At 36.4% G+C, this 254,139-nt stretch overlaps 3 protein-coding genes and 4 long non-coding RNA genes across 10 annotated transcripts in view; 5 read left to right on the top strand and 2 right to left on the bottom strand.

Annotated features, from left to right (window-relative positions):
• Positions 1-29,271: 29,271 nt before the first annotated feature.
• Positions 29,272-33,523, top strand: LOC128013392 (uncharacterized). Its single transcript, XR_008183304.1, has 3 exons — positions 29,272-29,591; positions 31,419-31,533; positions 31,770-33,523. It is a non-coding gene; the product is annotated as an uncharacterized LOC128013392 (long non-coding RNA).
• Positions 33,524-42,619: 9,096 nt separating this feature from the next.
• On the top strand, positions 42,620-48,094 carry LOC128013310 (uncharacterized). 2 transcript variants are annotated; one of them, XR_008183294.1, is made up of 4 exons: positions 42,620-42,734; positions 44,740-46,939; positions 47,100-47,237; positions 47,953-48,094. It is a non-coding gene; the product is annotated as an uncharacterized LOC128013310 (long non-coding RNA). The 2 variants fall into 2 exon arrangements; XR_008183293.1 differs by having other exon boundaries at positions 44,740-47,237.
• LOC128013309 (uncharacterized) lies at positions 46,776-51,442 on the bottom strand. Its single transcript, XR_008183292.1, has 3 exons — positions 51,299-51,442; positions 47,907-48,304; positions 46,776-46,907 (listed from the first exon to the last, which is right to left on the bottom strand). It is a non-coding gene; the product is annotated as an uncharacterized LOC128013309 (long non-coding RNA).
• Positions 51,443-51,566: 124 nt separating this feature from the next.
• LOC128013308 (uncharacterized) lies at positions 51,567-148,537 on the top strand. 2 transcript variants are annotated; one of them, XR_008183291.1, is made up of 6 exons: positions 51,567-51,691; positions 83,348-83,419; positions 116,473-116,642; positions 118,499-118,543; positions 126,921-127,098; positions 147,574-148,537. It is a non-coding gene; the product is annotated as an uncharacterized LOC128013308 (long non-coding RNA). The 2 variants fall into 2 exon arrangements; XR_008183290.1 differs by lacking the exon at positions 147,574-148,537 and adding an exon at positions 133,099-133,274.
• An 82-nt stretch (positions 148,538-148,619) lies between these two features.
• Positions 148,620-194,813, top strand: LOC128013307 (dihydropyrimidine dehydrogenase [NADP(+)]-like). Its single transcript, XM_052596205.1, has 6 exons — positions 148,620-154,981; positions 159,171-159,237; positions 166,021-166,104; positions 177,764-177,884; positions 179,200-179,319; positions 194,672-194,813. Exons 2-6 carry the CDS (start codon positions 159,187-159,189, stop codon positions 194,698-194,700), a joined length of 405 nt encoding a protein of 134 aa, XP_052452165.1. The 5' UTR covers positions 148,620-154,981; positions 159,171-159,186; the 3' UTR covers positions 194,701-194,813.
• Positions 194,814-205,940: 11,127 nt separating this feature from the next.
• LOC128013098 (dihydropyrimidine dehydrogenase [NADP(+)]-like) lies at positions 205,941-222,016 on the top strand. Its single transcript, XM_052595811.1, has 5 exons — positions 205,941-206,035; positions 207,677-207,732; positions 217,998-218,113; positions 218,233-218,373; positions 220,580-222,016. The coding sequence occupies exons 1-5, from the start codon at positions 205,941-205,943 to the stop codon at positions 220,748-220,750; spliced, it is 579 nt and encodes a 192-aa protein (XP_052451771.1). The 3' UTR covers positions 220,751-222,016.
• A 20,122-nt stretch (positions 222,017-242,138) lies between these two features.
• Positions 242,139-254,139, bottom strand: part of ptbp2a (polypyrimidine tract binding protein 2a) — a 13,526-nt gene continuing 1,525 nt past the window's right edge. The window contains exons 3-14 of one of the 2 annotated variants that reach the window (XM_052596237.1): positions 252,045-252,114; positions 251,377-251,561; positions 251,090-251,230; positions 250,321-250,443; positions 250,047-250,157; positions 249,724-249,937; positions 248,091-248,206; positions 246,660-246,693; positions 245,421-245,513; positions 244,711-244,927; positions 244,544-244,621; positions 242,139-244,457 (exon numbers count right to left, since the gene is read on the bottom strand). In XM_052596237.1, the coding sequence (XP_052452197.1) occupies positions 244,328-244,457; positions 244,544-244,621; positions 244,711-244,927; positions 245,421-245,513; positions 246,660-246,693; positions 248,091-248,206; positions 249,724-249,937; positions 250,047-250,157; positions 250,321-250,443; positions 251,090-251,230; positions 251,377-251,561; positions 252,045-252,114 (1,512 nt within the window). In that variant the 3' untranslated portion in view covers positions 242,139-244,327. The remainder of the gene's footprint in view (positions 244,458-244,543; positions 244,622-244,710; positions 244,928-245,420; positions 245,514-246,659; positions 246,694-248,090; positions 248,207-249,723; positions 249,938-250,046; positions 250,158-250,320; positions 250,444-251,089; positions 251,231-251,376; positions 251,562-252,044; positions 252,115-254,139) is intronic. The other variant, XM_052596238.1, reaches the window with a different exon arrangement.

Below are 254,139 nucleotides of genomic sequence, written 5' to 3'. Positions count from 1 at the left end.
AGAGTTATTCTATAGCATGCGTCAGGATATAGTAATACCGTTTCAAAGCTGAATCCCTTCTGCATAAGAACTCTTTGAAATCTTGCATAGATCGCATTATAAAGCATATGAAGTATAAGAATATCTGTAGAAAGGGCAGGCCTCACGCATGCCTGAACCAGGCAGCTGTAGCTGCAAGCACAAAAAAGGTCAGCCCAACCCCGATCACATTAGTGTACTCTCATTTTATATCATTTGCTTTCATAACTGATTTAAAGCTGAATCTATGGGACCCTTTTTTTCTCATTTTGATGTGTGCCGATCAAAGACTTTCATAACCGTGTCGCAATATCACACCATATGATGTATGAGTTGCTGTGGAACGATCTTTATTTAGCCGTTGCACTGAGAATATTCAATGCACGCTATTAATTAAAACTGTTTTTAATGTAAATGATAAATAGCCTGTTGCAAAGTCATTTGTAAGGCAGGATATAGGGAATGTGTTATGTAATATGCTACTGCTATAACCTCATTAGATCAAATCCAGTGCAGACCACACCCATTCTGACTTGCTAGTCATGGCTAAATCACACAGAGCGGTTTACTTCAGAAAAGCACCATACATATAGTGTTTTGTGCGACTGTGTGTGAATGAACGACATCCTGGCATCCTGCACAAATTTGTGGCACGGTCCCAAATCCTTCCTCTACTGACCTCCATCAACGCCAGATAATAATTACATCAGCATTACCCCACAACAATGGCGTACATAGATCAGCTCCTTTCAAATTACATTTCCTTCCTGTTGGGCCCATTAGCGATGTCGACCAGACCATGTTTTTTTTGTTTTTTTATCCACTGTTGCCGTTGTTTCTGAGTGCCTTTGCCACAGAGAATTTTGACAGTTCTGTTTAAACCCCACTGGATGTCCCTCAGATGTAGAATAGGCTTGATTTGGGAGAACCACTTGCTAATCTGCTGCGCGCCATAATAAACTGTGTTTTGGCAGGAGGAAAAACCTTCACATAAAGCACACAAAACATCAAATAGAGAAGACTTGAGCCACCTGGAGTGAATGCAGAAGAAGACAATTAAAAATCAATTTACTGTCAAAAAAAGCTTTGCTTTCTAATTAAATCTGCACACAGCCGAGTCCCTCTCATTGCTGGCTGATGCACAGTTGCAAAGCACACATTTATTTATTTATTACCCCCCAGACGGGTGCAATAGTTATTATCGCTTTTGCGATATTCGCTCTTTTTTTCGAATCTCGGTTTGAGACACTGAATTCTGACGAGGACCATTATACCTTATTTCATATGGTTGTAATCAGGCTTCTAAATGCATTTTAAATGTGACTGCTGTTCAATACCTGCCAGGTGTCCAATCCAACAACTGCTCCGTCATGATCGCTCTCATTAGCAACTAGTACGTGTCAAAATAAAGGCTATTTATTATAAGGCACTTCTTTTGTTTGTGGGCAAGCAGCTGGACACTACTTTGTCTTTTAATTCATCAATTTAAAAAGCCTTGCTCTGGAGATCTGCATGATTTCAGAAAGGTTTTAATGGGTCTTTGAGGAATGCGAATGAATAGGATGGAGTTAAATGGATTTTTATTTATCCCTATCAGCTGACGTTGACATCACCCGCCATTTCTCCAGGTCCACTCAAGCAAAAATTGGTGGTGAAACAATTTTTGCTCAGAAATTGCTAGTAAATTTCACCAAAAAACACAAAGAAATGCCAAGTAACACAGTGAATTGACTGAAATAGCATTTTCATGTATGGCGTTTTATTTACAACTCTGAAAAATCACTTTCTCAGTGTATTATAGGCCTCCTGGATGTGGTATTTGACGGAAGGCCATTTCTAATTGCACTCAACCAAAAGCTCTGGAGACTTACTGCGCTTAAGAGCATGTAATCTGCGGATGTGTTTGGAGCCTTCTGAGATTTTTAGTATTACTTTATTGACCAGACTTCTCTTTGAGTCAACAGGTGGATCCATAGCACTAAAAATGTCCATTTACACAGCACTTTTTGGGCTCTCTGAGGCACCTCTCATTTCTGACATTGTTAGGCTGTAACTCCATCACAGACTTAATGACTGCCAGTGGAGTCACAGCGCTGCCCTTCCCTTCTCCGAAATGTCCCACAATAACCCGCTTTAATGGCACAATCTAATTAAAATAATAATAATAATCTTGAACTTTCAGTATGTAGACCTCTAACCTGTGAAATCTAATTAAGTCTCAGTCACAAACAAACAAAAAAAGGCATTACTAATCAATCAGCCAGAAAGAAGATAAATTAAAGGAGGGGCACATGAGATACAGGGCTGAGAGGGGGAGATAAGCAGAGGTGAAAACAAGCGCAAGTACATTCTGCACAATTCCAAATCACAGTGGCAAACGCACGCTTAGCAAAAGGTGTGGCCGCTTTTCAGTGCATTCATTGTTCATGTCCATTTTGAACTCATGTGAAGTCTAGTGGGCTTCCAAACTTCTCAAAAGAGACTATTCAAACAATAATAAAAAAAGTTTTCTTTTAATCCTCTAAATGGTAAAAGAGCCTCATTTGAGTGTTTTCTGGTTTCATAATTAAATTTAATTATGAGTTCATTCGTAAATTGCTGTGTTGTTAAAGCTGTGGCCTAGTTTTTAGCTGCACTGCTCATGTGGTGAAGCAAGTTCAAATATATTCATGTTCTCAATATTTTAAATGTATAATGTATAAATATTATTTATTATTATTATTAAGCTCTGTATTTTATTTTTATGGACTTTTATTATTATTATTATTATTATTATTATTATTATTATTATTATTATTATTATTATTATTATTATTATTATCTAAGTTAATACTTTTAATGATACAATTGTTTAGCTTGTGTTATCAATTTCATGGAATGTTTAATTTTATAAACCATTTAATAACAATAATAATGATGATGATACAAATAGCAATAATAATAATAATAATAATAATAACAACAACAATAATAATAATAATAATTATTATTATTAAATACATATTGTACATACATGCATGCATACATACATACATACATACCGTATTTTTCGGACTATAAGTCGCAACTAAGTATAAGTCGCATCAGTCCAAAAATACGTCATGATGAGGAAAAAAACATATATAAGTCGCATTTATTTAGAAGCAAGAACCAAGAGAAAACATTACCGTCTCCAGCCGTGAGAGGGCGCTCTATGTCTTCAGTGTAGACTACAGGAGCACTGAGCAGCATAGAGCGCCCTCTCGCGGCTGTAGACAGTAATGTTTTCTCTTGGTTCATGTCTCTCAGTTCATTTCTCTTGGTTCATGTCAAATAAATTTTTATAAATAAGTCGCACCTGACTATAAGTCGCAGGACCAGCCAAACTATGAAAAAAGTGTCACTTATAGTCCGGAAAATACTGTATACACACGCATACATACATGCATGCATGCATTCATAGCACAAGCTTTAAATCATCATTAGCTTTGTAAAATTTTTTGGAAGATAATTTATACATTTGTATACATTATACAACTTTTAATATTAGATTTATTAGGCTTTGCATTATTTATTTGTTTCATCGTTATGGATCATTTTAACAACTACAACAACAATTATTATTCATATTATTTTTATCAAAATTTGTAAATAAATAGTACAAGTTCTAAAAGTATTTTCTTTTTTGGAAGAGAATTGAAACATGTAAACATTAGCATAAAATAGATGACCTCAATGCTCATGAACATGGACAAAAAATCCCCAAGCCTTAATATTTATTGGGTTCTTTGAGCATCTTCTTTGAGTGTATTTTGAAATATACAAGAATATTTCCTAGACATATGTAGTGCTCATCCAGAGTGACAGATTGTGGGTAAGTCTTTTAATTATTTTAGCCTCTTACATAACTCTGGGGTCAGGAGATACAAATAAGATGGCTCTAAACGGATGGGGGATGGTCTGCATATAAATATAGCCAGAAACAGCATTCATCTGATTTCATTGATTAGGGTTATAGCTGCAACATCATCATCCCACTGCCAACACCTCCACATACTATCCCTCTAACTCTATTTCAGCCCAGCTCAATATGTTTCATCAATAACCACCACATTACTCCAGAGTCTCTACCATAATGACGATCACAATCTCTTTGAGATGCTTCATCATGTCCTCAAACGCACTGCCAGTATAAGCATTGTGGTTCCAATATAGCTATAATGATGAATGGTAAAATGCACCCGCCCTGTTCCTCTTCGCTTCCTCTGAATGCATAATAGATCACACTAATAAACACAAATTTATGCAGGGAATGTTCCTTAAGACTTTCACTCATTACCTTAAATGCTTAAAAGTTTAAAAGTGTACAACAGTGAGAATTATGGCTTTGTTATTATGTCCTTTTGTTGCACTTGTATGAAAGTTAACGTTAAATACTTGGGAAATTACGCGTCTTTGTTCAGTGTAGCGAGGAGTCAAGGCTTTTGAACAATAATGGGATTAAAAATGTAGAGGATTTGAGGATAGAACGTCATTTTATGGTGGAAATTGAGTATTGTCAACTTTGTTTTCCCATTTCTCTGTGTTTCTCTGTTCCTGAAATCAAACAGGGGAGACCAAGGCCAATTGTCACATTTTCTAGAAACATTCTTAGGATATGTCTATGGTGGTATTTTCTGCATAGACTCACACCTTCTAGACTTTTAGTTGAATTTGTATGTAGTATAATATAGTAATTAGGGGTAAGTGGATACCGATTATTACAGATAAAGTAGACAGATAACAGATATGTCTGGTGTAAAATTAAGAATAACAAGGGCTCTCACAAAAACTGTATTTAAATGCTTTGAAATTGTTTTTAGAAATTGTTTTTGAAAAATGAAAATGCTTTATTGTTAAAAAAAATAAATTTCATGGAAATTGCAGTGATGTGTTTGGACACTTGTACAACTAATAACAGCATGATAAATGATATCAAGTTTATATATATAAACTATTATATAAACCATATCACCATAGTCTACTTATTTACTAAACACTAGTCCAATACTCATTTATTGCAATATATATATATATATATATATTTTTTTTTTTTTTTTAATAATAGAAATTTCTGTGCTGTCCCTTTTCAGATTGCTTCCTTGTTCTGTCCTTGCCATGTTTATCTTCCATTGCTTTCTTGTACCTTTCTGCGTGCGGTTTCACAATCTCGGTCTGCGCTGTCTCATTAGCACTTCTCTTCATTTCTCCCTTCTTTGCCGTTACTGTAGCCTAGCACGCTCTCCACTTCTCTATCAGCTGCATCTTTCGCTTTCCCCACCGCTTTATCCCCTGCTCTCCCGGCTTCATCCACCTCCAGATACATTATGTAGATTAAACATTGCTCAGCTGTACAGTGGAGTGTCTATGACTGCAGCACTTTGTTTTCCTAAATAATTAACAAGACCGGTGTGGATTTAGTGTCTAATGTAATACTTCCACATCCTTCTGGGGGTGAGATGGGCATCTGGCTCTGCGCTCGAGCCTTGATGGGCCCCTAGAAGGCTCCGATGTGAACTCGGAGCATTAAAATTTAAAGCGGCACATTAGGTATGAGGCCACAGCAGAGGCTTTTCAGTAAACAGAAGGAATTGGGTGGCATTAACCGCAGAAACGGAGGCTAGCCGGCGATAATGCTGCCTGCTCCCTAATGAGGCCTTAGTGGAAGGGGGAAAAAGGCCAACTGTAATTTGGCTGCTTTTTCCTGTGTGTTTTTAGACATGTGTCGCCATTTTCTCTCCGAGGTATTGATTTCAACTTTGGCTCCGTAATTAGCAGCATTGAAACTGCCCAAAGTTGGCATGTAGCTTCCGTTATGTTAATCCGGTCCGATCGCGTGACCCCTATGCGTCTGTCGGGACGTTCTCCGCAGGTCACCGTCCACTAAAAGATGCAACCTGAATCCCAATTAAGTGTCTGGTTTCATCACGACACGAGTTGTTTTTCGTATGAAGCGCTAAATAAACAAACACCCTGGAAAAGGTCCTATTTAATCAGCTTAGCCTCCGCTGTGGTGCACCTTGACAGCCTGCATCTGGGAAGGAGCCGGGCCTGCCAGGAGTCATTTTCAAGAACCTTCAGTGACGGCCGTAATGACTAACCATCACCTCCCATTCTTCAAATTATCATTGCAGTCACATTCAATAGCAGAAGGTTCAGCCTGTCCCATCAAAATGGCCTTTCAGCCTCAGTGGACTGTGGAAAACCCAGTACACGTCTCTGAAAATGGCACGTTATTGTCATCGCCTTGAAAATCTGGGGGTTTCGTGGAAATGAGGCTCATTTCGGATGTTGAAAATTGAGTTGTGCTACTTTTTTATTATCTTCGTTATGCCAAGCGGGCTTTTACGCCTGAATGATGCAAATTGGCAGCATGATTCCTCTTTATTTCCCTTTAGCAAGATATACACAAATAGCCCTGTGCTGTAATGTTCGCCAGAGTCGCACGGAGGGAACCCGAAAGTGCAAATGGCCGCGTTTTCTCTTACAAAAAAATGCCACTGGCCTCCTTTCTCTGACTCGTCTTTTTTTTAGAAAAAGACTGCTTTGCTTTGGTCTCACGGTAGCGCCTGAGTGGGTCGAGGAGTCGTATCCAGAAGGATATGGAGTTTTGAAGAGGCGCATCGATTCTCCGGCTTCAAAGACATCTTCTGGAGAGCCACAAAGCCATTACTGGGGCTACCTGCTTGCTCTTAATGCAAATAAGGGAACGGGATTGTTAGACCACATCATAGCAGCCTGCTCTTTCAACGCACTCTCATCAAAAAGCAATGAGAGTGGATTCAACATCATTATTGAGCATTTGTTTGTGCATGAGGGTGTCCTGTCTGAGCGAGTGTGTCCGTGTTGACGTGAGCGAGCGTATGAGTGGATCAAGGCACAGAAGAGCATGCGTGTGTGTGCTTAGGTATTGATGTGTGTGTTGTGGTGACTAGCTGTTTGCAGCGAACAGGAACAGGCTCCATATATCAGCTGGTAGCAGAGAGTGCACTAGATCAATGGAGGAACCGTTCTCTTTGAGAGTGTACCGATGATCAGAGGTCTCGCACGACCCTTTCCTTTCCCCCGGACCGACTATCCAAGAACTTTGCCAGCGAAGCTCTCTAATTAGACCCGTTTTCCTCACGCTCTGTAAACACCACTGCTTTTTAATGCAATTAGTTCAGTCATTAACTTGATAACGCCAGAGCTTTCTCAGATGGAAACGAGAGTGGTAGAGTGTGTATAACACACGCCGCCCCTTTAAGAATATCAGTTGCATTCTGAAGTGAACATGACAGCTGTTGCAAAAATGTGAACTCTGTCATTGTTTATTCACTCTCATGTCGTTCCAAACTTGTATTACTTTATTTTGTCTGCAGAACACAAAAGAAGATATTCTGGAAAATGCAAGCCAGGCTCTTTGGAAAAATGCATCAACCTTCATTTTTGCAAAACTCCAACTGTGCCTATATGTACTGAAGTTTCCAACTACAATAAACACTGGTGGTAATGAAACACTAGCCATTTTTATTCATTTTCACAAAACTGTGTTTAGTACAGGAGCAGATTATGAAGCCATATGCCATATGTATGGCTTTTCTGATATAGTAAACTTGCTCAGTAGTGCACCTGGTGCAGTAGTGCACTTGCAATGCAATACACTTGTGTATAAATCCTGTGAAAAATACACAAAGACTTGTAAAAGCAAGCTAAAATTCCAGGCTTAATTTAGAAAATGTGTTTTTATCTGACATTTGTTTTTGTCAACACTATCAGTTAAGTTTAAGTTAGGGTTTAATATGTTATTTTCAACACAATGCAACCTTTTAGCGCCGCTTACCGGACATTTCAGTTCTGAGCTGCTGTAATACGTACAACAACCACCTGAAAAGCTGAAGACACTTTTAGTGCCACTCAATGGACAACTTATTAATAAAAGGTTGTGATATGTGTGGGACTAGTACCACGAAACACGAGTTGTGATAAAAAAAAGGCTTAAAGACTTGTTGAAGAAAGGTAAAAGTGTGTTTATTTATTTATTTTTTTATACATACAACATACAACAATAAGTGTTTCCAGATTAACATTCATTTCAATCAGCTGTGCAAGAAACATTGTAATACCATTTTGCAAAAATGTCAACATAGACATATTTTCCTAATGAGCCTGGATTCAAACAATGAACGTCCATGATGTCCAATGTTGCTTGGACACTAACATTCTTCTTTTGTGTTTCGCAGAAGAAAGTGAGTCATACAGGTCTGAAGAAACATTATGAATGAAGTTTTTTTTAATTATTATTTTTTTAATAAAGTGTGCACTGAAAGCATCTGCCTGGAAACAGACCTCAGTTCACAATCGACACAGGCAATGGCTGCTAACTGCATGTACAATGGAACATGAGATCGTGCAATCACACCTGTGCATGGGGTTATGTGTATCCCATGTCTCTATCCAGAGTAACTGCCCCCATGAGATGTGCACACGTCTGCTGGGTCTAGTCTGAAGTAATACTCAATGTTCCTCTCTACGAAGTGAATTACCCACAGGTCAGTGGGGCATCTGAAATCTCCACATGATGAGTCCTGTTCATAGTGTCATTTGCTTTTCACTAACGGGGGCTGTGATATTTACATTTAAGCCTCTTGATGCCCTTAGAACGGATTGGGGAACGGATTGCTTTTCAAATGGCCTATAGATTTTCATTTCTTTCTAGTCGGAGACCCAGAGTTTTTCAATCTATAAACTAAGAAAATCTGTTTTAAAAATATGAATTATATATTTAAAATGGTTAGTGTAAAAAAAGATTGAAACCATAGTAATATTTATTGTGTAAAAAGGTTTTTATTATTATTTTATTATTATTATTATTATTATTGTACTTGTTTACCAAGGAGACAACAGTGTCTAAAAGAGCATAAATGATATTTAAAATTAGACATGTAAAAAGACATTTTTGGATACTCATATCTAACCTGGACCCTGGATAGCTAACATGATAAAGCTAGTAGCAGCTCCAAACAAGAGGATGCGTGTTTGAAATGTCATTTCACGCAACTAAAAACTGATTAGTGTTTATTTTAAGGCAAAACATGCATTAGAGGCCAAGAATATGATAGTGTTGAAACAGTAGATGAGAGCTAACATGAATGTGGATAACTTAATCCAAATGATTTGGGTCGTAAATCTGATATTCATATTGAAATCTCTGACTTTTGATTTGCTAATTTATGACATTTTCGGAAAGTCTTGAGGAGATGTGATATTACCGGGAATCTTTTTACTCAGGGAAAAAATCTGAGGAGCGGGAGACATCAATTGCTCTCCATTTAATTTCATTGGTGTCTGGTAAAACTATACTGTGACACTGAAGATATCTCAGCTATGGATTTTTTTTCCTATGGGTGTACCAGTATCTTGTTACATGGTTTCCATCATAAACAATAATGTCAGTTTAGCTGAAATCTACCTATATGAGAAGAAAAGACAGTTCCATACTGCACTCTGTCTCACATAGTAAACTCTGGCACATGACTTGTGAATGGTCATTTCATGTTCAAAAACGTAAAAAAAAAATGCAAACTTGTATGTAGTTTAAGTTGAAAACTAATATAACTAAACCTAAATAAACAAAAACCAATAAATAAATAAAAATTATAATAAATACTATATAGACCAGAGATGCCCAAACCATTGCCTGTGGGTTAAAGTTGGCCCATGATGATCTTTGATCTCGCCCACCATGACATGCCAAGAGGAGAGAAAAATAGGGAAAACATGCCTTTCAAGCATATGATTTGTGTCTTATTTATTTTTAATATATAGTTTTTAGTTAACATTTTTGGGTTTATTTTTGCATTGAAAGTTAAAAACTATTTAAACAAACATTTAAACAATGAAAAAGTTATATATATATTTTTTATTTTATTTTATTAATTTATTAATTTATTTATTCATTCATTCATTCATTCATTCATTCATTTATTTATTTATTTATTTATTTATTTATTTATTAAATATTTAAGATTAAAAATACACAATATAGTTGGATTTAATACAACATTTACTTTGGACCATGGCCCTCAATCAAATATGATTTTTGTGGCCCTGTAATATAGTATAAAGTTATTAAGTAAGTAAAAATAAGTAAATATTCCATATATATATATATATATATATTATAAAGGTATATCAATGATACTAATATAACACTGCTAATTATCCGACATTACTACGAGTCTGTCAGTCAGTGCTAAGTATAGACGAGACCCCTTAATCTTGACTTCGGCTCTCTCACTTAAAGATTTACAGTCTGTCTTATTTAGCTGTATATATTTTGAGACGCATCACAGGTGCTATCACTCATTTCATTCCGCCCCAGTGATCCTCCCCTCTCTCTTTTTTTTCCTCTCTCCTTCTTTTCCTGTCCCTCTATCAGTGAATACTGGACTTGGTCCACTACCACCAAGTCTGATTCCTCAGCCTTGGGTGAAATGAATCATAAAAAATAAAAAAATGGATGCATGAATACAAATTGAAGCTGACCCAGGAAGTTGGACTTTTCGATACGCTCGCTTCCAATCCTGCTCTGTTAGTTTTATCAGCTCTCCTCCAGGTTCTCTGTTCCGGGCCAGTGTGTTCGGTGAGCCGGTCCGGGTGCTGGAGCATTCAGGGCACAGTGATGATTCCTCACATCCAAGAGAGGCTCGCACTTAATCTTCCTGCCACGGTTGGGATGCGAGCGGCCATCGAAAAAAAAAAAAAAAAAGCCCTCAACCTTCTGATCATTGGCAGGGAAGGCCAGCGTCACCCTGGCAGAGCATCAGGGCTAGGCTAATCAACAATGTAATGCATGCAGTGACCTCCCTCTAAAAGGCTCCTGTATGCCTCCAAATGAGATTTGTGCAGCGCTGCTAATTATTTTCTTTTCACATTCCCGCTGTAATGCGGCCCCCTTTTACTCTAATCATTTCCTGAAAATGAGCAATTACAGTTTGGGTAAAAATGCGCACAGGAGCACAGGAAACACTCACATCGCAGACAGATATTAATGAAAGCAACCCTGTTCTGTGTTCAATTTGTCTAATGATTAAAAATACATCGAGGCACCTGCATAAATAATTCATGCTTAATGCCGAGTACGCGAGCGCAGAAATGCTTTTCGGGATTACTGCGACAACCTCCGTCATAAAGGGTGGCGTGCGGAGTGATTTCGCAGCTCTCATGAGAGTCCCAGTTGTAATTGTAAATAACATTGTGGTGTCAGTCTGTCTCTGTGAGCCATCAGCTTGGCAAGTCTGTTTGGAAAGCTCACTTGAAGGTTCAGAGAGGTCACTGAAGGACATGGCATGGTTTTGAATGCTTTCCTGTGGAGGCGCAACTACATTATAGTTTCAGCCAATCATTGATGCAGAGTCAAATGATTGGCTGATAGAAATGCTTTTGAAAAGCATAACCTTAAACTTGCTGCTGAGATCTGATTAGTTTGACAGAGATGTTCTTAAAGCCCTTTAAAGACCTTAACTGTAAAATTGTAATGCTTGATTTGTATTGGTACCAATTGGTACCATTAGCTGATAGTTTTTTTTTTAAATATATATATATATATATATTGTTTTGTTTTTTATCCTTTAGGTGTGTTTATTGCCTTTAACATTTAGATTAACTTTTCTTTAAAAACAATGCAGTAAGACTGTTAAATGAATATATCACCCAAAAATAAAATAAAAGATCTGTTATTTACTCATCCTTAAACTTCTTAAACTTTGGTTAATCTTTGAAACACAAATAAATGACAAATAATGAAAAAATAAAAATAATGATGACAATTTTTTTATTTATGGGTGAATTATGCCTTTGCATGTAACCAAATGTACAAATCTAAAAATAAATATGAATTTTGTATACATTATAATTTTGTGGTTCCTGAATTTGTTTTTAGCATTTGAAATCATTGTTGTTGTTGTTGTTGTTTTAGCTTTTAATGTTTCAGTTTGAATTAGTTTAAACAAAATTGTATACAATTTCAATATGTAATTTATTGGTTATGGTCCATAAATGAAAAGCTAAAATCTAAAAGAAAAATCTGATAAGTTGGTAGGAAAGTTAGTTATGACTCTGCCCTGTACTGTAACATATGGGTTGCTATTAAATGTTTTTTTTTTTTCATTATTATTATAATTACTATACACTTGAAATGTTACTATATGTATATATATATATATATATATATATATATATATATATATATATATATATATATATATATATATATATATATATATAGTGCATCTAGTTTTCCCATATCTTATATTCAGTCAAAGTTAAATGTAAATGTCACTGTTAAATGTAATCTCTTACAAATCTAAAAATAAATTGTAATTCTTGTCCATGATGTTCCAAAATTCACTTGTAGCATGTAAAATTATTGATTTTAGTGGTTTAGGCCAATTTATATATATTTATTTATTTATTAGACAAAACTATAGCCTATAGATTTTTTGTATCAACCATTACTAGGTTATCAGCCATCGCCCATAGCATGAAAAAAATTATCATTTATACTTTATAATGTTGTGGTGTCTAAATTCACTTGTACTAAACTGTTATATCTGCGCATTCCTACTGCAAACCTAATGGTAAAATCTGATTGGTTGATAGAAGTTGTTCAGGCCCATAAACCTATACAGCTAAAGTCTCATTGGTTTTAAAGAAATAGGTTTCTAGGACCACCAAAGTATTAAAAAGCATCCGACTTGGTAAAATCATTAAAGTCCGAAAGTGCACCTTTCACAGAATCCCCATCTGAGGCGGTATATTTGAACTGAATATGACGGACAGGAGTAATATTAAAGCAGGAACTTTGTGATGCACAGTGGTGAGATAACTAAACCATGTCGGTTCATTTAAGCTCTGGCACTGTAAAAAGCGTTTTAATGAATGCAATGAACACACAACCTCTGGGAGAACACAAACACAGACACGCCTTCTGGGAAAGTGAAAGCATTTGGCTAGAACCACCTAAGCCCTGCGGTGTGCTAGTGTTTGGCTTGGTGGAGAGGTGGGGGCCGGATGAAGCCACCTGGATCTCCACATTATCAAACTGCGAGACAGGCCGTATTAGACCCCTGCAGCGCAAACATCATCCTCAATCCATCGGCGAGGTTTTAATTGTAATGGAAATTAGATTTGCATGCTGGCAGCTGGTACGATGCCATTGTACAATTGTCAGATCTCCTGACAAGTTAATCCACGGTCTCCTCGGAGGCAGCGGCTGCTTGCAGCTGTAGCAGCACAACAGTGTGTTTAGAACAGCTATCAGTGACTGCTGCTTGTGACCTGACCCGCACTAAACCCACACTTTACTCTGGCGCTCCTGGTTGACAGCATAGCATATAGTGTCACATCTACAGCTGCGGAAGCCGCAGGTATTGTTTTGATTACATCACTGTTCTGTAATATCACAGCCGGAGGGTTGTATCAGTGCAGAGCGACAACAGCTTTCTGTTTGTAGATGTCAATCGTTCGCTCGTTCATTCATTCATTCATGAAAGTCTCTCATGCTCCCCAAGCCTGCACTTATTTTTATTTAGATTTTCCATAAATTCAAATAACTTTGTATCTTTGTTAAATTTAGATGATAACTTACTTACTTTTTATTCATATTTTAGATACACAGTAGAAAAATGAATTACTTTATGCTACCTAGATTAACTTGTGTATAATAAATATAGCTAAGTGTAACATCGTATAGTTATATTTTACGGTTTAACTACGTATTTATTAGATGATATTATGTTTTCTTTCTGTATTGTGGATTTTATCATTGTTTATTCTCATTAATGAAATGGCATACTTTTTAAAGTGCCTTTGATAAATAGAAAGTTAAATAAAAATAGAATAAAAATTTAAATAAATATCTTAATTTATATAATAAGTGGGGCTGGACAATTCATATATATATATATATATATATATATATATATATATATATATATATATATATATATATATATATATATATATATATATACTGGTTGGCTTCCTGAACCCATGATGTATGCGTTTTTTTATTGTGCATTTAACATAGCTAGAATGATTTTTGACCAATCAGCACCTAGGATTCTGATTTACATGTGAATTGTTTTGATGCCTGATTTCAATTAATGCATATAAAATAGTACACTACATTTAAATGATTTTTATATATTAGTTATTATCTGCCATAATTCTCATGCATCATCACTAAGTTGATGCATTCCTACACCGAGTATGCTGCGCTAGAATTGCACACACACACACACACTAAAACCAATGCAAACAAAGCAGATAATTAAAAGATCAGGTTGGCAGCTTCACCTAAACATCTCTGGCCAGCAACGGGCACGTCGTGTGAGATGTGATTGTTTCAGTGAGCATGTGCTGACTGTGTGGTTCGACATCCATAGCTGCATTAATCTTTAAATAGTCCTGAATGAATTTAGCTTGTTTAATATCTGCCAAGGAAGCCCCCCCGGCCCATTGGAAGAAACCTGAAGACGAGACAATGCCGTGGATTAACGTTGACCTTTGTAGTTCTGACATTCACCAATTTTACTTAATTAACGGCAAGCAGCCTGACTCTGACCTTTTGTCATGCGAGCTGTCATTGGAAACCTTTCTGTTGACTTGAATAGGAATGCTATTTGTTAAAATAATCAGTGGCGGACTGGCCAGCACAATGGGCCGTGACGATCTTAGAGAGCCTGATTCACACAGCACCGCAGGGACCCGCGGTGCTTAAAAATATCACCTACCCTCATTACCAGTTAGTCTGGTGTGTGTGGGGAGGGATGCAAGACCCATTTACCTATAGATTCACATCTCTGATGTCCAGAGAGAACGTGGTGTGTGATCAGAGGTGTCTGCTCTCTGCGGGAAGGTGATGATCATGGATTTTCCAGAATTCCTGTCCTCACCTAATCATGTTTTCACCTCTGTGATGAGAGCAGGATAACGAAAAGAGATTCGGCACATACTGGCACACGATATGAACTATGTTGCTGTTAAATACAGTTTGCAGATCTTTCTGAAAGTTTTTTTTTTATTCAGGTCAGATTTTGTCTACTGGTTTTCAAGTGAATATTCACAATATATTTATCATGATTTTGAAATGAAGTAACACTGTGAGTTTCTAGATGATTTTATAATGGTAATCTTACTGTGATAATATTTATTTAACGATCCCAGTGAGAGAATTAAGACTTGACTCTGATTTCACTGATTTCACTGATAAAACAGTGAATCCATTCAATGAATCCATTCAAACCTTACATTTTAATTAATTTATTTCATATTTTGAATTTGATGATTCATTGCTTCAAATCTTTTGAATTAATTAAAAAATTTGATTCATTTGCATTATCCCTCAGAAATGTCCCACAAGGCATTTTTTAATTTTTTAAAAAGTACAGTTATGTAGATAATTGTTGCTGTTTATTGCTGTGTATTGTTATATTAGTCCATGCAATAATGAAATATTTAATATTTAATAATTATACCTTTTATTTATTTATTTTAAGTGAGTTTGTCAGCAGCTATCTTTTTAAATTTTGTTTTATTATTTTTATTTATTTGGCCATACAATTAAAGAAAAATTAGGCTTATAAAAGTTTATAAAGCGTTTGTTCATCTGGTTGTATTAATTTTAAACACCTTTTAACTTTATTTATCTTAAATTTACTCAACATATATTTTGATGTTCTATTGCCAATATTATCAGTAGGTAAATTAAATATTATAACAATTGAAAAATAACTGTTTTCTTTTTAAAAAAATATTTTCCAATGTAATTTATTCCTGGGATGACAAAGCTGAATTTTCAGCATCATTACTCCAGTCTTCAGAAATCATTCTAATATGCTAGTTTGCTGCTCAAGAAACATTTCTTGTTATTAATGTTGCAAACAGTTGTGCTGCTTTATGTTTTTGTGGAATAACATCAATGCAGTTGCTAAGCTTGATTATTTTCTAAAAGACATCCATTCAAACTGTTTATTTCAATGAACTGATTCAAAAGTTTGATTCATTTGCATCATTCAAAAAAATCTATAAAAGTAGACAGGTGTTTTTACAAGTATTTTGAATTTTACTCTTCATTGCATTGTGTTTTAGAGTTAACAGTAATGAGCTGCCAGTACTTTTTCTGTTATTTTACAGATTTTTTTTTTTTTTTTTGCATAAAAAATAAATAAAAAATGAATACTGATTACTTATATCAGTGCATGAAAATAATACAATATTTACATATATAATTATAATAAAAATGCATACAATAAATATGAAGTAAATGTATTTTTAATTAAATAAATAATATTTTTAATTAATTAAATTAAAAAATATTTTTGTGTGTACATTTTTTTTTTCATTTTGAGAAATTCACCGCCATTTAAAAAAAAAAAAAAAACTGATTGGGAAGAGCTTGTTCATGTAGTTAATCTAACTTTTTTTTTTTTTTTTTTTTTTTACTGGATATTTAATTTTTACAACTATACTTAAGATTACCTACCTTTAATTTAATAATCCAGACAAGGCATCATAAAGCTCCCTCCTTTTTTTATAGACAGCAAGCCAAATCTTTTTACCCATGTTAATCTGTTTACCTTTACCACTTTCAAGGATCAGAGATGGACATGTGAACTCATGAACTGGCAGTATGGTCCAGCTCAACTCATCAGTAGGCTGGTAACTGTCTTAGAAACCTGCAGCACTATGCGCTTTAAATCAGACTGCAAGAATGACGGTCAAACCCTGATGCAAGGAAGCAGAAGTTTGTGTAAGATGCTGAAAGTTATTTTGGCTGCCAGAACAAAAATATGCGGAGCAATCTCATGATTCGCGTCAGTGACAGGTGCAGTTTTACTGAGAGACGGACACTGGCTCCGTGTTGAAAGCAGGGTAATGAAAATAGATTCAGCTCACTCTGCCACGAGATTTCAAGACGGTAGTGTTAAACACAGTTTGAAATCGACAATCATTGCCATTGCGAGATGGAAAAGTCTCTTTCTTTTCGTTCTCTCATTTTTCCGGTTTGGTTTTAGCAGAAAAGGCCTAGCTTTCCTGGGTAATGTACTGTGTAAGCAAGGGAAATGGCATTGTTGAGGAGAGCTCATGTAACAGTAATATCCTGTCTAAATTGAATTTGGAGTTCAATCAGAGCCATTAGGCCCCACACTGAGAAAGATAGAGACAGATAGTGCCATGCACTCCTTAAATGAGTAATGCTTCCCCTGAACTGAAGCATCAAATTTGCCCTAATATTATTAATGCATAAGCAATGGGGGGGAGTGCAGTGTTTGGTTGGACACAGAACTGTAGACATGTGGAATTACAGCAGGCATGTGTTTTATAAACCATCGATGACTAGCAGCTGTAGAGTGGATGTAATGATCCACTCAGCTCCAGCACAATGGACAACTCAAATGTTCATTGAGTGAATCATTTATGAGAGACGTTTTGTCTGACTGGACAGTGTCTTGAACAGAATATGTTTGGCTCTATGCAAATGCAGAAGCCAACTTTTGACTGACGTAATATTGATCACAGGAAAATTTATTTCAACTATTATGTTTGTTTAATTCTAAAAGCAAATGTATTGTTTTTCATTTAAATGTTTTAAAATATTTTTTTTAAAAACAAGCATTCAGAGAGTTTAAAGGCCTTAAATATAAATGTAAATATATACATATATATTTGGTCAATTTGTTTTTTTTTGTTTTTTTTAATTTTTTTTTTCTATTTTTATTAGCTTTGTTTAATTTATTATTATTATTACTTTTAAAATGTAATACTTTAGGTATGTTTTTGCGATTAAAAGAGGCCGGTGTTGCATTAAGAACAACAAACAATCTTTTTTGAGAAGAATGTTTCATTTCACAGAATATATAAAGTGTTTACAATATTTATTCTATAAAAAAGTATTATTTGAGCTACAAATGTATGTACATTTATTTTAGCAGTGGGACTACTGTCTGGGTGCATGAAATTCTTTATTAGTCACTAATGCAAAAGCATTTATTAACAGACGGCTGCCATTCATCTACTGTCAGGTAAAGACTTACTGTGTCTTCTTGTATTCTTTTGTCGTTTCAAGATGGCTAACTACATGCTTAGCTCCATGTAAAGAACAACGTTACATCACTTCCCTTTAAATTTTAGCATGGACATCATATACATTTTTTATAATGTTATGTCATCAACAAAGTTAAAACATTGGATATAACTTATTGCAAGGTTAGGAAACAATTCTAGAATAAACATATTTCAGAAACACGGTTACAATGGTAAATCATTTTTGCATAGCTGGAAGTGTTCACAACATAGAGTACGTTTTGAGCCTTTTTACTTGTAAATCTGTTACTGGTCGATCAGTTTTTGTGGCTAGTTTCCTTAACAATAGGAAGGTGTACTTAAAGGGACAGTCCACCCAAAATTTAAAATCTGTCATCATGTACTCACCCTCGTGTCGTTCCAAACCTGTCTGACTTTCTTTCTTCTGCTGAACACAAAATAAGTTATTTTGAACGTTGGTAACCAAACAGTTTCAGTTCCCACTGATGTCCTCTGTTTATAATAAAAGTCAGTGGGAACTGAAATTGTCAGGCTGCCAGCATTCTTCAAAATATCTTTTTACAGAGGACAATAGTGTGTGAGTAAATGATGACGGAATTGAAAACAAAAATCGATAGACTAAACAAACATGTAAATGGTAATATAAACTAGGGTCTTGTTTTGACTGCGTTTGAAAAAGTCTAAAAACCTTGACCTGCTTTCTCAAAAGGCACAGCGGGGGAAACTGGGAAATAATTTGTGTGCTTCGTGTGGTCTTGGTTTCATGCAAGTTGAAGGGTATCTTAACATGCATTTTGAGCCAATACGTGTGCTGTTCTAAACACTGCACAATTTGAGACACAGCTGGTCCTCAAGTTGTTATTCGTTAACTTAATTTTTTTTTTTCTGCGCTATTTTATTTCACTTAGGTCATTATCGTGCAGGTTGCTCCTACGAAACCAGCTGTCCATTTAAACCAAAACATGCACAGAAAAACACTTATTTTCCCCATGCAGTGTTTGCGTTAATGTAAACACGTTTGTTTCTTTCGGGAACAAGCCCGAAGTGCTGCGAACAAATCGAGCGGTCCCCTCCTCTCCCAAGAAATGGTAACTAGAGTGTGCTAAACTGGGTGTTTCATCCCATTGGCTCATTATCGCGCTGGGTTCATTGCCAATAATAAAGATTTCTTGGGCTGCGAGACTTCTGAATTCAGAGGAAATTACATTGAGCAACAGGGAGCGCATGGCTCTAAATGTTTAATTACGCCAGATAAAAACAAGGGGATCAATCACTGACAGCAATGAGAGCCCTGTGAGGCGTCTGCTGTCTCGTGTACCAGCAGTCCACAGGAATGAAGCAGAAGATATGGCATCAAAGATGAGGTCGAGATTAACAGATGTTATTCTACAACATCCGTAAAAATGAGAAATCGCAAGTGCGGTCTCCTTAATGTCTGAGCTGTTTCTCCTAGACAGCAATGTGAAGGGAAAAGGCCCTAATAATATTTTATCTAAAACCATTTAGATTTTTCAAAATCTCAGATGTTTCTCTTAGAGAGCAATGAGATAATATTAGGAGGAAATAAAGATTTGTTGCTTAATTGTACTTCAATCAATTGACATGTTTCACTTTCAGAAGACATCTCAAAAATGTGTAAATGTGCTCAAAATGTCCATCCAAAACTCAAGAGAAGAGAGATATTGAGAGAATTGAGATCTCTTGAACATCTCAGTTGTTTCTCTTATTAAAAACTGAAGTTAAATTGAAAGCAAATGGAGATCTTTGCTTAATTCTACCGCTTCTCGTATTTTGATCCTCAAAAAAAACATCTCAACAATGTCTCAAAATGTGTTTAAAATTGCCAACCCTCACTAAAGAAAAATCCATTGGTGGATATTTTTAATATGAAACCTCAGACCTTATATTACATGAGTCTCTCAAAAGGAGAATAATTATTCTGCTTCTCAGTTTTCAATCCTGTCTCTTTTAGGTTTTCAGAAGAGATCTCAAAAATGTCTCAAAATGTGCTCAAAATTGTCGTCCCTAACTAGTGCAAAGTCCATTGAGATCTCGGACTTCATAAAATGTCATATGCATCTCAAGGCTTTTTTTTTTGTTTTTTTGTTTGTTTTTTGACAAAAATGAGGTTAAATTATAAGCAAATGGAGATCTCAACAGTGTCTCAAAATGTGGTAAAATTGCCAACATACACTAAAGAAGACAATGATTAAAGGATATTTTTAATGTAAGGTTGTTTCATTTAGACAATGAGATTAAATTGAAAGCAAATCGAGATTTTTGCATAATTAAGCTGCTTTCCAGATCAGATGTTGATTGAGAGATAAAAAGCATGATTTAAAAAAAAATAAACATAACAGTGTCCCAAAATGTGCCCAGATTTGCCAATCCATAAAGGAAAGACAAATCTATTGATAAATATATTTAACATCTCAATCGTTTCTGATAGACAATATTTAATTAGGAGCTAAGATTTTTGCTAAATTCATCTGCTTTTCAAATTTGGATTCAGAGGGGGAAAAACAAGATACTTTTCTTTTTTAGACTGAGGCCACAACACTGTCTCAAAATGTGCTCATATTTTCCATATTAAATAAGACATATTTTATCGATGGACAATTTTTCAAAATGAGACCACTTTCTTTTTTGCCAAGATGCAGAAATCTGAAATCAATAGTCAAATTTCAATATTCGTATGAAATAATTTCACATTAAATTATTATTTTTAGCTGTATACTCCCATTTGCTTCACTTTTTAACACATTTTAGGAGAAACATCTGAAACATCCAGTACTTGATACTCTAACAAAACATTACTAAGCTCTCCTGAGCTTTAGGTCTCTGAGCAATAAAACTTTGCTTTGAGATTGTCTTCAGTACGGTTTGCTGCCAAGCACAAACATACTCTGAAACTGACTTCAGAGTAAACTTAATTGCTGGTCATTTCTAGGCCAGATCCTGCTTGAAAAGAGTAAAGCAGCAGAGATGCAGCCGACATATGGAGATGACGGAATACTCCCGACTCCAAGACGGCAGAGGAAGATGGAGAGAAGCTCAAAGAGAGCAGGTCTGGGCAGGCAGCGATGGCGATGCGTCAGCGGCGCTCCGGTAAGGGAGGGTGATGTGTGTGTTAGTCTCCTGGGTGCCATGTTTCTGTCACCCCTTGTCTGAGTGAGTCACGACTGGGTTCTGGTAAGGACCGTCACACAGCCGTTACTGCACTTCCTCCCAGCTTCCATTAAGAACTAGCTCACATCTCGCCCCAAAAACCAACCCAATTCAGCTCAAAATCCAATATCACGATGATAGAATCTCCCTGACTGGAAAGAAAACAAAAGTAAGTGCATTTAAAAAAGGCAATGCTATTTTACAGTGGTGTCAAAAAGTCAATAAAAGAACATTTTCTTCTGGGAGGCCTTGGATTTTCAGTTCACAAGCAGAATAGATAAATGATATCAGAGTATAGGCAGTTAACACATACTATGTATGGCCTTTTCTCTTATATAATAATTATTTTTTTTTACATTGCCTTGAAGGGCAATCAGTTAATTTTAGTTACATTTAATTCCAGATTTAATTAAATTTTAGAGTCATCTGTTTTATATAATGTTTAAAATATTTACATTTGTTTGCACTTTTTTATATATATATTTTTTTATATTTTTTTAAATAACTATTTATTATGCATATAACAATAAATGTAATAATAATAATAATAATAATAATAAATAATACATTATTTTTCATAATATGTATTTCTAAAATGCAAGTAATCAGACTTGCATTTAAATACCAAAAAATTTGCACAAGGTAATAATATTATTAAATAAAGAATTAACATGTCATTTAATATTTAAGTTTAATAAAGTTTACATTTATGTTATGAGTTTTAGAAGTCAATGTATTGTGTGTGTATATATATATATATATATATATATATATATATATATATATATATATATATAAATAAATATTTTTAGTCAAAACTACCTGTTTTGTATAATGTGTTTAAAATGTTTACATTTGTTTACACTTATTAGTGTTTCAATATTTATAAAATTTTTATAAATATGTATTGTATTATGTTTCCAAAATACATTAGTGTATGTTTTAAAATTTCTTTATTGTTTGTGTTAAATATATATATATATATATATATATATATATATATATATATATATATATATATATATATATATATATATATACACACACACACCATTTTATCTAAATAATTTAAATAAAATACATAAAATAAAGTCTGACTGTATAATAATAATAATAATAATAATAATAATATTTAAACAAGTATTATTAAAATGTTGTTAAAAATAGTTTTAGATGGACTATACCACATCAGCCGCAGAACATATTCATATTCATTCTTTCCAAAAGTGTTTCAGTTAAATTCCCTTATTGCAGATGTGCATTTATGCTGTTAGTTGATAACCAAGCAGCTTCCCAGAACTACACATTTATACAAACATAAATATCATGTAGACATTTAACATATCATACAACTTTGCTGCCTGGACTCCATTATCTGCTTGCTGATTGGCTGGCTACATACATTTATAGACTGTAGGGGTTCTTGAATTTGAGAATATTTTTTGCTGTGAAGTGATTTAAGCGAATCATCCTCAGTACTATTTCTGTTTATGAATATGTGGTGCATTGTTGACATGTTTCCATCGTACAAACATTGCAAAACTGATCGCTGTGTATGAGTTTGATGACACTGTAGTGCTGAAAGCAGATGGCAGTATTCAAAGGGGCCGTGCGCGTGTGTGTGTGTGTGTGTGTGTGTGTGATTCCACTCACGCTCAGCCCACTCCCTCAGTGTCATGTGCTGCAGAAACTGCCAGAACATTTTGAAAATGTGTCATCGATTTGGCAACACAGCATCTTCAGTTCACTCTCCACAACCACGTAAATATCGGATCACTCAGGGGTAAACATGAAACGAGTGCCAGATATAATGACACACCAGCAAACCAAGCAGAAAGAATCAGGCAAATGAAAAGAAAACAGAAAAATAAAGAGCGACGAGGATGTTGGCAGTTAATTAACTTCTTTTTGGGATGAATCAAAGCCAGTGAATGTACTACATTGGCTTTGGTTTCCTCGGGCAGCTTCCTGAGGTAAACACATGCTAAAATGAGGAAGAGGTTTTCAGTCAGAGCCTTTGAGGAGGAGCTCACATTCTGTTCATCTTGTGAAAATCTCACAGTGCTGCTGTGGTTTCACACACTAAGATGGGTGACATGTCCAATGATATGATCCTGTAATGGAGCGAAGGCTGCATAGAAATGTCCCACTCATCTACAAGCCTTTCCACATTAGGAAAAAAAATGTCTGAAATATTTGCCGTAGTGCATGATATTCTGTTAATGTAGTTTCAAAGGATCTGGGGCTCTTAAGACATTTTGGAGATTTTGTTTAAAGTTGATATCCATGTAAGCACAGATGCATAAAACTGTATTAATGCAAAAATGACACTGACTTCTGATCCCTAGTCACACATCCTCATACATGTTCTTGACAAAAAAAAACAAAAAAAAAAGATTATATATATATAATTGATTCATAAAAGCTGTTCAATTTTTGATACATGTTGAGCTCAAGATTTAGGTCTTAACATTTAAGGTTTTCTTAAGCAATAAACCACTCAAAATCAAAGTTTAATTGAAATTTAACCATTTAATAATATATATATATATATATACCTAAATCTTGAGCTCAACATGTGTCAAAAATCTAACAGCTTTCAATATAAAAAATACTTAAAAAATGTATTGCAATATTTATAGCGAAATACATATTTAAGTACATATTTATATTTAAGTATATATTTAATAAAAAATATTTCTACATATGTATATTTCATTCAATATTTAACTACCAATATTTAATTGTTAAATATTTGATTTGTTTATTTGAAGTATTTGTTTTTATATATTTAAAGATATTTAAAAATACAATAACATATTTCATATTATATACACAAACTACTTTGTGTGTCTGTGTGTGTAAAATATCTGTTATTTATTCTTTAAATATATAACTTAAATATTAGTACATATTTGTATTTAAATTATACTTTATTCAGAAAAAAAAATGCATTTGTCCTATATATATGCATGTAAATGTGATTGTGTGTTTTTACTATCGATAGTAGTAATTTTATATTCATCAGAATGTGATTTTTTAATTACAAACACAGTGATGGCTGTAAGTCATTGGTCTGTTTCTCCATAGTTTGTCCAGGTGTCGGATTTATAGACATTATCCTTCCAGAGCTGTCATGTGTCTGAATGTTTCCTCTTATAGTGGCACACAGAGGTCAATGGTCAATCTATGGACAGAAGGCACAAATAAAAAGGAAGTGCTCTGTCTGGTTTAAGCCTTCTGGACATAAATATCCAGCGACAAGCAATAATTTTGCTTTGTCAGCATTGACAGACCGAGACCATGATGAGATTGGTGGAGCTCCTTGACAGCGAGCCGTTCACAATTGATATGTGACAGCACCAGAGAGAGAGGAAGGTTTCAATTTTATACTCCGCTGTATTTCATGCTTTGTGTAATCCTGAGTGCAAGAAAACCCATGTTTCAATCAGATTTTGAGTTGTTGACGTCCTCGGGTTTAAAATGCAAATTCTGTCATCAGTTATTGACTAACCTGTGTGACCTTTTTCTGTGAATCCCAAAAAGAGAAATTTAGCAGAATGCTCCCGCCGCTCTTTTACATACAATGAAAATGAATGGGGACTGGAGCAATCAAGCTTTGAGAAATGACTATTTGTTGTAATATGAATATAGATGAATTGGAATATAGCAAATAATCCATTTGGACTGTTGCTGTAGATTTTAGGTCATCTTGGTCACCATTCACTTGTAAGGTAAAAGAGCAGTGGGAACATCCTCCCGAACTTATCCTTTTGTGTTGCATAGAAGAAAGAAAATCAACAGGCTTTGAAACGGTGAGTAAATAATGAGAGACTTTTCATTTTTAGGTGAACTATTCCTTTAAATGTTCTCTACCACGCTCTGAAACAGTGAAACCCACTAGAGTGGCAGATTTTTCAAACAACCTTTGCTGGTTTTTAATAACCAGAAAATAATTTGCATGAGAGAGCATCCAATTTACATACCTAGTTGCCTTTGTGTGTATTTGCATGTGTGTGTGGGAGAGGGTGTTGAAAAACAGATTTAGTTGGAGGAGCTCGGATTGTAGACTTCATTTTCTCTCACTCGAGTTTCAGGTTTCACTAGGTTTTATTGGAATGACAAATAATAGTGCTACAAAAGCTGCAGAAGGTTAGCCACTTTCCGTCCTTCACATCATATCTCATATTTTATGTTCCACCCTCTATATAATTGTAACTGGCATGCGAATCGAGTCACATGACCGTGCAGTGGTTATAATAGACAGATTTAGGTATACTCTTATCATCATAATGCTCACACATACACTTTCCTCCTTGCTGTGTTCCTGGCAGGAAATATTCTAGGTATAGTTACTTTGTGTGTTTGTGTGTGTGTGTGTGTGTGTGTGTGTGTGTGTGCTGACATACAGTAAGAGTGAAGAGATGTAAAATTAACATGAATAGCAGCTCAGATAATTAAGTCTTGTAAGAATTTGATGAAAAAATGTCAAATTCATATACATATATATATATATATATATATATATATATATATATATATATCTGAGCTGTTATGGAAAAACATTTAGAGTTGATACTTAAGGTCTCTGAATTTTTTGGTAAATCGAAGCACCGTTTGCGATTTTCAAGATCTATTCTGAAACTCCAGAGGGTCTCCTAAAATAAGAGATACAATGAGACAAAAGATCTCATAATAAAAATGAATCATGAATTCCTACTGAGATCCCATTTCTAATATAAAGTTGTCTCAGATGTTTCGGTAACACTTTAGTGTTCTTATAATTCTCACTATTAACTAGTTGCTATTAGCATGACTACTATTACCATACTCACTGTTTATTAGTGCTTATAAAGCGCATAGTCTGCAGCAAAATATGAGCTTATTGGGTCAAACGTTGCAGTTAATGATTTCTTATTGGCGAGAATTTGACCTTAAAATGTGTGAGTAATGCTTCTTCTTTAAATTCTAATGTAATGTGTTTGAGCTCATATTGAAACTAATGTGACTGCATCCAAGCACAATTTGAGACATAGTTCCAATTTCTTGCGAACCTCCAGAAAAGTCTGATGTGATTCCTGTGGCCTTCTTCCCAGGACAAATGTCTGCAAATGTCTCCATTTAACCCCAAAGCTAAGAGAAACAGTTGAGATATTAAAGAGATCTTTGTTCCCCAGCTCCCACCCCCCGGGGATCACTTTTTGCTTGCGCAAAAGAAAAAAAAGCACAAATTGAATAGCAAAAGTCATAAAACGTAAAACATTTCAAATAGCGTCAAAGATACTGTTTACCCCAAACATGCACACACAGGTGCGTACATACGCCGTCTCATTCGAACACATCTCTGTGTTGTCGGTATCAGTGTGAGAATGAAAGCACGTGTTTTAGCTGTCAAACGCTGCTGTTTTTTTCTTGTTTACTGTTGCACGGTCTGTCAGCAATGGCCTGCGGTACTTCTTTCTTTAATAATACATCTCAGAGTGAGTAATGCCATTTGGATACAGGGAGCTCCGCGCCTGGCCTTTGCTCCCTGCACCTCTCCTCTCTCTATCCCTGGAGTGTGTTTCAACCCACATACGTTTGAAGGAATTCTGTTTGCCGGATGCCCGCGTGCTCGTGTGCGCTAGCGTATGTGTGTTTATAAGCTAGTTGAATTGAAATACAGACAGGCAGGCGAGGTTGGGGGGGGGGTTGTTTATTGCAAGGATAGGTGGATATCTCTCTCTTTAGCTCACACGAGCCACCAGGCAAATAAACTCAGCGCATCAAATTTAAATAAATCACGTTTTTTTTTCGCCATGGCGGAGATATTTACAGCTGCTAATGAACTAATGTGTCCACTCTGGGCGGTGCGGGAAAAAATAGCACGCTAATAGCCGGTCATTAAATACATGTTCTAAAACAATCCACAGGGAACATCAGATGACAATGTGTCTTTACCTTCCATTTATTAGATTGTGACCTGAAACGGGGGTGAGTTGATCAAAATACCATACAGAGGCGCTTTATTTTAGATGTCAATTAACGTTTTTCATTCTATTCTGAAAGTCGATTTCAGTTTTTCCCGGCGTGAGCAAACAAGGCCTCTTCCTTCCCTCCATAACACTCTCACCTTAATTGCTACTTTGTGTCAAAAAGACCAAAGGAGTAGAAGCTAAAAAAGTAAAAGCAGGTGATTTTTTTCATGTGGCGTACGTCTTTGTGCCGAGCTCATATGGCCTTGAAAGGGTGAAAACAGAATCATCCAGGCTTTTGTAAGGAATTCTCACTTCTCCTTGAGAGAGAGAGAGAGAGAGAGAGAACTAGAGTGCCTCTCCTCCCCCACTTCCTCCGGCTCTCATCCCTCCATTTCTCCTCCATTTTCACCGATTTGCTTTGTTCCATGCGTAATGTTGATTAGATGACTACAGCTTGATAAAGAATTGTGTTTTTCCTGCAGTTATTACGCCGTGTGTCGTCGCAATATGGTCCAGCTGTCTGGGCCTTCCTGTTTGGACCGTGACGGAACGGTCAACAGGGGGCAGTAGACCGCTTTCCATGGCGTGAAATTCAACATGTCTGATTCCTTTGTCTGCTGGTCTGTTAAGCCAGTTACCAAAGCTGCTTTTCTTTTGCCATTTACCTTGAATATTGAATATCATATTGATATTATTGATGTGATTTTTATATAAGGTGATGAAGACCTCAGATGATGCAAACGCTACACAACATACGAAACTACCAAATTCTGCTATAAGTTTGACTGCAACATATAATCATATACTGTTAATAGTGTTTAACGTCCCTTTGATTACATTACATTAACTAACTGCTTGATTTTTAAGATACATTTCTGCTATATGGACATCAACTCACCACTGATAAACTATTACTAAATATAATGTAGAAACTTTATTTTATATAAAGCTGCTTTGCAACGATTTGCACCGTTAAAAGTGCTATACAAATAAACCTAAATTGAATATATATATATATATATATATATATATATATATATATATATATATATATATATATATATATACTGTATATATAGAAACGTCTGTGTGTTTGAGTGTGTGTGTGTGAGTGTGTGTGTATTTGTAAATCACATACACAGCAACAATTTTTCTCCATTTCTACATGTTTTTTTTTTCTTCTCAGTCCAAAATGTGTAGAAATTCTTACATATCCTAACTGTAAGGAATATCTACATTAATATCTTTAAGTAATATTTCTATATAGATCTATGTATACTATGTTTTAATGAAAATTGAATTATATGCTTTCATTATTCCCATCGATACAAAGGAAATAATCTCAGATGTGAAGAAGGCCTATTTCTAAACAATTTGAATCGCAAACACCATGCTCTAAAAGTGAAATCGGATGCATTTGTTCTTCTTTAAACCCGATAACTTAGATTTTTCCTTTCCTGCTGGCATTCACAACACTTTCTAAGATGGATACTGACTGTTTTCCACTCTGACAGAAGCACAAATCCAGCCTAATAAACGTCTGTATGTATTCGCAATTAAATAAACAATCTATTATTTCTTTTCTCTGTGCCTACAGTGCCGTGTCAGTCACCATATGCCGGGAGAGAGGAGCAGGGAATCGTATCACGGTGGTAGTTTTTTGGCGTCGTGAGGAGGAGGAGGAGGAGGAGGAAGAGGGGGGAGTCAGAGCCGAGGGCTCACGGTGCATGTAGCACATCAGATCTCCCTCAATTAATCCAACATTAGGTGCCTGGGATCCACGAGTCAGTGCTTTTGGAAAGCATGTGTGGCTCAAATCTAATTATTCTCTCCCTTTCTTTGAGCCAGAGAGGGTGGAGAGAGATAGAGAGAGAGAGACAGAGAGAGAGAGTGGCCATCCACGTAGCTGTAGATTTTGTTATGCTGTGATTTCTCTCTCTCTCCCTTGCTCGCCCGCTCACTCCGAACCCCCTTCTACCCCCACCTCCTCCTCTCTCTCACTCATTCTCCATCTCTCGCTCACACACACGCGCGCCAAACACTCTCTCTCTCCTCCTCTGCCTCTCTCTCTCAGTCTGTCTCTCCCTCCCTCAGCTTCACTCGCTCTTGTGCTGTAAGTTCATTCGCTGTGTCAAGCAACAACTGGCTCGGGAGTGGGCAGTGGGTTTTGATCCTTTTGTCAAGCATCCCCCCTGCAAGTGTGTACCGCGTCCACCTGCACACCGCGGGACTGGCCGCCTGGCTCTCTCTAACATCGCCGTACCATCCTGGGTTTATCACGATCCGGCATCCCACCTTGCTGAGATGGACGGCACAATGAGATGCTAAAGGTTTGACGGGGTAAGTCACATCTACATGTGAATGTCGGTCCAGTTCTTTTACATCTTTTTTTCATAAAATATTGATCGTTGTTTCAATAGTGTGTGTGTATTTTAGTTTTTTGCCGGTGTGGTCCACCACACCTCCTGATGCTTGTGTCAAGTGTCTTGTGGAATTACCATATTCATGGGCTCCATTCAATTAATTCGCAATCAGTAAAGGGTCCGGCTCGAAGTGTGTGTGTGTTTTTTTTTTTTTTTTTTTTTTTTTTTTTTTTAGTGTGGGGTGGAATAGCACAGATCGCTTGTGGAGAAAGGGAGGAGTGGAGAGAGGTTGGGAATACAGATATGTTCTTATTTTTTTGTCTCTAAACTGTTCCATTCTTAGAATTCCTTACAAATTGTAAATATAAAAAGTAAGTGAATGGGTTCTTGCATGAAGAGAGTAGAATAAAAAAATGTAAAATAAAAAATATGTATAATTTAAAAGGATATGGACCCATGGGAACTTTTGGTAAAGACAAACAAACCAAAAAAGCATAAAATCCATGCATAGAGGCCATTGATTAACTCCTGGAGTTCTGGGGGTTTAGAAGAGGGGTTGTGTGTGTGTGTCTTCAGAAATGGACAGAGAGAGTGAGAGCCCTGGGGCTATAGCACTGGGGGAGTGTGCCCTGCGTCAGGGTGGCTGTGTGTGTGTGTGTGTGTGAGGTGCGTCTGATGGTTTTGCAGACTGGGGGTCTGGAGAGCGAGTGAGCAGCCGGCTGCTACACTGCCGGTGTGCGCCCGTGCGGTGGCTTTTGTTGCGTTTGTGCTCGAGTCCAGCTTCTCCCTCTCCATCTGCCTCTGTTAGGTTCTCCTCCAGTTTCTTGTGCTGCCTTCTCTTTCTCTCTGTTGGATTTCGAGAGAATGATAGCTGATTGTGTTTTTCTCATTTTGTGAATGATTGGTGTAAAAAAGAGAAATCTGTCTGGGTAGGTATGTAGACTATAATTCAGTAGGTGATTTTTTTAGAGGTGTCATTTTTTAAATAAATAGTTTTGCATTAAATGGAAAAAAAACCCTGATAGGATAATATTTCTATTCTCAAAAAAAATACTTTTTTTTATAAAAAAAATTGTGACCTCGTGTTCAATTGATTAAAATTCTGTAATTCTGTAAATTAAGCACACATTATTTATAGGGGAATTATAACACAATACAATTTTGCAGGAAAATGAAATTACCATAAATAAGGCCTGTTGATAAAAAAATAAAAAAATAAAAATCTAAGCAAGTATTTTAAAACTTGGTATTTGTAAGCAAACCTTTCAAATAAAATAGAATTTTAAAACAATTACATTTATCAGCTGAATATCATCTTTATATATTAAAATTGTGAGTCCACATCAACACACATTGCTAAAATCACTGAATTATTCCTAATATTAGTAACCAAACGTTTACTACTAATGGATTTAATGGTTATCGAAATCAGACCTATTATATACAGAAATTCACAATTCTCTATATAACACCGTGCATTGACTACGCATTACAAGTTGCTTTTTTTCCGAAAAGAGGAAGGTTTCTCTCCTTGACTAATCACACAGTTTAGCCCCCACCCCTTTTTTTCCCCTCCCCATGTCATCCTCAAGTGGGGTATAGAGGGGGGCTGCCATGCTTCATTAGAGTCCATGTCTCCATATAGAATTCTCCTCACAATGCTAATGGACTGTTTGGCAAATTTTTTTCAATTTCTATATCATTTAGACAGATTAGATATTCAGCGTCTTATGAAGTGGACCATAATAGCATTTAGATCTCAAGCATCCTGCTCTATTTTAACCCCGGTGGTCTGTGTTTTTAGGCGAACCTGCTACTTTGGACTATCATCATCACCATCATCGGGATCATCGCAGTGGCAATGGGAGTCAGGACATGGATGCTAGCCGGAGGATCTCCGCAGGGTCCTTGCATCCCAGGTGAGTTTACGCTGTTGGGGGGGCGGGGCGCGGGTGGATAACTCATAACCCCCATACCCCACCTCCGCCCCATCCCCCACTCCTTCATTAAATGCACCTTTCCCCCAAATGGCCTTGTGAGAGCACAGATTGCTGGGAGGAAATAGCACCAAAAACAACAACAACAAAAAAACACATACCACATATTTCCTGAGGCGTTTACTGAACAAAAATGCATTGTTAATTTCTGTTTGCAGACGAGCCGTTGAGAAGCCCTTGCCTTGCGCTACAAAGCATCTTCAATCAATTGTTTTGAAAAGGCCTTTCCGTTTTCTGACGATGCCGGCGGTTCTGTTGTTTCTCTCTGTAAAGGACTCTCTTCGGTGACGGGTATTCTTGGGTGGATAATACGGCTCTCGTTGTTATTGCTTAAGAATACGCGTAGTCGAGGAGAGTCATGTCGGCGGCAACTGCAATGGACTAGAGAGAGCGTTGAATCCAGAAGGCCCACCTGCCTGCACGCACACATGCGTTTGCTAACGCCGAGGTTCACGCCCACATCCATTTATTGAGTCAGTGAAGCTGCATTTCCTGTTTGTGTGTGATGCTTGTGCTGTTGATTTATCCGGCTACTCCTGCTTTTCAGCCAGCGCAAAGGAAAAACTGTGTTTTTTATGATTCGCCGTCCTCACTCCAAAGGCTGTATATTGTACCGTCCCGGGCTGGGTTGTAGATGCAAATGTGTTCCATTTGTGTCATATATTCTTTTCTCAGGACCGCACACACACTCTACCTTTTTAATGCAAATTGATTTTGAAATGACATTTATCGTGCAGGGGTTCCATATGGTACTACGGGGGGGGATGGATGAAAAAAAAAAAAAGAATGGAATGTCCACGATGCCACTGACAGCTAAATTTATGCAGATTGTAAAGGAACACACTGCAGATAAACAGTTACCACAGCTTTAGATTGACCGCGGCGTGGCTTCCCGTGTAGGCACGCGTATATCATGAATATGTATTACGCGAGCATATGATGCTGCATTCTAACATCCATGAAATCCATTTAGGGAACCTAATAGGATCTACTTGACTTATGAAAGCTTATGATCAAATCTTATAAATATACATGAGATAGTTTTATGTAAAAAAAAAAAAAGGATTCTTTTGCTTTTTTATATAGATGTAGTTTGCATAAAAACGAAGAGACTGCATTCGGACTGGCTGTTGATGTATTGACATGGACGATTTGCAAATCTGCAAACATTTGAATTTGTTCTCCATTATCATTCGGCACATTTAAGTCATGCATTAGCATTTGAGATAGACTAAAGGCAACAATCAGCCCGCTCTGTCCTTGATCACTCTGTAATTATCATTCTTTCGGCTGTGTGTTTAAATGAGTAGAGAGAAAAGAGGTGTGGAGGAGGAATAATGTAATGTTTTACCACTAGGGGACCCACACAACTGAAAATCACAGCAGCTGGTTAACTTTTAAGTAATTTTTATATAATTTTAAGGTGTTTGAGGTTCAAAACTAATAGAAATATTTGGCTAGATGAATATAGCTTAGAACTAGATCTGTAAAAAATAATGTGATTGTCTTTTATTCTTAGCATGTACATTCAAAATGAATGGCGGCTCATTTATTCCTTTATTAATTTGTGCCGAACAGTGCCTTAGGAGTGACAGTTAGGTCACATGCAACCCTAACAATTATCTGTTATATTAGAATATTTTCCTGAATGTGAGATTAAAATGATTTTTTTAAACTAAAATATTTTACATCCATAGTTCTGATGTCATTTTTATTGATGCTGTTTAGTAAATACCTCGCTGTAAACTCCTCACACAGCTTAACTTCCATCTGTCTGCAGTTTATGACGTGATGAAATTATTCAGGCCTCTGCAGCTCGTCTTCATTTGTTCTTTATTGAAATTATTTTTATGTGCACATCATCTTTGTTCCTCCCTCTCCATATCATAAATAAAGCTTTATTTAAGGAAAATGATGATGCATTTGTATATTTTGTCCTTTTATATATTAAGAATCGGTTTTAAATGTTTTTTGCTTGGTCGTTTGACACCATTTAGCGCTCTTATCTTCTTGTTGTCTGAGCTTGTGGCATTCAACGGCTTGCAGTTTATTTCGCAAGACAAAATGTAACAGAAAACAGACATAATAGACGCCTTTCTGGTCATCATCACATTCTTTAGAATAAGAGTGAGATGTTTTAGTGACAGGACTCAGCGTCCATTACCCTATATTCTGATCATTCATAGGATCGATGCTTCTGTTTATGTCTCTGTTCTGCTCTCAGACATTTGAATTCACTCAGTTGCAAAAGACTTTAATTACAGAAACATTTTCTCTGCAGTGACTTTAATTAATTTTAAAGGATTTGAGATACTGACAAAAAGTGGAGCATGTTTGGCTACAATTTTATTAATAAAAAAGGCCATTTTGTCCCATCTAATGGAGGCCAAATTATGTAAGATTTATAAACCTTTAAAGTATGAATTATTAATTTATTCACATGACATGACTGCATTCTATAAAATAGATTAATTTCGTTTTTGGAGTAGCCTATTACAAAAAAATAAAAAAAATAAAACTTCTTTCTTTCAGTTGATAATATTTTGACTAATGGTTATTCATTCGACTTATTAGTTTACCCTTCATGGTTGTATGGGTTGGTATTTACACCCAGCACAAAGGCCTGATCCGCTGGGTTATGGTTTATAGGCTCAGCATTTTTCACCTCCTTTACAGGATTTTTCCTCATACATGATGTCATGATGTTCAATCATCCCCTGACTTCTCTCAAGACCATAATGCTTTTAACCACAAATAAGATCAGTGGCATTAATCAACTGGAAATGTGCTGTGTTAGCATACGGTTCCCTCAGTACAGGAAATAAAAGCTACATCAGCAGCCAAAAGTTCGGTAACACTAGATTGATTTTATTTATTTTTATTTATTTATTTTACCTGCATTTCGACTTTTTTCCTCCATTAATTAAACTTTTTGTCTTTTAATTATTAAACTGAGGAATATAGTGAGGAAGAAAAGTATTCAATGAATTTCCACAGTGTTGTTTGAAAAGCAGATTAAAGTTGGTTAACCACAAATGAAGAGTGGATTTTTTTTTTTTTTTTTAATTCTATAAAATTCTGATGTCAGGATTTTGTAATAATGCCATTTATTAGCTGAGAGAAAACATTTTTCAGTGTACACTCTTAAAAATAAAGGTTGTTTATTAGCATTGACGGTTTCATGAAGAACCTTTAAAAACCTTGGCACCTTTAAACTGCACAAAAGGTTCTTTACAATGGAAAAAGGCTCTGTAGATTATTTAAATACTCTTCATACAAAGAAAAAAATGGTTCTTTCTAGAAAAAGGTTATTATATGCATCACTACAAATCCCCCTTTGGACCTTTTGTTTTTATTAGTGCATGTGATCATTTAGTGATATGATTACAGTTGTTCCAAATAATTTTTTGAATTTGTAGGTGTGTTCAAATTTTTGTTTCTATAATTTCTAAACATTTTGATCTTTCAATCTCGAAAGCTCTCAAACGGACACCATTCCTACCTCTAAACCTCCCAATCTCAGGCCTGTTGAGTCTTACAGCTTGTCCATTTCTTAAAGAGAGCTGATTCAGGCCACTAAGCCTTGTTGCATTAATTACAGACCTGCTCTGTATTCCACCATACGCATGAAGCCGGTTATCATGTGTATCGTTTCAGAGATTAATTTCAGGCGGGAGGTGAAGCACGCTGAGCTAGTGAAGTCTAACTGGCAGATATCTTTAATAAGGTTACACTATGGATGGGCTTTAGGTTGGTTTAAATAGCCGCCTATGAAATGTACCCACATCATTGGCTCGCTGATACAGGCTTAGCAATCTATTTAAAAACCAATTTATTTCCACAGTATTGGAGCTGGCGCAGATTGAACGCCAGAGTGAGATCCTCCACTTCCAAATTCTCAGTGGACCCCTCTCATCCCATTCTGGTGCAATCGCTCTCTCTCTCTCTCTTCATCTCCTCCCCTTTATCGCTCCTCTCTTCACAAACTCTGGTGACTTATATTCCTCCAAGAGTGTTCAATAAAAACCCTTTTGGCCTGAAAAATCCCCAATGGTGTCAAAATCACTGACTATACTAGAAAACACAGTTAAGGGTTTTCACTGACAGTAGGAAATTAAATATTAGACACAGAAGGCGTTGGTTTGACTGGGTTTTGGAAGTGATTGCTCTGCAAAACAATTTTTATTTTTTTTATTTTTTTGTAATCAGGTTAATTTTTTTTTTTATTTGTTTCGGTTTTAAGGGTGTTCAATGCAAAAATAAATTTCTTTTCTTCTTATTTTGTTGTTTTCTAATTAGACAATCTTATCATCCTTAAGACCAGACATATTAACTTGAAGCAATATTGCATATGATATTTCGTGTCTTTTCAGATTGTTTTAAGGAATAATTCTAACAAACCAATGATTATCACAAAAACTGGGTAAGAAAAACAAACAAACAAAAAAATCCTAATATTGCCTACTATATATATATATATATATATATATATATATATATATATATATATATATATATATATATATATATATATATATATATATGTGTATGTATACATACATACACACACACTTCAAAAGTCTGAGATTGATAAGATTTTTTAATATCTATTTGAAAGGTTTTATGCTCACCAAGGCTGCATTTTTATACAATATACAATATACAGCAAAAAACAGAACTGTTATGAAATATTATGAATTAAAATATATGTTTTCTATTTGAATATATTTTTAAATGTATTTTATTTATGTGATGGCAAAGCTACATTTTCAGCATCATTACTCCAGTATTCAGTGTCCAACGATCCTTCAGAAATCACTCTGACATGCATATTTTCTTCTTAACAGTTGTTATTAAATATTGTTTTGGAAACTGATACTTTTTTAGAATTCGGAGTTCAAAAGTTTAAACGAAAAGCATTCATTTGTTACATTATAAATGTCCTGACTGAGAGTTTTGATCAGTTTACTGCATCCCTACGGAATAAAAGTATTTATTTGAGTCAACTCATTTTGAGGATATTGCTTTACTAAAATAACAAGGGAAATATTAGTTATATTACATAAAAGACAAAGACAAAAAAAATACTGATTAAGAATATTTTTCACAGTGTGTGTGGGCCTGTTCCAGCGGTGAAGAGAGCGATAATTGATTATTTCACCGTGCCGTACATTCATCTCCCTGCTCACACACAGCTCTGTAAACTCCTGTCTCTCCCCGGACGCACACGTAACGAGGGCCAGGCCTCCTGCTACCTCTGAGCTATCACCTCAGAGAGAGAGAGAGAGAGAGACTATGATTAATCAGATCTTCTAAATGCTGGATACCCCCCAGAGAGGCCCCTTCAGAGTGAAGCTCTTAGGTCCCCACCTCCCGTAAACGCAGGGCGTTCAATCTTCACGTAGAGCTTCATTGTCAAAAGCAAAGAGAGAAAAAAAATATCACACTTTCATTTTAGGTTCAAGCAGAGCGCAGGAAAGCATGTACTGTCTGCTCGCCTCAGTACAAATTCAGAGAGCACTCTGTGTTCAATAACCAGGCTCCTGCGCTCGCTGTCTGCCAGCGTTAGCAGTGCTAGTCCTCCTGTTTTGTCTCATGTTTCATTTCATTGTTTTTTGGTTTGTTTGTCTGTTTGTTGCATTCTGTCCAGTCTGGAAAGAGTGTCTTTGAAAATAATCAGAAGATTTGTCCTCCATTAAATTCTTTTTTTCTTTTTCTTTTTTTTTTAAGAAGCCAAAAGCATTGCCACTCTTATTCATGCCATTAAAAAAAAGATGAAACAACAACAACAACAACAAAAAAAACATATTGAAAAAACACTAACAAAAAAACATTTTTTTTTTGTGAAAAAAAGATCATGCTTTTTTTATACTCGCTGTTACAATTGTATGAAGCATAGATAGATATCTGATTAAAAAATAATCTGTTTAAAAGAGTTGTTTGTGAATCAGACTACACTGTTTGTGCTTTTGCGTTTTTTTTATTTTTATTTTTTGGTTTAAAATAGTCATTCGTTTATGAAATGAACTTGTGCTTGTGAAGTAGTGTATGAATTTGATTCACAAAAAAAAAAAAAGAATCATTTTGTGGTGAATCAGTTGTATGTTATTGCATGCAGCCTGTGAGCAGAAATCAAGAACTTTTTCTTGCTATTAATTCACGATACCAATCCTTGTCGTATTATTACATTCAATTAAGACTGCAAACTCTGGTAAAATATGAATCTATTTTAATCTTTTAAGCCCTGGCTTTAGAAAACAGCACAGAAAACGCTCAAATAAAAAGACTGATCATGGGATTTTAAGATTTGCTATTTAGAGGAGATCAAAATCACAATGTACCCACACATCCTATAAATATCGTAAATAAGAATCTGAAATATTTCTCATACATCACAATGTTTCTTATTACCAAAACTATTTTATTTTGCGTAGGATTGTTTTGTTGTTGTGCAGGAGCAGCAGAACATCACCCTTCAGAATAGAGCTTACAGCTACCTCATGTAACGTGACGTTTCATTGATACATATTTAATGCAAATACAATTGCTCTTGAATGGTCTCTCCACTGTCCCTCTTGCTGCTCCGACCAAAGGCAACAATGCACACTGGTGTGTCATTCACATGCTAAACAGGGGCATCCAGGCACTTGTCCCCAGACTTACTAATCTATTGAGTCCCAAGACACAACCTTTCCTCCACGGCGAATAAATGTGTGAGCAGCAGCACCATCTGCAAATACCAACAGGAGAATATCAAGTATTCTTTGAGGCTGTATTAGACCCGCTTTGAAGGTGAAAGAGAAAGAGAGAGGGGCTGGGATTTTTTCCCCCTGGTATTCTCAAGGTTCTGTGATAAGCGACTGACTGTGATATCCGGCTGTCTGTCGGAATGATCTTCACTGGACTCCGAGGTGTTATTCTGAACGTCTGTCCTCCATCTGACCCTGCGAGATCTCGCTCTGTCTGCGCTCGTCCCTTCTATCGGTACTTTAATCGTTATTCTGTCGCCTTTTATGTTCCCACAGTTCTCAAATAATTAAAGGAGATTTGAATAAATAGAACATCATGAATGATCAAACAGTTTGCCAATGTGAAAGCACATATTTGCATTTCATTTTTTAACACCTCTTTGCCCTAGATTTTAGTCCTTCGCTATTATATTTAATTTATGCATGGATGAATGGACAGAAAATGTGCGGAAAGATAGAGATATAAATGGAGAGATAAGAGATATTCAGAGATAAATGGATGGATGGACACTAGATAGATAGATAGATAGATAGATAGATAGATAGATAGATAGATAGATAGATAGATAGATAGATAGATAGATAGATAGATAGATAGATAGATAGATAGATAGATAGATAGAAATTGTATATAGATATAAATATGGATGGATGATGCAAAATGTATAGATAGACAGACAGACAGACAGACAGAGACATAGATAGATAGATAGATAGATAGATAGATAGATAGATAGATAGATAGATAGATAGATAGATAGATAGATAGATAGATAGATAGATAGATAGATAGATAGATAGATAGATAGATAGATAGATAGATAGATAGATAGATAGATAGATAGAAAATGTACTGTATATAGATGGATGGATGTATAGATAATCCAAGATGGACAGATGGATGGATGATGCAAGATAGATAGATAGATGGATGGATGGATGGATGGATGGATGGATAGAAAATGTACTGTATATAGATGGATGGATAACGGAATATGGATGGATGGATGAAGCAAGATAGATAGATAGATAGATAGATAGATAGATAGATAGATAGATAGATAGATAGATAGATAGATAGATAGATAGATAGATAGATAGATAGATAGATAGATAGATAGATAGATAGATAGATAGATAGATAGAAAATGTACTGTATATAGATGGATGGATGTATAGATAATGCAAGATGGACAGATGGATGGATGATGCAAGATAGATAGATAGATAGATGGATGGATGGATGGATGGATAGAAAATATACTGTATATAGATGGATGGATAACAGAATATGGATGGATGGATGAAGCAAGATAGATAGATAGATAGATAGATAGATAGATAGATAGATAGATAGATAGATAGATAGATAGATAGATAGATAGATAGATAGATAGATAGATAGATAGATAGATAGATAGATAGATAGATAGATAGATAGATAGATAGATAGAAAATGTACTGTATATAGATGGATGGATGTATAGATAATGCAAGATGGACGGATGGATGATGCAAGATAGATAGATAGATAGATAGATAGATAGATAGATAGATAGATAGATAGATAGATAGATAGATAGATAGATAGATAGATAGATAGATAGATAGATGGACAGACATATGGAAGATGGACAGACAATTAAATAAGGGAACAAGTAAATAAGGGAAAGACAAAAAAAATTGTGGATACTTTTTTTTGTTGAACCCTCTTCATCCTGGTCTTATTTTATGGAATATAATGTAACAGTCACTTGGAACTCTCTTTGGTCTCTCAGACTCAGGATGGTTTACAGTGTGTTGTGTGTTTTGGTCTACTCTGCTGACAAGAGACTGTCACTGTGACTCTTAACTTCAGAATGAACACTAATAGCAGCCTCTCTCTCTCTCCCTCGCTGCTTCCACCCTGACCCCTTCCCTCATCCTTCCTTTCTCTCTCTCTCTCGATCTAAATCTATCTCTATTTCTCAGCCTAATCTCTGCAAGTCCATGCGTGAGTCATGCTGTCTGCCCACCCCATCCCAGCGCTGGACAGAGACAGTGGGAAGCACTTAATGACGGCCTTGTTTAGAAATTCATTATTGATGAAGCCTGTTTTCTCTGACAGAGGCATTATGGGGGTTGATTTTCCCTCTTCTGAAAGACCACGTGTCCACACAGCCAACCCCACATCTGATTCAAATAAAAGATCAGCCTCCATTTATAATCACACATGAAATCAAAAATTTAACCTATAAATATTCCTTTATGTTCCATGTAATGTCCAACTGTGTGTTCATGATTCATCATTGTGCATATTAATCTAAAGAGTGATTTTTAATGACTCAACTATTGTTATTTGGAAAAAAAAAAATGCACACAGTACTTTTTATTGTAAAGAACAAATGTGTGCTTTTCTCAACATTAAACATCTTTATCTCTTTAAGAATTTAATATTTTCTGGTAATGTAACCAAGGCCGCATGGGCAGGAAATACAGTAAAAACCAATATGTCTTATATTATATACAGCTTCGTTTTCAATTTTAAGTTGAATATTAGTTGTATTGCAGAAGTCAAATATATATTTCTACACAAACATATAACATATTTATATGTGTGTGTGTGTACAATGTACTATATACACATTATCCTTCCATGTATACTTCCATTATTGCCCTGGGGAAAATATTCAGTTCACTGAGCATACGCTGACCTTTTGTGACCTTTTTTGGCATATACATTTTTCCAATATATAGTATAACAGAAAAGTTAACAGAAAAGGGTAACAGAAAATATATTTAAGTATTGTTTTAGCCGACATTCATATCAGCTTACAAAATGTATGCAATTACAAGATATACAACATGCATTTAAATTATTCTGGTTTACAATTATTTTATTTTAAATATTATTTTTATTACTTATTTATCAGTTATGAAAGTTTTAAATTAGATGCTTGAAATAAATGCTACAAAATCACTGCAAGAGAAAACACACATTTGTGTAATTGGATTGAGAACCTTTTAGACTGTGATAACAAGCATGTGCGTCAGTGTTCCGTGTTCCATTAAAAGTCATAATCGCAGACAAGCACTCGATCATAATAAGAGCATGACAATCCGACATGCCACTCTCTCCCAGGTTAAACAGCAGCAGATGGAGATTGTCTCTGGCTTCGTTTGTGAGCAGAATTAATTAGCAGTCACAGCAGCTGACACATCAGTTTTACACTGACCTGCAATTAAGAATAACACTTCTTTTTGGAGTGTGTGCATAGAACGGCCGTTCCATTGGCAACAGCCCGTGCTGCTTGATTTGTAATTAAAGTTTCTTTGGTCTCTGAGGCGTTATGGGACTAAAGTGTACACCTCGGGAACCCGCGAAGCTCCCAGGCAAATTTTCATAACTGATACCTTTATTCCACATAATAGCTTTGTTCTGAAATCGAGTGAGTTGCTGTCTACACAGCCAGCTGCCTTCAAAAGGGACATCCTAACTGATTAAATGGGAAAATGGGGAAAACAAAAGGTCTTGAAAAGCATTTGTTTTAAATTTGATCTTAACTTGAGTGGCGCATCGTGTGCGAGCTGCTGCAAAAGACAAACATGTCTTTATAGCATGTTTTTACACAGAAAAACAATAGAAAAGTAGGAATGGAATAAATAATTCTTAATTCTTTGTTGAAAATGGGCTTCCATACTATTTGTATCAACACTTTTTTTTATTAATTAATTTTTTTTTGAATATAAGTAAATATAATAAAATATTCAATTTTATTTAATAGAATATAAGTATATTTAGGCTTTAATCAGCATTTCTATACCCTATAATAAAAAAAAATGTTTACACCAATCTTCTTGAGGTCCATTCTAGGATTGTTTTTTCTGCTCGTGCAATTTTACATTCTGTTCAAAAGCTTGAATTTTCAAGTTCAAGAGAATGGCACATTCACACATAAATTACTTCTAATAAAAATGCATCTATAAATGAAGCTAAAACCTGACTGCATAGCATTTTTGTCCTCAATTTGGGGACATTTTGCTGAAAAGCATCTGCAAACTTAACATTAGCATTGTGATCAATTTTTTTTTTTAAACCATCAGGCAACATCATACCAAAATAAGGTATCTTAAATCATCTCAGAATGCTATCTAGGTAGCCAGTACCCTAGATTTTGAAGCACAGGCTAACATGACAGCTTCATAAATTACTAAGCTTGACTGAAATGCTTCTTTGTGCCTTTTGTCACCTAAACACCCAGAATGCATTGGGGCAAGGGAGTGAGGTGATAAGTGCGAAGCAAAGATACATTTGCTCCGCAGAAGTGGCCACAGTGCAGATGTTGCAGGTTATTTCCGTGAAGTTTCATCATGATGCTGGGACACTGAAATCTGGTAATCTGCGCTTCTCTCCGGAGTGTTTGCTTTGGCAAGGGAACACTTCAGCATGCGCATGTCTCTGCGAGTGCACATGAATTAATATTTATTTGAATGTGTTACAATTGTCCTGTATCGGTTTGTAGATGTTAATTGTATGGTAATTTGATGTTTGTGCTGATGGATTCGACATCATACCATTTCCATGTAGATCTGTTACATTTGAGCCTAAACAGACAAGGTGATTTTCAAACAGAAAATACTGTTTTATGCTCACTTGTTTGCATAATGTTTTTGTTTCGGCATAATGTGTGAGCTACAGAGGTCCATAAATACTCTGTTAATGTAAAATCGTTCACGGTTAGTGAGGAAATAACAAGCGTGAAGTTAATGTGTGAAGTATGAAAGTGTTAGGAATGTAAAACAGGCCCAAGCCAGGTTGTACTCACCATGTTGATTGTTAATGAGATGCCACATTCATTTACAGCACACTTCGGATCCCTGGGGAAATTCCACAATGACACCTGATTCCTAAAATAACACATCTACACTCACAATTACATTTTGATTGACCTCCATGGTAAATATTAAATATAAAATATTTTGTGGTTATATGTAAGAATCTGTTAACCAGAAATAAGCGGTAAACCAGTAGGCAAAAGAACACGGGAATGTTTGACAAACAGAGCATTTAACTCTAACAGAGTTCTCTCATTTTAGAAAATTTTTGTATGCCTACTTAAATACATTCTAAATCCTAATATCTTGGTTTTACTTAATACATTTCATTAAAAAAAACAAAACCCAAACGGGCCTCGTTAGTTCAAGGCGAAGACATACCTGCGGAGAGAAGCAATAGCGATGTAAGATCCAGGGTTGCCAGGTTTTCACAACAAAACCCTGCCAATTGCTATTCAAAACCATTGATTGTATAAAAACATTGATGTAATGTCCGTGATGTCACCCGTAGATTTCTGAATAGTGTTTTTGAAGCTCAAAGTGGGCTGAGCCGGGCGAAGTCCTTTTGGCAGTGAGTCACTTGCCACTTGCTCAAAACTAGCCCAATTGCGCTTCGAAGGGGGTCCCCTTATAAAAATTGCATTCCGGGGGATAAAATGTAAGTTTTTTTTGTCTAGGTTCCCCTGGTAAAATTCACAGTTTAGGGGTTATAAATATCACGTTATTGTGGTAGCTTCAAGCTGCGGACATGAAAAAACAACCAGCGGTACCTGTGTTAAAGTAGTCCAATTCTGTGGGAAAATCGTGGAATTGGCAACACTGATCTGATTCACTAATGAATCATTCTTTTGAGCATATTCATTTAGAAAAACTTTTACTGGTTCTTATTACTGATTGAATGATTCATGATCACGACATGAACTGATTCGTTTGCAGCTGTTCACGGGTCAATTTACAGATTCAAATCTGTTCGGAGTGAGTCTCTTGTTTAAGATTTTCCTAATTGCTCCAAATCAAAACAAGGTTATTCAGATTTATAGAAAACCTTTTTGCATTCTACTGCTGCTGTGTTGTTGACTTTTTGCGTCTCATGCATGAACGCATTTTAGAACACGGTTTTTAGAAATTAAAAGTTTACAATTTTAGTCATAGTCTTTAGTCTCTAGTTTAGCTTAAAAATTCAAATATAGATATATTTAGGCTCATATTTAGTCTATACATTACACTAAACTGTGAAAAAAAAATTATAAAAGGACAAGCTGTTGAAACACAAAGTATGCTTTAACTAATGTAGGTGGGTCAAAATTAAAATAAAAATGTAAACATTTTCCCCATGTGGGGTCAGTTTTTTAATTATATTATATTGATGCTTCCATTACACTTTAAAAAAAAAATATGTTGCTGTTTTTTTATTTGCACAGACACACTTATTATGTAATCTTTCATTTAAAAAAAAAAAAAAAATCTTTTGATTAGACAGCTAGAAGTGTTTGAACTTCAACAGGAGTGTAGACTAGAGTATCTCGTACCCTTGAGCTAACCTCAACTCTGCCTTGTTTTTCAGAATTGTTCATGCTGTTGATTTCAAACCGTTATTTGGCTATCCTTGGATCCTCAAACAGCCCAGTAAGAGCTTGTGCCTCCGTCCTAAAGACTTTAAGGCTTCCAGCTGTCATTACTTTCTCTAAAACCAAGCAATGGACTATTGCGAGCCAAGCCAGCCCTAACCAGTATTTTTGGACAGTGGAAGCTCTGAGTGGCCATCAAACGAGGGTAAACCTTTCCAAAAACACAGAGGATATTCTTATTGTGTATTGAATCCTAAATCTATTGTTTGATCTAATTATTCTGCCTCTAGAGCCCTTTTATCCAGGCATTGCTGATGAAACCGAAGCTCAAGAGGAGGCAGAGTGTGTTTGGTTGTTTGAGACATGCTAGGACATCCATAGCACAGAAAGAGTTAGAAAGAGAGAGATAAAGAGCAAGAGACAGAAAGAGAGTGAACTGAGTGATTCAGTCACGTACAGCCCAGGCATTATCTAGCCAACAATAAAAGATTACATCATATCAGCTGGCATAATTTCTTCAAGGTCTTTTATTGATTCTTTGAATGGTGAGTGCAGCTGTTGAAAGTGTACAAAATAAAGTCATTGTATTTACGGGATCACATCAGGATTTTATAGGCACACAGAAATGATTTGACGATTCAGCTTTCATTCATTGGGTGATCACAACTTTCATGTGGCTTTGTAACAGGTACACAACATTCCAGTTATGTTTAATTCCTCTGTGCATGCAAGATAAGCCAGCACTCCTAAACTGAGAACAAAAATTTGACAAACTAGTGAGAAATTACATGACAGTTTATTGAACTCTCATCTGTTGCTGTTACAAATTCGAAGTAAAGCAAGTATTTACATTTTTTAACTATCTGTAAAAATAAATATTGCCTTTGTCCCAAATGGCACCCATTTAGCTATATTTTGGCAGCATAATGACAAATATTGGGTAGTAGTCTGCTGTAAAGTCAAGTGTAAAATCAACGGTGCAGTGGCGCAAAGAGGGCGCTGTTGAGCATTCAGTTTATATAGTAAAGTGGCAAAATTCGCAGAATTTCGTTGAAATTAAGCAGCCAAAAAAATCGCTTTCAAACCAAGCAGCAAAAGAAACAATTGTACACATTTACATGACTAATTTGAAGCCTCATGGGAAACTCCTGATTTTGCAGATTCCTACAGAAATTACAGGAAGCAATGGTGACCATGCCTTAATTGTGTTGTGGCAAGTCCAGAGGTCCACATGAATACCATGAAAATAAAATTTAGCACATCTCTGCATGCATATTTTTTAAGGAAAATTTGAATATGGAATTAAGTAAAATCCAGTTAACTAAGTGAAGTTAAATTAGCAAATTAAATAAGTAAATTGACCATGTCCAGTTAGAGATTGATGAGTCATTTCTACTTAATTATTTAAATTTTACCTTTCAAAAATGAAGTACTTTCACTTGGCCACAGTTTGTAAACTTTACTCAAACAACATACTGTATCACTGAAAAAAAAAAATGCCATTAAAGCATCTGGTTCACCTACAAACATGTACATAAGAAAGAAGACAGCTCTTTATTCTATTTAAGGTAATATGTTGACTCAATATAGAGGAGACCTCAATACTTGGCACATAATACACATGAACTCTAGATGTAACCTAACAACAAAAGCAACCATAAAGCAATGTAAAAAACATCTCGAAAACAGGTGTATTATTTACACCACAAAATTATTTTTTATCAGTGTAGTTTGGGATGGACCATAGCTATTGCCCTTAAAACTTATCAGCATGTTTGTGTTTGTTCCCACTGTAAAGGTGCAGTCTTATTACTGAAATTTTGTGGGCAAAAAGTGTCTACTGTCTGTTGTGAATAGTATAGCAATAGTATAGCAGCCATCAAACAATATGGCAAATTTGTAAGAATGTTATGAAATGTAAATGGAAATTGTAGCAATGGTAAATGTGACTGGCACTTAAAGGGTTAAATATGGCTATTTTACTTACAAAAACGCATCATTTCACCATAGGAGGACTTTTTTTTTTTATCCCCCGGAGCCATGGGAGACACTTTTTTTTTATAGATGGGTGATTTTTATTTCACTTCTTTTGGACTGAAGCACTGCTACACCTGCTGAGTGCCATGAAACAGCTTGAGAGATCAAAGACTCCGACTGGATTCGTCTGAAAGAAGAAAGTCATAATCAGACTCGAGGGTGAGTGATTTATGGTCTAATTTTCATTTTTGGATGTGGTAAAGTGCATCATTTCTGCTCCACTTGCTGCATCAAAAAGAACTGCAATTACTTTAAGTGGCACTAGTGATAAAAAAGTTTAAAATGAACTGTTGTTAACTGAAATTGCGTTGTGTAACAGGTTAAGCCCATCAAAGTCATTGACGAGTAAGAACAAGGTGGGTGGAGCTACTGAGGAGTTTATTCGGGGGAGATACATTCGGGGGTTTCTGGGTGACTTAGGACAAGGGGTCTCACACTGTGGACTGCACAAATCAAGGTAATTGTGACTGGCTCAAGCCAGGGGTAAATGACTGATTACTCCACTGAAGAGCAACATCTGTTATATGCCAGTTGCGTTCAGATCACTTTGATAATGTTTAATTATGCACAGGGTCACTGGACCAATTCGATTACTACTCAATTACTCCAGAAAATTTAATTGATAAGACAGGACAAAAAACATTAATGATTTTGTGAGATTGTTGCTATGTGCGGAGAGATTTATTACCCTGCGAGGATGTAAATTTGTATGGGCTGGATTTGTCCTCAGGGCACGACAAATTCATGCAAAATACACCAGCAACCGGGGACTAATCTTTCACAACAAACAGAAAAATGGTCTCGTATTTTTGAACGTACTTGAATATGAATGTTGGAAATGAATAAACATGATATATGTAAGAAAAACAAGAATGTTTTAGTCAAATCGAATGCTTGAGAACTGATTGTGATGAATACTGTACATGAAAAATATTTAACACCCACATAAGCCCTAACAGAAGTTGAATTTATGAATTTATGTAAGTCTTTTACAACTATTATGAACGACTTTATTTTCCAAGGTTGCATTCCTGTCCTTTGAAATAACACAAAAATAGAGGAAGTAGAAAGAATGCGCACACACACACACACACACACACACACACACACACACACATACACAAACCTTTTGTGCATCTCAGAGACTACTTTTGTTGTTTCACTGCACTCAGGATGGATAAAGAACACAGAGGGGGACGCTGCCCTGGTGGGACAGGAAGTAGAGACGCAGAGGGGAGCAACTTCACCTGCTGATCACCTTCAGTCTGACCGGTGGGACTGGCCTCTGATTGGACGTGTCTGATAGCCCATCCAATTGATGGGAATGGGAGAGAGAGAAAGGAAGAGGAACCTGATGACAGTTCCCTGCAGAGATGAAACTCCTCAGAAGCGCTCAGAGAGAAGATGACACTTCATACCACATCATTTGATGGGATTCAGAGAGGGTTATGGATCCTGTCACACAGCCAAATGAAGTCGAGGGGAAAACCGAGTCCCCGGGCTCTTCTCTGCTCCAACACCAGCCTGTAAATATCATGCATTATTGATGGGATAAAATTTTGATTCTTGTTAGTTTTAAAGCTGACATTATGCTGGGCAAATTAAAGATGTGATGTTTAATGCCATGTATAGAGAAAGCATCTTCTAGATAAAAATGTATGCCATAATGAATATACAAAATTCACAAATAAGATATTGTTAATAATCAATGCAATTAAAAATAGAGCAAATGGAGATTTTTTTTCTCTCTCTCTCTCTCTCTTTTATTTTTTTCCCCAAATTTTAAAGCGAGAACAAGCACTTTAAATCACGGATTATTCTTGACATGTGAAACAGTCATTGGGGAATTGGATTTGACATGGTCATACATGAAGCAAATCCTGTTTGAAGCTAATCGTTTTAAACACACTTCCATGCCAAAAACCTGACAATACAGTCTCCCACACACTGTTCAGAATAATGCTGTTGAGACAATAAAGGATCATGCATTACTCAGCTGATTGTGAATGCTCTTTCATTTACAGAATAAATGACGCCACTTATCCAGCACCACAGCAATTCCCTGTCTGTCTGTATATGGACAGAGACATATCTATATGCACACTCGCAGTAAATGTTGCTCTACATTATCATAACATTATATTACCAAGTAGTCTTTCACCTCATGACCAGAAATGTCCCAAGCAGTGAATAATCATCAGTGTAATACTCTCTAGTGCTGATGCTTGTGAGGAAAGAGTGGCTTCTATCTCCAGAATGACAGGCATTAGGGGTTTAGACAAGTTTATTCAGCAAAAATAACCCATATTTCATGTTTGATTTTGTGAGTATGATTCTTCATAAATTTGATATTTTAGTCATACTGCCCACTAATAGATTTAGGTCAAAAACTGTGTTGCGGTGAGTGATGAGATAGCCCTTCACAAAAGACAGATGACCATTGCTGTGGTCAATTACATTTTACACAAAAATGGATTTCATTGGCTGTAAAAGTTAAACGAAATTGGCGGGAATGTAATTAGATTGGCTTGCTAGCTATAACAAGGTTTTCAAAAAGGGAAAATATGTACTTTGAAAGGCTTAATGCAATTAAAATAGTTTTTTTTTTTTTGCCTTGGAAATGTAACTAAGGCTAAGTATTATTAGAAATCAGGGCAGATTCACTGAAAAAAAAAAAAAAATAATAATTTTTGTTAAGGTAAGCAGTTGCAAAATGTTATAAGTCAACTAAATTTGTTTATTTAAATTTAGATAAAATAAATTGATTCCAACCACTTACATTACTATTAATATTATTTTATTAATAAATTAAATGATTTTATATTTCAGTGTAGGATTTATTTATTCGGAAGAATTCTTCTAGGTTTAAATGGATATTTCACCCAAAAATGTCATCTATTTGATCATTTACTCACCCTTACATCGATACAAACTGGTATGAGTGTCTTTCTTGTGTTGAGCACAAAAGAAGATGTTGACGGTAGCCATTGACTTCCACTGTATGCAAAAACAAATAAATAAAATACAATGGAAGTCAGTGGCTACTGTCAACTGTTTGGCTACCAACAATCTTTTAACTATCTTCTTTTGTGTTCAACAGAAAAAAGAAACCCATACATGTTTGGAAAAGTGGATTTATGGCAGAATTAATTTTTTTTTGGTGACCTATCCCTTTAAGTACCATTTCTCGAGTAGCTTACAATACACTTTTATGTACTGGTGGGCAGCTGTTTATGGTTGAGGCAACAAGTCCTGACCTGATTTATGACCAAGGCAAGAAATACAAAATGAATAACAACAACAAACATGGCAGTCCTGTTTAAAATGCCAAGTCACTCTGGAATTGCTGTTAACTGTCTCACTGCTGCAGTATCGACTGCAATAACTGCTGCTTTTCAGAGCCACAGTCACGAATTCTAATTATTTGCCAATAAACACACCTATTTTCAAGATAAAAGCCTGCAGAATAAAAGATGACTGAAATGATCAATATAAACAATCTTTGCAAAGACATTCAATTTTAACATGATTTCAAGCAGCATCTCAAATCAGTGATGCTATCTTACCTTAAAGCAGCCAATAGAGAATTATAGGTTAGTGATTAGCGTAAATATACACAGCCTTTAAAAGATCACTGTAATGAACCAAAGATCAAGATGATCAAATGCTTTGAAGGGCATACATATAAAAAAAATGACACAATATTCAACGAGTCCTCTCTCTGCAAACATTGAGTCACTGTACAAATGGAAGTTAACATCCTCTGCTGCTTGCATTACAAAGAACTGGATCACCACTGAAACACTATTCGACTGGAAGACGCTTCTGTCACAAGGTGATCAATACAAGATGTGTGTGTTGTACTAGATCTAACAAACCCTGCTGTTAGGGATCATCTGCATTTTACCGGCTTGTCTGAGGGATGAAGGGAAAATACATTTGTGTCAGTGTAATTTTATATACATGCATAATTACTGTCATCATGGGAACTTGAATTCAGAATTCTCAAGTTATGATAACATTAAAGGTTGTTTTATGGGAAACAGTTTCGCAGGGGCTTCATTCTGGAAATAACTTGAACTTTACATGTAACAAATAAAAGGTAATGCAGCACATACCTAACACCCTAGAAACCCCATAACAACAGGCCAACAAGCTTTCAAAACAGCTTGCAATTAAAAATCAACGCCTTGGCACACCTTCTCATTCAAAGAGTTTTCTTTATTTTCATGACTATGAAAATTGTAGATTCACACTGAAGGCATCAAAACTATGAATTAACACATGTGAAATTATATACATAACAAAAAAGTGTGGAAAAAACTGAATTTTATTTATAATTCCATATATAATTCCACATGTGTTAATTCATAGTTGTGATGCCTTCAGTGTGAATCTACAATTTTACATTGTAATGAAAATAAAGAAAACTCTTTGAATGAGAAGGTGTGTCCAAACTTTTGGTCTGTAATGTATATATGCCAATAACATTTTCAAGACAGGGATAAGTTACGGTACCATTGTGTTTACATTGAATCTCGTCGTCCTCACGCGCTGTCCAGTGTGCAGAAAGTTAGCGTCTAACAAACTTTATCTGCTGTCTGAAAGACCCTCAACAGGTGCCCACCAGCCCCTCAAGGAGCTCTCTAGACATCTATGCGGTTGCTTTAACTGTCAATTCGATGTCGCAGTGGACGATTTTCAGCCATTCTGACTATATATGCGAAAGGATCCTGTAGTTTCTCAAGAAAGACGACGAGCGAACTCTGGAAGTAAACCTGTACGGCTCGAAAGCGGGACTATCGTCGGAATACAAACACTTGTATTGCTCTGACTTCATTTCATCTTCATTCGTTTTGCTTTGGAGGAAATATGGCACGAATGCTGAGCAAGGAGACTCCGGATATCGAGGTATAAACATTGTGTATCATAACATGGACCCGTATTGTCATGTTGCCAGTCTGATGTGCGTTAAAATGAATCTGTGATACTACACATAACTCAGTAATGGTGAAAGAAGACTTTTTTTCTTAGCGTTAAATCATCGCATTTTCATGAGAAAATCTTCAACTTTTTATCCAACTTATCAATGTCCATAAGTTCCATTTAAAAGTAACCCCTGTGTTTACATAGTTGTTTTTTCTGGAAGTGAGAAAGTTGGGCAGTAGTTAGTGTTTCAGGTCAAAGTTTCTTAATTCCCTGATACCAGTCCTTCATGAAAATACATTTTGTATAGTTTTAATACATAACTGACTCTTTTGCAGTGGTCAGTTAACCCTTTATGCTACATTCCTGCTGTGTACAGTATGTGTATTTGTGTGTGGGTGTGTTGAAGTACCAGAGTATTAATGCATAATGCAGTATACACTATATTCTGCATACTTTATTTTTATGTGAGCCAGCCAGTGTATAGTATTAACTAGGTGTTTTAGTACATTGTTTTAGTGGTTTGTTTACAGTAACTGTTGTGATGTTGTTGTTTTTTAATGGTTGATAAAACGTATGTTGGATTGTGGCAACAAGCTACATTTCCTATTCCCCATTGATGAAATTTCACAATACCAAAGCAAAATCTAATATGCTATTGGACACACTCATTAAAATAACGAATGTTCATAAAATAAATTACAGAATCAGACAATGGCCAGCCAGTGTAGCCTTCAGGCATTTCTCAATGAAGTAAACTTTGCTGAATGGTTTTCATGTAAATATTGAAGAAAATACCCAGGAACAAAGAATAGACATAAGAACAGTGATTTTTTTTTCCCCTCTCTTCTTTGTTGTTAATATAGTGGTTTGTTTAATATTAATCAGGCCTGTTAGGCCACATTTGAACTTGAAGTCCACCAAAAGTTAAACATTTTCTGAAAATGTACTCACATTCAGGTCATCCCAAGATGTAAATGTGTTTCATCAGAAAAAAGTTGGAGCAATTTAGCAATACATCTCTCTCATCAGTGGATCCTCTACTGCGAATGGGTGCCGTCAGAATGAGAGTTCAAACAGCTGACAGAAACGTCACAATAATCCACAAGTAATCCACATGACTTAAGTTAATAAATCAATATCTTGTGAAGTGAAAAGCTTTTTTTTCTATAAACAAATTCATCATTAAGACATTTTTAACTTTAAAACCGCTGCGTTCAGCTAAATAGTCAGAAGCAATGTTGGAGTTCTCGATACATAATTTTTGCATGATATTACAAGTGAAAAATGTGAGAAGACAACAGGGGCTGCATTTTTTGCTTGTTGATTATTGTGATGTTTTTCTCAGCCGTTTCAACGCTCATTCTCAGAGCACCCATTCACTGCAGAGGAGTGGCATTCTGTGCACACAGAAGGTTTACTTACTGTGCACAGTATACATACTGCAAAAATAATGAGAGTAGTATGCTAGTGTGCTGTTTTGAACATATCCTCTGTAGGTGTGAGGATACTGGTTGTTAAGATCTGGAAAGTGTTCCTGGAATGCTGCCATAACAAATTCTGTTCCACTAGTTGAATACAAATGATGTGTGTTGCAGGAAAGTGTTGATGCACAATGGAAATGTTGGCAATCATTTCAGTGGTATACAAAGGATTTCTTTTAAACCATTTTGAAGTGTTTTAATGATATATGCATGCCTTAAGGGTTGTACTATGGACAGTTTCTGCATTCATTTAGCATTCAGCTCTCATTCTTGTAGAGAGCATTGCGATCCAAACAAGCACTGAACACACTGGAAATAATGGCATGTCCAGATAATCCAATTTCCCAGTTATTATATGGTTAGTTAGGTCGGAGTTGCAGACTGCAATGTTGTAATGCATCTCACAACTATGTAGTTAATAAGCTGTACTGCTAACCATGTGAGAATCACATGTCATTTTATACCATTAACTAAATCCGGAGTATAAGGAAGTTTAGCTGTCCCTGTATTTCACTGTTACCTGTTTTGGCTCTGTGGTCTGTACTAACAGTTTAGTCAGCTTTCTACTGACATTTAGTCAATGTGACTGGCCGATTTTAACTTTATCCGTTGTCTTTCTTTCATTGAGTTGCAATAACGTGTCTGACAATGAATGGTGAAAGAGCTAAAATAGCAAATTTGATTTTATAAAAAAGTCACCAAAAAGCTTCACAAAAAAAGATATATTCAGAGTGGCAAGTGATAAAATTTATCAGCAGCCAAACACTGGTTATTACATTTAGATTTAAGATCTGAGCCGAAGGTTGTGCTTGAACGCGACTTGATTAAACATTTTGGAAACTTTTACAGCATATATCAGAAATGATAACACACAAGTGCTTAAACTGAAATGTTATAGCTCTTTATAGCACTCTCTAATTGTCTAATTTGTTTTGTAACTACAAATTAATTTCAACGTGGTGAGCACCAGAGATGTAGATTTAGTGCCTTCACGGATAATTTGTAATGTTTTAATTTACATTTCTTTGAATACACACCATTTCTAAATAAATTTTGATTGACTGTTAATATAATTTAACATAATTTAATTTTTTTAAGCAAACCACAGCTTTAAAGATTAAAGGAAATTCAGGGCAGTTGGCCCTAAATTACATTGTTTCATTGAATCGTGCATTCAAAAAAAATATTGTGAAATACATCATAAAAATCATTGTGAACTGAATTGAATTTCTTAATATATTTATTTTAGTAATATCCTTTGACATTTCCATTATACAAAAAGACGAACATTTGTTTTGTAGGCGCTTTTTTCCAGATTCAACCATGCAGCAGTAATATGTTTTAAAATTCTTTGTGCTACTTTCACTAAAGCTGTGTAACTGGATGTAAACAAGTTGAGTTTATGCTTATTTTCTGTTCCAGCGATCTAGGTTGTTCAACATGTGCATGTGTTTAGGCAAAGCAATCAGATATTAGGCAGCATGTTGTTCTCGCTCCACAGGTAAAAACCAGAGCTTTTAGAATATGCTTGCTGTGTTTAAGGATGCGTCTGGTTTAGCATAGTAATGGTGTTCCTGAACTTTTTTGTTTCTTTTTCTTTTAAGCTGTAAAATATTTTATCAAAGTACCCCCTGAGATTTTAACGTTCAATTTCAATAATTTAACAACACATGTTCACAATTCTTTAATATTGGTTAATAGTCATATGACATGCAAGTAAACAGATAAAATATACATTTCAGTAAGTATGTAGGGCTGCATGTCTCTGCTGCTAATAGAAATGGTTAAATTTAAGGTGGTTCACATCTGGGTTTACTCTTCACAAGAATCAGCCAACTAACACTACAAGTTATAATACAAATATCGGTAACACTTTAGAATAAGGTTCCATTAGTTAATGTTAGTTAACTACTTTCGTTAACATGAACTAAGCAAGAACAATCCTTCTACAGCATTTATAAGTCTTAGTTCATGTTAATTTCAACATTTACTAATGCATTATTTAAATCAAAAGTTGTGCTTGTTAACATTAGTTAATGCACTGTGAATTACCATGAACTAACAAGGAATAACTGTATTTTCCTTAACTAACATTAACGAAGATGAATAAATACAGTAATAAATGTATTATTCATTGTTTGTTCATGTTAATTAATACATTAACTAACATTAACTAATGGAACCTTATTTTAAAGTGTTACCCAAATATCTATGTCTTCAATTCTTCACTTTCAGCACATCACATCTTCAAGCTTTTGTTTAGGTTTGTGGAATATTGGTGAAATGCTGTAAACTTCTGTCCACCAAATCTCTACACTAGTGCATACTCGCATCCTTTTCATAACTGCATGCTGTTGTCTTTTTTTGTCATCTGTCTTTTTTATGTGATTTCACAGTATAGTGTAGTCGATGTCATTGCAGACATTTTTAATTCTATACTTGTTAAGACAATTAAAAAAAGCATAGGCGTCATTTACTTTTTCCATGGCCGATTTGCTCCCCATCATTTTCTGAAATAGCCTTTGGCAAGGATGTATCTAATATAGAGGATATATCTCCAGTTGATGATTCTGAATTTTCTTTTCATTGATGTGTTATATTACAGCAGTGAGTGATGATCTTACATTTTGTTTTAAAGTTTTATGTTTTACTGAGTTGTTGTAGCAGAAAGTGACAGAATAGATTCAAAATGGGCTTTTAGAGAATTTAAAGGCACAGTTCACCAAAACTGAAAATTCTCAATCAAGTCATCATTTACTCATCCTCAAGTTGTTCCAAACCTGTATGTATTTCCTTCCTCTGTTGAACACAAAATAAATGAGGAAAATACAATTGAAGTCAATGGCTATCAGCAACTGTTCAAGTACGAACATTCTTCAGGGTTCAACAGAAGAAAGAAACTCTGAGGTTATGAACAACATGAGGGTGGGTGAGTTCATTTACGGTCCATTTTAATAGCACCCAATTATGGTTACATCCTTATTTAACACCACTATTTAAAGGTGATTTGCCCATTATATCTTGCGTCTGCAGTCAGGTTGATTGGAAACATAATGGTGTTGGTTACGCTACGCAAGGTGGAAAATGTTTAGCACTTACTCTTGTTGTGAAACTCATTGCATGTTAATATGAGTAAAGATGGCTGCATCTCCATGCTGGGCAACACTTATGCAATCTTTATGGAGAGCTGAGGAGAGTAAGTCAAGCCCTTCATTAGCATCTTTATTCAGGCCATAATGACAACACTGACATGACCTTCGGCTCTTCGCTGCACTTAAGACTGGGACTAAAGGACTCCTGTCTGCCATTGAAAATGGCTTTCTAAATCTCATAATAATTGCCATCTCTGGAGCAATTAAATCTTTAATTTTTCTGCAGTTCTGTCAGATGTCTTATTTTAATATCCATCCGCACTTCTGAAAGCGCTAAATGTGGGGCCCTTTTGTGCACACATGTAGATTAATTAAAATCCTCCTGGACTGCTATTAGAGTTCATTAAAAAAAACCACAGCAATACAGCATTTAAACAAAGAGGTATGACTCCGCTGGCAGACCTCTGCGCCTTCCCGGCCCGCGCTCTCATCAGACGTCTGGAACGCTGACAGGGGATTGCTCCAAAATAAAATGCAAATGAAATTTTATGGAAATAGTTGGCCACTCGAAAAGCTTGCATGTTATTGCAAATCACTGAGGCTGCAAGCGCTCAGCTTTTTAACCCTTAAGATTGTAGCTGCAAAACATCTCGCATCTCCCTCACTCTGTTTACCTCCCTGCATGATGTAGATGGAAATTTTGCATCATGAATGAATGTTGTGAGTACAATTTGCGCCGGTTTACCACGCAGATGCTTCAGCTGCTTCCTTGCTGTTCGAGGTGAGGTTGCCTACAGGCAGACATTAGTCCTAAAATCGTGTTTCCTGATATTTTATTGCCTAGTACGTGTGCAACTGGTATTTGCACCATCTATCAAAGCGTATGACAAACTGAAATCCTGTTACAAGTTCGTGGTATTAACAAATAAATATGTGCTGCAAAGGTTGCCGAAAAATTGCTGCATTCAACCAGAGACAGTCTAAGAAGTGGAGACAGACCATTCACAAAGATATATAAATGGGAAAAATACAGAAGTCCAGCCTTCCAGTAAAAATCGCCAATCATCTTTTTGATAGCATTTGCTTGCTGTAGAATGTTTACGTGCATTACCAGCATTAACCTTAAAAATACCTAAAGTTGTTTGGTTTTAGCAACTTTTGGAGATGATACTGGTAAAGAACTTTTTTTTTTTTTTTGCTCTCATTAGCTCTCATTAGCTGATTTTAATTTAAATGTGAAATATCTATGTTTCAGTGTTTATACGTGTGCGCAGATCTTTAAAAAATAAATAAATAAATTAAAATACTGTAGTTCAAATGTGTCAAGTTCTTAGAAATGTACTTTTTGTGTTTTGTGTAACCATTAATTAACGTATTTTAATAACATGTTAAGAAAAATGTATCTGAAATTAATTACTAAGTATTAAATGTATAAAAAAGTAATTTCCAAGTATTTAATATATTTTAAAGGTATGAAGTAATTTCTATAAATATATATATTAAAAAAATAATAAAAACATTAATAATTCGTAATAAATAATTTTAGGGAGACAAACCACATTACATTTTACAAACTGAACTAAATGAGATATATATATATATATATATATATATATATATATATATATATATATATATATATATATATATATGTATATATATATGTATATGTATGTATGTATGTGTGTGTGTGTGTGTGTGTGTGTGTGTGTGTGTGATATTATGTGTGTATGTATAATTGGCATAAAAGTTATTCAAAACCAATGGATCTAACATAAATACAAAGATTATATTTCTAAGAAACTGACACATTCAAATACTTTTTTTCTTGTCTTTTAAACATTTTGGACTGTATTATAAACCACTGACCTGTATTTCAAATTTGGAATAAAATAGACTTTATTGTGTCTAGTCAAATAAACCAGTATATACTGTATGGGTCAATGATATGATGCTTGTTCCTGAAACATAATCTTGACAGCGTTTTGGAGATTTTCAGCTGTGTTTGTATGCCACCGAGCAAACTGACTTGCCTTAAAGCGCCTTTGATTCCACCCTGCTGTGTGTCATATGTTGATTGCTGTCTCTGATTCAGATGCAGGCCTGCACGTGGCATCTTGTTTGGTGCAGTGGTGGATCAGTAATTGCACCTCTGCCAGAGTTAGGTCAGACTGCTCTTGTGATCAATCAGTACAGCAGAGATGGTATGGAGGGGTTTGTCACAGAGCCACCGTCCCTTGCATGCAAGCGGAGAACCTTCTGTAAAGCCAGTACATGGCCGCACGATTCATCCCACATCCCCCTCCTCCTTTGATCCCCCTGGGGGGTGGGGGGGGCGTACACATTCATCTGATCACATGTGACCCCTCTGTCTGCTGCAATCTCTGTCTGCAAACTCAATCCCCCTCAGTGGAGTTCATCGCCCCTCAGGCCAGTCAGCTCGTTTACACACCCAAGAAGCATGTGGCATATTGAACCTTTTTTTCCTTTTCCCAGTCCCCCCCCCTCCCCACCCCTCTCTCGGTTTCAGATAAAGCCTCGGTCATCAAGCCCTGATTCTTTACAGTTCATTTCCCTTCTGTTTCTCTGCTAATTGTTTTTCAAGCTTCAACATGGCCAGGGACCATTTCAAATGCTGCATAATGAGGCTCTGGCGCATATTGGCCATTACCGAATTAAACCGCCTCGCTGGGGGCGTGGCCAGATGTGCCTCATTCTGCTCTGTGAGTGGCTGGGAATGTTGATTGACAGGCTGAGGGGAGGGTTTTAGGCTGGTCTAGCTGGCACAGAGAGAGGGAGAGCAAACGATTCATATGTAGCTGACGGGCACCTTCAGACGCCCTCTGCAGGACGGATAAGAGACAAACAAAAAGCACATATTGCCTTAAAGGAATAGTTCACCTAAAAAAGAAAGTTCTTACTCACTTGACTTTTGTGGGATGCAATTCAGAGCGCTTTTCCATAAAATAATATAATAAAGTGGATGGTGACCCTTACTATCAGACAAGAGTTTTCATGAATAGCGACTTAAATTATAGTTTGTTCCTGACACAAAAATATCAAATGATCTATAGGGGAATATGAATCGAATATGATATGATGCTTTTTTTCCATTTCTCGAGATTGACAGCCCCTGGTCTTCATTGTATACTGAAAAAAAAAATGGATTTAAACATTTTCTCTAAGAAATCGCTAGTTAATTTAACTAACAATTACAAAGATATAGTAAGTAGATATCTGATATAGTATTGTCTTGGAAAACACACAATAAGATTTACTTGGAACTTTGAAAAATAACTTTTTTTTTAATTATTACAAATAATCAGCAAGTAATACAATGAAACATGAAATTTTGAAGTAAAGACTGAAGTTATATTTTTGTTTTAATTACAACTTTGAAAAAAAATTTTTTTGCTGACTGTGGAAGAAAGCGGCTCAGACATTATGCTAAATATCTGCTTTTGTATTGCACAGAAGAAACAAAATCATCCAGATCTGAAAAGCCATGAGGGTGTGTACATGATTAAATATGTTAACTTCAGAGTGAACTACCTCTGTAACCACTTAATTGCCTTGTAGGTGAGGTAAAGCGAGGAAAGAGAACATTGGATTATGTTTGTATCCTCCATTTGGTCAAATTTAACTATCCGTATTTTGTCCGTCTTATATTTCCCTTGCTGTCCACCCACATTTCTCAGCAAGCAAAGTTTACAGCCGTCAGTGCCTCAGCAATAGGGAAGGGCTGAGTGATCTGTATGTATTTTTTGTTTTATTCTCAGTGGAGAAAGTCAGACAAGCCTTTGCTTTCACTGCCTGACTCCAAAATCATTTCTCTGACTTATAATCCATAAGACATTTTTTTTTATGAATTGAAATGTCTTGTTTTGAAAGATTCAAGGTTAGGAAAGTTCCTCTGGTGTAGACATGCATAATGTGGAGGCTTGACCATTTCAAAAATGAGCTAAATGCCTCACAAGCTCCTTTATTCAGCTAAATCTACCCAGTGTTGTTTAGTTGTTTTATTGACAGAAGTAATAACATGCATGAAGGATGACAGCTGTTTATGAGTTTCAGTGATTATATCAGTATTGTCTCTTAATAAATCAATCTGAATTTAATGACAATAAATTAATTAGATAATGAAAAATATATGATTAAAAAGTCATTTTTGGGAAACAGTGTCATTGGTGCCAAAACATCTGAATAATGTATTAATGTATTTGTTTTTATTTTGAATTTCTGTAAACAGGATTTCTTGCATGTAGTAAAATACTATTGTATACTATAGTAAATAAAGTTGAATCAAATAATGTGACAGTTCAGTTGCCTGTTAATTATATCAATAGTACCTTAAGTCTATATCAATAGACTTACCAGGGAAGTCGTGGCCTAATGGTTAGAGGGTTGGACTCCCAATCGAAGGGTTGTGAGTTCTAGTCTCGGGCCGGACGGAATTGTGGGTGGGGGGAGTGCATGTACAGTTCTCTCTCCAACTTCAATACCACGACTTAGGTGCCCTTGAGCAAGGCATCGAACCCCCAACTGCTCCCCGGGCGCCGCAGCATAAATGGCTGCCCACTGCTCCGGGTGTGTGCTCACAGTGTGTGTGTGTGTGTTCACTGCTCTGTGTGTGTGCATTTCGGATGGGTTAAATGCAGAGCACAAATTCTGAGTATGGGTCACCATACTTGGCTGAATGTCACTTCACTTTAAGGAGACACAAATGGCTCCACTTCCTGACTGACATATAGTCTCTCTCTCTCTGTCAGAGGTATTTTGTTATTTTCAGGTTTTCAAGTGGACTAAATATTTGGTGCCGTTGAGGTACATCAGCCAGCCCAGATGAAGATTTAATGCGTTATGTGTATCTGTGTCTCATATACTGTTCCGAAGCTTATAGGAAAGCAAATTATATTCAAAGCCTGTGTTTGATACTGCAGATCTTTATTCCGCTAACGGTAGATCAATATGTGGAAATTCCCCTATTGATCTGAGCCAAAGACAGAACAGGGTGGCGGCTTGCCAGCTGATGTTTAGTTATTCTCCACTTTTTTAGCTTTAAATTATTTCCTGTTCAAGGGATTAAGGTGTTAAAGAGTTAAATTTTAGCTGCATGTTCACACCGTGTACCCTAAGAACAGAAGTGCCTCATGCATACTAAGGCACTGGAGGTTCTCTGGTGTGAACCAAGAGGAAGGTGAATGTAATTTATTGCACAATATGGTGCTGTTATTGATTAGACAGCAAAAGGGCAGTACCAGCTGCTCTGCTAATAGCCGTATAAATGTTTCAAGCATGTGTCACCACCTTTAATCAGCCCTGGGAGAAAAATAAAATAAAATTGCAGGGTGCTGCTCTTAGGACATGAACCCAGATCAAATTGTAGATGGGTCTGTTACTCTTCTATCAGTGTTTTTAAGGAATAGTTCACACAATAATGAAAATGATATAATCTGTAATTTACCTTCATGTCATTTTATACCTTTCTTCCATGGAACACAAAATGAGAAGTTTATTAGAATGTGTATGCTGCTTCTGTGTATATCATGAAAGTGAATGGTTACCGGGGACTGTCCAGCTCCAAAAATGACATAAGCTCCATAAACATACTGTAGTTCATATGACTTATGCACTATATTCCAAGCCATATGACGTTTTATTTTTTTTTAAGGGGTTATATGATGCGATTTAAATCTTTCCTTTCTCTGTGGAGTGTTGAAAACTCTTGGTGCGTCAAGAAGATCTGTAAAGTTGCAAAGACTAAAGTCCCAAATCCAAACAGATATTCTTTATAAAAGTTAAGAGTCAACCTCTCTAAAACGGCTCATTCTAACGCACCCCCATGTCTACATCACAATGTGGAAAGTTTTGCATAATGTCGGCCAAATGTTCATGCAAAGAAAGAAGGTGTAGCTTTTATTTTCACTGTCTATTGTCCGCTGTTGTTTGTTTTTCGTTGTAAAAGCAAAACTACTTTATTTGGCCTAAAAAGGACACAAATTAGCAGTCAATGGATAAATTGTATTTACAACCCAAATATTCAGACGTGTGTAGCGAATTTTGTGGAGGACGGGGATTGTTTCTTGTGAGAATAGCCTAAAATGCCGCTGTCTGGTTCTGTAAAGTGGGGCAGTTACAACTTTGCAAAGACAGTCTGGCGCTTCTGACTCACAATCTGTAAGTACATTTTCTTATTTAAAGAATTTGCCACTGAGTATTGAGCAGTGTAGAGTAGCGCCTGTTGTTTGACGTTTCTATAGACATGGTATTATGTTTACACAGCTCAATACGCAATGCTTAAAAAGACAGTATAAGTCATTATAATCAGTAATTAATTCCCCACTGGATGCAACAAATGCCTAAATTATAATGGGTCTTGTCACACCGGGACACACGACATCACAGTAAGGGGCGTAACATTTCCATCACATGTTTGAGGAATTCAGCCAATCACAACACACTGGATAGTTGGCCAATCATCGTACACCTTGCTTTTTAGAACGATGAGCTTTGTAAAAATCTACACGTTTCAGAAAGGCGGGGCATAGAGGAGCAACAATAATGTACATTATGTGGAATTTTATTTATTTTTTAATCTTAAACTGCATAAACAGTTTGCATTCCAATAAATTTACAAAATAATTTTCTTTACAGCAATGTCATATGACCCCTTTAACCTGAAAAAAAAAGTGTCATGGTTTCCAAAAAAATATGAAGCTGCGCAACTAAAAATACAAAATAAATACTAAAAATATTCTTGATCACCAAATCAGTCTATTTTCTAAAGAATGATTTCTAAAGGATCATGTGACACTGATGACTGGAGTAGTAAATGCTGAAAATTCAGCTTCGCATCACAGGAATAAAGTACATTTTTAAATATATTACATTTGAAAACAGTTATTTTGAATTGTAATAATATTAATTTTACTGCTTTTTGATCAAATAAATGCAGCTTAGGTGATTACAGTGGACTTATTTCAAAAATAGTGTTCAAAGTTTGGGTCAGTAAAGTTTTTTTTTTTTTTTTAGTGAATTGTGCTGTATGTTCACCAGGTATGAGATCATGGATGCAAAACGTTATTGGTTCAGATTTTTTAAAGAAATATTATCAGTGAATACCAAAATAAATTTCTATGTTAAATAGGTTTGGCTATTTTGGACCCCTTTTTTAAATCAATGAATCATTTTTATTTTTATTTATTTTAGTTTTCATTTTATTTTATATATAAAAAATAGTTTTTTATTTATTATTTTGTATTATTTTATTTTTGACTTGCTATTTTATTTTGTTTTGTCATATAAAAAATATAAAAAATATTTATTAATTTATTAATTAAATTATATTTGTGGCGCAAAGATATAGTACAAAGAAATGTTTATTAATGTATTTCACTAATATTCTATATATTTTGTTTTATGCCATACAGAGCAACAAATTCCAAGTTAATGATTTAAACTTTGCTTTATGCTAATTATTTATTTACGCATGCAGATTGTTTTAAAGCAGTGCCTTTATATTCACTTATGATTATCCACACATGCAACAGAAATAAGATTTTGCCATTGTATTACATCTTTGCTTTTTTGTAAGCTTCCCGAGTTAATTTGAATTATACAAAGTGGTTCGCTCCAAGTGCACTTTGTTGCAGAATTCAGTCCGGGCTTGAGCCCCACATTAATTAGCACTTGCAGCTGAGTTTGATTTGCCATTTCCCGTTGTCCATCATAAAGACTCCCTATCTGATTTTCTCTGAGGGGCTGGAGTTTGCCTGATGTGGCTGGGCAGCACTGGTTATTGATCTTCCATCTGTTTGGGCTGCGTGATCAGTGGAGAGTGATAAAAACAGACGCAAAGTCTCCCCCGTGGAACCGTCTAAGACATGCAGATGGGTCCGGTGCGGAAAGTCCTGTCAGAGCTACCATGCTCACATCTCCGCGCTGCTGTGGCCCTCTCCTACGGCAAAGGTCACGCATACGACGGGGAATATGCCATTTTTTTTGTTTTAAATATTGTTTGATAACACACTTAGCCTCTGTTTGGCTACGGCTCCTCAAGGGCTGCTGAATAACTGCAAAAATCCATGCCTGACTCAGACTGTCTGCGACTCTGGCATTTATCAGCTGTGCTGCGGCGAGCTTTTTATCTGGGGAGCGAGAAGCCTCCTGGATGTTTGTGCGAGCGAACGAACGAACGAACGCCCAGTGCTTAGCTTGTACAGTATTTGTGTTTATACTCTAAATCTGAATGTTGTTTTCCTTCTGAGCCCTAAAGATGCGTCTGCTCTCTTGTGGAGCGATGTTTTAAGATTTGAATGCTGCCCTGCAGTGTGTACAGTAGTATTGATTGGTGAGGTATGAATGCATATTTCATCTCATGTGTTGTGGTGTCGAACGACATCACAGAGCAGAGTCCTTCTGACGTTTGGTAAAAGATGGAAAACCTTTAAAGGGATTGTTCTCTTCAAGTCAATTTTATGGAGTTCCAAATTGGTATGATTTCTTTCCTGGGTGGAACATAAAAGGAAGAGTTTATCAGAATGATAAAGCTGCTGTTTTGAGGAACTGATCTTATAGGAATCTTTTCAGACCGCATCCTGCTATGTAGTCCTCTGTCTGTTCTAAGATCAGTGAACTCTTTTGATATGAATGGTGCTTGCTTGGACTCTAGTATCAAGTACAGAAGATTTAGCAGAACAGGTAGCTTCCTCTCTTTCTTCATCCAAACATTCTGTAGTTGGGGCAGAGTAAACATCTGTCAGGCATCATTAGCGTTTGCTTTAGCCCAGTTCCAGCATACATCTGTTTCTCTTGTACATTTTCCACTTGAGGAGAGAGGGTCAATATCAAGCTGGAAACAAGAATCTAGTTGCAAAATTGCATTTTACTTACATTAGTTTAATGTTCCTGATCAAATTTTTGAAGATGTGAATACAGATATATTAACCATGGCATAGCAACACTTCAATTTATTGTAATGTAATTTAATTTCATTTTTATTAGTAACACATTATATGCTAAACCACCACCATTTACCCATATTTTATTTTATTTCATTATTTTATTTTTTATTAGTAAAATTCAACCACCATTTAAAGTAAGGTCACATATGGACTTTTACATAATTTTCTATTTCTATTTTAAATAAATTAAGTTATTCATTTTCAAGGAATCTTTATTTTATTAAATATAAAAATATTTTAATGAATACTATAATAGTGATAAAAATATTTTTTGATTATTTAGTGTTTTATTGAGAATTTTTATATATTTTTTAATTTGGCTTTATAAAAGAAATAGAAATAATGACTTTCTAAAAAGTAAATTTTGGTTATAGATAACGTTTTTTTTTAAAGCTTTTGTTAATTATTGCAGGGAATAGCATTGCCTTAAAGGGTTAGTTCACCCAAAAATGAAAATTAGCTTGTGTTTTATTCAACCTCGAGGTATCATAGGTGGATATAACTTCCTCCCTCAGACGAATCCAGTCAGAGTTATATAAAAAAAAAAAAATCCTGGCTATTCCAAGCTCTATCTTTGCAGTCAATGGGGTGTTGCAGTTGAACAGTCCACAAATAAATAAAGTGCGTCATCAAATAACGTTTGCACATCTATAATAAAATGTGCCCCTCATGGCTCCAGGGGGTGAATAAAGGCCTCCTGTAATGAATACATGTTGTTTTGTAAGAAAAATATCAATATTCGAAACATAATAAACACTTCTCTCACTTCCACAATCTGTCATATGCAAAAGTGTGTAGTACATTGGCATTGCATTATTAGTATCACTGCTCACGAATTAGAAGTACAAACCGAGGATTCGTAAAAGAAAATTGATTTCGATATAAACCAAGAAGAGACTGGCTTTCCTTTGCTAAAGTAAGGAAACTTTTCTTCCTTTGCTCCTTTAAATAAACTCGGGAGACTAGCATATCCCAGAGGCACGCGTGCTGCGCATACCTGTTGCGTCATCCACCAGAATGGCTTCCGCGTATGACAGAAAGCGTAAGTGAGAGAAAAGTGTTTATTACATTTGAAATATGGATATTTTTCTTACAAAAATGCATGGATTAATTACATGAGGCCTTTATTCACCAAACTCCAACCCAATTAATAAAGCATAGACTTCCCTGTGTCCTGTCCTCCCATTGGCCAGCAGCTGCTAATTGTATTTGAACATTTAAAATCTTTGAGACCACCTGAAACAAACACTGTATATCTATCGCAAGCCTGCTTTTGAACCTGAGGAATGTGCCACAGGACGAACATGAAGGACAAACTGGAGTAGTTAGATACGTGAAGGTTAGTTGTTTTTGTGTCACTGCTGCCCCGGGCTGATTACAGATCCCGAATCCTGTTAGGATTTCTCCTTCGTAGATCAATCTTGTTATTAGCTCCAGGTTTACCTACAGGCTTGGCCCCAAAGAACATATTATACACACTATATGAAAACGGATAAGTAATGTTGTCTGTATCACACTATAAAACCCGAAGAGGTGGATTTTTATTGTTTCGGCCTGTATCTCACACAGTGCTTTAACTACATTTTATTAGGTGTGAAATTAAAATATTAATAGGCTGATGTCTGGCTTTAGGAAGAGCGGGACGTTTGTAGAGGCGCTAGAGTCAAGCGCCGCGGGAGAGAGGCGGGTTACCCAACGTCTGCAGGCCCTTTTAACATCTCATACCTCTGTATGAAATAGACTTTCATCTTGCCTACTGTGAAAATATTAAAAGACGGAGCTTCATGTGCTGTCACATTGCCTGCGGGACACTAATTACGGTTGGTCGCCGATGTTGTTGGGAAAGGTTGAAAAGAGAAAGAAAAATATCTCAAAGTGACTGAGGAACTTGAAAAAGAGAATGTTGCTTTGTGGTGCCTTCAAAACAATTAAATGGGAAACATTTAAGGAAATCACATCATCAATGGGGCCTTAAAACTATAAAATGAATAAAAGCACAGAGTAATAAGTACACATTATGTGCTGTACCACCACCATTTAAAATAATTTTGTTCATATATGGACATTTACATATGTTTTCTATTGCTGTTTTAAATGAATTCAGTTCTATTTAACCTTCTTTCCTCAAATAATCCTGAAAAAGGTAGTGTATCATGGTTTCCATAAAAATGTAATATAATATAATAAATATAAAAAAATTATAAAGCAGCACAAGCTTTTTTAAGCATTGATAATATTAAGAAATGTTAAGCAAATTATCATAATAGAATAATTTCTGAAGAATCGTGTGGCTCTGAAGACTGGAGTAATGCCTGCTGATAATTTAATAAATTGCATTTTAAAATAAATTAAAATAGCAAACAGTTAATTATATTTATATACTGAAAATGTGCGCTATATATTGACATTACATTTTTGTCATGGAGGATGTTTATGATTGCCTAGCAACTTGTTGCATTAACCATTTATAAAAATCAACCATTGTACGATCATGTTTCATCTCTTGTACAAAAGCTTCAAACTTCCAATCAAAAATCACAAAGCCACAATTGTGTGTTTTCGTACAGGCATCTGAATGAATGTGTTGAACTGAGACGGGATGTGATTACGGATTGGTTTGGCCGCTAGCCTGCAGGAGCACTTGGTCTCTGGCGCTGAGTGGGTCAGTCCTGATTGTAATGGAGAGGTGTGAGCCTGTGTGTTTGTTGTCAGGACGAGAGGGGAGACACTGGAGAGGGGGCGCAGAGAGACACTCAGCTTTGATTAAAGGGAAGTGGCCTCAGGTAGACCCCGGCCACTCTGAGAGCCTCAACTACACCTGTCATCTACAGGAAAGAAAGAGAGAAAAAATGTCATATTTACAGTATTGTCTGTCTTTCCCCTCACGTGTCATGACAGGTTTTGTAGCAGCATTTGCTGTTGAGTGGAGATTCCTGTACATAGTAGGACATGTGGATTAGAACACTTTATTCACAATATAAAAACATTACTGCAATAACCCACAGCGTGCACATTAACCAGTCTCTGCTATATTGTAACTATGTGGTTGTTAGGTGCTGTGGGTAGTTGCAGTAATGTTGTCAACCTTCTACATTGCAAAAAAATCACTTGCATATGCGACTAAATCTTCACTCTGGGCGACTAAATGATGTCTAATATTAGACAATGGCTTATAAATTATCTGGTTTTAGAGGCTAACTATAAGTTTAGCACAGATATATTTTTACACTTTTTAATTGTAATTACTGAAGTTCTATCATTAAAGGTCCCCTTCTTCGTGATTCCATGTTTTAAACTTTAGTTAGTGTGTAATGTTGTTGTTAGAGTATAAATAATATCAGTAAAATGCTAAAGCTCAAAGTTCAATGCCAAGCGAGATATTTGATTTAACAGAATTCGCCTACGAAAAACTACCCATTTGGACTACAGCCCTCTAGTTCCTGCAGGAATGACGTCACTAAAACAGATTTTTTTTGACTAACCTCCGCCCACATGAATTCACAAACAGGGGGCGTGGCCTTGTTGCGCTCCGACGGAGAAGAAGGAAGAGCTGTTTGTTTTTGTCGCCATGTCGTTGAAACGCTGTTATTTTCATCTCGGAGTCCAATCACCTTTGTTTGGGCTTCCCAGGAACGCTGTACTTTGAGATTAATGGTTACAATTTATGTTTAACTCGGTTCCCGAAAATTATAATGCACACGTAAAACTATGTGCAGCTCATTTTGCTGAGGACAGCTTGCTGAGGACAACTTTCTCAATCTCAATCAGTTTAATGCCGGATTTGCACAAAGATTATTCTTGAAAGATGAAGCAGTTCCCTCTTTGTCTGGAGAAGGCGTTGTTTATGGACCACAACTGGTAAGTGTATTTTATTATTTTAGTTGGTGCGTTTAACAGTTTCTGTAACTTATTACACAAAGGGCAACGCTGTTTAGCTTTGTTAACTAGATGTTAGGGCTGTGCAAAAAAAAAAACAAATGCGGTTTTCATGCGCATCTCGTCAGTAAAAACGCTCTTGTGACTATAAATACATCTCCAGCACGTGCCTTCTAGCCCAATCGCCTTACCAGGAGGGCAGCCTGCTCTCAGCTGCTGTCGAATCACAGCACAGCAACCGCTGGCCCAATCAGAACTCGTCACTTATTTCTGAAGGAGAGGCTTCATAGAACAAGGTAGTCATCAGCCTGTTTTTGTGACAGTGAAAACAGCAGTATACAGATAAGTGAATTGTGTGAAAAATACTGTGTTTTTTTACATGCGAAACATGAACACGTTATATTGCACATTGTAAACACAATCAAAGCTACAAAAAAGCGCGTAAAATGGGACCTTTAAATAATACTTGATTATCTTAATATCATATTATAAGTCTTGACTGACTGATGTTTGATGTAGAGTGTAAAGTTGTGCCATTTTACAAACATATACAGCATTATACAGTAATGCTGTGTGTATATATATATAGGTGGTGCTAGGTGGTGCATTAGACCAGGGACTCATCTCCTGTTTCCAAAATGCATCACAAACTGCTTGAGAAAGCTGTAAACGAATTCCACATTGCACAAGGTGCAAACAACCTTACGCCTGTTTCACACACAATCCGTCTGCGTTTCGTTTTTTTTTTTACGCACCCATGTTAATGGATTCCAGCGTTCACGAGGTTGCGGTCTATCAGTGCGTTCCAGGAGCGTTGCGTCTGCAGCAGTGCAGCGATCGTTTACGAACAGAGTAGCGGACTGCAAACGCGTCCTGTGTGAAAGCACATCGAGTCTGTGCTGCACCACATACGTAACGCACACGGACTGCATACGCACTGCAAACGGAGTATGTGTGAAACAGGCATGCGGCTAGTCGGGGTTTCCATTTGGAAGCTTCTTTAAAAAAAATTCCCTGAAGCAAACCCGGCTGCATCTTAGCTGCATCCATGTTAGCACGTCACGTTTGATGTGGTAATTTCACAGTAGGCATACACACAGGTTTAAAGACTTGTTCTCGCCCCCTACAGATTCAGCAAGGTATACATCCATGCTAAAATATCAAGGTGTACTCGCGTAGTATAGACCCAGCTCACAACCCAACTTTGAGAATATTTTTTTTTATCACCCGATAAGAGTCTCACGTTAACGCAGCACGTTAACGCCGATAACGGCCCACCATTAATATATATATATATATATATATATATATATATATATATATATATATATATATATATATATATATATATATAAATATATAAGCAATAAGGTGCTGTATTGTGAATACATCCCAAACATATTGAAATTTATTGATATTGAAATAAATGAAATTTAATTGTAAGCTTAGTGAACAGTTTTAGAGAATTTGATGTTTCGCCATTCAAAGAGATAGTATGGAGTGAGTTTTGGTTCTTTATTACATGCGAGAAAATAAAAGATCTGAGAGAAAAAAAAAAGTTTGAGAGAAAAAGTTATCACACTGATAGCAAAAAAACATTTCATGAGAGAAAAAAGAATATTTGAGAGAAAAAGTGTTCATGCCAATAGCAAAAAATAATAATATTTGAGACTAAAAAAAGTTTTGAGATAAAGTATTTTGTCATAGAACATAAAAAAATATACATTTGAAATTTTTAAAATTATTTCTGAGAAAAAAAATCTCTCTCAAAATACTTTGAAAAAAACTCTCAAATATATATGTCTTGCTATCAGTGTGAAAATATTTTCTCTAAAAAAAAAAGTGTTTCTCTCGAAACGCTTTTCTTTGCTCTTGATGCAATTTCTTGCTCTCGTGTCAGGATTTTGCTTTCACTGTGAGAATTGTGTCATGGGCGGGGCCACGTTCCTATTGGCCAGTCGGGTGAGCATCGTCTTGTCTTGGGAGTCGAACTGAATCATTACACCATTGTTCGGTTCACCTGCATAGAGGCCGCCTCTGCCTTATGGATAGTTAAGTTCAGCACGGACACTCCAATGTTTGGGTAAGATGATGACACACAGCTGGCTGAGCAAGTTCAGTATCACTGAAGATTAAACATTAAAAAATAGCACTCATATTCATGAATGAACGTGCATTATATTATTTGCTTGCTAATCGCTAGTAAAGCTAACCAGCCATCATGCTAGGTAAACTTGCAAACTCACCTGGTTTATACTATGTTTAAATCAAATGCCAAATTAATGTTTTGATTTAGATAGTTTCACGCCTTATTTAGTGAGTAGTGAGCTAGTTTCTACCTTTGCACTTGCTAGCCTCAAAGCACCTGAAGAGTAACTGCTTGTTCTTACAACCTCCCGCACAACTTTCAACTAACGCTAGTATGCATGGAAGGTGGCAACCCTACAGCTAACGTTAGACAGTGATTGACATACCGTTTGAAAGATTTAAAAGAAAAAATAATTACCATGACAGTACAGGCACAAACATATTTGTGGGTTGCTAATGTAAGAGTTAGTCCTAGACCTGCAATTTACCTTGTCAGCTCTAGACCTCAGCTAGATGGTAAAAAATATTTAGAATAAGCCCCGTGTAGCTGAGTTTGCGAGCTATACATGCAGTGTAGCTAAACATGTGCAACAACCATACAAAGACTATTTTAAACAAAACTAGGTGGGACACTTTCAAACGGTATATCAATCACTGCTCACTACTCACTAAATAAGGCGTGAAACTATCTAAATCAAAACATTAATTTGGCATTTGATTTAAACATAGTATAAACCAGGTGAGTTTGCAAGTTTACCTAGCATGATGGCTGGTTAGCTTTACTAGCAATTAGCAAGCAAATAATATAATACACATTCATTCATGAATATGAGTGCTATTTTTAATGTTTAATCTTCAGTGATACTGAACTTGCTCAGCCAGCTGTGTGTCATCATCTTACCCAAACATTGGAGTGTCCGTGCTGAACTTAACTATCCATAAGGCAGAGGCGGCCTCTATGCAGGTGAACCGAACAATGGTGTAATGATTCAGTTCGACTCCCAAGACAAGACGATGCTCACCCGACTGGCCAATAGGAACGTGGCCCCGCCCATGACACAATTCTCACAGTGAAAGCAAAATCCTGACACGAGAGCAAGAAATTGCATCAAGAGCAAAGAAAAGCGTTTCGAGAGAAACACTTTTTTTTTTTTGAGAAAATATTTTCACACTGATAGCAAAAAATATATATTTGAGAGTTTTTTTTCAAAGTATTTTGAGAGAGATTTTTTTCTCAGAAGTAATTTTTAAAATTTCAAATGTATATTTTTTTATGTTCTATGAGAAAATACTTTCTCTCAAAACTTTTTTTAGTCTCAAATATTATTATTTTTTGCTATTGGCATGAAAACTTTTTCTCTCAAATATTCTTTTTTCTCTCATGAAATGTTTTTTTGCTATCAGTGTGATAACTTTTTCTCTCAAACTTTTTTTTTTCTCTCAGATCTTTTATTTTCTCGCATGTAATAAAGACACATTTCTAACTCCATAGATAGGAGTTAAACTTGCATGCCCAAGAGACGGTTCAAAGATGGCCGCCAAGTGACATGACTTGTCTTAAAAGGACTTTGGTTCTGAATAGTTTTCATTTAGTTTCTGAGGTTGTTAGGATAGTGTGGATGTTGAAGTAGAGTTGCTCTGCAGTTGCTAATAGATAAATTCGGTGTTTGCAAACAGTGATGATTTTTTTTTTTGTGGGTGGAGCCTATCTGGTGGCAGAAAATTACAGTTTTCAAGTAGCAGTCTATGGAAGCCGTGGAATAAAATAATAAAAAAGTTAAAGTAAAAAAAGTTGAGTTTATATTTTACAATTCTGACCTAATACAGCTCGTCATTCTTTCTTTTCCCCTCTGCTTAGAATCGAGTTTATATTCCACACTTCTGTTTTTTTTTTTTCTCAGAATTGACAAAGTTGTTATTGTTGTGTAAAAAAAGTTAAAAAGTCCGAACTAGGAGATATAAACTTGCATTTGCAAGAAAAATGGTCAGAATTGTGAGAAAATAAATGTTATGCAGAATGATAATAATAAGATTTGAATAGTATTTCATGCTGTAACTGTAGGGCTAATACAATACGTCCCCTATGTGAACTACATATGTGAATATTATGTACACATATTGTTTAAATTAAATGTATGCATTGAAAGTAAGGTAATCATAGCAGTTTTCATCCATAGTCTGAACATTTAAATGTCTGCGTTTAGCATCTAATGATGTCTTTAATGACAATATTCTATAAAAATTATTTGCATTCGGATTCTGAAATCGCTAAATAAATAAATAAATAAATAACACACTGTGCAGTAGGAATAACACCAAGTTTAACACACAATACATAAATATGTCATATACACAGAAGTTTAATTCTCAGGGTTAAGGGTTGTTCAGATCACTAATACTAATTATTAGCAATAGTCATTGTGAATCTGTCTTGCAATCAAAGCTAAATAACCCTCTTGAAATTCTTTAAAATCCTTTCGTGATGTTGCATACACATGCTGCGTGGGAAGCTGATATTGTGTGAATGCTTGTGTGTGTTTTTGCAGAAGAATTGCATATTTTGAAAGTGTATGAGTTTGAAGGTCAGCTGTCTGCATCTCTCCAGTGTGAAACGATGCTGCGGCATGTTGGTTTAGGAATGACAAGCATCTGCTAAACTCACTCTTGATTCTTTAAAGACAGCCTGTTGGCATGCTTTTGATTCGTCCTCACAACTCTCTTAATTGTTCAGCTGTGAAACTTAAAGCCTGCTATTTTCCCAGAGCGCTGGAAATGTCCTTGCCGAGATTCACATTTGTTCAAGTACAAGAATGTGAGTGGGAGTGTTCAGACTCACACACACACACACACAAACATAAGCCATTGTGTGTGACAAGTTATACATAATCAGAAACTACTTTAGCACACCTTGACTATCTGTCTTTCTCTCTCTCTCTCTCTCTTTCTCCATCTATTCAGAGTATCCTGGCCTTGAATCCTCGGGGTCAAGACTCACACTGCGCTCCTCTCTACCGCGACCAAGAAAATGGAGAAAAAACACTGGAAAAGTGTGTCTCCTCCATCACCCTCAACCCTCATCTTTTCAGCTGCCCCTCAATAGGGCTCTCACTGACCAATCAGCCGGGGAAAGAGGAACTTAGTGTTGTTTCCAGATTTAGATGGGCTGTTTCCTGGCTCTGGACCCATCTGTTTAGCTTTCTTCGGTAGATGCTTTTTTAACCTTTCGTTTAGCCTTGTTGAGAAATCGGCAGCTGTGTTTGGCACCACAGCCGTAAAAACTTGAGCTGAATTTGTCCACACATTGTTGTAAAATTAAAATGAATTAAATGATTTATTATAGTCATTTTAGCATTTTATTATAATTTTATATTTGAAAGCCATTATTTATGACATTTACAATTATAAATACAATAGACCTAATTTACAATATTTACAATAGACCTAAGCTGCAAATTGTCAGACTGCTGTTTTTGTTTATCAATTAACACCAACCTTTTAACTTTTAATTTAAATCAATTTAAATAATAAAACTTCCTGCAAATGTAACATAAATCCATTATGTAAAATGTCAAAATTAGATTTGTTTTTAATGTGAAATACGTCCAGACAAGCAGAGTGATGAATGGTTTCATTTTTATACTAGTAAAACATTTTAATATATATATATATACATTTTTTTTATTTACTCTGAGGTGGAAACAAGCTCCCAAATTAATTCATTATGTATACAGCAAATAGATACTTGCCTGTTGCTTGTTGCGATTGCAGCTGAACTAATTAGATTAACATGGAAGACATTAAATGCACATATTAAAATAAGATAAGATATTAAGCATTGTTTGCTTAGGTATGAGGTCTAAAACACTTGTAGCTACGAAAACTTTAAATGTAACGCTATTGTCCCCTTGTTACCACAACAGCGACGCAAGTATGCACATTAAGTATATCGAACGCCTGCATTCAGGTCTTGCATGCATGTGTATTAAAATCTAAAAATACTAAAATGAACATACCAGTTAAATACAGGCTCACACATGCAGCTCTATTGACTTCCTGCGAGCAGGTATTTCATCATAAGACAAGAACGTGTGAGCTGCACTCACTAACACACGAGCTCAGACAGTCGCTCAAACGTAATTATCTTACGATTCCAGGCACATGCCATCAAAGTCTCACGAATATCTCCCCAGACCAGCGTTCGACGGAAGGGTTTGTGTTTTTTGGCAGGTGGCGGCTATGCCTCATCTGTCCTTTTAAAGGCAACTGAGCCTCCTGCTTGTTTGATGTGGAGACACGACAAGATGGAGGTGTTTTGTAGGGGAGATTATCAACTCCCCGCTGACAGCACTGTTGCTAAGTACACTTGCCTAATTCATCATTCTAATCAATGGGGATGGATTGCAGGCCTGATTTAATTCATAAAGGCTCTGTGCTATAGATTGAACATATGGCATGTGAGTTTACTGTATCAGGAGTATACATGTGTAGCTTTTGCCTCGCTACGCTTGTGCAAATACACTACTGGTCAAAAGTTTGGGATAATTAGGAGCTTTTGAAAAGAAGTCTCTTATGGTCACCAAGACTGCATTTATCAAATAAATACAACAAACACAGTAATACTGTAAAATACAGTTACAATTTAAAATAACTGTTTTGTTGCAATATGTATTTTTTATGTAATTTATTCCTGTGATGCAAAACAGATTTTTTTGGGATTAATTCTTAATAATGGTTCTTGTTATTATCAATTTTAAAAACTGTTTTTGCTGCTGAAAGATCACGTTTTTTTGTGTTTTTTTTAAAGCTTTGATTGTGTTTACAGTGTGAAATAAAACATGTGTTCATGTTTCGCATGTAAAAAAACACAGTATTTTTCACACAATTCACTTGTCTGTATACCGCTGTTTTGTTCTGTCATAAAAACGTGCTGATGACTTCCTTGTTCTATAAAGTCCCTCCTTCAGATATACGTAACGAGTTCTGGTTGTGCCAGCGGTTCCTGTGTTGTGATTCGACACCAGCTGAGCGCGCGCTACCCTCCTGGTTTTGGACTAGTTTTGAGAAGCAAGTGGGCAGGATTAGTTTTGAAAACCTGGCAATCCTGATCTAAACCATAGACAGTAAAAGAACGCACGTGCTGGAGATGTACTTCTAATCACAGGAGTGTTTTTACTGATGAGATGCGCATGAAAATCGCATTTGATTTTTTGCACAGCCCTACGATCTAGTTAACACAGCTAAACAGCGTTGACCTTTGTGTAATAAGTTACAGAAACTGTTAAACGCACCAACTTAAATAATTAAATACACTTACCGGTTATGGTCCATAAACAACGCCTTCTCCAGACAAAGAGGGAACTGCTCCATCTTCAGCAAAATGTGCTGCACATAGTTTTACATGTGGATTATAATTTCCGGGAACTGAGTTAAACATAAATTGTAACCATTGGTCTCTTAAGTACAGCGTTCCTGGGAAGGCCAAACAAAGATGATTGGACTCCGAGATGAAAATAACAGCGTTTCGACGAGATGGCGACAAACACAAACACAACTCTTCCTCTTCTCCATCGGAGCGCAACAAGACCACTTTTTTGTGTATTCATGTGGGCGGAGGTTAGTCAAAAATGGTTCTAGTGATGCCATTACTGCAGGAAATAGAGGGATGTAGTCCAAACTGGTCGTTCGATGTAGGCGAATTCTGTTAAATAAAATATCTCGCTTGGCAATGAACTTTGAGCTTTAGAATTTTACAGATATTATTTCTACTCTAACAACAACATTACACACTAACTGAAGTTTGAAACATGGGATCATGAAGAACGAAACCTTTAATATTATTTTGTAGAAACCATGGTATTTTTTTCTGGATTCTTTGAATTAAAAGTTCTTTCTTTCTTTCTTTCTTTCTTTCTTTCGAATGGTAGTGTATCATGGTTTTCATAAAATATTTTACATCTTAATTATTTCAATTATATCTTTTCAGCTGTAGTGTTTATGCATTACTTTTTAAAGACTTGTTTTTCATATTGACGTATGCGTCAAGAGACGAAATGGAAATTGTGTTGTTTTTCATACACTATATATCAGAATTTGCAGCAAAGTCAATGTTAATGCCTCCGCATGCTTCCATTCAATGCATTTTTCACAGTCAATTCACCAATAAATATCAGAGGTTCAGAGAACACCGAGTCTGTGAAGGCGCTCGTGATTTTCCATATTCATCGTCTGCCACAGAGTTATCTTCTTCATAAAGAAAAAGCAATGAACGTTTTAGTGATCCTTAAAATAACTTTTGTAGGGATTCGGACGCAGCATCATAATTGTCCTGCAGAATTGTGCTGGATGCCAGAGGGGCTGTAAACATAGTTTTTTACAAGGAATCCATCAATGTGCAGTGTGTCTATAGTTTCCGAGTTCTCCAGAAAATATGGTGGCATGTAGTCAGCCGTTATCTTGGTCTGTCAGGGCTCAGGTGCCTGCACATTTCCTCAGGGCATCTGTAGCACACTGTCGGTGAGGAGATTTGGCTACACTTCCCTGTAGGAGACGTCTCGTATGGGAACGTGGTTCGAGTCAACGCTATTAGCTGACCAGAGCCTTACCAATATTTGTCTTTCTGCTTCAATAGCACAGGTTGAGGCTGGAGATAATCTACCACACAAAAGACAAGTCCAAGTTTTGCAGCAGCTGCGGAGATACAAGTGGAAACACACTTGAAGTGGCCTTGTTTTTTGCAGATAACGCCACTGTTTACTGATGGTTTTCTTTTAATAATCTGTCTGTACGGTCTAATCCAATTTAATGAGTCTCCAGATTGCATTATGATCCCCAGGTTCTGTGAAGGGCAGGTAAATCTGCCAGATGCGAAAGCTCATGTGTTTTTTTGATTCTGGTTTTAGGCAAGACAAAAAAGGTGGTGGAAAGGAGAAAGCAATGCGCACAAAAAAAGTGTGGCTTTTCAAGGTGAATTCAAATGTTATTCAGTGTAAATGTACTAGCATTTCTTTAGAGGTCATGTGTGCCTGACTCGTTGGTGAAATGCTGATTCACTACACATTTGCACTACCTTTACCTTTAAACATCTACCCTGGGCAAAGGATGATAGGAAGGCCCTGTAACCACGCAGATTGCTGTATGACTCTGTGTATGCAGCTTGTGACCTTCTTTCTATTACTCAGCTCTGTTCCCTGTCATTGGCTGGGGCTTTCTAGTTGGGACTGCTTCTAGTTTATTAGGCATCAGAGCTAATTGCTTTAATGAGACATGATGAAAGGGATGGAAGGGAGAGGAAAAAACTTAATTTGAATCCTTTCTGGAATTTGTTAAATAATTCAAATTGGCTTGTTCCGCGCCAGGTCACCGCTGAGGTCCAAAGATGGAGTGTAAACTGAATATCTTAAATAGATTTTCCTTTATAACCCAATCATTCTGCGTCTTCCTTGAATCTAGTCTCGACCTCACACTCATTAGATGAATAAATTACGGACAAATTACCACAATTTGAGCGCTAACAGTTTTTTTCTAAGTGATATTAGGGTTCTTTGAAGCTCTTAAAGTAATTATGTTTTTACTAAAAAAAAAAACATCCTTTTTTAGGAATTCTGATGTCTAATGGAGACTATCCATCCATCTATCTATCTATCTATCTATCTATCTATCTATCTATCTATCTATCTATCTATCTATCTATCTATCTATCTATCTATCTATCTATCTATCTATCTATCTAATGTCTGTCTGTCATTCTAAATATTGTTCTGTCTATCATTCTATCCATACTGTCTGTTTGTCTTTATAGATATTTAGTTATAGAGTCTATATTTTGTTATATAGTTCCATCTGTTCATCCACCCATCCATTCGTCTATCTATCATGTGGTCATTCTATCTATCTATCTATCTATCTGTCTGTCTGTCTGTCTGTCTGTCTGTCTATCTATCGTTATATAGTTCTATCCATCCATTGTTATATCATTCTATCTGTCGATTTTATCTACCAATCTATCATTTTATCTACCATACTGTCTGTCTGTCTTTATAGATATATAAGTCTGTCTGTCTGTCTATCGTTCTATCCGTATTGGCTGTCTGTCTTTAAGATTATATATATATATATATATATATATATATATATATTCCATCTGTTCATCCATCCGTCTATCTATCATGCGGTCATTCTGTCATTGAGAGTAATTGTTATATACTCTCATCCATCCCTCTATTGTTATATCGATCTGTTAATCTGTCTATCTGTCGTTCTATTATTCCATTCAACCATCCATCCATGTCTTATTATTCTGATGTCATTTAAGTCTAATATGAGAAATACATCTCTTCTTTCATTACTATCTATCTCTCTTTTTTGTATGTTAGATGTTCATTACTTAGTTTGGACATTGTGTTACCTTTACTCCAACACCAGCTGGCCAACATCCAAAATATGCAATGGCCTAGTCAATGTGCTACTTTTGCACAGGCTTTAGTCTTAAGCAGTGAATTAAAGTGTGTGCGAGAGCTCATCTCTAGTTACCTGGCACTACAAGCCACAGATCAGCATGGCTATCGATCGCCAGCGTCTGAGCCGATATCGTAAGTTTCGGGTGAGAAAATGGTGCAGTGATCAATGCGTTTTATCTGCTGGAACATGCATACCTCAACCTCCCTCCCCCAATGCCACCCATCCCATAATGCCACACTTTCCTCCTTTCCTCACAGGATTTATCCTTCACTACATGGATTAGAGCACCGCATCCACCTAATCCATTCAGGCGAAGGGGAGGAGATTACAATGTTGGGGTTTGATGTTAATAGAAACCCTTAATAAGTCTTTTTTTGCGCTTTACATGCTTCTTAATGTATAAAGGAAAACACAAAGGGCTTTTTATGCCTGCTCAGCTGGCTGTGTGTGCGCTACCAGCAGCACTGGAATCATCTGAATGGGTTGAGACTCGGTACGGGCTGCTTTCTGTCATGCTTTTTCTTTAATGAGATTTCCATATACAGCTGGTCGTCTTGTCAGTGTCTTTAGGGTCTGTTCTTTTTTTTTCTTTTTTATCTGAGGAGAGGGAAGACGCAATCATTACTTAAGCTTTTTGGCTGAGAACTATTATTGATAGGGATCCCTTAAAGACCATATCACAGATTTGATGAGAAGTGTGTCATACCACCACATGTAATGAGTCTTATTAATCACATTTATGTTAAAGAAATATTTCTAAATCTCTTGAGGACTGTTAATCTGCTTGTCCTCCAGTGTGGATATAACAAGTGAATCTGTGTGAATGGGAATGAAAAAAAAAAAAAAAAAAAAAAAACTTTTTTTAGTAAAGCTTTTTAATATGTAATAAGTAGTTATTTTGTAAATTTACTTTTTTTTAAAAAGAAGTATCATGCTCATTAAGGCTACATTAATTTTTAGAAGAAAAAAACAGTAATATTACTGTAAAACAGTAATATTGTCAAATTTTAAGACTGAAAAAAAGCATTTATTTGAAACAGAAGTCTTTTGTAGAATAATAAATGTCACTTTAGACCATTTAAATGTCCTTCCTAATATCTGTAATAAAATAAAATTCTTAAAAAAAAATTAGAGACCCCAAACTTTTTAAAACACTATACCACCTAGTTTTATATATACAATTATTATTATTTTTTATATACATTTTGTAGATTTGAACAATTCAGCTTATTTTACATTGGGGCAGCATTAATTAGGATGCAAATTGGGATATTTGGATTTTTCTAGATTTATAGGTGCATTATGGTATGGCACTTATGGGCTTCTGGTCCCAGCTATTTCAGTCTCCGGCTGAACATATTCCACCACTTTAAATTGATTGTCATATTTGAATATTTGCTATTCTTTGTCCCTCGTGATTGTCAAGGGAGCTGAAGTTTGATTTTTGCAGTGTAAATCGTATATATATATGTGTGTGCGAGCACCATTATTGAGTTATTCAAATTACAGACTTTGGCTCGCAGAGAGAGCGCTTTGAGAATGCGGAGCCCACGCACATTATTTCCCAAATATCTCTGCTTCCCGATGCAATATTTCCTTGTCACCCACAAGCTCAGACAGTGCAATAATTATCAATTTCCATATCATTGTGTTTTTATTGTTTGAGCAACATAAAATAAAACATTTGTTAATGCCACTCAGTTAGACGAGAGCAGCATGGAAAGATGAGGGAGGGAAATGTAATTAAAAAAAAAAAATCTCTGACTTGCACTTTGTCTGTAATCATGTAAATTGAATGTCAGTCAGAATGGGCGAATGCGCTCTGTTATTAGATTCCAAACTCCTCGTGCCCGCCGCGTGCCTCACCAAATGCTGGCTCTGCCACCGTCGCTACTGTAGGAGACTCAAGCAGCAGTGCTGACAAGCTCACTGCTGTCGTGGTAGAAATATGAGCACTGTTTACATCAGTCAAGTGATTTATTAGTAGAACGCTCTTTGAAGCATAGTTTTTGCTCAACTACAGATTTCATACCAAGTTCACATAACCATCTACAGTCAAAAAAACCAAACAAACAAACTAAAAAAAACATTTAGTATAGGGACCATTCTGACTATTAACTAGATGCTTATTACCATGCATATTTTTTTACATTTTGGTTGTTTATTCTACATCTATAACCCTACCCAATACCTAAACTTAACCATTACCTTACTAACTATTAATAAGCAGCCAATTAGGAGTTTGTTGTGGCAGAAGTCATGGTTAATGGTTTGTTAATGGTGAGAATCGGAACTTAAAATAAAGTGTGACCAATATTACTAACATTTGTCGTTGCTAGTCCTGTTGTCAGTCACATGACTTTCCTTGCGTAGAGGTTTAAATGCAGAGGAATCCCTGGATTCGTTCCACTGAGTAGAAGCACTTCTTCAAGGGCTGTGATTGATGTGAGCTGTCAAGTTCTGAATGGGGACCAACTGTCACCTGAGAGCTGGATGAATAAAAGAATTATTCACGGTCAAGTTTGCATGTGAAATTGCATTACATGTTTTCCCAACCATCACGCTTGGCTTGAGCTTGAAGTCAGTTTCCAACTCTACTAGCAGTAGATAAGATGGGAAGACATGTGCTCATCCAGTAGACAGCTTACTTCACAATCGTAAATTCAACTTATTGATTGATCCTGATGTATGTTTTTATATATTATTTAAATAAATAATAATAATACATTTATAAATAAAAGTACCATATGTAAAATTTTACTACTAATAATAATAAAGAAAGCAATATGTATAAAGGGTGCTAAATAATAATAATAATAATAATAATAATAATAAATGTGCAAACGATATGTATAAAGGGTGCTATTTAAAAAAAATATCAAAACAAAATAATAATAATATTCGTGCAAGCAAGAAGTATGAAGGGTGCTATTTAAATGAATAAATCATAATTATAATAATAATATATTTATAAATAAAAGTAGTCTCTATGTATATGTATTATTTTAATTTATAAATAATAATAATAGTAATGCATTATTTTAGTTGAAGCTCAAAATGTTTCACAGGTCAGAAAAAAGCTAAAAACAAAACAAAAAATAATAATAAATGAAAAAAGAAAGCTGATAATTAAAAAAAAAAAATACAATAAATCCCTCAAGTCTGATGGGGGAGGAATCCAGGCAGCTGTTGGGAGTGGAGGTTGTTTATTCTATTGCTTTTTGTATGCTTGTTTGTCAGTGCAACTTGTGCTTGAATTTATAATGTGGTCTAAATCCAAAGTACTGAGGAGCGAAAATTGTGTCTCCTTGTAACTACCTGCTTGCCCGTACCAGCAGGTTTCATTCAAACTCCTCACCTCCCTTCAGGGGTCAGGGGCTAGAAAAGGGGCGATTGCCATGACAACTGCAGTCCGAGCCCCAGAACGCTTCAACATTTCGTACCAACCCAGGAGTTGGCCGTGTAACATATGATGAATCACGCAGCATAACCCTGGCAGTGCTGTACAATCTGCATGAGAGCGCGGAGGAACAGTCTCACTGATGATGTTTGAGTGGATTATGTTCAAAGCCTGTGTAACAGCCCCGATCAATTAGATGCACCGCACACACGCAAACATCCAAACAAATAACAGCACCTCCTCCGTCATCTCATTTCTCTTGCTCTCTCTCTTTCTCACAGAGCTGCATGAAGCTAGAGAACAATTTTGATGACATCTCTGAGTGAGCGTGGAGCACTTCGGGAAGCGGTGAGGTAAGACCAGGTCACCATGGCAACAGTCACAGATGTGGCGAGGACCAAAGCACTGGTGGTGGTGGGGGGGGGGGGGCAGTCATTCTTCATTATTTGGGGAACAAATGAGTTTATTGCCAGCGTTCAGTCGGCCTCTCGAAGGTATTAATTTGTGCGAGGAGAAGGCGTCCCTTAGGGCTCCAGATCAGCTATATGGCGACCCGGAGCAAACTGCGCTCGGCTAACCTGTCAATGTTTAATTTGACTCTCTGGAGCACCATATCGGCCGTCTTCATGCTTGTCTCTTTCTTTTTAGTTCTAAGGCAGCACCACTAGAACTATTGCTCAAACTTCTGTGCAAACCATTATTACAGAGTATTAAACTTTGACACGTACTGTTCACGTACATTTACTGTATGGCTCTTGAATAAAGAGTTGAGGTCATATTCTGGTGTTTGGTTTGTGTTTACTAGTCATTTCTGCCACTTTAAAAGTAGTTAGCCTGTTTAGTTTGTGATAACAAGTTCAATCGGCTTGAAGACTGTAGGCCATGTAACAATATTTTGTTGACCTCTTTGGTTTGTGTTTAGTTCTGTAGTGCTTAAAGACTTTTGATGGTCATATGGAGGCATTTAGTTGACCCTTTTAGTTTATTAAGGCTACTTCAGTCTTTTATAGCTTTAAACGGTGGCATTTAGTTAATTTGTTAGATTGTGATATCTTGTTCTCTCATTTTTTGTAGGCCTACTTAAAGGTGTTGTATGTAGGACTGACTCCGAGTGGTTGAACTAGGTATTGCAGTCCAAATTCAAAATATTGGAGAGTTTTTTTTGTTTTTTTTTACCTGGCCCCTCCACACAGGTTGCCAGATTGACGTCACCAACAGGGACGAGCACACTTGGCGATGAATAAAATGAAATACTCTGTGTTTTCCGCCAACTGGCAACCTTGTTTTTAAAAAAACTTGGTACGTCATCCGCCATGAACTGCTTCTGTTTACAACAGTGAGCGCAAGCTAGATTAAAGTGATTATTACGTTTTTAATATGGAAATTTTTCTTAAAAATTCACCACAGGAGGCCATTGTTCACCGCCCGGAGCCATGTGAGAAACTTTTTTTTTGTATGGATGGGGACTTTTTATACAACTTCTTTTTGACCGATGCATGCAACACCCGCTGAGTGGCTTTAAAAATCTTGAAAGATCAAAGGCAATTTTTTATATAACTCCGACTGGATCTGAAAGAAGAAAGTCATATACAACTAGGATGCCATGGGGACGAGTAAAACAGCTTAATTTTCCTTTGTGGGTGAACAAACCCTTTAAGATTAGTTCAGTCATTTATCGCGCTAAATCTGAAACATTAGCTAAAACAGTTGCAATTAGCTAGTTTCCTTATTTTGCGATAACTAGTTCAATCATTTAAAGCACTTAAAGTAAAATATTTAGGTTATACAGTGGCATTTGGTTGACCTGTTTAGTTTCTAAAGACTGGTTCAGTGATTTTTGGCACTTAAAAAAAAAAACCTTTGGATAAAAAGGTGGCATTTAGTTGCCCTGTTTGGTTTGTGATGACTAGTTTCATCATTTGTTGTACTCAAATAAAGACTTTAAGTCATAAGTCAACCCTTTTGAACACTACATTTACACTACCACTAAAAAGCCAAATTTATTTGATAAAAAAACTGTCATTTGTGAAATACTGTTACAATTTAAAATAAGTGTATTCCATTTTAAAACTTAATTCATTCCTGTGACGACTGTTTAGCTTTTTTCCCGTCTTCAGTGTCACATGAAACTTATATACTAATAAGATTTCACCTGCAAATCCTTTATGAACACTAAAAGGCAAGCAACAGCCTACAAATATAAAATTTGTAAAATTTTAATATGTAAGAAAAACCGGGGTTAGTTAGAAACTTTTCTCATTATTATCAACATGTTGAAAACAGTTGTGCTGCTTTATTGTTATTATTATTTTGGAAAGTGTGAATAGAAAGTTTAAAATAACAGTGTTTATTTGAAATATAATTTTTTTATTCCAATATCAATGTGTATAACTGTCATGTTTGATTATTGTAATGCATCAATGCTGAATAAAAAAAAAAAAAAAAAATCTCTTACTGACTCCACACTTGTAGGTAGTGCACATGACAAAAAAAAAAAAAAAACAAAAAAAAAAAAAAAATATTCACACATTTGATATTTGTACCTAAACCAATTACATTTGACTAGTTCAGTCATTTGTGGCAGATTATAAAAAAATTTTTTGGTTGTACAATGATATTTATTTACCTGTTTAAGACCATTGGTCATACATTGATGTTTAGTTGACCTCTTTGGTTTGAGATGTCTGGTTTCTCATACAGCAGCATTTAGTTGACTTGTTTAGTCATTTATGGTACTTAAATGCAGACTTTTAGTTTATATAGGGACATTCAGTTTATCTGTTTAGTTTGTGATGACTTGTTTAGTCATTTAACTTCCATTAAAACTTTAGAAAACACAGTGGCATTTAGTTGATCTTAATGAGGTACTTATACAAACATTTCAGATCATATGGCGGCATTTAGTTGACTTGTTTATTTAGTGATGACTAGTTTATTCATTTGCACTTACAGAATGTAGGTCATGCAGTGACGGGAATCTGTAAATCGGCACAGTGACCTCATCGGCACTAAAATAGCCAAGCAGGTTGTTCATCATTGTTCGTTTCTTGACAGCCTACAACGTCTTTGAATATAAAGTAGCTTCTAAAGTGACTATATTAAAGTCCAGTATATTTAAAAAATAATAAGAGCATTAAATTAATTTCTCATCCACTTTCATCTCACCGATCCACGGTGCAAGAATAGATTTATTGAGGAGTGTGTTGAGATGACAGGATCCGGTGTTCACTGCGAGCGTTGTAAAAATCTCCCCTAATCTGCTTAACTTCATTAGAAGAGATCGAGGAGGATTACAGTGAACTGCATGTATATGAACATAATTCCTAGCAATATTTAAGCGGCTCATAGATAAATACATCATCAGGGATGCACAAACAGCAACAAAATAGCAATTAATTAAATTCCCTTTATGGAAAATTGCCCGTTAGTTGCCAGGCTTATGAATTATGGCCTGGTTGTGGTAATTGGCTGGGTCGATGGCAAAGGTTATGACAAGGAGAGTGCTTATACTGTACATGCAAATGTAAATATGAATACAATCACGTCCATGTGCCTCTGATTTTTTCCTTATATTAGGAAATATTCTTTCCTGTGTGACAACTCACCTCAGTTTTAATCATTTCATATTTATTATGCTGTTGCTTGCTTCTTAGAGTTCATAAGACATTTTTTGCAGGTGAAATCAAATTGAAGTGTGCTTGTATCTCATGGGATTTATCTGATTTCACACTGTTCACTGTTTCTGCCCACCACAGTCCGCCAAAGTAAATGCGATTTTACCTGATAATTACCAAGACAAAAACAGAATAAAGGAGAGTATGATTAGAGATGCAAAAAAAAAAAAAAAACAGCTTATATCTGACCCTGTGGTAGGCTGGCGGGGTGGCGGAGGTGAGCGCAGATTGGTGCCAATGGAAAAGGTTCCTTCCCTCAATTATGCCTGTTCCAGGGCGTTCAGCGTATAATCACACGGAAATAAGCCTGCGACATGACTTTAATTGAGGAAGTTAACAAGGTTAGCTACACTTCACCAATTTCACACTGCACAAATCACTCCGCAGACCTTTAGAATGAATATCTATAAACCTTTTACCCAAAAACAAGTGCTGGAGAATAAATTTAGGCAATCATGTCATTAATCTCCTGATAGAAATGGGAAACTTGCAGACCCTCTTCTTACACTCTTCAAGCTAAAGGAAGCAATATAACGTAGCTTAACTGTTCCTCTGCTGTGGCACACCTGATGTACTCAATTTCCTTTTGCTGGGGAAAATTAAGGGCTGAATTTAATCTTTAATTCAGTTGCTATATTGCTATATATATATAAATAAAACATTTGTGCTGCTTAATTTTACGTTTATTATTATAATTTTTTTATTCTTTTTTGGAAAATGTGATCTCAGGATGTGATGTGATTTCAGGATCTCTGATGAATAGAAAGTTTAAAATAACTCTTATGCCTATATAAATGTTATTACTGTAATTTTTGATTAATTTAATGCATCATTGCTGAATAAAAAAAAAAAAAAAAATTATATATATATAAATATATATATATATATATATATCTTACTGACTCCACACTTGTAGATAGTCCACATGTCAATTTCATCATAAAAAAGCGATCAATAAAAATCACACTTTTGATATTTGTAAATAAACCAGTTACATTTTAGATGGCAGGAAATATAAAAAAGCTTCAGTCAAAATAGAAACAGACATTTTGCCTGTTTTATGAAGCTAACTATTCCCTAGAAGTTTGCCGTTTGCCTGTTTCCTTTTCCTGTCAAGATGGCACCTTCCTGCAGAGCGTGTCTGTGATCTCAGTGAGAGCGAGCGAAAGGCGCTGTAGGCAATCACCTGTTAACTAAGCAAGCAAGATCTTTTATTTGGATCCCTTTTCAAGCTCCAGGCGCTGATTTCCAAACCTGCTGAGCGACTCCAGGTGGTAAAGGGCGGCAGACCTTGTGCGGCCCATCTGCAGCTGTGGAGGTGATCTTAGAGGTCACGGTGAAGGTCAGGGGTACGGTGTCCACTCACAGCATTAGTGAAGGGGCTAATGAATGCCCGCTCATGCCTCCTGCCTCGCTCCCCATAGTGCTCACTATTATTCAGACCGCTGTCTGTCTCTCTGGTGTCTGATCAGTCAGCGGAGCCGCATCCGCACTGTCACGGCGCTGAGGGATGGCCGCCCGTTCCCTAAATGCAAGCTTATGACTCACACGGATGTACCAGCCGTCATCCGTCAGCGCGCTGATTTGCTCTGATTGTCCAGCGGGCTGCGCTCTGGGCGTCGTTAACCCCTCTGTCACTCCAGAGAGAGTGATGAACTTGGCTTGAGGTAAACATTGCCCTTAAAGCATCCCCACACATATCCAATAGATATATGAATTTCAATTGGATTTCAAATGGCCTGGACCTTGAGAGGACTTTGGGTGAGCTTTGTCAGTGCACCACTGTAGAGGAGAGCACTTATATATTCAACCCCCTCAAGCGCAGAGATTAAGGCCAAAGATTCTCCTTCAAAATGACCTCAGGGCCTTTGCGGTTTCTTTTCTTTTTTTCTTATAGTGAGTTTTTTTTTTCCACTTAATGTGAAAATGATTGTCACTGTTGTTATTGCTCATACTTATTACTGTATATTTCTGCACAAAACTTCAGCGTTACTCGTCATATATCTCGTATATCTGGCCAATCAGATGTAAGGTTTTCATTCAGCAAATGATGAAACAGGCTCAAAATCCAATTGTCTGAAAAGGCCACAAGTGTCAGAAGAATTTGAGGATGACTCAAGAATATGACACCCAGCAAACCACCTTGCTATGTTATGGCAACATCTAAAGAAAAAGTTATATTCTATGATTATTTTATTTACTATCATGGTATTTAGTAATATTTTAATATTAGTTTTATTTTATCATTAGTTTTAGTAAAACATTTTTTAATTTTCTAATGTGTGTTATTTTTTTATTTATGATTATTTATTATTATTATTTAATATATTTTGATTATATTAATATTTAGATTTATTTTATGTCAGCTTTACTTTTAATAATTGTTTTACTCTAACTTAAGTTAGAAAGCATTTCTAGTTTTTAGTATTTTTTCACTTAATATAATAATAATAATTATTATAATATACAAAAATGATAAAACAAATATTTCTGTTTAGCTTTAAGTATATTTGTATTACATAATAAATTCTAGTTGCAGTTTTAGTCATTCCTGAATTTTTTTTTTTCAGGTTTTTCCATATATGTATATTTTTTTCAATTAACAAATTGTTAACTGTTATTAATAGATTTGTTAATAATAACAACACTGCACTTGAAACCACTTGCGACACACCAAGTTATTTGGCAACTTTGAAATTGTGCCAGTGTTTTTCATTTTTATTTTTATAAATGTTACTTTTAAGAATAGTTTTCTTTTCTGCATTACCTTTCAGAATTGGCATCTTTTTGGAACGTTACCAGATTTGATATTAGAAATATACCAGAGTTTTGAACATTCTCTTACTCAGTGCTATGCAGTACTTAAAATGATGGCATAAAAGGCTAGTGAACAAATACACTGCTGGTATACAGTACTTAAAAAAAATAATAATTGCATTTCATAAAACAATGATTTGGTGATTAGTGGCATATTGAGCCATAGCGCTTGTGCTAGTGATGCTAGTTTCAGTACAGCATTTTGTCATCTATTCTTGTCCTTTTTCTTTTTCAGTCCAGTAAGTGTGTGTGTGTGTGTGCGTGCGTGCGTGTAAAAGTGTGTGGGTAACCTCTGATCTCCACACCTGATCTCAGGTCAGAGCAGCTGCATTAATTGTGAGATTCTGTTGGATTACTCACAGAAAGCTTGTGGGCTGATCTCTGTGGTCTTCAGCAAGTATTGTGTCGATAACATTGACTTTCTAGCAGCGCTTGCTAAGGTAACCATTACTTATACGATTGCTATACATAGGGAAAGTGATTTGATTTGAATAGAAAACTAACTCATCCCAATATCCTCACAACACTGTAGTAAAATTAAAAAACATTGAATTTTGTGAAGAGGTATTACTTTCTTTTTTAATCAGCTAGATCAATGTTTAATTAACTATAGAAATAAAAATATCCTCAGAGTAGGTATTTGAAAGCTTAGCCGTGTACCACTTATGTACCACTGCTAGCATGCATTTGCTGAAATGTTAATCAAATGTGTTGCAGTGTGTGTGTGTGTGTGTGTGTGTGTGTAATCTTGTGACCCAAACCAAAATTTTCATCAGCCATTACTTCAGTCTTGAGTGTCACATGATCTTTCAGAAATCATGCCAATATGCTGATTCTTTATATGATTTGCATTTTGCAGCTCGATATTCATAATACAAACATGCCGTAGCAAAGTAACAAAGGCCTGCTCTCACCAGACCATCCGAGAGTCTGCTTTAATTGGTTAAAAAACCACAAGTGTCGAAGCAATTAAGATGACAGGTGAAACTGTGCAGCAGGCATGTACATTTAACCTTACTTGTCCACTTTGACAGATCCTACATTCTCCCGCCATATATGTTACCATGGTAGCCACGCGTTTGATTCCATTTAACTTTAAATACCTCAAAACTGGATTTCTGCCCGATGGTAGCCCCCTTGAAATTACAGTTTACGGTTTGTGTTCTTGTCATCTGAATGGACATTTTTATAGTTAGATCAGCTGCAGCTGGATTAGGAATGTCACATCTAGAACGTGATCTACACCTGACAGCTTTAAGGGATGCGTCAATCAAATGCATATGATCCTTCAGCCGGAGATCTGCAAACGCACACGCACACACAGAGCCATGCAGGTCTCTGGATCTTCATTTTTCAGTCTGCTGTGTTTGCAGCTGTTGGTTATCCCCCTGATCCCAGACAGACCCAGGCCGGGTGGTTTTGACAGTTCTGACGGCCGCTGTCCTAACCCTCAGCGCACAGAGTAATCTCACCTCACCTGGCGCTCTCTTCCCACCTGTCCCCAGCCGAGCTGCACCGCTGACATCATTAAACCTGCAATCCAGATGCCAGAGCAGACTGACACAGCTGCGTCTATCGGGCAAGACAGATTCAACACATCATACGCATGTGTTCAGCACAACCTGTGCCATGGATGAGAGTTAGCAAAGCCCTTAAACACAATTCAGAATAAAATAGAACAGGTTTGTGACTGCCAATGATCTCAAAATTGTTTCATTTTACTTACTGTGACAAAGGTTTTTTATTTATTTATTTTTTTTACTTTATTTCAGATGATCAAATAGTAACTAAGATTGGGTTTACACTGGAGGGAGATTTCAACATTGAAGGATAACTATTTCAAATCCAATTTAGATTGTTAGGCTGTTAACATATGATGAATAGAATAGAATAGAATAGAATAGAATAGAATAGAATAGAATAGAATAGAAAGTGTATTGCAAAAGTAAATCTGATATATTTTTTATTCCACATTGGTTTACTGTAGTATATACTTTGAATAATGCATTTTTTTTAATAAAAATTTTGAATCTATGCTGTTTTTATTTAATAGCAAATTGGATTCAAACCCATGTTGCACAATATGAATACTTCAACTAATCCCCAGTGTCTGTCAAATTTAATTTTATTTATTAATTGAATTGTAATTGAAACGTAATTTTATTACATTTTATTTTATGCTGCAATATGTTGTTGTGACACAGGCCGAGCCAATGTCATCAACACATGCATTACCCATAATGCAACAGCTCCGGCCTTTTTGTTAATCTTTCTTGACATTTCTTAATCATTAGATTTCTATAGATAGCTTTTGGCTCTTTGTGTGAATCTTTTTTTTTTTTTTTTCTACTCTTGGTGCTTTTGGCGCAGCTTTCATCTGGGCTTTTTTAACTCCTTTGTTGTATTCCTAAAGCACCCTGTGATTAAAAGAAGATACAATTTGCCGCAACCCCAAGATTATGAACAGAATTATTAGTTTCTCCAAGAAAAAGTGAAGAGCTGAATTTGTGGAGACAACTAATTCATAAAGGTAAGCAATCATTAAAATGGCAAATCCTGGGAGGCCTGGGTTTTATTGAATTGTACTTTTCCCATCGCGGGTTCATTTTGGCTGAGATATAATGAAAACAATGAATTGGGAGATTAGCTTCCTGCACATTCTAGAACCCCATAATACACTCATCATGGAAAACATTCAAATGCTAGATTATTACTCAAGTAAAACGATAAGGTAGGAAGCAGAGGGAAAAGGGGGAGAATAAATCAGCTTGCAGCGGTCCGCTAATCAACAGCTCCTTTCATTTGAATGCACTGGATTATTTTATTTCTTTCTTTATTTTTTAATAAAAGAAAATATAAAGGAAAGAAAGGAAAATTGTATGCATTTGATTGCATTACAGCTCAGAAAAGCCCTGGCACTGTATCTAATGCACTGCACTGCAAAGCAGTCTTTTCCTGAGCGCCGCTCTCAAAACCCAGCTGAATTGCTGTGACCTAGAGCAATTCTTGAACAAATAAGATTGCCTTCGTATGTGCATTATTTTCTGTTGACATTTGCTAAGCACTTGGGCTGCTGGCCAGGGGAGACGGATGAGGGTCTAAAATGTGTCTGGATGTGCTGTGTCTTTAATGTTACCTTGGGAGGAGAAAAAAGACAATGGTATTCCTGTCCACAGCCGTAGTGCGGAGCCCCGGCGTGTCAGAGGAGGAAATAGGTTATTTTATTCTCACTCTTTCTCGTTTTCACCCTCTTTTTTCTCCCCCGAGCTACAGTTTTTGAAAAGATAGACAAAAAACGCTCAGCAATCAACTGAAGGTGCCTCTCTCACAGATTCTCATTTTGATCTGTTGGGTCTCATCTTTATGAATGTGTTTATACATTTCGACCTGCCATGAAACAGCTGTTTTTTGGGCCGTGTGTGTCAGCTTAGAATTTTGCAGCATTTTGTTTTCCCCCAGAAGTCCACTTAGAACATTAGTCAAGGTTTTTTGCAGCAGAATGGTCTAAAACAGTCAAAACAATCGTTTAGTTTTGCATGGACATTTTTCACCTTCTCTCTGACCCTAATAAACAAGCTGGATTTTGTTGCTGTACGTTGCAGGCTTCCATATGAATTTGACCTCTGTTGTGAATACAGGCGTAGTTCATACCGTTTGTTGATATGTGATGGGTTTTTCTGTGAGAGCAGAATAGTGAAATATTATATATATATATATATATATATATATATATATATATATATATATATATATATATATATATATATATATATATATATATATATATATATATATATATACACACACACACAGTGGGTATGGAAAGTATTCAGACCCCCTTAAATTGTTCACTCTTTGTTATATTGCAGCCATTTGCTAAAATCCTTTAAGTTAAATCATTTTTCCTCATTAATGTACACACAGCACCCCCATATTGACAGAAATTGGGAAACACAGAATTGTTGACATATTTGCACATTAATAAAAAAAGAAAAACTGAAATATCACATGGTCTGAAGTATTCAGCCCCTTTGCTCAGTATTTAGTAGAAACACCCTTTTGATATAATACAGCCATGAGTCTCTTTTGGAAAGAAGCAACAAGTTTTTCACACCAGGATTTGGGGAACCTCTACCATTCCTCCTTGCAGATCCTCTCCAGTTTTGTCAGGTTGGATGGTAAACGTTGGTGGACAGCCATTTTCAGGTTTCTCCAGAGATGCTCAATTGGGTTTAAGTCAGGGCTCTGGCTTATGTGAACCTTCGGCCCAGTCTGAGGTCCTGAGTACTCTGGAGAAGGTTTTCGTCCAGGATATCCCTGTACTTGGCCGCATTCATCTTTCCCTCGATTGCAACCAGTCGTTCTGTCCATGCAGCTGAACAACACCCCACAGCATGATGCTGCCACCACCATGCTTCCCTGTTGGGACTGTATTGGACAGGTGATGAGCAGTGCCCTGGTTTTCTCCACACATACCGCTTAGAATTAAGGCCAAAAAGTTATATCTTGGTCCCATCAGATCAGAGTCCTTCAGGTGTTTTTTTATCAAACTCCATTGGGGCTTTCATGTGTCTTGCACTGAGGAGAGGCTTCCGTCGGGCCACTCTGCCATAAAGCCCCGACTGGTGGAGGGCTGCAGTGATGGTTGACTTTCTACAAATTTCTCCCACCTCCCGAACTGCATCTCTGGAGCTCAGCCACAGTGATCTTTGGGTTCTTCTTTACCTCTCTCACCAAGGCTCTTCTCCCCCGATAGCTCAGTTTGGCCGGACTTGTGTAACCTAGTGAACCAAACTGAGAGACCACTTTGAAGACTCAGGGAACCTTTGCAGGAGTTTTGAATTGATTAGCTCATTGGCATGTCACCATATTCTAATTTATTGAGATAATTAATTGATGGGTTTTTGATAAATGAAATAAATAAACTTTTAAATAAATAAACTGAAATAAACTTTTTCACAACATTCTAATTTATTGAGAAGCACCTGTAAATATGTGTGAGTGTATATATATATATATATATATATATATATATATATATATATATATATATATATATATATATATATATATATATATATATATATGCTTCAATGACATGTTAATTAAATTGAAATTGGACTCTTGGTGTATGCACCAAAAGCTAAAAAGTTACTCATGAGATGTTTTTCGCTATGAATAAAAACATAAAAACAAAAAGCATTTTCTGATACAATCAGACATGTCAATAAGTTATTTGCTCGTTTGCTTGTGCGACAACATGTCATGCAAATTTTCTGCACAAGTTGAATTTTTTTAATTTGCGCACATTCACATCTATTCGCATCTTTGCATTGACTTTATAATCTACTCATGCAAATAATTAAATTCACTTTTGGTGTGCACACGCCATTAGAAACATTTTACAGAGCATTAAATGGGACAAAAATCTATGTAGTATGCAATTTCGTCAAGGATTTTTGTCTATTTTCATGGAAAACATTGTGGATCATCTCATACATGGACTAAAAGCCATTTTACAAAGTCTTCAGCGAAATCAATACATTAATTTGAAATTTAAATTTAAATGAAAGCCATTATCTTTAGTTCTATTCAACAAAATAAATAAATAAATAAATGATCCTGAAGCGAAAAAAAAAATGTGGTTTCCACAAAAATGTAATGTTTTCAGTATTGATATTAATAGCAAAAATTTCTTGAGCACCAAATCATCATTGATTTCTAAATGATCATGTGACACTGAAGACTGGGGTAATGATGCTGAAAATTCAGCTGTGCCATAACAGGAAACATTCTAAAATATGTATTTAAATAGTAACAGTTGCAAAATAAATTATATTATCATATATAAACTTAGAACAGTTGCTTTAGTTATGAAAAACAAAAGAAAAAAAGTGGTTAAAAATTCAGAAATACTAAAAAGTATTAACATAAAAACATGTATTAAAATTGGTTGAACGATTATAAAGACAAACATTTTACATTTTTCTTAACATTTGTCATGCAAATCCAAAAATGTGTATTAATAAATGCATTTTTATTTAATACATTTGTGCTAATGTATTCATAATACAGGAAGCTGAATTTGAACCACTGCACCGTTTCATGTTCTACATGCATATTTTGTAAGATACACACACCGATGATCATAACAGATGATATATCGCTGATTTGGAAGAGTGCTTTTTCCTTCACAATAAGCGGAGAGGAACGCCAGCAAGAGAGATATTTATGCGAGCGTGGCTTTATGTCTTCCCGCAGCTGCTCGGTGTCCCCTCTCTGTATTAATCATCTCAGTGCAGATCAGAAGTGCGATAGGCCCAGCATCCTCCGAGATTAGCCTTCATCTCAGCGTCAAAGACCACTCCAGACCCTCTCCCGGGCATAGACTCCTGCAATATCCCTAATCCTTTAGGCTAAGGATAATTTATGATCAAATAAAGAAAAGCAGGTCAAAACTAATGTCACATTATAATCAGCCACCCTGGTATATAAAAGCAGGACGGTAGGTGCTGTGTGGTCCTTTGTGGCGCTGGTACCTGGCCACTGCACTACAGTAATTACCCCACTGTCACCCCAGTAAGTGGTATTAATGGCAGCCTTGTGCACTCTAGTCCGCGGCGAGCTTTGAGAATTGTGAGACGGGATTATTATGGGCACCCAGCTGCGTGTGAATCTAAACGTGCAGGTGTTACTTGAGCGTTTGCTCTGCTCTTATCGGTGTGTTTTGTGTACTTTTTGTGTCCGCGTTCATGGCAAAAGTTGTGCATTTCACATCGAAGGCAACGGGGAGGCTTTTTTTCCCCTCCCTTGTTTCCTTGTCTCCTTTTCCTTGCTCTGTTCCAGTCGTACGCCACCCCCCTCCCGCACCCCTGTGCTCATTGTAAAGGAAAAAGCACTCTTCCGAATTACTGATACATCATCTGAAGTCATTAGCATGGTGAATTTTTAAACAGCTGTGTGTTTGTAAAATGCAAAGCTACAGTAGCAGCCCTCCCTCCCTTCCTTCCTTACCAGCAGCCCCAGTCGACTGCCTCCTGTCACACGCCATTCACATCCAGGGGCCAAACGTACCACATCCCTCCTGATTGGGCATGAATATTTAATTGGGCGGCTCCAAATTATCCTATTTGTCATTCAAAACCGGTGTGTCATCAATATGGCGTATTTTGAGATGTAGTTGCTGGGAGAAAAATCCTCCGGCACAAAAGCTGGGGATTGATTTCCTCTGGGTGCCGTAGAGTGTTTGTAATTGCCTGGAATATGGCGTTCCAGTGGGGCAACGACACAAAGTTCTCTGTTATTACTGTAAATAACTTTACTTTGCATTGCATGTGGGGTAATTCAAGCGCAGTCTGTTTTCTTACAGATGATTGAAATGTGCAGATGCACCATGTCAGAAAAGCTGCCCAACCAATCTGAACATAAAGGCCTTCATTAGCAGTATTGATAACAAGGTGTGTTGCATATTTGCGCATTGACTTTCTTAAGAAATGTTTCTGGCCTTATTGTGCTCAATTGAAGTAAATGTTTGACTTTGTAATGTTTCATCAATGTGAGATCTTGCTCTGTCTTGAAACAACTTTCCTTTACAGTGGTGCCACTTAGGCATATTATTGGGATACTGTTAATATTCAAAATGTTAATATTAAATATTAAAAAATTAATTATTATATATATATAATATTTTTTATTCATTTTTATTTTAGTTTTAGTTATCAAGTATTTAGTAGATCAAGTTGAACTAAATGAAATGTTGACTTGGCCAATAGCTGAAATTAAATAATACATTAATGAAAAATGTTTGAAAATTAAAATGTCTTACTATAATAACTAAACATAACCAAGAACATGTTTAGCTACTTCCAATTGCTAGTCAGATCAGGAAGATGAGACATTGCCATTTTCAAGAGCGTTTTGTTGGACAGAAAGTCCTGTTATACCCCTGCGCATGCAGGATGAGTCACCTATATTTTTGGTCCATTTTCCAGGAAGAGAGAGTATTTTAAATGCATATATTCACTAAAACCTAAAATGTTTAAGAATAAACTCACATATATATGGCCTCAAAGCTAACAGACATGGACTAAAATTCACAAAACTTAGATTTTCATTTCATGGGTGTCTATCTCTTTTTTTCTTTTAGCATCTCGGATATAGCAAGCCAACAAGATCAGGGACACGTCAGCCCAATAACAAACTGCAAAACAAACAGAAAGAGCTATTATCTAACTCATCACATACCATATATTTCCCTTACGTTGTACAACAGGTTCCTAATATAAGATATGTAACTTTCGTATCAAATATATTTCTGTAGAGGAAGGCATTTTTATCTTGGTATTAATGTTTACATTTCATATTGCTTGAATATGAAATGTCATATTTTTCTTGCTGTGATTTTTTTTTTTTTACATCTGTAGTGTGCTCTTTTTTTTCAAACAAAGTCCAGGGATTTCAAATGCCGCTATAAGTCACATTTTATATATGCATGCCATTTTATCTAAAGTTCATCATAAGTTTAATTACATTAAGAAACTCAATCTTGATCCAATTTTTTTCTGCATTTACATTGATGTATTTTCATACTTTGCTTCATAAAACAGCGCTTCTCAATTATTTTGCTTCAGAATCTAGATTTAGCACACAAACCTGTGAATCTGAACACTGTCTTGAATTGGAGTGAGTTGTAGTAAATGCAGCATCTCTAAAAGCTGGCCAATAATGAACAGTAATTGGTTTTACAGTAACAAGATTGGTTGGAAAAATAAGTTGGCATTTGTTAAGAAAAAGCTTTCTAAAAAGTGTTTTAGAGGGCAGCATTTCTCCACAATCCACCACAAACTCACACATTATGAAATGCCTACTTTTCAGATGGATTACATTGTGCTGGATTACATTGTGTTCCTCAACGATTACATAACATCTCAGAAATACATCACTTTATGGAAATAAATGGCTTGCGTTTCATGTTGAATCAGCTTAAGAAACACAAAAATGTTTGAATTGACAGTCCCAGCTGGTCTCCATCTACTAAAACCCAAGCCAACATCACACAAGATGTCAGCCCTGCACTCTTCGTCAGGATGACAAACATTGCCTTTGTAACAGACATAATTGTGACATCCATAGCCAATGCAGAATGAGGCTGAACCACGGCGGTGAACTTTGAGTTATGCTTTTAATAAGAGATCTGCTGTTGGATGCTGTGAATTATTTGCAAGGAATAATGAGTTTTTGTGCTCATTTGTTTGACTTTTAAGGAAGCTTTTTAAAGCTTTAGTACAGCTGCATTTATGGATGCATTGTAACTGTGTATCTAAATATCAGTCATTCATTTGAAGCAGGAAAACTGACTTGTACAATCAGCATTTGAATAAAGCCCTTGCAGAATAGCTTTAATGCGTGTCGCTGAGAATACTGTTTTCTATTCCGCGCCGTTGTTCTGTCAAGGTTTCTGTCATACCGTGCATTCTGTGAGTTTGGCGAGTGCCATTGAAGCATTCTGGCCTTAATTCAAGGCTGTCTGAAGAAGAGAGATGTCGACTGATTTTAAAAATCTAGACACGTGTCAGTCAGGGGGGTGATTACTGTCAGAATAGGCCTGTTAGACAAGAGACAGATGGAAGAGAATGAAGAGTTTGCTCGAAGTTTTCTTTCAATGTCAGTATTGGATGCTTGTATATGACTAGATGTGTTAAAGGTGCATTTTTTATATGTATAGCATACATTAAAATAAATGAATAGTGCTTTTGAAAAGTGTGACTTCACTCATTTCAGTAGCCTAATAAAAGCTGTTTTATTTCAGATGGAATGGGTCAGGAGGATACTGTTGTGATTGCATGACCAACCAAATACAATGCAATATACAGTATGTTCCCAGTTGTTTGATTTTTGCTCTCTGAAAAAAATTAATCATGGCTGGATACAATGGCATTGATGAGAGAAAACTGCTATTGCAAGATGCTGCATGTTGCTTTTTTCAGCAGTCAGAACGAGCTTTATTTCCAAGTATACAAAGAATTTGTATTGGTGTCACAAGGTTACAGTACACAGAGACGACAACAACACACAGATTATAAAAATAAGATGTGAATAAAATGAACATATTATATGTATATACAGTATAAATAAACAATAAAATAGAATAATAAATAGAAAAATTAAATAAATTGTATGTACATGTGTGCTATATAGTAAGATTTAATTCAATTTAATTTTTATACCAAAATGCATTTTTTAAGTGACAGCAAAGACATACTGTATATGATGTAATATATATATATTACTTTTTTTTATTTTTTATAAATTATGTTATTTTGAAATTTTTATTCTTCAAATCATCCTGAAAAAATTAAATATCATGGTTACCACAAAACATTACAACAAAACTGGAAAAAAAACAGATCGGTGTATCTCACATAATACTACAGAACATGGCCGATTTTCCCCGGAAAAACACGACCGGCTGGAGGCTAAAGAATCACGAGCGCCAGTAGGCTTTTGCGTTGAGAGCATTTGGAAGCTGTGACATTACCGTGAGGAAAAAAAACATCCAAAACAAACCATGGCTAACAGTCAGATTCAGCGTATATTTATGATCCAGAATTAGATCCCGAGGCTGAAATTTAACAAAAGCAGCATCAGCAACGACGTCTCTATGTGGTATGTACTGAAACTGTATATATTTGCTTAGCGGTTTTGGAAAATGATTAAGTTCCACTTTATGTCGTCTTTTTTTTTTTTTCTCAAGCTGTACATGTGGAAAGTGCAGTTTGATGACAACATCGCATGTTGTTTACTTGATGTGCTTACGCGCCGATAGCTAAGTTAACAACACAGAGATATTTGAAGCAGTTTTACTCACCGCATGTGGTTCCAACACGCAATCGTGACCCTTTTCCGTTGGGACTGCATTATCCTTAAGAAATAAACGATACGCAAATGTTGTTTGTAAAACAAGCATCTTCGAAATGCAGGGAACAAACAAAAACACTTGCACAACTCCGCCGATGCTCTGTAAAAATAAACTCCATCCACTGGTCCCTTAATGCTGTTTTTTTTTTTGGTAATCTGTGCAGGGTTGTCTTGCCCCGGCAACCAAAAACACACGTCTTTTGTGACATTTCGCGACGCTCTCGCTCTGATGAGTGATTGTCTGTGCTCAGCCTCTCAGTGCTCTGCTATACGGGAGCGCGCGCTCTTCCGGGAGAAGTGCCCTTAGGACCCATATAAGGAAATTCTGCTCCATCTAACGTCACACAGAGCCATACTCGAAAAAAACTTTCCGAAACTTGTGACAAACCGGAAGTAGTATTTTTGGAACAGAAATACTCCTTCAAACATACAACTTAATTTTTGAAACTTTGTCCATGTTTAGCATGGGAATCCAACTCTTTAACAGTGTAAAAAACTCAGTATGCATGAAAAAGCATTTCACCCCCCCCCCCCCCCCCCCCCTTTAAGCAAATGACATTTCCCTAATATGCACAAAATATGTAATGAGCACATATGGAAAGACTTTATTTCTTTCTTTTCATTTTTTTTTTTTTTGGACATGCACATTAGATAGTAACAACAAGTAATTGTTAATTGGACCATGTTGCATGTCAGATTCAAACCTGCATCCTCCAAATGAGCATCACAATTCAACAACCAGTGATCATTGGGCCACTGCTTTGAAAAGGTATATTTGAGGTTCGTAGGGAGCAAAATATTACCTTTTCATTCTCTGATTTCCATATTAGGTTTTAGTCAAACCGAGTTTCTATTATCATTTCTAGCAGCTCACCTGAGTGAGAATCCATGTATGCCCAAGGGCTGATGGATTAGACTGCACGTGAAGAGAAATGTGCAAACAAAATTATCAACATTTTGAATGCTTAAGGTTTTCTATATCTAAAAATTGCTGCATAAGAACTATTCCCTTGTGTTTTAGTGGAGTTAACCTGTTAGAGTATTCGTGTTTGGTTGGATCCCATATGCTGTCATGAAGAGGTTGTGTTGCGTGCCAGTGTTAATGAAGTCTCTCAGCTCTAGTCGGCAGCAGTATGAACTCATAATGTGTGACACTCTCCGCTGCCACAGCCGAGATTCGTCTCAGCGGCCCGGTCCTCAGACACGACATTGGTGAGCTGACGCCAGGGAATAACTTGCCTCATGTCAATCACACAGGATGCAGAAACCAAAGGGAGCAGCAGATAGTCAGTGTCTAAAACACAAGATGATGGTCTGCATTTCATGATCAGAGGATGTGACTAAAAAGGTGCAAGTGCTGGCAAACTGGTTTGCAGTTAACGGATCTGTGAGGAAATTTACAGGAAATCAAGCAGGGCAGGGTTTATGTAATCACTGTTATTGTATACTTAAATACATAGAATTTGATTGGTCACCATGTTTTTTTTGTTTCAAAATGATGGAAACTTCAGGTGTGTTATTCATTACTTAATTTATGTATTTATGTTTTTCTTTGCAGGCGGTATGCAGCAGTGTGGTAGCTTGTAATTAAATAGAAATGAAAGTGCGTGGGTTTGATTGCTCGACTTGACCCTGAGTTGTGTGAACGGCTAAGTGGGAGTTTCCTGTAGCTGGTGAAGGTTGATGGTCAATGCAGTGTTCCAGCTTTACAGAAAATAAACAGGACATGAAACACCTGTTCACATAGATGCTGTGCATATCACTGCAAATGCTCATGCACCTTTTGTTCATATACCTTTATAATATGGACGCACAACTTAATCAGTTATCTATGTTTCTGCCATGAGATAAAAAAATGTAAATAGCAATTGCACCTGTATATCTCACAATTTCTGAGAGTTCTGACTTAAGAACTTTTTTTTAGTAACTTGCAATTATGAGTTTATAAAAGATAAATAAAGTTTATAAAAACGTTGTTGTAAGTATATATATATATATATATATATATATATATAATTTTTTTTTTTTTTTTTTTTTTTTCAGTCAATTTTGAATATGCATTTTTTTCGGTGACCATTTGCCTATTTTTTAATTTACCTTTTTTAATTTTATTTTTTTTAATCTACTGCTCACTGAAGTTAAACTTAAAACACTAATAATTCCAAAATGAACATTTAGTTTTTTTTTGGACTGTACAGTATTCTCTTGTAGCAATTAAAATGACCAATTTTAGATTTTATTTTTCTAATTTAAATTGTATAAAACAGCATAGCAATGTATGACCAGGCATTTGAGTTATTTAACTGTTTTTGTATCCCGGTAGTGTAAACACATTTATTGTGAATAGTAGTTGAAGGTTCATTATTTAGATAGAAAAGCAGCATAAATGTTCCTGCTCTTACCTTTGTGCCTCTTTAAAGCTTCAGGGTTTCTTCTGAATGTATATAAGCAAGCGCACACTACAAATGCAATTTAAAAACACGCCCGCCGACATGAATAAGTTTAGCTGGCTGGGTTTCAGTATTGCCGGAGGCTTTGTTTTTTTTTACCTTAAGCAATTTGTTTGCAATTCTAACGGGTTTTCAGGCGGGCATGTTTCTTAACTGACTGCTAGAAGGGGGAGACGGCGAGCACTACAGTTCATTTCCACCCACCTTTGTAACCCGACCCTACCTGTTCCACACAGTCACCACAGGCTAAAAAAAGGAAGAGCTTTGGCATGTTAAGTTTCATTACTTCATGAAGGATAAGAAGAGCAATTACAAAAGCAGCCTCTCTCTCTTGTGCCGCCCACCTCTGCTGTGCCTTATTAGACATCTCTGTCTAGGTGGCAGCTCCTCTCTCCTTAAATGTGAGAGGTCAGTCTGGTTATCGAGCCGATAATTAGATAACCTGAGAAAAAGAGCCTATCACGGCCCACCGTCATTCAGTGGCTGCTCCTGTAGTCGGCCTGCAATCACAGATAACTTGGTGTCTCTTTTCAATTACAGGGGAAATGCAGCGTTGGTGTCCAGAGGTGGCCGAGCACATTAGCATCTTTAGAGGAATTTGACTAACTCCCACTCACATGCCAACGCTGCCAGTTTGAGTATCTATTTGCCATCAGGTTTGATTAAGAAGTGATTTATAGGTAATTTATACAACAATTATACAATTTATACCACTTAATTCTTGGGTTACGCTGTATTAGTACCAGATTTGTTGTCAGTGGTATTAGAAAAGTTTAAATACCTCAAATTAAACGTTCTCATAATTTAATACTACTGTTAAATGTGGTCTCTAGCAATTCCCAAAATAACGGGTCAGAATTTGGAATAATTACATAATTTGAAAAATATATATATTAAAAGAAGTTTATTATGCTCATCAAGACAGCACTTATTTAATCAAAAGAAGATTAATCAAGTAAAAATTTAAAACAAAGCAGAATTATGTTTGGATGTAAAGTTTGCTTTAAGATGACTTGTTTCCCGTTATTTCTTCTGATCTAATGAGCATTACGTCATTAAATACAGCCAACGTCTTGTTCAGAAGAGGTTGTTTGCGTGTCTGTGGGACTAATGTATCCCCAGGTACCTTTCACCTCCATGATTTTTGGCCGCTGCCACATGGCTTTACAGGTCCATCGTTCACATGTAGCCATACTGATCTGTCAAGAGATGAGATTGGGCTTTGAACTGCCGCATTGTTTGTTTCATTGAAACTGCAATAATAGAGGAGTCTATAAACTGCTCTCGGGGATTATTAAAAATATATTGTCATGTAGCAATTTGGTCTTCACAGTCCATGAAACTCATGAATAACTATATTAATATCACCTATAGTGTTGCCTGTTCAGGCATAATATTGTATTAACAATGCAGGCTTTTACATATGGATATGGCTAATCTTATTAGGAAGACAAAGCATCAGGCCTCCTATTTTACTACTTGTAATGGATATACCGCCACAGGCTCCTCATTAATGCCTGTTTGGATAACTTGCTGTGGTTTTTATGTATCTGCTAACTATCTTTATGTTGATGTCTTCATCTGCGTTAAGAACTCTGGTGCAATGAATGAGTTTCAGTAATTTCTTTTTCTTTGTCTTCTCATTTGGGTCCTGTTCTTAGGAGCTGAATTAAGTTCTTTGTGTGGCTTTTGTCTTGGCGCCTATGAGTGGGCTTTTGCTTTGGCTTTTAATAGTGAAGTGATTAATCAAATTTCTGCATGGTTTATGTATTCATGTGTGTCATATTTTTTTCCTCATCAGGCAAATTAAGAGCATGTTAGACTCTGCACCCCAGCAGGGTATTAAAGCTTGTTGTGCTTCAAAGACAATTTCTCGATAGAGACAATATCGCCTTTGTCCTATGAGAGTGGTGTCTGTACCAGTAAAGCTGGTCAGCAGACAGATAGATAGATAGATAGATAGATAGATAGATAGATAGATAGATATATAGATAGATAGATAGATAGATAGATAGATAGATAGATAGATAGATAGATAGATAGATAGATAGATAGATAGATAGATAGATAGATTGAAAGTATCTATTGAATTTATTGAAAGTAGATGGATAGGTTAATGGATCGATAGGTATGTGGATCGATAGGTAGATAGGCTCATGATGTAGGGATGGATGGATGGATGGATGGATGGATGCATTGATGGATAGATAGATCAGGGTTCACAAGAAAGTATATGCAGAAAGTCCAACTTCATCAGTTAAACTTTATGGTTTCCACCAACTATATTGGCACCAAACTTGAACTGACCAACATGAACCAGCCATAAAAATTCATTAAATCAAATTTGTCATCTTGAATTTATTCTGAAGGTTGTTACAGTCAATTAGAACCATACAATTGTATCCAATACCCAATGAAGGTACAATTATGAACATGCATTGCCTTTCTTCTGGTGTGCGAATAGGTGTTCAGACAAATGGGAGTTCCTCAGATATGGAGTCCCGATCTCCCGCCTCCACATCAGATTCCTGAGAGCTATCATTCTAAAATAGTTCTGATTGGATGCGGCCCTGCCAGCATCAGCTGCACCTCTTTCCTTGCCCGCTTGGGGTACAGCGACATCAAAATTTTCAAGAAGCAGAGGTTCATTGGAGGACTGAGGTCTGTAATTACTCTGACCCATGGTTCATACTCAGGATTCTCTTCCTGTATCTAAGATGGTCTACTAAAGGGCATTGTTGATCCGGCCAGCCACAATCAATATGGGGCACATTGTAGAAGGTCAGAATAATTAATGAATGGTCTCTGTAATTGGGAATATTCATCTTTCAAATGCCGAGTTGGGATGAGGTTATCAATTACGTGCTGTTGTATCTCCAGCGCTGTTTAGTTTAATCATCATGTCGATTGCATATGGGGGGGGGTCTTGAATATCCAATGCAACTCAAATCCCAGCAGTCTCCAGTAGTAGAAACAAGACTCTGGGGTTGTGTTGGCATTTAGACTTGCGCAATTGAAGACTAAAGATCCTATAACATGAGAAAGAATTCCATAGATGGAACAGTCCTTATCATACAACAGAATTTTTTCAGTTTCCATTTCCTAACTCTCTGAGGGGCTCCTCATATCCTTTCCTTTTCTTCTCATTTCATTTTTCTCTCTTGATTTTCAGCTCTTCCGAGATCCCACAGTTCCACTTGCTGTACGAAGTGGTTTAGTTCGAGGTGGATTTGATGAAAGACCTGGCAGTGAAGATAATGAAAGCCATCACACCTCTCTATCCTACCCCTCCTCCGTGCCACCACGCACTCCCACCTGCCCCTTTTGAAGCCGGGAAGGGTGAGAGATCTCAGAGAGGATCAGCAGTCCAAATGTCAGCCACATTAATAAAGAACAATTAAAAGTTGCATTAGGGGTGGCAGATCGCGGCAGCCAAGCACCTCGGGGCTGCACGCACTTGTCTGTTTGTTTCCTGAATGCTTCAGCTACGGGAAAGGGCAATCAATAGTCGTCATCCGGCACACCTGCTCAGGATTCATTTTACACAGGAAATGCTTTTTTCCGCAGTTCGTGAAGAGCTGAGGATGATTGGGGAGTAGGGGTGGGGGGGGGAGATGACAGATTTGCATGTTCCCTCAGTACCTATAAACAGACTCGGGAGAGCGGGAGTGGATGTAAGGCTCTGGAGGAGGACAGACACTTTTCCGACGTCTTTTCCGCTGACACAAGAAGTATTCAGATACGCCCTCCTGTGAAACAGACACGGTTTCCCAGGCCTTCAACTGAGCTTCTTTGTTTCTGTTTTCTTTTCATCCTTCTTTGCTTCCTTCTTAACTTGTCCTTTCCTTTCTCCTGTCCTTTCCTTTCTTCCTTTCTTTTGTCTTTTCTTTGTAACTGGCTTCTCTTGACTTTTTGAGGATTTTTTTTCTTGTATACACAAGAAGGTTTGAAGATGCCAACATAACGGCTTAAACAGACATAATTCTTTCCTTACTTCCTTCCTTTTTTTCCGTCCTTTCTTCCTTCCTTACTTTCATCTATCCATCAGTCTGTCCATTCTTTCGTTCTTCCTTCCTAACTTCCCACCATCTCTTTCCTTCTTTTCTGTTATTCCTTCCTTCCTTTTGTTTTTCTTAATATTTTCCTTTATTTTACTGACCTTCTCTTCTCTTCCTTTTACTTTCTTTTCTTCATTTTTGTTGTTTTTCTTTCCCCTAAAATGATTTAGAGGTGCCCTCATAAGACCTCATATAAATACTTCCTTCCTTCCTCTGCTCTTTTCTTTTTTTAATCTTTTTTTTCTTCTTTTCTTTTCTTTTCTTTTCTTTTCTCTCCTCTCCTTTATTTTACTTCCTTTCCTTTATTTTTCTTGCCTTCTTTTAGACGGGCTTTTCCTGTGTTTCCACTGACATAAGTAGGATTCAGAGACGCCCTCCTGAGACCTCTAACAGACATGATTTTACAGACCTTCAAATAAGCTTCTTTCTTTCATTCTTTCTTTCTTGTTTGTTTTGTTGCTTCTTTCTTTCTTGTTTTATTATTTCTTTTTCTCATCAGTCAGAGACTTTTCCAACCGCCTTTTCCGCTGCCACACGATGAATTCAGAGATGCCCTCCTGCAATCTCAAACAGACCCCGTTTTACATGCCTTCAGATGAGCTTCTAGTCTTTCATGGAGCATTTCTGTGGTCTTGCTTCTATTGATATGGCTTGTTTGAACTCTATTTCAGATTGTCTGTGACCGAGGACTCGGCCAAGATGGAATGAAGCTTCTCTCGCTGAAGGAGGAGGGACACAAAGCTGTGTTTATTGGAATCGGTCAGTTTATATGCATTTTCACACATTGTCTTGTTGTCTGTTATGTGGACAGACAAGCATGTACACAGAAAAGATGGAGAAAGCCTCTTTTTCTCTGAATCACTGGCAACTCCTTGGCTCCCTGTCCGTGTTAATGGCTGTGGATGATCCACTTGACGATTTCTCCCCCTCTAACAGTAACCCCATTCACATCTCATTTTCCGCCCGACTCCTTGAGCTGCCACTGTTTTTTGCCGTGCAAACCTAACAGTGCATGGTCGGGCTGCCCACTGCTTCTCAATGAAGGACATCCTGGTTTCTCATCGGATCCCTCTGCCCTGTTCTCTTTCAGCTGAGCCATTCACTACCACTAGATGTTGACCCCCAATGCTCCTGAGCATCTTCTAGTATCATCTGACTCCCTGGACTCAATCCTGCTCCAACAATAGGACTCTTCTCCTTTTTTATTTCCCTTGTTTCATTTGTTACAGCTCTTTCCTCTTTTTTTTGAATTACTATCTATTTTTCCTTTCTCTATCTTATTGTGTTTACTGACTGTAAACAGTATCAGTGGATTATATAAGATGTGACCTTTTGCTATTAGAATCAAATAATGATTATCATATTGGCGCTGGCAGTGAGGGGCTTTGCTTTTTATTTTCAAACTGCGTGGCTGTGTGGAGTCTCATCACTGTTATTATTTTCCTTCCTTTTTTTTTTTTTTTTTTTACCCAAAGCCAAGGAACAAATAAATGTATTCTTGAAGATTATATCTTCTGGATATGCATGTTGTTGCTTATTAAAATGAATCAAAGAGGCTCTTTATATTGAAAAAAAAAACATTTCTATTATAACTACTAACTTAAGAAACTTATATCTGCTGAACTAAAATAATCATATTACTAGAATAATACAACTTTATATAGAAATAAATTAAACTGTGGTTACGTGGCCCGTGTATTGATCTTAGTAATTCAAACATTGCCTAAAGCTGTCCATGTGACTGTCTTATTGTACCGACACAATGAGAAAAAGGAATTAATTCATTGTTTTGAAACGCTGAGTCTCTTAATACTGGCATCCTAATTATGAGTCTTTTACGTAGAGCATTTTTGGATTTCTCTACAAAGGGATGTAAAGAAATTTCGACTGTGGGAGAAAATGAAAGCAATGAGTGTTTGCAATTAATTTCTGTAATTCCACACGAGTCCTTTACAGTCTTTTTAAATGTCATCCACGCACATGATTGACATGCTAATTTCTCCGTGGCAATATGCAAAAATATGCAAAGTGGAAGCCAGGTTGAGGAAGTCAGATAAGAGCGTTGTTTCTAGGCTATAGGCTCAGGAGTCAGTGGCTTGGGTTCAATGGTTTTAAAGAGTTAATTAACACCTTAACTGCCTTTTTTGTGTGATGGACTCTGCGATCTCCCTGTCTTGGGTTTCTGATGTCCCTTTTGATTTCATTCTCACTTTTATGATAACAAGAATGAAACACTGTACAGTAAATAACACGGTCCATTAATGGAATAATGTACACATGAGGCCATAAAAGCAGTGGAATATTTGTAACAACCACAAAATATTACTCAAAGTTGGTATTCCTCAAATATGTTATTAAAAGGCGTAGCAATCAATAAATGCAAGGACATGATTAAAAGATGTACGCTCAGCACTGAGATGAGATGTTTCTGGAGAATACTTGAAGTTTTTAAAAGCTCCGCAATCAATAGTTGCTACGAGTTGGCGGCAGAGATCGGTGGATGCTAGTCAATATGAGGTTATATTATTACACTGTAAAAATGAGCCGTCATTTGTTTATGCTTCTACAGTACCACCAATATAGAGGGAATTTATCATCTGTGAGGTTATGTAACATCTCTACGTACTGAACTTTAGTATGACCAGCCTCGATATTACTATAGCACATACTTAAGAGTTAGTTTCTTGTGCTATATTTATATATATATATATATATATATATATATATATATATACATTACAGACCAAAAGTTTGGACACACCGTCTCATTCAAAGAGTTTTCTTTATTTTCATGACTATGAAAATTGTAGTCACACTGAAGGCATCAAGGGCTATTTGACCAAGAAGGAGAGTGATGGGGTGCTGCACCAGATGACCTGGCCTCCACAGTCACCGGACCTGAACCCAATCCAGATGGTTTAGGGGTGAGCTGGACCGCAGACAGAAGGCAAAAGGGTCAACAAGTGCTAAGCATCTCTCGGGGAACTCCTTCAAGAGTGTTGGAAGACCATTTCAGGTGACTACCTCTTGAAGCTCATCAAGAGAATGCCAAGAGTGTGCAAAGCAGTAATCAAACAAACGGTGGCTACTTTGAAGAACCTACAATATGACATATTTTCTGTTGTTTCACACTTTTTTGTTATGTATATAATTCCATATATAATTCCACATGTGTTAATTCATAGTTTTGATGCCTTCAGTGTGAATCTACAATTTTCATAGTCATGAAAATAAAGAAAACTCTTTGAATGAGAAGGTGTGTCCAAACTTTTGGTCTGTACTGTATATTACCTTAAATTGTTGGGTGGTGGGTGATTAAACAGATTAAATAATTAAACCCACAGAAGAAGTCTTTCATGAAGAAGGTACCTGAGCCTTATCTACAGACCACAATACAGTAACAGCAAGCATTCTTTCTTCATAAAATGTAAAAATCTAGTTTAACTCTTCACCCTTGTTTTTTCTTCACCGTTATGCAATTCATAAGGGTCAGACAGGTCGAGGACAGCCAAGAAAGGGCCTCCGGCCACTGTCGCCCCCCCCCCCCACTTCTCGAAAGATGCCCATAGATAATCCCTGATTAACGAGAGGTGTTCTGCTCTATGGGTGATGTATTATTTTTGATTTTGCATGGTGAGACGGGTCTCAGCTGCGAGCGTACCGTACAGAAGCTCGTTGCTGAAGAAAATGTGATGCAGCAGGAGACAAATGGAGATGCATTACTTACAAAGAGGGCTGTCACAGACCCTGGCGCTTTTGTTAAAACCCACTTTGTCACGCCATACCGCGAAGTTTCCTGTTCTTCCTGAACTTCCTTTTGTATTTTTTGGTGATGATCAGGTGATTGAGGTGACAGTTGTTAAGTGGATATGCTTCCTGAGCAGTCTTGGGGAAGGTTATTTGTACAATGTGACACAAAACACATTATTTGTCATAAATTAACACTGCACCTAAACTGTATTATAAAGCCCTGGTAATGTTTATTAAGAAATATGCAAATATTGGTTTGTACCAACTATGCCACTGGTTATTTTTATGTTTTGATCATTTTTGGCTCACTAAATTCCTGTTTTAATTAGGCTACACATGAGTACACAAATGCATAGATTAATGAAAGCATTTTCAAACCCCTCAAATACATAAAAGCAGCTTTTTATAATTATTGACTGACATTCATACTAACGAGACTCAAGTTCTTGCTCAGGAATGTCTGCAATTTTGGAAGTCTATGTGCAATTTTAAAAGTCTGTGTTTTTTATGTTATTCATTAAGCATGACACCTTGACAGATTTAGTTGGTGGAAATGCCAGAATATCATCAGGATATCATTAAAGCCATTTAGTTGCTTTCAACATTACGTGTTCGACATCCCCTAATGAGAATCACTGGTGATTTGCACCAAGTCTAATGTGCGATACTACACTTTTTTTACATCAATTTATTTGATGTGAAGTATGTGTATATACAGTACATGTACAGGGCTGGCAGCATGAATGTGCTAATGCATGCAATAAATTCAAAAATCCTTAAAGCGTTAAAATAATTTAACACAATTAACGCAAAAGTCGATAACATCATTTTACATTGAGAAACTATGAGAAAGTTTTCAGTCCAATGGTCCAGTAAGTGAATGCATTCAAACAAAATTTGCATGTCAGTTTGGAATTCTATATTTATTTATTTACGTATTTAATTATTTATTTAGAAGTCGCTAAAACTCACCAAGGCTGCATTTATTAGAAATATTTTGACCATGTAAGATATATGGATGGATGGTTCATGGGTAGTTAGATAAAATACTGTATGATATATCTATTTATTTGGTCGCACTTTCATTTGGGAACCAATTCTCACTATTGACAAACTATTAACTATTGACTTTTCACTAAATAAACTCCTAATTTGCTTCTTTTTAGTAGTTATTAAGATTAAGGAAGTTGTTAAGTTTAGGTATGGGGTAGAAATAAGGGATCTAAATATGGTTATGCAAGTAAATTAATATCATGTTAATAAACAACTAGTTCATAGTGAGAATTAGTCCCTAAACTAAAGTGTTACCATTTATTTTAAATATAATTTATCTTTTTTTTTATAAAATACAATTTTATATATTTTGTTTTCACATTTTTAAATGATTTGTATGTATTTCTTAACTAATTATTAGATTTTTAATAAGACATTTATTTATTTTATTGAACATACATTTATCATGCCACAGTTAACTCTTTCCCCACCAGTATTTTTGAAAAAAGTTGTCAGCCACCACCTACAATTTTGAAGATTTTCACTCAAATTTTATGGCCTCCAGTATATTTTGCTGTATGAATATTTGAATATGCAATACACCAAAATAAAGATCAGAGCCACTACTTAAATAAAAAAAGACAGTTTTAATTTAGCTTAAAACATTCTTTTTTATCAACACTTGAATATAGGTTTTTTTAAAAAAGAAAAGAAAATCAAATTTTTATCTGGATAATATTTAGTACGATTATCAAAGCATAAATCCAGTAAATCACTTCCATCAACACCTATACCACTTCCTGGATCAACATTTTACTCCGTAACATTATGACATTTTCATTGATATGCTGGCATTGTTTTTAATATCGGTTTACATAAGAGATCGCTCGTTTCTCCATCCTGTTCATGTGGGTGGGGGGGGGGGGGTTCTTTGTTTTGGAGGTTTCGCACTCGTTCAGAAGATGTGTAATAGCGCCCCCGAGTGTATAACAGTGAAAACACAAAAATCCTCAGAAACGTATCTTTGGCGTGAAGCGTTGTCTTCTAAAAGTCAGTGGCAGGGAAAGAGTTAAGGGACTGTTTGCACGCTGTGCTTTTAACTTGGTAAAATCAGAAACACACAGCATCTTGTTGTTTTTTTCTGTGATATACAACCACTGGAGGGTACTTAGAAGACCTGCATGCAGCAAGTTTCCATTACATAAAGTATTTCATATAAACATCTTGTAAAACTAAATCTGACTGAAATATAGAAGACAGCCGGAAGACTGCTCTGTCAAACAGAATCAGCAATGCAAACACGGCTCGAAAGGAAGACACACTGGTTATTGGTGAGCTATCGTTAATTCGCAGGCCACATGCTGGCTTGTTTGGTGAAGGTTAACTTAAAAAACATGGTAATTGCAGTGTTATTGACGACTTCTGGAAATGTGTCTGATGAGAGGTGGGCGTCTAATTATTGTATGATTTAATGACCAGTTTCATTAATAACGAGTTAAACTTTTAAAATCATGCTGTGTGCTTTCACCTCTCTGCCCTTGCCTTTTTAAGCCAGACAGCGGATGGATCAGAGAACGGTGGGTGGAGAGGTCCTGTCGGATACCTGGATGATACACCACAGAATGCTGTTAAAATCTCAGCAACTCTATTTTCTGCTTTTCCGATTTTCACATGATATTTTCTAAGGGTGTAAAAAGGATCCATGCGTTTACTAAAGGCTTGTTTGAATTGAGCAAGCGAAGGTGTTGATGCATGTTATAATGCATTTCCTTGCAATCATTTTGACTGTATGCAGCTGATTGGTTCTGACAGCAACACCCCAGTCTTCCATTTCTCAATCACTTAGTGCCTCATTACCACTGTCTTCTGCTTTCCATCTCAGTCACAGTGGATCTCACGAACTTCTCACGTTACAGTTCTCACAAATGCTCTGATCTCTGCCAAAGAGTTTTATGTTATTAAGACGCCATCGTGCCTTGGATGGGGTGCAGCGTTCATGCATTTAAACCGCAACAAAACAACAAAATCACGCTTGCGTGGCCCGATTTAGATATTACGCACAGAAGATTTTCAGAGCTCACTTTGTCCGGGCTTCTTTAGAATGGATGATAATTGTGGGTTTTGAGGCATCGGAGGCCTGACGCTGATGTCTAAACATCGCTCCCACTGAAACCACCAAAATTACATTATGTGTGATTATGTGTAATGATCTTAATGACACTAAACAGTGGCAAACATTCGGAAGGGCAGCTGATGCACAATAGACATTAGAGGCAGGAAGAAGTCAACACAGGGAGGAAATAGAAATTGGAATGTGTATCTGTGGATGTGAGATTTCACCTCATTACTTCAGATACCTATTATTGTGATTTATTATACATATGATATATAGAATTGGATTTCTGTGTCTGTGTGTGTGTCTGTGTGTATTACATTAAAATTACAAATTATATATAGTATATAATATGAATTAATAAATAAAAGAAATTATAAATTAATAAAATCTTTATATTAATATAACAAAATTAAATATTAATACAATTATTAAATAAAAAATAAATAAATAATATATATATATATATAACGCCCCTGACACCCCGAAGAAGAAAAAAAACACCAAGTTATATGTTTATGTTAGGCTACTCAGTCAGGCGCTCGCTCACTCAGTACACGCTGAAGGCTCATTGCAAAATGGCCAATGCAGACCACAAATAGAAGATCCTCCAATAGCCAACAGGTCTGGAGTTTTGGTGCACTTTGGATTCCCTGTAAGCTATGATGTTGATGGCAAGAGAGTGGTGGATAAAAAAACAACAACGGTATGTCGCATCTGCTACATGACAATAGGGTACAGCAGCGGGAATAAAAAAAATAAATTAATTAAAAAAACACCAGCGGGTATACTTGAAACATGTCATCTCATTTACGCAGACATCACCTTAGTGTGTCAGTATCTGGGAAAAGACAAAAAAAAGGAGAAACTTACAAGCAACAAACTATCCCCGCAGCATTTAGGCATACATTTCCAACGGGTACTGAGTGAGCGAGCTACTCTGTAGTGGAAAACGCAGGTTTTAAGAACATGCTCAATGTAATTGAGCCCCGTTACAATATTTCTTCACAAGCCCATTTCAGCCAGACCGTAATTCCTGCTTTGTTCCAAAAAAAAGAAGCCCTATAGAGAACCAATTGAGTAAAACACACTCAATATAAAGAGTTATAGAGTTCCATATAAAAAGTTACATCTTTGTATTTGTTCATAATTTTGCTCATTTTTTTTTATAAGGAGCTGTTTTTGTTTTATACAGTATGCTGCTAAGAAGATGGGTAAAGAATAGCTCCATCATTGTTCAAAGTAAAAAAAAAAAAAAAAAAACATACTTTGTTAGTTTTAATAAATAATATTTTTTTTAAAAAATCAAGGAAATTTATCTGCCATTTTTTTCTTTTTGCTGTATCTAAAACGTACCGAACCGATCCGTGACACCAGTGTATCGTATCGAACCGAACCGTGAATTTTGTGAACCGTTTCACCCCTAATATATATATATTGTTCTGGATATCGGCACGCTTTTTTTTATTTTTCCATGATGAGATCTTCTGGTGATAATCTTTATCGTTTGTTCTTGTTTTGGCTTCAGCCATGATATACTTATTCGTTGTGTACTTTGCAGAAGGGGTGGTGACCAAAAATGGTGATTGTTATAGTTTGCCATGCCAGATGTAATTGCTATTTCTGAAGGTGTATCTGAATAATCAAAAAGAACAAAAATAAAGATGAGACGTTTTTGGTTCTGCTCCCCTGATTAATGGGGGTTTTGACTCACAATATTGGCATCAGAATCAAATGAAAATGGACATTTTGGGGAAAGAACTTGATTGAATGAATAAAACCTCAGTAATGAATAAATCTTAATCCAATGTGCCGTTCTGCCTCTTACTGCAACTTGCTGCAATAAGGCAGTTGGCCAAGGATTTAATGAAATAAGAACATCTGAATCTTTGCAAGTATTACAGACAAAAAGAAAGCTTGTGTTAAAATTGACATTGCAGCCAAATACAGTCTAAATGGTAAAAGGTTAAAAATGGCATTGCATTTACTCACAAGAAATATTATGAAAATAATAATAATAATAATAATAATAAAATGAGAAATAATATAAATGAATTTATATCTAAAATTTAAATATAATTTTTTGTTCATATATTAAAATGCTTTTGTAATACTTGTAATATGGTACTGTAATTAATTTTATATATGTACAAAGTAGCATTTAATAACACATTTTATACTGTATACATACACATACATACTGTACATACATACATACATATTAAGTTTTTTTTTTTTTTTTTTGACTGCACGATTATTGTTACTATATTTGCTATTTTTATGTAAATAAAAGTAAGTAGTGTCAAGAAATGCTGAAATCATTGCGTTTAATATAGGTTCAGCCACCCTTATTGCAGTACCGCGACAGGTGTGAAGTATGAAATTACTGATACAAGGACATTTCCGGAAAAATATGAAATCATAAAAAACAAAGACAGAAAGACGAGGTGAATCAGGCTCTCATGGAAGCAGAATAATTTGATAGTGACGTGCTGTGAGGCTCCGAGATGCAATTTTACAGCGCTTTAGAACAAGCATCTGCTGAGCCGTTGAGTGAGAATTCTTCTAAAGGCAGAATTCTGTGTTTTTTTCTCTTTCTCACTCTTTCTTGTCCTTCTCTTTCTTGGGTTTCAGGGATGTGTGGCTGTCGCTGAGCGCTGCCAGAGCTCAGTGGTACTGTGATTGTTCTGGGCGCTGGAGACACGGCCTTTGACTGCACTACTTCTGCCTTGCGCAGCGGCACCCATCGTTTGTTTGTAGTCTTCAAGAAGGGATTCATCAACATATGAGCAGTTCCTGAGGAGGTAAAGACTCAGAAATAGAAGGAAAGTAAGATGGTATCAGAAAGAAGATCTAAATATATGCTTGTAGCATCATTTGGTGATACATTTGGTTTGATATTTTGTCATCAATGCCAGAAATCAAACGTTTTAATTCCATGGACTTCTAAATATAATGATGTCCCTTCATAAAAAATAATTAAATAAATCCTTATTAATTTACTGTGTATTTCCATAATAAATAAGTGAGCTTTTTTATTTAATTTTGTTTACTTTTGTTTTTGACCAGTTTTTCTTTTAACTTTCCCAAAGCTTTACAGTTTTGTTTGTTTGTTTTGTTTTGTTTGGATTTTGTTAATTTATTTATTTTTTCCTATTTTTCTTTTAACTTTTCCACTGACCGACTGTGTGACCAAAGTGAGAAAGTTGTTTTTGTTTTGTTTCGTGTTCTTTTTTGTTTGTTTTTGACCAGTTTTTCTTTTAACTTTCCCAAAGGCTTTTAAAACTCTCTCACAGTTTTGAAAAACTAAATCTGCTTTCTTGTTTTGTTTTGTTTTGGGTTTTTGTGTTTTGTTTAGTTTTTGTTTTTTATCAGTTTTTCTTTAAACCTTTCCACAGACTGACTGTGTAACCAAAGTTTGAAAATTGTTGTTTTGTTTGGTTTCTTTACATTTTGTTTTGTTTCTGATCAGTTTCTACTTTTAACTTTTTCACTGACTTTTTGTCACCATTAGAAAACCTGATCTTTGCAATAAAATGTATATATTAACTGAAAAATCCAGATATTTTTGGAACCACTGTTTTATTATTAGAAATGCATTATGTGTTTACAAATATTATATATCACATATTCGATTTTACAAAGTTAAAGAGGGTTAATTTCAAAATTATTATTGCTTGCATGCGAGTCTCTAGGACCCTAGACTTAAAGACAATAGTCCATTTCAATTGATGTGGAAGTGAAGTGGGCTGAAGTATCACTTTTTAAAGAATGCTTAGAATTTAGTTTTCGTTTAACTTGCATAGAAACTATAAAACTTTTTTTTTTTAATAGCAAAGTCTTTTGTGGAGTTCTAAGGTGAGCCTTTAAATTTAAAGTTTGTTTTTAATTCATTTTTTTTCTTCTAGGACTAGAGATAAAAGATTACAAGTAAGAGAAGACCAAGAAGGCAGAAAGTCGAGGAGAGTCAGGAAGTGAGGGAAAGAGAGTCAACATCAAGCAGCAGAGTGAAGCTTATTAATATTTGGTTGTGAGACAAGAGTGAAGCAGAGATTTATGAAAAGCTCTGTGAGAGTGTCCTCTGTCTCTAGACCACTGACACTGCTCCTAAGCCTTTCCACTCTCATTTATTGCAGACTTGCCTTGCTTTCAGGGGGAGATTACTGTCAATTGTCCTACTCACACACAGGGCTCTCTGGTGAGCTATATACCCGCTTTCACTCTGGTAATGATGCCAGCGGGCTAAACGTGTCATGATCAGCTCCATTTAGACAAAGCTCTGAAATATGTGCGTCAGATGTACTGAGGGAACTTATTTTTTTTTTTCACCATTATGTTTTTGAGACATAGCTAGGTCAGTACTGGCCCAGAAAGTTGCTTTTTATTAGTAGCATTATTTTGTAAGTGCACAAAAGTACTAAATGCAATGCCAGTATGCAACTATAGTTTTTGATAATTTAAGAACTAAAAAGAAAAAAGCTTTCCGGACAAGTAGTCCCGCCCACAGACTCACGCCATTGGTTGAGCTTTCTTTTTTCTGTCCAACACTTTCTTCCTGCAAATGCATTCCTTTTTTTAATCCTTACAATGCAAGTCAGTAGTGTACAATATTTTATTTTTTCACCGTGTTGACTTTGAAAATATCCTCTTTTGTGTTTAGCAGGTGAGGAGGAACAAGGTCATGATAGATAGGACAGACATGATGGTGAGTAAAGATGAAATAATTTTCTTTTTTGCACATTTAGAGTTTGTCTTTTTTTGTGAGTTATGCACTCAAGTACACTTAAATAAATAAAAAAAATACCATATTGTATTAGAATGATTTCTGAAGGATCATGTGACACTGAAGTTTGGAGTAAATAGCTGTTTTTACTGTATTTTTGATTACTTCTTATATTCAAAAACATAAAAAATTCCTACCGATCCAAACAAATGTCTACATATATATAGGAATAAGATTATATAGAATGCAAATATTTGGCCAATAAAAGTAATTATGCAGTTTTATGCAGTAGCATTAAGTATGCAGTTTATTATAAAAAAATAAAAAAAAAAAAAATAAAAACTTTTAATTAAAGCAATTATTTGATTTGATTTTAGTTTGTTTGACCAACACACTCTAAATGTGCATTTTGAGTACTAAAAGGGCAGGTAAGATGCTTTCAGATGCATGTACCATTATGTGTGTTGCTATTGGGTTAGCTAGTAATTAACATGTCATCATGTCATCAGTGTTTTCGGCTCTCTGATGAAGGACCCTGGCAGGTATTTCATGTTCCTTATTACAAATGAACACAACTCCTCCAAAACTTGATTATTTTTCAAGTAGAATTCTCCAGAATATTTACAGTTTAAAATAAACAGAGCATTTGTAATCAGTTACTTGCCAGTCCAATTTCATACGAGATGCTTCCTATGTAGGGAATAGTCACTAGGTATTGGAACAGACCCACCCGATGTCTCAGAGTTAATTTAGAGATTCTAAGCAGTGTTTGTGGGTTGGACTGAGGCTCATTATGCTGTAGGTAAACCCATCAGTGCTCTGAATGGCTGCCATTTTCAAATGGATGAGGCCCATGTTGTTGGTGTTGTTTCAGGGATTTATTCATTTGATTTAGGTCGAATTAGCTTGGCTGTCTTGCAGTACCAGAGTTCTCTGATTAAGTAGTGAAGTGTACAAGGGTAAATTTGACCAAGCATCCCAGTCCTCCGCTAATATACTTTCTCTTTTTCACAGACGGTCTGGAAATCAGCCATTGGTGCTTAAAGATCGACCATATCATAGACACATGTATATACAGTACAAAGACTATTCTATATATTCTAATATATATTATACAGTATATATTCTAATATATTCTTTATTCTAGTCTATTCTAGATCAAAAAATAATCAAAACATTAAAATAATAAAACTCATTACAGCTAGTCCGATATAATTACAGTTTGGTACATGAAATGTTGACATTATTAAATGCATTTCTGAAGTCATTAACACATTTTATAATGACAGCTAGAATTTCATTTACATTGAAGTATAAAGATTTTTTGATTTCATGTAATAATATTACATAATATAAAACTGCATTACATGTAATTTATATTAATATAATGTGATATTAATTTAATTATTATATCTTAAGAATATTAAAACTCATTATAACAGAGAACATTACTGGTACATGTTTTTTTATGGTAAATTTTTATATGAAATAATGGTAGATCTTTACATTAAAATCTTAATCTAAAAGTATTAGGGGTTTTCTTTGTCACACATTAAAAAAAGTAAAAGTGATGGTGGCTTTATTAGTACTACTATATCACAATATTTACTTTATTTCTCATAAATGTGACTATATCTTGCAATTGCAAATTTTCTTTATGGCTTTATATATCATCATTGTGCATATATATATATTATACAGTATATATTCTAATATATTCTTTATTCTAGTCTATTCTAGATCAAAAAATAATCAAAACATTAAAATAATAAAACTCATTACAGCTAGTCCGATATAATTACAGTTTGGTACATGAAATGTTGACATTATTAAATGCATTTCTGAAGTCATTAACACATTTTATAATGACAGCTAGAATTTCATTTACATTGAAGTATAAAGATTTTTTGATTTCATGTAATAATATTACATAATATAAAACTGCATTACATGTAATTTATATTAATATAATGTGATATTAATTTAATTATTATATCTTAAGAATATTAAAACTCATTATAACAGAGAACATTACTGGTACATGTTTTTTTATGGTAAATTTTTATATGAAATAATGGTAGATCTTTACATTAAAATCTTAATCTAAAAGTATTAGGGGTTTTCTTTGTCACACATTAAAAAAAGTAAAAGTGATGGTGGCTTTATTAGTACTACTATATCACAATATTTACTTTATTTCTCATAAATGTGACTATATCTTGCAATTGCAAATTTTCTTTATGGCTTTATATATCATCATTGTGCATATATATATATATATATATATATATATATATATATATATATATATATATATATATATATATATATATATATATATATATATATATATATATATATATATATATATATATATTTTTTTTTTTTTTTTTTTTTTTTTACTTTATTTCTAGTAATTGTAACATTATATCTCAGAATTGTGAAATATTTCATTTAAATATCACAGTATACATTTATATCACACAGTGTAACTTCATTTTTATTTCGAAATGTTATTTCACACTTTGGAATAGTCTTCTTTATGCATGCATGCTTATTTATTTAAAACATTAGTACTTTGAGGCAAGTCAGAGACTTTATTTATTTATTTTTTTTAAACTGGCGTGTTGTTGTAATGGTGTTTAGATTGTATGTGTTTGTCTTTGATGGTAGTGTGGTGATGAATGGCTTTGAACGAGTTTTCTGCTGTTACCAAATGGAAATTGTCTCAAATCAGAGTGTGAACGGATTAGCATTGAGCTCCTGCTGTCAGCCCTCTGGGAGCAAATGCAAGCCATTACCGCGCAGTTACAAATCAAAATTATTCCTGGATGGTCTTAGTGACGTGATTACAGGGTGAAGAGAGAGACCGCGTGTCCATTAGAGTGAGAGTCACCAGCGTCAGAGTCACCATCTTCATTTCAACCGTACAATTATCTGTCCGCCAAGTCCCTGAACTGTGACCAATTGCAGTGTGCGAAATGCACTGCATTTATTACGGATGTTAATTACTGTGCTTGTTTTGTGATTCTTTTCTAATACATTTTTGTGTAATTCCACTGGTAAACTCAACTGAAGCGGTTGCGCTAAAAACTGATTTGGGGTTTCCATCTGGATATTCGCTCATGGACATGGTCAGGTACTTGTGATTACAGCTTGTCTTTCAAGTAGTTAAATGAACTGAGTTAACAGTTGATTAATAATGTAAAATGTTACAATTCAATCATTTAATTACTGTAATTAGAAGACCTGCTAATTATTGGTGGGCTGCCGTATACAATGTATTCAGGGCTGGTGACAGAGCAAAACTTTTTCTGACATGATTTTGAGGTCCACTAATTAGATCAGGCTGGTAAAGGGCAGACCCGCTATGATTTTCAATTAGGGTTGCATTAAAAAAACAAGGTGTAATGCTACAGAGAGACTGTAGTGTCCAGAGCTGACTGGAGGTGACAGGAATTCACCATAATGAGATTCATCCCACCCACGCTATGGGTTTACTCACTGACCAGCCTGAAGTAACAGCAAAAATGATCTTGAAACTAAAACCTGTTGTTTCAACACTCGCAACCAGTCCGGATCCTTTTCCGGAAAATGTCAGATTTTGGATTTGGTATTTGTTTTTAAAGATCCGGTATTAAAAAGTGCATTAAATTAAATTATAAAGTGCGTGCAAACGAGCATATTATTGACCAATCAGCTTTCTTAAGTTCAAAATCGCTCTCGTTGATTGGTGCTGCTGCTTAACCCATTCTCTCCGATCTTTTGTGAGCAGTGGAACGTTGGTAGAGAAGGCAATAATACCAGAAACATCAGAAATAATACCAAATAAAGTGAAATATTATAATGTATATACTTTATAAACACTATAATCATAGCCTAGTTCCCCTCACTCCAAAACAAATCATTTAAATGTAACGGTATGCAAACCATATCAAGAATGAAAAAAAAAGGTAAAACTAAAGAAACCAAAACAAAGCGAAACTGAAATTACCTTTGGGGTCATGTAGTTTTGCAGTCAAACTAATTAATTCAAGTCCCCTAAAAAGGCTGGTCATCCATGTAAGACAAATGCACCAAAAGAGAGGATAATGCAGAGACTCTCAATAGGGAATCGGTTCAGCACTGCAGCTGGAATTGCTGAACAGGGTAAGGTTCTGCATTGACCAAGCCTCTCATCAGTGGTATACAGCCAATTTAAATTTTGAGCAAGGATGATTAACAAGTATTTATAGATTGTTTTCTAATTTTGATCTGTACTTTATATGTTTGTATGTATGTGTTTTATCTGATAAAATTCATCTGTTTTTTAGTCGTTATCAACTTCATTTACTAATGGGATTCTTAAAAAGAAAGAAAGAAAACAAAAAAAGGTATTGATAGAGTTCCTGTGTTGGCAGAACTTTTCCATCACTTTCTGGGCCTCATTTTAAAATAATTTCAATGAAAATAATATTTTTGTAAAAAAAATATATATAATAATTGTCTAAGCAGAATTTGCTTATATCTACAAAACTAATTGCAATCAATCAAGATAAACATTACTGAAAATAATTTTTCCATTCAAGTGTGCACAAACATAAATACACATGGCTGTTTTTGGTCAAATATTCATGCTTATATTTTAAATAATAGCTATATTAAATTATAATGATTGTGTGTTTAAATGCATTTTACATTTTGGATAATGATGAATTAATAGATTAAATAATAATAATAATAAATTAATTAATTTGAATCAAGTGTCCCTGTAGTTCAATTGGTAGAGCTCTGCGATATCAAGCGCAAGGTTGGGGGTTCGATTCCCTGGGAACACATGATATGTAAAAGTTGATAGCTTGAATGCACTGTAAGTCGCTTTGAATAAAAGTGTCAGCAAAATGCAATTTAATTTTAATTTTAATTTATTAAACATATAAGCATGGTTTCATATATATATATATATATATATATATATATATATATATATATATATATATATATATATATATATATATATATATATATATATATATATATATATATATGATTGTCATTATGATTAGGTTAATAAGCATTATTAAATGTATTTATTCAGCAAACATCACCACTATGCAATTATGGACTGCAATACTTGGATCTATAATTTCTTAATTTTCTTGCATGTAATCTAAATTGTTTGTCTTCACCTTGAATGTAGCACCTCCGGTTGTTTCGTAAGCTTTATTAGCGCTATTGTACAATGTCTGACCTGATCACAGCATCTCTGGAACATGTTAAACATCAGGAAAGGTCTGCACTGCAGGAGAGGGTTATCATTATTAGCAGTTAGTCTACAAGGTTAATTAAAGCACACAAAATCACCTCTTAGCAGGAGCAGGAAATAGTGTACTTGAACGAAAGCCAGCAAGTGTAATTTCGCAAAGTGTTTGATGAGGTAGTCGTGCGTTTGTGTGTGCGGCTGAATTTCTGTTTAATGGAATCAGACGGTCTTGTTCGGACGTGCCCATGTTCATCTCTTTTTGTCATCAAAGTCAACTTGTACATTGCAGATATTGTACATATGCAGGAACAGCCACAGTTCTGTCCACACTGTACCTTCCCTTAGTTTCGCATAAAATGCTGAGGGATGGTGTTTTTTTTTTTTTTTTTTTTTTTTTTCATCAGAGTTTTCATTTAGGAAATATGAATTACTTGCCCACTCAAGTGTCTCATCAGATTGGTCTGGCCACGGCCATCGAGGGCCGGTACCAGAACAGCTGACATGGCTAGAAAAGTTGGCTGGTAATCTAGCAGGCCTGCCCACTGGAGCTAACAGATGATTTGATCCCTCGCCACACTTGGCTGTTTTTTCTTTCCATTTTCTTTATTCCCCATCTCTTTGTGGGGGAGAGGGGCTGGATTATAATGGAGTGTTCTGCATCCGGCTCCTGTCACTCCAGCCAAGGCTCCGCCCCCACCAACCCGCTCGGCCGAATATTCAAACATCAGCATTCCATTAATCACACTCCATCAGCGGTAATGAGGCTGCTTGCTTTCTCCAGCACAAGACTGAACAGCAACTTGCATTTGAGATTGACACAGTCAAACACAAGCCTTTATGCACTGATTTTCTTATATTAAAATCCAGCTAATTAGAATAGATTGAGGATGTTTGAAAATATTGTCATTATTTGTGTCATTCCAGGCTGTTTTGTAGAAACTTAAACAGATGCTTTGCAAAATGTGTGTAAATTTGAATGTTATGGGCTGTCAAGCGCTAAATATATATATATATATATATATATATAACATAAAAGCACAATAAAAAACAACGTTTATTTAATTAATAATAATTATTTTATTTTATTTGCCTATTTTGAGATTATCAGCACCAGTATGACAAAAAATAATAATACATTTTGTGTGAAATTACTTTAATTTCATAAATGTTGTATATATATATATATATATATATATATATATATATATATATTCATTCATTCATTCATTCATTCATTCATTCATTTTCCTGATTCTATCTATTTGTACATTTCCCTGATCACAGTGTACCGGCTCACTGCTGCTCAGCAATTCTTCAAAAATTCTACTTTTGAGTTCCGCAGTTAGCATAGAGAATACTTGTTTAGAATCACACGAGGGTTGGCAAATGACAAAAATGTGTTTGTTTTTTTCTGAAGAAAATCTCTTTAGTTTGTTTAACTGAGTTACTAACACTGATATTCGTGCCATTGCAGTACAGACCAACGGGAAGTCATTCTGAGGAAATGCTGACTATCCTAGTGCGCAGGTCTTCAATCCCATCCTCTCCTTTATCCAGTGTGGATTCCTCTGCTTAATGGACCCTTGCAATTTGCATCTGTCAGTGAGGAGAATGCCCATGGGTAGAGAGAGAGAGCGAGAGAGAATTGCTGCTTTACTTAAGAATGATCTCTGAGGGCTATGAGAGGCCTGACACACTCTACTACCTCTCTAGAGCGGACAGGAGAGAGAAAAACAACTCACTGTTAGCATCTCTGTGTGTGTGCTTATTGAAATAGGATAAGTGAGGCTGTTGAAGAGGTTTAGACAATTGCAGAGAACTCTAGACATTAGAGGGAGATAAAGGGAAAAAATAATAGAGAAGAATATCAAGAAAAAGTGTTGACGATCAGGATTACAGGCACAGTGTCAAGAGTAGGAGCCAAACTCTCTTCCTCTCTGTCTTTGAACTGACCTGCCAGCCCACTGGAGGATATTTGTTCTTAACATCACTTCCCTTCAGCCGGTCCCTTTAATCGCCCACAAGGAAATCGAAAGCTTAGTTATGAGGAGGAATAGGAAAACTCAATTTACTTTTACTTAGACGTATTGGGTAGGCTCTGGTGTTTGAGGTTTATACAGAATTCTCTCTTTCAGTGTTTGAAAATCTGATTGTTGCTGTGCATGCTTGTTGCTGCCTGTTACTGAAGGAGACATATCATGGAAAACAGGATGCAAATTGTTTCTATATACAGTCTACACAACTATTTAAATATTTTTAATCTGAGCAAAATTTCCTATTGAAAATATATCAAAACTTAATTTTTGATTAGTAACATGCATTGCTAAGAACCTTATTTGCAAAACTCTAAAGGCGATTTTGTCAATATTTAGATTTTTTTGTTGCACCCTCAGATTCAAAATTTTTAAATAGTTGTATCTTGACCAAATATTGTCCGATTATATTATATTATATTATATTATATTATATTATATTATATTATATTATATTAACACTTTGCAATACTTTATAATTAATTTCTGCATATACGTTTTTATAATTTCAGGTTGTATAAAGAAACGTCAGTTAATGTAATTCTTCTATGGCTGATGATATTCTGTCATTTGTGATTAAATAACATTGTCTAATATGCAGCGGACTTTTTTACTCAATAAGGAGAAAGAGGAGTTCCATTCCTCCATAGTAATCCTCATAATGTGCAATAAATCTTGGGCCTCCTGTCCTTAGATCTGTATTTGGAATGTTCTTCATTGATAAATGTAGGACGTGGTCCTTGCCGAGCAGCCGTGCCTTTAGAAGATGGATGGTGTGTGTTCAAGAGAGAGGAGGGGTGGTCATTTCAGAATGTAGATCAGTTTGACAGACTATCTTCCCGCTAACGTTACTAACAGTGAATGAAATGCACAAGGAGATGTTACATTAACCTCGCAAAAAGAAAAAGAAACGCCAGTGGGGGGAAAAAAACCTGCACGTCATTTGTCTTGTCATTGACTTCATTTTATTTTCTTGCCATTTCCAGTCTATCAGGTTTTTCCTTTTCCTTTTCTGCAGGTCTTTTTCCATGTTACCTATTTCCTCTCTTCTTTATCAGTTCTCTGTCTCTCTTTCTCTCTGCAGTGATAGAGGCCATGGCTCCCATCAGGTTAAACAGATGGGGGCTTCCTGAGCTGGACCCAGAGAGCATGCAGACTAGTGAGCCGTGGGTGTCCGCTGGGGGCGATGTGGCCGGTCTACCACTGTGCATGCAGTCAATGACGGGAAACAGGCCTCCTGGCACATTCACAGATACTTACAGGTGCTTTTCTTTCTTGCTTTCTTTCTAAAGGAGTTCAAAAACAATTCAGGAAGAATGTTAAAGGGATAGTTCTCCCAAAAATGAAAACCGTCAGCATTCACTCACCCATACGTTGTATCATATCCATGTGGGGATGTTTTGCACAATATCTGAGCTGCTATGTTCTATATGGTGAAAGAACCCCCTGCTATTCAGACCATTAAACTCCAAAAAAAAAAAGACCACAAAAGCATTATAAAAGCATTCATGTGGCTATTGCGCTATAATGCAGGTCTTTGAAAGCCATGCGTATTTGTGTGCTGAAAAAAAATATCTTCCTGTACACTGTGGCTCTTGAATATCATTCGCAGTTGTATTCAAATGTGCTGTAATTTGTGCATGAGACGCACACAAACCAATGACGTTTGACGTTATTGATGTACCATGACGCATCTTGCACACAAGTGCAAATGAGGTTTGGAAGAGATGTATGTCAATGTATATAAAGTATATCTAAAAATGTATATCAGTTGGAAAAACATGTTGGTGCTAAAGAAACATGAAAGATGCAAGTAACTTTCGTAATGTGTCTTTTTGTCTTGTGAGACAGAATATTCAGCAGGATCCAAATCAACTGGAAAATTAGCAGTTTATTAATAGATGTATTGATTATTTATTTAATAATAATAATAACAATCATATTTATAATTTTATTAATACTATTTATTATGCTTAATAATATTTATTATTTACGTATGCTTGTATTTAATAGTAATAATAATAGTATTAATAAAAGTAGTACATTTACATTTGTTTGTTTTTCATTTTTATTAATGTTTATTCATTTGTTTATTTTGCATTATTTTCTTATTTATTGAGGTTTTTTTATATATATAATCTACTGGCAAACTAGATTTTGTTTTACTGGATTCTAAAAACAATTTATTAATAGATTTATTTACTTATTTGATTATACAAATAATGATAATAATACTAATAATAATAATAATTGAATAATATTTATTATTTATTTATGCTTCTATTCAGTAATAACAACAACAAATAATACTTTCATATGATGAAAGTTTATTTATTTATATTGAGAATTTATATTGACTTTTTTGGATGTCAGCATGCAGAAAGCTTTTTTAGAGAAAGGTTTTCAGAAAAATAATGACTTTTTATGTCTTTTTTAGGTCTTTTTCTCTTGCATGAGATGAAAGGAGATGTAGGATATCATTTTATATTGTTTTTATTTTTATTTTTGGAGCTTTACAGCCCCATATATATACTTATTTGTTTGTTTTTATATGGAAAAGAGCCCTGCTTTTGTATACCACATATAAGTCAGATGGTTTTTGGAAGGACATGTGGATGTGTAGAAGATGACAGGGCCAAAATAGCTTAAAGATGAGGTTATACAAGCTGCACACATACTAATTATGAAACAATTGCGGAAAATGCCATTTATAATACTCTAAGATGGAGTATATCATCCCTCTGCAGGACTTTGCCGTCCCTGCTGTGAGATGTCATGTCAGCTGCCCAAATGATAATATTGTGACACCGTAAACACACGCACAAGTTCATGTTCACGACACATCCACATTTGCAAACACTTGCTTTGGTGCTGATGAGACCGAAACAGATGTTGCCCTGATTATGTCCCATGTTAAGATCACAAAACCCAATGGAAAGGAGGATTTTGAGTGTTGATTAATTATGTAGATGAGAGCTTTACATGCTCTCCACAAAGAGTGAGCTGTGACACCGCTGGATACAAAAGCCTCTCAATATGAGTATGTTTATGAGTAATCAGAGCACAATAAGGAATAAATTAGCATTATAGCGGGCGGTAGGACAATTTTTTCCCTGTGGTTTCACGTGGCACAACCACACGCCGGGGCCACACAGCAAGAACGCCGTTCCATGCAGGATTATTCTGTAAATCTCACCTCAGAGATACCAGCAATACCAGCTTGTTCGGCTTAATTAGTTTGCTACTAGCAAAGTAACTGTGGAGAGTGAAGGAGGGAGGTCAGGGAGGGAGAGAGCACTTAGGATTGTCCCGTTAGCTGAGCCAGATCAGCCTGGGCTCCTGAGAGGGGCTCATAGAGGCCCCCTGCCTGTCACACACACACACATCAGTGGCTGTTCACGCTGCTAAAGCCATCAAACCCGTACACCAACAAAACCATCAGAATCCAGGCAGAAATTAAGGAGCTGTGACATGTATTATGTAATTATGAAGATATATGTGACAAAACACTGACTGCTTGCATGACTGTATGACAGTTTATTCATGGGCAGATATGAAAGGAGCTTGTGCATGAGTGTTTTCCATCACAGATGACTGTAAAGTCAACATGACAAAATCCCCTTGTTTACTATCTTAATATACATTCCTGGACTTATTTTGTATGATTATAAGTGTATAAATGTTTTTTAAAAAATGTTTTTAAAAAAAAAAAAAAGTCTTAACAGTTTCCCATGAATTAAAATCTCTTCCTACTATGTTAATGCTAAGTAACTTTCATGATGTGTCTTCGTAATATCCATGCCAGACAGAATATTCAGCTGGAAATAATGATCTGGACAACTAGAATTTGATTGACTGGGTTATGAAAAGCAAGTTATTTATTAATATTATTTACTTTATCATTTTTTCTTGTTTGTTTTTAATAATAATAATAACAAACATTTTTTGAATTTTGTTTATTGTGAAATGTTCATTTATTTGTTAATACATATTAATATTTGTTTGTTTGATATATATATATATATATATATATATATATATATATATATATATATATATATATATATATATATATATATATATATATAGTTTTATTTTAATATTTATTTATTTATCTGGATCTTTTTCTGGATTTTAGCATTATTGGATTAATTTTAGAAAATTATTACATGTTGATTACTGTTTTGTTTGTTTTTATCTTGAGATGAACCGTAATAAGCACTTTTTTGACATTATGTGTAAAACATGTTTAACCTGACCGGAACCATGAAGCCATTTCTGACCTCTGCCATAATAGCATTATATCCAAAGTAAATGCCCCGTTGAGTGCTTCGAGACATAAGGGGTTGAAGCTCCTGAAGGTATTTGCCCTCTATTTTAGGGAATCTCACGGTTAAGTGCAGCTCTTCTCCAGCAGTGGTGGGTCAGCGAGGGGTTAATAGTCTGTCCATGTCTGTGGCCAGAGCAAAGCAGAGATAACTGTTTATTTGCTGATGAAATTACCATGTGTAGTGTTCAAGGGAAGGCAACAGATTGCGTTGTTGTTTTTTACGGTAATGGACCGCAGCTGAGGGAACCAATAGAGTCATTTGCAGAAAGGTTGCAAGACTAATGTAAGAACAGCTCTCAGATCAGTTCGACAACAATTGCCACCTGAGAGCTCTGAGGTGTGTTCATGTACTTGTCCCTGAGCATTTAGTATTACTCATTTCTTTATTTATGTTCCATATGTTTTTCATGATATTAAACTAGATTTGTTTTACCTGAAGGAAATAATAGTGCTTGCAAATAGACAAACAGTAGCATAAGCTTCGTTTTTAGAGTTTCTGCTGCTTTGCTGTTGCTGGCTGCCCATGGTCAAATAGATGCTACAGTAGGAATACATAAAGAATCACAATGCAGTCCAACAATATTTCTCAAATAGGGAATTAGGGAAAGTCTTCTTTTATAAGCAATGAACCAAACCAGACAGCAACATAGTGAATCACAATATTACAAACTTTGATTTGAAGCAAAAAGAAAAGTGCTTCATGGGAGTGAGCAGCACTAAAGTGTTCTTTTTCTCACTGTTTGGTTTTTTTTGATTCTCTGGTGCAAATTTCTTTGCATAATTATGGGTCATATTAGTAGTACCTGAAATTCTGATATTGAACACACTTATATATATATATATATATACATATATATATATATATATAAAATAAAAATAAAAACCTTCAACAATCTCATGTCTCGTAGTAGGTCTGTCTTTAAAGCTTACTAAGTTCTCATCAGTAATCAGTTCCCCTGCAGAGAAAATTAATGGCATTTTCTTCTGGAACCTGACTATTGCACTCAATGTTCAGTAAAGGAATAGATTTTAATATCAATGCAATCAACTGGTGATTTTTGGTTTCATCTTAAAACAGCGTAGTTCACTCAAGAATGAAATGATCTATGAATTTGTTTCTGATGTTGAATATGGATAAAATATTTTGGACAATATTCTGGTCATGCATATATTTAGTGTAATAAAAACGAAAAAGAGGACTGCAGCTGTTCAAATAATCTCAATTTATCACATCCAAAATAAAAGAGTGTTTACATAATATATTTTGTGTGTACTATGCATGTTTATATGTTTATAGTGTATATTTATATATTGTATACATACACAGTACACACACATATATTATGTAAACACAAACTTTTATTTTTTTATTAAGTCTGAGTTACTTAAAATATATATATATATATATATATATATATATATATATATATATATATATATATATATATATATATATATATATATATATATATATATATATATATATCTTTCCAGCTGTTTGACACCACTTAGCAGGTGTTGCACTGAATCAGTCCAAGAGAATTTTAATAAAAAGCACAGCCATTAAAAAAATGAACATGAAAAATTAAAATGGGTGGTGAACAAAGGCCTTCTGTAGTGAACTGATGCGTTTTTGTAAGAAAAATATCCATATCCAAAACATAATAATCACTTGAATGTAGCTTGCACCAGCAGTTGTTCACCAAAGCAGTTCCAGTGCCTTTTTTTTCCCACCTGGAGCCGTATGAGACACTTATTTTTAATGGATGCACTTTTTATTAAACTTCTCAAGGACTGATGCAGTGCAACACCCGCTGAGTGGCATCAAACAGCTTGAAAGTTCAAAGACCATTTTTGTAATAACTCAGACTGGATTCGTCTAAAAGAAGAAAGTCATATTTACCTAGGATGACTTGAGGGTGAATAATTTATGCCTTAACTTTCATTTTTGGGTGAACTAACCCTTTAAGTTCAGCTCACTGATTCAATGATCTGAAGACTGTCAGTGAATGGTGATTGTAATGTTGATGTCATCACACAAACCTGTTCTATTTAGAAGATGGATCACTTTTATGACACTTTTTATGCTGCTTTTTAAAGCTTGATAGTTTTGCTCCAAGTTCAGTTTTACTGCATAGAGAAAAGCGACTAATGCAGTTCTTCAGAACGTCTTTTTGTGTTCCTCAGAAAAAACATAAAAGTCATACAGCTTTGGAGCGACACGAGGATGAGTAACCAATGACGGAATTTTCATCGTGCAAATTGTTCCTCGAATAATCACATTGTTCTTAAATCGTGGTGGCTAATTACCCCAAGTGCTTCTGAAAAAAGAAAAATCAATAGCGTATCATCTGCCAAACATCTATCTGGTGTACAAAGTGTTTGACAACTACAACATCCATCAGGGCCCGAGTGGGTTCAGGAGCGTCCCTCGGCATTAGTTGTTTGTCTCGGGTGTTTTTCTCGCTAGCTTCCTCTCTCTCGCAGTGACGAGGCCTCTCTGTGGAGGATGTGGGCTGTCATGTTCCTACTCTCGTTTTCTCTTCACTTGACACCCCCTCGTTCATTATGCGGCTGTGACATCACCACAAGGGCAATCATACGTGTTTGATAAACGAGAGGCTCATTAGAGAGAGAGCTGATGTATGACTGCTATTTGCTGCTTTTGTGCCACGATGTGGAGATAAACAATGCTGCGGGGTTTCGCTCAAACACACAAACACACGCCGATATCTCACACCGATCAGCTGCGCCATTGTAGTCTTAAACGCACACGTGTGGCAGCCCGCAAAAGTGGAGTAACCTTCACAAACCTGCTTTCAGAGAGACCGTGAGCTTTCTCCGTCTGAATGCTGCCAATTTTCCCACTCACAAAGTAGAAAATACCATCTATGAAGTCTTACACATGTGCTGTGATTGTTTGTCGTTGCAGTCTGTCTTTGGGTAGGTGGTGAGGGGCCCACCCCAGCTGCCCCTCTGCTATTCACCCAAAGACACCGTGGACGATGTGAAGATGTGCGGCATCACGTTCACCAAACCGTTTGGGATGGCATGATCCTCAGGGCCTTCGAGCAGGGGTGGGGTTTCGCACTCACCAAAACCTCCTTGGACAAGGTACTAAGAAATAACAATACATATAATGCAATATATTATATAAACTATAGTGCTTTTTTTTTATATATGTGTTACTCGTAGAGTAAATTTGGTTGGTCAATTTTCAAACTTTTAATGCCAAGGAGCCCAAATATAACAATTCCCATATATATTTTTTTGAATATATCCAACCACGCCTATAGATTTAAGTTTCACTTTCCGTAATTCGTGACCGACCGAGGAACATTTTGGCAACAATGATTTCAATCTTTAATAAGACTCAAACTGACATAGGTAGAGTAAAAGAGTAGATTCTTTCGATCAGGTAGGGTACTAGTGATTTCAAAACATCTCAGCCCGTTTATATTGTGTATTTTATTTATCTCGTATAAAACTTAATTTGGTTGAGTTAAGCGCTTCATTGTAATACTACGGTGATTATCTCTTCATCTTCAATAACTATGACTGGGACTGTCATATACACAACATTATAATGAGAACACTATTATAATAAAATGCTGTGAATTTTTTTGAGTTTAGTTGCCATGTTTCTGCTTGTTCTTGCATGAAGAACGCGTCCACTAAAGGAGTTCATTCAGAGCCGTGCAGACATGCTCATGTGCTTTCTGGCTTTTTTTTTCAGATAACCTTTAAGTCATAATATTAACGTTTTGTCGTATAAATAATGAAGTGTATTCTGTATGAGATAAATGAGTTATAACTTCATTCTTTAGTGCACGCAGCTCAAAACAGAAATGCAGACCATTAATAACTATTGTCATATACATGGCGTTATAATGAGAGCACTGTTGTAAAATAAAATACAAAATTGTGAATTCTTAGGGTTTCACTGATGTTTCTTTTAATCAAAACATAAAACATAATTTTTTTTATCTGAGAGGCATCGCTTACATATTTTCCCTGTGTGTCAACATCAGTAATTACCCAGAAAATGTTATTTTCGTATTATTGAAGTAGTATTGTGGTATCTATTCATATTTTGACATAGCTTTTAGGCTTATATTTTTAAATATGATTTAGTTTTAGTTTATAATATTTCTATGTAGCTTTAATAGAATTTAGTTTTTGTTGAATGTATTATCAATTACATTTAACCTGTTAACCTGCACCTGGACGCCGGCATACTGAAATATCTTTGTTTGCACGTGTTAATGTTTATGAATTTTTATCTTAACTGAAGTATCTGCATTGTCTCCAGTATTCTTCCTCAAATTCCTAAATATTATGACATATCAAAAAATCATTGATATAAAGAAGGAATATTGATCTGTAACATTAAAGTAAATATGAAACAGCATTCCCTATTTTAATCCACCCATTTAACTTTCAATTGTCTGAAATATGTATATTTGAAACAGAACAATTGATGTTGAACAAGACGAAGAATTTGATAAGAAAATTTGATTTCCTATTGAAAGTGTTTCAATTGCATGCTATGATGTCATGACAAATCCTAGCATTGATTTGAGATCTCTTCAGAAAACTTTACACTTGAGTTCATAGGGCCTTTTTCTTAAAAGCACGATAAAAGCATTTGCTCTCCATTTAATCACATTTGTCATGAGAGCTCTCCTTTGTGTTCTTTCTTTCCTTCACGTTTCATCCAGTATCGCAGGTAACAATTACGGTGTATTTTTATGAGACTTTTATTAAATTTAATTAACAGATGAATCTGTTGAGAGAAAGGTGATATGACACCGTGACAGATGTTATTTTCACCTCCTCTTTATTCTGTGCTTAAAGCTATTTAAGTGTGATTATGATTTGTTATGATTATAAAAGTTGTCGCTAAAATGAACATGCTCTCAAACGATTCTTTTTCAGTGTTAAAGAATTCAAATATAACATGGTTACAATTCTAAAAACGCTGTTTTATTAACTTGAAATGCCCTCTCTTTTTTTTTAGCAATGTCAGTATTAATCAGGAACATATGTTTGTTCTGTGTTGGCAGTTTTCCACTCATTAGCAGCACTGGGGATATTAAACGAAAATGGATAACTGCTAAAATAAAACCCCAAAATTAGAACCAAAAGACAAGCGCTCAAACTCATGATAGACAGTGCTGTAGAGTTCTATATGCTACTGGCAGGAGGCGGGAGCGGGAAATCAAATTGTTTATTCTGACCCATGGTCCTCGGCCCTCGGCTGATTTCAGACAGTGAGGGACAGCTTGTGAGGTGTGTAAATGATGTTTCTCCTGCTCTGATGTGTGAGTGAGTGATGTAGCTGTTCCTGTTTTATAGACGCCTGTCACCTGCCTCCATTTCTGCTTTTATAAACTGCACACCGGCCCTTCGGAAAAGGTTAGCTTTTTATGGCGAGGTGGAGAGAAACGTTACAATGGAGGCTGGAAATTGCACTCGTTTTACCTTGGGAGCTCAGTGCACCATCTGGATGTTTTGCTTAAGATCGCATTATCTTCTCTCTCTGACTAAAAGAGGAAGTGGGCGCCAAACGTTTGCCCGTGAAGTTGTCATTGCGAACTTTCCTAGCTCGAGTGGATTTTTTATTTTTTTCCCACCCCCTTCCCTCTCGAGTCCTGTTTTACTCTTGACATTTGTAGATGCCAGATTGGGCTGTAATATACTGTTGCATCTATTGCCCCCCAGCATATGCCGAAATACCACCTGATATCTCGGTAAACAGAAATCATATTATTCTTTATTGTGTGCTCAGTGGGAGAGATTGTAAGGGGGCTTTTCTTTGGGGAAAAAAAGATAAAGAAGTTCTTAATGTCAATATGAATGAACAGCCGCTACGCCGCTATCACCCGCCTTAAACACAGGGGATTTCTCTTTTTTTAATATCCTGTGCTTTTTTTTTTTTTCAAAGCCACCCCCTATCGCAACATTACCTCCCTTGTGCTATTGATAGAATTTAAGATGCTTTGAGGATTGTCTACGAATATGAGAATCTTCACGCTTCTGGGTCTCGTCGTTTGTGCTCGGCATCGCTAATTAGCTCGGTTAGCGCTCTAGACCAGTGGAGAACTGCCTAACAAAGCTCTGTGACCGTTAATTAGGATTAATGAACTGTGTAGCATACGAAAATGGTTGTTTTCCTGCTACTCCTTTGCAAAGAGGAGGCCGAAGGACGCTGTCTTTCAAATAACCCACTGGCCTTACATCCATTTTTCATGAATTACAGGGTTTTAAATTTATTTTTATGTTTTTATGCATCACACCAATTACAGGATTGTTAGATATGTGATTGATACATTTGGCCCGTTTCGGACTAATTACGGATTCGTAGGATACCTCCAGGGCTGAGGCCGAGATCCGAAGGCAACTGAGCCCAATTAGCTTTTTGACTGGTCAAGTCTGGTTAAATCACACCTGTAATTGGAGCTAACCTGATTAACGGCAAATGCGCCAGTTTGCCGCCAATCAGCACCCCAAAAGGGGCCATAGGTGCTAGTTTTAGCCATTGGCTTTTATACTTGTGCTCTTATAGTTCATTCATGTGAGATTTTTTTAACCTGTAAGAATGACGAATGATTGCTGCTGACCCGCCAGACTTCTGCCCACCACGAAAAGCTCTTAAAGTCTTTAACTTTATCTTACGAAACTTTCTCCGCACTTCAGTCTATTCTTGAACGTGCTATCTCACCTCGGCGTAGGAGGGTTTAGTGGGCAAATCTGAATGAACTAAATATGAAGACGTATTAAGACGGATTCTCTACGTTTTAACCACAGTTAAAACAAAAGAAATTGCACACACACAGTAAACGTGTGTGTGTGTGTGTGTGTGTGTGTGTGTGTGTGTGTGCATGTCTCCGATCGAAGTTTTTAATTTAATGAGAAATGTTGGATGAAGCTCCATGGTAACACAAATGAAGTGTGATGTGTCCCATCACCCCACCGCACATTATTGTCACTTTCTCTCTCGGCATCTTCTGCATGGCTTTATGTGTCTCTCTGCTAATTAGCAACCTGGATTTAATCAACTGCAGCATTTTTATCAAGAACGGAAAGGTTAAAGGTCGCAAACCTCACACGCGCACTCACAATACTCACGTACACACCCTCTAACGGTTTGAGTGTTTAATAGGTGGCGCCGGTAATGTGAAACTCTGTAAATGAGCGTTTCGTGCGATAAAGGGCTGCAGGTCCCAGGGTGGGATAATGACATATTCTGTCGGTTTTATTCTCATCAAGCTTGTATCTAACATCTTAGGCTCAGTCTTCTGTGAAATGGACTTGATTTTTATTTATTTACAAAAAATATTTATTTTCTAATTTGGATCTGCCATTTCCTGATATGGATTATATAATTATTTATTTTAATTTGTTTATTTCTTTTTATTTTAGGAAAATCCACTCAGTTTTACTCATCGACTTTAAACTAGATTTTCATATTTTGAAAGAGCTTTTTTTGGCTTGATTAAACCCAGAAAGCTTCAAATGCATGTGTTAAATGAAAAAAGAAAAAGAAAACCACGTCTATTAATTTTTCTTCACTAGTACTAAGGAGAGCTGTTTCTGTTCCTTTAGAGTGCTCAGTGTAGCTGGAGATTGGCACAACCCAGCATGCACTGTATTCAGGCTCATTTCCATTTCACACCAGCAGGAGAGAATTCTGGGATGGGGCCCCCTGAGAGTATTTGGAAGTGACACAGCCATTTCTGCACTTCCAGCTCTGTGACAGAGTTAAAGCGGAGAGATGGATAGCCTCCCGTAGCTGCATGCTGGCCTGCTGCGGAGAGAGAGAGAGAGAGAGAGAGAGCTAGCACAACTCTATTGAAGGACGCTACACACAGTTAACAAACCTAATTATCGGTGTTTGCCAAAGCCAAAACTAATATCTAGAGTGCACAATGGTCATATATTGCTGAAAATGTATTTTTATAAATTAAGTTGTATAAAGCATTTTAGATGTGCACAAATGTCTTTTAAGTAAAACTTTTTAAAAAATGTGTGTACAGTTACTAGACAAAATTACTATTTTCTTTGAATTGCTGCAATTGATGAAGATAACCTCAAAATAATCCATATGGGCCATTAGCATATGTTGATTTGTTACCATGAATGACAGCAAAATAAATGTAATTTATTTTATTTTTAAAATATGAAAACCAGTGTTATTGTAGTTAACTAAAACTAAAAACGTAAAAAATATATATTACTTGAAATAAAAAAAACTTAACTGAAATAAACACACACACACACACGTTATATATATATATATATATATATATATATATATATATATATATATATATACACTGTATTAGTCCTGTCAAACAATTAATCGCGATTAATCACCTCCAAAATAAGTTTTTGTTTACATAATATATGAGTGCGTACTGTGTATATTTATTATGTATATATACAAACACATACATGTATAAATTAAATATATTTATGTATAATATAACATAAATATAAAAATGTATATACGTGTAATTTTTATACTGTATGTGTGTGTATTTGTATATGCATAATAAATAAACACCGTACACACACACAAAATATTGTGATTTATCACAATTAATCATTTGACAGCACTAAATATAGTATCTCAGTGATACTATGTTGAAAACTGTTGAAGACAAATAATTTACACAGTCACTGGGCAGAATTACAGATGTCTTCTATTTATCACAGATGATGCTGATAATCTAATAACTGTCAAATATCAGCCAATATATTGGTCTATTGCCATATGTGATATGCAGCATGATTTAAATAAAATGGATGAAAAACATAAGACTTGGCCTGCATCTAGAGACAACCACGGACTATAGCAACACTTAGAAACCACTCAGAGCTCTCTGATCGTCAACCGTGTACAGTAACAATGCTCAAGAAACAAAAAATCTAGATCAGGCTGCATAATATCTGCTTTCTTTGAGACACAATGCTGTTTAATAACGCTCTGTGTACTAGCAGTTTAGCTAAAGTGGCTGTTGACGAGATGGTTTTGACCGAGAACCACCTCATGATTGCTTGTAAAATCTATCATTATTGTCCTCACGCCCCCTGTTTAATCACAGATCATTGACGAAGCTTCTCTTGTTCTCCCCTCAGGGAAAACATTGCAAAGAAGCGTTTGTAATGCAGAGGAGCCGTCTGCGGTGATGGGGGACAGACTGTCCCCATTTCACAACTACCTCCCGCTTAACTAACATGTTTCTCTTCGTTGTACCTGTCTCATCAGCCGTGATTGCGCTGTGCCTCCGTGCAGTCGGTGCACATTAGGGGAGGGGATGAGAAAATAAACAACTAAGGTGCTTTTGGATTCCTGAATAAGCATTGGAAAAGTGGGTCTGTCAAAGCAGTCACTACGATCTGAGAGGTGTTGACTAATTGCCTGCTAATTACACAGTAAATTGTCTAATTAAGCTGATGGTTAATTAGGGTAAGCTTGCACAGCAAGTCTTGTGGAAGTCACTTTCTCTCTCTCTCTCTCTTTTATTAACAGAGAGAGAGCGAGAGAACGTGTGGCATGCCCGGGAACCTGGCTGTGTAATTGGCACACTGGCAGTGACTGGCGGTTAACATGACACGGAGAGGCGATAGAAGTAAAGACTGACAGAATCGGGGGTTTGCGGCAAACAGCGCCACTTGTCATTTGTACAGGGGCCCGAACCACGGCCCCCCTTATGTCTCCAGCGATGCTGTGACAGCCAACAGCATTGCACTCAACCAGACTCCTCAAAACCAGTTTCTCCTCCTTTTTCTCACCTTACAGAGTTCTAGGCCTGCTGTTTTTACACCAGCTTTTGTGGTTTATTGTAGAAGATTTTTTTTTGTTTTGTTTCGTTTCTGTTTTTTTTACAATTAATTATGGAAACAAATGTTAAGTTAACTTGTGACATTGACAAACCATGTATTCGGACATTCTTTAATTCATTTACATGTTTTTTTTGTAAAATATACATTCTTATTATTACAGCATTAATTGCTCAATTGTAATGATTTTATTTATATATATAAATAAGTCTTATTTAAGTTGGTATTTAGTGGATTAATTGCTTGGTTCATTTGTACAGACTGATAGGTGTAACTTTATATAGACAGACATGTTTATGTATGTATGTATTTATTTTTCTAATTATTTTTTTTACAACTTTATTTTGTTTACAATTGATTTTTATATAATAATAATAATAATAATAATTATTATTATTATTATTATTATTATTATTATTATTATTATTATTATTATTATTATACAATTTTTTTATGTATTTTTTATTTTTTTATCTTGGTTTATTTAAAATTCAGTACCGTCAACCATGGGTTCCTGTTTTATTATGTTTTGCTCCCTTTGACCCAGGGCAAGTTTAAGCTCAAACCAGTGTGCATCCTTTTGCTTTGGTTTCCGGTTTGAATGACATGATTCCTGGAAACAGTGTGCAACAACCTGCAATGCAGTTTGAGAGGCAGTTTCTCTTGTTTGGTGGGTGTGTCAAACATGTCAGCCCAATCAGCAACAACATGTATATAAACCACATGGTGTTAAAGAGACAACGTAATTAACATCAAAATAAATTCAAAAGAGCAAGTATATTGTTTGCACTTTTATTTACATTAAATGCAAAATAACTGAAATAATAAGAGCACAAGTACAGTATATGATATTCGCCAGATGGCAGCAGCAGGTGGTTCGAGAGCAACAACAAAGGGCCCTACTCATGCACCCTCTGCCAACCTGTGGGACCAGGTGTGCCCTGCACCCCACACTCGCACCTTACTTCACTGTACCCAAGAAAGGTGGTGGGTTACGACCGATCTTGGATCTGCAAGTTTTGAATCGGGCCCATCATCGGCTACCATTCAAGATGTTGACACAGAAACGCATTTTCGGGTGTGTCCATCCCCAAGATTGGTTTGCAGCGATCGACCTGAAGGATGCGTACTTTCATGTATCCATCCTTCCACAACACAGACCTTTTCTATGGTTTGCGTTTGAAGGATGGGCATATCAGTACAAGGTCCTGCCCTTCGAGCTGTCCCTGTCTCTCCGCAATGTCACAAAAGCTTGTTCCCCTCAGAGAGCAGGGTGTTCGCATTCTCAACTATCTAGACGATTGGCTGATACTAGCAAAGTCTCGGGATCAGTTGTACCAATGTTGTGCCAATGCAGAGGATCTCATTTTTTTGGTATGGAGTTGGATTCGGTCGAACAGACGGCACGCATCATAGAGAAGCGTGAGCGTGCCTGCGTTCAAGCACAGGACAGCGGTCCCACTGAAACTTTTTCAGAGGCTCCTGGGGCATATTGAACTGTCTCAAATGTCAATTACAAGGCAAGCATGTGCTGGTCCGAACGGACAACACAGCGACCGGTGCATACATCAACCGACAAGGTGGTCTGCGCTTCCGTCGCATGTCACAACTTGCCCACCACCTCCTCCTTTGGAGTCGGAACGTTCTGAGGTCACTTCGTGCCATTCACATTCCAGGCCTGCTCAATCGTACAGCTGATGAGTTGTCTCCAGCAATGCTCCCAGGAGAATGGTGACACCATCACCTGATGGTCCAGCTGATTTGGAGATTGTTCGATGCCACTCAGGTAGACCTGTTTGCTTCTCCGGAGACCTCTCACTGCCAGTTTGTCAACTCCCTGACCGAGTGAACTCTCGGCACAGATGCACTGGCACACAGCTGGCCGCGGGCCTAAGCAAATATGCGTTTCCCCAAGTGAGCCTTCTCGCACAGACACTGTGCAATGTCTGGGAGGACGAGGAGCAAGTCTAGCTAGTGGTGCCGTATTGGCCCACTCAGACCTTGTTCCCCCGAACTAGTTTTCCTCGCGACAGCCCCTCCTCTGAGGAAGCATCTCAGAGGGCACCCGCGTCTAGACCTTTGGAAACTCCATGAGGTTCTAGGTGATCTACCCAAGGAGGTAGTGGACACCATCACTTCTGCAAGAGCACTGTCTACAAGACATGCTTACGCCTTGAAGTAGAAACTGTTAAGGTATGCATGACCTCATCATCAGGTTCCTTAGAGGGGCCAGGAGGTTAAATCCTTCCCAGCCCCCCTATATACCCTCTTGTGACCTGAGTGCTTAATCACTACAGCAGGGCCCATTTGAGCCTTTGCATTCAGTTGAGCTAATTTTTTTTTCATTGAAAACTCTGCTCCTGATTGCACTGGCCTCCATCAAGAGGATAGGGGACCTGCATGCATTTTCGGTCAAAGATTTATTCCTAGAGTTTGGGCCTGCTGACTCCCAGATAAGAACAAGTGGTGAACCTGCAAGCTCTGCCCATGGAGGAGGCAGACCCAGCCCTGGCTTTGCTCTGTCCTGTCGGAGCATTGAAATGCTACGTCGACCAGACACAAAGCTTCAGGACCTCAGACCAGCTCTTTGTCTGTTACGGAGGCCGGCAGAAGGGGAATGCCGTCTCTAAGCAGAGGATGGCCCACTGGATTGTGGATGCCATAACCCTGGCTTATCAGGCACAGGGTGTGCCCTGCCCGTTCAGGTTGCGAGCTCACTCAACTAGAAGCGTTGTATCCTCCTGGGCGCTGGCTCGTGGCGCCTCTCTGACAGATATTTGTAGAGCTGCAGGCAGGGCGACCCCTAACATGTTCGCTAGGTTCTATAGCCTTTGTGTAGAGCCGGTATACTCCTGTGTTCTCACCTCAAATGGGTAGTGGCACTGAGAGGCCCCGGTTATTGTCCGCTTGCTTGAACTGCTCCAGAGTGTCCGTACTGTAGACCCTGTTGAGATCCTCCATCACCCTAGGCAGCTGGACGCAGTGGAATGTCCGGCACCAGACATTCATGATGAATCTGTGAGAACCAATGTAAGGCAGGGTTCCATATTGAAACCTAAGCTTTACTCGTATGTATATAGTCCACGGTATAGCCTTAGAGCCTGTGTTTCCCCGGCAGACTTCTGCCTTCAAAAGAGGGTTTTAATCACCTCAAATTTCTCCATATACACCTAAATGTATGCTATATGTGTATTTGCTCCCGTGACCTCCTTCGGGAAGGATGGGGATTCCGCAGCATGCCTGTTCCAAGCGGAATGGGTACATTTTCCCAGTGTTATCCAATCTCACCCAGTGAGGTAGTGCTTTACCAATGGTGCTTTTTTAAAGCAACATTTTAAAAAATAGTGTCACAATCAGCCCACTATCTTAATCCAGCATGTTTAAACAAATTTATACCTACATAAAAGGTACAGGTATGTGGACATTTTTTACACATTTAAATGTATGAATGGCACATATAATGTTCAAATGTATTATACTGGACCTTTTTGTTTAGTACTAAATTCACTTTTTAAAGTAATGTTGCCATCTATTGCAATTACTGTACATACATTCACTTACAAATCTTCATTCACGAAATATAATCTAGACACAGTTAGGCATTAGACATTTCAAGAGAATGTGCATTACTGCTGGAGCACAACTCTGATTTTTTTTATTTCTTTTCTACTGTCAGTTTTATTTATGTTTATTTATTTTTAGAAGCCATTGAACGAGTTCAGATCAAGAATCATCTCGCATGTAATCTGTGCCGTCTCGTTGCTGGCATTTTGTTGGGGGTTATCCTGATAAGAGCTGCCTGAAACGTAGAGACGTGATACATGACAAGGCGATTCCCTCAATCTGTCCTGTCATCTAATCAATACAGCCAGAGATAGGGACACAGTCACTGTTCAATCACTGCTTCTTCATGTCTGCCAAGATGCAGTGAATACTGCTGGTGGATCAATTCAGAAAATGTCAAAGGTGAAATCCGCAACTTTTAGACAAAGACTGCATGGCTTCTGTAACCTCGGCATAACTGCCACGTCTATAGAATAAATGGACAAAGAATCACATTTATCTCTTCCTGCAAGTCATAGACCAATGTGTTCTCTCAGAAAAAGGAAAAACACGACCCAAAAGGCCAAAAAAACAATAGAAAGGATTGAAAAAACAACAACACATAAACAATCACGTTTTGAACATGCATCTTTTGTGTTCCTTCAGTTGAATCTGAATAAATTACGAAGCAAGAAATAGTGCAAGCATCAACTGCAAGTTTATTTACCACTTAGTTTCCATAAAAAAAGCAAAACACAATAGAACAACAGCAAGACAGAGCTGACATGAAGAACAACAGTCACAGTCCAGTGATTTGTGTTTATTTAACAAGCAAATTAGCTGAGGTGGTGCTGATTGGGGGCTTTGCGTAAAAAAAGAAAAAAAAGAAGTCCACTCGCCCATGCTCATTAGCTACAGCTACATGTTTACACTTATAAATATACCCGTTTAATTGGGAGATCAAAGCGCCCCTCACTACCTTTTGCATGGCTGAAAGGGCAAATAAGTTGTCTCTTTAGTCTGCTAATTTGATCAAACTCATCCTGTCTTTGGGCGCTTCACTCCTTATAAAGCATGACACCGGGGTGGATGAGTGTTGCTTCCTGTGTTTTCATGTTTCCTTCAGTGACGGCTGATGATCAATGAGCCGGCCGCTCTGCTTTCTGGTCTATTTGAAGTGCAGCCTACTAAATCTTTATGTCAGCAATTTTAACTGCTTCATATACTTTTATTAAGCATACAGGATGTGTTTGTTGGGTCGTGTGTGCGCAATGTTGAGGTGTTTCATCCAGTGCTCAAAGCAGATGTCGGATGAAGAGCCTCTAAAAGAGTCTGCCGCATTTAAGATTTTAAAATAAACTAGAAATCTTTTAAAACAATAGATATTGAAATTGTTGCAGTAAGAGCATGAATACTAGGCCATAAACAAAAGGGACATTTGACCTTTTGCTTTAAAAAGTTTTATTATTTGTTTTCTCTCTCTCTCTCTCTCTCTCTCTCTCTCTCTCTCTCTCTCTCTCTCTCTCTCTCTATCTCTGTTATTTGATGATTTGATGAATTTACTTTTGGATTTTAAACAAGTTTGGACCAAGTTGGACAACCATTTTTGTGTTATTACTTCAAGCATTTTTTTTAAAATATGATGCACGGTGAACGACCTTGAAAATAATAGTTTATTTAGGAGTTATTGCACTACAAAACATTTGGAATTAATTTTTATATGATTCTTTGAAAAAAATGATAAAGTGTATTTGTTTTTTTTATGTAAAAAAAAAAACATTTGTTTCTTTTCAAATGAAATTGGAATAATAATACATTATATAATAGTATTTTTTTTACATAATTAACAATGCTTCATTCTTCAAACTAATGTTTTAAAAATTTGGACAGTTTCTTAAAATATTATATTATATTATATTACACAATATTATAATATTCATTTTATTCATATTCACTAATAATTACATTTCTAAAGGTTATTAAAATTTCAGTCACTTCATACATTATATTATATTATATTATATTATATTATATTATATAAAATATAGTAATTTAGTAGAGGTTTTATATATATTTATATTTTATATTTTATATATATTTTATATAACATCTCAAAGGTTATTCAAAATGTTATTCATATATGTTCTGTTTGCAGAAAAGTTTGGAAACCTTTCCCACAGGTTATAATCATAGTGCTATAGACTTTTAAGATAATGAATCAGAGCTATTCCTGAGACCCTCAATCTAATAACAATTATGTCCAAGTGAATGTTTATTGCTATTGCTGAGGGTGACAAATATATTGCGTGGTCTAATTTCAGACTTGTTTGTTGGCCTGTGTTGATTCGGCATTCAAGGAGGGATGCCACGGGCCAGTGCTTGTGACTTCCCTTTGCACCTAGAAAAGTAATTGGTGAAAAGAACTAATGACCAAGCTGACAGACAATATCCCTGTTCATTTATCAAACAGGGTTAATATCCTCTGTTCTGACTTTAATTTATTAAGTCTCTTTCAGGCGAACTGATCTCACGCACTTCTCTGGATTGGAATCATGTTCTGCAGCGGTCTACACAACATTTCTTCAATAGTAGCTTTTGGTTTGCTGCTTTATGTTTTTATGTATACATGATATATGTGTAGTTAGGCACTCTATTTATTTGTCTTTTTTTTTTCTTTGAAAGATATTGTGTCCAAAAGCATGTGCAATGAAGTCAGTGGGTTTATCGACTGCACGAGATTCAAATCAATTTTTACAAAACCAACATTCATTTTCCATGATTCAGTGAATGTCATGCTTGCCTCTATTCCAGAATTGTTCCTCTGTCTTATTTTAAGCAGCATGAGGCCTTGAAACTTAAAGAGTTTTTTTTTTTTTTTTTTTTTTTTTACTGGAGCTGAATTCTATTCACACGAGTTGGTGGAATGAAAGGCAGTTGTGTGGTATTGTGCCTCTGAGTCCTTTCACTGAAGGAAAAGAAGTTGTCACATGGTTTATCAAGGTTCTGCGAGTGCAGATGTGTCTCTGGGACGTTGTCATGGATTCAAGGTTGCTTCGATTTTAAGTGACAGCAATGGAGAGAGGATTACAGCAGCTGCAGAGATCATTGTCCGAGATCTCAGCAGACATCAATGCATGTACATTCAGCACATAGAGAAGCGCACACCAAACATCCATGTATGTACTTTCACATAGAAAAATATTCAACCTACTTTTCCATAGAACACAGAAGTAGTTTGTTTGAGGAATGTCTAGGCTGCTCTGTGTATGGGTACTAGAGCTGATACAGTACATTCAAATGAAGAATATAAAATCGTTCCATATAATTACTTCTTCTTTTTTTTTTTTTTGCTTTTTTGCTTTTTTTTACGTTACGTATTTTATCTAATGCCTTATGATATTTCTAATGAAATTTAGAATACCATTCTTAATGATTTTAAAAGAAGTCTCTTATGCAAGGCTTGTTAAAACCGTAATACTGTGATATATATATATATATATATATATATATATATATATATATATTAATATATATATGTGTGTGTGTGTGTGTGCGTGCGTGCATGTGATGCGTGCATGCGTGCGTGCGTGCGTGTGTGTGTATATATACATATACATAAATGCTCTTAAATAGATAGTTCACATAAAAAATACAAATAAATAAATAAATTATGTTTCCTTCTGTAACAAATCCATTGAGCTTTATAAATTATGACCCACATTATTTCTTTTTTTTTGCACTACATTCTATCTTACATGCATACATATTACACATAAAAATAAAAATTTTAACTTAGTTGTTTCAATGTTGTATGGACTCCATTGGCTTTTTCAAAATCGTATTATTTTGTTCCGCATATGAAACCCATACAGGTTTGGAACAACATGAGGCTGAGTGAATGATACAGTATACGAATGTTTATTTTTGGATGAACTATGATGGCTGGTATAACTTCACGCTTTCTCTTCCTCTTATAATATATATTTTTTTCTCTTTCTTTTTTCTTCTTCTGTAGCTCTGTGTCGGTTGGCCTGTGTACACAGGAGAAGAGAACCAGCCGTGGTTTGATTTTCCTGTCGTGGCTATTCATAATGATTAATGCCCTGACTTGGGGCCACTCAGTGCAATTATGGCTCTTCAAGATTTTATTATTTTATTTGTCTGCTTTACATCCTGCAGTGACTCTAAGGGCCCCACAGAAATCAGATACAGGACCAGATCAAATGTAATCCACAAAAGCATGCATCTTTCCTGTTTTGTCATTTTTTTATATATATTTTCTTTGGGTAGCAAGGGGAGGGTTTATGTGAATCTCTTAACTTCCCCTGTAGAATCATTTTTTTTTTAAATTCTTCATGCTGAATAGCAATTATCCATCATGTTTTAACACATCTATACATCATAACAAGAAATATGCACATTCTGTAGTCATTTTGAAGTGTGATGTTCATTGTTATTCTTTATGTTTTTGTGAGTGTGGTTCTTCCATACTATAGTTATACAAATGCAATGAGAGGAGACTAATCTCGCAGATCAATTCTGGTGATGCAGGCTGTCTGGAAAGCAGGTACGATCCATGCAGAATGCTGAGCATTTCACCCAAATGAGTCTGTAATGCATTTAACAAGCAAGACTGATGGTGTAATTTGCATTAGAATAAGGCTTTGTGTTTTGTGTCAAAGGAAGGCTGGCACAACTAGTACAGGTGTTTTATGTGAAATACATAAGCTTAATGACCTGACTCCTATTATTGAGACAATACAGTTGGACCACAATGTTTCAAATGGTTTCAAAGTCTAACATAAACCTGGAAATAAAGTTTTTTTTTTATTATTTGGGAAAATACTAAATAATTATTTAATGTATGCAGTTAGCAGACACTTTTATCCAAAGTGACTTACAGTGCATTAAGGCTATGCAATATATATATATATAATTTTGTCATATTCAGCATCAGCTTTTATGCAATCTTTTGTAGTTCATGCAGCTTGAGACTGTACATACATGTTAAAAATGTTAGTCTAAAATGAACACAGAGCCAAGCCAGTTAACAAACGAACGATTGACTCGGTTTTCGGATCACCAGTAGTGATGGGATGTTCGGTTCTTTTCTGCGAACCGGTTCTTTCGGACAGTTTGATTCAATAAACCGGTTAAAGAAAACAGTTCACCGGATCTTTTGCACTCGACATAATGGCGTCATTGGCGATGAATGCCCTTGATTCAAGCCATCGGTTTACCCGCGCTCATAACACTAGCACAGAATCTGTTCAGAATCAATCACCGAAAGAATCAGTTCGATTCAGAAGCTCTGTGTGTCAGTCTGCTTCACTCTGAATCACACATGCGCAGTATCATCAGCTCCTCGGTTCTCGAATGAGACGAGTCTGACAGAAACGGTTCTTGACTCGAGAACGAGTCAATCTTTTGTTCGTTATCTGGCTCGGCTCAGTGTTCATCTTCAGACAATGCTGAATAAAGTTGTAGTTTTTGCTATTTTTGGACCAAAATGTATTTTCGATGCTTCAGCAAATCCTAACTGGCCCTCTGATTTCAAATGGACTACTTTGATGATGTTTTTCTTACCTTTCTGGACATGGACAGTGTACCGTACACACAGTTTCAATGGAGGGACTGAGAGCTCTCGGACTAAATCTAAAATATCTTAAACTATGTTCTGAAGATGAACGGAGGTTTTACGGGTTTGGAACGACATGAAGGTGAGTTATTAATGACATAATTTTCCTTTTTGGGTGAACTAACCCTTTAAGTTCTTTCAATAAGAAAAAGCAGTATGCTATTTTCATTATGTCTTACATTTATGTATTAAACACTAAGAAAAGAGCAACTGCTGGAAAGCTTTGACCTCGCTCGCTCTGACAGTTTTTTTCTGATTGCACCATTAAATGGCTTGCCTGCTCGTTCTTATGATCCAAACTGACGGTAAGAAACTGCGTGCATTTTCCCTGCAGTTTTGATCTTCTGAAATAAGACAATTACTGCGGGATGCTGGATCTGAATAGCAAAGCATTTGATATGGTATTAGTTCAAGCCTGTGGTTTAATGTGCGGGATTATCGGCCATTGAGCAGTATATTCCACACTTGATCTCCCCTGCGTGTCTAGAGAGGGGGAGAGCAAGAGATAGATGGGAAACAGCAGCGTGCATCTTCCTCGGGATAATGAAACGTGTAAGGAGAACCAGAAATCCTGTTGCTGTATTTCAAAGGTGGTTTGAAAAACATGCAAAGATATGCAGATGATCGCAGTAAACGTCAGTGGCGTAATGAATTATGATAGTATTATGATCATACTTCCAGACTCCATCGCTTGTATGCAGTCTGTTCGTGTGGCAGTGTGAGGTCAGAGTACAGTATATTCTCATTAGTATGTGAAAGCGTGTGGATGTGGGTTGTGATGTTAGCACGAGTGTGTGAGCGCGGCAGCGGTGTAGTCTACTGCATTTTGATTAGCAGTTCTTGCATGTGTCCGCTTCTTAAAGCCTGTTTGTTGTACAGGAGGATTAGGGGCCTGTTGTGCTGTGATAAAACGTTGTTAGCTCAAAAGCACACATGAAAACGTGAGCGAGACTGAGCCTCTGTAGGGAAAAAAAGGAGAAATGATCCTTCCTGCATTTCCTCTATTGGTCACAGTCTGCCAATGGTCCATGGGACCCCCTTAGTGGACAGAGTCCTTATAAAAACCAGCATACAGCTAGAGGTGGTCCAAAAGTATGAGAGCACCACATTTGCATTTTGCATGATTAACACATGAACCTAAATGACTTGCTTCTGTAGAACAAAAAAGGTGAATGTTTGTACATTTTCATAGCCGACCACTTCAATACAATAAAAGTGAATGAAAGCAGTTTAAAAGTATCATAAATGTGGTTCACCCCAATGTAGAGTTGTTCTTTTGAGTCTGATCTTTTCAGTGAATCAGTTTGTGTCCAGTTCACAAACCAGTCTGAATGATACGTTTAATAATTGGATCGATTTGTTCCTTTCAAATCAGTGATCCAGTCAGTCAACGGTTTTCAATTATTCATGTGATCAAATTCACAAAACCGGTCTGAATTGCATGTTTACTAATGACACTGATTCTGATTTTTTTGGAGTCAGATCTTCTCAATGAATCGGTTGGTCCAGTTTTAAAAAACGGTTTGAATAATTTGTTCACTAATTGGACTGTTTTGTTTCTTTCAGGTCAGATTTCTTGAATGAATCTTTTGTTCCAGTTAACAAAATCACTCTGAAGTAATTTCTTTAATAATTTGACTGGTTTGTCTCTTTTGGCTCAGCTCTTTTCAGTGAATCAGTTTGTACAGTTCACAAACCAGTCGGAAAGATCCATTTAATAATTGGACCGATTTGTTCCTTTCGAGTCAGTGATTCGAGTGATTCAGAGTGGTTTTCAGTGTTTCAGTTGATCAAATTTACAAAACCGGTCTGAATTATTTGTTCACTGATTGGACTTTTTTTTTTTCTTTCAGGTCAGATTTCTTGAATGAATCATTTGATCCAGTTAACAAAACAGTTGATATTGTTTGCTAATCAAGCTGATTTGATTCTTTTGAGTCAGATATTTTCAACGAATCAGTTGATCTAGTTAAGAAAACAGTTGATATGTTTGCTAATCAAGCCGATTTGATTCTTTTGACTGTGATATTTTGAATTGTTGATCCAGTACACAAACCCAGATTTGTTTGCTAACTTTGTTTTCCTGTTTTCAATGAATCAGTAATCCAGTCCACAAAACCACTCTGATTGATTTTTTGCACTGTTTCTACAGATTTGATTCTTTTGGGTCATATCTTTTTTTAATGTATCAGATGATCCAATTAAAAAAAAACTCATGCTCTACATTGAACTGATTTGTTTCTTTTCATTCAGATCTTATCAATAAGTTGATCCAGTTTGCAAAACAGATGTGAATGATACTGCTTGACTGATTCAAATCAGATCTTTTAAGTGAATCCATTAATCCAGTTCAAAAAACATTCTAAGGGAATGAAAGTGGACAATATTTATGACACTTTAATGATGATTTTCAGTCCTTTTTGGAGTTTGAAAGCCACAGTCTCCATTCATTCATTGTTATTGCATGCAAAAGACTTACTAGTAGAATTTTAATTTGAGAAATATTTACTCCTTTGTTTTGTGATTTCAATTTTGTCTGGGGGAAAAGAGAGAGAGAGAGAGAGAGAGAGAGAGAGAGAGAGAGAAGAAATCCTAGATTTATAATGTGTTCTCAGACATTTGGACCCCACTGTAGGTTGAAACAGAAACCCACACTACATGTCCATCCCGGGCAGGTTTTATCCCGTCTTCCACTGACTGGTGGCAGTCATGCATATTAACACTACAGTCTGTGTAGAGGAATGAATTTACATCTTATGTCCATCTTTAAGCGCTCATCTTTGGGAATCCAATTTGCATTGAGATGCATGCTGGGAAGTAGAGAATGGAAAGCGCGAGTGTGTATGCGTGCATGTCTTATCTCCCGTCGCTGTGTGCAGCACCTGTTTCAGCATGCCAGACCTCTGTCTTTGGGTAATTTTCATGGTTTCTAGTTGCTTAATATTAAATGTCTTGTTCCACCCTCGCCTGATAATCCAAAGCGCCGGCAGCCAAATGTTCCTTGGTCATGGCTTCATTAAATATAGACTTACAGATTGGCCTGGAGCTCTTGGAATGGTTGTCTGAATTCCCAACAGAGTCTTCACTGGAGGACCACAGCACTTTCATTAAAGAAGACGTAACGTCTTTATCTTCAACCACAAGCCATGTATGAAAATGTCACTCGTCAGACAGAACTCACGCATTGAATCGCTCATACCTGAATGTTTGAATGTACCTTTAGAAAATATCTGTTAGCATTTTGTTGTCAATGATGAACTGAAATCGGAAATTTAAGTGTTGTGGCTTTCAGTCAATGTACTGTATGTATGTTAGCTTTGAAGTCATCTGTATTTATTTTATTTTATTTTCAGGTAAAATCACTATCATGAAGTTGGAGTGTCATGTGCAGTTACCCGTGTTTTTTGTGCATTTCTAGTGAACTAGAACTTTGCTTGTCATGACTACTATAATATTTCCATCTCTAGATATGGCTTATGTCAAATTTTATTTTTTCTATTTTTTGTTCTGTTTTTTTTTTTTCTGTTTTATTGTCTGCGAAAAAATCCGAAGTCTGATCACACCATTTCTCAGCAAACTGCATTGTTTGAGGTGTCATTTATTTCCAATGCACAAGTTACATGTTTAATACTTAAAGTCGAAAGTTTGCTAAAATTGCCCTAAGTTTGGGCAATAGCGATAATGTTTGAATTACTTGCAAGCACGAGAAATTAATAAACTTTTGTAACAATTAATTAAATTAAATTAAAAATGCCTAATGAATAATACAAAAACAAACCAAACATTTGGATCCTCACTTCTAAATCCTATTTATGCAAATTAGATCACATTTTCAATGAAAGTCTCTTGTCTCCGTGGCTTGAAAAGTGCTCAAATGTTGTAAAATGAAGTTTGCGTGCCATTATTGTAATTGTTCTGTAAAGGCGTAGGTTCTAATTAGGACATGCAAATCGTCCTCTCACACTGTTAAATTATGATGGATGGTTTATCAGAGTTCAAAGGATTAAGCTGTCACTCCCTTTTGTTTGTTCTGTTGAGTTTATCGGTTCAATTTTCATAGCAAGAAATGTAATTTCTTAACCCTTTAGCCTCTTAGACCCAGGGTCTTAGACACATTGGATTAAAACGAGTCCCTATTTGTCTTTTATTAATGTTGCTAGCTAAGGATTGGAACAAACCCCTAACCTTCAGTATTAAACATCAGCACATGGCATATGGCATCTGGTCCCACACACCCTTTGTGAACGATACCTCAAATCATGCGGCTTGTGGAGAAGGTGCACTATTACTTTTCTACATTAGACAGGGTCCTGAGAACTCTCAGAAACCATATACTCTTAAAAATAAAGGTTTCATAAGACCACACATGCCAATGAAGGACCTTTATTTTTAACAATGTAATGTTTTCATCCATGGAACACTTTTAAAGATTAAGGTACTAAAAGGGTGTTTTCACTGTGATGCAGTGGAAGAACCATTTTAGGGTCCTCAAAGAACTTTTCAGAAAACAGTTGCTAAAACAATAATTTTTCTAGAACATTTTAATAATCCATTTTTTTTTTTTTTTGTCTGTAAGGAATCCATCAATGCCAATAAATAACCATCATATCTAGGAAATAATATTTTAACTGAATAAAAGGTTCTCTTTTTATGTTCTTCACGAAAACTGCTGACTGAAAGGTTCTTTGGGGAACCAAAAATGGTTCATCTTCAGCATTGCCGCCATAAAAGCTGGTAATTTTAATCTCAGTTTGCCATTTACACAGGTTTGAAATGAGACACAACAGATTTCTTGGCTCAATCCCCAGAAGATGCATCTACATCGGTGAGAGCATTAATTCATTGGCTTGGTTGAACCTCATTTCGAGGGCCAAAGCCATTAGCCAATAGCGGTTCAGCGGATGCCACGATCCCTGCGACTCTGCCAGCTTCATTAGCTTGGCTTCTAATTTACCATGTGGACTGGTTACTGTCCGGCCAGCATGACCTGTACTCTATACATCCAATCAGTGATGAATATTACAGCAGTTTGGCAGGGAATCCTTTGGGACTCCAATGCCAAGAGATGAATTTTCAACTCCAGCAGAATGTAGTACAGAGAACATCTATCAAGGCTTGTGGGCATGCTGGCACTTTTGAGAAAAGACAAGCCTCTACTACTCGATAAAAATATAGTCTGGGAAAGTGTGAGGAAGGGAAGATATTAGTGCAAACTGATGGATGAATGACTTTATTTTGTAATGTAAAAACCCTTTTTTTGTGGTTAAAGTAGACTTCATTTTCCCTTCTGCACGGCACAGTTTCAAACGTGTATGATTAAATATGAATTTAGCTCCACTTCAAAGCCCCCTGGGAGAGGGAAGGAGAAATAACGCTATTGAATTTGTGTCATGAATTTCTGTAGAATATGGCCATAATTGTCTTCTTTATGTTGTTCTACACAGAAATTACAGCCGCGGAGCATATTTTATTGCAGTCGAGTCTATTGGGATAGTCGGAGCTAGACAAATTTGTAGGTGTAGCTCTTTTCCCCTAGTAGGCTAATTATTAGTCGCTAATGGAGGTACCACGAGATCACATACCTATGAAGGAGTCTTTGATCTGAACTGCTTGAATCCAAATCTCTTTTCTTCATGCAGGATTTAGTCACCATTGTGTCTTCCTCCGGACCGCTTTTTGGTCCCGACCGCAGGGCTCCTTCGTGAAAATTGAGCTGATCAGCGAGAAGACGGCTGCCTATTGGTGCCAGAGTCTGACAGAACACAAAGCCGACTTTCCTGACAATGTAAGTTGGACACAAGCACTTTGTGGAACATTGTATTGAGAAAATTGACCAGTGAGATTCACAGCGGGGCTACCTAGCGTGACATGTCAAAAATAGAATGCATGAGTCCATCAGAATGTCAGGATGTGTCACCCTGTTGACAGTCCCTGCTAGTTAGTAATGTGATTTTTATGGATCCGTTGCTAGTTGGACAAGGTGTAAGAATATTAGAACATTCAGCTTGAATTAAAGTCTTTTTACCAGAGCAGCTGCTGTTTTATATCTGCATTAATAAATGTAGATATGCACATGTTGAGAAGCGAAAATTGTTATTTGTAATCTCTTCTGCATGATGTATGGGTGGAGGTCTTGGTAAAATCAGCATGGGACTCTCTGTGGTAGCTAGTTATTTTCAATTTTTCCTCAATGGTTTGGCTCTGAAGTCATAAAATTTGAATATGATTTCAATATTCATTTCTCATTGTTCCATTTATTATTCATAGTAATGTGATCCTCATGTTTGTTAATGAAATCCAAATATTTATGATGTGAGCTAGCTCCATCCATAAGTACATTTTTATTTTTTTATTCAGCCGTCGTATGGAGCGGCATATGCTTGCTGAAATTACAAAGTGACAACTCATTTGTTCACTTCTAAGATTCTTGTATCTGGGTTTCTTTTTGTGCTCAAGAAATATCAAAGGATTAATTGATTTCTGCAGGACATTCTGACGGCAATCACGGGCAGCACTAATGGAAGTGATGCCCAGCATTCACTGGGGCGGCTTTTGTACTGAGGATGAAAGCAGCAGAGATGTATCGCTTCTTTCTGAAACAAGGTGAAGAGAGAGGAGAGAAAGAAAAAGAGAGAAGCTTCTTTTAAGGGCCCTGACTGAGCTGAGATATGCTTTGCTGTAGTAGCACCCTAAGAAATTGCTTGACAAACGTGTTTCCTGTTAAAACAAAAAGTTAAACTGACAATTTGTTTTTGTTTTTTTGCTAGTTTCCTTTTTTTTTTTTTTTTTACTGTACACATTTTAATATCTGCTTATGCTAATTTAATCGTAAACATATTTGTGACCCTGTACCACAAAACAAGTCATAAAGGTCAATTTCTCGAAATTGAGATCCATACAGCATCAAAAAAAATAAAAATAAAAATTAGGTTTTAATATTTTAACATTTGTAAATTTACAAAATATCTTCATGGATATTAAGTATCTTTACTTAATATCCTAAATTTTTTTGGCATGCAAGAAAAAACAATAATTTTGACCCATACAAAGTTTTTTTTTTTTTTTGGCTATTGCTAAAAATATACCCCAGCAACTTAAAACTGGTTTGGGAGCGAAATTACAGTGTCTCACATTTTGCTTAAATAATTTCTCAATCAGTATACAGACAGATATATTTTTCCCGAGAAGTTATCTGTCAAAATAAAGGACAGGTAACGAATAACAAAGTAGTGCATGACAAAAATGCATGTTGTTTTATTAAAGGAATTTTAAAATATAAATTGAAATATAGGCCTAATATGTGAGAATATTGACATTTTGCATATTCATCCATGTAGCCTAGCTCATAACGCACATTACTTCAAGTAATATACTTTCTTCTGTGAATATTAAATATTTTAACTACAGTGTATCATTCTCCCTGTCTGCAACCGTCAAATGTGACACATCGGTGTGGCAAAGCTGATGGCTATTTGCGAAAATGTGCTTTGAAGCGCTTGTTTGATAACTTGTGGTTAAAGCGCCAATCAACGTTCAAAAGCCGCAAATGCACTTTTCAGATGCGGCGGTGGCGGTAGCGGTGGCGGTGGCGGTACTCGCGGGCGGTAGAACCATCGTTTTGGTTTGCCACCAAATGCATTTAAATACTGTATGCATTTAAATACTTAGATACTCTTTAGTCTTTATCTTTTTTTAAAAAATATATAAAAATATTTACATTTTATATATATATATACAGCGTTTTTTCTTATATATTTTCTTTAAAAAAATGAACAAACTGTAACTGGTTTCCATATTAGAGACTGTAGATAGATAATATATGTTTTGCTATTGATTGTTTATTCATGAGAGTAGTATCCAAATATGAAGGTAATATCAAAAAAAAAAAAAAAAAAGTGGCATTGAGTATTTCAATAAAGCAGGCTGGTGAAAATCGGACTTCGTGCATTTTTTTGTGTTCAAAAAAATAATCGAATAGACCAAAATAGACACTAGAATTTTGAATAACTCAAAAATTTAAATTTAGTCTTAAAACCTTCCATCGAACAAAAAATCAAATACATGTTTTTGATGTTCCTTTAAAGCACCTGTTGTCATACTACAATAACATGAGTGTGTTGTTAGCATAATTTTAGTTTCTGCCATTAAATTGGTCAGTGTGAGAGGGAGAGGTCAGGCTGGCGAACTTTCTGGTTCCTTTGGTTCTCGTGCTGTTCATAGCTAGCAATCCCTCACATGTACACCCGCTGCGCTAAAACGCTCTCTTTACCGTTCCTGAAAAAGAAACCTCATCAAGATACTGCTCTGGCTGTTGTGGCTCCGAACTGGACGAATTGTGGTTTGCCGTTATCAGTGCTTCCATTTTTCCCCATTATTAAGAAATGGTCACAACACTGCGTTAGAGAATCGGCGGGAATCATCGCTCCACATGTTCTCATATGGCCTCCAGGTGACTCATCTCCATGGAGACACATTGTTAGAGTGGAAGGTGGGTTCAGAGGCGCTCGCCCGGAGGGAGGTTATTGAGCTTATAACCAGGTAATCCCTGATCTTCCTCGAACCCTGCAGCCTCGGCAACGGTTAATGTGACACTCCGGCAGGGGGGCTCAGGCTGGATTGGTGTTAATAAACTTAAAACTAGATCCCTCTCCAGCTTCTCAAGGGCGGTTCTGCAATAACGTGATGTTAAAGCAAGCAAAGGTCAAGCCCAAATCAAAACAGAATACCGGCGTTGTGTATAATATCCGAAATGAAGCCTGCGGCGTTGATCTCTTCATCTTTTTTTAGGAACCCTGCTGTTGCTCGCCGATGGCCTGAGGTTTATGGAAATATTACCAAACACTATTTCAGGGTGTATCAAATATCACTTATATGTCAGTGTTGTACTGTAAATCTTGGTGGTAAATGTCAGAGTGTTTAACTTTATTTGCCCCCTAAAACTTGGCAATATTTTCTGCTCTCGTGTGGGTGGGCTAAGCTTAGTGCCTAACTGCCTGCTGCTTTTGGGAAAGCGTAATGCCCGAGAGATTTATATCTAGCGGAAATTTGTCCCCGGGGGGGACAACACAGCCTCCAAGTTTAATATCCTCCCATGAAATCAGTTTTCTCCAAGTCTCCCCGGACTCCTGTTCTCCTGTTGTTAGCACCAATCTTTGCCGTCCCCCGTGCCGCCCACCTCCACCTCATCAGTGGCGAGTGTAAGTCATGGACATCTGATGAGACAAGAGTTTAGATGTAATCGCAGCGTTGGACCAAGGAGCACAAGATAGGCTGGCCTTCATTGCAGGTTTTTTTTTTTCCCCATCTCTGCAGCTATTAGGCACTTAATGGAGAGCGGTCACATATGCGGTTAACGCGGTTGGATTTTTCCTGGAGAAATATCACGACGAGGGACACAGTGAGCTAAAATGTTGACCTGGTAGCTACTCTTTCCGCTCACAAGTGTGGGCAGAAAGTCCATCTCTAGAGAATTGGTGCTATGGTACGCTCTGTATGGTTTCAAAAGCTTTTTATGTCCGTGATTACTGAAAACCAGGAGTTGTTTTTGAAAAGCAGACCTTCCGTAACCTGTTTTATGACTGGATTATTGTGTGTCCGAAGGAAAAAAGAAACAACAAACGGTGCAGGCTAATCCAGCAAATGCTCTTATCTAACACCCTGCTCTGGGGCTTGATACTGTTTTAATAAAGGCTGTGCAACAGTGGATTTGTCCTGGTCTTGTGAATTATAAATATTGATTTTGTGACTTTGAGGGTTGAGGACAAGGCGGCAGCTGCTTTTTAAAGACAAGATAATGGCCTTCAGATCCATTTTATAATGTGCTGAAATGGGACCTTGATGGGGAAACCTTTTGTACACAATGAAACGGGCCTCTGTTAAAGGCCACAAGGTGAGACAAAGAAAAACCTGTTCTTGAATTCTGTCCATGCTGAAATATATATCTCTCTCTCTCTCTAATTCTTCTTCCCCCATAGATTGTCATCCAGCATAATGTGCAGTTACAACAAAGATGATTGGACCGAGCTTGCCAAAATGGCAGAGGTGAGTCTTTGTTATGCTAATTTGTGAACACACTCAGTTGTGAAATAATAACCTCTTCCCTTAGGGATAATTTGGCTCTTTTGATAACACTGCATGTGTACCCACGCCATTGCATACTGTCCTGTACCAAACTGCAAAACCAACATTTACTGTTATCCCAAAAAAAAGTCTCTTTATTGAATCACTGGCAGCTAATCCTGGATCTAAAGAAGGATACATTTATGGGAAATGCTCTTCGGAAGCAACTAATCTGATGTTGCCAAGAAGCTGAGAGGGATGAGACCGAGGATGCCAATGAGTGAGCCGCGATGGTTGGATGAGATGGGAGGAGAGATGGAGAGGGGGATGGAAGGATGGAAGAGAGAAAATGAGAAGACTTCCAAAACCAGACATCATCAGGCTGGTCCATCTGTGAGAATGGATTTGTCCAGATCCCAGGATGTTGCAGTGAAACTACAGTAAGCAGCATCAACCCCAAAATGCTTTCAACTGCAGATGGCTTCAGCCCCACCCCCCACCCACCACCCCCCAATAGGTGACTACAATCGCAATCAACCCTGAAACGCAAACAAAAATCAACAGCTGCTATAGGCATCAATTGTAAACACCCTTAAATGGCATGAACATCAACTGATACATACCGTCATCAATTCCAAAATGCCATCAACTGCAGAAGGACTTAGCCCCAAAAAAGCATCAAATTAAAACTGGCTTCAACCCCAAAACAGCACTGACTGCAAAAGGCCTCGCCTCCAAAAAGACATCAAGTACAAAATGTTATCAGCTACAGATGGCCTCAACCCCAAAAGGCATAAACTTCAATTGGCATCAGCCCCAAACAGCATCAACATACAGACGGCGTCTCTTCCAAAAAGACATCAGCCCTAAAATGTTGTCAGTTTCAAACAATACCAATGTTGATCTGCAAACAACATTTCTGCAATTCCAATAATTTTCATTCTAATCAAGTGTTTAACCTTCGAGAGAGAATCACGATGCATTCAGAAAATCCCAGAATCTATGCAGAATCTTTTCAGTAATTCTTCAATCACAGTGCATCAATTTATTTTCCCAGCCCTACCAAGAAGACATCAATCTCAGTTGGAATAAACTCCAAACCTGCATCAAGCCTCTGCGCCATAAACTGCAAGCAGCCTCAGCTCCAAGAAGGCATTGAGCTCAGTTTACATTAACCCTGAAATGCTTTCAACCCCAAAGAGGTATAATCCTCAAAAGATATCAACAGAATCAACCCCAAAATGTCATCTCCAAATGGCCTCAACCCCAAAACAGAATCACCCTAAAACAGCACCAACTCCAAAATGGCATCGGGCCAAAAATGGCTTCAACTTCAAATGGCATCTACCCTAAAACAGCATCAACAGCAATTAACCCCAACACCATGAAGGATACCATACAAAAGGTTGTGCACAATTTAGGTTGTGCCATTAATAATGCATTTCTAGTTCTAATTCCGTTTCCGAATTTTGAAATTGAATTGTGGTAGCACAATTTGATTCCAATTCAAACTCATTAACTGGAAGGGAACCAATTCTTTGATTCCAGATTATGCATAACCTTAACTATACACGTATACACAAAAATGTTGTGGAGAAATGACGCTCTCCGATATGTCTACACGCCACTTATACTCACACATTTGATGTTATAAACACAGGCCTTGATACTTTAAGTTGAAATAGAGAGAGACAGTGGAGTGACCCAGGGATTAATCATAGTTGACTTGCAGATCTCAGGCGCTTAATTGTGCAGAGAAAATGGCTGAAAATAAACAGTCTGTATGTCAATGTGTTAATTCTGCTATCGATTACATCGACGCGTCACCCTATCCTCTCTCTCACCTCATTAAACCAGCCTGTCAAACCCACCCAAAACCCTCTTTTACTAACGGCAAAGATGGACATCTGGTATTTCCTGCCTCCCCACCCCCTCCATATTTCTGTCATTATGTATTCGCCTGACATCCCCCGTCACCGGAGCCCAGGTACATTTTGCATATTATGTATTCATAAGGCAAGCCAATGATGTAAAGTATGGTGAGAGCATCGCTTCAGGGTACGGCTGCCGTGTCACACCGCACTTCACTTCATGCTTTAAACTTGAATAAAATCCCCAACAAAACGAATACAGGACCGATTTGAAGGTCTTGCTCTTTTACCTATACTGGATGAAAGTGAAAGCATTGATCTGTTGTCAGAGATGAAATGAGAAAAGGATGAGCGGGAGATACGGATGATCAGGGTGAAGCGGTGAAAGGCCATTTGTTTTTGGACCTCGTCTGGCGCCGTAGGTTTTAGTGGTCTGGTCTGTGAAGTCCTCTGTGGTCTGAATGCCTCGTCTTCCTCGCGTCTGCTGTTTAGCTACCTATGCCAGCAAATATGAAATAAAGGATCAGTTGCCATGGCAACTCCATTTTCAAAGAGAATCAGCCATTCATTCCCACTTTGAAATCTAAGGGAACACTTAACACTGTTCCTCGCCTAAGGATACTACTTAAAAGTTGTTGTTTTTTTTCATGCTTTCTCTCCCTTCCTTGCACACCCATCTCTCTCTCTCTCTCTCTCTCTCTCTCACTCTCTCTCTCTGTACCATCCAGAATCTCTCTCTTTTCCCCCTCACAGAAGTGTCAGTCTGAAGTAAACCATTCTACTTCCAGCCACCACCTCTCCTCAGCTACTTTCCCCCTCCATAAAATCGCTGCCTTTGAGAGAAATATTACATCATAACGATGTGCCTGAGGCTATAATTCATAAATGTCAAAGTCTCTCCGTGAGCTGTTCCTATTTTATCCAATTGAAAGTTGGCAGAAGAAAAGGGAACAGTGGATTGCAGATAAATGGCTAAAAGCAGGCCCAATAATAATAAGTGCGCGATGTGCGGTTGTTCGTGAGTGGCATAGCGACAGAATCTGTGAATACGTGAATTTAAACTAATAAAAGCCTCATTGCTGTCACTCAAATGCCAGATTCCCAGGCTACACCTCTGTGTGTGTCTCGCTCGCTCAAAATTTGAGGGCGATATAAACTAATAAACTGTTAATAAGAACAGAATCAATCTATCTATCTATCTATCTATCTATCTGTCCATCCGTCCATCCCTCCGTTTGTCTATGTACTAACTGTAAGGCTTATAAACGTAACAATTTCAAAAATTATTTATTTATTTATTTATTTATTGTCAGAAAGCTTTCAAATTAGGCTTTTTCATGCCAACATTTTCATTTTAATCCATGAACACATTCCAAATTCAGTTCTAAATGGTGCACAACCCTGCTCTTAGGAGAATGTTTCTGTACAATTTCAGTTAACTACCTAGCTTCCTCCACAGCATCGCTGGCTCTTTTTTATATACATATATAGAGTGCCTAGGGGTGTAACAGAGATATCTGTATTCTAAGGACACCTATTTCAGTGATGTCTGTCAGATAGTTGGGACATTTGATGTGTGGTATTCCTTAAAAAGCTGCTTATAGTGCTTTTACTTGGGTGTTGTTCTATGACGACATCCTGTGAAAGACCAGGAAGCAGAAACAACCGATCCTGGTGGGGTATCTATAAATTATCATTCTATGCTAGTTAGTTTGCTTAGGTTAGTAATAAGTGAGTTTAGTAAGACAAGACTGGATGTCTATAGTGTCTTTTGTTGCCATTCCCCTCGCCTTTTGAGTGCACATTTTTTCACCAGATACTTTTCTTGTCTTCCACTTCTCATCCTCTCTAATGCCCCCTGAGGTCAAACTAGCCATACTGATCCAGGGAGTATGCCAGCGATAGGTAATGTTGTCCTTATCAGCTTTAGAGTTGATAATCCTCATCAAAGACAGTGTCAGGTTTGATCCAGATCTTCTCTTTTGTTGAGCATGCCTTTAAAATGTTCACAAAAAGTACTGTGGTTGGTGATACAAGCTGATAAGATGATATAGTTAGATATAGTTGATTTAGTTCTTTATGATTACTTTAATGATAATCAAAAGCTTTATGAGTAGTTTAAGTGTTTTTTTTTTTTTTTTTCAGTGCACAGTTAGTGGTGTTTACTGAAGAGACCATCACTGTTGTTTCTAATACTTGGCATAAACGGTTTTGAACAAATCTGGTGCTGCATATGATGAGGAGTTTCTATATCTGTATATTCTATATTCTATTTTTTTTAACAAAAAAACTAAATGAGAATGTTAATATATGAGGGGAAATATTCAAAATCCACTGAAATGTATTACTAAATAATCCCCTATTGGTCAGAATGTTGCAAGAATATGCATTTTCAAATTTTAAGATAGATGTACAGAAGCAGTTTCAATGTATTTATGTTAATTAACATTATTTCTAATCACCAGTTTCAGCATCTATCAAGCCTACGCCTAGAAAACAAGATTGCCTGAAGAGTCCTAAAGATATTCTCAAAGGAAGAGGCAGATTATTGGGAAATTGGTTGGTTCTTTGTTATGTTGAGTCCAAAATCAAAACTCAGAAAGAAATCAATTCTCAAAAAAGAAAATGCAACCGGTTCTGAATGAAATTATTCAAATGCTCCATTCTTACATGAATCTAGAGACCAAAATATCATAGAGACTCGGTTGTGGACTCTTTTGAACACCTTAGCAACTGCATAGCAATGCTTTGGCAACCATCCAGACACCCTGGTGTTGTGGCTGCGACTTTTCTTCCTAGTTATGAATGCAATGGCTTTATTTCTCCATAGACAGACACTTGTATTTCACAATTCATACAGTCAGAAAAGAGAGATCTTAGTGTCCCGGCAAACTGCTCTTGGCGGTTTTGTTGTTGTTTTTGATTCCTTTGGCTTATTTTAAATCTATCCCTTTTCTCAGTACTAAGCCCGCAATATCAAACAGTAGTCTTGCTAGCCTCTCTCTCTGAAAGCAGCTTACCGTGATGAGAGATGATAGCACTTAATTCACTGTGCACGTGTCGCCCCTTTTGTTGGACAGGAGGGCAAAAAGGAAAGCCTGCCCCCTCGTCGTCCTCCTCCTCCTCCCATTCCTTTTTATAAAGGGCTTAAAGAAACTGGATGAAATTAAACATCATTGATAATTGGCTTTGGGATCACGGCACATTGTATCCATTTTGTACCTGTATTTGGTCCTAATTGACCGTGAAATCTGGGACCTAATCCTGTAAGAGCGACAGGTTTGTCCCGTTCCCCCGGCTGACAGTGATAAATAGCATCAGCCCACCTCATGGTCCTCTGCACTTTGTAAGGCTAAAATGCTTATTATTCTTTTCCCCCTTTAATGGCTGTCAGTCTGCGGAAAATCATAAATCTACAGATGGAGTCACTGTGGCAGGTTTGTAGAGCCTTTTGTAATTGTTTAAATCCCCCATGTGATGTGGTTTAAAGCCCCCGTGGATCTGTAATTGCCTGTCAAACTTGGCTCGGCTACGCACCCCACCCCGGTCTGCGTGCCGCCCGCCCGCTCGCTCGCTCGCTCCTCTCTCGTGCATCCATGTGGAACACTTATCACCGCTCTCATCTATTTTAGAGCCGATGTCTCAGTCAGTGTTGATTTGCTTCGCTCATTGTTTGCATCTGCTTGAGTCTGATAAACATTAAAATTGTTTGTTTTTTTAGTTATATTCTTTATTAGCTTGTGCGTGTGTGTCTTTTGTGTTTCGTTTTGCCGTTGCATGGTGAATAGACTTAGATTGCATGACAAGATTATTTGAAAGGACAATGCAGAAAGACTGCATATGTGATTAGTTATACTATGTACATGTAAAAATAAAAGAAACATTATTTAAAAGAAAAGCATTCTTTGCTGAACCTGAAGTGTATTGAAGAGTTCTTTTTTTGTTCTTTTTTTTTTTTTACTTGAGTTGTTTTTTGATTATTCGTTGTAGTTTCTACAAGTTTGGTCTGACATCCTTGAACTACACAAAGCCCAATGTGCTTATAGTAGATACTTTAGGGTCAGTAGATCATTTATAAAAAAGAGCAGTGAAAATGAAAATTCTGTCATCATTTCAGGTCATTTCAAACCTGCATGACTTAATTTTTTCTGAAGATCACAATAGGCAATAATATTTAGAATTATATATTTCTATTTCCATACAGTAAAAGTTCATGAGGTCCAAAATACCCCTATTAACCCCTGTTGACTTTAAGTAAATCAAATTAAAAATAAAAAAGTTAAAACATAAGAAAAAAGTAATAAATGTTTGAAATGACATCAGGGTGAAAAAAAAATTATGACAGAATTATTTATTTGTATACTCATTTTGATTATATTTTTATTGTTATTTGTGAAATTATGTCTATGATTCTAATTTTAACTTTTATTATTAATTTTCATAGACTGCGGAGTAATATTTTTTGCTGTTTTTAAGCGCAAAGCCCTGCTTCTCATTCACAATCCATCATCAGCCCAGTTTGCTAATATAGTGCTGCACCATGCATAATTAGACACATTTTATTCTGAATTTTTATCTGAATTTGCACTATTGTAGAATCTAATTTACAAAATAACTAATTTTTGTACACCACAATATGCTAGTCTGTTGTATTCTGTTTTGGGCATAATGTTGTCTAATTTGCATGAATCCTTAAAAAAAAGAAATGCAGGCAGTGGATGCAATGCTCAAAGTGGATGCAATTCATTTTAAGTGATTTTTTTATTTATTTTTTCATATATTGTATGTGTATATGGTATGTGTGAGGGTTGCCACAACTTGATTGTGATTCAAAGCTAAAATATGCATTGAATTTATTTGTAAATAATCAGAAGCTTCTGCATCCATCTCACAGGAGTCTGGCGCTGATGCCCTGGAGCTGAATCTATCATGTCCTCATGGAATGGGGGAGAGAGGAATGGGGCTCGCCTGTGGGCAGGTAAATCCAACATTCAACACCTACGGTACACAGACACCATGCAGAGACACTGTCGACTGTGAGCTAAAGCAGTCCCCGCACATGCTTTTTAGGGTCTTATATAGTTAAAAACCTAAAGGCATATTTGTTTGTCAGGAAATCAGGTGAGTGAAAATCAAGGAACTATATTAACCATGGGGATACGAAGAGATACACTATGTACCATGCCTACATGTAATGTTATTTAGCATTATACATGCCTTAAAACATGTATGAACTGTTAGTTTGTGTGGATTTTTTTTTTTCTTCTATAATTGTTGATTATTATGCCAGATGATGTTTGGTACCCTGAGGTATTTGTAGTCTGCTGTCACTCAGCAGGGAGGGAAAACGTGTTAGGAGACCATGAGCATGATGCCTGCTGGGAAAGATGTGGCACTCACAGTTTTGTGCTTTTTGTGTTTTATTTTATGGATCGAGTAGAGCCATACTGTGGATCTGACAGTAAACACATGCTCTGTTCCAAAAACTAGTGAGCATTTTAAGGCATTTTTGAAGCCTCTCTCGCTCTCTCTAGTAAAACTATCTTAGAATGAATTTACTTGAGAAGAATACATAAAATATGAAGACACTCTTCTCATAGTGTGTATTTTTGTCTTAATACACTGACAACTTTTTCACATTATTTAAATAGTTTGTACTTAAAAAAATTTAATCTTAAGCAGTGTTACTTCTCAAGTAAATTCATATGCATTTATAGAAATTTACTAGTAAACAAAAAGAATAGAGCTACCTGAAACACATAGAAACTCTCTTTCTCCAGTTTGCATCATCCACCATCTTGCATTCATTTTTTTTTTTTTTTTTACTGAAGTTGGTGCAAATAAGGCCAACATCTTAAGCAAATGTTTCGTTAGTAATATTTACGTGTAAATTAAAATTAATAATTTCACCCAATACGTTTGTGTACCATGTATTTTTAAGAGTAAAGTTTCGTTTCTGGGAGGATCCTGCATGTTAGTATACAACATAAAGAAATATTTTTTTTTTTAAGTTGTACATAAAACTAAATTTTACAAGAAAATTATGTTTTAGTTTTTCTACTTTGATTCCACATTTAATTCAGTTTGGTGCTCGAAATTTTCTGTAATTGTTTGTCAAATTTACTAGTAATTTCTAAGTGAAAATCATTTCTGCACTTGTTTTTCCCCAGTGTGTTTGAGCTTATGTCTATGTAGTGCGCTCTAGATTGGTTACTTAAAAGTCATTTATTGGTCATGTGATTTTTATAATGCTTATTTTGATTTCAGTTTAAATGCAGTTTGTTGGGTTTTGGAACTCAATTGAGCTTTGGATTGGATTGGAAGCTTATTTGCGCTTGAGTTCAACTGTTATATTGATGCGGACATTAATCAGATGTGCCTAAATATCAGTTTAGGTTTTCTTTTCAGTGTGTATGCTGGTCCAAACCCACAACATAAGACCTGCACTGGTCAATGTACAGTTCTATAAAATATTTCATTATTGCTCTTTTTTTTTACAAGAAAAAAAGAGCATGGATTTTGCTCTTCATGGATTTTGCAGTGATGCAGATTTTGATATTGCTTCTTTAAAGGTGCCATATGCAAAAATTGAGGTAAAAATATCCATAACATGACTTACACGCATCAAAAGAATGAGAAGAAATAAGGGCGATGATGTCATAAAAAAATTTCAAGTTATAGTGCTGCAGAGATATCAACCTTAATTAGCATTAGCATTACTAGCCCCGGCCCGACAGGTGTCGTAATACCAGTTTCGGCCATGGGAGGCGGTATGCGGGCCACATAACCACCAGCCAACCTGCAATACACGAATAACTTGCACGGCTTGTGGGCGTGTACTTGAACCTGATGTCAATCATGTGGAAAGTACAGCCCCCTACTTCATTTCAGTTCAGGGAAGAGAGAGAAATGATGTCTCAAGCCCTTGGCAAGAAATGAGGCTCGACTCTGAACTTGCAACATTTCTAACAGTAAGTTAGATGCTGTTAGTATTTCGCTAGAAGTTTGTTTTATATGTTTTCGGGAAGTTATAACATAGCAATGTATCGAAGGCTGTTTGATAAACGTGCTAATGTTAGCAATGGCTAACCATAGCTGCATTTGATAATTAGCTAGCTATAACTTAACGTTACCCATTTTATTATATCATAACTAACCTGCTCTGTCTAGTATGTTGGTCTCCGTGTCCTCTTTGCTTCGTGGTTTTTCTGTGCATGAAAAAATTGATGTGTGGTGTGAAAGCGTGTGAAAAGAGTCAATTGCGTGTGTCTCACGGTGAATGCTTGAGAGTTGGCACATCAGTTCCCAAGCAGAGTAAAGGACAGGTAGATTATTGCTGTCTAGCGTTTGTATTAATCTATGATGTGTCCCTGTTTGCGTACAGGGACATAAAAAATAAATTAAAAGTGATACGTGGACCAAGGTGTCTGAGATTGTTAATTTTAAGTAAAGGATCCTAATATTTCATCCACAACAATATTTAATGAGGTTAACTTATAACTCCTTGTGGTTAGTCTGCACGAGATCAACAAGCTTGTTTGCTTTGCGGCCGCTTTAAATACAAAATAAGCATTCGATCTACATTAGAGCGTCTAAGCGCTCACAAATCTTTCTGCAGCGTCGTGAGCAGAGCGGCAAGAGCGATTTTTGACGCTCTAGACACCGGCGGTGTGAACGCACAGTTAGGCTTTCGGCTATGGCTGTAGTGTTGTTGTGAAGGTAGGGGCGGAGCATAGACTATGCCGTTTCTCGTTTGTTACTCTAGAGTAGACCAATTCACTTTATTGAGGCATACTGCCCCCATCTGGTATGGAATGTGGAGTATGACTTGATTTTTTTTGCCAAACATTACAGATGGCACCTTTAATAAGGTATAGATTCATGTGCTTTCCTATCCGCACCATTCCAAATCACAGCACATTTCAGCACTTATGAAAGGCTGATGAGACACTGTCAACTTTGCCAAACTTGCATCAGTGCCTCTCCACTTTACTGTAACATTGGTTGTCAAAGCATTTTAATAACACTTTTCCATCACATAACAGAATTAGCCGAATTTAATAATCCACAAATAATCCCTTTTGAGGTTCGTGAACAATTTTCATTCAAATGCATAACTCCAATATCAAATGAAGTTTTCGTGTTTTGGGCCCATTGAGATTAAGGTGGAGATTTGTTGTTGTTGTTGTTGTCATTTTTGGGTTTCACACAAGGGCATGATGCCTATTACAGAGAAAAAAAAAACAGCGTCTTTGCTTATGATTACACCCTCAGCAACTGTGAAAAGCAGAATAACATCCTGTCAGCTGATGTGCTTGATAGGAAAACATTGCATCTCTGCACCTTAGAGGACTTTATTCTCTGATATCATAATCTTTGTTTGGATTTCTCATGTGTAGTTGGAAAACAGTATAAAATGCTGTTAAAATGAATAGAAAAAATAAAAAGACATGTTTTGAGTCTCTAAAGCCTAAAAGGCTGAAACAGTACCTGTCACGGTCAAGTTTGTGAAGCTTTTTCATTTAGATTTTATGCCATCGTCGCTGAAAAATAAACATCTTAGACCACTTAAGACCATCTTTAAATTTGAATATAAACTGGTTTTATATGCCTTTTTCTTTGTTACTTGATTGAGACACTGGTAATTAAAGTGTTAATTGACACAAAAATTCTGTCATTAATTAATCATCCTCATGTCGTTCAGAACCAGTAAGACCTTTGTTCATCTTCGGAACATGAATTAAGAGATTTTTGATGAAATGTGAGAGCTTTCTGACCCTCCACAGACAGAAATGCAACTGACACGTTCAAGGCCCAGAAAGGTCGTAAGGACATCATTAAAATAGTCCGTGTGACATCAGTGGTTGAACCTTGATGTAATGAATCTACAAGAATACTTTTTGTGCGTAAAGAAAACAAAAATAACTTAATTCAAATATTCCGTGTCATTCTCTGCCACGCATTTATGAAAGTTCCATGATTATTTTTGATTTCTTTATGCACAAAAAGCTTTCTCGTAGCTTAAAATAACATTACGGTTGAACCACTGATGTCACACAGACTATTTTAATGATTTCCTTACGACCTTTCTGGGCCTTGAACGTGTCAGTTGCATTGCTGTCTATGGAGGGTCAGAAAGCTCTCACATTTCATCAAAAATCTCTTAATTCATGTTCCGAAGATGAACAAAGGTCTTATGGGTTTGGAAAGATATGAGGATGATAAATTTTTGACAGAATTTTAATTTTTTTAGGGAAATATCCCTTTATTAGTTAACAACCACCAAAACTAGTCTCGAAACATTCTCTAAACTGTTTAAAGTAAATGGTAGTCTTTAAAGTAAATGAATCCTATAATAATTTTGACCACCCCATTTATAAGGAAAAAGGCAATTTTTCACCCGTGGAACACAAAACTATACGTTTTCGAATGACAGGAGGGTGAGTAAAAGATTTTATTTTTGGTTGAACTATTCCTCATAGATGCTACCTTTTAGGTTCTCAAATCAGTCAAGTGACTGACTATATCATAATATACTTTCTGTAGTACTTTCAGTACATTCTGGCTGAACATGATCACGCTGTGTTTTTTTCCTTTGAGTTTGGTACACCGGCTTGATGTTTTCTCATCAAAGTCGTTGCACACGATCTGGCTGTGAAGGTCTGTCACATGAATTAAGCCCAGAGGTGATGTATGTGACCTTGCACATTACCGTTTCTCTTTGTCCGTATCAGGCCTGAGTAAACGCGCACCAGCTTTTCCAGCCGAACAAAGACAGAGTTATTTCCCTCTAACATGGCTGTAAATTTGCAGTCACATCCATTCGGTTTGCTCTAGATTTTCCGCTGTAAGACAAAGAGCTAATCAAAGCCCGAGGGCAGGTATCTGCCAAGAGAACTAAAGAGACGCAATATCATTTAATCACTCCGTTTGGCACCTCGTCTACTTTCCTTGCCTGTGGAAAAGAAGGGGGAAAAACATTAATTCAGCATTGTTTCTGACTGCATGAAAAGAGATACAATTTGATTTTAATGGCATGTTAATATTCTCTCCCGATTGCTCTCATTTCGGTTTGTTTTGCTATGAAACGGGGCCTATTTTCTCAGAGCTGTTTAACATTTAACTTGCAGCAGATTAGAGATGTTTTTGTTTACATATGTTAAACATTAATGCTGGTAATTCCTGTTTATTGTTGATTAATGCTTTAAACATTAAGGGGAAAATTCACAACGCACTTGCACAGTATTTATGCAAAAAAAAAATGTTTTGTTCACAAACTGGTTTAACATTTACTGAATGCTCTGAAATAGTGTCGTGAGCATTAAATAAAGTAATTGTCTTTATTTTGAGCACAAAGTTGTTGTTTTTAGAGTCATCATAGATAAAATTGCTTTGCACAATTCTTTTAAAGGCATTATTTAATGCATTTAATAACTTTTAATAACTATTTAATATGTTTCTTTAAGTTAAACAGCAAATGGAATTTGAAAAGCAACATAGTTTTTGTCTTTTAAAGTTCATCATTTAAAGTATGCATAAATGTAAAAAATAATAGCGTGGCCAGGAATTAATAATCAGTTTGTATGACTAATTCATGGCCTTGATTTAACTTTTTAAGTTAGTTAACTTCTTAATCAAAATAAAAATAAAAAAATATATAATAATAATAATTAAATCATAATCAAAAATAGCCACAATTTCTTTCTTTTTTTTTTAAATGAGGGAACTAATTAATAAGGTGTGCGAAAGACATAAATTGTACTAAAATGATGGAACTATCATCAATTTTTGCGAAAGATTACTTAATTAATCTTGTTTTTTTCTTATGCATTGCATATGTGGGGCACTGTAATTTTGTCATGTCATGATAATAAAAATACATTTTATTTAAAATTATTTAAAATTTTAGTGTATAGGATGTGCTTGGATGATCTAATGAACCTGTTAACAAAGCAGTTCATTTGAGCACTTTGGCTTCAGCTCATGCGAATCTAGTGAGTTAATATTTACAAATATTAAGTATCATTTGATTATTTGAAACAATCATATTCATCTAGATATGCACTTTTAAAAACATTGTTAGCACATTTTAGTCAGCATTCTGTTTTAATTAAAATTGTTCATTGTCACAATGCATATTTTTCATCTCATCTTGCAAACATATTAGTAATTTGGTGGGCACAATTAATTTTTAACGATTTGTAATCACAGGAAAAGAAGTGTGAGGGAAAGATCTCAGGGGTCACAGAGTTCTCACTCAGGTTTGACTCAGCATCCTTCGGGATCTCATCTTTTTTTCACCTTCTGCCTTCAACACAGTTCCCCAGTTTCGCAAATTAAAACCGGCTCTCGTTCCCAGAGCTATTTTGAGCCTACCAAACAGGGCCGGATGACACCCGACTTCCATCATGCCTCCTGCGAGACCCGGCAGCCCTTAACGAGAGTGCCCACCTTCCGTGACCTTGCGCTGTAAAATTAAAATTTCAGGTGTAAAGCTGCTATTATTCCTGCATTCCTCCCAGCGTTCCCCTTCGCCCCCTCTCCTCACAGCCTGAGGGGGCTTCGGGATGCTTTCCATCCCTCTCTTTTTTTCTCTTCCAATAGCAAAAGCACTCTGGTTCCCTGCTTAACCTGCCCTACAGTGACGGCATGGAAAAAAATATAAAGAATCCAGTGCACCCCCTTCTTTTATTTTCATACAAGGCCTCCCCCCAACCCTTAACCATGCAGCCATTGCTCCCGGAGTCACTGTGCAGTTCACTGCATCTCACGAGTCGATTTTCATCTATGAATGCTCTTCAGTGGTTCTTAAAGCTCTCTGTCTGCAAGGCATGCCACCTTTTTAAGGCACTCATGATTGCTGCAGTAGGTCCACTGCACTTCCAGGACCATGGAAATCAGCTCTCCATGTGAAACCGGGTGACGACGGGTCATAGACTCGTCCCCGAAAGCAGGCCAGCTACACAGGTGCGCTCTCTCTCCATCAAAGTGTGTAATACTGTGTACAGCAAACTGCTTAGAGGGGAAAAGCGTCCCTGCTCCAGACTCCCTGGCCCACAGACAGTGGCTCTCATCCCCATCTGGCCTGTAATAAGCTGTCACGGGAAGCCCTCAGAGGGAGCGGCGGTCTCCGGTGCGAGAGCAGAGTTCTTACAGGCAGCATCTGTTTGGTGGCTGGTGTCTGGCTGTGGGCCACGACCCCTTTGCCTCTTACTGAGGCAGGTGTAATGCAATTTCCCATGACCCTTTGGGAGGAAGGCCTTTCCTGCTTCCTGTAAGTCTGTTGTTGTTTTGTTTCCTTCAAATGCAACCAACGTTCAGCTTGTAGAAAAAACGTTCCCTCAGGGTTCGGTTGCGGATGCCACTCACTCAGCCTTCAGTGTGGCAGGCAGCTCTGAATTTGTATATAAAAAATTTTAAAAATAAAGAATATGTGTAAGAACTTTGACAATCATGCATTAATAATATGAGTTTAAATACATGACTGTTCAAAAGTTTTTGGTCAGTAGAATAGTAAGAAATGAATAGTTTTAGTCAGCAAGGATACATTAAATAGATCAAAAGTGACAGAAAAGATTTTTATGTTACAAAAATGTATATTGAATTTTTTTTTTTTTTTTTTTTTTTTTTTACTTTATATTCATCCAAAAATAAATCAAATGTATCACACTATCACAAAATATTTTCTTGAGTACCAAATTAGATTATTGGATCCAGATTTACTAACAGTTTGCACCAGTGCAAACCATCTTTTGCCATTAAAGTAGTACTGTCAGGATTTACTAAAGACACGCCGTGAAGAACTAGTGCTGAGAAGGTGTGGACACAGTTATTTTTGCGCCTGATCTTATTGAATACGCATTTGTAGGAGTTTCCCCTTTCAGATGCAAAATGTATTGGAGGAGTGTATTAAACTGAATCACACAATGCAATTTACTATAGTTTGGGAAATGACTGGTACTTGCTCCATTATTTAACGCCCCAAAAAAGTCTTCAACTGTTTTGCGCCTTTGTCGCAAGTAGGTCACCTGCAGCTGATGAGCATCGACTCTGCTTATTTGCAACTATGTTAATTTGCACTGCATTTGGTATATTGTGTTGGTTAATATGTAAATGAGATGTGGCGTCTGTATTCTTTAATTTGCGTGATGTCAGTAAATCACCCACAGAAATTTCCACACTCTTTTGCGCCATTTTGGTAATTTGCACTGTTTAGTAAATCTGGCCCTTAGAATTATTTCTGAAGTAAACAAGAAAATAATAAATAAAATACATTTTGAAATATATTAAAATTAAAAACAATGAATAATATTTCACAATATTAATGTTTTACTATATTTTTGATTAAATAAATGCAGTCTTGGTGAACACAATGTTGATAATTACACATTTATTACAAATTGATATTACTACGTGCCATTTGTATTTTGTATAGAATGCTGACAAATAATGTTTCAGTTGATGTTGTAAGAATGTTTGCAATTCATTAATATTAATAAGTGCAAATGCATGCAGTATGCAATTTTAAGAATATTGACAGTCATATTTTTTTGTATATTAGTCCAAATATGATCAGAATACCAGTATTTATTCAAATACAACAGATGCGTGATTGTCAACTTTTTAAATTCAAATTAGTGTAAACAGTCATCCGTTATTAGCAGGAATATATTCTGTTAGCATATGTAAGATTTCGTTTTTTTTTTTTTTTTTTTTTTTTTTTTTTGATATCATTAAGAATGATGTCAGTCCTGCATGTAAGAATCTTTTGTACAAGTACAAATTGTTTAATTATTAGGTTGATAGTTTGATTAGTAAGAATGCATACAGTTTGCATCAGTAAGAAATGTTAATAGTCATTGGTTTTGTATATGAAATGCTTTTGGGAATTAAAAAAATAGTATGTATTTGTTCTTCAGGACCATTTAAATGTGTTAGTGAAGGGAGAAAGGGTGATTCAAATGTGAAGAGTTGATGATAGATTGCAGAACCTAAAATAAAGACAAGTTTGTTACCCTTATGTTTCGATGAAGAAATTTTTTTCGCCAATATCTGTTTGTCTATCTCTTTTTTTTCTCTTTGCTGTGTTGTCTTGCCACTTTTGTTGTTACCGCTTTTTTTTTTAGCCTGGTGTTCAGGATTCGCTATATCAACCAATGAATCTCTCCAGCAACCCGCCAGCACTATCAAACATCTCTCGGGAGCTCAGATATTGCCTCTCCTGCTCTGGCAGACGGCTCGGAGTGGACAGGTTGAACCTAACACTTCAGTCTTGTTTATACCCTGTTTAAGTCTTGAATAAATCAGGACAAATTGCCGTGGATGGTGCTCACTGCTGGGTCGAGTGCATAAATCCAATATTTAAAAAAAAAAAAAAAAACAGAAAACCTGGGAATGAGTTTATAATCTTAAATGGCATAACCTTTCATGTCCCTTCTCTTTCAGTGCCTTTCAAATGCATTTTGAATACTTTTGGGTGCAAATATAACCTGACTTCACATGTATCTCAGGTAAAATACACACCCAAGGACGCAGCAGATCCCACAGCAGCGTTTTTTTTTTTTTTTTCTCGCTCTTCTTTTTTGTCCTGTGCTGAATCACTCAGCATGCCTTAGAAATGGAAAAGAAATAGTCAGGAGGAGATGTGTTTTTCTGTGGGCTTCTGTATTCTTACAAATCAATTCTGGCTAATGGTTTTAAAAATCAAATGCCAAACTTTTCCTGTGCAGGGAGTGACCTTAGAACTCGACTTTGCACATACAGCATGTACATCACACTTCTTTATTGAGACGGACGGACCCATTGCTCAAGGGAATATATGCCAGCCGTTATTGGATATGTCAAAACAGAGACCTATTTCCTGTGAAAAAAAAAAAGAGACTGAGAAGGACAGGGATGAGAAAGGGAACTGAGGCTGGATTGAATGAAAGCTTCATATTGGGCTTACAGTCTTTTAAAGCATCCAGACTGATCTGAAATCACTGCTTGAATTAAACCAGGTCTGTTTTACTTCATAGGGTTATAAAGGGTTTAATGCAGTTGTGTGTCTTTATTTGAGGCCTGAAGGAAAGGGGCCAAATGCAATGGTTGACAAACGGTACCATGAAGATAGTGGATGCAAAGAAGAAAGATGACAAAGAATAAAAATAGTTCTATAATATTAATTGGAATATAATGTAATATAATAATTTTATTTGTCATCTCGATTCTTTATTTAATATAAATAAATAAATGTAATTTATTTCATATATATTTCTTAAATATATTTTATATAATTTAATAGAAAAACATTTTTTGAACAATTTAATAATACTTTTACTTATTTAAAAATACATTAAATTGATCTAAAATGACAGTAAGGCAATTTATAATATTATAAAATACTTCTATATTTAAAAAAAGGTGTTTTTTCTATTTATATTTATTTTTTTGCACTTTATTTATTTATTTATTTTAAATCACTGCGATATAAAAGCAGTTCTCAGACTTTTGTACCATACTTTGTGATTGATTTATGAAGGGAAATTAGAATATTTTAAGATCTACAGGTAGCTTTATACAGACAGGTGTTACAGGAAACAGTCCCGTGAATTCTCATACTGTATGTGACCCTGGACCACAAATTACAGTAATTAAATTAATAAATTAAATTAATAAATTGGCTCCAACTTTTTTTTTTGGGAATGTATAGCTCTCATGAAATCCAAAATGAGCCAATATTTGGCATGACATTTCAAAATGTCTCACTTTCAGCATTTGATATGTTATCTATATTCTATTGTGAATAAAATATAAGTTTATGAAATTTGTAAATTATTCCATTCCTCTTTTACTCACAATTTGTACAGTGTCCCAACTTTTTTGGAATTGTGTTTGTGTGTGTGTGTATATATATATATATATATATATATATATATATATATATATATATATATATATATATACAAAAATAATTAAGCTTATGTCTGATTTTGTGGTTCAGGGTCACATATCATCACAAATGATTATATTTCAAAACATTGTCTAAGCTGCAGTTGTGATTTTACTGTACTAAAAAGAGTTAGAGAGACAAATGCAATCTTTTCTCTCAGATTGACAAATACCAATGCCCCTTCATTCTCTCTCTCTCTCTCTCTCTCTCTCTCTCTCTCTCTCTCTCTCACTAAACAGCACAGACTGACAGACCAGGGCAGCTTAATAAAGCATAAATCCTCCTGGAACAGCAGTTCACACTGTTATGATCCCTCACTCCCTCACACCAGTGACTACAGGCTCCCCTCTCCATCTATCACTCGCTCATTTTCTCTCTCTCTCTCTCTCTCACACACACACACACACACACACAAACTAAGTTCTAACAGTCTGCTAATATTTCTAGGAATAGTTCACCCAAATTTGATAAACCTCATAATTTCCCTGCCCTCATTCCACAACTAACGAGTTTCAGAAGAAGTTTTCAAAATTTTAACTGAAGTGAATGATGACTAAAGCTTCCAAGATTCAACAAAGTATGCTTAAGAGGGATAATACAAGGGTTTTGATGTTAACTATTCATTGAAGTTCTGCTGTTTTGTTTTCTCATGCCTCTTTTGCCGTTGTTTAAGATTGTTTATTGCTTTCATGACCCATTTGACCAGGATCCAGAGCTGGTGTGGAACATCTGTCTGAGGGTTCGGCAGGCTGTTCAGATCCCGTTCTTTGCCAAACTCAACTCTAATGTGACCAAGATTGTGGACATTGCCAAGGCTGCACAGGAAGGTATTATGCTGTTCTTATGGTAAATTTATACCATTTTGGTATGATAATAGTGGTATATTTATCATCAAAAAAAACAATATTCATTAACTCTATATAAACTAATCTCCCTTAGCTTTTCAACAGGCCTGTGCAACCCAACTACATTTCCCATAAAAATACACTTCTGGTCAGAAATGTTGAATTGTTTTTGAAATAAGTTTCTGCACACTAAGCTTTTTATTTGATCAAAAATACAGGAACAACTGAATAATGTCAAATATTATTAATTTAAATAAACTATTTATTTTAATATATTTTAAACATTTATTTTATATATATGATGTCTTTAGTGCCACATGATCTATCAGAAATCATTCTAATATTCTGATTTGCTGCTCAAGAAAAATGATCTTATTATTATCAATATTGAATTATATGCAATATTTTTGTAGCTTATTATTTTGTGGAAACCAGTAAGTTTGAGGTTAAATGAGCATTTATTATTTATTTTTTTTAAGAAGTTAATTTTGTGGATACATTAAATGTATCATAGACATTTATAATGTTACAAAAGATTTTATCCAAAAAATTACGTTCTTAAAAATGTTGTTGTTTTAACCTTTGAATCCTGAGAATTTATTTTTTATCTGTTTCCAAAAATATTAAATGTTAGCTAAAAGTCTTCAATGTTGATACATTTGATTGAACTATTATTTAACTAATATTAATAAATAAACACAAATTATAATTAATAACTGAGTTTCAAAAAAACTGAATGATTTCTGAAAGTTCTCATAATAGTAGTTGTAATTGAAATATTTTACAGTATTACTGTTTTATTTTATTGTTAATCAAATCAAAGATCTTCTTTCAAACACATGCACACACACACACATTTATATATATATATATATATATATATATATATATATATATATATATATTACAAACGTTTGACTTTATTATGTTTGATTTATATATAGAAGTCTTAAAGGTACAGTTGCAAAAACAGCCTGTTTAGTCAGAGAATGGTGGAAAATCGTCATTTCAAACTAAATTACACATTTTTGGTGCAAGAATCCTTGACTAATGTTATAAATGTACTTCAGGGAAAAGAAACAGAAGTGTAGAATATGTCCTCTATAAACCAGTTTCCCAATCCAGACATTAGATCTGCCCAAAAAACACATTTCCCTTCACGACCTCCACTAACAGCCTGACGTCTCCTGTACAAGTTTAAAACAGACCCGCAGGTTTTGAGCTCCAGATTTTTGAGGAATTTGGCCTCCCTTCCTACCCCTTCCCCGTGCCTAATGTCTCTTCCCTGTTGGCACAGGTGGAGCAGATGGCATCGCAGCCACCAACACGGTTTCGGGGCTGATGGGACTCAAGGCAGACGGCTCTCCCTGGCCTGGCATCGGCCGAGGAAGGCGCACCACATATGGTGGAGTGTCTGGTGAGTGTCACCCACCTCACTGGATCCATTTCTTTCTCCTCTGAGGTTTAACAGGAGTGTGGCACAGACAGACTTTGCGTGCACGTCTACTTTTTCCCCCCTGTTAAAGGTGTGTGTGAGTGCATATGACTGCGTGTGCATGTTTGTTTGTGTGTGTGTACACTGGTCAGAAGCTCTAATAGGGCAGACAGATGGAATGGAGGTTGGTGGAGTGCTGAAATCAGAGAACAGTTTATCTGCAGGGCTTTTGCTGCAAGATAAAACAGTTTGTGCACTATAATGTGAAAAATGGACATCTTGCGGCATACATTATACTGGCTTTGGTAGCAGCACGGCTCATTTTCCACGCCATGAGGTGAACATGAGCACATTTGCACTTTCAAACTGTGTGTTTTATTAACTTCAGGTCATAGAATCTTGTGGAACAGCATGTAAATTAAAATAAGCAAATCAGTTAGTAAATGCATATAAACAACACACACACACACACACACACACACACACACACACATATATATATATATATATATATATATATATATATATATATATAATATATTATTTCAAATTCATTTTTTTTAGTTGTAATAGATATTGTTTCAAATTATAAAAAAATATATACTGTACTGTATTGTAATTATAAAATAAAACACAAATTTAACATTCTTATATATTATATTTTCAAATTTTTAGTTCGTAATTGTGTGCGTATATGCAAAATACATAGTAATATTACTTTTCATTGCATTACATTTGTACAGTATACATGTATATTTAAATAAATGCAATTACAATAAAATACATTTAAATAAATACAATTTCTACATTTACTCTATATAAATATACATATCAATAAATATTGATATAGTAATATTCAATATAATATTTATATAATGTATATATTAAAATTAGTATATACATATACCGTTTTAACATATTATATACATTTTTGAATTTCTTGGTTGAAATAGTTTTGAATCCCAGATTGGGATCTTTGACTTTCAGACCTCACTATATGAAGTTTCTCATCTCCAGTAAAGTTTTAGTGAATGGTATCTGAAATGGCTTGTGACTGCTGAACTATAATTGCTTGGGTACTGTTTCCTTTCGCTCTTGTCTGGTTCTGCTGGTGATCATGTGTAGATGAGTCTTCACTGAACCAGCAGACATAGTTGGTAATGTGTTGTAGTCCTTCAGGATGTTCCCAGATAACCTTTTCATCATCTGAAGAATTACAGTTTGAATATTTAGTTTCATGAGTGTGCGGCAAGAGCTTTCAGGAGAGCATTTTCATCCTTGGTGTTGAGCGTTAACAGAGAGTTTTCAATAGCAGTCCTCTGGTTGCCATGGCATATTGACATCATCCGCCACCATACAGCTCTCTATAAGGACATTAGACAGTAGACATTAGACTGATGGATTTCACACTGATATCTGTCCACTGACATGTGAAGGAGTCGGAGTGTGGCGCTTTCTTTAGAGCATTTCCATTCCATTTATTAGTAATACTTGCTAGGCTAAGATTCACTTAGGCCCCGTTTACACTAGTACGTTTTCTTTTTAAAAGAACTTTTGCTACGGTTACGCCTATCGTTTACACTCCTCCGGCGTTTTCAACCCTTGAAAAACGGAGACTTTTCAAAACGCTGCAGACCCTACTTTAGTTTGAAAACTCCGGGGTTGCGTTTCAGTGTAAAGCGTAGCTGCCCACATGTGCTCTGCGAATCTTTGACAGCCGTGAAAACAATAACATCATGTGAATTGTTGCTAATCACGTAGACACGTCCTCGATCTAAATAATAGGCAATCGACCTATTCATATCTATGTCTGTACCCGCATGAATGCTTTAATTTTGAAATCAAAATCCCTAACAGTATTGTATCGTATCGTATGGTATCATAGCGTATCGTATATAATCGTATTTTCTGAACATTACTTCAAATTCTAATTTATTTATTATTGTTTTTCATTCATTGTTTGTTCATCTTTTATTTCACGGAAACATGCTGATAACAGTATGATCAAGTATCAAGTGTCATGCATCCACCATAGCATGCTGTTTTGTGCCTTACAGTATGTTCTATCTCTATCTCTCTTTCTCTCACACACACACACACACACAAGTACACTCACACACACCTCTTCTGGGATATATTCTCAGACCAGCGGTGTGTTCATTCCCTTCTTCAATAATTCATGTGAATGCAGTTGTTCTCTGTACTGTATCACTGTGCTGTTGCATAGTTAATGCCATTTATGAGGCCTTCTTTCATTGTGTGTGTGTTCATGTTTGTTTGTTTGTGCGTGTGTGTGTGTGTGTGTGTTTAGAAAGATTGACAAGGGCCAGAATCTTTCTTATCTGCTGGCCTTCTCTGTCCACACCTCTCTTTCTATACCTCTTTCTCACACAATCTTGAAAACCAGGAAAAGAGTGCATTGGTTTGGAGACAGAAACAGGGCTAGCTGATGTAAAACATTAAAAATTAATCGTGAAACTATTGCAGTAGTATTTTATGTAAGCAGAACTAGTCAATGTCATCTTTTCCCCATTTAAGCTGTGGCAGTTTGCAGCTCGGTGACATCCCTCAGGAGCGGAGCCGGCCCCGGCCTGCAAGGGTCTCCCTGGCTCCACCCACCAAACATCCATCACCCTCCGCTCTGCCTGCAGACCTGTGAGCTGCCAGCGCTGACGCTGCCAACAGCCTAGAAACAAATATACCTGTGATGTACTGTTGTTCACCAGGGCTTTAGCTGCAGTGCTTCATTTTAAAGGGGACGTCACAAGGAAAAAAAAACTAATTTGCCGTTGCTGAAACAGTTGGAGGTTCTTTGCCGACAAAATCTGTCAGCTCCAAACTGTGTCTGCACAACCAGGAGCTGATTAACATATACTCTCAGAAAACAAAAAGGTACAAAAGCTGTTACAGGGGCGGGACCCTTTCAGGAGGTACCTCTTTGTACCTTAATTTCCCCTGAAGGGTACATACCAAGTGTCTTAGAGGTACATATTAGTAACTGAATGATACACATTTATACCTTTGAAAAGATAGATGTGCATAACCCCCCCACAGAAAGGATGTTCACAGACAGTCTGGTGACTATGAACTTTATAGAGAGAGAGAGAGAGAGAGAGTTTTTATAGTATATATATATATATATATATATATATATATATATATATATATATATATATAAATATATATATATATACTACTTTTTTATTGTATAATATACATACATTTACTGAAAAGCAAATATGACCTATTTTTTATGATTTTTGTCATTTGGTTTGATTGTTGTCTGTTATGTACTGTAACTGGTCCTGGATGGATTCAAAATCCTCCCACGTATACAGTACAACTTTTAATTATTATTATAATTTTTTTTAATTTAACAAAAAATGGTTGCATATGAATGGATGAACTGACATAAATTTGGTTGTACTTCATTTTCTTAGATTGCAGAATGTCCCATATATTTGTTTTCTATTTTTTTATTGTATAGCTAGAAGCAACAGTTTGAAGTTAAAAATGTCTTGAAACATTTTTTTGTTCCAATGACAGCTTTTTGCTTCATGAGACATTAATTGATGGACTGGAGTGGTGCGGATTACTTGTGAATTATTGTTGTTTTAATCCACTATTTTTCTCTCTTTATGATGGCACCCATTCACTGCAGAGAATCCATTGATGAGCAAGTGATTATAGCATGATAATGTATGAAGTGGAAAAGTATTATGATGCTTGTATCATCAGGAAAAAAAAATGTGTGTCTGGGAGAGCTGTATTGATGATCTAAGCAAGCAAGTTAGCAAAAAGTGATTTTATATGCTGTTATTTTTTCCTACCTGCAGAGAAGACCTCAAAGCGTAAGAACAGACTTAAGCTTCAGGATGAAGAGCTGCGGTTTGCATGCTGTTTCTGAGTTCAGTAACCGCCTCTTATCTGTAGTGATTGTAGTTATTTAACCCATTTGTGTAAACACACATTGTCCTTGCAGGAAGAGACACACATTCACACTTCATACGCAGAGTATCAGTCTCACAAAAGTGTGTGTGTGTGTGTGTGTGTTCACAGCTGATAGTGATCGTATACCTGTGAGATCACAGGCTCTGACTTTTATTTCACAGACATCTCGCCACACTTCTCAAGCGCAACACACACACTCACGAAAATCCCACAGAATAACACTCTCACATTTACATTTAGTGCTCGTCTGATAGAAAACACTGCTTTTTTGAAGTGCAGTTCTGTATAAATAGACATGGGAAACTAATCTACTTCAAGAAAGCATATTTCAGTTGTTTTTTTTGTCCGACTGAACGGATGGCAAAGACAAATGATGCTTTAGAAAAACAAACACCATACTGAAAACTACCGAACTTAGAGAAAGACATCATCAAATATTCTGTTTCTCTGTTTTCCAGGCAAAACATGGGCCTTGTTAATGTAGTATTGTACAGTTCAGTGGAGTGTATTACACTACAGTGTTAGCATACAACAGGAATATTTGTGTTATTGCAGTGTGATTCAGTATCGTATAGGGTTAGTTATAGTTCAGTATAGTAGTTTAGATTTATTGTTTGTGTATAGTGTAAGTAGTTGTCCAAGCTACAAGCTGCTCATAAATGAGTTTAAATACAGTCAAGCTTTATTTATTTATTTATTTGAACCATGTGTGAAAGTGTTTAAGTTTTATCCTTAGAAGTATTTTATTTATTTTATTTTTTATTATTATTTTTAACCATGTATGAGCATTTGATTTGTTTCTTCCTTAGTTTGCTTTTATTTGATCTTATTATTTTATTTTAGAAGCTTGCTTTTGTTTTGTTTTGCTTTGCTTTGTCTTGTTTTAGAAATGTGTTTGATTTTTTATTATTATTATTATTATTATTATTATTATTATTATTATTATTATTATTCCTTAGTTCGCTTTTATTTGATATTATTATTTCATTTTAGAACCATGTGTGAGTGTTTACGTATTTTTTTTTTCTTATTGCTGCAGCTCGCTTGTAGATTTAAGTAATTGGATTAATTATTTAGCATATCGTGACAACATCATAATTTATTCAATTAACATTTTTTTATTGGAAAACCTATTTAAAAGCCCTAACAGTATAATATAGATAAGTACAGTATAGAATATAATAGTTTAGTACTTTATATATCCACGCAGCCAAAAAATTCAAAATAAAAACATAAAAAGAAGTTATGTTGGACTTAAAATTGAAGGCCTCGTCCTTTGATCTTGTTGACCTACCTAACTAAAGTTATAAAAAAATAACCTTCCTTTTTCAACTGAAATTTTCCATTTAATGGATTTTTGATTCACTCCAGCTTGTCTGTATGTGACTTGTAGTGACTGACAATTAAAAGTGCTCTGGGAGGTTCCTTTCAATAGCTGAGCAGAGCGCTGAGACGCGTGTACGTGTGTGTGTTTGTGTGAGTATTGACCTTCCTGAGAGTGCATTAGCACAGTGTCATGGAGTGGGTGGAATCAGGGCCCCTTTGAGAGCTGCAGCATGTGGCCATGGATGTGTTTGCCTGTCTGAGAGAGAGAGAGAATGTAGCGCTCTGTTATTCCCATGAGAGACCCTCACTGTGTCAGTTGTGCCCCTCCACTTATTTTCCTCTTCTTTAAAGGGAAAGTTCACCCAAAAATGAATACTCTGTCATACTCACCCAGTTGTTGTTGTAAATCTTTGTGACTTTGTCTTCTGTGACGGGCTTAACTGACTATTTATGAAATCTTATTTCTATGGAAGTTTGTTTCTGCCACTAAATAATTTTTTTAGTAATAATTGTTACAGTTTATCTTGTAATTCTGATATAAACTTGCAATTGTGAATTATACAGTCAGAATTTTGTGTTATGAACTCATATTTGTAAGAAAATGTCCGAATTCTTTTTCCTCAGAACCAGATTTTATAACTTGCAAATACAAGTTTAAATCTCAAAATTCAGAGGAAAGATGTCAGATTTGCTGGATATAAACTTGCAGATGCAGGGAAAAAAAAATCAGAACTGCTATATATATTTAGAATTACAAGAAAAAAAGTATTTTTCTTTCTTTTTTTTTTTTTTTTTTTGTCCCATGGTTGAAAAAAGCTTACATATATTTGAAAAGTTTTTTTTTTTTTTTTTTTTTTTTTTTTTTTTTTTTTTTTTTTTTAGCTTAGGCCTGACAATTCAGTATTTTTAGCATTTCTAAAAAAAAAAAAAAAAAAAGAAGTCAGAATTGGAATATGTTAACTTATAAGAAAGAAAATTTTGTAAAATGTATTTTGTGGCAGAAAAAAAGGAATTATGAATTCAGAATTCTGAGGGGAAAAAAGTAAAAATGGCAGGATATAAACTCGCAATTAAAAAAAAAATTCCAAACTGAGATAAAAAAAAAACATCACAATTGTTTATTAAATTCAAATACTTTTACTACAGTGAAAAGAGTGGATTCTTCAAAAATCTTATTTTCTTCCAAAGAAAGAAAATCATATGGATTTGAAAGAGTGAATAACCAATTTATGTATGAAGTATTCCTTTAACATTTTATCACTAAGAATTCATTCCTTCAACCCTCAGAGAAACACACCTGTGCAGCACTTTCTAACCCCTGGAGCTCCAATTTCACCTCATCTTTTCCCCACATACCCATAATGCCTCATTCTATGTGCTTGCTGTGGTGATGGTCATGCTGAAGGTAACAGAAGCGTGATCTTTCAGTAATGACAGTGAGAGAACGCCGGCACGTTTGAGTGCCGCGGTCACCCGCTGTGCGTTCAGCCACATTAGCATCAAATGCAAAAGCTCACACTCTGAGTACACACAGTTTTCCTTTAATACTTAAACAATCCTCAGAGAGTTTGGGCACAGATGCGGCGCCGCATAAAGAAGAAAAACATCTGAATCTGTGCTTCTTGCTCAGGTCATAAATGCATCTTTGCTCTTGGGAAATATGTTGAGTTTGTTTGCTTGTGTTTTCTTTTTGCTTTTTTTCATATTTGCATCTAGCTAGATCAGTGCATACGGAGCGGAGGTGATACGGTAAAGGATGCAGGGAGCTCTCGGATCTTTAATTTGCGGCCTGCCGTGTTGGACAGAGCACGGTAGAGTAGGTCTGATTAATTAAATTCGCCGGATTTCTCACTGCTGTCAAGAATACAATTTTATGTTAAATATTCTCCAAAGGGCAGGCCCTTAAATCTTCTGGGCGGAGAGCGGCAGTGGGCTGTGAACATAACCATAGGCTAACTGCTAATGATAAGAACACACAGCAGAAGAGGCATCTATAACACACTCGCTGAATCAGATTGTCAATCACTTCTGTGTCCATCAAGCCAGTAAAGAGACCAAACAGTATAGAAATATGAGCTTGAGACTCTGGCATCAGCTTGTCAGTATTCCGATTTTTCATAGACTAATTGATGGATAAGGTTAAATCAGGTTGATACATTAAATAAACATAATACGTAATAATACACTACCACTCAGAAATTTGGGATTGGTAAGAGTTTACTTGTTTATATTTTTGAGAGAAGCCTTGCTTTTTTAATTACCATAAAAATAGTAGTATTGTGATAATGTTATCACAATTTAAAATACATTTTCTATTTGAATATATGTTCAAATTAAATTTATCCCTGTAATATCAAAGCTGAATTTTCGGCATCATTACTCCAGTCTTTAGTGTCAATTGATCCTTCAGAAATCATTCTAATATGGAGATTTTGGTGCATTTCTTATTATTCTCTTTTTGTTTGTTTATTTTATTTATTTATTTATTTTTTTGATGAGTGGAAATAAATAATTATAACATTATAAACATGTTTGCTGTTACTTTTGATCTGTTTAATGCATCCTTGCTGAATAAAAGGTCATAATTTATTTTTATTTTTAAACAGTGCTGTCAAGCGATTAATCACATTCAAAAGAAAATGTGAAATTGTTTGCATAATATATGTGTGTGTACTCTGCATACTTATTATGTATATAAATACTTGTGCTGGGCAACGATTAATTAATTATTTATTTATTAATTTTTCCACGATTAATCACACTTTAATCGCAATTAATCACATTGCTATGCACAAAACTAATAATGTATTCAAAAAGTAGGCCTACTGCTATATGAACAAATGTGTACTAACGTTTGGTTTGTGAACACTTAAAACAAATAAGGTGCTTTTTACAGCAGTGTTCCTTTTACATAGCAATTTAAAATATCTATTGTAGCCTAAATCTCAACTTATAACATTAATGTAATTAAATTAAATATAAAACATGCAATTTGTCACTGCCAGGACATTAACATTTTATAGAAAATATTTTATAGTTTGACCCCCAAAGCTCGGTTCGTTTGACTAGTGTGATCGTGGGTAGGGCGCAGTTCAGTTATATATAGATCAGTGAGTGTAAGCGCTAACCGTGCCGGAGTGCAGATCTTCTGATACATGCTGCATGATTTTGTGAATATTTCTAAACAGCAAAAGCATGTTAACGCATCCCATACAACTCAAAATAAACCACAAAGTTAACAAAACGATTCACTTATAAAGTCATGATTACAAGCTCGTTGCATTCTTTTCTGTTAAAAATAACAGTAGACAATGGTTTGTGAATGTTGATGATTAGTCTAAATAATTTGATCGGGAGCATCCCCTCCTGTGACCCATGATTTGTCTGTATGTGTATTCAGAGCCAGTGAGCAACGGACTTTCATAATAATCAAAAAACTTAGTTAACGTGATAATAGCGTGTTAACTTGCCCAGCCCTAATAAATACACACACATGCATGTATATATTTCAAAAATATGTTATGTTTATATATTAAATACATTTATTTATAATATAAATTATATGAATATAAATATAGCCATTTACATGTAAACATTTTCAGAATATATACTGTATGCATGTATGTGTATCACAGTACACACACATATTATGCAAACAAAAACTTTTATTTTGGATGTGATAAATCGCAATTAATCGTTTGACAGGACTAGAATAAACCTTTGAACAAAGAAGTGTATATTGAATACCGTATATATCAATGGTCTAAAAGTCTGACATCATTAAAAATCTGTTGAAAACTTTGAAAACTTAAACAAGTAAATTTCATGATGTAGAAACGAAGAAGATTCTGCAATATTTCTTTGTCACAATCAAATGTAATTAAATGAAAGCTTTTTAAAAGAGCGTTTTTTTTTTCTTTTCTGTAATCTATAAATATATATTCATAAGTGTTGATTTATTTATGCAATGGTGTGAGTGATTTCAGTGCATGCTTTGTCCTCATTTGCATCATAATTGGATTAGTGTTAAATAAGTAAAAAATTTAGAACAGGTTACAGTACATGGCTCTGCACGTCTTAAAGTAATAATGAGTAGTTTAAGTGTTAATTACAGCACATCATCCACCCCCATGCCTTCCTTTGTGGGCGGATTTTTATAATTACAAATACCTGCTTTTGATTAGAGGTAACTGTGTATTAACTTGTTCCATAACTTTTCTGATTTCTGCAACATTATGTTGCTCCTATCCAGATAATAATAAGGGTTGTGTTCTTATTTTAAGTAACCTGTATTGAGTTTGTTGATGCAGGCATTAAGTCCATTAATAACTGAATCTGTTGGTTTTATTAAAATAAAAGTTGCTGGAAAAGTACTCACTCTAAGACCATCCAAGATGTAGATGAGTTAGTTTCTTCATCAGGAACAGATTTGGATGAATGTAGCATTAGATCACTGGATCTTCTGCAGTGAATGGATGCCATCAGAATGAGACTCCAAACAGTTGATGAAAACGTCACATTAAATTAAATTGTTCAGCTTTCACTTCACAGAGCAATAATTGATGGACTAGAGTGGTGTGGATTAATGTGATGTTTTTATCAGCTGTTTGTACACTCAATCTGACGGCACCCATTCACTGCAGAGGATCCATTGGTGAGCAAGTATTGTAATACTACAGTAGATTTCTCCAAATCTCCAGAAAGCTTTGAAAACCTCAGCCACTGTCTAGAACAGCTAGTGTACCAAGAAGCAAAGGTATATTTGAATTATGCACTTGCAGAGAAAAGTGTAACAAGTATTTTTTTCTTTTTTTTTTTTTTTATCCTTTGCTCATTCATTAATCATTATTTGAGTGAGTTTCTCAGCTGTAGGAGGCGCTGTGTTTTGTCAGTGGTGTCGTGAAGGGACATTTCTGCTGAGGTTGACACACACTTCAAAACATGCTTTGGCCTCAACTGACCACAGATACCCAGCATGCTTACAAGATCTCTGAATAATGCATCAATCCCTGACCACTAGATACTATGTTGCATCATTGTGTCCTGCGTTAAGATAAATTCAGAATTTTTGCAGTTTGCATTTAGTTTTTGTTTTTTGGCGGGGGGGGTGGGGGGGGGGGGTGTATGGGATTGGGAGGGTGGGGCGGGGGTGGTTGGGGGTTTGGTTAGCGTGTCAGCAGATGTCTTTGAGAAAGTGAAGGTTCTGTGGCCCCTGCTTTTTTCAGCAGATTCTGGCACGTTACTTTGTTTAATCGGAGCATTGTGTAAATGTAATGCCGTCATTTCATCAAAGAGAAAAGGTGAACTGATGACATTTTCCCAAATGTCAGAGTTATCTTAAGTCTTTTATTACATCACATTTAAACGAGACACGTTCACTGCCTTCTGATGCTATAATTGTAACATGAAATCAGCTATTCATAGAAATTGCTTATTATACTAATGCGACTGTCAGGAAAGACAGCGGATGGTTCTCTTTCTACCCAAAATATTTAATTATTTTAAAATATTTATATTATATATATATGTATGTATGTATGTATGTATGTATGTATATATATATATATATATATATATATATATATATATATATATATATATATATATATATATGTGCAAAAAAAATTGTGCTGGGCAACAATAAAAAAATTAAATCGTGATTAATCGCATGATTGTCTGCGATTATCGCAATTTATTGCATTGTTATGCACAAAACTAATAATGCATTCAAAAGTAGTGTATTGTGCACTTTTCTCTTTTAAAAGTACTGCTATATGAACAAAGTGCAATAACGTGTGTGTAAATTATAAATTATATCAATTATATTTATATATTATATCTGTATTCAAGGTTTATGCTTCAAACAAGTTACTGGGCAATTAATTATCCACAACAAACTAATAAAATATTGCTTCTCAAGTCAATTTAAGTTAGGTTACTTGTAATTAACATTATTATACCTTGTAATAGCTTGTGCAATTTTGCTTCTCAAGGAAATGTGTCTATATTTAAACATTTAGGCTCTTAATTTTGAAATTTGTACCAGACAATGACAAGCAAAATTGATTGAGAGTGTAAAAGTTTGGGCAATACCAACAGTAATGCATCACTGGCCTGAGCAAATTCCATTCGTTATGGAAATCCGAATATATAGATATGGAAGAGGAATATTTACAGCAAACCCAGTGAAGCTGTGCCGTTCTCTCTGGTGTTCTGCGTGAGCGTTACCCATTAGTCATTAACACAGTATGCTAATGATGGGTGTGCGTGTTTGACGTCTCCACCATGCCCTCAAGCTCCTGCTTTTCATCTATATTTTTGTCTCCTTCTCCATGACTTCTAATTCCTCTCACATCTGATTCCACATTTCGGTTTCGTCCGTGAAATACAGATCGGTGAAACCTTCTGCAGCCCTTCTGCGTCAATATCTTATGTTCTTCTGATACAAATGAACAGCTCTTGTATATTTCCTCAGCTTCAATTACCATTCCCGGCATTCTCTGTCTGCGCGAGTGTGTGTACGCTTGAGGGAGTTAGACAGGATGTTCATTATCATACCATAGGTCAGGTCTGTGTGTATTTCCCTAATTGCCTCTCCTTGTACGTGATTTTTTTTTTTCTCCTATTGCCTTTCTTCTTCTTCTTGTTTGATGATGCCAAATTCTAGGCCTCGTGTCCTGTCTGATTTCTCCGTACATCCGTCTGTGCTCGGAATTATTCATTGGAATAGCAGGTGTGACGTGCACAGGTTTAGTAAGCGCCTCGGACTGACCAAAGATGAGAAGCTTTCTCCTTCCCCTCCTCCATCCACCAAACACAGACCCTCCAGTGACCTGACAATGGTTTCTGCAAGACAACACACAACATCGACGAGGCTTGTTGTTTCCCAATAAGAAAACGAGGGTCGTGATGGAGCTTGACGCCACCTGTCAATCTTTCTCCCCCTCCCCCTCTTCTTTTTCATTTCTTTTTTCCATCGGAGCCTCATAAAAGCAAATGACTTTTTTCCGTGTTTGTAAACAGCGCAGGGGTGACAGGGTTCTACCTGTGGAGAGGCTGCAGTCGTTGAGAGTAGCTCATCCATTTCTAATGCAATTAGAGGTGTCAGTATCTCCTCCTGAGACGCGTTTCCTGCATGGCCACTGAATGTGGTTCCTCCTTCCATTTAAATCCCCTGGATTAGATTTGAGTGTCAGCTGGCAGACCTGCTAAGTGTCCCCTGACTAAGTAGACTAGAATGTGTGTCAGTATATTACATGGCTTTTCAAATGTTTTTTATTGGCTTGTGCACAGAATGGTGTCGCAGAAGATAGAGTGACTGTGTTGATGTACTTAAATTCATTTTAAGAGGTCATTTTTATTGCACCGTCATTGTGTTTCTCTACAAAAAATTTGAAACATCTTGCAGTAATATTCAGTTTGTTATTTGGTATCAATAACTAACAATGAACAAAATTGTCAATACTTTTATACGGATTGCTTTTTTTCCCAGTAATCCCATAAAAGAACCATTTTTGGTTCCCCAAAATAACCTTTTTTTTTTTTTTTAAAAAAGAACCATATTTTCCTAGTGTGAAGAACATTTTTTTAAAGGATTTTATTGGCATGGTTGGTTCAGTGAAGAACCTTTAACATGCATGAAACATTTTTCAGGTTTGCTATGGTGGAAAGGGATTCTCTAGATTAGAAAAACAGTGTCTTTTTAAGTACTGTTTACTGAAGGGTTCTATGAGGAACCAAAAATGGGTATATAGAGGTATAAAAGTGGTATAAAATTATAATGTATTATATATCTAAAATATGTGGGTTTAAAAAGTTGAATACTTAACTTTCTGTGTTTGTTCAAATCCTAAACCCTAACTAGGAGCAAATTCAGTAGATATCTTGTAATGAGAAATTTCAAGAAATCTCTTGACTTGACTTTTTTATTGCAAATCGTAGGAAATCTGACCCCAGTTTAAAACATGGTTGAGAATTTTAGATCTAAATGAGATATGTAAGAAATTACTTAGGTCTTTTACTCATAATAATAAGCCTGAGACATTAACAAAAGTCTTAGAAGCATATGCTTTCCATTTAGTTTCATTACTGTATATAGGAAACAGATAAGATGTGTAAAAAAATAGAAACATCCAATTTTTTGGATTGTTCTTTCCACAAGTTATTTGTATTATTATTTATTTTTTTTTGGTGGGAGGGGGGTGGTGGAAACCAACCCTACCGTACATCAACTACCATACATAATATCCCTTATTTTATGTTATATAGGATGCATGTGCATCTAATGTTTTTTTTTTTTCTTTTTTTTTTTTTTTTGGCTGCTGTTACGCATGTTCTGTAATATATATGGAAATGCCATTAACTTTGCATGCTTCTTCAGAGAAGATGGACTGAGACTGTGTTCCTTTAACGCGAGTCCTCCGTATCATTAATAAGGGTCATTTAGCGTGTGGGAGAGAGCGCTGGCCCGCGCTCTTTGTCTTTAGTGACACCAGCGCCAAATGAGGAGAGACAATGTCTCCCACTGATCAATGAGGGGAAAAAAAGGCTGCCAGTGAAATGAAGTTAAATCTAATGTGATAAACGGCCCCGTCTGTCAGCGGGATCAGATCAGAGGTTTTAATTTTATTCAAGACATTGCAACTCAGGTAAATAAATAAAGGGTGTAATGTAAGGAGGTGCAGCGCTCCCTAGAGAAACTCAGCTGAAATTTTAGAAGCTGAGATGCTTTTTAAGGGGGGGGGGGGGGGGGTGAAATGAAATGCTCGTTTTCACTCAATCTCCAGTTAATCTTGAGTACCTATGGATTAGTACTGCATCCTTCATAACTCCAAAAAGTCTTTAGTTTTATTATATTCATAAAAGAAAGATAGTCTGTACCGATTTTTCCCGGAAAAACATGACCGGCTGGAGGCGTGACGTGTGGGCGGAGCTAAAGAATCACGAGTGCCAGTAGGCTTTTGCGTTGAGGGCGTTTGGAAGCTGTGACATTACGGTGAGGAAAAAAACATCATCCAAAACAATCCTTGGCTAACAGTCAGATTCAGCGTATATTTATGATCCAGAATCAGATCCCGAGGCTGAAATTTAACAAGAGCAGCATAAGCAACAACGTCTCTAAGTGGTATGTACTGAAACTGTATATATTTGCTTAGCGGTTTTGGAATTTTTATTTTTTTTTAAGCTGTACATGTGGAAAGTGCAGTTTGATGACAACATCACATGTTGTTTACTTGATGTGCTTACGCGCCGACAGCTAAGTTAACAACACAGAGATATTTGAAGCAGTTTTACTCACCACATGTGGTTCCAACACACGATCGTGACCCTTTTTCGTTGGGACTGCATTATCCTTAAGAAATAAACAATGTGCAAATCCGGTGTCAAACTGGGCCTTGTTTGTAAAACAAGCATCTTCGAAATGCAGGTAACACTTGCACAACTCCGTCGATGCTCTGTAAAAATAAACTCCATCCACTGGTCCCTTAATGCTGTTTTTTTTTGGTAATCTGTGCAGGGTTGTCTTGGCCTGGCAACCAAAAACACACTTCTTTTGTGACAATTCGGTCTCTCGCTCTGATCAGTGAATGTCTCGTCTCTGCTCTGCTATACGGGAGCGCGCGCTCTTCCGGCAGAAGTGCCCTCAGGACCCGTATAAGGAAATTCCGCTCCATCTAACGTCACACAGACCCATACTCGAAAAAAACTTTCTGAAACTTGTGACAAACCGGAAGAGGTATTTTTGGAACAAAAATACTCCTTCAAACGTACAACTTAATTTTTGAAACTTTGTCCATGTTTAGCATGGGAATCCAACTTTTTAACAGTGTAAAAAACTCAGTATGCATGAAATAGCATTTCACCCCCCCTTTAACAAACATAATTTATGTCTGCTGTAGACCATCCAACCGAGATCTGAGATCTTCACATTGATCTCTTTTATTTTATTTTATTTTATTTTATTTTATTTTATTTTATTTTATTTTAATACAGTTCAAAAGTGGTTGCAGTGGATAACAATACATTTACATGATTGTTTTTGCTTGCGTCTGTGCAGAAAAAGTCATCCGGCCAATCGCATCGTGAGCAGTATCCGTCATTGAGAAAACTCTTCTCGGTTTTCACATTCTGGCCACCAGGGCATCCTTTCTGCAGAATCCGGATTGCAGTTCCTTCATGCAGGAGGCACAGTGTAACAGGTACGTGGTCAAGTCTCAGTCCAAGAAACTGTGTAGGGCTGAAGATATTGATATAGTATAGATATAAAAAGGCCATGTGGACTTTTTCATGAAAGCATTCCATGTACTTTCACAAATCTGAAAGTGAAATAGGATCTAATGATGATTGCATATTTTTAAGAGTATCACAGAAGGTTGTGCATGGAAAAAAGGACAACAATGTTAATTAAAAAAAAAGTGTATTAAAGCAGTAAAGACTCATTTTACATGTTTGATTTAAATTTTGAATTATTTACTTTTATATGCAAGTTTTTCCTCACTCTCTCAAATAGTGTATTGCTTTATAATAGCATTCATTCATATTAAAGAACATTATTCCTTTTATAAAATATAGCTCGTTAGAACCACAGCGCTGCTCGAACTCATCACCAGACCCTGGAAAAGGTTGCTTGTTGTGTGACGTCACCATAATTAATAATCAGTGCAACTCAAGTCAGAGTATGGTTGTAGTTTATGACACAATTTGTCTTGGTGTGCATTGTGTTTGTGCATTGATATGCAATTACTTTTAATTGGTACTGTCAGCCCTGCATTCGTCTCAGCTGTATACAAAGTTTTAATTAGAAAACTTTGTCCTCAATAAGATACAGTATAGTTAAGCATAATATTTAGATTGCAGATTGAAAAGTGTTTCTAAACTCTCCACATCGTGGCTTGCTTGTGTCTAGGGAGTAATCAAATAGTGAATCTGTATGCAAATTGATTCTCTATCTTTGAATAAATGCATTTACTATTTTTAAGGGTTGATTTAATGGCTTTCCCTCTCCTACCTGTTCACCGGGAACACTTGGGATCTGAAGAGCTTTTTTGCATTCAGACATTTGTCCTTTGAGTTAATATGAAAATTTAATTACAGAATAACTTGGGCTCTTGATAGAATCATAATGCTTTCAATTACAGATCCGCCGCCTTTAAAAAGCCATAATTTGTATTTCATCTTACACAATATAATCACTATTTGTGATGCTTTTCCTGCTTTAGAGATGTTCCTGCGAGCGATGAAAGGAAATGTGTTTTTGTGTTAATATTTTGGGTTTAGTAGAGGATTAGTGCTGTGAATCGTGGGGTTTGGATGTGGAAGATGAGTTTGCGTCTTTTCAAACACATCAAAGCGTCTGACTGTTGAGAGATCGCGTGCAACACGCGTCCGTCTGATTGCTGCTTCCTCTCCAGATCCTTTGCCATGTTTTATCCTCAAGGATAAAACCTGCTCAACCGGGCCTGGCTTGGTTTCGTTCTCCACACGCCTGTCGATTTCAGGTCAGGCCCGGGTCAATGGAGAACGAAGCACCTTTTGGAAAAGCATAAAGTGAATGTGCTGTAATTCGAACTGTTGCAATCAGCGAGACTTGTAGTCAGAACTGAAGTGACATGGAAGAAGTGAATGAGAGAATCAGGCTCTTCAAAAGACACGACGCGTCTCGGTGTAAACACAAACGCTGTAGGCACTCGCGCTATTGTTTCTAAGCAGACGCATCGATTCGGCGCCGCATCAAAAGTATTCTCCCAAGAACAAATAATGTAATGAAGTCCATTCATATCCTGTATTGATTTCTCCGGATCGAATAGTGTTGAACCTGTGGAGTTTTGACTTTTCATGGTTATTGAAGACAGGATATAGGATATGTCGGTACTGGAGTCTGATTTATCCCATTAACTAAGAGAATTGCGAAACCGTAAAGATAATCGTGTAGAGCTGGGGTGATACCTGCAGTCTTTCAGCTTTAAATTTCTTTAATAGTCAAGCGAATGTGTGCAGAAAAGACAAATTCTTCCATTCAAATGATGCACGGGATCCTGGAGAACAGTATATTCTTTATTAAAATCATAACTCAGAGTTGAGCGCTGTGGTTCTTCCACATTCGACATGGGTCATGGATGTCGCAGTGGCCCAGATTCGCATTGAGAAAATTGAGATTGGCATTTGGAGTTTGAGATGTTCATTTTAGCAAATCAGTTCATCAGGACGGTTCATTCTTAAAAGTACTTATTTAATCAACCTGGTTTTATAATTGAGTGATCCAAAAATGAATCATTTGAAAATTGTACATCACTAAGATTTAAGACATATTTGGATTAGAAAAATTTATTTCTAACAGGGTTATTACAGCTAACTAAAACTAAACCTGAAACTGAAATTAAATCCATAAAAAAAAAAAAAAAAAAGTTGCTTGTTATTTTATTTCTGTTGTGAAGGCGATATTTCTCATTTTAGTTTTACTAACTTAAATTAAAACCATTATAAAAAAATATTTTATAAACATCCAAAATAAAATGTTTCAGAAACTTTGTTTACATTGTTGTTGTTTTTTTACATTAATACATTGCTGTCAATTATTAATAAAAAGACCTGACAAAACAATTTTTTTTTTTTTTTTTTTTTTTGGAACGATTCATTTAGTTTCAAAAGAACATTTAAATAAAACTTTTAAAAGTGTTTGTGTTTATAGTATGCATGTTTATATTTAGTGATATTAGACCCAAAATTGTAAAAATAATAATAATAATAAAAAAATAATAATAATATACAATTTGCTCAGTCTCTCATGTAATTCCAAACCTGTATAACTTTATTTGTTTTGCAGAACAATATAAAGGATTATATATGATATATTTAAATATACATACACATATGCATGCATGTATGCATGTATGCATGTGTATATATATATATATATATATATATATATATATATATATATATACTGTCTATGTGTGTGTTCAACAGAAGAAAGTCACATAGTGTGTATATATATATATGTATATATATATATACTGTCTATGTGTGTGTTCAACAGAAGAAAGTCACATAGTTTGGAACAACAAGAGGGTGAGTAATTATGATGAAATGTCTTCAAATGCAAGCTTGCTTCTGTCTTGATTCACATTATACAGCATCATTTGAAAAACCAGGCGAGCTGATAACCTACATCTCTGAAATGTTACCAGGTTTCTGTGAGCCCAAGTACTTTACTCTACCACATCTAATTTGATCTGCTTGTCGATCGATTCTCTTTAGTTGATTCATTACCAAATACATCACTTTGCAATCACCCTGTAGGGGATCCGGGGCTCCTCGTGGTGCTGTATTGACTTTCATGTGTGTTAGTGTAAAAGTAACCCACCTGTGTTTAGAGCCTGTTATTATTCCAGAAAAAAAAAAAAACTAAGATCTTGGAATGCTCCTTGCTTAAAAAAAAAAAACATAACACAGTCAAATGACTTTCATTTACTGAAGCAATGATGTCAAACACTCACACTCACGGTGTTGTTGTAAAGTATAATGTCTGCTGCTTTAATAAGATTGGGCTGTTATGATAGATTTTCACCTGTCATAATGAGACAGTAAAATAGCTGCATTTAGTGGCAGCTGTAGGAGATCAGGACAGCGTTTTCATAGGGAGGTCTTTGGGGGCAATGGAGCAATATTTCACTAATGGCAGAACTGGTTCAATCTTAATGATCCACACTGTAATTTGGGTCCTTCCCGGTGCATGTAAACAGTTGCGAGCTGCAATAAAGAGACAGTCATCAAGTAGTAAAAATGACTTGTGGCCCAGAAAGCATCAGGATTTTGTAATTTCGTTTCAAACTGCTAAATGTTTCCATAGAGAGGGGTGAAAAACAAAAGATTTGTCGACAACACAAAGCGAGCTTTTAACAAGCAATGTGGTTAGAATCCACCCCAGAAAGCACACAATGCTTTTACACTGTTCCTTTTGGTTGCAGTTAGCATACTTTACAGTAACATTATTTTTCAAAAAATATATTTTTTTTTACAGTGTTGCTTTTTGGTTGCAGTTAGAATATGTTAAAGTATAATGTTCGAATTTTAAACATATTAAACCAGAGCATGACATGCAGTTTATGTGTTTAGATCATTTTAGGTCAATTTCAAGATAATTTTTGTTGCAAAAATGTATTTTTACACAACCAAAATATAATTTTATGGAAACATTTAGTAAATGCTTACCTTTTTGGTTTTCTTTAAGTAGCTTCATAACATCAACATAATGTCTAATGTCACAAACCGCCAATCAAACTGCAATGTATTTGAAACATTTCATTTTTAAAGTAATATAATTTAAATTAAACATTTAAAAAAGAGAGTTTGTGTTTATAAAAGGACCCAGACAGCATAATGATTTTGTAATTTTGTTTTAGATTGCTTGATGCTACTATAGAAACACATCAATCTTTTATTGAGCAGATTATGTAACGACAGGTAAATGAGGAGGAAGCAATTGCAGGCAATAAGATGATGTTTATTAGAAAGAGAGTCCAGAATGTTGGCAATGGCAAGGAAGGTCTACGGTGGCGTGAGGAGAGCTGGATGGTGAAGTCGATGGTGCAGGTGAAGGAGGTCAATGGGTGAAACCAGGAACAGACCGGAACACTGACACGAGGACGACAACACGAATCCAATCCAGCACACGAACACGGAAGACGGTAATCCAACTAGGACACAGAGACATGAGAGAGGATCTGACAACAGAGAGAGAGCGAGGTGAGTATAAGTAGCTGAGGTGTGATGAAGATCAGCTGGAGCGAGACAATCAACACCCAGGTGATGACAATCAACTAAACGAGCACATGGGGACAACGTAAGTACAAAAACAATCACAAAACATGACACGGAGGAAACACTGGATTTCCTACCGTGACAGTACCCTCTCCCCTAGGACGTCACCTGACGTTCCCAGCCTGCTTTACCTGTAGATTGTAATCATCTATAAGGTGGTGATCCAATATGTCCCGAGCAGGAACCCAGCTTCTCTCCTCCGGACCGTAACCCTCCCAATCCACCAAGTACTGAAAACCGCGTCCCCTCCGTCTAGAGTCCAGAATACGATTAACCGAATAGGTGGTTTCCCCATTAACGAGACGAGGCGGGGGGGGAACCGGGGCAGGCGGATTAAGACGGGAAGAAATCACCGATTTAATTTTGGACACATGGAACACGGGATGAATCCTCCTGTACGCCGGAGGAAGGCTAAGACGCACGGTTACCGGATTAATAATCTTGGTAATAGAAAACGGGCCAATAAATTTGGGAGCAAGTTTGTTAGAAACGGAACGCATAGGAATATTCTGGGTAGAAAGCCACACTCTTTGACCGACGACGTAACGGGGAGGCTTCGACCGGTGGCGATCGGCCTTAGCCTTGGTGCGCGACCTAGCCTGGAGCAGAGCTCTGCGAGCTCTGGTCCAGGTGCGGTGACACCTCTGGACTAGTGCGTGTGCGGAGGGGACCGAAACCTCGGATTCCGTACTGACAAAATTAGGTGGTTGGTACCCTAAACTACACTTAAATGGAGACATGCCCGTAGATGACACTGGCAAAGAATTGTGTGCGTACTCCACAACTGAGAGTTGCTGACACCAGGACGAAGGATTACTGGAAGCCAAACATCGCAAAACCCTCTCGACATCCTGATTGGCTCGTTCGGTTTGACCATTGCTCTGGGGATGGAACCCGGAAGAAAGACTAACAGTCGCTCCTAACAATTTACAAAATTCTCGCCAAAATTTGGACACAAATTGGGGACCCCTGTCAGAAACCACGTCTGTCGGAAGGCCATGTATGCGGAAGACGTGGTCAATGACAGCTACCGCTGTTTCCTTGGCTGAAGGTAATTTGGGCAAGGGAATAAAATGAGTCGCCTTCGAGAACCGGTCCACTACGGTTAAAATCACCGTATTGCCTTTAGAGGGCGGGAGGGCGGTGATAAAATCTAGCGAAATGTGGGACCAGGGTCTTGAAGGGACAGACAGCGGTAAGAGTAACCCATCTGGAGGTCGATTGGAGGTCTTACCAATAGCGCAAACTGAACAAGCCAAGACGAAATCGTGGACGTCACGAGCCATACCAGGCCACCAAAATCGTTGCTTGACTAGAAATCTAGTTCTACTAACCCCTGGGTGACAAGCAACACTGGAACAATGACCCCACTGGAGAACGTCTGACCGTAACCCCTCCGGCACAAACAATCGGTTCGGTGGGCAACGAGCCGGGGGCGTTACCCCTTCTAAGGCGGTCAACACCTTCGATTCGACCTCCCATCTGAGCGCGGAGATAATGATGGTCCCCGGTAAAATGGGCTCGGGAGTAGCAGTACGATCGGAACGCTCAAAAAGACGGGATAAAGCATCGGGTTTGATGTTTTTGGAACCCGGCCGGTAAGAAAGTGCAAAATCGAAACGACCGAAAAACAATGCCCACCGAGCCTGCCTGGAGTTAAGTCTTTTGGCGGTTCTAATGTATTCGAGATTCTTATGGTCCGTCCATACAATGAAAGGTACACCCGACCCCTCAAGCCAGTGACGCCATTCTTCCAGTGCAAGTTTGACTGCCAACAACTCTCGATTGCCAATGTCATAATTAACTTCTGCAGGAGATAAACGGTGAGAATAATACGCGCACGGATGCACCTTTCCGTCTGAGGATGCGCGTTGGGATAACACTGCTCCTACCCCCACCTCTGACGCGTCGACCTCCACTATGAATTGACGTGAGCGATCAGGGGTGACGAGAATGGGAGCTGAAACAAAGCAGCTTTTCAGTTTGGCAAACGCAGCCTCAGCTGCGTCTGACCACCTGAACGTCAAACTAGGGGAGGTCAAGGCGGTCAGAGGAGCGGCTAGTTGGCTGAAATTGCGAATGAAACGCCGGTAAAAATTGGCGAACCCCAGAAATCTCTGCAGGGCCTTGCGAGACTCTGGGGATGGCCAATTTACCACAGCCTTAACCTTCTCAGGATCCATGCGAACACCCTCAGTCGAAATGATGTGTCCTAGAAAAGAAACAGACTGTGCATGAAAAACGCATTTCTCCGCCTTGACAAACAATCCATTCTCTAGCAACCGCAGAAGCACTCGTCGTACGTGTTGCACGTGTTCCTGGAGAGACGAAGAAAAAATCAATATGTCATCCAGGTAAACATATATGAACAGATCGACCATGTCTCGCAACACGTCATTAACGAGTGCTTGAAAGACTGCCGGCGAGTTGGTTAGCCCGAACGGCATCACGCAGTACTCAAAATGGCCTCTAGGGGTGTTAAAGGCAGTCTTCCACTCATCCCCCTCCCTGATGCGGACCAAATGATAAGCATTACGTAAGTCCAATTTAGTGAAAACGGACGCTCCCTGCAACCTCTCAAAAGCTGAAGACATGATCGAGTGCGTGGGTGGACCACCGTAGACTCACCGGAAGGAGTGTCGATGTAGATGAGGTCTTCCTGGCAGAGATCCCACCCGATAGTAGCCTCTGTTTTACTATCGGGCTTGGTCTTTTACCGGACAACGCTGGATATGATGTTCTTGGCTGCCGCAGTATAAACATAGTCCCAGGGATCTCCGCCTGATCCTCTCCTCCCGGGAGAGCCGAGCTCGCCCCACCTGCATGGGTTCAAGATCTCCCGGTGGGCTGACCGCAACCTCTGAGCGCTGACACTGAGCCTCCGGTCTGTTCGCGAGAACTGCTCTCCCCCTCCGTCTGGCGGCTTGATCGAGTCGGTTGTCAACTCTGATGGTGAGATCAATCAGGCTATTGAGAGAAGTGGGAAGCTCGACGGCGCGGATCTCCTGTTGGATGCGGTCAGCCAGCCCATGCAGGAAGTGATCCCACTGCGCCTCTTCGTTCCACTTACACTCCGCCGCCAGGGTGCGGAACTCAATCGAGTAATCGGATACGGACCTGTCCTCTTGACGTAGGTCCGTGAGAAGTCTAGCCGCTTCCCTCCCGGCGACGGAGCGGTCGAAGACCCGTCTCATCTCCTCCGAAAGGGCGTGGAACGAGGCACAGCAGCTGTCTTGATTCTCCCACACCGCCGTCCCCCAGAGGGCAGCCCTTCCCGTCAGTAGTGACAAGACGAATGCCACCTTCATTTCCTCGGTGTAGAACGTGCGGGGCTGCATGGCGAAGTGCAGAGAACAATGAGACAGGAATGAACGACAAAACTCTGGCTCACCCGCATATTTCTCAGGGATGGGGAGGCGTGGTTCGGGCTGGGAAATACCCCCGGAGACGATCGGCGGTGTGGGTGGCGTGGGAGGCGCAGCGGGTGGCTGTTGTTGTTGGTGTTGAGTCTGGAGAGCGAGCTCGGACACCTTCGTCACCATTGCTTGGAAGGCTCGACCCATCTCATCTATCGCCTTGTCTTGGCGATCCATACGACCCACGGCTCTCTGCAGAAATTCCTCCAGATGAGATGGGGAGCGATCGCCTGCTGCTTCCATGATGGTCAGATCCTTCTGTAACGACAGGTAAATGAGGAGGAAACAATTGCAGGCAATAAGATGATGTTTATTAGAAAGAGAGTCCAGAATGTTGGCAATGGCAAGGAAGGTCTACGGTGGCGTGAGGAGAGCTGGATGGTGAAGTCGATGGTGCAGGTGAAGGAGGTCAATGGGTGAAACCAGGAACAGACCGGAACACTGACACGAGGACGACAACACGAATCCAATCCAGCACACGAACACGGAAGACGGTAATCCAACTAGGACACGGAGACATGAGAGAGGATCTGACAACAGAGAGAGAGCGAGGTGAGTATAAGTAGCTGAGGTGTGATGAAGATCAGCTGGAGCGAGACAATCAACACCCAGGTGATGACAATCAATTAAACGAGCACATGGGGACAACGTAAGTACAAAAACAATCACAAAACATGACACGGAGGAAACACTGGATTTCCTACCGTGACAGATTATTTGTTGTTTTGTTTTGTTTTGTTTTGTTTTGTTTTGTTTTGTTTTGTTTTGTTTTGTTTTGTTTTGTTTTGAAGAAAGGAAGTCATACAGGTTTTGAACTAAATAAGGGTGAGTAAATAATGACAGAATTGTATTTTTTATTTTTGTTTTTTTATTTTTTATTTTATTTTTGGGGGGGGTAAACTATTCCTTTTAAAAAGGTGTGACTACACGTACACACACACACACACAACAAACATAAGAATCACTGTTTATATCTATAGACAAAAGGGTAAAGGTTACACCCTCTTGTCAGACACCTAACTAGACTGAATTGACTAAACATAGTCCCCTGGTTCAGTGGCTCATGAAACATTTACTTCCAGTGACTTCAATAAAGATACAGTCTTTTACCTCAAGCACTAGAGAAAATATCAGTTGCTCGTACTTTCCCGGTGTGTTGGTCAGTCTGTGCGAATCAAAAAGGACAAGAGCTTCATGCATAGTCATTGTAACATTTGGCTGCCAAACTGAACCTCTTTAAGGGGGAGATGGCACACGGCTAAATGCCAAGATTTTATTGCGGGAAATAAAAGAGCAGATAGAAAAAGAGGAGGGAGAGAGAGAGAGAGCAAGATGAGTGTAGAGGGAGATAGAAAGAGCAGAAGCGCTGAATCTAAAAGCGGCTGAGATCTCAGAAGGAGTCAAAATCAATGCACCACCACAGTTTTCAGAGCAGATAAAAAGAACCTGCCGTCTCAATTGCCTGGAAACTACTTAGAAATTCTCACTTCAGATTTATTTCTGGACTCAGCCACATTAGTGCTAAATACTCCGGGTCCGGATATCTTTGATGTTCTGCATCAAATGAAAAGCAATAATGGGCAGCGACTCCTGTTCACAGACCAACAAGCCTGGGATTTTACGGCCCCATCAGACACAGGATCACACCGTTTAGTCTTATTTGCCGTTCTTTTCATCATAATGAATCATTTGTTAGCTCAAATCCCACGTTTTTCTTGAAATACACCTGTAAATAGAGAAAAAAAAAATGGCCATGACACGTATCTGTCCATGGCTGGAAAATAGACCACCTATCCTACCTCTATAAGACCCCTGATCCTCCTATTGACGTGCATCTGCTCTGTTAACCGCAATAATTACGAATCAATTGTTAAGCTACTCGCCAGGCATCAGTGGACTCGTGTATTTGTTGATGTTAAATCAAGGTGAAATGTCATCAAACCGAATTGGAGTCGTTTGATAAACAAACGTTCGTTTGTGGTGTGTAGATACGAACTGTGGCGTAAACGGGGAGAGAAACAAGTTTTATGCAAATGAGAATCCTAATGAAAACATATCTCCCAGAGACGAGTTAGCCAGGGTAAATGCCTCCATTTTCTCAGCGTGAGGTATGCCTTGTGGGATTTCATTTTTTAAATATACAAATGACGCAGCACAGCCGATGATCTGCGGCTCCTTCCCCCTGAGAAAGCCTGCGTTGTAAGTGTGAGGAGGAGGGAGTTAGGCTGGGAATTGTTAGGATTTTAATGATCCTGGTTCTGATTCCACTTAACGATTTGGATTCCTAATGATTTCATTTGCAGCCTCCTCCTTTCCCACTACACAAAAACAGTGTTTTGTTTCTTTTAATTAAAGTGCCATTTATTTCAGCATTAAGCATCTGAATTTGCAAATTGAACGCTACTCACACTGGCATAAAGTATAAATAATGCCATTGGTTCTCTACCCATATGTTATATATTTTATTGGATTTGAGATTTTATTATTATTATTGTTGATGTTATTGCTCCAGCAGTTTATATATGTATTGATTAATTGGTTGATTGATTGCAATATATGTATTTTATATAATTGCATTGTGCTATGTATTCTTTGCAACAGAAAGTATATGCATTTTTAAAAGAATCAAAATATGGGACCATATACTGTATATACATATATATATATATATATATATATATATATATATAATACTTAAATTATTGTTTTGAATGTTACAGTATTTTTTTTTATTTTAAGTTATTAAAATACACATATGCAGTATATTATATATTCATTTTAATTCTCTCTCTCTCTGCATGTATATATGGTATTTATTATTGTGCATGAACTTGTATATGGCAAAGCATCATTACTTTTTATTTATTTTAGTTATTGTAAGACCTATTTATATAATTAAAATTCTCAATATATTTTTGCAACAAAGAAAGCATATATTTACTGTATATTTGTATTTATTTATTGAATGATTGGTTTTAGTGAACTTTTTTATTATTGTTATCTGCATCTATGGAGGACCACAGGCGTTCAAGTTCAAGATGTTCAGAACTGTTAAAGGGATGAAAATCATTCAAAAAATTTGAACTGGTTATGAATAAGATCCTTTTATCAAACCCAATCCCAGATATCAGATATGAGCTCAGAGTCAAGATCCAAAGGTCTACGTGTCGAGTCAGGAACCAGCTGTGAGCATTTGCAAAGCGCCTGAATGCTAATCCTGTGAAAGAAGGCAGTTCTCGGGCCGACTTGGGCTGATGTCAGATCGACGATAGCGCCAGGAGATAAGTGTGTCTTATCTGCTTCCTTAAGACGCGGTGTGACTGCCATCTGAAGTGCCGTAGACACTTGCACAAAGCCGGGCTTCAAGCACTCGCTGCATATCACAGTCTCAGAGCTACAGAAGTGTAACAGACTCAATGGAAAGTGTTCGGGTGCGTGCTGACGTGCGCTTGATGAGTGAGCATAAGCTCTGCGTTATCGGCCTCGTCTGCGCCCTGCTGGTAATGAGAGAATGAATTAGATTTCTCTTAAGGTCAATTGTATTCAGCTTTTCAGAGCATGTGCGTCGTAGTACTGCTTTGATTCAGCATGCTGACGTTTGTCTTTTGAAGGATGGCACATGTTTTAATGACCACCGCTTCTCTCTCTCCCTAGATGTGCATATTTATTTGCATGTGTTTGTTTAGTGTGCATGCTGAAGTAGACATTTATGTGTGATCACAAGTAGTGATCAAGTAGTCATTAATGTGTGATCTGATATCTGAAAGATTGTAAGTTTGAATCCTACAAACCTTATATTTATTCAACAATAATAGAGTTTACTAGAAATCAAAATGATGCCCTTATTTACTCATTTACTCAAATGAATCCAGACAGATAAGCATTTTTTTGAATAAAAACAACATAAAATTATCATAAATAAAAATAAATAAAAAAATACCACTTGTCATATCACAAATCTGATGCTGTGTTTTAATTATTTATACATATTTATCTTCTTTTGGTCTTTTTGATCTCCAGAAATAATGGTGGTCCCCAAACATGTTTTCAAAAACATATTTATTTGTTAGTTTTTTTGTCTATCTATCTTTGAAAATTGTTGCATGTAAATAGTTTTTCATTATATGGCCAGTACATGCAACATTTCTGCTTTTGTGTTCCAAAATTATTTTATTTTATTTTATTTTATTTTACTATACATTAATTTAATACATTTTGTTTATAAAAATGTTTTTTTATCTATCTATCTATCTATCTATCTATCTATCTATCTATCTATCTATCTATCTATCTATCTATCTATCTATCTATCTATCTATTTATCTATTCATTCGTTCATTCATTTACTTTTTTATGTTTATAGTCTAAGGCTACCACAGAGACACTTGAATTCTCAACTGTTTCAGTGATATTTGTCAGTTGTATGAATATATGTGGTATTATTATTTTTTTTTTTATTATTATTATTTTTTTTAGCTTTAAGATTGTGCCATTCTGTTGTGATGTTGTGTGTATGTGGAGGTGTATTGTGATTTTTATTTTATACATTTTGCCCTTTTATTTATAGTGTAGTAGTAGAGAGAGGAGAGGAATGTTGGAGGACATGGAATTGGGAAATGTTGCAAGTCGGATTTAAACTTGCATTACCCTTGTGTGCACTAATCACTAGACCACAGCTCAGACGTGCACAGTTATTAAAGAAAATTGTGTTTTTCACATAGGTGTGCAGTGCAGTACCAGGACTTCACGGTGACTGAAGACTACTGCACCGATCTGAAAGCCCTGCCTTGAGGAGCTCCAGGATTGGGACGGCTTGTCGCCACCAGCGGCCCGCCATCAGAAAGGAAAGCCTGTGGCCAGACTAGAGGAAGTCAAAGGAAGGGTGAGAGTCATCACAGCTGTATTACAACACCCTTTTACTGATGATTACCCCTCCCCAACTTTCCTCTCACGTTGTTTTCCTTATTACAGTCCTCCGACATGCCATTAAGGAGCTAAACGCATTTCCCATAATTCTACAGCTTTAGAAACAAGTGCTCATTAATGCAGCATTAGCACTAAACCCGGGGACTTGCATCCATCCATTTACTTGTTGTTAGTTCGTAAAAATCCACGTAATAACAGCGCTGCCCAATACACAAAGTGGCCGCTTGCACTTGTGCAATCTCAAAGGTGAAAGAAGATTATAGAGCCGCACTTACTCGTTATGCTCCAGTTTTACCATTTTTCCTGGTAAAAGGAAGCACTTGGAGCAAAGTGAGTGCTAAGTTTAAAGTACGCCATGCAGATTGAATTTTTCCAAGTTTGAATCAAGCTTAGACTTTGGGGAAAAAATAATTGGTTCGTTTTATATCTTTTTCTTCACACATGCCATTTACATAACAGCAGCAACAAAAAAAAATATAGAATCACAAAATGAGGTTTGACAAAGGCAGCTGTTCACGCGTTTAATGGTTTGTACTTCACGTGTACGTTCAGCCCTCGGTAATCTCCCTCATTATTTGTGCACAAGGAATATTCGGCGGCATGTAAATGAGCAAACTTCAGTAAACTCCTTTCAAAGAGGCGAATTAAAGGCTTTTATCAGATCACAGCCTTTCTGCTAATACACCAGCCGAGGGAAAAGCTTTGAAGCCCGCCTAGTGTTTTCTAACGCGCTAGCTGCGACTTCTCAGCTTCTGACTGCAAGGCGGCTCAGCGCAATAGTTTAAATGCTAATGCCAAATGAGTGTTGGGGAATGAAGGAATAATACGGAAGAGAAGCAGGCAGTGATAAGTGCAAGTCATTTTCATGTCGACAGGACATTAGTGCTGAAATTGGCGCAACAATAACATTGGTGGGAAAGCCGAGGAAAGATGTGGAGTGTTGTGTAGACATACACGACGGTCCGCGTGTCCCCAGGCGGCACTGAGCTGCATTCAGGGTTCCTGCTCGAAAGAAGGAAAAGTCACTGAGCGCACGGGTCACGGGGATGTTCGCTTGACAGACGGTCTTTTGTAAACTGAGAGAGGGAAAGAAAAATCAATGAACATTAGACCATGTGAGCATTGTGCTTCATGTCTGCTATTGTACAGTCGAGCTACTTCTCTGTCAGATGAATGTGAACAGGAGAACGGATTTGTATTTTTTTAAGGAAAATGGGAGTTCTTGCAAGGTGATAAGTGATAAAAAGAAATCATTATGCAAATATTAAAAATACATTTTGTTGCCGGCGTAAATCCAAGTGCAGTTTTTTGATCTTCTGTCAAATAGGATCCTTTATCGGAAATGCATTACTAAATTACAGTACTGTTCAAAAGTTTCGGGTCAGTAAGATTTTTTATATTATTATTATTATTAAAATGCATTAAATTGGTCAAAAGTGACAGTTTTGACTTTAATAATGCCACAAAAAAATGTAAAAATAAATTAAAAAATCTATTTCAAATGCATGCTGTTCTTTTGTATTTACTATTCATCAAAAAATCCTGAATAAAATTTGGGTTTGCATAAAAAATAAGCAGCAGCCTTTCCTGTTTTGTTTGTTCGAATTGATGTGTGTGTATATATATATATATATATATATATATATATATATATATATATATATATATATATATGTTAGGGGTCCACGACTAAGGATTTTCATAGTCGAATCAGAATTTTCGAATCTTGCCGTATGTTTGGGGGCGGGGCAAAATACATTAACAAGAGTCAACTCAGACATTCGACTAACATAATTACTGATGTTAACTCACAGTGAAAATGTGTAATGAACACCTTGCAGATATAAACAGGGTAAATAATGTTTTATGTTTTGATGAACAGGTAGCTAACACTTAGCGTCGGCGAAACCATAACAATTAACAATTTTTTTTTTTTTTTACAATATTATCATTATAACGTTAGCTTAAAACGTTAGCAGTTAATATTCTGCATTTCTGTTTTGAGCTGCGCGCTAAAGATGACGAGTAGTGTGACGCATTTGATAGCAAGTATTTAATCAATGGGATTCAACTCATAATTTCATATAGAATACGCTTCGTTATTTATACAACGTAACATTAATATTAAGACTTAAGCAAAAAGGGCCTGAATGCACATGAACATCCGGGGCTTTGAATGCGAACTCCTTTTGTGGACGCGTTCTTCACGAAACAATGTGCAGAAACACAGAAGCTAAACTCAAAAAATTAATAGCATTTTAGTATAATGGTCTTCTCATTATAATTGTATGTATATAGCAGTCCCAGTCATAGTTATTAATATTCTGCATTGTAGTTTGAGCTGCTTGCGCTGAAGAGATATCACCATAGCACAACAATATATGTATATATACATATATACATTCTGAAGGTTATTCCTCATAACATCATTCTAGATTTAAAGGATAGTTTATAGTTTTATACCTTTTTATTGTGTATCTTTAATTGCTTTTCCAACTTAAAGTGTTGAGATCATTAATATCCCACGTAGTTCATCTGTACTGTATTCAAGATGTGTTTGTAGGCTAGCATAATTATGATTTGAAAAGCATCTGGTTTAAAACACACAGGTATTAATCTTATAATAGTGTGGCTCCATCTGCTCTGCTGTCTCCCTAACCAGGGTGTTATGTCGGCCCCTGACAGTGTGAAGCAAGACAACCTTGCTGAAGGCTTCATTACCATTATAGTCCTGCCAGGCAGCCAGACCGCTGTTTACAAGTGTTAATACCCCCACGGTCCGGCCTAGCCCAGAGAAAGTGAGTCAGATGACCAGCAGGCACACAAACAGGAAACAGTTTCAGTGTTGTACTGCCTGAGCGCAGCGTTTTAGAGATGGCAGCGAAAAACCAACCGCACATCCCCTGAGAGGACGACGCTCACTGCCTCGGCGAGAAGGAAAAAAACAAACTTGTCTTTCACTGAACGCTCCCTTAGGCTCTGCTTTATCAACCACAGCAACTTCTGTGCTCTCGTCTTCTTTCCTTCACGTTGTGGACCAGTCAAACTGCCTTTTTTTATTCTTTGTGGCTAACAAATTTTCTCATAGCCCTCTCTGTCCTCCATCACCCTTTCTTATCGCTTCCGACTTCAGTTTGCCGTTGTTTTTCTTCGTTTGCTCTCACTCTCTCTCTCAAGCTGTATATAAAGGGTGTCTGGGCTGGTGCTCGCGGTTCTCTGGTGAGCTGTCAGTCAGCGGAGGGGATGTCTGAGAGCGGGCTGACAGGTAATATCAGTCTGGAGCCCTTCCCTGCTTGACACAACTCACTGGAAATATAACATTGTCCAACCACAGGCTCTGCATTTCAATTCCCTGCCCATGTTGTCTTATTTGAACGTCCAAAATTGGCATTCAAATGGTCAATCTGACTATTCTAGAAGTAGTGTTTTGAAATACCTCATACTATTTTCTATTATTATTCTCACACTTTTTCACATCTAACCACTTAAGATCGACTCATTTTATGTTTGGTCTTGAGTTTTTGTATCTATAAAAAAATACAAAAAATTTTCTAGGTGGATGAAACATCTTTTAAGTCTTAATTTATATTAATGCAACAAGTTTTTACATTTAAAAAAGGATAAACTATATTACTATTATTTATTAAAAATATATATATATTTTATTGTCAAATTTACACTTCAGTATGCTGTGCCACAATGTCTTATTTCAGTGAATTAAATAAATATGTAAAGTAAATACGTCAGTGGAGGAAGCACTATGTGGGGTCTGTTCTTTATGTATGTATGTATGCATGCATGTATTTATTTATTTATTTCACTTCCTTGTATCCAAGGTTTTTATGAAAGGACAAAAAAATATATCTGTTTGAAAATGCCAACAAACTTAACCAAGCAACATTAGCTCAACCAGTTAAGAACGAGATCTATTAGACCTAACCAATGACAAATGAAATGTTTGGGAAACCCGTTTGAACACGTTCATTACTCTTGCTATTCTGTTTGGTGATCTTAGAGGCACAGAAATCACACACACTTTATCTTTTAAAGCATTTTCCCCTCAAACCCATCCCATCTTGTAATCTAGCCGCTTGATTGGAATCATGTTTATTTTAAGTGACATATGGGGTCATTTGTGCATAGAGCTGTGAACGGGCCAGAGGAGAGCAGTTTAGAGCACTGCTTTAGTGCACATTAAATATGAAGGGACTCAGCCGGCCGCTGTCCTGTTCGCCTGGCCAGAGTGAAGATGTACTGTTATTGCCGAGCAATTGTCCGACTGCTCAATGGGGTCTTTCATTAGCCCTCGCTCATATCTGACCCATGAGATGCTGGCCAATCACAATGCATAACACACTGCTAGCGTTGTTCAGGGAGGTTTCAGTGCCCCAAAAGTGTTATGGGCTAAAAGCAACGGTTTGACGCTAAATTACCATTGAATAAATGTATGGCCATTACGTTTACATCAATTTTATATCTGCATAAAATCCAGATATAGTACATAGTTTTAATTGAATTTAGTAGTTGCTCGGAGTTATGATTCATAATGATGTATGTGTGTGTCTGTGTGTTTTATATAATATATAACTCTCTCTCTCTCTCTCTCAAATATATATATATATATATATATATATATATATTTATTTATTTATTTATATTATATAATATATATTTATATATTGTGGCTGTCAATCAATTAAAATATTTAATTGCGATTAATCGCATAATTGCCATGAGTTAAATTGCGATTAATCACAACTTAATCGCACATTTTTATGTTCAAAATGTACCTTAAATTAATACTTTTCAACTTTTTAATACTATAATCAACATGGCCATGAACAAATATGGATGCATTATGTAATATGTTTAATAAACATTGCATTAAACTGTTTTCACTCTATAACCAAATGAATATTAAAAATAGTGACTGAAACGCTGCCCATTAAGTCTACATAACCAGCTCACCCTGATTTATAATTGAGCAGTCATCTGATAAATCAATGTGCTGTGATTTCGGCTATATTTGCATGTAAAATTAGAGTAGCAACAGTTCAGGTTTAACTGAAATCACATCTCCTCAGCCACTCGCTGAACAGAGCAGATGCAGAGAGAGTGAGGTGTGTGCGCAGCAGGAAAGAGAGACCTTGTGCTTGTGCGGCATTACTGGCGAGTCTCAGAAAGTAAATAAGGCTCGGGCAAACCCTGAAGAATGGTCAATAGGCGCTTTTTGAAAAAATAAAATAAAAAGGTTGCTAGAGGGGTATGACAAGTCGGTAGCCTGTTGGTAACCCTGTCAGCATCTCCATCAATTTCTAAAACTACAGGCTAGGCCATGGGTCAAACAGAAAATTTGTGCTTCGTTAATTGCATGTTAATATAATTAGTGCAAAATGTGTTAATATTGCATATACACACAGGCACACATAGCCATATAGGCTTTTGTATGGTGGATATTAAAGAGATGAAAAAATGAAAATTCTGTCATTAATTACTCACGCTTATGTCGTTTCAAACCCGTAAGACCTTCATTCATCTTTGGAACACAAATTAAAATATTGTTGATGAATTCTGAGAGCTCTGAACCTCCCGTATGCTGTTCTGTGTCAGTTGCGCCACACAGATAAGTTGTCTACATTATTTACACTTTGATTTGAAAGAAAACACCGTATCCGTGTGGCGTGCCTGACACAGAATAGTTCAGTGGATACTCTCCAAAATGGCGAATGACGCGGAGGAGACGAATTGTTAAATAAAGTCGTTATTTTTGTTTTCTTTATGCAAAAAAGTATTCTTAATACTATGAATTAATTATATTGATAATTAATGTGTGGGTGTGTGTATTTACTATATATGTCATTAATACTAGCACTATAAGTGTATATTAATTTTAGTTTTAGTAATTCAACTTCAGCTTATTTCACTTAGTTTGAAATAACATTTCTAATTTTCATTCATTTTTCAAGTTTATGTTTGTCATGTAATATTTATATTTTATTTTATTTCAATTACCACTTTATATATATATATATATATATATATATATATATATTCACTCTTATTCACCTATTATTATTATTAATAATAATACATTAATACATAAACATTTTATAAATTTTATATATATATATATATATATATATATATATATATATATATATATATATATATATATATATATATCACTTTTTATTTTATTTATCATTAACCAAAATAATTTGCTCATCACAAAAAAAAAATATAATTCATTAAAAAAAATTGGATCAATGGCAACATAAGAGATGACTATAGTTGTTTTGGTCTCCAGTAATTATTGTCTCCTTTTTGTAATATTGTGTTCTGTATAAACAATAAGTTGAATAAAGCAGGCCGTCTGTCACCTAAATTAATCTTTGTTCAGTTGATGTGTGCAATGTGTTGTTTACAAATTTGAGAGGACGGTACAAGTGAGAAAAAGTGTGTGTACTATTAAGAAGAAAAAAAAAAACAATGCATCCAATTAGGAGAGTGTCTCTGATAGCTGAAAACACAGGACTAGCATTTGGGGTGGTGGACGTCACCCAGTACTTTTCATTAAACCCGTACACAGCTCGATGACTTTTCAATAGCAGGCCACAAAATTCCTACACAACAAATAAGCGAGGATGATGCACGGCATTCTGGGAGTTCGGAGTTGAAAGCTTTGCCTTAATGAGCTTAAGAGAATGTCTTGCTCCCTTTGAGTCGCGCCCGAGGCCGGGGTCTTAACTTTCGCTGTCTCCCAGGGCATCCCCTCTCTGTCTGCCGTTTATGCCGGTTCACCCAAAAGCCTCTCGCAGCGTCATGAAGAAACAGCAATGAGATGAAGGAAAAACACTGTGGTTGGAAAAGACTTTGTGCTGTCCCGGGTTCAAATTAATGAGGGTTGAACGCTCTTGAGATAAATTTAGGTTTTCATATTTAATTATAACCTTCTGCAGTGGTTGAGTGCGGATAAATCACACGATTATTGTGCTTCAGGGTTGTTTATAGCATTCTTTATGGCTTTTATTTTTGACTCATGAGTTGATATCTTTTCCTAATGGCAATGAGCAGTTGAAAGAGCAATAAGGCTTAATAGTTGGATCGTATGAAGTGCTCGACTGGGAAACGACTGCCTCTGCTTTGAACCTGCGTCGCTCTTTCATGTAGGTAGTATCAGTCTTTGAGTTTTTCACCTTCAGACTTGTTGCTTGACACGTGCTCTCTGTGTCTGAAGATATCAGATGAGCGAAAGATTAACATCTTTTGATCAGCTATCGCGCTGACATCCACTCTGACATTAAATGAATGTTTTATTTTGTATATGTGACGAAAAACGATATTCAAACGCACAGTCTAACTCACGCGCCAAGAAATGTCATCTGCTGGCTCCGCTTGAACCGTAATGTGGAATATCTTTAGATCTGATTGTAGTTTGATCTGGGATGTGGTTGTGAGATGCGTGTTTCCCAGGTTTGGAGTCAAGCGCTACAGGGATACTTCATGTAAAAATGAACTTTCTGTCATCAGTTATTCACCCTCTTATTCATATATATATATAATTAAAAATAAATAAATAAATAAATATATAAATTTACTTTAAGGAGTATATTGATATAATTTATCGATTTTATTTTATTTAACTTTTTCAAAATGTCGTTTTATCTCCAGTAAAATGTAAAGATTTACATCATAAAAATGATACCTGGTAGATGCAACAAAATGTTTTAAAATATGTTTTAACAAATTATTTTATTTATTTATATATTTATTTTGTTTTGTTTTGTTTTGTTTTATGTTTTATGTTTTATGTTTTATGTTTTATGTTTTATGTTTTTTGTTTTGGTTTTGTTTGGTTTTGTTTTGTTTTGTTTTGTTTGGTTTGGTTTTGTTTTGTTTTGTTTTGTTTTGTTTTGGTTTTGGTTTTGTTTTGTTTTTATTGGACTTGTCAGTTAGTGGGAGTTATTAGTTTTTTTTCTCCAGTAAAATGTAAAGATTTACTCCATGAAAATGTTACCTGCCAGATTTTTCACATTTCAGCATTTATAGTATTTAATTTTCCAGTATTTAATTAAAAGATTTCTCCATATTCATCCATGGAGGCTGGATTGGCCCTGAATATCTACTGACATAGAACCACCAAGAAGTGTAGAAATCCTATGGGTAAAGTTTGTGGACCAGTAAAGACCAGCAAAATAAATCAACTACCATATTCCAAAAAGCTGCCAAGACCTGGTTTTTCTAGCATGGTGAGGATTGTCTCGGAGAATCCAATAAGTGAAGACGTCCCGGCTCTCTTCGAGACGCCCACTGAGAGAGTGTGAAGTGGCCGAAATCATGTTTTCTGTCGACACACTCCTGCTGAATCCATCAACGGGAGAATCTTCCACCCACAATTCCGAGCGAGCCGGCAATCCCTGTTCGTCGCCACGGTAATGTCTTAAGCCTGAATGGCAAATGAATATTTTTGCAAATATATTGCATGATTTTACAGTACAGGGCCTTCAAAAGATACAAAAGTGGTAAACCAAGGACAATAATCTCTCAGAAATCATTGTGCGTGACCTACATCAGTTTTCATTTTACTTTTTATGCACAAGTGATTTCGACAACGTGCGCAGCTGCTTCGGGGGCTGTGGATGTAATATCGATCGTGCGTGCTTGCCAATAAGTTTTCTTTCTTTTAACATTAAAGCATCGCCTCGCGCAAAACGCCACAAACCTGAAGTCTCACCTCCGTGTGGAATGAAAGCGGTTTAAGCCCGGAGCAGATTAGACTCTAAACCTGTGTGTTGACAGAAGGGATCTCATTAATTTTCAAGGATGAAAAAGAGTAGCCACTCCTCAGAAGGGAGCAGCGTGTGTCTTTAATGCCTTTGTTTTGCTCTCCATGAGCGTGTGTACTTCTCTGATGGTCTAATGAGGGACGCAGCGCTCATGCTTTGGCACACATGGCATCTGAAGCCCAGTGAATCAGTAATCACTAGTAAGCGTAAATACCCGTCTCCTTGGTGAGAGCATCTTAAAGGAGAACACATGGCACTGCGTGAAAGGAAGTACGTAATTGAGTATGTCAGGAAATATAATTGGTTACCTCAAAGAAAACACAACCAAATCACCAAATGATATCAGGCATCTGGTTTTGGAGAGCATATAGTATAGCAAATGTCCAGAAAAGAACATGGACCACAAAGAATCCCACCAATTTTTTTTTTTTTTTTTTTTTTTAATTCCTTAATTTAATTGCTAGAACAAGTGTTATTTTAATATAATTTATATAAAAGTATATACTATATGCTATAATGATTTATATTATACTGTTATAGTATTTATTAATGTTTTAAATTATAATAATTACAATAATTTTATTTATACAGTTATATTTAATATTATAATTAATAGTAATAATTATTATATTTATTGAATTAATTCGGTTAGGCTTGAGATGCGTCATTACTGATTCACTGGGCTTCAATAAGGGTTAATATTATTTATATATCATAAATAATATTAACCCTTATTTCTTTACTATTATTTATAAAATGTTATATTATTATTATTATTATTATTATTATTATTATTAATAATAATAATAATAATAATAATAATAATAATAATAATAATAATAATAATAATAATAATGATAATAAATATATTATTTAATATTATTGTAACTTAGTTTTAGTTAGATGCCAAGGAAACATTTTTATTATTAGGTTTTTTTAATACTTATATTGTGTTTTATACCAGCTGTATTTCAATTACTGAAAACTATTTTTAATAGTTTTAATTTTTGTTTTAGTTAACAACAACGACACTTAGTATTATTTATACTGTATACTATTATAGTATTTATTAATATTTTATTATCAGTGTAGTAGTATAATATACTTATTTCAGTTACTGTAGATCAAAAGCAAAGCAACATTTCTATTTTTTTTGTTCTAGTGTTTTATTTGCAACTAATGTTTTTTATTTAAATTAAATTAAAATTAAATTTTTCATTTAGCAGACGCTTTTATCCAAAGCGACTTACAGTGCATTCAGGCTATCAATTTTTACATATCATGTGTTCCCGGGGAATCGAACCCCCAACCTTGCACTTGCTTGCTCGCAGTGATCTACCAGTTGAGCTACAGGAGCACAGTTTAATTTAATATTTATTATTTGTGTGTGCAGTTAATTCTGTTTGTTTCTTGTTCCCCAATACTGTCTACCCAGTTTTGGCCTGTACCTGCAGGAAAAGAAGGAAGCGATTGCAACCACAGAAAGAAACTGAGAGAATTTACACCAAAAGGAGAGTTTACTCTCCCAAGGGACCTGTGCCAAGAGTTAAAGTATGTTTACTTATATTATACACTTGCTTACATATCGTTAGAGCTCAGAAACTATTTTTCTCCTCAAGACCTTTGACCTTCGGTCTGAAGTTCCCATATGTTTGTGTTTTTACACTCAGAATGTGATAGCCGAAGATCTGCAACACATCGGCGCCTATCAAGAGCTCAACACTGAGGAGCAAGTGCAAGCTTTCATCGATCCGAAGAAGTGCGTTAACTGCGGGAAGTGTTACATGACCTGTAATGACGCTGGATACCAGGTGCGTACCTCCCTCCGTCCGCCCACTGCCTGTTTGTTCCCACACAGACCCATAGCTCCTAGCCTCTGGCTCTTCAATTACAGCTCCTGGCTTCTCCAGGTCTCAAAGACTCCAGACAGTCCTTTATAAACTGAGAAAGAACTATTTCCAACTCTCAACAACCAGTGGTTATCACTTATAGCTAACAGAATATGGCTTACATTAACAAAAAACAATACAATATTTAGCCTAGCGGTTAGCATACATGCGTAGCAGACTCTAAATACTGAAGTGAATACTAAAACTGCTTTATCAAATACTAAACTAAACCAATATACCAATATTAATTGGGTTAATGATTCCACCCTGACATACATGTACATAAAAAAAAAAAAAAGAGTACTGCTATGATGCATCTTACCGGCAGGCTAAAGACATCTCATTAGCACACATGGTTTTCCCTTTAGAGACTGTAATGAATATTAGCGCTGAAAACTGCGATGTCCCCTTGTGCTTCAGCCTGCAGGAGAACGGCAAGTGGGATGGCTCTGACAGTTTTATTAAAGTATTCATCTCACCCTCTCCTGTTAAATAAATGTCCTTTGCAATTTATCACGAGGGTATTGATGAAGTAGAGTGCGGGTTTTATCAAAGCATTAATTGTTCACAGTGACGCTCATTGTCTGTGAGTGGATCTCTAAGAGGAATTACACATTATTAATGCTTTCTAATATAGAGGAGCATTCATCAAAATAATGTGTCACGATCAAATAGGTGGCCCATCAAGCAATACAAAACAGCACTCTGTTGTGCTAGCAGCAATCCGGTTATGTCTGAAAAGGTGCGCATACTCGATTCCACCTGCCAAAATAATGTCTAATCTTCCTGCTGTACAAACACAACACTTCACAGATTGTATGAACAGTCTAATATAACGTTTAGATTGATGGCCATCATTCCTCTTCTCTGTAATGTATGCACATAAAAAGTTACATGTTGCATAAAGGAAATGAAGCCTATTTAAGGCCCATTAAAGATTTTTCATTTTGTGAATTTTTTTAAGACAACTACACAGATTTCCCTCTAGAATTCCTGGTAATGTTGTAATAACTTTGAGTTTGATGACAATGAAATGTAATTTGTAAAATTTGTAAATGTAAAATTATATGACAATCATTATAATAATTACATTAATAATAATTACATATTGGTGATTGATTAATATGATGATTATAATTATTTTGTTAATTAGCATTTTCTAAACCAGCTTAAACTTTTAGCTTTGAGGGTTTTTTTTATTATAATTAATATTTTTTTTTGCATTTTCATCAATTGTAAGTTTGTACTTTATTACAGCCAAAATCATTATTTAACAATAATTATAATAAATTTATTGTTGTTGTTTCCATTATTATTGCTGTTTTTCATTATTTATAAACCAGCTTCAAATTTATTTATTTTTTTATCAAAAAGAAATATAATTTGCTTTACAATTTCCTTTTTATACAGTAATTTTGTACTTTATTACAGAAAATAAATATTAGTAATAATAATAAATGTAATACATTTTTAAAAAATAATGTTTTTGTAAAAATTTTATTTTTAATATTATTATTATTATTAAATTTAAGAATAAGTCATCACTTTAATAGAGTAAATTTGTACTTTATTGCAATAATATGATTATTTTGATATTAGTAAATTATTAATAATAATAATTTTATAATTAGGCTAAAAATAAAAAACAGATACTATAAATGTTATCATGGTGTTTAAATAGGATTTACATTTTAATTATTTTGAACATTTTATTGTAATATTTGTGCAATGTTTGTTTTTTTTGTTTTTTTTTTGTCATTTTTGTATTACAACATTAAAATAATATAATTATATTATTAAAAGTAAAGCATTGAAAGGCAGATTCTAAAAATTGTGCCATTGCATATAAATACCTTTTAAATACATCATTGTTTTGTTGTTTTCTCTTTTGCATTAGGATAATGAGAATTGTGGCCTAATTAAATAAAAAATGTCACAATACAATACACCCCAAAATGGCAAATATTTTGGCAAATGTTTTCTTTATTTTTTATTTTTTTTGTGTGAAATATGACATGTTCCTTACAGGTTTCACACATCCGGGTGCTCCGGTGGAGGGACATCTAGTCGTAGCTGGTTGTCGCCCCTGCTGAGGATATAACGATTCTAATGTCTCTGTGTCTTGCAGGCCATTGTGTCTGACCCCGAGACTCATCTCCCCATGATTCAGGACAGCTGCAGCGACTGTACTCTGTGCCTCAGCGTCTGCCCCATCATCGACTGCATCAAGATGGTTACCAGGACAACCCCTTATGTGCCAAAGCAAGGCCTCCTTCAAGCCGTGGAGCCCGTGTGCTGACAGAAAACCCCAGACAAAACAAAAAGTCTACATCACAGCACTGAATTTACTCTGTAATTGCAGTGTGAAGAATTAACTTTGTTGTGGGGTGGGGGGGACAAATAATTAGATTGAAAAAAAAATAATTGCCTTATTTTCAGGAGCCAATTATCCAGAAATAATCTTAGGGGGTGTTATTTTGAAACAATAGCGAGGCGATCTGTCGAGGTGAAGTTTCTGCCTCTCATTCTCTGAGGGCTGATGGAAATGAATCTGGCTGTTTATGCAGATGTGGGAAGACCACGCGTATCCTTTAACAAGAGCCACAATGATGGATCGTCCACTACATCCAGAACAGAATGCAATCACATATACAAGAGCTGCTGATGGGAAATGAGGAAATGAATGGATTTTAATTGAATGGTGGATGGTTGGGCTCCGAATCACACTCGATGTTGTTTTCCATAACGCATGATGATTAGAAAAGGTTTGTTTGATGTTATACATGCTATATTGTATGCAAAAAGCCAGTATACTTCTACAACTAAACCTGAAGTAGTAGTTACCTCATTGACATGGATTTAATGTATTTCCCTCAAAGCCTTAATAACAAATGGTTGATTTTGATTGCATTAGCCATCTGGACAGGGTCATTTAGAGAGCCGGTCTACCTCGGTAATATGCTGAACATTTCGAGTAAAGGTCATCTATGACTATTTCCAGACATTAGAGATGAAGACTAGCTGTTATTCATCTTGGACCCAAAAGGTCAAGTCTGACCACCTCTATCTCTACAAATACACGGCCCATCCGTACCGCACATACAAGCCCCTAGCTTGCTCTCTATGAAGCAGACGATCAAACACAGTGATGGCCGTGCACTTGTCCTTAACAATGATGAATGAATCACATGAAGAAATGTCTTGGTCATATCTCAGCCCCAAAACATACAAAATCGTAGCCCATTACATAAGAAAATGATTATTAATTTTGAAAATTCTCATTACTGTAATGTGGAAAATCAGTAACTGTCTTCTTGTGTGCATACATTTTATTTATTTATTTTTTTCATATGAAAGTTATGAGAAATGTGCTTAACTGACAAAAATTAAACAAATAAATAAATACAGAATTACAAATATTTCAGGTTATACTTTACATCCCTCAGGTCATAATTTACCTCGAATATGTATTATAGTTTATTAAAAGTAGCATTAATTAAATAAACATACAATTAAATGGTAAAAACAACAAATACAACCAATATTTACAAATAATATTTAAAATACCCCCCCAAAAAAATATATATATATATAAGTATATATGTTCTACATTAATTTTGTGTAACATTTTGTATCATATTAAGGTCTGAGAATTATGGGGAAAATATGCTTAATTTATAATAATAATAATAATGATAAATATTTTAAGTTATACTTAAAAATTATATATTACCTATACCTATACAGTATTGTTCAAAATAATAGCAGTACAATGTGACTAACCAGAATAATCAAGGTTTTTCGTATTTTTTTTATTGCTACGTGGCAAACAAGTTACCAGTAGGTTCAGTAGATTCTCAGAAAACAAATGAGACCCAGCATTCATGATATGCACGCTCTTAAAGCTGTGCAATTGGGCAATTAGTTGAATTAGTTGAAAGGGGTGTGTTCAAAAAAATAGCAGTGTGGCATTCAATCACTGAGGTCATCAATTTTGTGAAGAAACAGGTGTGAATCAGGTGGCCCCTATTTAAGGATGAAGCCAACACTTGTTGAACATGCATTTGAAAGCTGAGGAAAATGGGTCGTTCAAGACATTGTTCAGAAGAACAGCGTACTTTGATTAAAAAGTTGATTAGAGAGGGAAAAACCTATAAAGAGGTGCAAAAAATGATAGGCTGTTCAGCTAAAATGATCTCCAATGCCTTAAAATGGAGAGCAAAACCAGAGAGACGTGGAAGAAAACGGAAGACAACCATCAAAATGGATAGAAGAATAACCAGAATGGCAAAGGCTCAGCCAATGATCACCTCCAGGATGATCAAAGACAGTCTGGAGTTACCTGTAAGTACTGTGACAGTTAGAAGACGTCTGTGTGAAGCTAATCTATTTTCAAGAATCCCCCGCAAAGTCCCTCTGTTAAAAAAAAGGCATGTGCAGAAGAGGTTACAATTTGCCAAAGAACACATCAACTGGCCTAAAGAGAAATGGAGGAACATTTTGTGGACTGATGAGAGTAAAATTGTTCTTTTTGGGTCCAAGGGCCACAGGCAGTTTGTGAGACGACCCCCAAACTCTGAATTCAAGCCACAGTACACAGTGAAGACAGTGAAGCATGGAGGTGCAAGCATCATGATATGGGCATGTTTCTCCTACTATGGTGTTGGGCCTATTTATCGCATACCAGGGATCATGGATCAGTTTGCATATGTTAAAATACTTGAAGAGGTCATGTTGCCCTATGCTGAAGAGGACATGCCCTTGAAATGGTTGTTTCAACAAGACAATGACCCAAAACACACTAGTAAACGGGCAAAGTCTTGGTTCCAAACCAACAAAATTAATGTTATGGAGTGGCCAGCCCAATCTCCAGACCTTAAGCCAATTGAGAACTTGTGGGGTGATATCAAAAATGCTGTTTCTGAAGCAAAACCAAGAAATGTGAATGAATTGTGGAATGTTGTTAAAGAATCATGGAGTGGAATAACAGCTGAGAGGTGCCACAAGTTGGTTGACTCCATGCCACACAGATGTCAAGCAGTTTTAAAAAACTGTGGTCATACAACTAAATATTAGTTTAGTGATTCACAGGATTGCTAAATCACAGAAAAAAAATGTTTGTACAAAATAGTTTTGAGTTTGTACAGTCAAAGGTAGACACTGCTATTTTTTTGAACACACCCCTTTCAACTAATTGCCCAATTGCACAGCCTTAAGAGCGTGCATATCATGAATGCTGGGTCTCATTTGTTTTCTGAGAATCTACTGAACCTACTGGTAACTTGTTTGCCACGTAGCAATAAAAAATATACTAAAAACCTTGATTATTCTGGTTAGTCACATTGTACTGCTATTATTTTGAACAATACTGTATATATAATTTTGGCTTAAAAAGTATACAGATTTAAAAAATGTCATTCAGATTCTTGTTTCATAAAGCTGTAACACTAATTTACTGTAACAATAATTTGCTTAGTCCTATCTCTAAGCCAATTTATAGTAATATGTACTTATCTGTAATTGCACACTTGTGGACTTGCATATTAATAAAAAGTCTGGTTGTCAATCTTATTTGACTAGCACTATTGACTATTGTAAGCAATTCCCTGATGTACTGTATTAATACTGTAATAACGGTTGGGGTTAATGAGGGCAACCTGCACATCGCCAGCACATGAAAAACGTTTGAAGGAGACTGAAATAATTGAGGTCCCGCGTTCACCTACGAGGGTGGCAGTTCATATTTGTTATGTAGATGTCACGTAGTCTGTGTTGTTTACAGACGGGTGGAAGCCGAACGCTGCCGGCTGGTTTGATTAGTCGCCAGGCAGATCACAGTCTGCCAATAAATCGGGTTCCACTCTGAAGCGGGCCCCGAGTCTCGGCTTCAGAGGTTACAGGTTAGTGTAAATGTTTACTTCCTCATTGGCTGGCTGGTGAGATAATTAGAATGACATTTTGCATGGTCGCAGTGCAGGATGCGCGACGCACCCCCTTCTCTTGCGTCGTAGCGCACATCATTAAAAATCAACATGGCATCAATCTCGCACCAGTGGTGTGAACTCGAGGCCAGTGCAAACGATCATCAGTGCCGTATTAAACCGGCGGCGGTGGAGCGTGTGGGTGTGCTGACGTGTCTCCTTTGCAGAGATGACGAGGGTGCTGGCCTTAGAACTCTCTTCAGCAGCCAGACATTTCTAAAAAGTCCTGTCTGCTTGTTAAAGCACATGCTGAAGAACAGCATAATTGTGCTTGCCACAAACAAACACATTCATTAATGCATTCTGCCTACTAGCTGCATGGCCAACTTATCAGGATTCACAGGCAGCCGCAGAAATATGGTTTGAAGTGTTCAGGTGAATGGAATCTTAAACTATTTGAGATTAAAATCTTCTTTGATTGATTGTACCTCCATTAATGTTAATGATGTTCTGAAAAACATTGCTCTTCTGTTCAGGTCACAGCGGTATCCTCTCTGTGGCGGGCGAGGGTCACGCAGCTTGAACATGGCTAACCGTGAGGTTTTTGTCATGCATGCTTTCCCATTAGCTTTGGCTTTAATTTCAATCCATTGTCTAACGTCTGGATTTGAGCCAAGAGTCAGAGTGGAATTTAAATGATGATCCACTAGGCTGCTTTTCTAATATTTGAAAGATCTGTGTGTGTGTGTGTCAGTATAATGTATTTACATGCACTTCTTTTCCAAAAATTCAGTGTGTATGTTCAGTTCTCCATGACCATTTGACACTACGAAATAAAGGTATAGTTCAAAATGAAAACGAGTTGTCTATTATTTTGACAGTTGTGCCCAAAATTGTGGGAAGTCGAATAAACTCAAATAAACTTCTTTATTAAATCAGCATTAATTAAATGCAATACAAAAACTGTCAAAAATAATACACATATTATTTACAAAAATATTAAATATTGATATATTTTTATATATCTAATAATGAGAACTACAAGGGAAATATGCTTAACTCTTTCCCCACCAAACACAGAGTTTTCAGTTATTCATGAGACGACGCTTCTCCGCCAAACATGTCATTTTCAGCGTTTCCGTGTTTTACACATTATACACCCGGGGGCGCTACTACGCATCTCCTGAATTAATCTAGAGTGTGCCGATTAAAAACACAGACGAGGAAGACACAGAAACAAGTGCTTTCATATGTCTACATATGGATATGCAAAATAATGCGACCATCAACATTAAGCCACATGAAAACTGCCTAATGTTACCGAGTTAAATATGGATCGAGGAAGTGGGAAAGGCCTGTACAAGCTTTGGCAGTGCTGATGGAAGCCATCTACTGCATCTTTGCTTTGTTAATAGTACTGGATATGAAAAAAATGTAGTATTTCTCAGCTATTTGCTCAAATTGTCACTTTTTATGAAACCTGTCTACATTCGAGTGTTGATAAAAAAAAAAAGAAAACTTGAAACAAAAATAAAACTTTTACAGATTTTAGTGGAAATCAGCTAAAATTGTATATATATATATATATTGTTGTAATGAAAAATATCAGTTCATACTTGACAATAAATATATAAAACATTTATTTTTATTCAGTTTTCCATGGCTGTTTGACCTTCTGACCTTTTGTATTAAAGGGTCAATAAAAAACACCAATTCTACCATTTTACTCACTCTCAAGGTCATTCAAATCTGTATGAATTTCTTCTGCAGAACAAAAAATTGTGTTTGAATGAATTTTTTAAATGGTCACCAAACCATTTTGGTTTCCATTGATTTCTGTTCCAGTGACAAATATTTTCTTATAAGTTCTACTGAAGAAAGAAAGTCATACAGGTTTGGAATTACCTGAAGGAGAGTAAATGATAACAGAAATTAAATTTTCTTCAGTTTTTGGGTGAACTATCTTCATAAACGATATACCTTTAAATTAGCTATTTGTGCTGCTGTACCTTTAAGACAATCTTATGCGGTATACAGGTCATGGGTTTGATTCCTATGAACCAATAAACTGCATACTTTAAAAAATTTAAATTTGCTTTGGGTGAAAATGTGTTGAATGATGTAAATGGAAATTCACTCCATTACCTAAGCAGTGCATGTTCAAAAAGGTAAATTCAGTATTTTCGTGTTTTCTGCCAGTGTACATCTCAGCAAGAATGAGGTCTGGTGTTACTCCGGGATCTTGTGCAACGGTCTGAAACGTCAGTGGTGGACATCATTTATCAGGACAGCTGTAATAAACAGAAACATTAGCTCAGAGCTTCATATTTGTCCCCCACCGTCGTTCGATACAATATCTCGCCTCTGTCTTCACTGAGCAGGAGTGGGATGTGTGCTGAGAAATTGTTGTGTCTGACATTTGGAAATTCCAGGCTTAAGTGACAAATGAATTAGTTCCCAGCACCTTCTCTTTAATTGATGCGAGTAGCCCGCACCTCTCCACTCTCTAAAAACAGCCAGGTATCGTGTTGTGACAGAAAAAGAGCTGCCAGAGTCTGCAGCTTCACGGCCGTACCGACAGGACTTGAATGCTGAGGTTATGAAGACTCACCCGTATTGTTGTCTGGCCCATTTTCTGATAGTGAGCTTAGCCTAACAGCTGGTTTGGTGAGTTATTGTTGAAGCCGGTCGACTGTTCTGTGGTGTTTGCACGGCGCAGTCAGAACAGGAGTTTGACATGCATTGTGAAGCGTCTTTGTGGAGCCATGCTCGTGCATGGAGGAGGAGGTGGGTGCGATCTGAGAGAAAGAATGCATTTCTAGCTATGCTTCAAAAGGACACGGTCCCCAGAACATGCTAGTAATGGAAGATCCACTGTACTGTGTAATAATCAATTTGATTTCTTGTGTGTGTGTGAACAGAAGCGATCTCATCTTCCTATCAAAGGCCCAGAGTAAACTCCATGTTGTAATTGTGCCGGCAGTTTTCTCCAAAGACTGTAAAGGATTTTTCAAACATAAACATTTTTGTCTGATTTTCTACCTATCTCTCTCTCTCTCTCTCTCTCTCTCTCTCTCTGTGTGTGTGTGTGTGTGTGTGTGTTTGTGTCTGTACTTGACTAGTTACATAAAAGCCCATTGGGTGTTGGTGGGTGTGTTTGAGGACACTCTGATACCAGAGCTTAACAGGTAAAGGTCACTGAGATGAGATGGAAATACCAGTGAACAGAGCCTAAGGAGGAAGGACAGGATGGTATTTGGTCCTGCTGATTCAGGACTTGATCTCATCATGTGTGTGTTTCACTGGAAACTTGGTGTACATAGCGTCGTACCGGTGAGTCTCAACAGAGGGCGCTACACAAATCCACTCACACAGACAGATGGACACGGCTAAACTAATTCATCATTCTGTTACACAGACCTGCATAGTGTTGCAAGTTTTTAGCACTTTTCCTAAACTGCTACTTTAATATCTGGGTCCAGTGAAATGTTTAAGCTTTTAAATTAATCACAGATGCAGGCGTTTTCACACTCTGTGGTAATGAGGGAGACAGAGGTAGTCTGGAGAAGGTGCCAAGTATCCCGACTGGTGTGCGAATGTGAGGATTTCATCCTCCCTGTATGTTATAGCTAACATCTGTCAGATTTTTTGAAATATCAAAGAGCAATATTTTGATACATTGATTCATTTCCAGATTCATTACACCCTGAGTTTTCATTTGCGTGTGAGCTGTTGATTTAAAAAAGGCAAAAACAAAACAATATAAATCTAGATTGGTAGCATATGCTAAGTCAATGCTTGATCTTTCGATTCTGACATTTGTCTGCCAGCTGTGTAAGTCGGTGTGCATCAAAACCGTGAATCTGCACAATTCTCCTGCTTCCTTCTTTCTCCATATCAAATTCTAAGATGGAAGTTGTTTTGTCCCTTGGAGAGTCCTTGCATTGAGCTCCACTTTACAGAAATTGGCCTCTGCGCCATCAAAGCCCAGCCGAGGACTGCAGGCGGCGGGTGACATTTTGATTGAGATATTTTGCCTCTGATAACATGCAAATTCCAGCGCAGCGACATGAACTGAGCCGGCAGACTTTATTTTTACTCTCCCTCCCTTTTGCTCTTTCTCCCTGCTCTGTTACTCAGCGCGTGATGCTATCTATTACATTATGGCATCTGTATGCATTCAGTGACTGCGGCTGCGTTTTAATAAAGGCACATCACTTTCTGTCCTGTGGGCTGGTCTCAGTGTGTAATCAAACCTCACAGACTTACATGGAAACAACACTGTCAGTCATTTCGTCAAATAAACACACTGTATATATTCATATGTTTCCTCTCTGCATATGAATGCACTGCTGTCTGCAAAGGGATTTTGTGATTATTTAAATTTGCCGCGGTTTATTGCATGCACCAGATTCACATGTATTGCAAAGCTGACATGTTCCAAAGCAGGTGTCCACACATGCTGTGTCAATCTTTTTTGTTACTTAAAAAAAAAAAAAAATCTTGATCTATTTTAACTATTCAGAATCTTCATATTAATAATTCCATTTGGTCTTATTGTAAGAATCACATTATAGGCCATAACTCCGCAAAATATCAATGACTGTTTGGTTGATTGCCTAACTGGGCATAGCCGTTGAAAATGTGATCAGAAGTGCAATAGATTGCTAGCAGAAAGTTCTTGTCTCTAAAAACTAGCATTATGGAGGGCAAACATTTGTATTTAACTTACAGCATTACATCAATAATATTGCTTTCTCCAGAGAACATCTGAATCAGTAGAGAAATATGCACAGATCAATCACCGATTACAAGCCAAAAGAGTTCTAAACAAATATGTTAGTGGTTTTATGTGAGAGAACAACGGGGACTTTTTCACCGGAAGAAGCGTTATTATGGATTATGGACTGGTATTTTGGCCAGAAATGACCGTTTAAAGGTAAAAAAGCCTTAAAGGGTTAGTTCACCCAAAAAGAAAAATTATTCCATGTTTTACTCACCCTCAAGGCATCCTATGTGTATATGACTTTCTTCTTTCAAACGAATCCAATTGGAGTTATATTAGAATTTTTCCTTGCTCTTCCAAGCTTTATAATGGCATGGACGGGTGTTTTTTTTTTTTTTTCAACAATCCAAAAGTAATCAACTAAAGCGCATCCATCCATAATAAAATGTGCCTCACATGGCTCTGAAGGGGTGAATAAATGCCTCTTGTTGCAAATCGGTGTGTTCTTGTTAAAAAAAAATATCCATCGTTAAAACAATATAAACATATTTCTTTCACTTCTGCTAACTGTCATAGGCAGAAGCAGTTCCGGAGCGAATGACGTAGGTGTAGGAGGCCTTTATTCACCCCCAGAGCCATGTGAGGTATGTTTTAATATGGATGGATGATCTTTATTTGACTACTGTTGGACTGTAAGAAAAATGCCATGCCATGTCTATGCTATTTAAATCTTGGATGAGCAAGGACAGTTTTTTTTCATATAAATACAACTCCAATTTGATCGGTCTGAAAGACGCTTGTGTCAGTAGATCTTGTTTTGGTTTTGAACTTTTTCCTTTCTGCTCTTCTGACACCCACGTCATGAGGCAGGAGAAGCTGGGAGGTTGGGGGTTGTGCCACCTTGGTCCATCAGTGTAATTGTTTTGTGGGCTGAAGGATATTTTTAGCCCACCAAAGGTTGGTCCCTTTTGTTATCTCACAAAGGCTCATCAACCCCTCTCACAGTCATGTCTCTTTGAAGGAACGGCACTGTTGAGAATTGCTTCAGCACCGTGTCCCGGGTTCTCCTGTGTGGCGAGGCTTTGATCAGAGTGAATCTTTTGGTCCTAACATCTCTTTAAAGCCATGTAAGGTCTGCTGCAGATTTGCCACAGACGTCTCTTGAATGCTGCTACACTTGTCGAGTATTTGTAATTGCTTTTCCAGCAGGTCTAGGCTCCCTTGGTTTTTGGCGCTTCTTAACATTCCCACCATGACAATACCCTCACGGGATCATCACGCAGTACGGTGTGTGTTCCCTTTAGCCTGAGGCTCTGTGCTCTCTCGTGGGTTATTGTAATCCACTTTAATACTAATTAATTAATGAATTCAAAACATTAATATTGTAAGTGTGAGACCACCAAATAAATCAAATGTGGTTTAGATATTTGGTTTTTGGGTAACTTGTTTGAGTAATCTCAATGCATGATATTAAAATAAATAATGCAGACAAATATATTAGCTGATTTAACTACATTCCTTTCAGTCCAATAACAATATTTTGTAATATCAAGGTCAATATTGTTAATTATTAAATATAGTTATATAAAAAGACATTTTTACATGCAGTTTTTTTTTTCAAATGATCAAACATCAGTTTTTGTTTTTTTATTTACTGACAGTAATTACTGAACGTGATAAATCCTTTAACAACTTGTAATTTCAATAAATATATTTTACATTTATTATAAATGTAGTTTAAAAAACAGTCTATGTTTTCCATTTCTTCAAGCCTTCATTTTTATTGTTAAATAAAGACACAAATAAGAAAAAATGAGATATATCACTTCCAGATATTATATGTAAGGAAACCAAAAGATAAATATTTATTAGTGTAGGCTTTATGTTGTGGTCATTTTGACCCATTTAGTTTTTTTCAAAAATGTTAATAATATTTTTTTTTTTTTTATTATTAAACTTTTTAAAAATAAACTTTTTATTTTTACACTGGTGGTGCCAGTAAAAAATGACTGGCCTACTAATAAGTACAGTTCATTTTGGAAAAGCCAGTAATGTCTTAATTTGCCTAGGCAGCGTGCTATGTTTTGGAGCCTAGCTATATGCATGCACAATTTATAAGCAAAAAATGTTTTAAATCACTCTTCATTCATGGAGAAGGGCTTTAAGCTCTCCTACAGGAGACATCTGGCATGGGAAAGTTGTCAGAGGCATCCTACATTCCGCAATTTAATTCTGCCAGTCTGCCCGTGGGTCCTGCTCGGAAACGTGCCCGATGCCACCATGCCTCATCAAAGTTGGCATCGGCCCTCCCTGTCAAGGGTTTGGCAGGGCTGTGGCATCACGCTCCATTAAAAAGCTTCTGGAATTTCCTACATTTTGGCAAAGGCCTTGTTTTTTTTTCCAAAGAGAGTGGCAGGGCCAAGGGAACGCTGGGTTTGGAGAGACACCGGAGTGCATTCGGGTTTCCACACCCCCTCCCGCTCCGTTCTCGAGTCGACCCTTTAGGGAAGAAGCAGGAACGGAGGATTGTTTCAGTAGAAAGCGCTAATATCTTAGCAAATCCTAAAAGACATCAATTAAAGGTTGCGCAAAGCCCCGGTGCTCTGGTGTCCACGCGGCGAAGCCTGAGAGAGCAGATGTCTCTAAAGTGGTCCCCGGACCGACACGCTGATAAATACTAATGGAAGTGATTACCTCAGACAGTAAATGGACCCTTTTGACAGAGTATCGGCAGAGGCCAAAACAAGCTTATGGGTGCAGTTTGGGTTGGGTGGGAGCGGAGGGGTGGATGGACATAGATTAGACTTTATTGTTAGCCTCAGGTGGACCTTTCTAGTTGAGTGCAAGAAAGAGCAGCGTTAAGTGAATCCATGTTGTTAGATTCAAACTATATTTGCATTGCTGATACAAGTATTTCCCTGATCATTTATGCAACTATTTATTACACAATAGACATCACTCAATCTCAGAAATTTATTGTATGCTTATACTCTTAGTCTTTTTATCTGAAATTTTAATTTTTGTCAGCAACAGTAGCCACATGGTTAGTGCATCGACATAGTGCAACTGTGCTGATGGCAACCTGAGTTCGATTCCCGCCATGAGGTCCTTAGCTGATACCGCTAAAGGCATAAAAATAACTTATAAAAAAAAAAGAATTATCATTTATTTATTTACATCTGAGCTTAAGAGTTGTATTTTATTTTAAAATAAAAAAATTTAATCCTTAAGGTTAGTAGTCATTGGCAATTTTATTTATTTTATTATTATGCTAATTTTTATTGAATAATTTATTTATTGAAAATGTATTATAATTCATGGAGTCATTTGATAACTCAATAATGTAAATTAGTACATTACACATTTCATCATAACCTGCACAGATCTTTTGAAAAACAAACGCAAATAATTACAAAGAAACAGCAAGTAATGCACTGAATTAAATGTCACATTTTGCAGTTAAAAGAATGAAATAGTATTTTCTTGCAAAACATAATACATTAATCTTTGTTTTATTAACAACTTCAAAAATAATTTGTTATATAATGTATGTTGTGAAATCAGTTAAAAATATAAATCTGTGTATAATTCCTATTACATCTGAAATTTAAACATATAGCTATGCTTAAATGTAAACGTGTAAATCTATATACAATACTTGACTTAATATTTTACATTATTGACATTTTTCTAATATATATATATGTATATGTATATGGTAACACTTAAGAATAGGTAACACCTATTAGTTGCTTATTAGCATGCATATTAATAGATTATAAGCCATGTATTAGTGGTAATTAAGAACATATTAATGCCTTATTCTACTTGAGCTTATTCTACATCCCTGATCTTACCCAATACCTAAACCTAACAACTACCGTACTAACTATTAATAAGCAGCAAATTAAGAATTTAATGAGAGAAATGTCATAGTTAATAGTTAACAAGTGATACCTATTCTAAAGTGTTACCATCTATATATATATATATATATATATATATATATATATATATATATATATATATATATATATATATATATATATATCAGTATTCAGTATTTTATATTCCACAAATATCAGATGACATTTGCTTAGAGGACATGGTTTAAGTTTCCACTAAAAGGCTTCTTAGCCCTTGGGGTCATCTTATTAGGGTAAGCTGACCCCTTTTGTAATTTTCCATTAAATTTGAGGGCTCTTTTGACTTATTTGGCCAGTAAGCAACCACCCATTGTGGCAACAACTGTAGCACAGGCCAAGATCTAGTTAAACTTTGATTATCCAGTGCAGTTTTATTTTGTAACTCCAGAACCTCAACCTCCTCGCTAAAGCAAGAGTGTCTGTTCTCGCAGACAGTCCATGTAAAAGACAAATGAGACGTGTTCCATTCCAGATCACAGCGAGCCACGTCGTGTGGACGGATGGAGCCGGTCTCTGCTGTGCATTTAATGACCCTCAGCGAGAGAACTCAGAGCACGTACTAACTCTGCTGATCCTGTCTGCACCGCTGGATGCATCCAGAGAGAGAGCGGGAGCTGTATCCGTAACCTATAGGAGGTGAAAAATACCCTTGGGATTATCCTCCCTACCCCGTGTGCAAACAACCCTGAGCCTGGAGTCGCTCTGCAGGGGCGCTCGCTGAATCCCCGAGTATCACAGATCTCTGAATCTCTCAGGAGCAAACTAAATATGTGCAAGTTCCACTCTGGCTTTTTCTGCTGGAAACAATCAATACTTCTCCAGGATTCTACAATTCCTTGTGTCTGCAGCACTTGCTTTCTCAGTTTTTTTTATTTTTTTTTATTTTTTTTTTTGGTCTTGGTCTACACCTCATGGCTCAACAGTAAAGTTGTTTTCTGCTGGCCTGGATGAGATGTGGCTGCAAAAATATTCGCTGTTCTTATCTAGCAGAACATAGTTTGGTTGAACAGTATGGGGTGTTAGCTTCTACTACTAGATGTTGTAACTGAATGCGAAAAGCATCTTTTTAACTGATGGCCATTCAAAGTAGCAATATAAGACATGACATTATTATTCTTCTGACAAATAAACATACATTATGCACAGGAGAATATAAAGCTGTGGAAGATATGCTTTCTGTGGTCCAGTGAGGCTTTGAATAAACTCAGCCATCTACTGATTTAGCCTCTACTGATTTACCTCCAGCCAAAATGGAGATCTGCTACTTATGTACAGAGTTTTCATATACCTGGAGAAAAATAGCAATGGAAATATTTTCACCGTAAATGCACATGACATTGGGGGTGTAATAGTGACAAAAAAATACATCTCGCTATTTTCTGGAATTTTGCCGATAACGATAATTAGACGATATTTTGCCGAGCATGTTATTGTGCTGGTATTTTAACAGGTTTGGGACTGCTGTGAACTGATAACTACCAAAACTTTGGTATTCTTTATATTCTGTGGGGTGGTTAGTTTGCAGGAGAAACTGAAATTTAGTTTATGTTAGTTTTTTTGCAATATACTCGTCAAATCGAATATGGTTTAAACAACAGTTATTACCAGAGATTATATATATTGCATAACCCTATGTGAGAGAACACACATTACACCTTAAGTCGGTTTAACGCTGGTGCTCCTTGCATAATTTTTACGTAAATGAAATAAATGTTCTGTTAGGATGATAATATTTTGTGTTTTTAGGGGATTTTATGGTAGTAAATTGTATATATGCAACAGTTAAAATACATTTTTAACCGCTTAGACCTGAAAAAAAAAACTGTCATAAATCTGTTATAAAGCTGCTATGCTTTAGACTCTTTTTAAAGAAGATGCTTGACATATTTTTGCTGAAGTAAAAAAGTACAATTAAAAACATTTTACTTCTAAACGGTGACAAAATTATTCTAAATTATTCCAAAAAAAGTTTTCCAAATTTGCGGTTGATATCTGAAAAAAAAAGAAAAAAAAAAAAGAAAGAGCTTCTATCTTTCATTAAGATTGTGTATTAAGATTAAGATTGTGGCCATTTCCACTAAATGAAATTTGTTTCCCATTAGTTCCAATTCCATCTTTTTGTCAGATCCATCAGTGGAAAAGTGTATTATGCTACAGTACATACTGTATCTTACCTTACATAATTTAGTCGTTATCTCAATACAAACACAACTAAAAATCCACCAGATACTAAGATAGAGTAAATCAATCTTCTCAAAATCAGTATTCACAAACCAAACACAGAAGAAAAAACGTGGGATCCTGATGTATTGTTTATGCGTTCCCTCTCTGGAGCCTGAAGGAACTCAATGTACGCTCAGCTTGTGTTGGTGGGGTAATGCAGCATCCTTTAGGAAGATTAGATCAGGAAAAGTGACCTCACCTCCTCCACTGATGTCATTTCCACTGCTGAGTCCACAGGGGGAAGCCTAGACTCATCTGCCGTATGTCATCATGCCAATAATCTGTTCATTAAATGCATCACTTTGCAGGAATCAAGAACATAATCACCAATTAACTGCAGTGCTGAAGATGTTCCCTATATATATATGACCTGTGTACAGGGGGATGTGTGAAACACTTTAACTGACATATGGTTTTAAGGGTTAAGATATGAATGTGTGAACGATGAAAATGCAACCTTTATGCACAGTGTGTGTGTATATATACACACACACACACAGTGGGGATCGAAAGTTTGGGCACCCCTTGCAGAATCTGTGAAAATATCTGCAGATTCTTCAGTTTTCCAACATCTTTACATATTTGAACCCATTCCAGCAGTGACTTTATGATTTTGAGATGCACGTTATCACACTGAGGACATTTGAGGGACTCAAACACAACTATTTAAAAAGATTCAAACATTCACTGATGCTCCAGAAGGAAACAAGATGCATTAAGAGCTGGGGGGTGAAAAATTTTGGAATTTGAAGATCAAGGTAAATTGTACTTAATTTGTGCACCGGGAAACATACAAGTATCTTCTGTTGCTTACGAAGGGCAGAGCTAAATGGAAAAAAAATTATATTTCAACAAAATAAGACAAATTTGGCCATCTTCATTGTGTTCAAAAGTTTTCACCCCAGTTCTTAATGCATCTTGTTTCCTTCTGGAGCATCAGTGAATGTTTGAATCTTTTTAAATAGTTGTGTTTGAGTCCCTCAAATGTCCTCAGTGTGATGAGATGTATCTCAAAATCATAAAGTCACTGCTGGAAAGGGTTCAAATATGCAAAGTAAGTCTGACTATTGTCTATCTCAGACATTTTACCTTGAGCAGCACTTCAGTTTTCTGCACCCTATTAACCCATGGTAAAAAATAAAACAAAATAAAAAAGTGTTTTAGTTATGCATCTACAAGATTACTTCTGTTTATGTTCAGAGTCAGACATGTAATTCTTTAGAGAAAGTGACATGATATGTGTTTTAAAGTCAGAATTCTGACCTTTTTTCTCAGAACTGCAAAAAAAAAAAAAAAAAAAGGCTGAAATGTGTGATATTAACTCTGTTTTTAAATTATTTTATTTATTATTTTATTTTTTATGGCAGAAACAGGCTTCCATAAAAAAATCTATTGGCAGTTCTTGGCAAGGTTGACCCTGCAATTTATTATTTTTACACTGCAACGTCACTTTAGTGAGAATCACATTACGCTTCCTCCCCAAAGTTTCAGTGCATGAAATAACTGTCAAGATGTTTACTTATAATTGTACTTCAATGCTTTTACATACATTTTTCCATTCCAGTAAAGTGAAATACGAGTGGTGAATAAAATATGAATCAGTGACCCCAATATTCCAGACCACATTATGCATTATCTAACAGACGTGATTTAAAAAAAAACATAAAACAAACTCTTTCTCTCCTGCCAAGAGCAAACAGACGGCATGATGTGCTGTCTGCATATTTAGCACTAGAAGCTTTACTCATAAATGGTAATATGCTGTAACTGTAAGTCTGACTATTGTCTATCTCAGACATTTTACCCTGAGCAGCACTTAAGTTTTCTGCACCCTATTAACCCATGGTAAAAAAATAAAACAAAATAAAAAGGTGCTTTAGTTATGCACCTACAAGATTACTTCTGTTTATGTTCAGACATGTAATTCTTTAGAGAAAGTGACATGATATGTGTTTTAGTGTCCTCTCATAATAAAAATATGGGGATCTGAACATGAGTTTGTTTTGTTAAGACTCTAAATTTACAGAACTACTTATGTGAATTGCCTCTTTAAAAAAGAACAAAGGGGCTGTTGAATTACGCCACGCAAACAGAAGTTGGGGGAAAAAAATCAGAAATCCACAGAAATAATAATCACGATAGATCCCATAGCTCAGTTTACAATCCTAATTGAAATAAGTCATATACAAAACCGATCCCCTCTTTTGAATCTTCACATAAAGTAGCCCTATTTAAATGTGTGTGGGGAGGGGGAATTTGCATATAGATAAAACCTAGTTTAATATCAGAAATTACCTTTTTATACAGCAATCTTGCTTTAATGCTTTGAGTTTGCTTTAATGTCTTTGTGATTTGGTGAACCTGGCGCTATCAGGAGGATGGCTGAGGGGTTGAAGGAAGAAAATGAAGATATCACAGCGAAGGGTTTCCTATTCTGTGTGCATCTCCCTGTAATTAAGAGATTATTTACACATGCACACTCCTGTCGCTCTCTCCCTGAGCATCTCATTAGTGCTCTGACCTCTCCACCTGCTTCCTCTCTGACCACAGGAAAGGAGCCGGATGGGGGTGAAGGAAGATAGGATATGGGGTGCAAGGATGGGGAAGACAAATCCGGTGACTGAGGCCTTCTCCAAACATTAGCATGTGCGCTGTTACCACCCATCTCGAGACCCCGCTGTGGCACAGAAATACCCTCTATATGTATAGACATATTAGCTGACGGGCCGGCGCTTAGCACCAGGGCAGAGCTTGTCTGCTCCGGAACGGGAGGAAAAACGATAAGAGTGTCTGTGACTAAGTGGGGATCTAATTGCAGGCTTAAGGGGAGTGATTACAAGATTTCCAACTTTTGCAGTGGAAATACACACATTAATTCAGACACTTCATGGCCTGCAGATAGAAGCTAGAGACGACGATCAAAACTCTCAGAGGACAGAGATGAGCTTTACTCAGTCTACATTGTTCATTAAGGTGTGACACAAACACTGGCAAATTCATGAACTGATCTAATTTCTGTGCAAATAGTTTGTGAAGTCACTGAAGACAACAGTTTACCTAAGAATGTTAAAAAATAATAATAATAATTTTGTGGCATTGAATACAACAATTTGAATAATGGATGTTTGTTGGTGCAAAAAATGTAAAGTGAATGTAAAATGTAAGCACAGAATACAACAATTTAATTTCTGTTGCATTAAATGGTTGTGTTTAAATAAAATGGTTGTGCACTGAATGCTATTTATATAACGTTTTTTTTTTTGCATCGAATACAACATAAAATATTTTAAACAATGGATGTTTGTTGGTGTGCTGTTGAATATGACAATTTCGTTTTTGTTGTATTAAAAGCACCAGTTAATAATATTTGTTGGTGCACTGAATGCAACAATTTATATATTTTGTGTTGCACGGAAAATTATCAATTTTGTTGCTTTTAATTCTGCAATTTATGTAAGAATGTTTGGTAATAAATTGCAACATTTTATATATTAATGTTGTTACATTGTCAATTTAACTGAATGAAACTATTTAAATAAGAATGTTGGTATATTGAATGGAAAAATGTATATTTTGATATATTCTTTATATATTTATATATATATATATATATATATATATATATATATATATATATATATATGCATATGCCACTATATGTCAATTACATTTTTGTTTTCGTTGAATGATCCAATTTACATAATGTTTGTTTGTCAATTTAATTAAGAAGGTTGGTGCACTGAACCTTTTAAGTTTAACTATTTGAAAATCTGGAATCTGAGCGTGCAAAAAAGTTTTGATATATTTGCTGTAGGAAATTTACAAAATATCCTCACGAAACATGATCTTTACTTAACATCCTAAAGATGTTTGGCATATAGGAAAAATCGATCATTTTGAACCATACAGTGTATTGTTTGCTGGTTTTGTGGTCCAGGGTCACATATGCAATATTTTGTTCAACAGTTCAAGTGAATACTACATAGCTGTTGCACTGAATGTGAAAATTGACATGATGTTTTTTGAAAACAATGTTGAACAGAAGAATTTAACTGAATGCATCTATTCATGTTAGAATGGAAAATTGTGTTACAAACAATTAAAACACAAATTCATTCTGCTTGTGAAAAATGCCCAGTGAAACAAATAACCTGAAAAGTGAAAACAGAATATATTTATATTTTCCAGTGTTTCTGGAAAGCAAATCTTGCACGTGTACAAAAATCCCCCTGCACCACTTGTCTCCAGACAAACACTGAACAAACAGAAGCTAAACAGATGTAATTTTCTGGATACAGACAGCTACTTTCAAACCCACGTGATTGGAGATGGCACATGACAATCCCACAGTCCCACTGGGCCGACTGAGCGCTCATCTTGAAGTAACCATAGCATAAAAAGACAAGCATGCCTGCTGAAGAGAGAAAAAACTGCCACAGAAAATCTAAATCGATACTGTCATTATCAGAGGACCCAAGCTGAATTAGATGTCACACCACCAGGGGCAACAGGGTTGAAGCACACTTAGATTATGAGAGCAGGTGATGTATTGAGATGGTCTGGCCCTTTAAATGAGCAGACTTGCCTGACTGCAGCGATTATAGATTAGCAGTTAGACTCGCACAGATGATCAAGCAGTGAACTTAGTAAATGGAATACAATATCACAACAGCAGGAGTTCGACTGTATCTCCATTAAAATGAAGGCAAATTGAGTTCTGCTGCAGCTATGACGAGAACCACAATACATTTACACCACATTAAAAATGACTGTCAATCAGCTAAATCAAAAGAGCGATTGGGGGAGAAGGTTGAAATGGTGTCAACTTTTTAAATGTAAGAAAAAAGGAACATTCTTAAAGGAAGATATTTGATAATGAAGAGTTTTTTGACGGTCGATGACAAAGACTAGACAAAAATGTTCATCTTTACTGTAATTAAATTATGTAAAATGAAAGATGAAAATATGACAAGAACAAAAAGAGCACCATTTGCAATGTACTCGAAGAAGAAAAGTCTACAAAGAACATGACTCTCAAACAATCATGTCAGTTCTGAACATAACGATAAAATTCAACATTTTGTTAGTGACTTAACACCCAAATGCACCAAAATACATTTGAAATGAATTACCTATACTAAAACGTTGCATTCACAACATCACTTCTAGTAACATTTGCACTCAGATTTTCAAATTTAAATATCAACTCTCTTAATATTTCTTAAATATATGTAGTATTATTATTTTTTTAAATAGTTTATATGCAGCAATAATGTAAAGGTTTTTTTTTTTTTTTTTTTTTTACATATGCGTGTAAAAATTTTCTAAACTTGGCAGTCTAGTCAAATGAGTCGAAAATTGTATTATTTACAGTTCTTTCCAGGAATGGCATTGTGGGATACAGTATCTCTAACAATGTTTTGTGAAAACGAACTTTTTGTAACAAAACGCAAAAACATGAACAATGAAAAACAAAAGTATAAAGAATTTGCAATGTTGTATTAACAACATTACTCATTCTAACAACTTGTACTTATAATTGTATTTCAGGAGCTTGAGTTGTAAATTTAAAATATATTTTCATCAAAACAAAAACAATAAGTTTTGTAATATTGCTTTAAGGGATAGCTCACCCAAAAATGGAAATTCTGTCATTAATTACGCCCCGTCACGTCTTTCCAAAGTGTTGTAGACTGACACGGAAGATAAGAAATTGTGGAATAAAGACATTATTTTAGTTTTCTTTGCCCAAAAAAAGTATTCTTGCAGCACTGAACCACTGATTTCACACGAACTTTGCAATATAAGGACATGAACATATCCTTACTACCTTTTTTGGCCTTGAACATTTCAGTTGCATTGCTGGTTATCCAGGGTCAGAAGCTCTCAGATATCATCAAAAATATCTTAATTTGTTCCAAAGATGAACGAAGGTCTTAAGGATTGGAATGACATGAGGGTGAGTAATTAATGACAGAATTTTCATTTTTGAGTAAACTATCCCCTCAACTAAAGCTACTGCTATTCTGGTCAAATCAAAAAATTGCATAGGATATTATCTACAGTTCGTTCTGACAGTAAGTGGAAGTTGAGTGCACAGAATTGTGGGATATATCATCTCAACACAGTGTATTTGATGCATTTTTCTCTATACAGAAATACTAAACAGCCATCTTTTATGAAATACCTTTGAGTGTTAAATTTGTTTCCTACAAATATTATTTTCACCAAGAGTCTAGAAAATCTTAGAATGGTAGAATGTAGATCGTAGAATGGTAAACAAGCAAAAATGCTAACTGACACGTTGCTTTGTTCTTCATTAAGACATCAGGTGTAAATCTCCTCGCCAATGGTCTTATTCCAAGCAAGAAGGGTTTATGGAAAACAAAAGGCCAGGGGAGAAGACCAGCTCCCTCCCTGTGCCAGCGTAATGGCGGGTGGATACAGATGTCTGGAGCACATGATTCACGCTCCAGACGAGGTATTGATTTGGTCTGGGTCCCTGCTCTGATTTATTGTGTCATTTTTGTTTATAAAGGTAGATCGAGAACACGAGTGTTCCGATTTAAGAGTGCAAAATAAAAGCAGCGTGGAGCAACTCTGCCGTCTGGCCTGTGATGAATTGCAGCATCCGGAACCCAACTTTGAAACAGGCTAGAGGATCGTCTTCATCAGACAAGGCAAGACAGGACGTCCATCACAGTGCGACCATCCAACACAGAGACTCAATAACAGGACAAAGCGAGAATGGGGTGAAATGAAGGAATGCTGAAGGGGGAGTTAAACAACCTTTGTTTTAGGCAAAGAAAAAAAACTTTCAGACCCATGTGACTGGCGATTTAAGCCTCACAGTCTATAGACTTTGAAGTGACTTAATAGTCATTGAAAATATGCATTCACATTTAGGTTTTATTGCAAGTTTTGTTTTCAAATCTGGTCTTTTGCATCAGCATGATGCCGAGAAACACTGTTATGCAACTGCTAATGTTGAAAAAGGTTTATTGTGGAACGAGAGACAAAAACTGAAAAATTTCCTCTGCTTACGTCCATTATGACATCTCAGCAAGAGATTTCATAACGATGCACAATACAGCATAAGCAATGGAGCGTTACTGTGTTTTTACTCCTATATTTATGTACATGCTGTGTCTGCAATCTTTAAATTGTTCATTAGTTCACCATTCACTACATAACAACCACCATCACCATATATGCACTAACGAGTGAAAATGTTTGAGTTTGAACACTACTAAACATTATCAACAACCCAAAACAACTTTACATCTGATATGAAATTTCCAAAACACCACCTACAATAAAATGTCAAACCACATTTGTATGTGGCTCAGATTTCATGCACTTTTTAATGGTTTTAACGACAACAGAAACATCTTCCTTTGAAGAGAAAGAAAAGATCTTTTCAATGGTTGGTCAAACACTTAATATCACAAAAGTAGTACTTGATTATAACAGTAAAAAAAATAGTCTCAGAGCATATTCGAAAACAAAATGTGCAATGAAAAATTAAGCAAATTCAGACTAATTTAAAAGAAAATTCACTTGAGAAATTGAGAAATTCACTGCAAGGATCAATGTTTTTAGGAGTGGAAGGGCTGAAGCACATGAACATGTGACACAGAATTAAGTATCAACTAAAAGGATCAAGTAAAAGGAAAAGCAATTTCACATCCAGGAAGGATGGATGGGTCAGAAGCGAAAAGATTTACAGAGTGGGATTCTTTTTTTCTTTTTTCTTTTTTTTACACTTTTCATGCCAAACAAATCTAAATAAATTTTTTGGACAAATCAGTTTTGCCGAAATTATTGACACTTCAAACTTTACGTTTTTTCCCACTCTGAAAGAAAACAAAATGTCAGAACCGTTAAAAGAGAGAGAGAAAGCAAATACAGAACTACACGTGTGTTTATTGAGCATGCTACAGATAAAAGCAGAAAACAGGAAAGAGTAAAAGAAATCAAAACACACAACAGAGTCAAATCTTCCCGATTTTGTTAGAAAAATTATTTTAATTTTGTCACATCTAGATCTATGCCGAATCATACATTCCTGCATGGTTATAAAAATAAAAAAAAGGTTTTTTTAAAAAATAAAATAAAACTAAATGTACACAATCCTTGTGTCCCTCTAATAAATCCCAGTGTAGATTGCCAATCAATATTATTTATTTTTTCAGCTCTTCCCATAAGCCGGTCCACAAGTCTCTTTTCGTCTAAAATGTGAACTAAAATGCTCAATCCTTGAGTAAATTAAGACTTTAGGCACATAAACTTTGGTCCCTTCTACTGTAGTCATCTTTCAAAAAAAAATAAAAATATTATCACAAAGAAGTGATTTCCAATCCATGCAACAACTAGGAATAAAGATGCACCAGTTGGTACATGCAGAGAAAAGTATGTTGTAACTTCCCACTTAGGATAAAGACAATGCACATAGATGAAAGAAAAGCTAGGTAAAAATGGTGTAAAATGTGCAAATAAAAAGGTTTCATTCTCGTTACCTTTCAAACATAAGGTTTTTTGTGGGATTGGTGGGTTAAGAATGGGCCTTACTTCTAAGTGTTAATCACTAAAGAATCACAGTTGTATTTACAATTCTTAAATCAAAATGTCACAGACATTAAGAACTGAACAAACTGCAAAAAAATTAAAATAAAAAGGAAAACGTCTGAATGGCTTAGACACAAAATTGAATTTTTTGTTTGTTTGTTTTAACAAAATTTAATCTCATCCTCAGATGACTGCCTGGGTTTGAGAATATGTAGTATGAAAAGATTTCTGCAAGTTTTGTAAGGCACATTCTTTTCTGTTTATTATAAGAGGTCCAGACTTTACACCACAGCACCTTTCCGCCATTGAAGAGGTTATGTGTCAGAGTGCTGACAAGAGGAAACGGGGTAAAAAATGTCCTTGAAAACAGTCACAATATTTCCATCTTTCAACAACTTCTTGTGGAATGAAACTTGGGAAAATAAATTCTCAAAAATGTGGTCCCCAGTGTATTTAAACAGTCAACAGGTAACGCAAGAAAAGCTCTTGGGATCAAGACCTCTCAAATTGCTTCAGATGGTTGATTTAGAAAAGGAGACCTTCAGGTGGTGGTTATTACCCATGTTGTAATTGTGGAGGTCGATGAGGCATTGGATGGCTTCCTCGATGGTTGTCATCTGAATTAGGGCCATTTTATGATCTCTGCAGAGAAAAAAGCCCGGCAAAACGGTCACATGAATGAAAGAAAAGCATAATTTGATGAAAATCTGAACGGGGGACAGACTTACTGAAAAAACTTGAAGGCTTTCACAGTGCCACCGGAATTGGAGAACAGGACTTTGAGGTCTTCTTCAGTTATGTCTTGCCTTCAAAACATGACAGAAAAACGACTTAACCTCCCCGATGACTGACACAAAGATTGACAAGTGCCAAATAGGGTTCTTTTTTTACTCACGGGATGTTTGACAGATGGAGTGTGGCAGAAGGAGGGAAAATGTTCTGGAAGTTCTTGGACCCTGGTTTTTTGAAACGATGTAGTGGTGAGTTTGTGAAGTCTTTCGTTAGACCCTGGTCGTCTAAACCATCCCTCGGTAACTGGACGGTGTGGTGCTTCGACATCGTAACACGTATGATCTTTGAAAACATCTTCTGTCCGTTTAGATGGCTCATCGCTGAGGCACATCCAAAACAAACAAAGAGAAATTAAGTGGTGAGAAACGAGAGGTCTCTTATGCTTATGAAGGCTACTTAAAGTAAAAACTGTAATACTGTGAAATATTATATAAACGCATTTTAAAATGTGATTTATTCTTGTGATGGCAAAGCTGAATTTTCAGCAGCCATTACTCATTCACAAATCATTCTAATATGCTGATGTGGTGCACAAGGAAGATTTATTATTATTATTAATCTTCAAAAAAGTTTATTTCCAAGGAGATCATGATACTTTGATGTAAAAAATATTTGGAATAGAAATCTTTTGTAACATTATAAACTCCCGTACTGTTGTTTTTTATATATTTCATGCATTCTTGTTTAATAAAAGTATTATTATTATTATTTTATTTTTTTAAATCATCTAACCCAAAAGTGTATTTTGCAACTGGTGTGCAAACATGACAATAACGGCTGTGCTGTTAGGGATGTTTCAGTATGCAGTCTTACCAAGCTGAGCCTGGTTCATATCGGCCATCTGTATCAGTGCGCTGTCTTTCTTATTAAAAAGAATCTTCACACGCTGCACGTCCCCATAAACCCCTGCGAACAGAGCAGCCAGCAGCCGGAGAGGAAACCAGAGAGGGAGGAAAGAGTAAGGAGTGAGACTCCAAGAGTGGAAAGATAGACTGATAGACTCACAGAACGTTCATCGAAATGGAGAAAACCAATCACAACCCTGACAAGAAGACTCGGATATATACACCCTCAAATTCAAAATGAATTAAGAACTAAGGAGGAACATAAATACTGTGCAAACTGAACCAAAGATCACATGCACTGAAACAAACTGAATAGTTCAAAAGCCTGAAAATAAAAATAAAAAAGCAAAAGACTTTTACTCTAAAAGCCAATTAATGGTAATGGTTTAAAGTCAACATGAAATGGCATTCGCAATCCGTTTTATTTCCGTAATTTTATTTACTTCCAAGAACATTCAACAGGAAAAATATATAGGGCTGGATTCCGATTTTATCAATTTGGAATTGATTAATAAAAAGTGGATGTTCTAAGATAGAACAGAGCCTGAGTGTGAGTGTGAGTTTGCAGTTGATTAAAGGGCTACAACAGCACCCACTTTTAAGGTGAAAAAATAATGTAAAGCTCACGGCTATTGAGAAATTTAAGTGCCAATATGTTTTTTTTTTTTTTTACATTAACTAGCACTAAGTTTCTGCAATAATAAATTGTAACATTTTAGAAAAGTAGCCTCAACAATTACTAAACAACTAGTACATTTTTGGTCACCAAAAAGAAGTCATTCGATCAAACCAATAACTGGTTTTAAATGAATATTTAAACAAATAGTCATCTTTTTCCACTTAAATGGCTTGTTAATATCAAATTACAGATCAAAATACAGGAAAAAAAAAAAAAAATTAAGTTGGATTAATTTAAATGTTTATTGCCAATAAAACCAGTTCAATTCTTTGTTGACTGCAAAATAAGGTCTAAAAGCTAAAATATTTTTTTTATTTGGATATGGGTTCTCAGACTTGCAAAATCCATCAATACTCCGTATTGGGCATAAAAGTAAATTATTGGCCAAAATTTATAGGAACATTTAATAATGAATTCAATTATGTAGATTTCCATTTAACGCTGACTTTAAACAACAGAAATAAAGCACATGAATAATAAGAATAACGGAAACCAAACAAAATAAAAGAAGAGCTAACAAGAACATACCGAAGAGGGTAAACAGACTGTGGGGCGTAACCATCTTTAGAAGGAGAGAGGAGCAAGCGGACAGAGAGAAGAGTCGAGGAAGAGCGAAGATGGACAGATCATCCATAACGAGGGTGGTTTCCCGCAGAATGGTGAAGTGGTCATGGATCATGGTTCAGGGCGGTTAATTGGGGTGTCCGAAGTTTTGTTCAAGCAAAAAAATAAAAATAAAAATGAACAACGAGGTGTGGTCAAGGCGTGGCAAAAAGAAGGGATAAAAAAAACAGGATATGAGGGGAAAAATAAAAAGAGACAGAGAAAGACAGGATGAAAGAGAGACAAAATCAAAATGAAGAAAAGAGAAAAGCAAATGCAGTGTATAAATGAGGGGGGGACAAAAAATATAATAATACAGGTCAGTACACAGGAAATGCAGGAGTTTGGTCAGAGAATGGCTGCTTTATGCATTTCTACATTGTGTAAGCAAACAATTGTGCCAAATGTAGTTATCCAGTACCAGGGTAAGGATACATTAATAATACAAAATAAAGAGGAGCATTGGATAATGATAATAATGATCTGAGCAACAGCAGAATTATGATGTTTTTAAGAGGCATGCAGGAGATTGAAGACCAGGAAAAGCTGAAAGCATCAGTTTCAAGCATTTGATTCACAGAGTTTTCGCCGGTTCTTTGCGATTGCCATGCTTGTGCAGACATGAAACCACCTTTTAAAGTTATGGTGTGGACAGACAAAGTCATAACTGACCCCACATCAATACGTGAGGGTTAAATCACACCGGAAATTAGTTGATTTTATTAGATGAGCAAAAGGGTAGTGCCACGTCCATGGATCATTAGCTTTCAAAGAGTAAGAGTAAGACAGTTTATACTGTCTGGGTCATATTTCACCTCAAAATAAAAATGTGAAATTAGATTTGAAATAAAAGTAAATTAAGCATATCTAATAGTTGGCTTTGGACCCATCAATTGTCTTTACAATTTGTACTAATTGCATTAAAAAGATTTCCAACAAATACCATGATGGAAACTTACAATTATATTTAAACTACATACAATAAAATACACGAGTAATAAAATAAATGTAAAAAATAAAACACTTTTTTTTTTTGTAATGGGCGCTTTAAAAATAAAAAAACAATTTTTTTTTTTAAGTCTATTTGAATTAGTTGTACAAATTTTCATCATTTAATTGAAAGCATAAGCTTTGTATTTTGAGATGGAAATATGATCAGAGTATTTCATTAAAAGTTTTTTTGAGCAACAAGGGTGTGAGTGACAATGCAAAATGGAGCTACAGCACTCTGCACGTACAAATAGCACTAAATCTTATAAAGGAAGTGGTATTTATCTAAAAATATAACATGGCATGACATGACAAACGGAAATATGTAAATGTGAAAGAGAAGGTGAGATGCAATAGTACACTGACCTCTTCATTTAGATTGCTAACGAGCAGCACTCCACTGGTTCCCGAGTGCCCAGACAGAGCAACTCTTCCAGCCGCAGCAGCGGCGGCAGCAGCCGCGCTCAACGGGCTCAGAGCACCTGGAATCACACAGGGAGGTCTAAACAGCCATTCTAGTCCAGAAGTCACATTAAAAATTATATTACATACATGAGCATACATAAACAGAACTGCTAAATTTGTAGGGTGATGCTGTATATTTAATAGGTAGCCATTCAGCCATTTTTATCTGTAGAGTTAAATAAAGTGGCCTAGTCATCATCTCAAGTCTGTTTTAGATGTGACGGCCAATAAAAGCTGAAATACAGACAGGTAAAACATATTAGTCCTTCATCCTGATGTGAGAGGGACCAGGTTAAGACCATGTGGGGTTTTAAAACCTAATCATTTTAAGCCTAATATCAATAAAATATCTGCCTGATTACGTGGCAGGGGAAATGTCAAATTGCATTTTAAATTAAGAGGCCTTGTGAGTAGATCTCTGAGAAAAGGTCAGTCAAGGCATTTAGAGACACGGGCCTTCGTGACATTTTACAGTACTTAAGAGCACATTCCAATTATATTCAGTCTTTTATAAACACAGCTTTCTATTTTCATTTTCACACCATTCAGATAGACGAAGTTAAATCAATGACGCTGATTAAAAGACTGTCCCCATTCAAGGGTGCTCAGAATCAATCACGTTATGAAAAAATGATGGTTTTGGCTGACAAACGAACTGACAACCAATGCCCATTTTGTCTCTTGAGCCCCTTTCCCACTGCATATGGGACCCTGAATATTGCCGGAACATTGCCGGGTCGCCTTATGTATGAACGCAAACACGTCCCGGAATTTATTCTGGAATTGATCCTGGGTCGGGAACCTAGTTAACATTGCCGGGGTCAGTCCCGGAACGAGGACTGTGTTACGAATGTTATCGCGCGACTCTTTTACCAGCTGTTTTGAAGGCAGATCAACATTTGTGATGAAAAAATATGTGCAAACTGTAATGATGCAGAGATCAGTTAGTTCCTCACTTTCCGCACTTAAACTGAGACTATTCGCCAGCTTAAGTGAAAGTTAACGTGCCTAGTGGTTTCGACTCGTACATTACACGTCACATCCTGATGTCACGTAACCTTTACGGGTTGTGTGTAAACGCATGCACATATTCCACGTACGGTAATCACTGGCAGTGTGAAAGTGCAAAATCAAGCGCCCCGGGAACAATTGCCGAGACACATTATACGTGTATTTTCTGGAATCACAGTGTAAAAGTGGCTCTTGAGTTCTCAACAGATAAAAAGATGAATGTCTTTGGTTGTTGCATCACATTTTGCTGACTCATGCCATGAGCATCACATTTTTAAGACATTGTGTGAAGCTAGAAAAGATGCTCTAATAAAATAATTTTCAAGACATCTTGTTTTTAACATGGCTCTGGACTAGAGGTTACTGCTAAGAGTGTTACCCCAATTTAGTTTCCTTTCATTTGTTTGGTGATCCACAGAGTCATACAGGTTTTCAATGAGGTTACATTAGGGAATGTGACTGAAAACAACTAACATTTAATGATGACACACCAAAATAGATAATAAAAAAAAGAGGCAAGTACCTGGGATCTTACCGAGCAGGGAACCAGAATCTTTACCCAGGGCAGCAACCACAGAGGGGTCCAGAGCAGGCGGCTGCCCATCTCCAGCAGGAAGCTCTGGCCTAGTGTAGTCCCTGCTCTTATCATTATTGTATTTTACATTCAGGTTGACAAGTTTTGAGTAGTCTATGCGAAGTGTACAACAGGCGTTGTATATGTTCTGACCATCTAGAGCCTAGAACAAAAGAGAAAAAGATAGAAAAAAGAACAAGACGAGAGAGACAGAAAGAATGTGTCGTCTTCGTAGGTCTTTTCACATGAACTCCCGCTGAGAGCAAACCCACCACTTTAGCTTGCTGTGCACCGGCTGGATCGTTGTACTGCAACAGGGCCTGAAACTGATTGTTCTTGGTGAATGTGATGATTTTCATGACGGTGCCAAACTTTGAGAAGATCTATTGACAGAGAAAGCAGAGCATTGAGGGGAGCTATCAACAGAGGGGAAAAGACATTACAAAAAAACAAAAACAGAATTAACACACAGATTCAACAGCACCTCCATTTGTCACCAATATAAACTGTCATTAAGAGGTTGATCCAAACTGTGGCGTCCCCTACCTGCTGCAGCACATCCAGGGTGACGGGGTAAAACATGTTATCAATGATTATCCTCAGCACTGGACTGGAGGCCATACCACCACCATTGCTAGAGTTGGCCCCTGATGCGAGAGTCCCACCTGACTGGAGATCAGTTGCAAGCACTATGTTAAACATATATAATAGGAAAAGTGCGCAAATCATGCGCAAAATATGATCGTGTTTTTGCGCAGCTTGTCAGTGAACAACAGCTCTGTGTTGTAAATACTTCTCCATCTGAAAGCACGCACATGATGGGAGATTTACCGCTGATTACAGAACCGGCTTTACTGAAAAGATGCGCATTAAATATTGCATTAGATTTATCGTGCAGCCTTAACCATTACTGAAGACTGAAGCAATGACAAACTCAGTTTTGCAATCACAGGAATAAACTGTATTTTTAAATATATTAAAATAGAGCATTTGTAATAATATTTATTTCATATAATTACTGTTGTTACTGCATTTCTTATTAAATAAAATGCGGTCTTGGTAAGCATAACATTCTTTAAAAAACATTTTAAAAATGTTACAGATTGTAAAGTTTTGAACAGAAGTGTAAATTTAAAAGGGCATGCAACGGTTCCCATGCACTTTATAAAAAAAAAAAAAAAAAATAGTATTGACTCTTCTGCCCAAAGCAAAATCTCACTGGTCCAAAATCTGGTCAGCATAGTTGGATTTTAAGTTCTGATTGGCTGTCCCTTGAAGTATTTACATTTTCTGAAAAAGTCAGGTAATCTGTTACCTGGTTTGAATTGTCGGTCTTGAGTTCTTTGTGATTGGAGTACTGTATGTAGACCGGCACACTACGGACGTGTGGCGTCACAGCGGAGTAATAATTGACCATTGTCATGGCAGCTTCCTCTGTGCTGAGCTCCAGAAATGCCTTAAACAAAAATGAGTTCAGTGTTAGGGTAAGGAACTCCGTGAACTCAAAACTGTTAGTTTACCTAGAAATAGCAATTTTTTTTAACAGACACTCACTAACTCTGACAAAAGTGAAACTGAAAACATTTCAGCTTGCCCACGCACCTGGTTTTTGCCTTTCAGTGTGAGGATATTGGTGACCTTTCCAAACGGAAGCCCCAGGGCAATGATCTCTGTTTCCGAGACATCATTGGGTAACTTTCTAATATGAAGAACACGGGATGGTGGGGCATCGCCGACTCTGTCTTCAACTCGAAGTTTTTTGCTGTCACTGCCATTGGATGTCGTATCTGCCAAAAGTGGACAGAAAGGGGACATTTTACATACAGGAAACAGAGACATTTCTAGAGGAAAATTATTAAATCGTAAGGACAAAAGATGCTGATTTTATTACTCCGGTAGGACTGAAAGTGTGTCTAAACTGTACTTTAAGTTTCTCTTCTATTACATTTCACACTCCATTTTCCAATCAAGACCCTTAATATCTCAAAAGCTTCACTTAATCGGCTGAGTCTTTCCTCTACTGAATGGGATATTGAAATCTATTGTTGAAAAAGCTGTAATAAGATGCAGAGCACACATAATCGCAATTCTGGTCACATGCTTTTAAGCGTGGGTGCCCACCTACAGGAGAGCGTAAGGTTATTCCCAGATAGGATCTTCTCAGATCAGATATCACACTGAAACATCTGTTATAATTTGATTATTTTAATGCTCTTCACAGTCAAGAAAACTGAAGATTTTTGAATTGGGGGGAGGTCAGGAACACTTACCGCTGACACTGCTCAGCCCAGAACTGGGGCTGTTATATATGCTGCCGGACAGCAGCTCATCTGATCCTCTCTGCAGAGTCACACAAAGAGAAAAATAAAATCCCACCCTCCAATCACAGTCCCCTCAACCAAACAATGAAATACAGTTCTCTGTGGACAGCTTAAGGAATCATAGCACATAAAACACACGTCCACACGCTTCTGCCTTTCCGCCTTATTTTTCTAGATTGTTGCTTTAATCTTGTTGAGTCTAAGATGTCAGACGCTGTCATCTCATCCTGAGCTGCCCACGTTCCCGAAGGGCCCCGGCGCGATCAGGCCGCCGCTTGAAGTGCAGCTAAAAGTGACGGATGGGACGGCAGGCAAATGGCGAACCAGCGCAAACCAAACTTCCTAATAGGATCATCTCAGGTTTGTGCCTTCCAAAAATTCCGCCGAATTGTTCTTTATGGATGCTGCTTTTACGGCACCAATAAACCCGCCGCCACTGCTGCCTTTGGGCATCGACACTACAAACAATCAAGGGAATGGAGAAGTTTCACATCGAAACGACCGAAAGCAGAAGAATGCATTAAGAGATGGCAAGGTCTTAACAGACAAGCCTCAGCATCAAAACTGATTAGAACGGAAGAAGAAGAAAAAAAGCAGGACTTTAAAGCAATAAGATCAAATGCTTCTTTTTCCACCTGCTTTCCCAGAAAGACCAGCTAACATTGTTTCCGGGGAGGAAAATTCTGTTGTTGGCAAACAAACCGAGTTAAAAGGCCTGTGTTCAGAAGGCATCTCTGCAAAAGAACAAGTTCTTCTCTAACTATCTTGGACATAAACTGCCCCCATTCAATTACTACCAGCCTAATTTTATGAAAAGCGGAGATGGAGACCTGTAACAGGCCTGTATCTAATATATAAGGGACAATTCTACATTTCCGCACAACACTTTTCTTTCAACGACAAAGAATCAGCCACATAATATCCAATGATGCACTTAAATGGCTTGGCAATTCTTTGTCCATTCAAAAACAAATTACGTTTGCATCACCCTAGGCTTCTTTGTCTTTTTTCGTGTGGCTTTGACGCCACACAACACGCAAATATGTTTTAAAAAAGAGGGGAAAATAAATGCTAAACCCTATGAAGACAAATTATGTTCCTGACAGCAATACTAAAAAAAGGATATATTGTATTTTTGAATGAGGTGACATTAAAATTGGCCAAGACATATTCTACCCAATATCTTATAAATCTGACAGGACAGCAACAATTAATGGAAAAACTGGATAAATCATAAGACTAAAATATAAACAATTTCTGACTCCAGCTAGCATCATCCCTCTGACTTTCAGTGAACCAAATTCATAAAGGTCAGTATTAATGTACCACCAAAAAAATTTCGCAAAGGAATGGTGAATATTGCTTGTAGTTCCTATTCTGGCTGTAAATGGCAACTATGCAAATTTGCCAAAGTTTGGATGAACCAAGAATAAGAAAATGCAAGATAGTGTAGGTCTGAGATAACCACAATTACGGTTCTTTTTTTAATTCCAATCAGACATTGCCATTGAAATTTTGGCAAATACGGCAAGAAATACACATGAAGTGTGAAAACTAAACATGCACTTGCATTTATCATACATAATGTCATATTTTGGAAACATTTGCAAGGTTAATGACTCATAGGTTTGATCAGACTGGCTTAAAATGGCATGTTAATGTGACAAATTTAGGGTGAAAATACTACTGCATAATATTCCAATATTAAAAAATAATCACCATCATCAATATTATATTGCCATAATGAAATATTAATGGTGGCTGGGTTCCATACAACATGAACCCGAGGGAGAAAAAAACTTTATTTAGAATATTTGCAAAATTGACTACTTAAACAGTGTTTTCAAGTGGATATACTGCTTCTACAGGTGCATCTGCTTGAAGCTTAATAGCAAACCTGACACTTTAAAGAGCAATTATTTGTATATAATTATTTGTAATCGAGAGAGACCCATCTTAGAGTAATTTTGTTTTCTTTTCTTTTTTTAAATACCCTAGTTTACCATGTAACAGCGCTAGAGGAAACTACTAACCACACTGCTCT

The sequence above is a fragment of the Carassius gibelio genome, chromosome B24, assembly GCF_023724105.1.
Source record: "Carassius gibelio isolate Cgi1373 ecotype wild population from Czech Republic chromosome B24, carGib1.2-hapl.c, whole genome shotgun sequence".
Taxonomy (NCBI): domain Eukaryota; kingdom Metazoa; phylum Chordata; class Actinopteri; order Cypriniformes; family Cyprinidae; genus Carassius; species Carassius gibelio.
The sequence above is the reverse complement of the archived record's forward strand: the minus strand, read 5'-3'. Positions and strand labels throughout refer to the sequence as shown.

Excerpts from the sequence above, each read along its gene's own strand:
- LOC128013098 (XM_052595811.1), top strand. The coding sequence starts at position 205,941 with ATGAATAAGATCCTTTTATCAAACCCAATCCCAGATATCAGATATGAG. Across the intron at positions 218,114-218,232 it reads GACCTGTGCCAAGAGTTAAA|AATGTGATAGCCGAAGATCT; the intron begins GTATGTTTACTT and ends TTTTACACTCAG. Across the intron at positions 218,374-220,579 it reads GTAATGACGCTGGATACCAG|GCCATTGTGTCTGACCCCGA; the intron begins GTGCGTACCTCC and ends TGTGTCTTGCAG.
- LOC128013307 (XM_052596205.1), top strand. The coding sequence starts at position 159,187 with ATGTGCAGTTACAACAAAGATGATTGGACCGAGCTTGCCAAAATGGCA. Across the intron at positions 166,105-177,763 it reads TGGGGCTCGCCTGTGGGCAG|GATCCAGAGCTGGTGTGGAA; the intron begins GTAAATCCAACA and ends CCATTTGACCAG. Across the intron at positions 179,320-194,671 it reads CACATATGGTGGAGTGTCTG|AAAAAGTCATCCGGCCAATC; the intron begins GTGAGTGTCACC and ends GCGTCTGTGCAG.